Source organism: Dermacentor silvarum, chromosome 4 (assembly GCF_013339745.2).
Source record: "Dermacentor silvarum isolate Dsil-2018 chromosome 4, BIME_Dsil_1.4, whole genome shotgun sequence".
NCBI lineage: Eukaryota > Metazoa > Arthropoda > Arachnida > Ixodida > Ixodidae > Dermacentor > Dermacentor silvarum.
The window spans coordinates 178,343,109-178,596,391 of NC_051157.2; the positions used below are offsets into that span (position 1 = coordinate 178,343,109).

At 47.4% G+C, this 253,283-nt stretch overlaps 6 protein-coding genes across 7 annotated transcripts; 3 read left to right on the top strand and 3 right to left on the bottom strand.

Moving 5' to 3' along the window:
• The first annotated feature begins 487 nt into the window (after nt 1-487).
• LOC119449067 (sodium-dependent phosphate transport protein 2C-like) lies at nt 488-32,990 on the top strand. Its single transcript, XM_037712258.1, has 9 exons — nt 488-826; nt 6,503-6,920; nt 11,230-11,490; nt 14,944-15,135; nt 18,880-18,995; nt 19,602-19,709; nt 29,089-29,349; nt 30,176-30,596; nt 32,734-32,990. The coding sequence occupies exons 1-9, from the start codon at nt 488-490 to the stop codon at nt 32,988-32,990; spliced, it is 2,373 nt and encodes a 790-aa protein (XP_037568186.1).
• A 22,352-nt stretch (nt 32,991-55,342) lies between these two features.
• LOC119449068 (tigger transposable element-derived protein 4-like) lies at nt 55,343-56,692 on the bottom strand. Its single transcript, XM_037712259.1, has one exon. It carries the CDS (start codon nt 56,690-56,692, stop codon nt 55,343-55,345), a length of 1,350 nt encoding a protein of 449 aa, XP_037568187.1.
• A 5,447-nt stretch (nt 56,693-62,139) lies between these two features.
• On the bottom strand, nt 62,140-226,489 carry LOC119450786 (mediator of RNA polymerase II transcription subunit 30). 2 transcript variants are annotated; one of them, XM_049666236.1, is made up of 6 exons: nt 226,210-226,489; nt 108,387-108,815; nt 98,320-98,487; nt 93,799-93,915; nt 78,318-78,412; nt 62,140-63,336 (listed from the first exon to the last, which is right to left on the bottom strand). In XM_049666236.1, exons 1-6 carry the CDS (start codon nt 226,225-226,227, stop codon nt 63,294-63,296), a joined length of 870 nt encoding a protein of 289 aa, XP_049522193.1. In that variant the 5' UTR covers nt 226,228-226,489; the 3' UTR covers nt 62,140-63,293. The 2 variants fall into 2 exon arrangements, with proteins under 2 accessions (XP_049522193.1, XP_037570215.1); XM_037714287.2 differs by lacking the exon at nt 226,210-226,489 and adding an exon at nt 115,515-115,746.
• LOC125944852 (tigger transposable element-derived protein 6-like) lies at nt 86,786-88,023 on the bottom strand. Its single transcript, XM_049666237.1, has one exon. The coding sequence runs from the start codon at nt 87,953-87,955 to the stop codon at nt 87,224-87,226; it is 732 nt and encodes a 243-aa protein (XP_049522194.1). The 5' UTR covers nt 87,956-88,023; the 3' UTR covers nt 86,786-87,223.
• On the top strand, nt 118,236-122,573 carry LOC125944851 (uncharacterized). Its single transcript, XM_049666235.1, has 2 exons — nt 118,236-119,927; nt 122,118-122,573. The coding sequence occupies exon 1, from the start codon at nt 118,307-118,309 to the stop codon at nt 119,582-119,584; it is 1,278 nt and encodes a 425-aa protein (XP_049522192.1). The 5' UTR covers nt 118,236-118,306; the 3' UTR covers nt 119,585-119,927; nt 122,118-122,573.
• LOC125944853 (uncharacterized) lies at nt 175,405-179,272 on the top strand. Its single transcript, XM_049666238.1, has 3 exons — nt 175,405-175,710; nt 176,455-176,637; nt 178,863-179,272. Exons 1-3 carry the CDS (start codon nt 175,677-175,679, stop codon nt 179,081-179,083), a joined length of 438 nt encoding a protein of 145 aa, XP_049522195.1. The 5' UTR covers nt 175,405-175,676; the 3' UTR covers nt 179,084-179,272.
• Nucleotides 226,490-253,283: the final 26,794 nt, after the last annotated feature.

Genomic DNA, 253,283 nt, shown 5'->3' on the forward strand with positions numbered 1-253,283 from the left:
TGTCTTAATTAACTTCGCCTTTATTAACACCAAAAGTGGTGGCTCTGACTCCCACCAATGGTCGTGGGTTCGAGTGCCGTCATGAACTCTATCTTAATCAACCTACAATAATTAACTTCGCCTTAGTTCACTCGGCTTTAATTTAATTTACCTTAATTGGCAGAATCAACTGCCTCGATTGGCCCACCTGGGCTCCCTTGACGTTTTGGACCATCGTGTGGTCACGCCAACGCCGACAACGCCAGACCTACCGCCCCATGAGCCATGTAATGTTTTCGCATTTATCTCCATACCCCCACCCTCTTTCTTTCTTTCCCTTCTTTCTCTTCCCCTAGCGTAGGGTAGCCAACCAGACGCTTCACTAGTTAACATCCCTGCCTTCCTTATATATATATATATATATATATATATATATATATATATATATCGCATTGATAAGAACCGACTTGGAAGAGATAATGTCCATGACCTGTGTTCGGTTCTCACGATGACATTGTCCAATACGCTGTCGGTCGCAGATGAGACATGCTCCGAGAGCTCGAGCAGCTCCCGGGCGAGGTCCGGATGCCCGGCCTCGCTTAGCAGGCCGTCGTCTTCGAGCACGCAGTCGCGCACAGGGACCGAGCCGCGGAGCCGCCGCCGAAGCAAGGAGCGCCCGACGCCGCTTGCAGGTGGCGCTGCTGCGCTCCCGGACGTGAGCCGAACACTTCGGCTCGCGCCCTCAACGAGCCGGGGCCGGAACGTTCACCCTATCTACGAGGAAAAGATCACCGCAACAGACCCACGTCCCGCCCAGAGAACTGCCGATGACTTAGCTGACGAGCCGGTATACAGGGTTTCAACCTTTCTTTGTAGACAGAAAATCGTAAACATCGTTGAGTAGGGTGGCTTTCTGGGCTAGTTGGTGCACGATGATAGTGCAATGGCTCCTGCAGGTATAGACGCTAGCACAAGAAAAAATGTCGCAGTTTAGCACCAAAGGCGAAGCATCGATTGCGATGGCAAATTAGTAGACAACTATACGAACTAAAGATAGTAGTTTTATCCGCCGCATAAACTTGTAAGCATTCGCTTACTAACCAAATTTACAAGCACGATGTCAGGCGTGCACAGGTAAACATGAAAACACCTCCCTCGATGACCGCAGAAACTCGCTCTGAAAACATTGGAGTGAGGAGGCGTGCCAGCAACAGCGATCGAATTGACCTTCGTGTCGTCTCTCGCTTCAACGCGAACTAAACATTAAAAGCACGGCGCATACGAAGCTACCGGCACTAGTTGCACTTTGTACACTTCGCAGATCGCTTTGAAGATGAGGCCTCCACGGGCGGTGACATTACAATTGCTAGGCAGCACAGCGGGGCGTGGCATTTCAGGAGTCGCACGAGTCTTGTCCGCAGGCGCTAGTGAGAGCGGGTGCGTGAGGGAAAATCTGGTGGCTTTTGCTCCTTGAATATCTGACTTTGCCTAGGTACTACGGAGGAGAAGTGTGTCTGCTCGTTTTGTAACCGTTTGTCCCTAGGCCTGCCGGCATCGAGCTTGTTTACACTCCGACGCTGGCTGCGGGCGCGGTGAACCATGTGAAGTAGTGGGCACTGACGCCCCGTTTGGTGATCGCTGCGTCTAAAGGTACGTCGGAAGCACCCTTAGACGGATTCCAGAAGCTAATGGTACGTCGGACCGACTTTATCGCGCCTGCGGCGCTGCTGCTTAGTCAGTCATGCCAGATTATACCTTTCTCGCGCCTTACGACGCTCTATACCTGTAAAATAACATTACTGATTTTACGGATTTGTTTCTTGGAAAAGAAGATCCGCCAACCTGCGATAAATGTCATGAACCTTTCACATTCTTATGACATGTCCTACATATAGAAACACACAGACGGAAACTTTTGCAGAATCTGTGTAACTTACACATACCTTTACACCCCGCCTCATTATTGGGAGATGATCCGCTAGTGCCATTCACTGACTTGTTCAAGTTTTTAGATGAAACCGGATTTTTACATAGAATATAAGGTAACGCAATTTTCGCTACATTAACATTTCATTTCTTAATACCTTGTGGCTGGCGCAGCATGGCCTTTGTCGTATTTGCGCCATTAAACCTGAATTAACTAACTTTACGGGGGAGCAGTAGGGGTCGTAGTAGAGACCGGGCCTGCTCTCCTGAATCAGTATCTTCACTTACCTGATTTGTTTCCGTTTCGCTAGCTACGCGGCTCTCACGTACTAATTACTGCGCATGTTTTTGCAGAAGGACGTTTATATACCTCAAAGGCGACCATTAAAAAATGCTACTGAAAAGTGACGAATAGCCTGGCACGAGCAATAATACTACTCCAGAAGAGAATACGAAAACCTGGCACGAGCGAAGATACTGCTCCAGGTGAGCAAGCCCGGCCTCTACTACGTCCCATATGCTCCCCCGGCAACATCAGTGATGTTATTTTCAAGGTAGAACACCTTAAGGTATAACCCGGCATGACTGTCTCAGCACGAGCGCCGCAGGCACGAGAAACTCTCCGCCGTACCTTTCCCTTCAGATTCGCGTGCGTGCGCCGGCAGCCAGCGTCGGAGCGTAAACGAACTCGATGCCGGCACGCCTAGGAACAAACGCATACAAAACGAGCAAAGACACTTCTCCGTAGTACCTAGACAAAGTCAGACAATCAAGGGGTGAAAGCTCCTACATTTTCTCTCTCGCACCCGCTCTTACTCGGGCGTGCGTGACTCCTGAAATGCCACGCCCCGCTGTGGTCATCATCATTATCAGCCTATATTTATGTCCACAGCAGGACGAAGGCCTCTCCTTGCGATCTCCAATTACCCCTGTCTTGCGCCTGCAAATTACCTAACTTTGTCCCACCACCTAGTTTTCTGCCGTCTTCGACTGCGCTTCCCTTCTCTTGGTATCCATTCTGTAACTCTAAAAGTCCACCGGTTATCCATCCTACGCATTACATGGCCTGCCCAAATCAATTTTCCCCTTTTAATGTGAACTAGAATATCGGCTGTCCCCGTTTGCACTCTGATGCACACCGCATTCTTCCTGCCTCATAAAGTTAGGTCTAACATTTTCCGTTCCATCGCTCATGTTAGCACCGGTAGAATGCAATGATTGTGCACTTTTATTTTCAACAACAGCAGTAAGCTCCTAGTCACGATTTTGCAATGCCTGCCCTATGCACTCCAACCCACTTTTATTCTTTGTAAATTTCCTTCTCGTGATCAGGGTCCCCTGTGAGTAATTGACCTAGATAAACGTACTCCTTTACAGACTCGCCTGAATTCTTGTTCCCTTGCCAGGCTATTGAACATTATCTTTGTCTTCTGCATATTCATCTTCAACCCAATTCTTACACTTTCTCGATTAAGGTTCTCAATCATTTGCTGTAATTCTTCCTCATTCTTGCTGAATAGGAAAACGTTGTCTGCAAAGCGAAGGTTGCTGAGATATTCGCCGTTTATCCTCACTCCTAAGCCTTCCCAGTCTGAGAGCTTTAATACTTCTAAGCATGCAGTGAATAGCATTGGAGAGATTGTGTCTCCTTGCCTGACCCCTTTCTTGATAGGTATCTTTCTACTTTTCTTGTGGAGAACCATTGTTGCTGTCCAATCTTTGTAGATATATGCAAAGATATTCACATATGCCTCCTGTATACTCCTTGATTACGCAATGCCTCTATGACTGCTGCTATATCTACTGAATCGAATGCCTTTTTATAATCTATGAATGCCATATAGATAGGTTGATTGTACTCTTAAGATTTCTCGATTACCTGATTGATGACATGGAGATGATCTATAGTAGAATATCCCTTCCTCTTCGTTGACTGAAGTCAAGTGTTGCCCTGATTCTATTGTGAATTCTCTTGGTGAATATTTTGTACAATACTTAAAGCAAGCTAATTGGTCTATAATTCTTCAATTCCTTAACGCATTAGTATAATGTTGGCGTTCTTCCAGCTCTCTGGTACAGTTGAAGTCGTGAGGCATTGCGTATAAAGGGCCGTAAGCTTTTCAAGCATGATATCTCCTCCTTCTTTGATTAAATCGGCTGTTATTTCATCTTCTCCGGCAGCTTTTCCCCTGGTCGTGTTTTTCAAGGCCCTTCTAACTTCATCGCTAGTTATAGAAGGAGCCTCTGTATCCTGTTCGTCACTACTTCGAATGAAAGTAGCTTGGCTGTTTTTGGGGGCACTGTACAGGTAAGTATAGAATTCTTCCGCTACTTTTACTATGTCATCCAAATTGCTGATGATATTATCCTGCTTATCTTTCAGTGCATACATCTTGTCTTGTCCTACGCAAAGTTTTCTTCTCACTGATTTCATGCTGCGTCCATATTTTACTGCTTCCTCAATCCCTTCCGCATTATAATTTCGAATATCCTTTACTTTCTTCTTGTTGATCAGCTCCGCTGTGCTGCCTAGCAATTGCAAAATCGCGCACGGGAGCGCACTTTTTTCACGTCCCAGATCGCTTTCAAGATACGGCGGCCACAGGGCCGCGCCGCGTAAGCAGCCGCCGCCGCCGGAGTAGAAGGCAGCCCCCCTCCCTCGCCTCTCCCCCGTGCCTCGCGCGCGACAGCAGCTGCGCGCTTCCGCCCCGCCTTTCTCCCTCAGGCGCGCGAGATTTAGCCGCGATCGTCGGCGGACCCTAGCCGGCTTTGACTCGCACATAACAGCGTACTGCGCGCGGCGACGATCTTACCTCGTTTGGACTTTATACGGAACGTCACGGCAACGTCTACGACCATGGTGACGGCACAAATTCGCTTGGAGTGTCCATATAATTGCTATCGCAATAAAAATGAGAAGGGGAAATGTGCTGTGCGATTCTTTAGGGTGAAACTGCGACTTTTTTGATGGCGACCATTTTTCATCGGATTATCACTTCTCGATTTCTCACTCGGCGCAAGAAACATCTACTAGGGTGTCACGTTTCTTGTTTGCTCAAATTATCGATGTGCTATTCCCAAAGACAGCGGCAACGATGACGGCAATGCAAAGAATCTATTTACATTATTTATATTGTGCAAGACCGTGTGCTCATTGGCCTACGCTAGGGCACACCCACCACTCATAAGAGCGATCGGTGTTATGAGACGATTGCCGCGGCGAGGGCCAGTCACGGATGGCACTTGCAGAATAGAATTGTTGTAAAGATGAGCCGTGTTTTGTGATTATGCAGACTACAATCATCGCCATTGGTCTCCAGACGGGTTCCTCAGGTGGTCATGGCCCAGCAAGGAATCGGTCCTTGCCCCGGTGGCCGTCGCATTGTGACGGGGTGGAAAGCAATAACGCTCGTTGGCCGTCGTTTAATTCAATTGGGTTCACGTTAAGTAATCCAAGGTGGTCAAAATTTATCCGACTGTGGCGTCCCCCATATTTATATTTTTAAAGAATCAGCTTCAGCGGCCAGCAAAGCTAATACCCCCTGCCGCCCATATCCGAAAGTCGCCTGTGTGGCTTCACTGAAACTGAAAGTGGAACAAGCTTCCTTTATTACGGGGTTGTGAAAAAACATTTAATTGTAAGAAGAACTGCACGTTGTAAGAAGGTTCTTTCTGTGACCTGGTGTTAGATACGTTCACACGCGACAAAATCAACGAGAAAATCAGGCCCGGCAGAATGTAGCGATGTCGCCTTTCGCTTAATTCTATGTCTTTCTTATTATACACCGACACCATTGGCCCATCCTGGTCATAACGTACAGGCGGAGCGCCGCTCGGACCACTGACAAAGAACGTAATGGAAATGAATGCGATATATAATAGTTACTTTATCCCGCCCCTGTAGATCCTGATTGTTTCATCTCGGACATAAAACAGCGCACATCTAGAACCACAGCAGGCAGATCTGACACATCAGTGGTTTGTTTCTCCAAGCATTACCAACTTGCTCAATTGTTCCAACTTTTTAACAGCGAAGCTCTTTAAACCAACCCAAATTTGTGGTTCGTATCTAGAAACCGCCGCCCAATAGCCATGGCAACCAGAAGGAGGAGGAAGAGACCGCGTGCATGCGCACGTGGTCTCCTCGCCAGCTCCCTCCCTTCCCGACCACCGCATCTCTTCTCTCAGCGGCGCGCTGAGCCAGGAAAAAAAAGCTGGCCAATATCGAGCGGCTAGCCTCCAATGCATTCGGCGTCAGCAAGCAACAGCGTTCTTGGCACTGTGCCAACCTTGGTAAGCCCGCCTGCGTTTGTGGCATAGGCGCTGTCACTCATAGGCGCCGACGCGTCCAGCGCTAGTCACGCGAAATGTCGTGAAAGGGAAGGTACCTCCGAAAATGATTGCTCGAGAATACGGTCCCTATATGCTTAGTTAAGTTAAACCAAGTTAAGACCTAGCAGTAGCAGCCAGTAAGACTTGAGGATCGACAGTTTCGCTGTGCCTAAGCTTTGCACGACCGAGTGCAAACTTGCCCGTGTTCTTTTTTTTTTTTTTGTAGTTTATTCCTTCAGCTTACCCTCTTCCATGTCCGACGCAGGGACAAACTCGGTCCGACCGAGGCATTCCCTCTACCCTCGAGGACGCCAAGAAAACGACGATCAGAAGATCCCGTGGCCGCGCCATAGTTCAATGTGCGGCGCCTCGAGCCGGCCTCGTCGCAGCCAGAACGTTGGTGGTTGACCCCATACAGCCTGGTGATGGCCCTCTCACCGCGGTGCCGTCGCCGCGCTTGACCATACCCAGCTTTTTCGAGCAGCCACCGACGCCCGACGTTCTGGAAGCGCGCCGGCCGTCCGACACTGCGCCTACCGAGGCTACCGCCACACGTTCCACGGTAGCCAAGGCAGAGGGAGGCCAATGCTGCGAAGCGGCATTCTCGAGTGTTCTGTCGGTACGCTCCCTGCTCCAGGTGGAGGACCCCGACGTCAGCAACAGGCAGCCGGACGACACGGAAGGTGAGGCAGAACAATGCTAAAGACCAAGATAATTAATGTTCCATGACCGAGCACTTTTTAGAGCACAGAAACCTCTTATCTGCCAAGATGAACACTTGGAGAACAAGGAATGTCGCTGGGGCCGACGTTTCGATAAAAGAACTTGTCTGCCTCTGGGCAGCGACTTACCCGCCAATTAAGGCCCGGACGAGAGCAATTGTTGCCTTAACGCCGTTTACCGACATTTCTTGTTCAAGTGTTTCTCATTTCAAGCCTCGATCTTACAGTGAACTTCTGTTGTTGCTTAACACATTGCCAATTTTTACCCATCGCTACGTATGCTTCAGTTGTCATCTTCTGTTTTGTTTTGACCTCTGTGCGTTCGCGCTATCGAATCTACGTATGGCTTCATTGTGTATATCTAAGAAAAGGTTCATTTGGAAGTCAGCCCGTGGTTCATACGAGCTAAAAACGTTTGGAAAGTCAGAAAGCTCAAAACATGTGGTCTTGATAGTCATGCCACCGCAACGTTACTAGACTAGCTTCATCTGTAAAACTCTCCGTCCGTGCGCTTAGCGCCGCTGTCGCCACTCCTTGGGCAGCCGCCAGATGGCGGCGCCGTTCCATCGCGCTCCACTGAAGACGCCTCGCCACAGCCTTGAGCTCGTGCGGACGGGCAGCTTGCGCGCGTTTCACGCTCGCTGGCGTTCTCCCTATAGTCCGAATTAGTGATACCAGGCGAAAGCGGTATCCACCTACAACGATACGATATATCGGGCTTGTTGGTTCATACTGAAAGAAGGGTAAAGTGCACAATAGGAAGAAACGTATACGACGAAGCGCAGAAGCTGCGTTTTTAAGTGTTGTCTCTTTATTCCTGCCGCCTAAACCTTTCACGCAGTTTACTTTTCTCATACAGCAGCTTGGCACGTTTTCTAGCTGTTTTTACTTGCTTAACACTTTGGTCTGGGGCAGTTATACGCCAGGTAGCGAGACCAAATTTGTTATCCACAAAAATAGCAGCACAACTTCCTTGTAAAGCAATGAATGTTTTATTAAAGAAAACGAAGTAAAAAACAACTGTACGCCGCTATATATAGCTAAGACAAACTGTCAGAAGGGACATAATCTAGGCAAATTATTCGGGCCTACGTGGAAACCAACTCCACCTACAGCAGCTTGGCACGTTTCCTCGCTCCCTTTACTTTAAGACTTGATCCCCGCCGCTGCTCCAGGAACTTTGCCTTAAAATGCATTTTTATGCAAGGTTCCTGCAAGGTATGCGTGCATGCATGCGCGTGACTAAATAAAAAATAGCGTAGCTTGCACAAGTGCCGCAAGGCTAAAGAAACAGCGGAGCTGATCGGCACCTAGCTGGTCCTGGCCTTACGGGTTATTCTTTTCCGGAATTTATTGATTATTGATCGATTATCGATTACCTATTGATTGGTTATCGCAAGGTATTGGCCACGTATTGGGGCTTGGCTAATCACTATCAAGTTATCGCCATTATTTCCCGGAATTTTTTATTATTGATCAATTATCGATTAGCTATTGATAGGCTATCGCAAGGTATTGGCCACGTATTTAGGCTAGGCTAAGCACTACCAAGTCATCCCCAGCATTTTCCGGAATTAATTGTTTATTGATCGATTATCGATTAGCTATTGATTGCCTATCGCAAGGTGATGCGAGGTGCAGCTGTGCGCAGTGACATCATCGCTAGGCGAGTTTTTGCGAACACTACGCGGGGAAGCAAAAAGCTTAAACAGCTCCGCTGTTAAAATTTTAATGACGCTTGCAATCAGTTCCTAAAGCGCAAAGGGCACCTAACACGACTCAGCGTATTATCTGACAGCTCTTCTAAGATGGCCCAGAACCGGTCACCAAACATCTCTCTTCGTTTTCGTTTTTTTTTTTTCGGCTGGTTTGACAGACACGAAGGAAGGTTCGGGAACACTTTCGGCACCACACCCTCGGCAAGAGTCCACCTGTCTCGTGGCACCTCAACCGTCTGTCCATTGATAATATGCACAAACACTTCAAGATATCCTGTTCATGGTAGTGTAAATCACACACCATGAATTTCGCAGAGAGTTCCCGGTCGGCACGAGGAATCGCTCTGTTTAACGCCGAGCGAAGTGTCGCATTGCTGGGAACACGCAAGAAGTGGCGCGCCTCACTGTCGACATCGTTCGATAGCCGCTTGTTGCAGTCAGGAACGCAGCACGTCGGCATCGTCTGCTAATATCCTTAACAAACGCGGCGAAGGCTACAGTTTCGCGGATGACATGCTTCCTGCAATCCGCCGTCAACAACCAACCGCAGAATACACCAACGCTGCACCGCGTGTTTCGTTCGGCCAGTTCGCGTAGCCGGCAAGTGGGGAAGTGAAGCAGGGTGCGACGACAGCGCCATGAAGGCGCGGGCAGGTAGCGGTTCCACGCAACCCCGCCGAGTTTTACAACTGAAGCTAGTCTGGTAACTTTGATGCCGCCCATTGTACGACATGTGCCAACAACCACGTCCCCACGGCGGCCGCATTTCGATGGGGGCGAAATGCGAAAACACCCGTGTACTTAGATTTAGGTGCACGTTAAAGAACCCCAGGTGGTCCAAATTTTCGGAGTCCCCCACTACGGCGTGCCTCATAATCAAATCGTGGTTTTGGCACCTAAAACCCCATAATTTAATAATTTTAACAACCACGTCCCGTATGTTCTAGCTATTGCAACAAGTGAAAGATATATACCGTCAGTTTAAAATATCCGAACCGCCGACCTATCCGACGTGTTGTTTGACGTATTGTATTGTATTGTAAAACTGTATTGTATCGTATTGCATTGTAAGGGGCGGTTTCGATGTATTTGCTATAGAAACCACGTGGCATTATTCTGCGGCAGATCGAATCCTACTGATTTACGCGTACACACCACCGCAACCAATAAGTTTTCGTAAGGTTTCACTAGAATCAAACTGCGAATCTTAAACTTTCTTCGAACCTGCTGGAACGTCTTGGAAACTTAATAGTTGCGGTGGTGCGTACATCAGCTGGTAGATTTCAGGGCAGCCATCTTTACAGGCGTGCCGAGTCGGACGCCTCATCGTACCATTTTGTAGCACGCTGTATCGGCGTCAAACCACCCGATCCTTCAGACGACACGTCGGAAAGATGGCTGCTCCTACTAGGGGTACCTATTGGACGCCTGTTGGTAAATTGTAAACTTGTTGAGTGCAGTTGTTGGTACGACTAAACAGTGCGACTGTTCTTGCGCTCGCATGCCCTCCGTTTGACGTGTACTCATCCTCGCATCAGGATACTGACTCAGCCGCTGTGGCGCTATGTCGCTCAGCCAGAGATCCCTGATTATATTCTCGACGTGGCTACAATGCCGAGGGAGCGAAAAGGCGCATGCGCATCAGAGGACACCTTATGAGCGTTCAAAGGCTGCGTTACCTTTCGCGTCACGACTCTTGAGGACATGCCGCTGGAAGAGGCAACCGCGTGATACACAGTACAGCACCACAAGTAGCGGTGCTCGCGATGGCCTCTAAACGAAGGCGACCGAATGAGGACAACGTTCCAGCTACCGGGCGCCAGAGGACGGCATGCGGCTCCGCTGACCAGCCACCACCGTTAATCGGCACCGAGAATAAAGGTGTACGCATGTACCGGCCGCCAGCCATACTACCCGACTCCGCTGAGCGACTATACTCGCGCGGTCTGAGGAAGTGTGGCGGGAAGTTGCACTGATGCGTCACCAAAATTAGAAACGGAACAACGCATAAGGACAATGACGGGACAAAGCAACAGCAGAATTTATAGTGCCTTCACGTATTTTTTGCACTGCTCTCACCTCACACAAGCAATAGTTCACGGAATTTTATTTAAAATATTGTTAAACGTGTAGAAGCCCAAACAAAAGTGACTGTATAGAGTGTATTCGCTAGAATAGGCTAGCCAGAGAGCAAGATGGAAAACCAGCCAGGGCCAAAACTTTGTCTTCCTTCCAGTGACCATTCTCTTACGCACATGTTGTATCGAAACACTATATGAACAAGAGACACGTGTTACGAGCAGCATCCCATGTGACGTGCGACGAGTTGTTTGAAAGATGGGGCTGATGGGGAGCTGCTGAACGGATGACGCCGTTAATGGGACATCCTGGCGTATTGACGCCATCCAAGGAACCTTCAAATTATACACATAAGCCGACAGGTCATATCGCAATCTTAACCAAAAAATGCCCACAGCACTTAAACGCCGCGATGACGCCAGGCCGTGCACTGTTAGGAGTCTGGAGTGTGCCGTCTCCTACGGTGCGCGCAGAAGGTTCGGCGCAATTCGTGGTGTCTATGGTGGGCAAGATGGCCGTGCTTCTGGCGTGCTGGTACCTGTTCCTGGTTTCGCTGGACCTGTTGAGCTCGGCCTTTAAGCTCTTCGCCGGACACCAGTCGTCGACCCGGGCACCCAAAAGCCACATGATCCGCAACCCCGTCGTGGGCATCATGACGGGCTTGCTCGTCACCGTCCTCGTGCAGAGTTCGTCATCGTCCACCTCTATCACCATCACCTTGGTCGGATCCCAACGTGCGTATATCATTGTATAGTGCACGCATGCTACGCGCTTCTGCAATTTTTAAGGAGCTAAGGACTCAACCTAGGCATAACGCGACTATGGCACACTCAATCTTGCGTACCATGCAGAATGAAACGCATCATCTTAAAAATAAGTGTGCATTATTTCGCTTCCATAGCTTCCAGTGCGTGTGACGTTGGCGTAATTTGTGCTCGTATAATTAGGTCAGAATACGCATCACCTTTAGTAATCCTATTCGTAACGACATGACATGGCAGTATGAAGTATTGGCACATGAAATTAAAGTATTAGGCACACACTTCTCCTGTTAGCTACAGTGAGATCAACATGTTGACTCTGCAGTATTAAAACCTTAGACCTATCACAGGAATGCGAAACAGGAACAGATATCGTCTACCAACATCCGTAAAAATAATAATTTACCACTCATCATTTACATCACACATAAATTATACACACCTTGTGTGGGGCACAACAACTGAATCTAACCTCAAGAAGAAAATACAGCTACTACGGAAAAAGATAATACGTGTGATAGCAAACGTACCATATCACAATAACAGTGATCACCTCTTTAAACACTACAATATACCCACAATTTGCTCCCTATACAACCACTCTCTCCTTCGTATATGGCACTCATACCTAAACTTTCAAGACAGCGTGTTTAAAAAAAATACAGCTACCTATATAACCCTTCGTGGAAAAGTTTGGTCTGTATGCCCCCTTCAAGAACCAACTATGGCTTGCAAATCACCAAAAATAAGTTGCCCAGGCTGCTTGATTCATTTTATGACGCCGGCACTGATATCAACACAACACGGTGGGAACTGTTTTCACTCATCCAAACCTTCTCCTAATTAAAGAGTCAAGCATAATTTATTTTTCGCCTGTATTCACATATACGTATTGTTTAGTGTTTGTAATCAAATAATTTTCGCTCATCTTATTCTTTCTCCTAATCATTCCAATATTATTCTAGCACTATTTCCTTTCACCTTTAATTACCATTGTCAAATGTACGTAATTTTCACTTTTATTTACGTATTGCCAAGTGTATGTAATGTGATGGTGTACATTGTTTTTACTTGCAATCATTACATTTGTGATGAAGAAGACGTACACCGTGCACTGAAGATGATGCGCACCTCCAACGGCAGCAGCATCGTGATCACTTCGCGAAAAACACGCCGAAGTTACGGTTCAGAGCGCTGCCCGATGTAACTGTTTTAGCCACCCGTTCCGTGCCTGTTTATCCCAAGGATCTACATATACGCCCGTTCTGGTCAATAAACCTCATTTCATATGTCGTTGTTGCGCTATTGAAAACTCTCTTGCATTTAGTAATTATTGTACCGTAACATTTATATGTAATCATCTTTCTGTATAATTTTGATTGCACGACTCACTGCCACCATTTAACACATGGGCTAACGGCACCTGAAACTGCCTTATTGCAGCATTTATCTTAGCCCCCGCCAGTGTTTGACTTTCGCAATGGAAAGAAAGAAAGTAATTGGACATACGCAGTGTTGTAAATTAATGTTTCCCTGTCGTGCTTAATTCCGTCAGTACAGTATAAATTTCGCGAGCAAACTACGCCGCCAGATTTGTCCCGCGTCGACAAACCCCGCGGCACTAACAACAACCTAGTGAGTACGAGGGCAAAAAACCGCCAAGAAATGCAAGAATGTTTATAAATCAGTGACCTCATACTATCGCATCCGCATAGCTGTATACACACAAAACTGAGAAAGGCGAAGGTCGTCCTTCATTTTCTTCGCTGATAACCAACCGTTTCTTCCACAAAAACAGACGCCATTCGAGCCGAGTCTTTAAAAAAATGATTCATTGAAAATTCCTACTTAATCTTACTTTAAGTGCACGCATTTAGCCGGGTCCCTTCGGGATTGAACGTGTAAATGCATTCTACTGCATATTACATTAGGGTCATGAGAACATACAAAGTGCGGTCAACTCCTGCTGTGGGAGTTATTTTAAATCAGATTTCTCTACTACCCCCGATTAAGCAAGTTTACTCCGCTTGAACACAGACAGCGAACGCGCTTAGTTGGAGTACGAGAAGTATCAAAACTAAAATTACATACTAGACGAGCGATCACTACCCACTAAAAAAGGACCTTCAATACCCCTCATCGAGTGTAGCTACGCCCGCGTTTACTTAACGCGATATTACGCCGTCTTTTTGTTCAAAACGGAATGTGAGAAGACCTATTTCGTACTGACATTTGTGGCGACGGTAATTCGTAAAATATTTCGGAAGCAGGTAAAGTACAGGATTCCAAACTCACGGAAAAGATTCTTACAAGAAACAAACCTCTGCACATCGTAGCGAATATCCCTAAGTGTGGACACGGCCGTAAGTTGGAGTCGTGTCCTGTATCAATCATCGCATTCGGGGGCACGTCCAGCGAACGATGATTGGCTAAGGCCAGCGCGCAGAAGGCCTGTCGTTCCAGTGATGTCGGCGTGGTGCAGGATGCTGTACATACAAATATGCATCACGAAAAAGTGAAAGCACCCCAAACGTCATCAGTCACGAATACTGTCCGTGCTCGCAGCTATGCGTATTTGTCATTCATTGTTCTTCAGTCTCTGTGGCAACTGCGCGCAACCAGAGCGCCCCCTCGGAGCAACGAATTCCATTGTCTTGCCCCCCGCCGCCTTTTTTAGATGCAAGAGCATCTTATGCTCGGGGCAGTGTCTGTTCTGCGGCGTCCACACCCATACTGCGCATGCGCGACTCTCCCTCATTCTCCTCTCCTACGCAGGTGTGCGCTCTCCTCCTCCCCTCTCCCCCTCTCCGCCACAGGTGCGGCGCAGCAAATCATCGCATATAACTCTCTCTCACTCTCTCCCTCTCTCTCTAAGGGTACGCCGGTAGGCACCGCAAGTGTCGCGGCGCAGTATAAAGCGCGCGTTCGCTGTGCTTCCGTCATTCTCTCTGTGCAACGATGTGCGAAACGCCATGAACAACGTTGGCGCTTGTTTCAGCGACAGCGCCACCGCCGCTGAGCAGAGGAAGGCTCGGGAAGCTGGGGTTGTTGTGTTCGGAACTTCGGGCACAGCTGCAACGTGTGCGACCGGCTTTGGTTCGACAACAACCTGAGCAAGGTCGGGAGCGTCCAGAACGAACGTCAGCGTCGGGGCAAGTCGTGAACGTTGCGATCGAAGCGCAGGAACTCGTGCAATGCCTACCCAGGAACGTTCCCGGCGACGCGTCGATCGACGTACACATCAAACGAAAACAACCCCGTACAAACGTCTCCTCTCTTCTCAATACATTCTCTCACTCTAACATTCATTGGGTTATGTTGCCAAGTGAAACGAAGCGGAAACTCGATGCGCACCCCCAGCGATGCTTTCGCATCCCACCATGGTTGCCCGTAGGGTGAGATGTGATTTTTTTTTGCCGGGCGCAGTGTTGAGCGTGCAGCAGGCCATACCGATCGTGATGGGCGCCAACCTGGGCAGCTCTGTGACAAGCAGCGTGGCCGCGCTCTCTCAGGTGACGCGACGCGACGAGCTGCGCAGGGCGTTCGCCGTGGCCACCACGCACGGCCTTTTCAACTGGCTCACGCTCGTCGTGCTGCTCCCCTTTGAGGTCACCTTCGGTGAGCAACCGTCTGTTCTAGAACAGCGCCGGTGTACATCGCCGCCTCAGATATTGGTCTTCGTAGGCATTTAGTTTCAAAAAGTGTGATAACTGCGTTCGCGCCACGTTTAAAGCGATAGCTTGAGGGCCCCGTTGTACGCAGAAAATCCAGTGTTGACCGGGCGCTGACCGTGACCGAAAATTTTCTCCAATCAAAGCGCGACGCTCGGTTCCTTGCAGTACCACCAGACGGCGCTCGCGTCCGCGCATCCGCGGCAGCGGCGGCCATGGGGAAAGAAAGAAAAAAAACAGAAAGCTCGCCATCGTGCATAGCGTTCGCCGCAAGCGTTTCCCGGTAAAGATTACGGTTGCATAAGCTGCAGTTGCCGTGAAGCGTGAGAAGCAGTCAGGGACCCTTCAATTCTATCGCGTTCTACTCGTAAAGGCGAAGCTTAAGCGTTTCCCAAGTTTTAACAGCGGAGCTGTTTAAGCCGACCGTAAAGTGTGCCGCCTGCCACTGCGTTGCCTGGCAACCACTGCGCGGAGCGTCGCGCGCTATGCTCGGGAGAGAGAAAGAGTAAATGAGAGCGAGAGAGAAAGAGCAACAAATTGTAGCAGCACTAAAGAGGCAACGTGCATAGGTGATGCCGACGCCATCCGCGCATCTCCGTTTCCCCGCATTAGCGCTGAACGCTCGCGGTGTCCGCGACAGCAGCAGGCGCCTCCGGCGGCGGCTTCGCCGAGCTCCCACGCGCTGCACGCTACTGCGCGTGCGCTGTGACGTCATCCCGTTGTGTCGTCTGCTGCGCGCCGCCCGTACGCTGTGCATAGCTTTCGCCCAACTTCCCCTACGTGTGCTCGAACTGCAAGTACTTCGCGAGGCGTTCCCCGATGCCACGGACCACGAGGAAATGCTTATACACTTCCTACAACTTAGCATCACTTGACATTATTACTTCGTATAACTTGTCATCACTTCGTATAGCCAGGACCAGCTAGGAACTGATCAGCTCCACTGTGTCTTTAGCCTTGCGCCACTAGTGCAATATACCACAATTTTTTATTGGCATCACAATGAAGTGTATCCTTGTCAGAGGGTGAGTCGAACTTGTATGTGAAGTATTAATGCTGGGTTTTTATTATGGTTGTTGCCAGTAAATTTCACTTGTCGCTACATCGTTTTGTGGTGCCTGCGTTCCCTGTTTTTTGTCGCGTCCCATTTTGCGCACTTAGCACGAATCAAGAATCCAGCAAGCGACTAGCTCATGAAAGAGCGATACTTAGACCAGCATGCCTCATCTGTATCAGTTGGCTTTCTCTATGCCCGTTGCATCGGCCGTGACGTTGAAGACGTTCGTACGAACGACGGCACAACATGGACGCATGGCGTTTTAAAAGAAGTGCAATAATAATCTCGCTTCGCCACCACAATTTTCTTCACGCCGTCCTCATTCACACTTCCCACCTTCCACCAACTATAAGCACGAACGCAGGGCCTTTTCTCCTGCGATACGATTCTGATCTAACAGCTTTTAAAAAATGTAAATAAATAAAACAAGGCATTCGCGCTTGCCACTTCGTTTTCTTTTGATAATTTCTATTTGACAACTTTCTTCTGACCTGCATCGTTCAGTAAAACACGTAACACCGTTGTTTGCGTGGTTTCTTAGCAGACAAAAAAAAGTGCGATGCATCAGCTGGCCTGTCCAAGTTGAGTTTGGCGCCGTGCTTTATATTATAGGCGCCCGTTCCTGGTTTGAGCGTCGGCGTCCCTCGACATCACCGCACTCGCGCCTTCGACGTCGTCTTCTACCACAGCTGGCTCCGATGCCGCTCATCATGCCTGCGTTCCTCCCTCTGCGAAGGCACTGACGGCACTCGCCCACTGCCAGTGCCATCTCAATATATCATGAAACGAAAACACGTATACAACTGCGCTCACATTTCGCATTAGGGAATATCGTAATCGCAGGGCATTCTTTTTTTGTTTTTTCTGAACTAACCAGGCAAGCAAACATTTCACGTATTTCGCCATGTGACGTGTGGTAAAGGCCAGAAATATTTTAAAGCGACGCTTTCTTCATCATCATCATCAGCTAATATATTTATGTCCACTGCAGGACGAAGGCCTCTCCCTGCGATCTCCAATTACCCCTGTCTTGCGCTAGCGTATTCCAACTTGCGCCTGCGAATTTCCTAATTTCATCATCCCACCTGGTTTTCTGCCGTCCTCGACTGCGCTTCCCTTCTCTTGCTTTCCATTCTGTAACCCTAATGGTCCACCGGTTATCCATCCTACGCATTACATGGCCGGCCCAGCTCAGCGTTTTAGGTGCGAAGCATCCTACGCGCTCGGGCTGTCGGCGTCTCCTGTCGTCATCACGGCAAGCAAGCGGCACGCGCTCGTGCCGACCGTCCCGCGTGCTGAGTGCTCCCGCGTTGTTCGTCGTCGTCGTCTTCCACAGCTGTCTGCGTCGCCGCTCAACATTCCAGCGTAGAATTTTACTTCTCTTCATCACTGCATGCTTCGCACCTCCTCAGCTTTCACGTTAGTGGAGGTGCACTTCGCTCAATGGGTCATTTGACACTTACGCATAAAATTTAATTCACCGCTCAAACCGAGCCTCCAACTTAACTCGTGCAAACTGTAATAACTAATAAAAACTAAAACACTAAGAAAGGCGTCCATAATGGCCAGATTTTTTAGTGTTCCTTTCATTCGTTCATTTCCTTTTCCGAATAATGCTTTTGTTACGTTCATGCTGTCCTTATGCCTCGTATAATAACGCTTGCTTTTTACATTCATGTAACCGTAGTACCCCCCTTACCCAATGTATTCCTTAAAACCTTCTAAGGAATATTGATCAAAAGTATATTCAGAAAGTACTAACATAAACACGCCCGAGCAGACACGCGGAAAAGGGATGGTAGTGTTGTGTTTATTGTAATTAACATTTCAGCGCGCCAGTTCCTGCGTAACCGAGCCAACGAGCACAGCGATTGATTAACGACGTCGATAGCGAAGAGAGAGGAAAACCGAGAAGGAGGGTGCAACGGAAGCGTGAGGCGGAAAGTGGAGGAGGAAGAGGGTGTATGGCGAACGCGGGAGCAGAAAAGCGTAGTGCCGCGCAAGACAGGCTTTCCGGCAACGATGGCTTTGATATGGAGCTAGGGTAGCGCACGTTTTCCGTATGGAAACAAAGCGCTGCATAAGAGGAGGTCTGTCTGCGGCGGCGGCTGCTGTGAATCGCACCCACGCGTCACCCAGGCGCTTCCTCTCGCGATCTCCCGGTTAGCCAGGCAGTCGCGCCACACTTCGCTCCATTTACAACGTGCCGCACGAGACAGATTGTCCGCGCCAGCCAATATACCGCGAAATGAAACAACCTAAATAGCTGCGCTCAACTTTCGCGTTAGGGAATCGTAATCGTCAGTGAATTTTCCTCTAAATGTCAACTAGACTGCTTATGCAACCATAATATTTACCCGGAAACGCATGCGGTGACAGCTATGGCCTTCGTATTGTTCGAACGCGCCTGATCATCTAGAATATGATTTTGGCACTTGTTTTAGGTGCTTTTCTTCATTGAACCGAATACTAGTGTCTTGCATCCGTAGTTCAAATGGAGATAGGCTCTTTTCGCTTTAATTCGTGGAATGGTTGTATGTCGACTGTTCTGTCGACGGAGACTAAGAAATCCCGGGATCCGGGTCGTATACAGCCTTCGCTGTAATAACCATAAACTTCAACTTCGCTCTGCAGCGTTCTTAGAATCGTCATCCCGAATGGCAGTGGAGGCCCTGGACCGCAAGCACCGTCTGCTCCGGTACAACCACCTGCGCGCGCTCACTCGGCCGCTGACCAGCTTCATCGTTCAGGTGCGTGTGCGCGCTGAGTGTCACCTGTGAACAAAACGACGGCGTGGAACCCTCTGTATACAAGTGTCGCTTATGAGTTTTATGCAATACCGCACGTGAACATTAATCTTGGCAAAGTTGCGGGCCTCGAAATTGTCAAATTTATTTTATTGGCAGCCTTTAAATGGCACCTAAGGAGATGACGCGGGCAGCTGGTCGTAAGCAGATCTAAGGCGGATAAGTCCCAACAGGTCGCCTCTGGCATTTTTCAGCGCGCCGCGGATGGCGCGTAAATATTCTCGAAGGTCATGCCGATGAACCGTGTGGTGCTAGTCATGCGTCACTTCCAATGAGCGGTAATGACAACGTTACTTTTTTTTTGCCGCCATAAATGTTTGGTTCTACGAGCATTTGTGACGCGCCCGCTTGTAATTGGCACGAAAGTCTTGCACGGAGGCTGCTCTATATCTGAAACTTGCTTTCTTACGCGGCCAAAATTTCGCTGCAGTTGGCGCCTTTAAGGTGTCGCCGGAAGCGATCGCCTGCTGATACCCGCACCCCTAGACATTATTACTTTTTTTTTCACACAGCCACGACGTAACACAAACATCGGTACCTTGCATGCAGCTGGAAGAAGCGAAGCCTCCACAAAAGATGACCGCTGAGCACAGCGATGGCAGCGGCATCGTGATAAACACCGTCCGCACCTGCTGCGCCTACAACGGGAGCCGCTGCGTGAGACCCTGTATGTATACGAGAACCACGATACGGTATTCGGGTAAACGCAAGCGGACTGGATGTTTTACCGGATGAGCAAGCGTGAACGGCCTGCACGGTGGTGCCACCGCAGAGCTCAGCCGGACAAACACAGAAATAATATTACTAACCAGGTGTAGACTACTTTGATGCCAATGTAAATTTTTGGCTGCGGCGTAATCGTGTTACTCCGACGGCGGCTGCATACGTATGGCGCGGCTGAGCACGGCCGCTCGCGCTTCATCTTGAAAGCGATCCACGATGTGTAGAAAGCCTATGCCCGCCGAGGGCTGTTGTCTTCGTGTGCGTGTGTTCTCACCGCTTAGTTCGCGTTGAAGCGAGAAGCAGCACAAGGGCAATTCCTGCCGCCCTTCCTCACGCCAGCGTTTTTACAGAAAGTGTCCACGGTCAAAGAGTGAGATGTATTTATGTTTGCCCCTGCGCGCCTGACTCCATGCTTGTGAAATTAGTAAGCGAATGTTTGCAACTTCATAAGGCCGATTAAACTAGTATCCTTACTTCGTATATATATATATATATATATATATATATATATATATATATATATATATATATATTGTAATGAACGGAGACACAGAGACAGCACCCGTTCACTGGGCCGGCTGTTCTATTCTCTCCTCGTCGTCTTCCTTCCTTTGTGCGCGCCCGCAGTCCGAGCTCTCGAGCCTAGGTGCGTCTTTTTCTTCATTACACTCGGCCACGCTGCTGAAGACATCTCTGGCGGTTGTGAGGGCGCGCTGATGCTGGAAAATCGCTGCATAGTCATCGTCGGAAGTAGTCGTCGTTGAGACCGTCCAGCGCGCAACCAGCTCCTCGGGGGGTCGGCACTGACTGTTGCGCTCTGGTCGCACGTCTCGTCGACGACCATCCTGTCGCAGTTGGACACGTAGGGCTGGAGATCCTGCACGATGAGCAGCCGCTCTGCTCCGCCGTGGCGTGCCCCCTCGCAACGCTGCCGCAAACTGATCGACGTCCGCCGTTGCGATCGAATCAGCCGCGACCGAAGAAAAACCGCGACCAATGCGCGACTGGTCTTTCGTGCGTCTCGTCCGCGGTCCCGCGGGTCTTGTGCGTCTATCGCGTGCGGGCAGGTCTTTGATGATAATGCCCCCCAACTCGGCCAACGGCTGCGTAGACATGGAGAGTTGTGGCTCCGACGAGTCAGGAAGCATCTCCCTGCCATGATCCGTGGACTGGTCGGGCTCTCGGAGTGGTAGCGTCGGCGTCTCCATGCGCCCCTGCGTTGAAGTGGTCGAGAGCCGTTGCACTGAATGCCTTGGACCGAAAGTGGTCTTGGTCTCTGAAAGCGATGGTACGGTGTCGGAAGCCGCCGCAGAGTCGAGGAGCCGTGGTGGTACAAATGGCTTTCGTTCTGGGTCTACAGCGCGGCAGGTGGCGGAGCAATCTGCCAAAACCTTCCCGGGTGCAGCTACAGCGGCAAGATGCTGCGGATTCCGAGCTATGCACGGTTTTCGTCGCAGCACCTCAGCCGGCGTACACTGCCGCGTGGAAGTAGCAGCTGTGACTTGCTGCGTGTTCAGAGGTTGTGGTGGAGCCAATGATGCTGGTTTGGGATCTGCCGCTCGGTGGTGACTCAAAGCGGGAGCGGTAGTCGCCGTGCGCTTCCCACCGTCTGCGATGGGGCCCGCGACGACACTCGGGGAGCCGGCTTCTGCGGCGGGACAGCTTGCGGGCCTCCCTGGCGAGGCGTTACTGGGCACGACTGGTGCGTCAAAGTGGTGCTCCTGAGGAGATCCGGTCGTAGAGCACTGCTGGCTGGGCTCGATGCAGGCATACGTGAGCGGGCCGAAAGCAGCCATCAGAGCTGCACTCCATTCAGGCCACGACCCAAGTTTAATACCTGCGTAGTTGTCCCATGCCTTGGCGGCACCGCAGAGTCGTTTCGCGGCAACCAGCCATCTTGTGTGGTCTGGCCAGGCATGACGATCACCCAGGGCATTGATGTTTCGAACCCAAAGGATGACGTCGTCTTGAAAGCCGCGAAACGTCGGTATGTCCACGAACGCCGGCTGCAGGGAAGCGTGGACGGCGTTCCCAGGCAGGACGCAACCGCTGACGGATGCGAAGGCGGTCGTCATACTCTGAAGCTGTTGTGTCAGCTCGGCGATGGCGTAGACAAGGGAATCGGTATATCCCTGTCCGAGAGCCGCCGAGGAGGCTTCGACGCCATCCCCGGACGGTGCAGTGGGTACTTGCGACGGTGGTAGGGTGGCGGGCTCCATACCGAAGGAAGCGTGGACGGCGTTCCTGGGAAGGAGGGACCCGGCACGCCGAGGAACCGTGCGAGGAACACTTAAGGTGGAAACACCTTAAGACAGGTTCATTGTAGACTGCGCCATTGTAATGAACGGAGACACAGAGACAGCACCCGTTCACTGGGCCGGCTGTTCTATTCTCTCCTCGTCGTCTTCCTTCCTTTGTGCGCGCCCGCAGTCCGAGCTCTCGAGCCTAGGTGCGTCTTTTTCTTCATTACAATATATATATATATATATATATATATATATATATATATCAAATTATTTGCTGTCGCAATCGATGGTTCGCCTTTCTGGCGAAACTGCGACTATTTTTTTCAGTAATGGGTTACATGTATTACATTTTTGACGAAACAAGTTGTAACAGGTGACGCAGGAGCACTTAAATTTCGCGGGAACTACAGTGTATAATGGATGCAAACGTATACATGGTTTAGGGTATACCTCCATCCCACTGTGAGCATCCTGTAGCTCCGCCTTCATCACTTGAACATGGCAGGCTTCCAGATTTTCACACCACTTTTGGAAGTTTGAACTCTGAGCTTTCCTTTTAACAGCATTCCGGCAGAACTAATCTCACGACTAATATCAAAATAATGCGATTAGTGTAGAATAAATGTGTAAACACAACGTATTGTCGCTGCAAGTAACCGTTACATATGAGGCATATATGCAGCTATATGCGCTTCGATGATGATGATGATGACCTATTGGCAACCCCTTTGAGACGTGGCGGTGACAAAATAGTCACCTAGCCTGCTTTATTTATTCAGGCACACTATATACATACATCGGTTATAATGATGATTTAATGGTATCTCCATTGAAACGGGGCGGTGACAGTCACCTAGCCTGCTTGATTTAATCAGGTATGCCGTACACGTACATCGATGATGATGATGATCAATTGGCATCACCTTTCAAACGAGGCGGTGACAAATGGTCACCTAGCCTGCTTGATTTAATCAGGTATGCTATACACGTACATCGATGATGATGATGATTTAATGGCGTCCTCTTTGAAACGCATTGGTGACAAATAGTCGCCTAGCCTGCTTGATTTAATCAGGTATGCTATCCAACGCTACATTGATGATGATGATGATTTATTGGCATCCCCTTTGAAACGGGGCGGCGACAAATAGTCACCTAGCCTGCTTGATTTAATCAGGTATACTATACATGTTCTTTATCTTGCATTTTGTATACCTATCATTATTTTTCTTTTCAAAAATTTACCTTGTACCGCTGCCTATGATTTTAAGAGATCAGGTCGCATCCATCTTTTCCCTACTTTTTTTCCACCAGTACTCTAATCGTCTCTTGCTGATCTCTACGGCTGATCTGTTTATGTTCCCTTCCACTTTAAACCCAAGCGCTTCTGGGAGTTGCACGTTACCTACGGTTCTCGCTGGGTGGATCCCGTCACATTCCATTAGGATGTGCTGAGTGGTCTCTGGATCTTTACTGCAGCATACACATGTCTCATCTAATTCCGAATATTTGTTCCGATATGTTTTCGTCCTTAGGCAACCGGCTCGAGCCTCAAATAGCAAGGCACTGCCCTTTGTGTTATCGTACAGATTTTCCCTTCTAATTTCTTTCTTCTCATTCTTGTAAATCTCCATTGTCCTTTTCGTTTCCATTCTTTGCATCCAATTCACGGTCTCTATTTCTCTCACTTTCTTTCTGATGACCCCTGGTTGTCTATTTACAGTTTCGATTATCCTGTACTTGGTTGCCAACTTCCTTGACCTCTTCCTCCATTCTGTGTCCACGCTTTTCATGTAGAGATACTTGTGCACTTTAGCTGCCCATTTATTTTCATCCATGTTCCTGAGCCTTTCTTCAAAACTAATTTTGCTTTGTGCTTCTCTGACTTCAAAAGAGGCCCAACCCATGTCTCCATGCACTGCCTCATTTGTCGTATTACCGTGTGCTCCCAAAGCCAACCGGCCTACTGATCTTTGGTTAACTTCCAAACCCGCCAATATATCCGATTTTAAGCATATAATGGCATTTGCGAATGTTAGCGCTGGCACCATTACTCCTTTCCAGATTCCACGCACCACCTCATACTTATTGTGGCCCCACAGTGCTCTGTGTTTCATTAATGCTGCATTCCGCTTCCCCTTTATTTTCAGATTATCTTGGTGGTTGATTGAGTAATTCTTTCCTTCGTTTATGTGTACGCCGAGGTACTTATATTGCTTCACTATGGGTATTACTTGCTGTTGAATTGACACCACGAAGTTACTCGTGTGCTCATTAAAGATCATAATCCCTGATTTCTCTGTGCTAAACTTAAGGCCTAGATTTGTCGCTGCGTTCCCACAGATATTCGCAAGTATCTGTAAATCTTTTTTATTGTCCGCTAGTAGCACAATGTCGTCTGCGTACATCAGTCCAGGGATCTTCTGTTGCACCATTTGTCCATTACGCATGTAGGATAAATCAAAACCTAATTCGCTGTTTTCCAGTCGTCTTTCTATGCCCTTGACGTAAAGCGTGAACAACAATGGTGACAGAGGGCATCCTTGCTTCAATCCTTGGTGAATTCCCACCATTTCATTTCCTTTTCGGCCTTCCCATGCCACTTGTACTTGGTTGTCTCGATATATCTCCCTCAGCAGCTCCACGAAATCGTCATCTATGCCTTCGTATTGAAGAATATCCCACAACAATTCCCTGTCTACGTTGTCATAAGCTCCTTTAATATCTAGAAATGCTATCCATAAAGGTCTTTTCTGAGCTACTGAAATCTCTATGCACTGAGTTAGTACAAACATATTGTCTTCTAAGCGTCTGCCTGGCCTGAACCCATTCTGTAGTTCCCCCAATACACCGTTTTCCTCCACCCACTTCGACAGTTCTAATTTTATGGCTTGCATTGCCATTCTATATATCACCGACGTTACTGTAACTGGCCTGTACGAGCTCGTCTTATCTTTATCTCCTTTGCCTTTGTAGATAAGATTCATCTTGCTTTCACGCCATCCAACGGGAATATTCTTTGTTCTAATCACTTGCTCTATGGCATTAGTCAGCAGTGCCTTGCTTTTTGGACCGAGGTTTTTGATTAGCTGTATTGGGATTTCATCGGGTCCTGCTGCCGTGTTGTTAGGGACATTTTCTGCTGCCTTTTTCCAATAAAAGCTTTCTATGCTGAATTTTGATCTCTCAGGCCTCTCTGTTGTTGCTGGATCTGTTGTCTGAACTAGGCTTTTTCTCGTACCGAAGTTATGCCTGATAACGTCTGTGATGTACCGCAGCGCATCATCGCCTTCATAGATGTTACCGTCTTCATCCCTTATAGCCGTTTGCGAGTTTCTAGTTGGAGCTCCGAGTGCTTTTATATGGTTCCAGAATCTTTTTGGGGCGCCTTTGTCTCTTTTGTGAATGTTATGCACCCAACGTTCACTTGCGCATTTAATTTTCTCTTGCACGAGCTCACTCGCAACCCTTTTCTTTTCTCGGTACGTATTCCATCTAAGGAGCACCTCTTCTTCTTGTAATCCCAACTTTTTGGCTTCTCGATGAACCCTAGATGCCTCTTTACGCTCTTCTATAGCTTGTTTAATTTCCTTGTTCCACCACTTACGTGGTTTCCTCTTTCCAATCCAACAATTGTATTGCCGTGTCCGCCTTATTTCATGCTGCATAACCTCCACCAGTTCCTTATATTCCCAGACTGCTGTAGGAAAAGCCTCAATTTTCTTCTCTATGTTGTTTGCGATCTCGGTTATTTGCTCGTCATTCATTTTTAAAAACTCTGAGGCTATTGGTTCATGTTCTGCGCTGGTATCTCTCCCAAACTTTAATGCTAAACGTCTATGATCGCTTCCCAGGCTATTTTTTCCATTTTCGTCTATTATCATTTGGTCCAGTTGTTCGTAGACCATTTCTGAGACTAAGGCGTAGTCGATACATGACTGCCTGTTTCCGCATTGCCACGTTACCTGTCCATGACACTTATTCTCCCTGTTAACTACTATAAGGTTCTGTTCATCACACAAATCCAGCACTAGAGAGCCGTTGTAATCAGTATATCCGTCTAAATCGTCCATGTGCGCGTTCATATCTCCCACTAATATCACCTGGCCCGAGTTACTGAACTCATTAATATCGCTTCTAATGCAATCGACCAATTCCTTATTTTTTTCCCTGCTATCACTACCTGTCCACAGGTAAGCTACTCCCAGCCACGTCTTTTTACCTTGCCATGTACCACTAATCCATAAATGCTCTTTACATGTCTCGTTTACCCTTCGCCACTTCAGACCTCGCCTAATTAGTACGCCTACGCCTCCGCCTTTCCTTGACCCGGTCATTCTGTTGCACCCTTCCCATACAAAGTTGTCAATAACAGGCGGTTGCTCCAAATCTCGTAGATGCGTTTCGGTCAAGGCGTACACACTAATCGCTTCATCATTCAGTTGCGTTTGAATTTCCAGCCATTTTTCCTGCTTACGACCACCCTGCATGTTAATTCAACTGACATTCAACTGACATTCAACTGAACATGCAGCGCCCCCTAGCGGTGGCGCCGCGCAGTCCGTGCGTGGCGCGTGTGTGAATGTATATTCAGACATGATTTTGAGTATATATGACGAGTGTTCGATTTCGCCCAGCATCGTAGAAATTTATTATTGTTTTCCCATTGCAGAGCGGCATAAACCCAGTAAAACAAACCAAGTGACCCAAGTTGGCGTCAAAGGAATAATACATGGAAGAGCGGTGGATACGCAGTGGCACATGCCAAATGAGCAAACTTAGCATGACAGAGGGTCACTGTAGAGCGACACATGGCAGTTAACCACTATCCCAATTAAGTTAGCGTGAAATATGTTCATTGAAGAGCGGGCTACGGAATGATCCAAGTTGCCGGAAAAACCGTTAGATAGAAAGCTGGTCACCTGAGGCACGTGAATATTTCAAATAATGCTAATCGCATTATAATTTATCTTTATTTCTCTCAAGGAACACATTCAAGGGGCCTTCATGGGCAGTAAGACTTTCTGTTCAATTCTACCATTAGTGCAGTCTACGACTTATCTGATAGAGACCGAAGTTTGGCCATTAAGCGTACATGTTTCTGTTTAAGGTGATTACCTTATGTCTCATCGTTCAGTCGACCTTCAAAGCCCTTGAGCGAAAACGCGTGGACTACACGAAAGATACAAAAAAAGTCATGTGGTCACAGAGACGCGTTCGTGCCCTTGCTCGCGCGTTCGTCGTCTTCGTCGTCCACAGCTGGCTCCGATGCCGATCACCATACAAAAGAAGGCGTAGTAAATAAAGATAGGGTTAAATCAGGCACTCGAACCCACGACCTTCGGTGGGAATCGAACCCTCGACCGTTGGTGTTAAGGTGATGTTACGGCACAATTAATTAATATAGTCAATTAAGGCACTCGAATCCACGACCTTTGATGAGAGAAAACAAGTAAGAAGTAACCACGTATTCGAATGAATCTGTCTAGTAATTTAACGAATGAGCACGCAGGCAAATTTCGCCTTCATCCTTTTTGGCGTATGCGAAAGTGACTGTCAATTTTATATAGGCGCGACTCGTATACACGATTTTTTTTTCTGTAGTTGTAACACAGGAACAAAGTTTTTATGGCTGAATAATATGCAGCTTTATATTACATTACATTACAGATTTGGCCACCTTTTCAAAGAATCTGAACGCTAGCTGGCGTCCCTCACAGCTAGTCGGTTAAGCCTAAATGGCTAACCAGTGAACAGCACCGGGTGTAGGTGCTCCAGATATCGACCGACAAATTGAAACAGCGCTTCCATGGCTCGATAGCGGTGACTCAATGGCGATGGCCACTTGCGACGTTGATTCCAATCGCCTATGGGCGATTTCTCAGTCTCTAAAGAAATTCATTCTGGGGTCTTACGGACCGTAACCCGATCTGATTATGAGGCACGCTGTAGTGGGGAAATCCGGAATAAGTTTTACTACCTGGGTTTCTTAAACGCGGACCCGTACACGGGCGTATTTCACCTCAATCGAAATGCGGCCGCCGCGGCCGGGATTTGATTTCGCGACCTCGTGCTATAGCAGTGCCACGCCAAAGCCACGAAGCAAACGACGGCGGGTTATCAGTTTTTTTTTTTTTTTTCACTGACCCGATCCGGTGCCTTCGCTTAGTTTCAGTAACGGTGAGATTCTACGTTTCATAGACCCGAGCGTAGCGGCATTGTGTAAAGAAAATGTTGTCGGCAAGGACTTCACACGTTACAACACAACCTTTCCCTTCAGCGCGCACATCAACTGAGTTTTCAGTGTCGCTCTGATGTCTTCACAAGAAAATAAGTGAAGATTCCGAAGAACATTTTGAAAAGCCATTCTTGGTGAATATAACCAACATGTGAAGGGCTGCAGAGGACGCATTGAAAGAGCCAGACCAGCTCGTTCTATTTAGTTTATTTGTGCCACGAAAATAAAAGTGAGGAGGAAAGTAACGTTAAAGTAATCGATTACTTTTTAGTAATTGCTCAGTTGCTTCCGTAGAGCAGGAGTTGGTAGTTGTAATCAATTACGTTTTTAAAGAAGTAATAGTAATTGTTACGGTGACATAATTTTGTAACGTGTACAAGTCTGCCAAATACACAGACAGACAGACAAAGAACGTTTATTTTGGTCCCGAGAAGACGATGAGTGTCCTCCTTAGGGGGCATCGTCTGCGGGCCGCACCCGCGATGGAGCCGGGAGGTTGAGTCTCTCAGTGATCTCGCCGAGAGACAACACACACATCACATGCTAGATTACTAATTGCATTAACGACGCCACTTCATCTGCAAAGCATGGACGCGCTGCCATTCTTTTCTACAGCAATCTTTCGATTAACTTCGGCATTGAAACTTGGACGCTATAAAACAAAAAACAAAAAAGAAGTTACGTGTCAGATCATTCCCAGTCAGGCCAGGAGCATGGACATATGTTCCTCAAGATGCGCTGTGAACTTGCTGGCACGAAATCGCATCATATGCTGCTGAAACCTTTCCTCCTGTTGCTATCGTTTTACGGCACTGCTGCTGACATGCAGTTTCAGCACTGGCTGCCCATGATGCCATCACTTACCATCAATCCTGCACAAAACACAGATCTCGAAGGCCAGCAATCTAACCGATCTCGATCGTCCGCTGCAGGCCAGAACGCACTGGCGCGACTGCAGCTGAGCGACCAGACTGCCGGCCTGGTGCTGCTCTTCGTTTCGTTGCTGCTTCTGCTCGGCTGCATGAGCCTGGTGGCACGCACGCTCAGTCCCGCCCTGCGGCTACAGATGGCGCTGTCGCGGGTGCCGCAGGTAAACACGAGGACCCATACATTACAGTAACGCATTGCTGCAATCTTGGTGAGACGAAAGGCAGGGAACACAATGAAAAGGCATAACCTTATTACAGTTTCCACAGGTTCGATTATTTGCTAGCACGAACAATGCGCTTTAAGGCCAGAGAATAAGCGAAGAAAAAATAAAGACCTTGGTGGCAGCAGCCAGTAACGATGTTTCAAAATGAATGCTTGTAACATACATGCATACATACATACATACATACATACATACATACATACATACATACATACATACATACATACATACGTACGTACGTACATACATACATACATACATACATACATACATACATACATACATACATACATACATACATACATACACGTACATACGTACGTACATACATACATACATACATACATACATACATACATACATACATACATACATACATACATACATACATACATACATACATACATACATACATACATACATACATACACATACATAGATACATACACATACATAGATACATACATACATACATACATACATACACATACATAGATACATACACATACATAGATACATACATACATGCATGCATACATACACACATACATACACACATACATACATACATACATACATACATACTACATACATACATACATACATACATACATACATACATACATACATACATACATACATACATACATACATACATACACACATACATACATACATACATACATACATACATACATACATACATACATACATACATACATACATCAATGACTCAATCCATCCCAACCGTTCATCCAACCAGGGCCTGCTCGAGGGCTACGCCTGCCTCTGCCTGGGTCTGCTGGCCACGCTGGTGATGCAAAGCAGCACGGCGCTCAGCTCGGCCCTGGCGCTGCTCGCCGCGTCGGCGGGCGACCACGTGGCGGGGCTGCAGCGCGCCTACCCGGTGCTGGTGGGCGCCAACATCGGCACCACCAGCACGGGCCTGCTGGCCGCACTCGCGGGCGACCCGACTCCCGACACCCTACAGCTGGCTCTGTGCCACAGCTTTTTCAACTTGTACGGCGCCCTGCTGTTCTACCCGGTGCCGTTCATGCGGTTCCCGCTGCCGCTGGCACAGCTGCTGGCTGCCACGGCCGCCCAGTACCGCTGGTTCGCCGTCACCTACCTGTTACTCGTGTTCCTGACGCTACCGCTGCTCGCACTCGTCCTCTCCTTTGCCGGTGAGCTGCCGCAGCAGAGCGCGCGAACGTAGCCCCGCGCGCAACAACTTTGGCAACTTGGAAGATTTGCACATATCATCAAGATGGTTCTAGGAGCTTTATGGTATGGGTGTGCCGGGGTGTTTCGAACAACAAATCAGATATTGCCCATGTATTTGCTGTTTTCGATTCAAATACTCTCTATTCGTAAATACGAACGCAGCTTTTTTTAATAGTTTTCCAATATTTTCATTAGTTAACTTTGCGCGATGAAACGTAAAGCTGGACAAAGATGCGAAACTTTATTCTTGTTGTCACCGCAAACATAAATCAGCTGTTACGTAGTGGAGCACGCAGTACGTCTCTAGGGAAGCCGGACATGTATGGATAAACCGATATCATTCGCATTCACCGTAGAATTCCGATAACGTGAATAAGCTGAACAAATGAAGCGCTTCATTTGTGCTTCTAATAACGCTGCCATAATGTGCAATGTAATGACTGAAGCTTCCTAACGTTGCCAATCTACTCGGATGTGAACACTGTTTTCATAAGAAGGGTGAAAACAACTATTCATTATTACAAAGCTGTTCAAAAAGTATTTCATAGTGAATTCGATCTGCTTCTGGCACTAATTCGTTTCGGTCTTGACAATACTATTCTCACAACCTATAGACGACAGAGAAGCATACACAGACAGCGCTGACTTGCAACTCAATCTTTATTGGAGAAAGCGCGAACAACCAACGACACCAAGGGAGTTTTGTGACGCTGCATATGTTGGCGACATGTTTGGTGTTTTTTTTTTTAGCTGCGTCACTCTCCTGATTCTTGGCAGGAAAAAGAAACAACTAACCTCAGGAGAAGCTTCTAGCGTTGCCGCATTCTAGGTGCACATAAGCCCCCCCCCCCCCCCCCCCCCGTCACAGCTCGTATAAAACTACCGAACACATCCGCTGAACAGTCTCACTAGACTTTGACATCAACATTCCTGTACCGGTCTACTTCTTGATATACGTGTATACACGTACTGGCAGTACGTAACGGTAGCATATAAGTACACCTGCTGCTGAATTTCTCTATTATATTTCACATGAGCAGCACGTTTCAGAATTTCCATATGGCAGAATTGTACGCCATAGCAATACTGTGGTATTACGGTCGCATAAAGATATAGGAGGGATCGAAAATGAAAAAAAAAAAACTACGACAATGGTGCAAGACGAAAATGGTGACTTAAAATCGCTATAGCGCATTTCGCATTCGACAGTAACTGCCAGCCATTATATATCACTGGCACCTTCTAATAATCTGTCATTCCTTTCACATTCGAATTTATTCCAAACAATGCAAATACAATGTACAAATTTCTGCAAAAAATAAACTCTTCACCGTTTTCCTTTTTTCGTGCTTACCGACATCCGCATCAGCAACGATGGCCGGCTAAATCTGCACATACATCCTTCCACCCGTGCACGGGCGCTTTAGGATGACAAATTGGACTTGTTTGTATCGATCCATTGCGAATATGATGGCGGAAGAACCACCGGACATGTTCTGCTGTGGTACTCAGCGCATCTCCAGTGGCTTTCCTCTTTTTAGCCTTGTCTTCAGTGGTGCTGCTCGCAATACTTTCGGGTGACCTCCAGGACGCATTTCACGTATAGTTTTCCCGTCCACCGGACCAAAACATTCCACTATCGCACCTAATAGCGACTGTATTTTATTAGTTGGCTTGTTCAAGCCGTTCGTTTGAAATCTTCGGTTAGGCAGCGCACCGTGCCATCAGCGTCTTCTCAACGAAGGCCGCATTTGTCAGCGTACGAGTATGTACCCGTTTTCTACCTTCGTGAAATGGAACCACAGTCACCAATTCTACCAATCGACCAATCATCACTAACTCGACCGGCGTTCTGCGGTCGTTCGCAAACATCCGCTACACGCATTCTGACATCCAAATGTAAATAGTCTATGAAAGTACATATACCTTTTCAACGAGAGATGCGAGGGTGTCGCCATACAATGGGCTGTTGAGCCCAGGTGAGCACCTTCTCAAAAGAATTAAGGACAGCGGGCCCACATACTCACTCGCAGCAGTCCAGAAAGGAGCAGATTGTCTCGTAGTGGTATACGGAAACGTCTATCATGCATACCGCAGGCACCACGCTCTTCAGCACCGTGGGCGTGCCGCTACTGCTGGCCGCGCTGTTCCTAGTGGCGCTGAACACGGCCCAGCGACACCGGCCGCGATGGCTGCCGTCATTCCTGCGTTCCTGGGACTGGCTACCCCTGTGGATGCACTCGCTGGCGCCGCTCGACGCGCTGCTCGAGCAATACGTGCTCAGACGCTGGCGGCTACTCGACGCCTTCCTCGGACCACCGCCACTGCCTGCTGCGGCCACCGCCTCCTCGTAGCGGGACTGACCCTGCGCAACCACTGCAGCGAGACAGCCGAACGTCCCACCGGGAACACCTCCTGCGCTGGTTAACAGCTCGGAGAGGATGCGTGGCCCGCAGCTATTTTGTATACGCAACTTTAACGTGTGATCGGTGCGCGATTTAGACTGACCTGTTTCGCATAGGTGTGGTAACGTTTACGCCCCTATTTACTATTATGTAAGAAGAAAAGTAATTTCGCTGCTATTAGTCTAGTCTATTGCCGTACGGCTCGTCAGAGGTGCTCGATAATTTTTTTAGAGTGCCGCCACCCGCTGTCGAGGTGTGTGGGTCGCAAAACAATCCCGTTATATTTGGCGATTCATCGTCATGCCATTGTGCAGTCAATTACTCCCCTTCCTGTCTGTAGACATGCACGGTAAGGAAGAACCTTTTATCGGCAACTAAAATTTTGATTCCTCAACACCGTGGCAAGCACACATGTAATCTGCTTGACGGAGGGCCTGTCACTCGTGCATTGCTCAATATTGAATAGCATACATTAGCAGCATGCATGCAATAATACGTACTCATTATAATTATTCTGAACGTGAACAACACTCAAGCAATAAGTTCAAGTATTCAAGCTATAAATTAATCTGATTTAGCAATAAATAATTATAGTAAGGCATGCAAAAATATATAGATGTGAAACATCAGAACTTCTCGGCATAATAATCTGTCAGAAAAGGGAAGCAAACACGTTTTCATACCACTTTTAAAGCAATTCAATAATCTGCAGTTTTGCGCAATGGTAATCATGTTTGGATGTACATTTATGAAGGTTGGAATAAAGTATGGTAGTTGTTTTGTGCCGTAGCTCGCCCTCCAAAAGTGAACGACGTGGCCTCAGTTGAGTGCACTAGCAAAGGTATTCGATATCGGCAACTGTCGCCAGCAGCAGACGACACTGGCATGTTTTTGTCGACGTGTGTTCCAGCTTTCCGCGTCATGTCAAAAACGCGACTCTTCCACTGTGACATTCTGTTCTGCGGCCACATGTGTTGTATTGGCGCGGTCACCAACGTTCGAAACACTGGGCAGTCCATCCGGCCTGTGCCACTTCTTAAAGCCGGCCGTATTGCTATCGCATCGTGGGCGCTATATAACATGAAGCTATTCTAAACTGTTTCTATTTTATTTCTGCAATAAGCCCTACACGAATGGTCAATAATTTTTTTCGGGCCGCCTCCCTTCACCTGTCGGTCACGTGACGTCACGAAAACCGCGAAAATTTGATATCACGTGTATATACATATATGCAGGATTTGACCTAATCAATGAAACATTATTTCTGATTCTACGCCTTTTTCGTCATTAGCCCTCCGCTATTGGGCAAATTTTTCGGGCGGCGCCCACTTCGCCTGCATGTCACGTTGCGTCACAAAACCGTGAGAAACACACCACGACAAAGTCACGTGTACGCAATGAAAATGCATAATTATGCTGAACAAAACTGAATATGTTGTGAAACAGTGGGATACTGCTCCAATCCGAAAGGAACAGAAGATTGCTACCAGCCGATTGCTCTGGATCTGGCTACTCGAAGCTGAAATTGAAAAATGGACTTATTTATGCGCAATAAAAAATTCGGCATCTAAGTATAACGTTGTCGAGTCCTTTCGGCACGCATATAACATCGCTCTGCAAACTCTTCTTCTCTAAGGATCCGTTTTAGCGGCATTTTAGAGCGCTGCGCGGCCGTTCCCATTGCAAGCGTCGGCGTGGTACCTCGTAACCGAGCGAACGAGCACAACGAAAGATGGGAGCGCAGCGGGCGGTGAAAGACTGCCAGAGCGAAGAGAGCGCAGGAGGAGGGCGCCGCGGAACCATGAGGACGAAAGCGGAGATGGGTACGGCGAAAGCGTGACAAGAAAAGCTTAGTGCCGCGCAAGACAGACTATATATGGCGACGATGGCTACGTGATGGCGCCAGAGTAGCGCGCGTCGTTAGAGCGCCTCGATGCGCTCGCTCGCCCCCGCTTCGGGGAGCGCGCGCATCGAGGCGCCCTACGCGTCGTCTGTTCACCAAAGCACTGCATGAGCGGACGTGTCTGCGGCAGCTGCTATGAATCGCGCCCACGCATCAGCCACGCGCTGCCCCTCGCGATATGCGATTTGCGAGGCAGTCACGCCACACTTCGCTCCGTTTGGAACGTGCCGCACGAGACATTGTCCGCGCCAGCCAATATACCTCGAAGTGAAAACACCTATAGAGCTGCGCTCAAATTTCGCATTAGGGAGTATCGTAATCGTAGGTGTATTTTTAAGCATGAAATGCTTTTAGCTCCCGTTGGCGACTTTCAAGTAACTTTGAGCCGAAAGCCAGAGCCGTTATCTGAGCACTCAAACGAGAACATACGGGCATCGTTGCGAGAAGAAAACGAGATCATCCAAGCAACCAGCCAAAAATTAAGAAAATGGGGTCTCTGGCCCCCAATGCTTGCTTCTTCGGTACAAGTCCGCATTACATACGCTAGTTACTGCCCAAACAAGTTACAAAATATATTGCTTCCGATTTCTTCCTAATGTTTGTTCACAATACCACTCAAGCTGTAAATTCTAGCACGCTGAAGTTTTATTTGTCATTTCCAATAGCGACGTTCAAAAGACAGATACAAGGCACCATACACTTGATTGTCATCTTTTGGCGCTCAGGCAGGGTTGTATGTGCTCTTTTCAAGGCCAGCGGTCCGTGAGTTGGCCGCACATTTGCAGCCGACCACTTCGATGCAACAAGAAGAAAAAGTAGCGACAGACGCTGAGCGCGCTGCACTGTTGGAAGACGAAAAGCGGTTGAAGGCGGCAGCACCACAGGCACCAAAAGACGCCATATGGCAGCCATTTCAAGCTTACATCTACTCTGGCTTACAGGAGAGCCAGCAATTTTAACCTTCCGTTGCACGCCGGCGCGATTTTTTACCAGCCACCATGTCCGCAAGCTAAGCAAGGAGAAGCGTGCCAATTGCACAAGCCGGCACCGCCTTCCTGATTCGGTTATCTACTTTCACTGAGCTAGATTGGCCCACCGACGCCTTCTCCACTTCTGCGTGCTCTTCGCCTCTTGTCAGCCAATTAGATAAGAAAAATCTGTCAAATTAGGCAATGCTATTTGCTTTCACGGCGATCGAACAACGGTGTGGATCGCCGCCCGCTGCTTACGTCGGCGGTTCAGCAAATTTGACGACAGCACGTTGGAATAAAAACATAGTGGAATAGTATTGCGTTATAGGGACCAACATATACCGCTATACATACCCGGGAGTGTACGGCGCGATGGCGCAATGCTAGCGGCCGCTTGCAAGAACACGCCACGAGAACAAATATCAGTTTTCAGTCCAATGAACGAGGACGCCTGACGGGGCAACAGCGTTGCACGCTGTAGCACCTTGGCGTTATGCATGAACAGTCTTCCATAGAAATGACTTTATTCTCGCGCAATAGGCCTATGTAAATCGACAAGTCACCCCTATTTATCACTGAGCGCGCGTTTGAAGATTCGACTACGGTTTGGTGATTACTTGCACTTCGCTGTTTGTGTCTTCTGCCCTGCCATGTCTGAAAGTGAGCTTAAAAAACTTTGATACAACGGGTGCTTTTAACAACGGAGCTGTTTAAGCTTTTTGTTTCCCCGCGTAGCGTTCGCAAGAAATAGCCTATAGCGAAGACGTCACTGCGCGTAGCCTAGCGACCACTTGCCACAGCTGTGCCTTGCTTGTCCAAGCTCCGGCAACGCTCCTCCGCCGCCGCGCCAGCGATGACGTCACTGCGCGTTGCATAGCGCAGCTTGAAACACCGACACCGCGTTGCAATGCCGACACCGCGTTCCAGCAGACCCGCTCCGTCAATGCGGTCGCCTAGCAATCACTTACGCAGCTTCGCCCAGTCATGTCATTGCTTGGCGCCGCAATTCTTGCTTTGCTTAGTCATGACAACACTTTGTGAAGCTTGGTCATGACGTCACACTGATTACATCATGTCGCCGCGACGGCGACACACCCAACTCTCCCAGACTTCGCACTGATCGAGTAAATGTAACGCACATGGAACGGCCGAATAAGTACAAGACTCCCGAAGAAGAAGCCGCTCAGCTGGAAGCTCGTCAGGCCGCCAGCCGAGCACGAATGCGGCGATTTCGTGCTAATACGGAATAACGCGCCGTATCCGCTGCTGCTAAACAGCGACCAAGGGCCGAGCACGGGAAAGCGAGCGTAGTCGATTCAACGACCAGCGACGTTAGGTATCCAGGCTAGCGAGTCATGGAGAATTTCCCGCGTCGAGTCCGCCAAGCAACGAGTGGGGCCCATGGCCGAACCTAGCAGAACTTTGCCGAGCCTAGCGAAACTGGGAGAAGCTAGGTGATCACCAGCTCCGCTGTTTCTCCAGCCTTGCACAATATAGTGCAAACTGCGCCGCGGGTTTTTTTTTTTTTTTTTTTTTTTTTTTTTTTTTTTTTTTTTTTACAGCGAAGCTGTATTGGGGGCGAGGAGTTACGGAGTCTTCATCTGTCGGAAGTGAGTGAGTGCAAACTTTATTATTCCACCGAGCTGGGGTGCCCGCCTCTTAACCTACACGTAGGTAGGGGGGGAGGACGAAGCAGTCCCCGCGCGTTGAGGACGGTGCGTCTTCACGGCCTCAACGGCCAGGCGGATTGCTCGACTCTGGTCGTCTTCAGCCTCGCTCTGGAGCAAGGCCTCCCAGGCTTCTCTACTGTCAATGTTTTCTTTGGCCCCTGGGGAACCAGCACACTCCCATATTACATGATCTAACGTACCTTTCTCCTTACAAATTTTGCAGAGGGCGTCGTTATAGTCCCTCGTCTGAGTTAAGTAGATCCAATATGGTGATGTATAATTGTTTCCCTGGAGGCGCCGCCAAATGCGAGCGTCCTCCAGAGAGAGAGACCGATGCGGAGGCGGAAAGATTTTTCTTTCGGCTTTGTAATGATCGACAATTTCCCTGTACGTGATGATGCTATCTTTGATCCCTGGAACTGGCTGCTCTAGAGTTGCCCGGTGGTAGAGTGCTCGGGCGAGCTCGTGAGCGGCTTCGTTACCTGCGACTTCTTCATGGGCCGGAACCCAAACAAAAGTTATGTCCCTACTAGGAGGGTTTTTGAGTAGAATTTTGAGGGCCTCTTCCGAGATTCGCCCTTTGCTAAAATTTCGGATAGCTAATTTGCTATCGCATAATATGACTCCCGCTTTTGTACCCGCACAAGCGAGCGCTACTGCAACCTCCTCGGCTGTACAGGCGTCCCTCGTACACGTGGAGCACGCTATCTTAACGCACCCGTCGCCATCTACCACCGTCGATACCGCAGCCCCGTCTCTGCCGCAAGCGGCGTCCACGTACGCTACTTTATGCGCCGGCGTGTTTTTAAGTTTATTTACTAGAGCTTTAGCCCTGTGAGCTCTCCTCTCTTTGTTGTAGATAGGGTGCATATTTTTAGGTAGGGGGGCAATTCGGAAGCGTTTACGCACGTCCAACGGTATGTCGGAAGCGCCTCGCTTACGTAGGCAATCGCTGAGAGCTATGCGAAATTTGTTCTTATAGTGTGCTGTCCGTGTAACCAAATGGAGCATAACAGAATGAAGCCTCAATGCAGCGATCGCACGGGTTCGCAGCGGCCTGCTGCGCGTATGCATGCATGTCCGCGCACAAAGCATGTCCGCGCACACTGTTTCGCTTTCGCTGCGAGCACGTTTTCGCACCATGCCGTGAGGTTTAGGCCGCAGCATATGGACATTTGACAGTACACAAGCAACCATTGTTGTGTGAACGCTATCAGAGCTGTTCAAAAATATTTTCGTTATAACTAGGGACTTCGACGATATACGGCGACTCGTGATGTGCCATCACGGCGATTCAATGCATTTTTTTTCTTCTAAATTCTTGGACATTTCAATATCGTTATTTTTCAAGTTGCGTCGCACTGTATGTTTATCGGTCTTCCCGCTGCTTCTTTTTGTTAATTCAGTTCATTGTTTGGTGCTAACACAAACATGACCATAGACCATGCCTTTTTTTTAATGTGCTTCTTACCGTACCTTTTCCATTCTGGTGAACATGCCAGTATCTAGCATAAACAAGTTCACAGACCAAATCTTAATGACATTAACCGGGCAAGCTTCTTATTGCGCCCTTCCTGCTGCTCACCGAACATCGCAGCCCCAAAGCCGTAGCAGAAATCTGCTACGCACCCGATTTGTAGCGGATGGCTGCTTGCCGGTTCTAAGTTTCGCAATCCAAGCTACACGCAGCTTCTTGGCCTGCGGGTACGTGTGAAGGCTGACACCGGGCTCCGTTGCGTACGCGGCCGGCACTGCGGTGCCGAGCAATAAATAGCCTAGCTACCATGTCGGACGCCTTCCAAAGGCAGCCACAGCCTATTATAGTGCTTTGAAGTGCTGTCAAGCAGGCAGCCGAAGGGGGAATACATCCCCACTAATTCAAAACCGTAGCGCAGGTGGGTCTAAACTTTAGTTTTCAGCTCGCTTCGGCGCTTCCGAAGCAGACGACACGGCCACTGTGCCCACGTGATCTCTCATACAACGTCACGCCGACGGTGCCGCCAGCTTTTCTGGTGGTGGAGCTCGCCCCCAATACCTCTCGTAGGTCGGAAAATTTCGTGGCGTAAACACAAAACTCCAGGTTAATAAGGAGCAGCGCTACTGCACCAAATTTTGCCAGAAACTGGGCGACAGCGAAGTGGAAACCATTCGGAAGTTTCAGACGGCTTTCGGTGAGGATGCTATGAGCAGGACACAAATTAAGGAGTGGTACAGCCGGTTTAAAGACGGCCGCACATCGGTGGAGAGCGAGCCACGCTCCGGTCGGTCATCAACATGCCGAAATGACCAGGTAATTGCCGAAGTGAACGCTGTGGTGATGCGGGACCGTCGTGTGACTATCCGAGAAATTGCGGAAGAGGTGGGCATGAGCACTTTTTCTGCACATTCCATTGTAACCGAAGATTTGTCCATGAAGAGGGTTGCGGCGAAATTCGTGCCGAAGCTGCTCACGGTGGAGCAAAAGGAACTTCGTGTTGAAGTCTCACAGTACATGCTGGATTCCACAATCAGTGACCCCTACTTAATTGTGTGTGGAGAAGTGTGTGGAGTCCCAAGGAGACTACTCTGAGGGTGATTAGGTTTCCAACGCTCCAGTTATGCCAGTTTTTTTTTTTTTTTTTTTCTTCAGGGGGGGTTCATCGGCCCGACCGGGGGGGGGGGGGGGGGGAGGCAAGCGTCTGCTTTCCACTACGTGACGTGATCGATAATAAGTATCGGTAGTTTAAGCACACTCTATGCATGTATATCAAAGACATGGGACCCCCCCCCCCCCTCGCGTGTGTGTGTAGCACTGTGTGCTTGTGAAGAAATTAAGTAAAAAGTAATGTAAGCTCACTAAAATACAGTAAGTACGACAGGTACAGTGGGCGTTTGGAGCAACCGTCTCTCATCGCGCCACTGGATGGACCAGTCTTCGAAAACGCATCATTGAGACGACCCGCCCGATCGGAGAAGACATCATTAATTGTTAATCTCCGTTAAGCGTAGATGGTGTCGTCCTCGTCGGGGCGAAGTGCGTTTCACAGGTCAAGGACGGCTATACATGTGAAAATGCACGTGTTACCAGGCTATACCTACTCCCATAGCAATAGCTTGTTCGCTGCGTCTTTGCGCTAGAAAACTTAAATACGCGCAAAAACGAGTAATGCTTTTTTTTTTTTTTTTTACGAAGCTTTCGTCGCCTTGCATTTCCTGCGGCAAGTGCATGGGCCGCTGTGTCTTCCGCTGTGTGCGAGCGTGCAGCCGTCATTTGCCTTTACGTCAACAGATTCAGAGTTGTACAGAATATTTCACCGCACTGCATAGTTATGGCATGTGTACGCATCTTAAGTAGTGCGTGCGAGTCATTTCTGCTTCACTTAGGCCGGTGCAAACAGGAAGTGGCCTTGTACCTCACAGAATCTCGATTGATTGGTCTACTACTGATGCAGGAATGAACTCCGGTCTCGTTCAGTGCATAGTGCACATAATCAATTTCTCAGGACGCGTGAACTCCGACGAGAACTGTCAGCGCCTGCAACAACAGTTTACTTACGCTGTACTGCGCACAGCAGTAATCCATGCTTGTCGGCTGTCTGTTTCGTGCATTCTGTTGCGAGTCAGTGGAATTTCACTGCTGGCATCAACCCTTTCGTGTGTACATTGCTGGTTTGGGATTCCACAACACAACAGCAACTACCAGCCTTTCGTAATTGCTGGTTTGGGATTCAGCAACACAACAGTAACTACCAGCCTTCCGTAGGGGCGCAATCGCAAACGTGAGACGTCTTGCGCTGCAGACTATGGCTACGTTCACATTTGGGAAGCGGCAATTAAGCGGGTGGAGAGGCCAAAGCGGCCGGAAAATCTTTTCCGCGCATGTCCAAGTTCACATTTGTTTTGCTACCACCGCGGCCGCGCTGCCGCTTTCGTCCACATCCATCTAGTCTGCGTACGTTTGTCGGCGTGGTGGCGCTCATTATCGCATTATTTCGAGCGGTATGTTCATTCACTGACCCATCCGTCATCAAAAGTGATCATCTTGCGCAATTTCGCGTGTCATCTGCGACCTTCGGTAAGTTCCTCGTTTGCGTTCTGTAATTCTCCTCACACGGGCGCGGTAGCGCTGTATCACAGGTTGCTGCCTATAGGCGTGATTATATTTCTTTAATAGCTTTTATTTACAAGTTGTAATAACATTTCATCATTTCGTATTATTTTCGGCGCCTCCAGGACACGAAAGCGGCAACGGGAACACCAAAACTTAAACCCGGGCTGGCCCTTGTGTTGAGGCTCGCCGAAGCCTGCGCGTCCTACGTGAGACCTACGCTCCCAATCTATCGTCGCGACGAGAAAAGCACCCTGCGACTTCTGCAACATACCGTGCACGTGCGAGGAGAATTATGGAGCGCCAACGAGGAATCTGCCTAACTATTGTCTTCCATGGAAGTGGAAGACAATAGCTTTTATACTTCTACTTACTTGTTTTCTTGAAATCGACAATGAATAAACGGAAGACAAGAAAACCTCGGAAACGGCAGTGGTGGGTTCGCCTGGCTTTGCAAAAGTGTAAGTTGGGTCACGCCGAGGCTTCGTTGCCGTACCTCCTGTCGCGCGACGTTTTGAGTGCCACTGTTGTCGTAGAGGAAGGGGTGGTTCTTGATCGCATCGATTAGCATTACAGCCTACACTTTTGGTGCCATGTTCAATGTTACGGCAGGAAGTTTACATGCTAGTGTAGCTTCCGGCCGAGCAGAACGACTTTCCGCCGCGTTTCCGCTTCGCCATGGCGAAAAAATCGGCCCGAGACCAATTTGGCTCGCCGCCTGTTTTTCTGCCTGCTTTGCCGCCTAGGCGGGCGGATTTTTGCAAGATTTTGCCGCTTCCGACAGCTTCGAGACCAAGTTCCTACGCGAACGCGGCCTAACCGGCACCTGAAGGGAAGCGGCGGAAATGTATACCGGAAATTTCGACCACCTGGGGACTTTAACGTGCACCTAAATGTAAGTAAACGGGCCTCGAGCATTTTCGCCTTCATCTAAAATGCGGCTGCCACATTTGTTGCTTAATTTGTTGCGCATTTGTTGCGCATTTGTTGTTTCAGAATGCGGACGCCACATTCGCGCCCAAAACCTCACAGAGTGTCAAGGCCTTGACAAACACCGTGACAGTTTTTTTCCATATGCAGACATGATTCGCTGTAAATTACCAACCCAAACGGAAGCGCCCAGGAATCAAAGTGTGAAAGTAGCACCGGTTTCTTGAAATATGTCAGCGCGAAGCGACGAGAAAAAAGGGTGGGTTAGTGGGGGGGGGGGGGGGGGGGGTTGCAAAAAATTTCGGGGGGGGTTTGAACCCCCCCCCCCCTTGGCTACGCCACTGGGCCGAAGGTCAAATACTTTTCTAACAGACCTCGTATTCCACTAGTGTAGCAGTGGGATGGGGGAACCAGGCCCCGGAAACTCTCGAGTTCACCAAATGGCCACAGAGGGCGAAAAATCAACCGCGGCGCGTTCCAGCATAAGCGCGCAAGTGGAGCTACTGTAATTTTGTCGAATACTTTAGTTTGTATTTTTTCTGCTAGGGGCGCTCAACACGACTCAATATTTGAGCTATTAAAGTACATATAATAACCGACAGACACAGTTACAGTGTCATTTTTTTACAAAATAAGCAGTCTATTGTTTTTATTGTGCTTCTGTTATTAAAGTCCATGCTTTGTTACTTGAATAAAGGTTTTGAGGCCTCACTGACATGTGATCAGCGGCAGCCCACTGGTATCGATTGCAGTCTGTGCTGTTTATCGATTCAAATTGTACGGCGGTTATATTTGCGAACGGGGTGGTCGTTTCCTTTGAGCAGCATCACGCAGGTTCATTTTAATTAGATATCAATAATACCTCAGCCAGTTTATGCGTCCAACATTCGATAGCTGCCACCAAGCGAACGTGTTTAAAGACGGTGAATTTTATCTGCTGCGGCGTTTCACTGGCGGCTGCATGCACGGCTTCCGCCGTTTGTGATCTGCCGCGTCTGGCCGCGTTGCGTCTGGTTGCTCGAAAAAACGTCCTGGACAGCACGAAAATTCATCGCTGGAACCGAGCACAGTCTGCTTGAAGACTACCCACGAAAGCGGATTAACCTTGAAGCCCCTGGGCTTGTGCGCCGGTGAGTAAAAAAGCAGTGTTTCGCATTTTCAACTTTGAATTTCTTTGCGTGCGAGGCGGATAAAGCAGATTCCTGTCGTCATTTCTTAAAAGTAGAAAATAGTAATAATTATAAAGTTATTGCCCTTCCAAAGCAATTCAAACGAGGCTCTTGCTACTTTGCCAAGTTTCTAAAATTGCTAACATGAGTACAGCATAAATAATAAAGTTTTGGCTGTTTCTGCATAAACGATACACCGCGATAAATTCACTGCACATTAGTGACAAGTGTACTTCCGGTGATACAATTAGATTAACTGCATTTGAGACATAATAAGATGACTGTGTTTATTACTAGTATCTGGCAGAAACAATTGTAATCTAATCGAGACTTGACTAAGCACATCCCACACAAGGACACCACTGAAAGAAATGCACACTCAAAACAGTGTTGTGTGTGTGTGTTTGTGCGTTTTTCTGTCATGGAGCGTTTCGTGCACTGTTCTCTGTCATACATGAATCACAAACTCACGCACACTTCCACCATAGTAATTTAGGCTCTTTTTTCTTTCGACTCCAGCCTCCAAGACGCTGCTCATATTTGGACTCATCCCTTTGGACTCTATTGTCTCTGGACATAGAAGTCAACCGTGAACGTGTCTCCACTGGAAGTAACATCAAGGGCCAGAATCCTCACAGGGTATGTTTCTGAACACTTCAACTAGAACCGTGATTTTTCTTCATTTATGGGACTGACTTTTGTTTCACCATTTTTTGCTTGCATGTGTGTCATGGCTTTGTCATTTCTCTTTTCAGGAAGACGGAAAAAAGAGAGATTATTGGTCTGCAAGCTGCCCACGCTAAGCCACAAGATGCTCAACTGTCACCACAATGACAACAGGTCCTCTTGAACTACGTGCCTCACTATGAAATGTTTGGAAGTTTACCAGATAGAGAGGTGTGAGCCCTATTAGGAAAACAGCAGTCTACAGTTCTGTATCATACTGAGCGGGAATGAGAAATTTGACATACAAGCTTAGTTGCTTTTAAGGGTGCTTTATGACAATCGGAGAAGTAACATGTTGAGTCCCAACTTGTTTCTTTTGCAGTCATTATAGCCATGGCGACCAGAACAGAAACAATGTAGCAAGCTCCTACTTGCTAATGCACAAACTCTGTCATCTGCTATTTGCAAATCAATTTGACGGGCATTAGTACCACGAAGTATCACATGCTCCCTCACAACGATAATTTGTTACATGACAATGCAAAGAATTTTAAAATGATCAAAAGCGCTTAATGCAATTTTAAGGAAATGACACTTCATGTTGACTGAAACTCATTTTATTTTTTGCTTAAAGTACCCTCAGGGCCACAGGCATTAAAGAGGGGAGTGGTTACAAAGTAGTAGAGTAAAACAAACAAGTGCAGTGAGTTCTCGTAACATAATGATTCTCCTGATTATACAATGTTAGCTAATGTTTTGCAAAAAAGTTTGTTATCTGTGATGGCTACAATACTTGTTGGTTCCATTTCTGAGATGTACGGGGCATGAAAGAAAGACTTCGTGTTACATGAATCAATTCCTACCTTACTGCGATGATCGACGCAGTTTGAAATGCACTGAGGCCGCAGTATGAAGTCGTCATGAAGTGTGGTGTGATAGAAAATTTTATGAAATAGCAAACAATGGCCGACTTTACGGTGATTAGCTAGTGGAATGAGTGCTAGGCCAGTTTACATTGAAGTTATGCTTGCGGTACGGTTATAATTAGAAATAATGAAACGAGTATAGTTATCTTGTACTAGTTCAAGTGAAGTAATAAGATTAACGCGACTGGGATCCGGTATTGCAGATGCATATTCAAGTTTCCAGCGAATTAGTCTTGTAAAGCTGTAGTTCTAAAGTAGATGGTGCTTTGGAAAAGTTATGCCATAAGTACCCGAGCATGTGATTAGCAGTGCTAATGATGTACTTTATATTATTGGTCCAATTTAAGTTATTTATATGACATGACAAAATCTAAGGGAACGTTAGCATGGCAAGTGCTAGGATTAGAATTAGATCTGGAAATGCGCATGATTTTACATTTGCTTACTACAAGAGGCTCATATACAGTTTGCATGAAATCAATAACTAGGCTAGTACTGCACCATAAGAGATAGCTAGAAAAGGCAAGCTCACACAACCGGTCAGCCTATTTCACACTTCACAAACTTGAGAAATCACTAAAAGCAAATTTTCTTTCTCTTCAAACAGCAGATGACAAAACCTGCGCACGGTGTGCTCCCAAAAATATTTTGAAATGTACTCACAGAATAAGTTCAGCTTAACATTCAGCTAATCAACAGTGAACGAGCAAGGGAAACCTCAGCGTGGGAACTGGTCTTCGTCTCGGCCCTCACAAATATGTTTGCTTGGTGAAACGCTGGCTCCAAGCTGAGGCTTCCCTTGGTCATCTGTTACTCAACTGAAGTGTTCATCTCCTTGCAACCTCTTTGCTGTGTTTGAATACATATACCGAGATTATTTTTCACCATGAAACCACAAATTCCATTTCCCAAGGATCTGTGAGCATTAATTGGGCTTGCTTATATGTTGATTTAGTGCCCTTGTTTATTCACACAATATTTCCAGAAGTCCTTGTAAGCACTGCTGTCTCCATAACGTTCCTTGGTTTCCTTACAAGTACTCAACTTGTGTCAAAGCCTTTGCTGCCGCACCTGAGCACTAAATGTGCAGCAGAAAAATATTAAGAGCAGGAAATGTGATGTAAAATTTAGCATAACGCCCCCCTCCCACACTTCGTGCCTCTCGCCAATGGGTTATGAGAGCAATGAGACATTGCAGCTCGAGCTTATCTTGCTGACAGTACATTTTTGCCGAGCAATTTTTTGTGTTCCTTTCTTTAATCTAGCTGAAATCGTCGAACGCAAAGAATGTAAAAGGTCAAGCAGCACTGTACGCAATCCAAGTACGAGGACAGCTCAGCATAAATATCACTGTCTGAACCTTCGTTCTCCCTGCTTTACGGCACGCCGAACACGATGAGAAAACTTCGCTCGATTTCAGCTTTGGGTCCCAATAAATAGATGGTTATCTGTGTTTCTGTGTTGTAAACTCAGTGACGGACAACATTAAGTCCACCTGAGCTGTACGAAAATTGTGATCATGTACTGCCTCATTCACCATTGACAATAAACAATGTGAGCTTACTTGTTTGAAGTGTTTTATTGCCAGTTGAGGCCTGTCGGTCACCTGGCGACATAATGAAGATATCTGTAGTCATGTTAGAGTACAGTACACACGAATACCTCCCCGAAAGCGGTAACCAAACGCCTCAAAGCAGCGAGCGAGCAGCGCGACCAGCCCTACGAACCGCTACCGTAGCGGCCATATTGCTCACTACATAATGATGATGATATTAGCACAGAACACCCATATTAGTTTCGATTCTGCCAGCGCCATCTCTCGGTCGCATACTTTAGTTAACAACGCCACCGCTACGCTTATTTTCGTTGCACTGTGGAAGGTACAGTTTCCCTTCTCTAAGTTTGTATGGGTGTTCTGTGGGGGAACCGCCAAGAGGAGAAAGAAGGAGGGGGGGGGGGGGGCTACATGAGGCCCAGGGCCCCCATTTGTCAATCCGGCCCTGCCACTGGTCCATGTTGTCTAATAACTGGGCCACTAGGTATGTGCTCAGGGTCGTAATGCCGTCGGGGTCGTTGCATCGTCGTCATTCCATTAGACTCTCGTCATACGGTGGTGATCACGCTGTCGCTTTATTATTGTCGTCACTTCAGGTACGTCACCCCATCGTCGTAATACCGCCTTCGCCGTTTCATCAACGCCAATCTTTCTTCGTCATTATATTGCTATCATGCTGTCGTCACGAAATCGTGATTATGTCGTCCTTGTCATGCCGTCATCGTCAGACAGACGCAATCAGGCCTCCATTGTCGTCGTCCTAATGCCGTCGTAGTCGTGCCATCATCTTCACTCGAGCTTCTTCATCTGACTCACATCATGCCGCCGTCGTCATACACGTTTCGTGATACAACCATCGATCGTCACGCCAATGTCATCATACACTCGTCATCACTCGATAGTCCTCACGCCATTGTCATGCCATCGTTGTCGCCACGGCATTGTCGCCATACAGTCGTGAAAGGGAAAAGTGTCATCCACCCGAATGTAGCACGAAGCTTTTCTTTAACGCTTCGCAGTTGAGTAAAAAATTCGTCCTGGTCCGGGATTCTAACCCGGGTTCAACGCCTTTCCGGGGCGGTCGCTCTGCCATCTGAGCTAATCTAGCATGCAGATCGCAGCGCGAGGGCGAATTAATCGACAACCCGAAGCACAAGGACACCGAATATGGCGAATCATTTCTGCAGAATCCCGCAAGGTGGAGAAAGTATCATTAAAGGGAAAAATTGTCATCCACCCGAATGTAGCACAAAATCTACAAAGGAAACCGATACGGGTTTCTCATAAAGGCCATTTCGCGCTTGAGGCATTCGTTGTGGTGCGGGATTCGCTTTCTACCTTCGTGCTACATTCGGGTGGATGACAATTTTAAGTGCGAAGCACTTTAGGGGCCAGGGCTGTCGTCGGCGTCTGTCGCGTGTGATCTGTCGTGATCACGCTCAAAACAAGCGCAGAATTGATCAAAACCGGTTCAAAATAAACTAAGATGATTCAGAATAGCTTAAAGGACTGAAATAATCAAGCATTAACTGCATTAATTAACCGAAATTCGTTAAGCTCTTCTAACTATCATCAGCAAAGCCATTGGCTACATGTACGGGGTTGTTTGGCTCCATGTGCCGTCGGGGTCGTTGCATCGTCTTCATTCCATTAGACTCTCGTCATGCGGTGGTGATCACGCCGTCATCGTCCCGCTGTCGCTTTATTATTGTCGTCACTTCAGGTACGTCATCCCAACTGGCGGTTTCCCACCAGTTGTGCCTTAGCAAAGGTGTCAAAACGGATGATGGATTGCCAAACACAAGATAAACAAAGATAAAACAAGATAAACATAAGGAAAACACAAGGGTAACACCGGCGCATCACTGCTTCGCACTTCCCCAAGTTTCACGTTAGTGGAGCTGCATTAGCGCTGGATTTGAACTGCACACGCTCAGGATGCACAATTTTTCTCTTTCATGATGCTTCCTCCACCTTGCGGCATTCCACAGAACTGATTTGTCATCGTCGTCATTCATTCGTTGTTATACCGTCGTCACGATGCCGCCGCAGTCCTTCCATATCGTCATCATTGTAATTTCGACATCCGACATCATGCTGTCGTCTTCACACCGTTGTCGTCAAGTGATCGATCGTCGCCACACTGACGTTTCGCCACCGTCATCACTTCAGTATGCGCATTCCGTCGTCTTATCACATCTTCATCGATCCATCGACGTCGTTTCTTGATCGTCATTCTATCGTAATCATGTTGTAGTCATTCAACCGTGATTATGCCGCTGTTGTCATGTCATCGCCGTCATGCTGGTGCCATCGTAGTCGATCCCACTTCTTCATTCGGTTGTCGTCATACCGACGTCGCCACACCATCGTTGTCATCTCCTCGTCCTCATGTCATCGCCTCGCTGTCGTTTTACCATTGTCATAGTTTAAGAATGGACATCTCATTGCCGTCATATGCCGTCGTCGTTATACGCGCTTTGTCGTACGATCGATATCATTCCTTCTTCGTCATTACATCGTCACTGCATCGGCGTCATACAGCTATCGTCAGGCCTCCACGCTCGATCATGGGCGAGCTTGGCAAGCGAGTGGTGGTGGTAGTAGAAACGAGTGCCACAGCCAAGTGGGATAATATCGGAGTAAGGACATGTGTAGCTGAAGCAACGAGTCTCAGAATTACCACTATACGTCTTAAATAAACGTGACTTAAGGAATATGGTCTGTCGCTACATTGCTCGATTCCAATTCGCAATACCATCGATCGACAGCCATCGTGAGGTGAGATGAGTTCTGCCGTAATTTTTTTTCTACAATTTCGTTGTCCTGGGTCCTTATTTAATGCAAAAAAATGAAGATTCGAAAATATCATTCAGTACCCCTTTGTTGCCCCGGAAAGGCGGTGGTCCCGGGTTCGTGTCCCGGACCAGGACGAATTTTTCTTCAAGTGCGAGGCTTTTCTTTCGAGGACCCCGTATGGGTTTCCTTTGTGGCAATTGCAACGATTGGGGTGGATGTCTCCATGTCCCCTTTAATTACTTCTCTCCACCTAGCAGGTTTCTGCTGAACTATTACGTCAAGCACTTGCTTCGTCGAATTTATCAGCTTCGAGTTGCTGATAAATTCGACTTCGCTCTGCCATCTGCTGGCCACCTGGTTAGCTCAGATGGTAGAGCGGCTGCCCCGGAAAGGCTGTGGGTGGATGTCTCATTTTCCCGTTAAGTACCCCTTTAACGCTCCTTACTTTACAGTTTCTATACTTCCTGCTCAGTTTTGTTTGTTTTCTCGACATTTTCCTATGCAGGTACGTAATAACCTATCTGGCCATTCTTTTTTTTGTTCAATGGTGTACTTACGTGAGCACTTGATTCCTCATTTAACCGTGCGCCAATGGCACTTGCAACCTGGGATGTCGAATATAACTGTCGAGAGGATTCGTAAGGTTAACGAAGATCAAAAATGCTATAGTTTCCTGTCGAACGCTTTTTAGATTTCTTCGCTTTCGAAGGCTAAACCAATGCCCATAAACATTGACTCAATTATTTTACCGCCTAAATTATATTTGTTAGAATCATTGGACAAATTTGCATAGGCTTAGAAAAATGCTGCACAACTCAGTTACAATTGAACTTTGCTAGGCTAGCATTCGGGGATAATTTTTTAATGTAACAATTGCAGAGCTTGCGCACGTTGTGCGACTGCTACCTGCCTCAGCTGCAGATGGTATCACAACGGGCATGTTAAAAAAAGTTAGTTTCGCCTGACAGCTGTCGGGTGAAGCGCCGATGGCAATAGCAAATTATTGGATAGCTATGCGAAGTAACGTTGGTCGTTTTATCAGCTGCGAAAACTGCTGGAAAATTCACTTACTAACAAATTAACAAGCACCTTGTAACGCGCGCACAGGCAAACACGAAAACATATCTCGATGAACGCGGACACATGCTGCCAAAACACTTGCACGATGAAGAGCGGCAGCAGCTGCGTGCGAATTACCCTTGGTGCCGCCTCTCGCTTTAACGCGAACGAGGCGCGAGAGAACACCGCGCACACGAATCTATCTCAGGCCAGCTTGCCTTCGAACCCCGCACAGATTGCTTCAAAGATAGGACGCATGCGGCCGCGCTCAGGCGCACCGCAGGTGGAGTAGATGCGCACTAACCTGCCCCCTTCCTCCTCCTCTTACTGCGCGCACGTCTCTCTGCTCCCCATTACGCGCGTGTGAACGGGGCGCACACTCTCTCTGCTTGCCACCCTTGCGAGCGAGCGGACACCGCCTCATCACGCCACCATCCTTCTCAAATCCCCTTCGCATGTTTTCGCTCGCACCTACAGCATACGGCGCCAGGTCGCGAGGTCACCACATTTGGACTTTACACAGAACATCACGGCCACGACAACGGAAATTCGCATGGAGTGTCCATGTAATTGCTATCGCAATAAAATATTATTTGACTGCTCAGAGCTTACCAGGCATTCTTCTTAAGTCATGTTACCTACATCGCGCCGTACCTTAATTGGGGTAAGGCGGAAAAGGCCAAACTCGACTCTCTAATCAGAACCGGTATCAAGCGCGTGCTCGGCCTTCCGCAGTCCACGAGCACCGAGAAGCTGCTGGAGCTGGGACTCCACAACACTATCGATGAGCTAATAGAAGCTCACACAGTGGCTCAAATAATGAGATTGTCATCCTCTAAGCCAGGGATCAAAATTTTAGAAGAAGCGGGTATCCAACCCAGACATGAACCGGGGACCAAAATTAGCCTGACCCAGCAAGCCAGAACTCGCATCATGGTTGACCCCGTACCGCGAAACATCCACCCAGTGCATAACGAGGGTAGAAGATTCGCGAGAGCCAAGTCGATCCTTAAAAAGATCAATCAGCACAAACTAGGGGCCCTCTTTGTCGATGCTGCCAGATATGACAGTGGGGATAAGTTCGCTGTCTCGGTTGTAGACGCGGAGGGCAACCTGCTTAATGCAGCTTCTGTCTATACTAAGTTTGCACATGTGGCGGAGGAAGCGGCGATCGCTCTGGCTTTTCACAGCGCAAAAGTTCCCCTTATCATCTTCTCGGACTCACGCACAGCAGTTAGATCCTTCTCGGCCGCACTAGTGTCTGAACAGGCGAACCATATTGTGAACAAAGCACTTCAAAGAACTCGGGAGAGCAGCGAAGGAGGATACCACATCTCGTGGTTCCCAGCCCATATAGATGCCTCAGTTAACCCGCTCGGATGTAATCCTAACGAGCAGGCCCACCGGATAGCGCGCAATTTCACGTACCGCGCTGTCAGGGGTAGCCAGGCTCGGAACGAGGTCAACATCCACAAAGATCCATTATGTACCTTCCACGAAATTGTTTCCCATTATCGTCTCGGCAGGAGGAAATTTCCACCCCCCCACCCCAAATTGAACAAACCTCAGGCTAGCACAGTCAGACTTCTGCAAACCCGTTCGTATCCCACTCCCCGGTCCCTTAACAGGATAGACCCTGACCATTCACAGTCGTGCTCCAAATGTGGTCATGACTCATGCTCTTTTGATCACATGCTCTGGTTGTGCCCAGCCCTTAACGCCTCTCCACCCATCACGAAAGAGCAATGGGAGGAATCCCTCAAGAGCAGCAATCTTCAAATCCAACACCAGGCTGTCCAGCGGGCCCACGACATCGCGACGGGACTTGGTCTCCCGGTCCCATCGTGGGCGGAGCCACCGACTTAATCTGGGGGAGCCTTCGGCTCGCCTAGATCTTAGTTCCTCAGGACTCAAATAAAGTTCTTGTCATGTCATGTCGTGTCTTCACAGGCACCTCCTTAATATCGTCAACAGCTGGGTTTTTTTTTTTCAGATAGGAGACTTGCTAAAATTCTTCCCCTGCTTAAGGAACATGGACCTGGATGAACGTAGGCCCATTGCATAACCACATAATATTGTTACAAGCAGGAAAAATTTTGTATTATTGGGATAAGTGCCACCAGCTGTATTGGGACACGGGGTAAGGAGAAAGACGTTCGCCTAGCGATCATGGAACCTGTTTATTTATTTTTCAATTTTCATTTACTTCTTTATCCTATTAAAATCATGTTTTATAATCTACCTATTAATTCTCATATACGTACGTATTCCCAAATGTATGTTTGCAGTATTTTATAATTCTCCTTTCTTATTATGTCGAACTACCCGGTTCTTGGCCAATCTCCCAGAGTGGGTATGCGCCACTACCATCTAGGCTGGCGCTCATCTACCTAGGCTGGCGCTCACCATCGGTTACGTCGTGTCCTAATAAACCCTCTCTTCACAGAGTAACCCGTAAGAGAGTCTACCAGGAGGAGTACTTGTGGGACGCTTGCGACGTTGACATTCGTTGCAGCTAGACACGTACTGCCACGCCATCTGACACTGATTAGGCCAGTAAAATCTTTCTTGAAGACGGCAAAGCGTTCTAGCTGCTCCCAAATGACGGGAGGTTGGTTCGTCATGCATAGCCTGCAAGATGGAAGTGTGCAGACTTTTCGGGACCACCAAGAAATATCATGAGCCCGAGGTACAGAGTTCGTGTATACAAGCCCATCACGTGTGCAAAAACAATTGGCTGTCGACTTCTTTTTGGCAGCCAGCAGTTGCTTTAAAGTGTCGTCGTTTTGCTGCTCAGTCTTAAAGGTATTTAGATTAGGGAATGCTGGCTCCAAGAATACGATGTAGTGGTAGAAGTCCGCGTCACAGTCCGTCGTGGGAAGCGGTAGCTGCGAAAGGCAGTCTGCGTCGGCGTGCCGTCGACCGCTTTTATAGGAAACGGTGAAGTCATACTCCTGTAGACGGAGGGTCCAACGTGCAAGCCTACCAGAGGGATCACGCAGATTGACAAGCCAGCACAAAAAGTGATGGTCTGTGATGATGGTGGAAGGGCGTCCGTACAGGTATGACCGAAAGTATTGCGAAAATCACTCCGAGAGATTCCTGTTCCGTGACGGTGTAATTGCGCTCAGGCTTGCTTAGAGAGCAACTCGCGTACGCTACGACATGTTCTTTGGTGTCGAAGCGTTGAATAAGAACAGCGCCGACACCAATACCACTAGCATCCATGTGTAGTTCTGTTGGAGCCGCAGGGTCGAAGTGTTTGAGAACGGGATGGGACGTCAAACGGAACTTCAGTTCATGAAAAGCAGACGCACATTCTGGGGTCCAGTTAAATTGAACGCCTTTCTGAAGCAGACACTTCAGCGGATGCGCGATGTGAGCAAATCCAGGAATAAACCGACAGAAGTATGAGTAAAGGCCCAAGAAGCTTCGTAGACTGAGCGAAGTTACTCAAAGGCTGCGACCGCAGCCGTTTTTACTGGATCAGGTCTTGTGCCCTCTTTGTCCACTAGGTGGCCTAGAACAAGTGTTTGGCATTCTCCAAAGCGACATTTCTTGAAGTTTAGTACCAAGCGAGCTTTGCCTAGGCACTCTAGCACAAGATTGAGGCGTGCGTTGTGTTCAAAAAACGTGCGTCGGAAAATCATGACATCCTCCAAATAACACATGTAGACTTCCGACTTGAACCCATGCAGAATGTTGTCCATGAAGCGCTAAAAAGTTGCAGGCGCGTTACACAGCCCGAGCGGCATCGCATTAAGTTCGAAAAGTCCATCTGGTGTAACGAATGCCGTTTTTTTTTCCTTGCCTGCCTTGTGCATTGGAATCTACCAGCATCCGGACCGCAAGTCTACACTCGAAAAGTATGAGGCCGCAGAAAGGCAATCTATAGCATCATCAATCCGTGCCAAAGGGTATACGTCTGTCTTGGTAACAGTGTTGAGGCGGTGGTAATCAACGCAAAATCGCCATGTGCCATCGTTCTTTTTTACTAGAATTACTGGGGCTGCCCACGGACTACTTGAGTTCCCGTTACAAGTTCCTTCAATGCAAAAGGAACGTACGCGTTCCAGTTACTCTTCGAACATTGCAACGTGTAGTTACATTAACGTAACCTTTGATCTTTTTTTTATTAAAATATAATGTCGGGTAACCCTGAGGCGAAATAAAGTGAGCAATTTAAAACTCACATTGACTTACTACATATATTATATGAACTAGAACATCGGTGGCAGCAGATTATCTCGATATAAAAGAAATCCGAAGAAACGCTCCGAGACGAATTTTTTCATGGAGCACCGAACATAACTCCAGACATGTCAAACTGCAATTTTGATGCTCGTCTATTACAAGTGGAACACAAGTGCAACACTTTCCATTTCGGTCTTCAAATGCGCAGTCAGGATACTGTGCTTCAGATGTGCAAATAGAATGTTACTCCCATACACCAATATAATACAGTCGCCGACCGATTTTTCGGACCTGGCGGGGTCCGAAAAAAAGTCCGAAAAATCTAACAGTCCGAAAAATTAGTTTTTGCCAAAAATGTTAACTTTATTTCATTCAGGCAGGCTTAAAAAAGTCCTTGATGCTGCCTTGCCTCATAGTACGCTTGGAGGCGATTAGGTTTGTCTGTATTTGCGCCAAGGTGACATCGTCACCGTAAACGCTCGACAATAGCGTCACCGCGTTGGCGATCTCCGCCGCCGACGGCTGCGGGCGGTCATCGTCGTCATCATCCGAGCCGCTCTCCGGCTGCTGGACAACCTGGCGAAGAATTTCGTCGTCTGTGGGCTCCGCGCACGAAACAACGTTGTCGTCCGTACGAGCGAAATCTTTAAATGTCATCGTGGCAGGAACGTCCACTCCACCACTGCGCAGGTCGTTCATTAAGTCATCCCCGCCATCGGTGCCATCCGGGTCGCCTACGTCCAGGTCATCCGCCTCGGGCTCTTCGGCAGCAGCGAACCCTGCATGCCTAAAGCAATGCGCGATGGTTTCTGGCTTCACCGCTTTCCATGCATCGGCTAACATGTGGATGGCGGCCAGAAGGTCGACCTTGTACACCTTCCCGCTGTCGAGGCACAAGACGGTGCGGCTGAGCATGCGGGCACGGTAGTGTGCCTTGATGTTTCTGATCACGCCTTGATCCATTGGCTGGAGCACGCTTGTGGTGTTAGGCGTTAAAAATTCCAGCCGAATGGCCTCAAGGTTCGGCACGCTACCGTGCGCGCCACAGTTGTCCACAAAAAAGATGACCTTTCTGTTCTGCCGTGCAAACTTGCGGTCAAGTTTGCGTATGTATCTTTCAAACAATGATTGCGTGATCCACGCCTTGGAGTTGCTGTCGTATTCCACAGGGAGGGTTCTCACAGCCTTAAAACACCTCGGATTTCTGGCCTTCCCAATAACGAGAAGAGGCAGTTTTTCCGTTCCGGTGGCGTTGGCACCAACCATCACTGTTATACGCTCCTTGCTGAGCTTCCCACTGGCGCACGATTCCCCCGAAAATGCTAGCGTACGATCCGGCAGCATCTTAAAGAAAAGTCCTGTCTCGTCACAGTTGAATATGTCCGAAGGAGCATATTCTTTAAGCAATGCTTGCAACTTCGTGACACGGTAATCAGACACAATAGTCTGATCCACCGCTCCGCTTTCACCACTCACTTTTTTGAATGAAATTCCGTGCCTCTTCTTGAAGCCGCGAAGCCATCCGTCAGTAAATTTGAACTCTTCAATGCCCATTTTGAGAGCGAACGACTCCGCCTTTTCTTTTAACAAGTCTCCCGACACGGGCAGGTTCTTGGCCAAAACTCCTTTGAGAACTGGCCAAAACTCCAACGTCAGGGTCGTGTACTTCCTACGCTTCTTCGCACCGCCTGGCTCTCGCGATGGCACAGATGGCGGAGCCATGGCGTCAAGCACGCAAAATACGATGTTGTAGTAGCCACAAGGAACCACACAACGTCTCGATGCAGCGCGACACAACACGTGCGGAATGGCGACTGAAACAAGCTGAAGAAGCTACAACAATAAAAAGAATCCTTCCTTCGCCTCCTCCTTTCCCGTCCCCAACGGTGTGATGACGATAGTAGTGCTGACCGAAGACGAAAAAGTAACGTCCCGTGCTGCGTTTTCCAAGTGCGCTTTCTAATCTCGGAGGCAGCAAAGCCATTCGAAGACCAAATTTAGCCAAGCTGGCGGAAAATCCAATATGGCGGCTTCCACAATGGTTGGGAGCGTAGCTTTAAACGAGCGATTTAGTCCGAAAAATCCAACTTTCAGGGGCAAATTCGTCCAAAAAATCGGTCAAAAAATGCATTATCTCTATGGGATCCTTGACGGTGCATTTATGGAGTCCGGAATATCCAACAAGTCCGAATTTTCGGAGTCCGAAAAATCGGTCGGCGACTTAACATTTTTTTGCACAAGAAACCGCATGGAAAGGAACAATAGATAGGCATTTAAGGAATGCTGATTCAATATTGTAATATGCGGGTCACGTGAGGACTAGAATTATTTCATCCGCTGCAAAGTCCCTCGAGTGGCACTGCGATCCTGACGTCATCGTTCCTCTGCGGCAGGCCGGCATGGAGGAAAGAAACTACAGGAGGGAGCCTCGCGTGACAATCTCGAAGCAAAAAATAAAAAATGACGTCACAACCGGAAATGGCAGTGATGTCAAGATCTTATGCTGCTTGGCGCGAATCTTTGAACTTCTTCAGCGTCCAGCATTTCTACCGCTACGCCAGCAGCTGTATTTTTTTACATTTTTTTTTATGCTGAGGCGAGCTTGCGGTGAAGCGCAAGCACGTCATTAAACTATAGGAGTGGCGTATGTCTTAATGTGTTCATAATTAGGCTGTTATTGACGGCAATTGTTCCAGTAGATTCCTTAGGAAGGCGAGTGAATAGGATGGAAATCAATGACAGTGCCACAGAAGTTTCAAAAGCAACTTCACATTTATTCATCTATAATAATGCAACCAATATAACTGACCAAACAAAACTTGTTTCAATGGATGAAAAATGCTATGGCCAGCACAGAGTCATAATGTATAGCAACATATGCAAAACCTTTTCACAGTCATTCGCAATTCCAGGTGACACCATGTATTCATATCCAACAGTAATCAGACAAGACAACATTGGTCAACATTATCATTTAGAAAACATTATACTTACTAATTTAGCTTCCCGACAGACACTCAGAGCCTGTGTTACGGAGAGTGAACGAACACAGCGCGACGTTTCTTCGCGGAGCGTTCCGCATTTATCGCCATGACGAGATACAGCGCATCTGATGCCGTAGCGGGAACTTGCACGATAACAAAAAACCTGCACTCTTGAACCTTTCGCCAATGAATGCCGTGTGCTAGGCCACGCAAAATTTGAAGTGAAGCGCATGCCACACTTTGAACAAACACGCAAGGAAAAAAAAAAACTCGGATGAAACCGCTGCGTTCAAGTGAGCAACGCCATTCCGCACGATATAATAGCTGGTTTGCACGCCAAGTTTTGCACCAGAATCCCTGGTTGGTAGGGGTCACCAAGAACGAACTAATAAATTGTGGAATAGAAACAAATGAACATTTGTTGTTTTAGAAGAAAAATATTTGAAATGAAATATTTACTCGTATGACAGTATTTGGATTTAAAATTTTCTAACATTTTTTTCACATAGGTTTCCTCATTTCAGTGTTTGTCCCCCCCTCACCTAGCCGCGCTTTAGTCGTGCACCACTAACTGATATCTTTGGCTATAGGTTTTGGCACGCTTTTCATTCCAAGCTTTACGACCTATATTTAGATGGACCTTGGCTGCGACGCCTCTTCGCAGCGGATCACGTGGCGCGACGTCAGACCTGCCAGGCTTGCGCTACGGCGGCTCAAGGTCATTGCGACGCGATGAATGACCTTGCGAGACATGGCGTAGTAGAGCTCTAGCTCTAAAAAAGTACACCATAGTCACTTGACAGGCAAGCGGTAATTCTTTGCGCATCACGTAGTCGCCCATCCGCCCTGCATGAGGTGCTACGTACGTGTGTGTTTGTCCAATGTCGTCGAATGTTTAAAGAAGGAACACCGTTCCCTTTGCCATTCCTTCGTAAACCTAACGAGTTACCGTTACAGTTCCACCGACCCTTAGCGGAACGGTGGCGTTCCTCCCAAAAGGAACTCGTTCCAGGAATGCCGTCCCGTACAACACTGATCCTTATCTTCGCTTCACATCATGCTTGCCGGACGGCAGCATAAAAAGCGTTTTTCAATCACTGCAGAAATTACAGCGACCGTAGACACAGCAACTCATGACGAAGAGTAGAAACAGCGCCAAGGAAGCGCGCTGCTCTTAATGACGCGCCCACGACGGAAGCTCCCGTCAACATATAATCTACACACTACGTACACTGCGGCCCCTATTCATTCAGTTGTCACGAAAATGGTGCCGGAGAAACTTATGAAAGCGCGCGCTTTTTTTCTCGGATGAAAAAACTAAACGAAAAAGCGCGTGCTGTCACGTGACGACGGCAGTCCAAACAGAAAGGGCAGCCAGGCGGCGGAGGGCGTGGGTAAAGGGAGACAGGCAGAGAGCCCGCACGGTAGCGGAAAAATTGAAAGGATGGCGCTACTTTTAAACATTGAAGGGCTTTCGGTGCAGCCACGCCGAACATGTTACGTCTAAGGCAGCTCGCTGTTGGCATGATTCCCAATCTCCGTCACTGCTGCTCTGGGCTACGGTGGCTAGACGGGGAAGGTAAGAGAAACGGCGGCGGCGGAGTGTTGCAAGCAATCATGACAGCAGCGGCGGCACTGCAGTCGCCAGCAACATCGCTCCCCGGGTGGGGAGACACGGCGGTTGGGGCCCCGGGTTTCGAAGCGGGCGTTTTCGTTCGCAATTAGCGGTCGCGTATTTGATATAACTAGCGTCAGTAGCGTACCCAGGATCTCTGACAGGGGGGGAGCAAGCACTTTGCATAATATGCAGTTTCCTGGCTTTGGCCAGAGGAATCCAATGCCTAATAATTAAATAACAATGACACCAAGGATGACGATGTTTATTTCTTCAGCGTTTTACTCAGGCTTGAAAGAGCTTGATAGGGCCAAGAAGCCATCTGCAGAGCAGTGCATGTGGTCATCCATTTAAGCTCTTACCTATACGGTCTTGGCAGCAGTGAGTGGTGGCAGTGTCTGAGGAGGTCACTTATGACTGATGGAGTAGAACTCAGGAATGTCAGTTATAGCCTGGTTAACTCGGCCTCAGGGGGAGGGGGTGGGGTTAGAACCCCCAAAACTGCCCCCCGCTGATGTGCCACTGACTAGCGTTAAGCTAATGCATATCGTACCTTGTTAGCAGAGGAGGCAATAAATGACTAGAAGCTATCCTCTGATGAGTGGTTAAGTGTTAAAGATGCATTTGCTTTGGGCACGTGACAGCCGGCACAAAGATTTTTCGCTAGTCTCAGTAGTGGTGTGGGTAAAGAAGCTTTACCAATTTCTAGGCTCGCAGTGAAGAGCTCGTTAGGTCGTATTACTGCGACGCACTGCAACCTGCTCGTCAAATTGGTTCATACCAATATATGATGCTTTAGAAATCATTCCACCTAGGAATTAAGTACACAAACTTATTTTAGTTGCCATTGTGAACTAGAATGGTTGTGACCATGTAGAATACTCAAAAGGATGACAGACAGCACTTCATTATATGATTCAATATACAGGGTGTCCCAACTATCATGCACCAAGATTTAAAAATATGCAAATGCCACGTAGCTGGACAGAACCAAGATAATATTGCTTGCCGTCGCTTGGAGATGGTGCGATTACTTTTGCATTCTGCCTAATTACATAATTAGTCTTCATTAATTATTCAACTTCTCAAATATTATTAGATGAAAAGTGTGAATGAGAAAATTGTAGAGCAACATGAAAAATTCCCGATAGAGCTTTCTGGCACTCAACACGTGCTACATAAAAGTGTTTTTCCGAGCATGAAAGCCCGCGAATACACGTAAAATTGCCATGCGACCTGCCGCTCGAGGCACCTTGCATGTATTCGCGGGCAAATAATCACTAATTTTCTTCATTTTGCATTAGTGCAAGCAAGGTTTCATACCATGATAACAGCATCAATGCTGCTTGTAACAGAAAAAAATATTGACAGTTCCGTCGTAGGGATGAGTTATTGAAAGCAATAGCAAGGATTAATGTTGTGTCTGAGCCCCTGGGACAGTGTTCGAATACGTGGTTGTTACATGTTGGTGCGAGGCAACTGCTGCTGTGTTGCAGAAACAGCACCCTGTCAACTACCAGGTTTTGCCAAGAGTGGTGTGGCAGACATTGCGCGTCTGAATGATTGAAACCATCGGTATTTGTAGCTCTGCCTGTCCTGCTCCGACCATTGCATGCACGATGTGGTATGCACACAGCTGCATAGCAGGAACACTACTGTTTGTGCTCAAGGCCGCAGCGAAAGGCTGCACTGCCTCCACTGCAATGCAGAATAAGTGGATAACAGTGCATCCACTTGGCTTCGTAGTTTTTATTGCGATAGCAATTATATGGACACTTCAACCGGATTTCTGCCGTCGGCATCGCCGTCGTCGCCGTGAGGTTCCCTAGATAAAATCTTCGCCGCGCGCCGTATGCCCGAGCGGAAGCGTGCGGGGACGCGCGCTATCACGGAGAGCGAACGCACTCAATCTCCCACGTGCAAGTAAGGAAGCCGGAAGCCAGCGCCGGAGGGAGAGGGGGGGGCGCACTTCTCCTCTGCCAACAACCACGCTCGTCTCGCCCGCACGGTCTCTTATCTCCCCACGGCTCTGACCTTTATGCGCCGTGCATTCGCCGCTCAGTTTCCGTTGAAGCGATAGACCGCACGTACCTTCGCTGCTGCGGCGTATATATGCGCTTGCTGCCAGCGTTTTGACAGTCGTTGTCTGCAGTCATTCAGTGTGATCTATTCACGTTTGTTTGTGCGCGCTCACACCACGCTTGTTCATTCAGTTAGTAATAGTCGGGCCACATTTTCCAACGCACGCTACACATGCAATGCTGCCCGGATCGGCAGTGCAGCGCTACAGGTGTGTCCCTTCGCACGCGCTGCCTACGGGCAGCGCTTCTCATCAACACCACCGTTTCACACGCGCCTTCTCGTGGTCATCGAGTCTCTCTTCATGTCGGTCTACTTACGCTGCAGCACACCTGCTTACTTAATCAGCTCATGTTTACTACAATTCATATTGCTACCAAAGCCGCTCACCTTACTTCGTATGACATTGCTGTGTTGCTACCGCATTCATTGCTTCGCCCTTAGGGCAAAACTGTGACATTTTTCTGCAGTAAAATGCACTGTGCGCGTCATCTCTCGAGACCTACCGAGCCACCACGAGTTGGCTACACAAGCCCAGCCGGTACCGTGACGGCTCGACAGTGGCAGCGCGAATGTGTCTAGAGTGTCCATTTAATTGGTATTGCACTGAAAGAAAAACGGGACTCTGAAATTTCGTGTTGGTACTTCTTTATTAGTCATGCTGCCAAGTCGGGTCACTTGATCACCAATCTAATATGTTCTGGCACAACTTGCATTTCTGTGTCATGGACCACTGAACCAATGACTGTTCTTGCAGCCTTTCAAGCACCCAAATATCTCAGAATTGATGATGGCATTTTCACGCACACTCTTGTTTCTCGGGCTTTTTTAACAGCTTCGTAATTTATATAAAATTGAACAATGAAAACTCTACATGAAATTCATTTCTTAGAAGCACTGATTTAGAGCAAGAAATCACAGGCGAGTTCTTTCATTCAATAGGCAGAAGGTGATCTTGCTCTCTGCTCACACACTGAAAATGCGTAAGTGCAGCCGCTGACTGCAGAAACCAGAATAGATTTGAAAAAAGAAGGAAGAGAAACTTGCAGACCTGTAGTGTAAGGGAATCCACAGGTCACAAGTCGCAACAGCAGTATATGCGTAGTGGAGTGCTCGAGCGCTCCAGGAAAACTCGGCCCCTCTTAACTCTATGTCTGATGCATTGGGTGCTGCCTCTACATGAAGCGTGCTTCTGTCACCTTGCTTCCGAATATTTGCCATTCTGCATGTCATTCTTTTGGCATCTCTGGCCATTCCTAGCCCTGCTAAACATGGTTGGCCTTCGGATCTCCTTTGCAGCTATTGAGCCCATCTTGATGTGCGTTCTGGACCTGCTCTTGCCCCTTGCAGCCTTCTTGGATGCAGTCATGTGCAGAAAGGAACCAAGCACTTCCCCAGTGGGCCTCTACGCCTCATGCACCATAACATGGTACCACGTCACATGCTCTGTAGTGAGCTTCTCATTTTCTAATACCGCCCGCCACCGTTTGTGCCTGCACATGGACTTGGGCTGCCTCGAAACAGCTTTGGGGTGCGACACCAACGCTCATTGTTGCTGGCTGACTCCATATCTACTTGGCTCCGCATATACTACTGCTGCAGCAAAAAAAAAAAATGCTAACACTTCAATAATTTACATTTCCTGTCACTTGGCTTGTGATGAGATCCTATGGGTAAACTGTAGATGTCTGTGGAGAAAAAAAGAACAAAAGAATTGAATTAGTTGCAGGCATATGACAACAGTCGAACCCACTTATAACGACACCAGTTTTAATAATTTATCGGTTATAACAATGAGAAGCTGTTGCACCATCAACCTTTGTATGTTTTCTATTTATTTATTTATTTATTTATTTATACTATACTGCAGGCCTTGGTGTGGCCCAAGCAGGAGCGGCATACAAATGATAATAAGAGATAATAACATCAGCAGACGTAAATTTACAGCGCGCAGAATATCAACCCAGTCCTACAGCTGCGAGCACAGAGCACGGAAAAGAACACTTGCTCATGTAATGAAGGAATTCCCAAAACAAATAAAGTGAAGAACATATGTAGAAATGAATCAATACAGTTTAAGCGAAGTAAAAAAACAATAGTGCAACAATTGACTTGGATAATGCCCACATCTCATGCGACATCGGTGAAATAACCCGCTTACTACAATGCCCCCATGCCGCATAACAATGAAGTCTGGCTACTGGGTATCCGTGCCGAAAGCTAGTGGAATGTGAAATCCTTGAAAAGAAAGAGAAATTCGAGCCGCTGCATGCCGCAGTACGCCGTTTTCCAGCCTCCTCTGCATTGCCAGCCTCGTGCGCCTCTTCCCCGTCGCCCTTCCACCCCTCCGAACCCGAATGGGCTGCTTGCACCCAAAGCCCTACGCCACACGTCACCTTCCGAAACACGAATAGACCGACCAACTGTGCACTGACAGCGCTGGGCACTGCTACCAGATTGCTCGCTGGCCCCTCATTTTGCGCAGTTCTGCAAAAGGCATAATTTGCTCGTGCTTGTCTTTGTTGGTTGCGTTGAAGTCGTTCCTGACCACGTGGTTTCTCAGCCTAGTTTGACTTGCTGCCGAAACGGAACATGGCCGATCTGCCCGCTGATTACCGGCAATGCACGATGTTGCCAGTGAAAAGAAAGCGCACTGCTATAGATTTGGAAACGAAGTGCTTCTAACTGATGAGGCGATATCACGAACGTGCTTGCATCGGATAGCGACGGCAATAGTGCTATCGACAGTGCTATTGTCCAAATTCTTGCAAACACTCCACTTCCGGAAGGAAGACATGTTACCCACTTGCGCCGATGCACAGTTATGGTACTGCTTACAGCAGTACAGTAGCCGACCGATTTTCCGGACTTCGCGGGGACTGAAAAATAGTCCGAAAAAAATGTGGTTGATCCCTCTTATATAGGAATCGGTATAGAACACGAAAGTGAAACGTGTCTTTACAGAAGTAGTGTAATGTTTATTGCACATTGATATATAATGTCTATTGGTGTTTTGTGGCTAAAGCGCCCTTAGGCGTTGATGCACCCACGCTGACGCCTGGTGGCACGTCTCCTCCATCACGACTACCAACGTCGATGACCATGAGCAACCGTCGTGCATATGGAAGCTGCACTACGCTGCACACGCTAGCACAACGCGAAAGACGAAGCACGTAACTGACACACTAATACAACGCGCAAGACAAAGCACGTAACTGAATCGTCACCGAGTCAAATCAGCGCGTACAGCGCGTCGTAATTGCAGCCTCCGCGATCAACTTCAGAAACATTTTCAGAGCTAATTGCGGAGGCCACGCTCCGCTGTGCTGAGTACGGTGAACGCCACCTGGCGTTGGTAGTGCTTCTTGATGCCAGCGTCCCTTCGAATGCTGGCATCGAGGCGTCGTACTGCTGAGACCACTGAAGCGTTCACTGTCGGTGCGCGTTAGTGTCATAATGCACTACTTCTCTTTTCTGCTCGTAGGCGGCGGCACCGCCCCGAGCAAGAGCGCGGGTACACGGAGGAGTGTTAGATATATAAGGCGCGTCTGTGTAGCTCTCTGCAAATGCGTTTGTGGCGCAATGGGTTAAACGCTCGGCGATCTATCGTCGCGGACCGAGAGGTCGTGGGTTCGATTTCCAGATTTTGCATGTTTGTGGAACTTTTTCTTCTGGTTTCTTTCTTTGTATTATGTTCGTGTACATTGTAAGCTGACGTATTTCCGTGACGGAAATACGTCAGTGAAGTCTTGGTGGACCCCGGCATAAAACACTTTCGTGTTAAAATCGAGCAGTCCGAAAAACCGAACAGCCCGAAAAACTCGCCCCCCCCCCCCTCCCAAAGAAAAAAATTGAGGCAAGATGTCGCAGTTTCGCCCAAAAGGCGGAGCATCGATTGCGATAGCAAATTAATAGACAGCGATACGAAGTAAGGATGTTAGTTTTATCGGCCGTATAAAGTTGTAAATATGCGCTTACCAACTAAAAAAGCACGGTGTCACGCGCGCACAGGTTACATGAACACATCTCGCTCGATGACCGCGGGTAAATTGACCTTCGCGCTGTCTATTCTCTCGCTTCAACGCGAACGACGAAAAAAGAAAAAAAAAACACACACACAGCGCATACCAAGCTACTGGCACTCGGCGCACACCCTTTGTACCCATCGCAGACCACTTTCGAGATACGGTGCCTGCGGGGCAGCTCCGTCGGCAGCAGCCGCAAGAGCTGAACGCAACTCCTCACCGTCTCCGTCGCCTTCGCCCCGCGACCCGCGAGCGAACTAAGTCCGCGTGCCTGCGCCTCCGGGCGCCTTCATCTCCCGCGTGCGCGAGATTAAATTGCGGTTGCCGGCTGACCCTTGCAAGCTTTCACCCGCACGTACGGCGCAACCTAACTTAAAAAAAAAAACCCGGATTCTGCTTAAGTGATTATGATGATGGTGCTGAGCTGACCGAAAAAAAAAAACCCAAAGAAAGTGCCGCTTTTTGGAATGTTTTGTCGGCCAAGGAAGAGCTGGCATGGCCTCAGAGACAGGAGGATAGCATGCGTGTACTAATCTTGAAGGCTATACAGAGGGGCACTGGAAGCCAAGCCCGGCCAAGCCAGCGGAAAATCCAACATGGCGGCCCCCAAGATCGGGTAGCGTGGCTCGGAGCGAACGATTTAGTCCGGAAAATCGAACATTGGCACCTAGATTCGTCCGAAAAATCGGTCGCGAAAATGCATTAGCTCTATGGGAATCCTGATGGTGCATCTATGAAGTCCGGAATATCCAACAAGTCCGAATTTTTGGAGTCCGAAAAATCTGTCGGCTACTGTATTGAATGTATAACATAAAACATGAGCCAAATCCATGCAGGTACACCGAGCAAGAAGCTGAGAGCATAGCTTGCTACACCTGCCTTATTTTACGGCCTGATGCGAATCTGCGGGCTCGCGTTAAGGTGCATTTTGCTGCCAGCTCGGCACTTGTTCAGTACCGCGCAACGCGCGTCAGTCGAGTTTCAACACACACATAGAAGGAACAGCTAGCGCAGTGGTCATGTCGATGGATTGGCAGGCACCAGCAAGGGATGTGGTATACAAGATGATGTCACATGAGATGTGGGCATGCCGCTCAGTAAGGTGCGAGATGAGCAGCAAATGTCATGAGTAGCATGCCCACAGCACATAGGGCATAGTCTGCTATATGACATTGCTCGCCAGTGCTGACCTGATACAATCAACATGCCCCCTGTATTATAGTACAAAAAATTGTAAGGAACAGTTATCAGAGCCACCTGCCAGTACCTGTGCCCCACATCCACTGTTCCTACGATGACGATGGCGAAAACAAATTATTACACTCGAACCTTGATATATCAAACAGCAAGAGAATCACGAAATAGTTTGATATAGCCAGAATTCCAGTTATAAAATGACGTAAAAAATGCGTCAATATCCTGTACAAGTAAATGAACAAATCACTCGCGGTGCAAGTGGTGAAGCGTCAAGCAAGAAATTTATTGCTTTGGGTTAAACAACTGCAACAGCGTAGCTTGCTTCTTATTGGCGACCGTCTGCCTAACCACGGCCTCCTCTACATAATCAAAACAGTCCACGAGGCCAGACCAGTGCCTTCTATAGCACCGTAGTAGCAGCATACAACGGCCAAGGCAGCCACAGCCTCTCTCGAAATCGGGAGTAGGGTTACATCAGTGGTTGCAGGATCATGTTCGGCAGCCACTTCATTACGCCGCTCGCCAATAACCTCTGCAATGATCTCCATGTCCGTCAACTCGGCCACGGTTCCAGTAACGTCATCACCACTGACGAAGTTGTCAATACACATGCCGTCTGTAGTATGCCAAAAATGTCGGCAACCATCGGCTTCTCCCCATTCTTGATGCGCCGGATAACCTCCAGTTTTGCAGCAAATGTCAGTGTTCGCTTCAGGTTTGTAGCCATCGCAACACAGCCCGCAGCACAAATCACACCGACCACACCACGATAACCACAACTGGCCTACCTAGCAGCAGTGCCCCGGAGGAGTCAGTGCATCAAATTCGCCGCACTGTCAAATAAGCCAAGCTGCGCTTTTGAGTGCAGCTACGTTCAAATGCCGTTTACAGCACGATCAATGTGAGCGTGTAGCCTAGTGTAGCAGTCGGAAATGCTCAGTACGCCACTGCTATCATTGAAGTGTGCTGCAGGCAAGCCTGCTGCCTGTCACCAAAGCAAATGCGGTCAAATGGCACTTCCGGCGCAATCGATATGTGTGTATAGCCTAGTGTGTAGCAGTCGGAACCACCTACTGCGCCATCACTATCTTCAAGTGTATTGTGGAAAAGCCTACCGCATCTCACGAGAGAGCACGCAGTCTGGAGTGGCGAAGTTCAATACATCCATTTTACATCTGACCCCGTTAGATATGAAAAGTTGAAATGCATGTTATTTTCGAAGTGATATGGGAAGAGTTCGAAATAAGCAATAATTCGATATATCCGTGTTCGATATCTCCAGGTTTGACTGTAAATACATTTTCATTCTCTGTTGCCGTGTGCTTTATTATTGCACAGCTGGCAGCAGGCATGTTGATGTGTCATTGATTGGACCGGGCCGGGATTTCGGTCTGACACACAGGCGAGCCAGGCCACACTGGCTCGCCTTTTCCTTGCTTCGGGCCCTGGCCAACACCTCCTAGAAAGCTTTTCAAACCTGCACCCTGCAATCTGACGTCAGTTCCGGCCGGCCAACACTTGCTGAAGCCACATCAGCAGTGACATGAATCTGCCACCGTCTTTCACATTTTCCGCGCAGCGCGGGCCGGTTTGCTGGCACGGCGCTGTCACATTTGTCGTTTCCCGTTGTTGTTTTGCGGCAATTTTGTTTCCGTGTGTGATGTTCAAGTGATACCACAATGCCGAATAATTGTTGTGTACCGGGGTGCACCGGCAACTACAAGACGAGAAAGAAGATACAAGTGTTTTCTTTCCCTAAAGACTGCGACACTCTCAAGAAGTGGTTACGCACCATTTCTAGGAAGGATTTCGTTCCCACTTCGTGCACTAAGGTAAGCATTTGTGATTTGCCTGTTGTCAGCTCCTTGTTGCTTGTACAGGTAGAAGCTATATGAAAAAAAAAACCAAAAACACAGGAGTGTGTGGCCGCCGCGCCTCGCGAAGCGCTGCCGCCAAGAGCCGATGAGAATCAGCGACAAAAGCACGTTCGCAGCAAGCAATCGCGACCGGCTGCTTTTCCCGCACACCCGCCTGGTGCCGTGCATTCTTGCCAGTTGTCGGTGGCAGCGCTTCGTGAAGCGCAGTAGACATACGCTCTCGTGTTTCCTTTCATATTGCTTCTACATGTACTTGCGCTACATCTACAAGTTATTTTAACAAGTGGCTTCCCAGACGTTCACGAAATGTTCGTTCATTTTGACGCTTCATGCATAGAGAGGACGACATTGTACACGGATCCAAGGACAGGAAAAGTGATTGAAGTCGGATTGCCAGTACCGCGGTTGTGTCCTGGATCTGTGCCAACAGTATTTCCAGGCTGTCCGTCCTACCTTTCAGTACCACACAACAGCACGAGAAAAACACCCGATGCCAAGAGGAGCCGACAAGAAGCTTCCCAACTCGCTAGTGCTGTTGAAGAATCACTGGCGTCATATGAAGCGGAGAAGGAGAGAGACGGTTTTTCCTCCCTCGAAGAACTAAAGGCTCGCCTGCAAGTGGTATCAGTGTCGGCGAAGTGAACTGTGATTCATAAAGAGTGCTCTACGTTTTTGAACATTACCGACTATTGTGAACCTTGGTTGAACACGGCATTGACCATGTTTGAAAACCTTAAAGTCTTTGCCTGCTATCAAGGATCTCCAATTAAGAACCTTGGTAGCACTGTTGTACTGGACTCAGTTCAAAAAGTAAGCTCCCTGTTGGAAATGTCAAACAACCTGTGCATGCTGGCTGAGGAGCGCTGCAGTTCTCGCCACCTGTCGCTTGCAATACATTCCCTTCTAGACAAATTGGAAGGTAGCATTAATAAAGACAAGAAAGGGGCGGTAAACTTTATGCAGGAACAGCTACTATTGCTTTCTGCAGGACATATTCTGTACAGCACACAGATAATGGTGTTTGCATGCATCTTGCACACAATATCACCACATGCCTACAAGTTTCTGAGAAGAACAAGTACACTAACCGTGCCCCATCCAAGTACTATTAGAAATGTATGCACGTCTGTTCAAGTGCGCCCATAAATTGATTCTTGTGATGCCACCTTCCTTCAGTACGTTTCCGAGAGATTCAAACCTCTGCAGCGACATGAATACACGGCTTGACGAAATTCATATCAAGCCTTGTTTTGATTACAAGCGTGGGAACACATGTGGTGCAGCAGTCAATTCCAACGAAGCGGCCACATCAGTGCCCATATATATGATACAAAGTCTGCTGAGCACATTCAAGGAAATGGCATACATTCTTCCAGTAAAAACCTTACAGGGTGATAACCTTCATGCCATGCTGAAGAAGGTGATCTTGAGATTAGAAGAGATGGAATACAGGGTCATAGCCATTGTCTGTGACAATAACTCACTAAACAGGAAGGCAATGAAGATGTTTCTGCCAAAGCCAAAGCTTAGCCCTGTTTACCCACATCTGGCAAACCCAGCTCGACCATTATTTTACGTGGTAGATGCTGTGCATCTCTTTAAATGTGTAAGGAATAACTGGCTCAACCAGAAAAATGCTGGGACTTGCTTTTTCTATCCACACTTTGACCTTTCGATCAATGATGTTCGTCCTGAATGCAAAATGACTGCCTCGTTTAAGCATTTGAGAGATTTACATAAAGAGGAGTCATCGCTGCTGCTAAAGTCTGGGTATGGCTTGACATCAAAAGCTCTTAATCCGAGCAACTTGGGACGACAAAACGTTAGTACTGCAGGTTTTTAATCCGCATGTAGCCGAAGCCCTGGAAGCTCGCAATGGTAAAGCTGAATTTCAACACGCGGCAGCAACAGCTGATTTCATGAAAGTAATTATTCGCTGGTGGAGTATTGTCAATGTAAAGGCATCAAGTAAAGGCTTCCATCACCGTAATGTTTACGAAGAGCCCATGTCACACCATACAGGTGACCCAAAAGTAGCTTTTCTCAGTGCTTTTATTACATGGCTCGACGCGTGGGAATTTTATATGCACGATACCGGGGTACTTATCCAGGAGAGACTGAGTGCCCTGAGGCTCTCTGCTTAATCATTTTTGGAATTGGCAAAGTACTGCATGAATGAGCTTCACTTCAAGTACATCGTACTAGGGAAAGTCCAGACGGATTCCTTTGAGACTCGTTTTGGACAGTACAGGCAGATGGCAGGTGGGCAGTACCACATATCTGTTTGGAAGCTTTGTGAAACAGAGGGCAGGATTCGCCTTCAAAATGCCCTTCCAAACATGAGCAGCGATGACCTCAGAGGCATAGAAGAGATAAACAGTGTCAGAGATGCGGCAACATCTTTTAGTGTTCATGTTAGCGAGGCTGACCTTGATGAGCTCAGAGCACAAATGCCAGTTATTGGTTATGTTGGTGGGTATTGTGCACATGCTGCAATGAAAGTTCTCAAGTGCAAAAGCTGCCAAGGGCACTTGGTCGTTACTGGAAATGAGACCGAAACGGAAGAGGACAGCCATTCCTTAATTACACAACTGGACCGGGATGGCCTCAAATTTCCCTCTGCCTTTGTGATTACAAAAGTCATGCACACGGAGGTTGTAGTTACAAAGCTTATGGCACAAAGTACCTCCACACAGTTTCTCCATGGGCCGAAGCAACGGAATGTCGTTCGGCAACTGACACTGGACTCTCTGCCGAAGCTTGAGGACATAGATGCATGTGAAAATGGGCACACCTATGAGCTCCTTGTCACACATTGGTTGCAAACTGTGCAGCAAACATAATGCTTAACAACTTGAGCAAGCAAAGGAACGATCTTCTACGCATTGATAAAGGACAGAATGCAAAAAACAGAAAAGCCCAAATCTTTCAAGCAAAGTAATTTGCCACACGTCGTGCTCTGCACATTTATTCGTGTCAAATTGCACTGGGTGTATTTTATTTCGCAGTCCTGACGTGATTTGTTTGGCATACTTCTACCTGTTGTAGTGCCATGAGCCTTGTTTTCTGTTTGATGCATATTTTCTAGCCCTCAGTTTAAATGGCAGTACATAGCTTTTAAATCTCTTTTTACGTGTTCTTGGCATTTCAATGTGCTGTGCTCTTTTTCTTATTGAACTGCCAGAGTGCCTGTTGTGGTAGTTGAATGACCCATTTTTGGTACCTTGCAGCTGTGTATGCTTTTCTTCTGCACTTTGTATACAGATACAGTATTGTGGAATGTGATTTGTGTGTTGGGATTCCTTGAACATGCTTCTACATGTAGCAGTACAATAAGTAGTTTTGTTTGTGTCACTTATTCATCCTACTGTAGTCCACAATTTAGTCACCAGTGTGTTTTATGTATTTTGATTTTCTGGCATGTCTTTGAATCTACAATGCAATGTGCTGTGTGTTATGCCATTGAAGTGAAGCCTCCTACTGTGATAAGTGAATGGTATATTTTCCTTGAACCTACAATTTAGATGGGAGTATGCTTTTGATGTTCCATCTTCTGAGCATTTTTTTTGGCGCTACAATGTGCTATGTTTTTTCTCTCATTAAACTGAGACCTAGGGATGGGCGAATATTCGGTATTGTCAAATATTCAATCTAGTTATTCTATATTCGTTATTTGCTTCGTTTCGAATTCAGGTATTCGATATTTTCGAATTATTCGGCGCTCCCGAATAGGCAGCCAGAAGCCACAGACAGCCGGTACACATCTCGGAGGCTATGCTTCACATCATGGCTGCCAAACATCATCCGTAAATATCGAAGGCTATGTGTTCTTGCATTAAAGAGCCAGAAATGTGCGATGCAATAAAGCAGAAACGGCGCTAGCGTACAACCAAAACGAAGTGGCGTAGTCCGCATCGCCATAGTCATCAGCTGAAATCGTACATGAATGAGAGCAACGATGGAATGCTTCGTGCCTATTTGTGCCTTTATTGCGTTTACCGCCACGCATAACAACGCGTTGGCCGCGGGATTTCACAGTCGCTATCCATGATCGTGTTTATAGCTGCCGCGGTTTCTTCCGCAGCGGTTGCGGCAAAAAGTTTCGTTTTGACTCAATACGCACGTCGGCCGCGTGCTTAAAAAGCACGTAGTGGCCATCCACGATCGCATAGATAGCGACCGCGATTTCGTCTGCAGTTGTTGCAGCGAACGGTACTTTAGTTCTGACTCGGTGTGTGCATCGGCTGCGTGCCTTAAGCACCGCAAAGTCGCCGTTCATAATCGTGTCTATAGCAGCCGCGGTTGCGACAAACAGTTGTTTTGGTTCGACTCGGTGCAAAGCTGTTGAGGATGAAGAGCACCGGCTACATCGGGATGGAAGTGTGACCTATTGGCGGTCAGCTTACTGGCGAAAAAATAATCAGGATGTGCGCGCGGTAGTGCAAAGCATGTCGCAAATGAGGGCGCGGCGCGGTCGTGCTGCGAAGTAAGTCGCGAGGCCTTGATCGCCGCTGCGAGAGCCAATCAGTCACGAGATGACGAGAAAAATAGCAAAAGAATTTGCTCATCCATTCCACTAATAAAATTGTGCTGACGTAGTAAGCATTTGCTTATTGTTTTCTGGATACCCTGATAATTCGGCATTCGGCTAATTCGGACATTTTTTTCCAGTCCCGTGAAATTCGAATTAACTAGGTTTTACGTGACATATACATTTGAACTATTCGATTCGAAATTATTCGACCAAATCACTATTCGCTTTAAACCTCAAATTCACTATTCGCCCATCCCTACTACAGCGCCTACTTGGACAAGAGAATAGAAAGAAATTATTCTGTGATTTGATGTACTGTGTGTGCATCTTATTGGTGCAATAACTTGTTTTCTCCGGCAGTCATTAATGCTTTTGAGCTGCGCAGTTTATATGGCAACATGCTGTGTCTGCTGTACTTTTGGCATATCTTCAGCATTACAATGCAATATCTTTTGCTGTCTGTCATCTATTTGAGCAATGAACAGCGTGCACGTGGATAAATATGTGAGCAGTTTCTTTTTTTCCAAATGAGCCAAATCCCGAAACCGAAACTAGGCTACATTTGGCTGCAACGAAAACTACTTGCAAGTGGCTTCCATTTATAGCACTGTTCAAAACGAAATGGGCCAAATGCACATAGAAACACATACTCAATGGAGCTATTCCGAATCAAAAATGAGCCAAATGCACTCAACCAATGAGGGAGCTCCCTGCGCACCCCGTGATCAAACAGCCAAAATGGCCACCACTACTCTGCTTCCCGCCTGAACGTGTGGCTTTGTTTTGGTGTTTCTTATCCAAGTTTGCTCGTTTGAAATGGAAGAAGATGGTAACGAAGAGATTGGTGACCGGTCCATTCCCAGAAGAAGAATTAGTGGTCCTAGACTACGTAACGTGCGCGGAGCGCGAAACGTACACCTGCCCAAGTGCGAGCACACGAAGAAAACATTGAAGTGCACTTTTGTTTCGACAACTTCCGCAAGAAGTTTCAAGGACAAATACCTGGGACTTCTGAAACAACAGTGTGGTGCTTTTATTTTAATGTTTTGCTCTTCAGAAGTCCAGGCGGCAACCACAAAGTAAGAAAGTATGGTCACAAGCATGCAGCCGTAGTTTCATTTACAGTCGAACCTCGATATATCGAACAGCGCGGTGATCGCGAAATAGTTCGATATATCCAGAATTCGATATAAAAAAATCAAGTAAAAAATGCGTCAGAAACTTGTGGAAAACAACCAATGAACCAATCATGGTGCAGTAAGTACTCACTTGAGGATTCAAACAAAGCATTTATTGCGTCGGCTTAAAATACAGTCGACGTCCGATTTCCCGGACGCCCGAAATTCCGGACATGCCTGATTTCCCGGACTCATCTGTGGCACCGTCAAGTTCCCCATAGAGTCAATGTATTAAAAAGTCCGAAATTCCGGACGCTTATAGCCTTCGCCATCCGATTTCCCGGACTTTTTACTGTTAACCGCCGACCGAAAGTCACCACCGACAGCCGCCATTTTGGCTGTTTTCATATCCTCGAACCCACCATACTCGCATCGCAGGTGTGGCCAGCAGCACCGCCGCACCGCGCCGCGGCTGCCGTAACCTCGAAACCGCACGTGTCAATCCGTTGCCAGCCGTAGCTTAGCCAAGCCAAACCTCACTGTGTTCGTTCGCGTGTTGTTTTGTCAGCTCTGCCAGCTCTGCGGTCGTGTCTGCGGTTGATCGTTTGCTGCTGCGCGCTATCTTCAGTGATCACGTTTCCCGACCTTCAGCATCCACCGAGTTCCTAGCTGTTTCGTGCTGCGCTTTTCGTCGAGCGGATTCGCCGTTTACAGCGATGGCACCGACTGCTCCTTCGTCTTCGTCCGCGCCTTCGAACGAACTGCCAACCGCGAACTGCCCTCCGTGGACGAACTGCCATCCGCGGACGTTGCCTTCGACGATCTGCGCGCTGCCGGCGTGTCGATTCCAGCCGGGATAACCTTTGAGGGCTTCGCCGACGCTGACAAAGACCTCGAGCTATGTGCGGAGTTGACCGATGACGAAATCATTCGTCAAGTTACGGAGGATTCCGACGACTCCGACACCGAGAACGAAGAGCCAGCTCCTACACAGCCAACGAGCTCGGAGTTGACGCGAGCACTGATGACACTGTCATCGATGTACAGCGGCAACATGACGTTGACTGAAATTGAGGCAGACATGATCGCGGGCAAGCGGACCGTGCAAAATAAAATAAGCGACTTCTTTGCGCCCAAGTGCTGACCTATGAGGTAGCGCCGGCCACGTCGTATTTTTTTTTTTTTTAGACGGCTCTTTTCAGAGCCACCAAAACGATGCATTGGCTGAATAGCAATGAGAATCTTGTACTCCGGCCGTGACCCTCTCCGTCAGCGAAAAATACCTACCAAAAAGGTGCGTTTTCACGTGCATTCGTTTTTCCGGACTGCCCGATTTCCCGGACGTTTTCGCGGTCCCTTGAGGGTCCGGGAAATCGGACGTCGACTGTACTGAAAAAGGGTAGCCTGCTTTTTGTTGGCAATGGCGTGTTTGACGACTGCGTCCTCAATGTAATCCAGGCGATCCACAAGTGATAGGCCTTCATATCCACTGATAGGACGGGCCTTGCCCCCCGTGGCACTTGTCCCCGCGAGTGTCCAGCGTTTGTCGCGGAAGCATTTGCCAGAATAGGCCCGTCTCGTCAGCATTGAAGATTTGGTTAGGCTCATACTTTGCGAGAACTTTGGGCCACTCGTGATCAAGCCACTTCTGAATTTCTTCATAATTGGCGTCCTCACTCTCTCCCGACACCGTCTTCCCAACAATGTCGAAGCGAGTCTTGAATCGTTGCAGCCAACCGCTGCTCGCACTGAAATTCTCGGCGCCGAGAATGAATGCAAAGTTCTGTGCCTTCTGTTGCAAGATCGGTCACGATATAGGAATATTTCGGGCCCTTGCATCTATGAACCACTCGTGAAGCGCCTTCTCAACATCTTCGAAGGCAGCTTTGCGTACACGCCGCGCGCCGGAATGCTGACTCGTCTCGGCCTCGGCCTTTATGTTGCCTTTGTTTTTGAGCAGAGTACTCAATGTGCTCCTTGGTATGCCAAACGTTTCTGCGACGCTCGACTTCTTCTCGCCATTCTCGATGCGCTGGATTGCTTCTAGTTTAGCAGCAAAAGTCAGAGTCGTCCGTTTCTTAGCGTTTGCAGCCATCGTTACACACACCACGACGTGCGACAGGCCTAACTCCACACACACGAACACAACGAGGCTACGAGCGCAAAGATCGATGCGACCAGGGATGCGACGACGGGGAGGAGCTAGTCCAACAAGTGCAGTGCGTCGACCCGCCGACGCTGCAAGGATGCGGCGTGCGCACGCCGCTACGTTCAAGTGGCGCTCTTGGCGCCATCGATGTATGATCTCTTAAAATCATAGGCAGCGGTACAAGCTAAATTTTTGAAAAAGAAAGATAATGAGAGGTATACAAAAATGCTAGATAAAGAACATGTGTAGTATACCTGATTAAATCAAGCAGGCTAGGTGACTATTTGTCGCCACCCCGTTTCAAAGGGAATGCCAATAAATCATCATCATCATCATCATCATGTGTGCAGTGGTCGTAAATGCCCACCGCGCTGCCGCTAGTTTCGAGAGTGTTGCGGGAAAGCTCGCCGCCTGTCAACGGAGCGCGGGCGGTCTAGGGTGGCCGAGTTCGATATATCCATTATGCGTCAAACATCGTTCAAAATAAAAAATAAAAATGCATGCGATTTCCCGCGTGATATAGGAACCGTTCGATATATCCGTGTTTGATATATAGAGGTTCGACTGTATAAAGCGCCTTCGTGCTAGAGAGTCGCATTACTGCCGACAGAAGACGAAGAAGCTTTACCTTACCTTAAGCCTTACTTTAAGCAGCATGAAGAGCTGAAGTATTTTTCCGAGGTTTTCAACAGATTCCAAGATCAAGAAAGGGGAGCCGACAAACAGGAAGAGTGCGCGTGTTGCCAAGACACTCCCCTTCTGTCCATTTATTTAGGCCTGGTCTCGGCGCTCAGTGGCCTCTCTTCTAGTGCAACAAAGGATTGCAGCTAGAAAATCCCAGTCGATAATACTTTCATGCAGAATATTTCTAAAAAATTAATCAAACAATAATTTTTTGTCTTTTCTGTGTTGCAAAGACCTGTATCAATAAGAGATATTTTTTTTTCAAAATGGGCCAACTCCTGTGTAACGAATCTATGTGTGTGAGATCCAAGCTTTAAAGGTTCATATCTCGTAAAGTAATGATGTCACATTTTTATTTCAGTGCTCCCATGAGGTCCTTTGCTCGTATGTGTACCATGACAAATAATTCAGCAGGCGCCACCATTCTATCAGTAGGAAAAAACGATGTTTTTCTCAATTCCACTTAAAGTGGACCTGGCTGTATTAGAAAAAAAGCTCCTCATGTATACCTGTATACAGAAGGCGTCTGGCTGTGATAAATAAATAAATTATTCGATTTGTGATAGTTATTTGTCGTTACCCTGGTCAATCGTGAGGACCTGGTGGTCGAGGAACCTCGTCTGAGGCAGAAGTTGCCGTGAAATGCACGCACGGCAAGCGCTCGCGGCTGGCGCAGCCGTCCAGCCACGCTCGGCCGGTGCGATGTGATGTCGTCAATGTCACATCACGTGACGCGCAGGCCTGAAAAGCTGTCTAGGAGGTGCTGCCCTGGCTGGGCCGAGGTGCAAGACTGCGGCCTGTGCCCATCTCTACTCTGCATTGACCACGAAATGCAGCAATGTCTCTGCAAATTTATTGTCAATTCCCCAACAGCTGTAGGGGTGCTCCTAGCTTAGGTCCCGCCTTTCTTAACATCCGGGTTTCAGAGCACAGCCAAAGCAGGTGTTGAAACTTGTAGCATCTTACTGCACTGCCTCATATTACTGCAATTACGCCCTCATATTACGCCCCACCAAGGTCTCTTAGATTTTCTAGTTGGAATGGATAAATAATTTGTATCGCTTTCACGAGGTACAAGAGCTCACCTTTTACGCATGGCCAGCATGGTGTTGATCTCCCAGATGATGTTACGAAGAGCGTCGATGACCTCTTTCAGCTGACGGTTCTTGAGCACCACTTGCTGCAAAATGTGAAGATTTCAAGAGACGCACAATCAGAGGGCTGTGCTGTGCAAGTCAGCATTTTACTGCAACAATGAACAAGCCAAAGTACTATATTTCCTTATCAGCTTACTTTATGTGACTTGAAGGATAAGCATGTGTCCCTAAAGTTTCAGATTATCCCTGTCCTGCATCAAGCAAATTCACTATGGGTGTGCGATTAGTGATTTCTGAGACCGAATCAAATAGGAATTTAATAGTGCCAGAAGTGAACCGAATCTAATATTGAATTGTTTTCAAATAATGAACCACCCTTATCACAATTATATAAAACGATGCATCATAGCATCTTAATGTTGACTAGTTCGTGTCGTTACATAGTATGTACGAAGCTTTGTTTATTAAAAGCACAAATAGAGCATCAGGAGCAAACAAGTTGCTTCTTTACATGCACAGGGCTCTTGAGAGAGTGCAAATGATCACTTTATAGCCTGTAAAATATGGCTACCTAATCAACTTAGCCTGTTCCACTATGCAAGTTCTCAGGTTTTATGTTACACTATGCCCACGGGGGTGAAAATTGACTGTACTTTTGCTCTAATATAATGCTTAATTGGGTGCAGTTGGCATTTTGAAATATTCAAAAGGTATACGAAAAATATTTGCATTTACGAATAGTGACTTTGATTCGAAAACCAAATCGAACAGGACGCCCTAAACAGTATTGAACAGCACGCCCCTAAAATCCACACTATGCCTGCAAATTTTGCAATTTCACCATTCCACTTAATGTGCTGCTACTCATCACTGCATGTCTGTTCCATTGGCATATTTTCCGTTACTCTAATATACCGCCGGTTATCTCCTCGTTCTAACAAAGAAGTGAGTGGCAAATAGTCTCGCTGTTCCGCAAACTGTTGGCACTCCCACTACGCTTGTGTTTCTAGAAAACGGCCACTGATGACAGCAAGGCAGTTATGTATCGCACTGACTAGCAATCTGCTGTAGTTCTGCCAAAAATACACCAAGCCATTATCTGTCCCTTAGTTATCTGTCACAGAAACGGTGTGTTGCACAAGAGGAGTGCTACACGACGGCCTAGGCCCACCAGTAAGAATTAATGGTATTTACCAGTGCTGCCAATTTCTTATTGATAGAGCATGATTTCATTACGTATGCATTAGACGGACTGAATGGGTACTAACGTACCGTATTTACTCGAATCTAGGCCGACTCCGATTCTAAGCCGACTCCCCAAAAGTTCGAAGTCCGAAAAAAAAACTTACCTCGAACGTAGGCCGAACGAAAAAGCGAGGACAGCATTCGCAAAATGAAACAGCATTTATTAAATTTGAACATGCCGAGCTCATTCTGTCACCATCGCTGCTAGCCTCGGCGCTATCTTCCTTAGTGCTGACATCTTCAAACAGTGCGCTATATTCAGTACCACCCAGCGCATTAGAGATGCTGCATTTTTGGAAGGAGCGCACGTTGCGGCGCACGCAAAAACCATCTCCCGTGGACCACTCCAACGACAGACCGATGCCGAAGTTCCGCCCGGCTTGAACGTTTGACGATGCCTCTACGGCTAGCTCAACTACCGTATTTACTCGATTCTCACGCTTCCTCGATTGTAACACGCACCCGTTTTCCGTGAGGAAAAAATTGGAAAAATAGATTTCCTCCCCATGCACTGATGTTGCGATGAATAAAAAAAGTCGCAGTTTCGCCCGAAAGGCGATGCATCGAATGCGGTAGCAAATTAGTAGACCGCTATTAACAAGCACGGTGTCACGCGCGCTCAAGCAAACATGAACACACCTCGCTCGTTGACCGCGGAACTGTCAAAACGCTGGAGACGAAGCGCGCCTTCGTGCTAGCATGCCTCTGGCTTCAACGCGGCGAAAACACGGCGCGCGGCGGACTTTACCAGTCGCAGATTGCTTTTAAGATAGGGCCAAGCCTGATCGTATCGCCGGAGTGGATCGTCGCAGATTACGTCCTGCTTCGGTCCACTGAAATCGTTCCGCATTGCTTTGCTGGCGAAAATCCTCTCCTTCTGTTTGCGCCAGTCCCGCTCGCAAGTTTTGGATTCTCCGAACGCCCGTGATGCGGCCCGATTTCCGTCCGTCTCCGCACAGATGATCACTTTCCTTTTAAATGCGGCATCATGATGAACTCGGTACTTCATGCTGATAGATAGAGCAGACGCTGAGAACGTGAAGACAGACGGTAGACTATTGCCTAAGCACGTGTACTGCAGCACACGGAGGAAGCTTCCGCATGCTACGGTAGCTAGGCACGACACGCGTGCGAGGCGGCCATTTTGAAATGCCGACGCAGAATTAGGGTCGTGTTGAAAGTGCGCGTTAGATTCGAGTAAATACAGTATTCGTTTAGAAAGCGGCACTATAGTGGCATCGCCCATTTGGTGCCATTACGATAACGCCACACCGCGCGCCGATGCTGCACAATACCGATACTACCGATACGACGCAGATCAAAATGGCGACGTCGCTCGTGTACTTCAGCTGGCTACTGGCGCGGCTAGCAGCGGCTGCGATACTGACTTTTCTAGATGGCGCTAACTATGCACCATATTTATCAGTTTCAGTTAAAAACTGGCGAATTTTTTGAAATCCTCGAATCTAAGCCGACCCTAGAGTTTCGTATGTGATTATTTGAAAAAAACTATCGGCCTAGATTCGAATTAATACGGTATTTACTTGCATAATGAACGCACCCCCCACTTTTCCAATCAAGAAGTGCGTTTTTTTTTCTTTTCCTCGCATAATGAAGGCACCCTGAACTTGCTGCTGTGAAGTAGGAGAGACACAGTACAATTCAGCGTCAGATATGGCGTCCAGTGGGACGTCATATTGGACGCCGAACTGTACCGCGCGTGTCCAACTTTTATTTCCATAGCAATCATATGGACACTCCAGGTGCATTTCTGCCATCAGCGCCGACGATTGCAGCTCAACCTCCCGTGTTCGAGAGAGGAAAGCGGGGAGGAAACGCACCTTAGTCTGTCGCGCGCATGGCGGAAGGGGGAGGGGAGGGAGGGGGCGCGGCGCAGCAAGTGCACATTGCACGACCCTATTTAGAAAGCGATCTGTGTCGGGTGCCGAGTCTAGGTGCAGCAGCGGCTTATACCTTTGTGCGTGCTCCATTCTTGCCGCTCACTTTGCGCTGAAGCGACACACGGCACAAAAGTCACTTCGTTCGTGGTTGCTACCACACTTGTAGACGCCAGCGTTTTGACAGAGAGTGCCTACGGTCATCGAGTGTGATGTGTTCATGTTTGCCTGTGCGCGCTGAACCATTCTCGTTAATCTACATAGTTGGCGAATGTTTGCAAGTTTATATGGCCCAAAAAACTACTATACTCACTCCGTATAGATGTCTACGTGTTTGCTATCGCAATCGATGATTCACCTTTTGGGCGAAACTGCGATTTTTTTAGAGGTGGCTGTGAAAAAACATCGCTCAAAATATTACCCTGCATCATGAACCCCCAACCTTGCGTACATTTTTCGGGAAAAAAAGTACGTTCATTATGCGAGTAAACATGGTATTTTGTCAAACAAGACTTGCTTGCTATCCGCGCAATGAAAGATGCCTTTTGAATGCGCAAGGGGTAATGCGACTTGAATGGTATGCAAACGATGCTGACACGAGCATTATAGAACATATTTAGGGCCGTATAAAGGTCAACCATTCGAACCAATCAGTTTGGCATCATCTGAACAACTGTAGCAAGCAATACAAGAAGAGTGGAAGTGCCTTTACGGTGGCACTGCCCTCACGGAGGCTTCCTACAGGTCCCTGCCTCAAAGAACGGAGACCACCACTGCGATGGCATGATGCGTTATTAGGCCACCTGATACACAAAACTGAAAGGACGAGCAAGCACTAGTGTGATGTTACAGTAAAACCACGTTCATTTCAACTTCTGATGACCGAAAAAAAAAACATCTCAAATTAACCAAATATTGGATCATCCAGATTATGAAGAGACAATAAAGAAATGCTTACTCATTGACACACTTTTATTTGCTGAATGTATAGGCAAATTCTGTCTGTGTACGGGTGCGCAGCGATGCCCCTTACGCATAGTTAAAGGGCATAGGCGTTCAGTCGGAGCATTGGGCGGTTAACCGGAACGGTGGGCGGCATTTACACTGCCCCCCACCGTGAGGAGAACCCTGCCCTGGTCATAACACATACGGTAAAAATGTAAAAAATTTGCAGCGGTAATCGTTTACATGTTCAAAGGAGTAAAATCACAGCCCATCCGGCACAAACAAACAGGCACGTATAGCAGCAGCTGTTTAATAGCTCACAGATTTGAAAGCAGAAAGTGCTGAAAAAAGGACAAAGAATGCAACAACGCAGGCACTGCTGAACACTAGTGTCCTGCAAGTTATGAACCAAGAAATTATCCAGAACATGGCGGTGAACCGCCTTTATGACTAAACACTTCTCTGCTTCAACAATGGGCAGACATAAAGTGGCTCTCTTTTTGCCAGTCAGTATGCTAGCAGATGCTTGTAACGCTATTCAGGTAGCAACATTTGCTGCTTCTTTCACACACACTAGGTTTTACCCCAGAGAAAGCCCTGCAACTTAGGAACACCCCTGATTAAGGGGGGAGGAGGGGATGAGAAATAACTTTTTTGTTTCTTGGCCAAAAGGGATGAAATTTGGCACACACACTGCACATTGCAATAAAGAGACAATCTAAAATTTCATTAAGATATCTTCATTAGTTTTTGTTTTATAAGAATTTATAAGTTCCTTGCTTGTGGAAAGCCTGGCACAGTAACGAAACATGGTAGGGAACTGGGAATACAGTCATACCTCGTGAATACGTAGTCAGGCGGGAACGACATTTAGATATGCACCAAATGATGTACAAATTAACCGCCAATGCCAGTTTAGAGGCTACTTACCGGCTGGAAAAAAACTACGTCACTATGCTCTCAAACACATGCACTCAGACAGGCTTCATTTGCCGGTAGGCAGCAAAAAACTGGTGATCTTCACTTGCCGCCGTGGTGGCCTTGCCACAACAATTGCATCTTCGAACTTGATAACGCCGCAAGCCAGTTTGTTCCTGAGGCCCTACTTACTAAATTAACAAGCACGGTGTAACGCGTGCACAGGTAAACATAAACACATCTTGCTTGATGACCGCAGAAACTCGCTGTCAGAACGCTGAGTAAGGAGGCGCGACAGCAACAGCGAGCGTGCCGTCTCTCTCCAATGTGAACTAGACGTCGAAAGCACAGTGCATATGAAGCTACCGGCACTAGTCGCACTTTGTCTGCAGATCCCTTTGAAGATGACGCCCGCGCGGGCACCCACTTGTTCCACGTCGCAGATCGCTTTCAAGATACGGCCATGATACGGTGCTTGCACGTCCGCCGCCGAAGTAAACCTCTCCCTTTCTCGCCTCCACCGCCGTGCCTAGCACACGACAGAAGCAGCGCGTCTCTGCCCCACCTCTTCCTCGCGGGCGCGAGATTGAGTCGGCTGACCCTCGCAAGCTTTCGCTCGCACATAAAGTGTACGGCCCGTGGCGACGATGTTGCCATGTATGGACTTTATATGGAACCTCAAATCGACGTCCACAGTGACAGCAGAAATGCGCGTCGCAATAACATGTGCTTCTGCGCGGTTACTACTTGAATTGGATTCGACGGCGACAACGAATTCACACCCCCTACCGGCGGCTTCTTCGCATTACCGGGAGCTAATCTCGAAGGCCATGCTTTCGTGTGCAGCAATCGGCAACAGCTGTATGAGCAGGGAATACGCCACGGTGGCCATGTTTTAAGTTCACTATCGCTGGCGAACGTCTGCGCACATGAGATTTTACCGATTTTGTGCCTGTGCGTGTAGAACAAGAAAGGAAAATAGTATGCACTAACCATTTCGTGGGCAATAAGCGACTACGGCTTAAGCGGTCAGCCAATACATGAGGTTCAATGGGGGCTGGGTGGGGGAATCCTTGCGAATACGCTTAAACCGCAATTACACATTAAGTGAGTACGTATTAACGAGATTTGACTGTACTTTGTATGTTTGCCGAAATGTCTTTTCTACATCAAGACAGTGTTCGATTTTTTTATTAGTGCCCTCATAATCTTTTGCTCAACATGACATGCATGTGATTGTTTCACTGCCTAAATCCATGTAGTTATTGTGAAATAATAAAATAATGAAAAGATAAAGGAACATTTTAAGACTATCTTGATGTGCAGCACAGTTTATGGATCACAGCAAAACAAACTGGATCAAAATCGGTCCAGCCATTGTTGTGCTATGCTTTCCACGAGTGAGGTGACCGACAAAAAAAATACAGTCGAACCCGGGTATCTCGAACTCGCCAAAAAACGTTTATTAGTTCGATATAGGGCATAATTCGATATAGGCCCGCTATAGGATTTGATGATGCAAAGGCACATACCAATAAGAAAAGTACTTTATTAATATGGTGGCTTACTTACGTGCCCTACTTTGGAACAAAATACAGTAAAACCCCGGTGATACGAACCCGGCTGGTACGAATTCCGGTGTGATACGAATTCGTAACATTCCCCGGCCGAAATACATTGCTCACAATACGAAAAAAATCAGCTGTTCCGAACGTGTTGCCGCGCCGCTACGGATCATACGAACGCGTGAGCAACAGCGGCGGCGGACGAGCCAGCGGGGCCACCGACACAGCGGGATCTGGGCGGGATCCATAGTCGCCAAGCAACCGACTACGTCACGCGGCTGCGCAATCTCTCATTGGTCCCCACGTCGAGCGGACCGGACCACATCACAGCCTAGCCGATGCTTAGCGAGAAAGTAGACGAGGATCGCTGCTGCAACGACGACCGAGGCGCAGCAACCCCGACGGTCAAAACGCTCCCTGCACTCAACGTGCTCAGGCATTCAGTGGCGTGCGAAAACATTCCCAAGATCACGTGCGCGCACTTATAAGCCTTTCAGAAGGCGATCGTTGACGATTTGGACAAGAAAACGTCCCGTTGATACGTTTTTCAAAGGACTGCGAAAAAAAAGAGAGAAAAAAAAAGCCGCAGTTTCGCCCGAAAGGTGAAGCAACGGAAACGCAGCAGCAGCAGTGAGCGAATTGACCTTTGCGCTGTCTCTCGCTTCAACGCGAAAAAAAAAAAAAAAACGCGAACTAAATGTCGAAGGCATAGCGTATACGAAGCAACTGGCACTAGGCTCACTTTGTCAACATCGCAGATCATTTTGACGATAAGGTCCGCGCGGGCGTGCACTACGCGCACGTCGCAGATCGCTTTCAGGATACGGCAGTAACGGCACCCGCGCGGGTGCGTCGTATCTGCAACGTGCCGGTCGCTTGTTGCAACTTACACCGCGCACCGACAATGCTTTCAGCAGCGCGCCAAATCACGTGGCGGCGCCTCCGACCGGCATTGCTCCGACACCGCCAGAGAGCAAAAGCTTAGGCGAGACCCTCAACGCCGTGCGGAGTAAAAAAACAACCGCGGCGTCACGCCAAGGTCGCCGTTTCTGCGTGGCGCTGGAACACGCGTGTACGTGCCGACGTCTCAGCCAACGCTGCGGCTGCAGCGCAGAGGGAAGCAACGGCGGAGGCCCAGTTCGGCCAACGCTCGCTTCAACGGCAGAAACCAAAACTTCAGGGAGCGGGCTAAGCGGTGCCGGGCCGGCTGGAGCGGTGGACGCGCACGGAGACAGTGGAAGGTGAGGGGGCTACGAGGGTGTTGAGAGGAAGGGCGAGGGGAGGTCAAACCGCTTCCCTGCCGCCCTCCTCCCTCACCTGCGACGGTCCCCGCACGCGCGCGCGCCCGTCGCCTCTTCACAACCACAATCTCGCTCTTTCGCCGTGCGTGCGCCGCCAGCTCCCTGAAGTTTCGTTTTCAGCCGTTATTGTGAAGCCAGCGCGGGCAGTTTCGTGGCCCTCGCTCAATATATGCTTGCGCGCCGCAATATTTCACTAATCGCACCGTTCGTACATCGTGCTATGGTGCACGAATATTTCAAAAATAAGTCCTTTTAATTCGAACAAATTTTTGGGCCCCTGCGAGTTCGAATTACCGAAATTCGACTATACATGGAAGTCAATGGGATTTAGGTCGGGACCGCGAAAACGCGACGTAGCAGCCGGGAAAACGCAGCAGCGAGGAAGGTATCAATGGGATTCCACTATTAGAATTTTTTTCTGGTAAAAATAAATTCATTTTTCTTGATATTGTGTATGTTTTGATGATACGAATTTCGGGTGATACGAATATTTCACGCAACCCCGCGAGATTCGTATCACCGAGGTTTTACTGTAGTCCTGGATTTTTTTCTGTTTCAGCGACTTGCTGCCTGCGACAGCACGCACGCCTCCACGTTGTCCAACGAGTCGGAGCAGCTGAGGCCGCAACCTTCTACATTCACGCAATAGCGCCGGACCAACGCAAGTGCACTAATCACTTCGGAGGATGTAGGCAACGGGCCATCATCAATTTCCTTATTGCTGGCTCATGGTCGGCACGTCTGCAACGTAGTCTTCATCTTGTAGCTGGCCCATGATGGCGACATCATCGTCCGCACTGACGAACTCGTCGAATGTCGATCCGTCGATAGCACCCGGGAACTCTGCTAGCTCGCTCCAAACTACGGCGGAAACACCTGCGGTGTCTTCAGTGCTGTCATCGGAATTTGGGGTGTCATCACCAGGCATGCGGAAGCGGGCATGCCTAAAGCAGTTCTGGATTGTCTCCTTCGTGACATCTGCCCACGATCTACTCAGCATAGAAAGAGCTCCTCCACGCTTTTCAGTTTGCTCGGTAGGTAACTGGAAGCGACAGCGCATTTCGAAAACACCGCGGTGCCGTGCTTTTCCCGATAACTAGAGGTCGAAGCTTTTTCAATCCGTCTAAATTAGCTGCCAACAGCACAGACACACGTGCTTTGTTTGCCTTGCCGCCGCAAGCCTTGTCGCCCCGACATGCAAGTGTCTTGTTTGGCAACATTTGCCAAAATAGAGCGGTTTCATCCACATAGAAGATATCTTGGGCTTGATATCTTGCTGTGATATCTCGCCAATTTTCCTCGAGCCATTTGTCTACGCTGTCCAGGTCCACCGCTCTGCTTTCACCCGTAACAGCTTTGCCAACGATGTCGTGCCGTTCTTTGAACCATTGGAGCCAGCCGGAACCGCCTTGGAAATCATTCCTGCCAAGCAAGAAGGCAAGGTCCTTGGCTTTCTGCTCGATCATTGGGTCGGACACCGGGATGTTTCGCGACCGAACGTCCACAAACCATTTAAAAATGGCCACTTCGACATCCTCGTACACAGCAGTGCACACACGTTGGGCGCCACGGGCACCTGGCCTTTTGTCCGACTTGGCCCTGATGTCTGCCTTGTTCTTCAGGATAGTACTCAAGGTGCTCCTTGGAATCTTGTACGCGGCGGCGACGTCGGACTTCTTCTCACCGCGCTTGACTCGATTTATGATTTCGAGTTTCGCAGCGAACGGCAAATTCTGCTTCTTCGCACAAGCCATGACGACAGAGCGCCAAGAAAGTTCACAGAGCGCCAACAGGCAACACCCCCAGCACGGACCATGCTGAATGAGGACTCGAGGAAAAGAGGCAGCAGCAGGCACACAAGCATAAAGAAAAAATGGCGCTCACTTGTACCGCCTCTGCGCCTCGGAGAAAGCACGACGGCCTCTGATTGGCTGTAAGCGGTGCGAGCAGGCCAGGATCATATTTTGCAGGGGGGTGTTCGCCCGTGCACAGCCGGGTCTAAACCACTTTTTCTAGGGTGGCGCCGGCAGTTTTCCCCGCCACCGCGAGGGAAAGCCAACTTGCTGGGGCACTTTTGAGGCACATGGAGTTTGATATATCGGTTGTCGTTGCTATTTTCGTTCGATGTAACAATAACTTTTGCTATAAATTCTCAATGTAAATTTACCGTGTTTAGAAAATGTTCGATATACGGGATAATTCGATATAAACGGGTTCGATATAGTCGGGCTCGACTGTATTAACTTGGTTGCTGCTAGGCCTTAACTTGGTTTAACTTAACTATGCATGTAGGGAAGGTATTCTTGAACGATCATTTTGGAGGTACCTTCCCTTTCACCACATTTCACGTGACTAGCACTGGACATGTCAGCGCCTACGTGCAACAGCGTTCCTGGTATGTCACAAACGCAGGCCGGCTAACTAAGGTTTGCACAGTGCCAAAAACGCTGTTGCTTGCTGACGCCGAACACTGGAGACTAGTCGCTCGATATCTAGCGAAAGTTGACACGACTAGGCGCAGCCCCTTTTATGGCAACACGGGCGGCGTTGGCAGCAGCTCTGTGCGCTGCATCGTTGGTACTACTACAATTTCTTTCTCTCTCTATCTCGCTCTCCTTTTCTCTTTCCCTCTCCCGAGTATTGCGCACGCCGCGCGCATGCTCTCCTTCCTTCTCTTTAATGTCCCATGTCAAGGCAACATGTGCACGGCACGGCACACGCCGCTCGGCGAGGTGGTTGCTAGGCAACTCAGTGACGTCATAGCTCGGCGAGGTTATGCGACAGCAGGCGCTACATTTTACGGTTAGCTAGAACAGCTTCACTGGTAAAAGTGGCCATTTTTAAAAACTGTAACAAAGCAAAAGGAATAAGAAAAAGCATCTCTGATTACTAGCATGAGACGCTGGAAATGAGAAGGCAGCTTTGGCATTCTGCACAGTTCGATAAGAATGCGCATCATTAAGTGCAGATATTGCGTGTGCGACACTGTCAGTTTAAGCAGTGTTCCGCAAATTTAGTTTGGAGTTATTAGGCTGTATGTGCACTTGCGACCTTCCACCGTTCGTACCAGTGTCTGCACATACGAACTTCATAGGCATTTGCAGTAGTTGCCGCGGCTGATCGCCCGAGAAACTGAACTCCGCTTCGTACGTGTTGCTTTTAGTTTAGCCCCTGAGCGTGATCGCATGCATAATCTCTATGTAATAATCTACGGTAACAAACATATCAAGGGCGAGCTTCCCATGACGGCATGCCACCCAACCCCCCACTGGCTAGGCCTAACCAGCGTGCCTCATCGGCGAACAAAGTTGTGGCTTGGTGCCGCGTGAACGAAATGTGTTGCCATGGCTGTATGGCACATGGAAAGTGGAAAAACCACCTTGATAACGAAAGTGAGGGCCCGGGCAACACTCGAATGATGGCAATTTGGTCCGCGGTAGCCATGTTTTCGACCCCATGCACACGTCAATCAGTCCGAGAAATTGGATGACACACCACTGCGCCTGAAATTTCGGTCGCCATCATATTGAAAAAAAAAATTACTACTACTTTGTCTGCTTCATGCGAAGACCGCAGGGATTTGGACATTAACCTTTCAACGTTAGTAAATTTAAATGGATCCAAACGAATGCACGCTTCGATTCTCAGATATGCGCGGCTGCTTGGTCTACATGTTTTGCATATGTGCAAGGCTTAAAAATAATTGTTTTGGTTATACAGTCAAGTCCCGCTACAACGAAATTCACAGGACACGCGAAAAATTTCGTTGTGGAGGAACTTCGTTGACGCGAAATTAGTATGTATGTACGTACGCCAAACGGCAAAGCCACGGACGAAACCGAAACCATCGTTTGGGAAATCTTCGCGATGACGTGGGGGCAAAGGTTGAGACGTACTGAAGGCCATCAATAAAGTGTCAACTTCACGAGAGAATGCATTTTGCGCCACTGTTACAGCATTTTTCGTACATTGCGGCTGATGCCTAACTCAACGCGTGTGCTTGGCCGATCGCGAAACACTCATTTTGCGGCACATGCACCGTCGCAATGAAGCGGTTTGAATTATCACAATTTCATTGCATATTTATGACAAAGTCGGCAAACTTGGCAAGCTTGCGCTTACCGGAAGTTTTATTTCCAGAAGTCGGTCAGCCTGGATTTCTTACGCTTCACGGCAAGCAAAGCCGTTACGCGAGTCTTACAGTTCGTTGAAAGAGCCATCACAATGTCATTTTCGTGGGCTCTGATAACGTCTAAGATGAGATAAAAAGGATCCATTATTTTCAAAGCAGTCGCCAGAGTCAGTGTGTCTAGCGGGCTGTCATTTTCCCCAGACGTTGACAATGTTGACAACAGCGGCTGCAGCGTGGCCGCTTTATCTTGAAAGCAATCTGCGCTGTGCACAAAGTGCACGCCCGGGTGGCCCTCACCTTCAAAGTGATCTGCTATGCAGACAAAGTGCAACTAGTTCCGGTCAGCTTTCGACGTTTAGTTCGTGTCGAAGTGAGAGACGGCACGGAGGTTCGCTCGCTGCTATTGCCGCGCCTTCTCACTTTAGCGTGTTGACACCGAGCTTCCGCGGTCATCGAGCGAGATGTTTTCATGTTTACCTGTGCGCATGTGACACCGGGCTTGGTAATTTAGTTCGTAAGCAACTGTTTGAAAGTTTATACGGCCGATAAAACTATGATCCTTAGTTCGTAACTAATCTGCTATCACAATGAATGCTTCGCCTTACGGGCGAAACTCCCATGCAGTCTCGCGCAGGTGCGTAATGACCACACGTGGCTATGAATTGTAGTGGCATAAATCGGTACTTTGAACTTCATTTCGTTTGCGAAACCCTCGTTCAAGTGGACACTCGATCATCGCAGCTTCGGAAGGGCCTTCTAATTTGACTACTCGGCAGTTCCAACTTCAATTCAGTCCCAGCTCATTCTCTAAAAGTTCGTTGAAGCGGAAATACCGAATAAAACGCCTTTGTTATGGAGAGACTTCTTTTGTAATACTTTCTATGGGCAGGTGACAGGGAATCGTAAAATCTTCGCTGTGGTGGAAATTTCGTTGTAGTGGCATTCATTGTAGGGGGATTCGACTGTAGTGCAGTACCACTTATCGTGCGGATAGTCACGACTTATGTTATAAGCAGTCTACACAGTAGAATATTTTACTCCAGAACAGGCTCATTTGATCTTGATGACCGTCAGCATGGAGGAAGGAAATCCGCCGTGCCCATAAGGCCGTTGGTCAGGCCTGTCGCTACGTGTCAGCACTGCCCACACGGGGGGCAGCACATATGGTAAGAACAGGCGGAGCATTGCGTTATCGCGGTTGCTCGGGACCTGATTGAAAGAGCAACCGCGATAACACTCAGCCTATTCATACTGCATGCTTGTCCCCCCCCCCCCAGTGTTCCTACGTCACGGTTTTGCCGTCAGCTACTCCATCATCAATCAAAACCATAGCCTCTACTTTAGCTGCACTGCCACCGCGATGGGCATCAAGATTAAGGGGGGACGCGGGGATCAGATCGCGAAAATCACGAGAAAAATCGGTTTTTGGAAACCCCGCATTTCGGTATCTGCAACGCCTAATCTACGCTGTATCAAAATGATTTGGCTGGAAACGCACTAAAAGTGCCCGAAAAAAATTAATTTGTCAGTGCGCAGGGCGAAAAAACAGCTTTAAATCGCGCAAAATCACCGCAGTTCACGGAGCCATATCTCGTATTTCCCGCCACCGAGCGCCGCCATCTTGGTATCGTTCGAAAGCTCAAAGTTTCACCGTTCCGCTTCTCAATTCGTCAGTCTTCGCCATCTTGTAACAAACGCACAAACACAAAAGAATCGCGGGTCTGCTAGAGGTAGTCACACGGGCCCTCCGATGAAAGCGGGCCTGCGATTGGCTGCCGTGCTGAATGGCGTCTTCCCATTGGTTACTGCTGTGGCAGCGGGCAAGATGGCTACCGCAGTTCGCTTCGCAAACCATGCCAGCGTCTTCACTTGACACGCAGAATTCGGATTTCTGAGAGCGCCCAGTTTAGTTAAGGATCGTCGCTTGTTGGAGAAGAAAGTTTGGACGAAGCACGTCTTCGGAATACGGAAGCGCAAGCCTCCTACGGCGAGAAAAGTACGGCGATTAGCGGAGGAGCACCCGACTGAACGTGCCGCGCTACCTTGCACCGTGGATTACGTGCCGCGCTATCTTGCACCGTGTGACTCAAGCAGCGAAACCGACAATCGCCCTGTGCCATCGGTACCGATAACGCAGTCGACGGAAGACGCGCCAACGGAAGCTCCCGCGCCTCGGTGTACGGCCACACGAATCAGCCGAGATCGTATCGACGCGGGTCGAAGGTCACCATCGCCGGCGAAGACGGTGTACTTAGTTTGATGCATCGTGCGACATGAAGACGCCGCCTCTGAGCGAGCCCCAACCGTCGACGAGCTACAGTGTAATAACCGAAAATTCACCGGACAAATAGTCGCCCGAACGGCGCACCATTCAGACGCGCCTCGAGCCGCGTTTCGCGTCAGCGGTGACGGCAGAATCGCGAGCATGCAGCGTGCGCGACTCCCTTCGCGCGATGTCCGCAACTGAACGGAAGTTCAATTTGATGTACTAGCCAGGCTATTAAATTTTCAAAGCCCACCAAATGAAGAGGCAAAGGTGCAAGAAGATGCTTGACAGCACTGATGCCAAAAATTACCGCCCTGATGCGTTCTAATAAACCTGCACTGCTTGCAAAACTTTGCAGCTCGTTTTCTCAATAGTGTTTTTTTGGTCGGTCACCTCGCTCGTGGAAAGCATAGCACAACAATGGCTGGACCGATTTTGATCCAGTTTGTTTTGCTGTGATCCATGAACTGTGCTGCACATCAAGACAGTCTTGAAATGTTCATTTATTTTTCCATTATTTAATTACTTCACAATTACTGCATGGCTCTATGCAGTCAAACACAAGTTACATGCATGTCATGTTGAGTAAAAAATTATAAGGGCACTAAAAAAAAAATCTAACACTGTCTTGATATAGATTAGGCATCTGGGCAAACATACAAAGTATTCCCAGTTCCGTACCATGTTTCGTTACTGTGCCACGCTTTCCACGAGCAAGGAACTTGTAAACTTTTGTAAATTCTTATAAAACAAAAACTAATGAAGATATCTTAATGAAATTTTGGATTTGTCCCTCTATTGCAATGTACAGCGTGTGTGCCAAATTTCAGCCCTTTCTGCCAAGAAACAAAAAAGTTATTTTTCATCCCCTCCTCCCCCCTTAAGTGCGCATGCTCTAAACACGTGTGCAAGAGCAAAATGTTCTAGCCTGCCCGAAAAACCGGAAATACGGCCGTTCATCACAGAACTGCATGGGACCAAAGTTGCGGGTGCGATTATTATGAGGGGGAAAACAAAAATCCTAATTTTCGAGAGCAATGTTTGGGGTGCACTTATTATGCGAGTGTGTTCATCACGTGAGTACATATGGTATTTTAGTTGCTTTAAATATAGCTCTGGTGCTTGTGACTGAAGCCTCAATTGTGACTGCGCAGCAGTTCACTGTGCAGTGAAAACTGTAGGCAAGGTGTACAACCCACCTCAGTGAGACGTGCCCTCTCCTCGAGGAGTGCACGCGTTGCCTCCGAAGGCTTTTTCTCCTCGCTGGGCTTGGGGTCGTCCACCATGGGCACCAGGCTCTGAAGTGTCACGTCGGGCTATGGGTTGTGAAGAAAAAAAAAAGAGAATGCTGATGCTGGTATGCTTTTTGGAACTCTATGAATGCCGCTTAAGTTGCCTCTTTAAAAAGGATGCAACAACATGCAATGATGGCAACAATGCATTGGGAAATTGAGCAGCAACACACATGCAATGAGTGACTATGTTGAACATCCTAAGCAGGTTCTTAATTTTTTAATTGTAATGTTCTGAAAACAGTATGCTAATAGAAATTAGAGGACACATAAGCCTAATCACTAGCATACAATAAATTGATGACTGACTAGGTTCATCAAGAAACCAATAACCTGTCTTGAAACAAAAGGGAAAGTTTAGATAATATAAGAACTAGGGGTGTGCAGACATCAAAATTTTCTAATACGAATCAAATACTTAGCTTTGAATATCAAATCATAGAATATTGAATAATGATATCCACATGCATTTATTAGCAAGTTCGGTTAATTTGTTATATCGGAACATTGCCACTGCATTGCCAATGTTAAAAAAGTAGACTAGCAAGCCGTTACACTAAAACATTGTGTATTTGGTTCATGTTAACTTGGAAAATTTAGTAATTCCCCCTAGTAGCTGTCCTCGCCAGCCTGTGCCTTGTTTGTTCAAATGGCTGTAATTTCAGAGGCATTTGACCCTGTGCCAGTCATTACTTGTCGCATTTCATGTCAAGCAATGAGCTGAGAATTGGGGGTGGAGCTGAGAAGGAAAAAAAAAAGTGCACCCTTGCTGTCTGCAAATCCCTGCCCCTTGCTCCTGAGAGGCTCGCTTTCTGCATAATTTATATGTTTAGTGGCTAAGTGTGCTTTACAGGTGAAATTTCGCTAACCAGCACGAAATCATCACAAAATTCCGCACAAAATTGCCCCAATATTTTTAGATTAGATAGAAAGAAATGCTAAAAACGATGTTTCTTCCCACTCTGCCAGCAATATATTCGATTTGATACGAATATTCGTATGCAACCGAATATTCAAACATTTTCAAATATATTTTTCGAATCGAATAGAAGTAATAAAATATAATATTCGATAATATTTGAATTTTCAAATATTCGCATGCCCAGACTAAGAACGTATACTAATACGAGGTCTGCCTCAAAAGTGATTGCAGTGAGTCAGGAAAGAAATTGGGAAAGGGTGCAGGAGCGCCACTTTCTTGTTCTCTCCACTCGCAAGGATGCAGCTGACCTCTTAGAAGCGGGACTACTGTTTGACAAAATAGAATTTTAAGCGTGCACTATTTGAGCAACCCATTTTTAGTCTTTGTATAAATGGGTATCAACACACAGATGGAACAAAGGATAAATATCAAATTTCTTGTGAAACTGGGCAAGAATGGCGCAGAAGTTCATCAAACGTTGCAATAGGCCCATGGGAAGGATGCCAAAAGAACTCTGTTCAAGTGGGCCAACGGTTTTTCGGAAAGCTGTGAAGACCACAAGGACGATGCAAGATCAAGACACCCCTTCATCTTGAGCGAAGATGCAACATTGATCATGTGCATTCTCTCCTGCTCAGTGACCGCCGAATGAGTGATGACGGAGGCACCTGCTTTGAGAAACTTGTCCACTCACTAGTCTTTGACTGAAAATTTGGAAATGAAGCAAAACTTGCAGTCATGTGATCGCCTTTTTTAACTGCCATGGAATTGTTCATAACGAGTTTGTACCTGAACATCAAGCCGTCAATCCAACTTTCTACATAGAGGTCCTGAAGTGTCAGAAAGATGACGTGCACCGTGTGCAACCAAATTTGTCGAAAGGTGGATGCCGGATTGTGGTCTACAATATTACCCCTGTGCACTCTGCAATGATAGTACACGAGTTTATGGCATGTTGTTCTATCACTGTGCTCAAACACCCTTCCCACTCACTCGATTTATATACTTGAAGAAAAAACAGCGCAAAAGAGACAAGGACAAAAAGAAGACAGGTACAACGGATGGGCGCTTACACCAACTCGCCCACATCGAGCTCCTGCTGCTTATATTTATATATAAATTATGGGGTTTTACGTGCCAAAACCACAATCTGATTATGAGGCACGGTCTCTCAAATGGCAAGGTCATTGTTTCCGCGTCGCGCCGGAACAGACGCGTACGTGCCTATGTCTCAGCCACGCAGACAACATGGCAGTGAGCCCTTCTCCTTTCTGCTTCCTCTATTATCTGGTTATGTGTTGACCTTGAACGCTGCGGCGCAGAGGGAAGCAGCGGCGGAGGCCCAGTCCAGCAAACTAAACTGCCCCCGCCGGCCAACGTTCGCTTCCCGATAACGACAGAAAACGGAACTTCAGGGAGCGGGCTAAGCTGGCGCTGGCATGTCGGTGGGCGCGCACGGATACAGTCGAAGGTAAGGGAGCTACGAGAGAGTTGAGAGAGAGGGCGAGGGGAGCCACCAAAGCGGAGGAGTTGCCGAGGGCAAAACCCCTTCCATCCCGCAATCCTCCCTCACCTTTGATGGTCTCCACGTGCGTGCTCCATCGCCAGTTTAGCCCACTCCCTGAAGTTTCGTTTTTTGCCATTATCGGGCAGCCAGCGTTGGCCGGCGGGGCAGTTTCGTGGTCCTCACTCTGCTGTGTGCTTGCACGCCACGATATTTCATGACTCGCATCGTGCTATGGTGCATGAATACTTCAAGAATAAGTCCTCTTTTTAATTCAAACTTCTGTTAATTCGAACAAATTTTCCAGCCCCTTTCAGGTCGAATTATCAGGATTCGACTATTTTTTTTTTCAAGTATTCTGTAACAAAGAATGCCACTTGCCTCTTTACCTTTGTTGCCCAATGTAATTAAAAAGAAACCTCGCTAAGTAAATGAAAGACATTATTTTAACTCTCCCTGTCCCAGTGCCACACAGCAGTCGAAATGCGCTGCATCTCACTGCATACTACAAGAAGAGTAACAAAGGCGGGATAAACTAGATACCTGTAAACAAAACGAACACTTAAAGCATTCGTGCGCTGCTTGAAGAAAAAAGGACAGCAATGGTCACCCAACAGAAGAGCAACTAAAGAGGACTTGCAAGCTCAAGCATAGAACTACACAGCCACTCCATTACAGGCATGCATTACAAGTGCCATCTGCTTCACATGTGAAGGAATCGCTGTACCCTGGTACTATGGTGCTCAGTCATTGACATACGTACGATTCCGTTTCTGAACCGTGATCTTTTTCTCCGACTTCACATGAAAGTTTGCCTGTATTCTTGTGTGATTTTGTAGTCATATTATTCACGGTCAGCTTTGTCATTGCATTTTGGCTTATCCTCTGTACTACTACTTGCTTGACAAATGCATTTCTTTTCTGCATTCCGTTGTGCGAAAGATGTCATGTATATGACATAGTGAGCTGTAGGCAAGGCCGCTCATCAAATTAAATTTCTACATAACTGTGATCAATGTTCTGACACCTAGCCCAGCAAACTTATAACAGTAGGCAGCTGGCACAAAGCCCTTCTGATCATATACTTTCCTACAATAATTATTAGCAAGAATTCTTGTGCTATTTTTTGAGAACCGCAACTATGGCAGTTCAGTCAGTAAGGGAATGGTGGGTAGTGCATTGATTTGCACAATGGCACATATTGCAATTAAGAATTGTAGCTGGTGAGCTTACAAGGCACTTGAAATTAATTCCGAGAATGACACCTGTTCTGAAATTTTAAGGTATACGCGCGTTTCCAAATTGCATAAAAAAATGCACTGTTGCAGTTTTTACACTTCAATGCATAAAATGCATTTTTGTTAAAAAATAAGTGGAAGGACAGTTCACTCTTACCAAAAGATTGGCTGCGCTTATTTTAAAACTGGTGCTAACTTCACCCTCACGGCTTCAAATGGGTGACTTTGTAGATTAACCTTTTTCAGCAAAATATTACATTATAAATGCAACAATTCACAATTATTATGGACATGCACAGAAACTCAATGCTTCCACAGGTTAAGAAAAAAAAACAATGAACGATTGCTTGGAAACTTGCAAAGCTAAAGCGTAATAAGTTACACCCCAGGAATATTTGAAGCCACAAGTACCAATCGATGTACATTCTTCGCCGAAAATATACAGGCCACGTTACCTGCAGCTGCCAGGCTGACTACATGCTGCCTATGGGAGTTCCTATGGTATGCGAACAGTTCCAACGCCTTGGAAAATGAAAAGGGCTCTCGTACTCGCAATCCAGCGGTCTGAAGTGTCAGGAGCGCCACAGATACTGCACCACACAGCCGAACGACAAACACGATGAATACGCAGAATAGCCCATATACTTTTGACAAAGGCTGCACTACCCATCATTCCCACAGTAACTGACCATCGCAGCACTAGAGCTCTCTCTAGCGATTCTTGTAGGAAATGCTGTGCTTCTCATGAAAACAGTGGCACCGACCTCGATGGGTGTGTACTGGCTGCTGGCCACAGCTGCACTCAGGTCGCTGCAGATGCCGTGCACTCGGTGAAGCTTTCTGAAGAGTAGCCCGACATTGCGCAGCGTCTCCTGCAGCTTGATGCGACGCTCCTCCTGGCCCTGCATGCTGGAGGCTACCCCAGTTGGCGGCTGCACCAAGGTAGCCGAGCAGGATGGGAACGGTAAGGACAGGAATGGTTAGACCAGGGGCAAACCCCCTAGACAAGTGCATCAACGCAGCTAGTTTGTCCAGCATAATAAACTTAATCATCATCATCGTCAGCCTATTTTCGTCTACTGCAGGACGAAGGAAGGCCTCTCCCAGCGATCTCTAATTACCGTGGGCTCACACCAGCTGGTTCTATCTTATGCTTATGAACTTCCCAATTTCATCACATCATCTAATTCTCTACCATTCTCGGCTACGCTTCCCTTCCCTTGGTACCCATTATGTAACTATTTGACCGCAGATTATGTGCCCTACGTGGCCTGTCCAGTGCCATTTTTTTTTCTCTTAATGTCAACCAGAGTATTGGCTGCACCAGTTTGCTACCTAATTCACACCGTCTTCCTGTCTCTTAATGCTACACCTACCAAGTTTCGTTCCACAGTCTTTACCTTCTTAAGCTTCTTTGAACATATAGGGAACATATGATGTGTTTAAAGGCCAACTGCAACTAAATTTTGGACCACATAGAAAGCCTAGCTTAAGATTGTGTACATATAATGCAACCTCCATTAAACATTACCGTACATACTCATGTAAGGGCCTCACCCCCCCCTTTGGAGCGCGAAATTTTGAATAAAAGTTCAAAATGTCTTGCTGGAAAACGAAATTAGTACCGTTGCCACCAGATGACACTAGCTGCTTTTCCATCGACGTCGCTTAGGCCGGTGCGACCGCACCATTTATTTGTGTGGTGCATTGTCTTGGCTGTGTTCTGAAGTCGTTTACTGCAGAGGGCGTCACTGCAACAAGCGTGTGCGTGGATTTTGAGTGTGTGTGGCATGTAGTGTCAATTGACACCATTGTGAAAAGCTTAAGGTGACGGGAATTTCTAACTGCATGGAAGCAACCGAGGATGATTGTCTCTCAGAGGACGCCGGCGAGGTGAGTTCTTCCGAGAGCGACGAAAGTGAAATTTAGTGATAATAAAAAGGTTTATAACATGTCATTTGTGCCTCTCTTACCCTCTGCTACAGTTACGGAAATGGTACGAGCCTTTTGTGGGCCGGCCTGAGTCGTGTAAGGGCTGCACCGAGCCGAGATTCTAGAAAGAATGTGTGGCCCTTACACAAGTGCACACGGTATGCATTTAAAATATCAACGGGTGCATTTCAAGAAGCTCAGAAAAATAATTTCTGACACCAAAACAACCAAAAAGTAATGCTGCCATTATCGCTTTACAGAAATGACAAGAAATTCGAGACGCTGAGAACCATTGTAGTTACCTGGCTTGACCTTCAAAACTGGGCAGCACCCACGGCACACTGAAAATCTCAGAGTAGGTGTACCGGGACGTGCACCACATCTACCAACCACTGCATGCATACATCGTCTGCTTAGGGTGCAAGTCGAAATGTTGTCAACCAGAAAAATCAAACAATTAATTGCCCCGCAGTTTTGCCAAGATGCTTGAATAGCACATGCTACTACTCATTTACAACCAATGTAGGTGACGTTTCGTTGTAGTTAGCCTATAACAAACACTGACAAAGAACAGAAGGACGAGACACACACAGCAGACGTTCAACTGATGTATATTTGTAAACCCCCCCGTCATCAAATATAGTACATGCACAGAAATGGGACAACTGAACATGCACATTATGCTAATCTGGCATCTAAAAAGCAAACTTCTTTTTCGCCACAGTGACACATCTATTTATACTATGCCTCACTTGCCTTGATAATAAGCCTTACCCATCAATTGCGATTCCAGGAAGGAACAGCCCATTTATAAAATTTCAGCGTGCAGGCCGACTTTTTTGCAGTGATAAGCCTGTTCGTTCCGTTCTTTACATCATTGCAGTGTTCCCTAAGCAGTCGTTCATGCAATGACAAGTGCGTCTGATATGCCAAGACAAGTTTGTTTTCTCAACCTGTTGCACAATGCACAGTCGAAAGTAAAGTTTTTTTAAAGCACGAGATCCACGAAAAAAAAAAATTTAAAAAAATGTGCGCGTTGTGTGTTTTTTTTTGTCACCAAAATTGTGCCAAAATCTGCTTTTGTGGCGTTTGTATGCTTTACCGCATAAAACGGATAAGTCGCAAAGCTGACTTTAGGAAACCGGCTGCCATGATAGAACTCGTATTAGAACCTTGCTTATCTTGCTAAAAAATAGGGTGCACATTAGATTTCAACTTTTTTTAGGAGCTTTAACATAACTTCTATGTTAGTTTTCTACTTTAGACACATAAAAAGTGGGAACTCGTTTGATTCGAGGCTGTGTTAGAAGAAGGAAAATATAGTTGATCTCGGGTATATCGAACTTGAAGGGGTTTGAAAATAGTTCAATACATTGACAACTCTAAACGCAAAATATGCCTATCTGAAGCTCTACCGAGACCTCCGCATGTCTTGGACAGTTTCCAGAGATCGTGAAAAGCGGGAACTTACTGAATTGCTTCTGTAATGCCGCATCGAATGCACAAAAGCTTACTTATCATTTTCCCATGATAGCTCGAAGTCGCTCGTGCTGCGGAATTGTTTTTGATATACCGATTGCGATGTTAACCCTAAAAGCCAACATCACCCAGAGGTAAGACCGCGGCGTGCTTCGCATGACACAGTGCTTGTTGCGCGTTTTCATGAGATAACGTAAAAATGGAAGCACCGTAGAAGTGAACTAGCCTGTACAGGTACGAGCTACGCTGCCATCGGCGCACTGGTACTGCGCATTGTGCGCAAACATGCCCAGCTGCGTGTCCATTACAATACCAATAATATGCCAATTAAACGGCCAATTATCATACGTGGGCAACAAGCGAGATGGACTTTTGTCGGATTCCTAAACCAGTCGTCTTCACTTTTTGACTACCCTAAAATGTCCGCGTGTCTCTTCTTGCATGCTGCTCAGCGCTCCAACACGTCACCGCCGGTATACATCCCTTCGTTCTCCATCCTTCCCCTTCGGGTTTGGTGACTGCTGGCACTACAGACACGCTGTTCAGAAAGTGGCTTACAGCTTCCTGAATATCTGAGTCCAATCTCACTTGTGTGTAACCGCGCAAGCACGAATGAAATGCCTTGAGCGTGGGCCCACAAATAGCACATTTTTTGTGGAATGTGCATTCGATCGGGACACCTTTTGCGTTCTTGAAGCAGAGTCATGATGTCCTGTTGCCAATAATGCATGGTCGCAGTTTGCAGGAGCTATCCATGAGCGCAGCGAGCAAAACTGAGAGCACCCTGCTTCCTCAAACAGCATACACTGCCTTTTCAAATTCGTCGGCATTAAATATGTTGAACCACACGAGAAGTGATCGCGTCTCTGTTAGGAGAAGCACACTTTCTGGGGAGCGGCACTGCGCAGCGTTCAGTATGTTGAATGCGGCAGTGAACGGGAGTTCTAAGTATGCATTGTACATCGCTATACTTTTGCATGGGATATTCAAGGGGATTTTATAACATTTGATACAGACAATAATGCAATATATCCGAGCTTGATATATCTGGCACTGACTGTATTGCTGAATAAATCAGTGGTGTGTTTTGCATTTTTCAGCATCTCGTTTAATTCAACCTGCCGGATAATTCGATCAACTTCGTTGGTCCTGCCAGGTTCGAATGAACGAAAGTTGACTGTACTGGCATGACGTTAGTGGCTTGGTCACTTGGTGTGGAATTTGGCTTGCCATCCGTGCATTCTGGCAATGCTCAGTGTCTCTTGAAGTTAACCGCCAGCGTCTTATGTCTCTTTCTTTCGCATTTGTACTGCAATGAAACTTGTAAGCTTATCCAGACACCTCAATGCACTCCGATCATATGCCGATCCAGTGGCGTAGCCAGAAATTTTGTTCGGGGGGGGGGGGGGGGGGCTCAGGTTGCAGCGCGGCCTCCTCCTTATAGAATTTGTCGAGAGATCAAATGCATGAATAGTAACTGCATTGCCAATTTCATTGTATATTAGATGCTGCAAACGAATTATTGAACGCTATGCACTGTCCATTAAAATATGTATGCTTTCATAACAGAATACATTCGTACGCCCCAAAAATTGTGGCAGAAATAACTGATATCAATGCTTCCGTGTTTTGTTTTTGTCTAATTAATAAGTAAAGAAAACATCACATGAACTTTAGAACTATTGACCCTTTTCGCGGAGCAGTTTGTTTTAGAGAAACGAGATGGCGCTCACGGCGGCGCGCCATACCTTTTCTCAGCGACCGCGCACGAATACGAAACCATTACCGATTCTACCTTGCTTCTGTGCGATCAGCTGTCGGAAATGTAACTGAGTTTTCGCTAACACACTGTGCTCCAATCATGCTCGATTGAATAATGTGGATTGAAGACGTGTGCAGTAGTTGGCTGCAAAAATAGTGACTGGCATGTTAAGGAATAGAATGAATCTGTGTGGCGAAGTTCACGGACCGCTGCTGCAACTGTCCGAACGTGTTACCGGCACTTCGTGATGTACGGCTTTCCTAGAGGATACAGAAATTTGCTCATCCGCCAGCCTTGTATCGCTAATCTTCAAAGAAAGGGCTTCATCCCCAGAACGTCGGCAACAGTGAGTACCACTCGTTAAACAATGACAAAAGGAGTAGCGCCGCTTCCTGTCATAGTAAGTTTCGCGCACGTTATCTATACACGTCTGTCCAAATGTCAGGAAAACTTACGACCACTCTATCGCCGACGTATCAAGAATAAGTGAATGGACGCACACTTGAATATATGCGCACTGTATACACACAATAAATGACGGACTACACCTATGGCGTACCAATGGTCGAAGCTGAATGTTTCGTGACAGTCCACAAGAGTAAGCAAGTTACTCGCTGTAATATATATTTGCTACAAGGTATTACAATGTACAAAACAGCTACGTTTCAAGCCTTGTGCGCAGCAAGAACAAATCTATCGGATTCGGAACTGAGCACACCCGCGAGCGATTAGGCAGAAAATAATCAGATAGTGGCCGCACCGAGGAACTTCACTGAGTCATAAACAGACATGCCACTGCTTCAAAATATTTGCCGAATAAAGAACAAAGAGCAAAACACACTAATCCTGACTGAATTCATAATCGCAAAGCTTGGAATGCATATTTAGCCCCGCTTTTAGAAGAAGCACCATATAAACTGCCTGCGCCATTTGGACATAGCTCAATCAGCTCCGAAAGCGCTTTTGCATGTTCTCTGAAGCTGTGATCAAAGCTTCGTGTCATCCACCTAGTCACCGTCTACGATATCTCAAAAAACAGAGGTTTTCTAAGCCGCGCCGGCGTCATACACTTCCATTGTAAACAAGGAGGCAACGGAGGCAGTTGAGGCAAGCAATGGACGCGTCACCACGTGATCAAATATGGCAGCGCCCACGGGATCGCCGCAAAAAGGGTCAATATCAGTTCGAAACCAGCAAAGCAATGCATGCAGCTTATATGAAAAACGTAAAGGCCATGAAATGAATAAGTTGAGGACAAATATTTTGATGAATCTTTGTCATTCAAGAACCTTGTTTACATATTTCTACATATGCAACGGCCAGGAAGAAACCTCAATGACGCTATCCCTCGTTGCAATCGATTGCGCAGGAGCAGGTGTAATTCGTCGTGTATTGTAATTTCACCGAGATAATACTCGCAGCAGTGAGTACAAATAAAAAGTGGGAGTTCTGCAAAGTATATATTAGAAATGCGAAGATAGAATGGAATATACAAATGCGAAGATACAACTCGCTAAAGGGCAAAAAAAGAGTCGCTGGAAACAAAGTTCACTGCTTGTATACACAAAACCTCGCAGTAAGATATTTAAAAATACGTATGAGTCTCCAATAAATCTACGTATTTAAGCAAACGTCAGTGTATATAATGCGTCAAATACGACAAATAAACATGTTGCTCAGTCACAAATAGTAAACTTTGAGCACAGAAAGACAGATGATCCTTGCAAGAACATAACTATGATTGCAGAAATCGTGATATGTACGTGGGCCATGCAGCGGTCGCGACAGCACCATACAGGTAGAATAATAGAGGAATAATGCATAAATCAGTACGAAAATGTGTAATTTAACTGCCTGCACAACGCCAACAATTATTCTGCACCCAAAATTAAAGGAGGGTATTCCTTCGTTTCAAAAAAGAAATAAAAGCAGGTAGCTGAAAAGGAAAGAAAAGACAAACGAAGGCCACAGATGATGCGGTAAGTTGAACTACCCAATATCCGAGTGTGTTTTTGGCGAACGCCGCGTGGGCCGGGCTTTCAATGAGCAAGGTCGGTCAAAATTGGTTATTGGTATCCTCGTAATTTTTGTATTCGCGTGATAATTGTGATCATGATGCTAACTGCTAGAATAAACGGCGAAAATTTCTGCAGTTTTAAAAGCTAATGAGCGGTCATACGTTTTCATAATTAAGAACTTATGGACCGAAAGAAACAGTGCTTTTTACTTGCATTGATTTTTGCTGCTTCGCTATCTAAAGGACAAACTTCTCTTGGCGGGAAAGTTGAGCGAAGCGGTCACGTTGATGCCGACGTCTCTGTGGGTGTATAGAAGCTCCAGCCTAACCATGCGTTCCACAGACATTGTAGAGCGCAAGTAGTTTTTTAATAAACTCTTGTTAAAAAATATTCTCTCTGCGCTGGCAGTGGTCACTGGAAGGGTGACTAGAAGCTGCAGCAGTATTTACACATTTACATAGAACCTGCTGTCGCAGTGAGAGATGGGCATCTATTCTGGTGCTAAAACCTAAAACACTCCCTTGATGTCGTTGGCATACTTGTTTAGGTACCTTGCAGAAACAGTAGGCTGTTCGATTCCAGCGATGTCCGTCGTTTCGTCAGGAAGTATGGAGAAGCAACCTGCTTTTGAATCTAAGCTTTCATTGATAATGTCACCACAAATTTCTATTATTTGGTTTTGTGCGTCTGGGCTTAAATACGAGGCAATACTGGGGCAACTTTCCAAATGGTTCTTCAGATATGTATCTTCACAATCAGCTCGCATGCGAAGAAGCACTCTGAAAATTCCTGCATTTTCAGCAGGGCATTGCTTAAATCCATAGGGCCCCTGTTTCTGTGGCCACGGAGAGCCAGACCTTGTCGCCCGCAAAAAAAAAAAAATCCTCAATAATAGGCCATTCACTTTCTTCTGTTTTCTCATATTTTACTTTGCCTGCCCTGGTCCAGCTGATCAATCACATTGGGCACGCTTCCTGAAAATGTTTGGAGAAAATTATCAACTGCTAGCTGACATTCACGGTGATATTTAGTATTTTCTTGTGTGTGGGAGATTGCGAGCGCGCGCTTCCATTTATGGAACGGCTTGGACACGAGCGTTCCAGTGCACGCATGTTGGCCCAAGTTTATAACAGCATTAACCCCATAAAGTTCCAGAATTGAAAATCTTTTAAAGCATGCCTTTGGAAATTTCAGCGCACCTTTCGCGTCAAAAGTTTATGAGAACTTTATACCCATAAAGTTTCGTAATTGAAATCCATGCGCTCCGTATATTCCCCGGCCGCTGCGAGATGCCGCAAAGCGCACGCTCGCTATCGAAAAGCCGTTGAAAGATTGTGCTCGGATGGGGCTCCTTGCGTTACGTGACTCCAGGTGCAAGGGCGTTGTCACGAAATCCAGCCCGAGTTCGCAATGTTCGCGCCGCAATGTCTTTTCGAGCGTGAAAAGGACATTGTCGACAAAATCCAGAATGATTGCCGGCGTCGGTGGTAGTTTTGGTCGGCGGTGCATGCCAGCACGAAAAAATTTCGGGGGGGGGGGGGGGGGCTGAAGCCCCATCAGCCCCCCCCCCCCCCCTGGCTACGCGCCTGTGCCGATTATAGCTTCTCAAATATGGCATCGTGTCAGCACCGTGGACATGCCTGGCCAGGCCTAGCAAACTTTACAAGACAGCTTGACCAATCGGAAGGTGCTGCAAAGTCACATGCACATAGCAGCCAATACACTCGCACATTTCTTTTCTATACAGCCAATAGGCGAACAGAGATGGTGATGGCGAGCATCTGAAAACGTAGGTTTGCTGTTTCAACTTGTCTGCTCACTTCGAAAACACCTTGACATCAGTCATGAACGAAGCTAACACCACCGAAAATTTCTGGAATCTCCCTAGATACAATAGCCGATCGGCTTGCACATCATGAATTAGAGCTCTTAATTTTCTGATCGCCCTGTTCATGCCCACTAGTCGGTGTGTTCCCTGCATGGAAGGCAAAATGTTTGAGTAGATTTCACTAATACTCACTATTGTAACTAATGTAATTATTGTAAATACGCCCTCAGATTGTTTTTTTTTTTGCTACCAACTCTGTGCTTTCAATAATTCTGTTCCCCCTCTTCATTGCACCATACCCCTTTCTGGCCAATGTTCAGTTGGCAGCCATCACCAGTACGGCCAGCAACATTCTCTTTGTGAATTTTTCTAACAAATGTAGTCGCTGTTTTCACAATCAGACAAAAGCGGATGTGGACGCGTAGTAAGCCACACATTTTGCCCATGTATTTGTTCTTGGCCCGACGGCGAAGACGGTTTGTGCGTGTGCAAGGGTCAGGGGAAAACCCCTACGAGAACCCTCGCTTCACCCTTCGGACTGCCACTAGTCCTCGACTTCCATGTCGCTCTTTCAGAGCTCGCCTCCTGAAACTTTCTGTTCTGTGGGAAAGGGGGGAAGCTTCGACACCCCCCCCCCAGCCTGGCTACGCCAATGAGTGCGGATGCTAGTCAATATGCAATGATACTAAATCGGTGCCACACACAGGGATCAATTGACAAGAGAAAAGGCCAAACCCCATATGCGCGAAAATGCACGCGACAGCGACGAGCGACGGTATGAGCGACGAAACGGGCTGTTCGCGCGACGTGTCGCGTGGTCGAAATCGCTCGATCGCTCGGTTTTTCACATTTGAAATCTGTCGCCCGTCGCCCGGAAGTGCTGTGCTCAAGCAGCCAATAGTAAAACACCGGAACGGGATGTACATCAGTGACGTACTGCCGGTTGTCTCCACGTGCTTTTCGACTCGCAGCAACGTGCACACAGCGAGCAAATACAGTAATGTTTATGCACGTGCAGATAAAAAAAATACTGCAGGACAACTATCAAAAATTTTATGTGTTATTGTGCGACAAAACATCTTATTTTGCACTGCATACCGCTGACAACGCGCCACATTCGGTACGAGTAGACGCCCTCATGCTAGCAACAATGGAGATCGCTCGCTGAAGCAGTCGCGTGAATGGGGTTTGCCCGTGCAAGCGATAGCTTGCGCGAAGGCGATCTACGTCGCGTCGCTCGTCGCTGTCGCGTGCATTTTCGCGCATATGGGGTTTGGCCTAAATAGTTGTGGCATATCACATAAAACACTCAAGCAGGTGCGTACGCCAGCCAACAATTGGGTTGAGTGATGCTGAACTTTCCTTTCTTGACTGCTCAAATGGATAGATCATGCAATTTCACAAGTAGTCGATATTATACTTAAAGGAAGGTTGTAAACCTTTGGAGATGTTAGTGGCCTGTCCCAGCACTGTTATGCAAGTATTTAGTTAGGTTAAACGTTTATTACAGTTCAAGATAACTTGTTTTTCAGGCAAATGGTTGATACTTTGTGATGCAAGCACTAATAAAACAGACACTAAGACCAGTGTCTGGTCTGGATGTTTCTGTATCTGTTTTATTTGTGCTACAATGACAAAGTTTGATTTGGTATGATGTTACTGTCATGTGATGAAGGTGGGTTTTTATACATGAATCTGTTTCTTCAAGAAACGTTTCAGTTGTGAGTACCGTGTCTGTGCTCTGCCTTCCATTCTCGTGGCACCAACTGTTTGCGCTGTTTTTTTTTTTCCTTTCAAGGGCATATAATTTACCTGCAGTGCCTTCAGGGTCTGGAATAGCTCAATTGCTTTGGCCACAATCTCCTGCACGATCTCCTGGCCCATGCGACACATAATGGCCGTGTTGAAATCTTTGGGCTGCAGAGGGACCCCTGGGTCGCCACTGCCGTCCCCCGGGCCGGGTGGGCCCGTGGGCAGGAATCCCGACGGACCGCCCATGGGCTGGACCGGCGACATGAGAGGTGGGCCGAGGCCCCCCGGCCCCGCCCCCAGTCCAGGACCCCCTAGCACAGGCCCGACGCCCAGGCCCATGTGCTGCTGGGGCTGAAGCGGAGGCTGGGGTGGGGCCTGCTGCTGGTGGTGGAGGTGGTACGGAGAGGCCATCGCACCGAGGCCACGCCCCCTGGAGAGGCCACGCCCTCGGCCCCCTCTCCCTCTCCTGGGCCTCGTCAGTCCACTGCCCTGCAGAGAAGGGGCCCACCAATGCGATCACACACACACACAGTGTGGAGACTCATCATCCTGCACTAGTGCTTCACTCGGAAGTGTTATCAGTGATTGCCTAAGGCACTTAGCGTAATAGGTGATATGCACACCTGCCAACCAGTGAGCTTTAAGATCCGCAAACACACTGACACATGTGACAGAGGGAGGGGATCAGGGCAGAATGAAAGGGAGGAGCATGCGTTGTTGCTTATGTTTGCCTTGGGTGCACACCGTTTGTGGGACATAAGCGCCATTCATTTATGATTATGTTTAAATGAAGCAAGCTAGGAATAGCAGACACTTAGAAGCAATACAGTGTTTTTAGATCACAATGACTTTTCCGCATCTTCACTTTTGCCAATTTAGCCTGCTTTGGAAAGTTGTCTGAACAAACTTGCATGAAGCAAGTAGGCCTCTGCTTAGTGCCTTGCATTGCCCCAATAGGGCAGTGGAGGTACCATCGCAGTGTCCTTTTTGTATTACGCATTTTAAAGTGAAGCTTGCTTAGCGAAATCTCCTGCGCTTTTCTGACCGTGGCTGCTGCATACTGCTGCTGTTTTGCCAGATAGCTCCCCACATTAAAAAATAAAAAAATTTAAAATAATTACGTGCCCGATGGCGGCATCCAACCTCTGTGGCCCAGCACATTACTATGTTCTAACCATTAGGCCACAACTGCACATATACGTCTATCATGCTAATACCAACTAGCTCCTTGAGATCATTGCTGCACACGAGCGCACGTGCCAATGTTCTAAACGCCAAACATGCAGGAATGAAGCAGGCCTTTGAGTAACACACTTCACATAGGTTCCAATATTTGCATTGAATCTGCATAATTTTCTTTTTTTTTCAATCTTTGTCGCTTCATCTTTGAAAACCATTGGAACATTTTTGCAAACAAAATCTATTTTTTCATAAAACTTGATGCAATATTCATAAAATCATAGAGCTAGCCCAAATACTTGAATTTATGAGACGTTTGGAAGTTGGCAGGTATGGATATGTGAAATTCTGAAGGCGCACGTCGTCGTACATCGCATTTGAGTAAATAGGACAAATTCAAGTTCTATATCAAAGGCAATGGTTGTCACATGGTACAAGTGAGATAGCTGGTTACAGGCGCACTTTCACTAGCAAATAATTCGCAGCTGCTCATATTTCACTGAGCAAAGTGAACTAAGTTTAGCTGGAAATCGGTTCCCAACTTTGGATTCAGTTTAAAGTGAGAAAGAAGTTTTATGAAAGAACACCTAATTAACAGTCGTGAAACCTATCCAACAGAAGGTCCCACTAATGACTTGCACCAAGTATGCTTGGGAAACATTTTTATTGTAAGCTTTGAGTTTGTAGTCGCACATGAGTTGAACAAAAATATGCATCTTAAGCAAATGAGAATGTTAGATCCGACAGTAGCCAAATTAGCTTTTTTTAGGACCATAATTTGTTAACAGGGTTGTTTACAGGGGAATTTCTAGAGGGGTGCAAATAACATGCACCATAAAAGCATGCCCTTTATGAAATGTCATTTGATACCTTCCTCATTTCATGAAACTGCATAGGCACTGGATAAACTAGGAAGCATAATATAGCACAAATTGCCTTGGTATGACTTCTTCTAAACCATCTTTTAGTCAATTTAATAGAACAAGGAAAAAAAATATCTGTCATGTTTATAAAAATGCCCCCCCCCCCCCCCCAATCAAGATCACTATAACTCACAAGCAACAATATTCTGTATTCCTCAGCGATTCCTCACAAGTAACAATAATCCTCACTGATTGCGGCTGCACCTTCTTGTCCCGAGTTGTTGAAGACCTTCTTATCTCCTGTTCTGCCGAGCACAAGCTTTCCGCCACCTACCACCCGCAGACAAAAGGACTCAAGGAGCGGCTCAATTGCACGTTGACAGAAATGTAGTCTGTCCGTTTCTGGCGACCACGGTGACTGGGACAGCACGTTACCCTTCGTGACGTTCGCCTATAGTTCCCTTCTGTTCAGCCGCCACTCTACCTTGCCCTTTGACACACTGCTTCCTTCCTCGATGAATGCTCCCACTGAATATGCCCAAGACGTCTTCACCCGGGCTCACACAGCACGCCAGATTGCCAGCTCCTGGCTCACTGAGTCTCAGGCCGCACAGAAGATCCGGTTTGACAGCTGACATCGGGACGTTCGATTTCCTCCCAGCTCCGTTGTACTTCTATGGACGCCTTGTCACCGCGTCAACTTGTTGGAAAAGCTCCTGCTGCGCTACACAGGGCCCTACACGGTATTCCGTCAGCTTGGCGATGTGAACTACGTAATCGCTCAACTGAACTCGTGTGTCCTTACTGATGTGCATGTGTCCCGGCTGAAACCTTACTTTGCAGTGAGTTCACCTTCTTTATGGTTAGCGCCCAAATGGCTCCTTTGTACGCGGGGGATATGTTACGTGCAACCAGGAGTGGCACCAAAGTCAGAAGACGACGATTTGACGTATCGAGGTGGACTCGGTCTCGACAGCCATCTTGTTTATGTATCATCTTTCTTGTAAATAGTGCAAATACATCTTTATATGTGACTTTCGCATCGTAACAATACATCCACAAATTAAGCCCAGCTCAACATGTCAAACTAAACTCCTTTTAGTGAAATGTGCGTCAAGAGAAAAAGTTTTTCTACACCTCAAGATTGGACGCACAAGCCTCATCCATAGGTTCCTACTACTAAATTAAATACAGTCCATATGCGCACACTGTTAAAACCATTAACACCACCGCACATTCTAATTTCTTGCCTTTACTATGAAAATGAATGGAGAAAATTCTAATGTATTTTACAGGTGCAACACACCCCTCTTGCAAGCACTTTCCTTAGAGAAATGAGCCTGTAGTTCAATTAAAAACACATTCATACACCTACATGCAGTAGACATTTCGCACAAGCTTTAGTGAAGCATATAATGGAAGTAAGCCTCTAGGTTTACATTTTCTGTCAGTGACTACCAGTGCTAGTACATCAATAAACATGCTGTTGGTGTATTCGAGCTGTATCAGGCCACTGTGGCATAAGAACAAAAATCAACTTACTCATAATGCTTATAATAAAGCTGAAAAAATTAAATTCTAGGATCTTGCATGCCAATACCATGATATGATTATGTCGCACGCCATAGTTGGGGACACTAGATTAATTCTGACCACTTTAATGTGCACCCAATTGACAGTACACGGAAGTTTTTGCATTTCGCCCCCATCCAAATGCAGCCGCCATGGCCAGGATTCGATCCTGCACCCCCAGCCTTGGCACCACAATGCCAAAACCACTACGGCGGGTACAATAAAGCTTGAAGCATACACATACTGCATCTAAGCATTGTGACATTAAGTACAAGCCTCTTATGTGCAAGCACTTGAGACAAATAATAGTTATAAATACCTCCTGCAGGATAAAACCAGCAGTACTGTGTGCTATAAAGGATACTGTAAAGGCGGACTCAGCATTGGTATTTGACCCCACGAGGTTCTTTATGTGCAGTTAAATCTAAGTGCATGAATGGTTTTGCAAGCATAAGTGCAACTATGGTCTGTATAAGTGCCACAGCGTTCGTGCCTTGTGTGTTGTCATACTAAATATGCCAGTCAAAGCTGTAATAAACTTAACATTCAGGGGTAGGACTGTCCAAAGTCATTTTGGCACAATTTCTGGAGCAGGTCAAAATGAGTTTTGGAGCAGTTTGGTGCAGACAAAATAGCATTTTGGAGCAGCTTGGAGCAGACTAAATTTCATACTGGAGCAATTTGGAGCCGATAAAATTTCAATTTGAAGCAGTTTGGAGCGGGTTCAATCTGAATTTTGGTGGAATAATGGAATACACCAGCGCACTTCGAAACCACTACGAAACACAGAATAAACCAACAGGAAGCTCATAGTGGAAGCGCACTCCGTAGCTATAGCGTAGTAGAATATGGAAGAGCGGGTCGAGCGGCGACTTGGCACATGCTTTCCTGTAAAGCCGGAAACATCGGTTGCACCCCAACGAAAAACTATATATTTCCGCGCCTACGCTCATGACGATAGCGGAAAATGTTTTCAAATTATGCGGTCCAATCGACCCTGTAACATAATTTCTGTGTCACCATATGACACCACAAACCAAGAGAGCCGCAATCAACCCTGGGCTGGTATAATGTAAAACTATTCCAATCTGTTTTGTTGCGATAGCAATTATATGGACACTCCAGGCACATTTCTGGCGTCGCTGTGATGTTTCATACAAAGTCCAGGGGCAATAACTCTCATCGCCGCACGCCGTATACTCTGTGTGCGAGTGAAAGCGTGAGGATGAGCCGACGATGGCGGCTCAATCTCACGGGCGTGAGGGAGGAAAGTGGGGATGAAGTGCGCCGTCTTCCATCGTGCACAAGGACTTAGGGAATGGGTCGTTCTACTCCGGCGGCTGCTGTGTATGACGCGGCCGCGTGAGCCCTAGCTTGAAAGCGATCTGCGATAGGGACATAGTGCGAGTGCTGATAGCTTCGTGTGCGCTGTTTTTCGTCGCTTAGTTCGCGCTGAAGCGAGGCAGCACAAAGGTGAATTCGCTCGCTGCTGCCGAGCTTGCTCACTCCAGCGTTTTCACAGCGAGCTTCTGCGGTAAGCGAGTGAGATGTGTTCATGTTTGCTTGTGCGCGTGTGACACCATGCTTGTTAATTTAGTGAGTGAACACATGTTTACAAGTTTATACGGCCGATAAAACTACAATTCTTGCTTCTTATAGCTGTCTACTAATTTGCTATCGCAATCGGTGCTTCACCTTTCTGGCGATACCTGCGACGTTTTATTCCAAATCCGCCATCAGCCCTTCTTGATAGGTCAAAATGGCTCACGCCTCGTACATATGGGCATAAAAACAGATTAGAATAGTTTCAATGTTATACCGGCCTTGGGGACACAGACGCCCGCCTGCTTCACCCGCTGCAGCACGTGCCTCCGAAATATCTAGTTCACTCGCAGCGCTCTCAGCCTACTTTTTGTTGTTTTGCACCTCAGCTAAGGAGCGCTGCGCAGCTCGGCCCCCTAAACCGTATTCTAGTACACTCTAAACACAGCTGCCCTAGCTGTTCCGACAGGAGCGACAGCAGCCGGCAGTGGCCGGCAGTGGCCGCGCGCGCGCCTGCCACTTTCCGGAAGCGATGAAAAGTCTAGTGTTATAAGCGCGAAAATTACGAGAAACTCTGTGGGAGGTGCCGTCACGCGGTGTGTGTAATGTGAATAGCTGCACTCTTTTTCGGAGAACGAATCCGCCCGCTGTTCTCGGCCCCTGCCAAAGCCGTTCTGGCGCAGCGTGGCGCAATTTCGGTCAATTTTATGTGTTTGGCAAAGTTTGGCGCAGGAATTTGCATGTGTATCAAAATTGCGCAATTAACGCAGGAGTCTCACCCCTGAACATTGCTGAAGTTTGCACATCTTCTGGTCACCCACAAGGTTACACCACCAAAAGCGCTAAATCTATAGAGCAACAACAGTGCCAATAGCGAAAGATGATTTGCAAGTTCATTCTTCCAATTAATGCACTGTCTTGCCAAACTTCTCGACGGTGCTTACATGCATATCGAAATTATAGCACCATGTCTATTTTTTTTCAGCTCTTTCCGGTGCAATATGTTCAGAAAAAAAAAAAGAATTGTTGACACACTTGCTGAATCGCGTTGATTGTTGCAGCACCTTCCACATAAAAGCGCAAATAAGTAAACGAAAGTTCTACACAGCGCTACAACCGACATAAAAGAACACGTGGAACTTGTGTCACTGAACTTATGAACATGAATGGACAGCAACTTTGTAAGAAGAAAAAAAAAAGAAACAACGGGTATAAAATGAGCGCACAAAAGTATTCAGTCAAGGAACTACCAGTCGCGTATTGAACAGGTGGGTGTCTATATTTTAGCAAGGTTACTTCGAATGCGATCACGGCACGGTGAGAATAACCATGGCACGTATTCTGAAACGTTCCACTTCGGCGATATCGCCTAGGCGACAATTTCACCCCCACGCGAGCGCTGATTGGCTGGTTCAGCAAAACTGGATGAGCAGATTGGCTGGTTGAGCCCGATTCATTAAATTTTGCTCAACCAGCCGATCAGCGCGCGCCTGAAGGCGAACTATCGCCGAAGTGAAACGTTTCAGAATACGTCCCCATTTCTTTATTACAACTACGGATCCAACGCACGTTCTGAAATGACGGTGCGGTGTTTCACGGCGATTACTAGGCGTAAACGTAACTCGCAAGCAAGCAGCTCGCTACCAACACGATAAGTTGGCAAGGGATGCCGGTGTCAGAGCAGCAATCGGCTCGAGCGAGAACATCTTAAATCAAGGCAGTGGCTATTCTCCCGGCAGCCGGGAGAACTTCTGCAACGAATTTCTGCCGGCACTCACCTCCTGTTGGCTCTTGGAAGGTTAGGGTATGTTATGTTAGGTTAGGGCGCACCTGCAGGCCGTTTTCTTAAATCAATTGCTCTTCCAGTCGAACGTGGCAGGTTCGGAAGTTATTAGACTAGTACACTAGTATAATCTAGCACCGAAATCATTAAAAAATGAAACACTGTATTTAGGATTGCGCTAATGAACTGTTCGCACCATCAAAGAAAGATAAACGCCTCGCGCGCACGGAAACAACGCACTTTACATACCTGCTTTGCAGAGTGTCAAAATTGCCGGTCGCTTTCGGCCGGCGGCGGTGAAGCTGCAGGGGCTGCACAAATCACGTGTTCGTACTCCTGGGGTGCCACAAACGCTTTCCAAAGCGAACTTTGGTGCAAGAATAAATATATTTGCTGCGGAGACCAAATTATCTAAAAGTTCAACTGCAGCGGCAACAAGCAAACGCACTACGACAACGCACACACGGAGTTTTGGCTTGGATTGCAACTCGGATTGGCTTACAAAATCGCAGCTGTGGGCCTTTTTTTTTCTCTCTCCCTTTCCAACAGTTTCGAAATAAGCTAAGTTACGGGTTGAATGTTGACAGTTTTTGTGAAGTTAACTTTTAACATACCATGTGTTTTACGCTTTAACTTGAATAAAAAAAAACAATATAGCTTTTGCGTACAAATCGGATTGCTCAGATTATTCAGTGCGCAACACATAAATGTCCTTTGAGATTGCCGCACAACGCAATTTCGAAACAAAATATAGTATAATTAAAATCGCGAGCATGCCTCAGTGGTCTAAGCGGGACAAATGTTGTGTGGTGAGTAATAAAAATAAACATATTTACAGCCTGTCCAAAACCAAACCTGTATGATGTGTTTCGTGATGTCGCAATCGCTTCCACCCAGGGGTTTATCCTGAATTTGGACTTTGGGGGGGGGGGGGGGGGGGGGGGTGTTACCAGAACGGGGGGGGAAGGGGGGATAAGAAGTACTGCTTATTTTTCTTTGAGCAAAAGGCGGGGGGTGTAAGAGGTTCAAGAGGCTAGCGCTCTTTTTACCACGTTGTTTTATTTAATCAATGCTTAACACTTTTCTTCAACAAATGGTGGCGCGGAAAAGCTGCTAATTAGCAGAAGTGCACTAATTAACCTTTTAAGCACGCATATTAAACCAAATCTTACAAGGGAGTTCGTCCTTGTTATTGTATGTAGAGCGGATGTTGTTGCAACATACGAAGGTAGAGACAGGCAGGCACGAACGAGCGCTGTATTGACTCTTTTCGCGAAGCAGTTTGTTTTAGAGAAACGAGATGGCGCTCACTAGCCTAGAGCACACATCTACACAATCTTCATGTGATTGCATGCGCAGTGTATTTGGGTGTGTCCTCGGACCAGCGGGACGAAAACTCCAAGGTGATGCAGTGTATTAAAGACGATATAGAGCGGTGGGGTCACGGAAAGCAAGTGATGTTGCTCGGCGACTTTAACGCTCATATGCAAGAGCTAGATGGGTACACTGACCACAACGGAACATTAGTGCAGTCCCTCTCGGATGAATTGTGCCTGTGCATAGTGAACTTGCGAGGAGATTGCGTCGGCGCCGTTACGTGGTGTGCTCGGGGCAGCCGAACATGCATAGACTATGCTCTAGTGTCCCAGGGTCTTAACTCTTCATTGCGGAGCGTCCACATTGATGAAGATGGACGATATAGCATCGGCAGTGATCACAATCGTATAAAACTAGTTTTCACCGCCTCTACGTGGCGCAAGACGAAGAGAGAAACACGAGACCCAGCAGGAAGATTCCTTCCTGCTGTGGCATATGAAGCAGTGACTGACGAGTTCGAGAACAGCTCCCACCGCGACGAGACCATAACTTACGGTCAGTACGTGGCAGAACTCGGACTCATCATCCGCAAGCATGAGAGACGCGTGAACTCGCGTGGCGGACGGCCCAGAAGAAGCTGGTGGGACGGAGAAGTGCAAGCTGCCCTGGAGGCCAGACGGATCGCCAACCGTCAGCATCGCCGCACTGCGAAACTGTCTGACGACGCAGCGTGCCAGGCAGCGTGGGAAAACTACCTCGAAGCAAAGCACAAAATGCAGACCGTGACACAGCGCAAGATCGCAGAGGCCGAGCGCAGGACACTGCTGGCCCTTCGGAAGGAGGGTAAAAGTACAGGGGCTAAGTTTTGGGCATACGTGTCTTCCCTCGATGGCAGACCAACGGAGCCCACGCTACGAGACCCAGTAACCGACAGGAAGGCTGACGACCTGCACAGGTTGCTATCTGGCCATCTGGAGCAGCTCTACGGAACGCCACTCATACTACAGGCAGCCAGTTGCACCCCTATACCCTCGAGTGGCGCGAAAACTGCACCAGACCACGTGGATTGGAAGGTGTCACGGCTGGCTGTGGATAAGGCGATAGGTCGCATGAGCGCGCGCACCGCCCGCGGCCTTGATAACATTCCTGCAGGCATTCTGAAAACCCTAGGCGCACGTTCAGGAGAGCAGCTAGCGGAGATTTTCACTGGCATCCTCAAGGGTGACCCAGTCCCAGAAGATTGGCTGCGTGGCAGGGTGACACTGATCCCGAAGAGAGGGGGTGACGCGGGCCTGCTCCGCGACTACCGACCTGTCACGGTCACGTCTGTGGTATACAGAGTCTTCGCCCAGGTTTTGAAAACGTGGATGAGTGTTTGGGCTGAAGCCAATAACCATCTCACAGAGCTTCAGAACGGATTCCGCAAGGACCGACGGCTTGAAGATAATGTGTTTGCTCTGACCCAGTGTGTGGAAATTGCCCGCAAGGAAGCTCGTACTCTTGTCTGTTGCTTTTTGGACGTTTCTAAAGCATACGACAGTGTTCCACATGCGGAGCTGCTCCAGTGCCTGAGCGATATGGAGATGCCGCTAGCGTGGACCAGTGTTCTCCAGCGCCTGTACAACAACAACAGGGTAGTCACGACCATGTGCGGCGTGCGGTCAAGCGAGGTCGCCGTGACCAGAGGGCTAAAACAGGGATGTCCTTTGTCTCCTCTCCTCTACATGCTATACGTGTCCCGGGTGGAACGTCAACTTCTGAAGTTGGGTCTTGGGTTCACCCTTGGGTACGTTGACGGGGGGATGAAGGGCTGCTGGGTATTACCTGGCCTTGTTTTCGCGGACGACATCGTGCTCATGGCAGGAAGTGCTACAGATCTTCAGGCACAGATGAACAGCTGCGCAGACAAAATGGCGGCATTAGGCCTTTCATTTAATGCCAAGAAGTCTGCGGTGTTGCACTTTTCCGGCCCTGCCGAAGTTGATCGATCCTTCACGCTTCCTGGAGGCGAGGCTGTCGAACAGGCGACTGAATATAGGTACCTGGGCGTCAACCTGTGCACGCAGCCTGACTACACTGCTACCCACGAAGATCACCTACGTACGGCGTCAAGGCGGGCTGGCAGTGTCCTACGCCGGCGAGGCTTATGGGGCTTCAACCGCTACGTCATGGTTCGCGAGCTCTGGAAGGCGGTACACGTCCCTACTCTCACCTTTGCCAACGCCATCATTTGCATGTCTTTGCCGACTCGAGAGTGGCTGGAGCGAGGCCAGCGGGTCGTCGGACGCCTCGGAACGGGATGCCATGGGAACGTCGCCAACGAGGCCATCCAGGGAGACCTTGGCTGGTCAAGCTTTGAGGCACGCGAGGCCAAGAGCAAGATTTCGTATGATGGGCGGCTGCGGGCGATGGGGAAGCACCGGTGGGCACGCAGGGTGTTTGACTACGTCACTGTCAACGGCGTGCGAACAAGGTGGATGAAGCGTCTGCAACAACTGCGCAAGAAGTTTGGGTTTTTTTGTTGCCCTACGCAAGCGGAAAACGCCCAGGTATCGGCCAAGGCGGTAAGCAATCAGGTGCGCCAACGCGAAACAGAAATGTGGCGAATGGCCATGGACACCAAGTCGACACTGCAGCTGTACAGGACGTGCAAGACAGACATCCACCGGGAGGACTTCTACGACAACAGCATTGGGAGCAGTCTGTTGTTTGAGGCGCGGGCCGGCGCACTCAGAACGCTGGAATATCGCCACCACTTCGACCCCACCATAGCCAGCACCATCTGTAGGGCATGCGGTGAGGAGGACGAGAGCATCGAACACATAGTGCTCCGATGCAAGAGGCTTCCGACTTTACCGCCAGAAGACGCCACCTTCTCACGCACCCTGGGATTTCGCTCAGCCGACGACGCCACATCAGGCAACGGGGACGAGGTGCTGCTGGCTGCGGTGATGGTGACGAAAAGACGGCTCTCCGAGTGGTGGACCCTAGTGCGCCGCTAGTGAACCTCTTCCTTTACAACGTTGCCCCATTTTTTTCTTTTTTTTTTCTTTTTTTTTTCTTTTCTCTTTTTTCTTTTTTTTCCTTTTCTTCTTTTTTCTTTTTTTGCCCTTATTTTTTTGGCCCGAGTATGAATACTGCTCACCCGTTACAAAGGGTACGGCCACAAGTTCACTTCACTTCACTTCACACAGCTGATTATCCTTTTTAATGATAATCAGGGCAGCGAGCATAGGATACAGGAGGTTACGCTGGAGGTGGTGGATAAGTACAAATATCTTGGAGTGTGGATAAACAATGGGGCTGAGTACCTAACGGAACATGAAAAATATGTAACGGCTAAAGGTAGCAGAAATGCAGCTGTGATGAAAAGTAGGGCACTGTGGAATTACAATAGGTACGAAGTGGTGAGAGGGATTTGGAAAGGGGTGATGGTCCCTAGTTTGACTTTCAGCAATGCGGTCCTGTGCATGAGATCAGAGGTTCGAGCAAGGTTGGAAGTTAAGCAGCGAGGGGTAGGTAGACTGGCTCTGGGAGCACACGGAAATACACCAATTCAGGAGGTACAGGGTGACATGGGATGGACGTCATTCGAGGGCAGGGGAAGCCAGCAGCAAAATAGAATTTGAGGAGCGATTGAGAGAAATGGCAGAAAAGCGGTGGGCAAGGAGAGTTTTCAGTTATTTGTACATGAGGAATGTTGATACAAAATGGAAGAAGCTGACCAGAAAACTGTCAATCAAATATTTGGACTGCAGGAGGGGTGCAAACCAGGAAACAGCGGTTGAGAAAAAGGTTAAGGAAACAGAGAGGGGTCTGTGGAAAACAGGGATGCAGACGAAATCAGCTCTGGGAACATACAGAACTTTCAAGCAAGAAATTGCCAAAGAAAATATCTACGATAATTCTAGGGGAAGCTCTTTGTTGTTTGAAGCCAGGACGGGAGTATTGCGGACTAAGATGTACCGAGTCAAGTACCAAGGTATAGACACGTTGGGCTGTGCGTGTGGAGAAGAGGAAACGGCTGAACACCTCATACTTTGCTGTAAAGGACTTAACCCTACACTGCAAAGCAACGGGGCTGATTTTTTCAAAGCATTGGGGTTTTGGGACAGTGAAGGCAAAATAGACTTTAAGCGGGTAGAAATGACCAAAAAGAGGTTATCTGATTGGTGGATAAAAGGCAGGGGTGAAATTTCACCCACCACAAAGTACAAAATATGTTAATAGTCATGGCTAGGTGGCTTATACCACCGCCCGATTTAAAGGGTTCAGCCTCATCCATCCGTCCGTCCGTCCGTCCGTCCGTCCGTCCATCCATCCATCCATCCATCCATCCATCCGTCCGTCCGTCCGTCCGTCCATCCATCCATCCATCCATCCATCCAGATGTTTATAGTTACAGCTCAAGGTGTTCGGCTAGAGGGAGATGAGGCAATGGAACATATAAGAACAATGATGACAGAAAAATTTGAGCACGTGAGGATAGACTAGTTAGTGCAGTGGCTCCACTGGCACAAAGCGAGTGAGAAAGGGCAGAGAAGAGGGTTCCTAGTAGCACGTCGACAGGTCCTGATGGCATCCCAATTATGTTGATAAAGACATTGGGCCCAACATCTAAGAAAGCATTAAGAGAGGCAGTGAGCAAAATGATAATGGACGGTAAAGCCCCCGACGGGTGGAGACTGAGCAGGATGAGCATGATATATAAGGGAAAGGGGGACAAAGCCGACATAAACTACCGTCCCATAACAGTGACGTCAGTGGTTTACAGGGTGGTGATGCAGATTATAAAGGACAGACTGCAGGCATGGGTGGAGAGCGAGGAGGTGCTGGGGGAACTACAAAATGGGTTCCGCAAACAAAGAAGGTTAGAAGATAATCTGTTCTCATTGACGCAGTGTATTGAAATAGCCGAAAAGGAACACAGGCCCCTATGGCTCGCATTTCTGGATATCAAGGGAGCCTATGACAGTGTAATCCAAAATTATTTGTGGGACATACTGGGCACTCTAGATGTGGAAGATGGAGTAAGTAATCTTTTAAAAGATATCTTCAAAAGTAACAAGGTGCTTATAAAATGGGAAAACAAGGTATCTGGGCCTATAGAGATACAGCAGGGGCTTAGGCAGGGGTGCCCTCTGTCACCTCTGTTGTTCATGCTGTATTTACAAGGATTAGAGAAAAAATGAGAGAGGAGCGGACTTGGCTTCAACCTTTCCTTTTTCAAGCAAGGAGAATGGATTAAACAGTAATTACCAGGACTGATGTACGCGGATGACAATGTACTTATGGCTGACAGCAAGGAAGACTTGCAGAGATTAATGGACATCTGTGGTAAAGAGAGAGATAGCTTAGGTTTGAAGTTTAGTAAAGAAAAATCGGCAGTCATGATTTTCAGTGATAATCAGGGCAGCGAGCATAGGATACAGGAGGTTACGCTGGAGGTGGTGGATAAGTACAAATATCTTGGAGTGTGTTTAAACAATGGGGCTGAGTACCTAACGGAACATGAAAAATATGTAACAGCTAAAGGTAGCAGAAATGCAGCTGTGATGAAAAATAGGGCACTGTGGAATTACAATAGGTACGAAGTGGTGAGAGGGATTTGGAAAGGGGTGATGGTCCCTAGTTTGACTTTCGGCAATGCGGTCCTGTGCATGAGATCAGAGGTTCGAGCAAGGTTGGAAGTTAACCAGTGAGGGGTATAGGTAGACTTGCTCTGGGAGCACACGGAAATACACCAAATCAGGGGGTACAGGGTGACATGGGATGGACGTCATTTGAGGGCAGGGAAGCCAGCAGCAAGATAGAACTTGAGGAGCCATTGAGAGAAATAGCAGAAAAGCGGTGGGCAAGGAGAGTTTTCAGTTATTTGTACATGAGGAATGTTGACACAGAATGGAGGAAGCTGACCAGAAAATTGTCAATCAAATATTTGGACTGCAGGAGGGGTGCAAACCAGGAAACAGCGGTTAAGAAAAAGGTTAAAGAAACAGAGAGGGGTCTGTGGAAACAGGGATGCAGACGAAATCAGCACTGAGAACATAGAGAACGTTCAAGCGAGAAATTGCCAAAGAAAATATCTATGATAATTCTAGGGGAAGCTCTTTGTTGTTTGAAGCCAGGACGGGAGTATTGCGGACTAAAATGTACCGAGTCAAGTACCAAGGTATTGACACGTTGTGCGGTGCGTGTGGAGAAGAAGAAGAAACAGCGGAACACCTCATACTTTTCTGTAAAGGGCTTAACCCTACAGTGCAAAGCAACGGGGCTGATTTTTTCAAAGCATGGGGGTTTAGGGACAGTGAAGGCAAAATAGACTTTAAGCTGGTAGAAATAACCAAATGGAGGTTATCTGATTGGTGGTTAAAATCAAGTGAGGGTTGAAATTTCACCCACCACAAAGCACAAATTATGTTAATAGTCATGGCTAGGTGGCGTATGCCACCGCCCGATTTAAAGGGTTCAGCCTCATCCATCCATCCATCCTGTCTGCGCACGCCATGGGTGAGACGTATTTACCGCATCGAAAGGAAATACGGGTTCTTTAACTGTTCACTCAGTGCAGACACATCGGCGGCGTGGGCGCACCGGGCACGGCAGCGAGTGAAGTGTGAAGAGGCAGCGCAGTGGCAGCGGGCGATGGCGGCGAAGTCGACGTTGGCCGTCTACCGCCGACACAAGCAGGAGATCTCAACTGTGGACTTCTACGACAACGCCTTAGGGAGCAAGCTGCTCTTTGAGGCACGAGCCGGCGCCCTCCGCACACTAGCTCGCCAAAGAAGAATTAGTGACGAGGTCCCCAGTGTGGTGCGTCGTGCGTGTGGCAAAGCGGAGGAGACGATAGACCACGTAGTCCTTCTGTGTGACGCGATCGGGGCGCCAGCCGCTGAAGATATCACCATCGGCGCAGCCCTGGGCTTTGAAATTCCCGGACTTATGGGCGATGCCGATTGTGCTGTCGACAAAACTCTGGTAACATGGACGAAGGGGCGCCTCGAGCACTGGAGAGCAGAAACTCTCAAGTGTTAACGGCCCACGTTGGGCAACAGTGCAAGCGTGATTGGGTTCAGTAGTGTTCATAGACTTGTTTCTTTCGTTTTCATTTTCTTTTTTTTTCTTTTTAAGCAGAAGTTTTTGGCTAGTGCGTGGTGTTCACCATTGAGGTAGCCATGCCCGCCCGCTACAAAGGGTAGGCATCATATGATGATGATCATCATCATCAAGGGGCTTTACGCGCCATACCTCTCCTCAGCGACCGCGCACGAATACGAAACCATTACCGCTTCTACCTTGCTTCTGTGCGATCAACTGTCGGAAATGCAACTGAGTTTTCGCTAACACACTGTGCTCCAGTCATGCTAGATTGAATAATGTGATTTGAAGACGTGTGCAGTAGTTGGATGCAAAAATAGTGACTGGCATGTTAAGGAATAGAATGAATCTGTGCGACCAAGTTCGCGGACCGTTGCTGCAACTGTCCGAACGTGTTACCGGCACTTAGGCTTTCCTCGAGGATACAGAAATTTGCTCATCCGCCAGCCTTGTATCGCTAACCTTCAAAGAAAGGGCTTCATCCCCAGAACGTCGGCAAGAGTGAGTACCACTCGTTAAACAATGACAAAGAGGTTAGCGCCGCTTCCTGTCATAGTAAGTTTCGCGCACGTTATCTATACACATCTTTCCCAAATGGCAGGAAAACTTACGCCCACTCTATCGCCAACGTATCAAGAATAAGTGAATGGGCCCGCGCAGACTTGAATATATGCGCACTGTATACGCACAATTAATGACGGACTACACCGATAGCGCACGTATGGTCGAAGCTGAATGTTTCGTGACGGTCCACAAGAGTAAGCGAGTTACTAGCTGTAATATATATTTGCTACAAGATATTACAATGTACAGAACAGCTACGTTTCAAGCCCTGTGCGCAGCAATAACAAATCTATCGGAACTGAGCACACCCGCGAGCGATTAGGCAGAAAAATAATCAGATAGTGGCCGCACCGAGGAACTTCACTGAGTCAGAAACTGACAAGCCACTGCTTCAAAATACTTGCCGAATAAAGAACAAAGAGCAAAATTAACACACTAATCCTGACTGAATTCATGAACGGAATGTTTGGATAGCTTCCTTGGAATACATATTTAGCACCGCTTTTAGAACACGCACTATATACGCTGCTTGCGCCGTTTGGACATAGCTTAATCAGCTCCGAAAGCGCGTTTGCATGCTCTCTGAAGCTGTGATCAAAGCTTCGTGTCGTCCACCTAGTCACCGTCTACGATATCTCCGAAAACAGAGGTTTTCTAAGCCGCGCCGGTGTCATACACTTCCATTGTAAGCAAGGAGGCAACGGAGGCAGTTGAGGCAAGCAATGGACGCGTCACCACGTGATCAAACATGGCAGCGCCCACGGGATCACCACGAAAAGGGTCAATAGATACCTTGCACTGACGTCAGTGAAAGGAATTCTGCGATATGCATCCGCCATGCATATATGAACCGCTCACTCTCCCACAGTCGATCGTTGCAAGCCCCGCAAGACATGTTGTCAGCATAGTCATGTGTATGGTATTTGGTTGTTCCAACCGCAGTGATACCCGCGGGAGAAAAAAACCGACCAACATCTGCAGCGACTTCTTTTCTTTACCGAAGATCGTGCAGAACCAGTGCGAGCGCACGAAAGCGTTGAGCACGAAGCGGCGCAGCCTATGGCTCGAGCGCATTAAACGTGCCAACTAGACACCGATCGAGAACCGCAACCTGCGAGTCTGCGGCGCACACTTCATTGCAGGTAAATAATTCCTTTCGACTTTGACAGCGTGATACAGCCCAAACCGCATGAAAGCGATTTTGTGCGCGACGGCGACGAGCGACGCGTCTTCGAGCGACGTCGCGCGAACAGATCGCTCGTTCATGTCGCTCGATCGCTCGGTTCTGGAAATCTAGAATTCGTCGCCCGGAAGTGGTATGAGCGCAAACCCGGAACAGGATGTACTACTTCAGTCAAGTACTACCGGTTGTCGTCGCTCGCATGTGGATACGATTTGTAGGCGACGAGCGAACGCGACAGCCATCTCCATCGCGTCGCTTGTCGCTGTCGCGTGCAAGATCGCGTGCATGCGGTTTATATTTAACGACGATATATAACGAAAGGTTAGTTTTGTAACTTTATTCATTGTGCGTTCTTAGGGAAGCCAGCTAAGCTGTTTGACGAGACGGACCCTGACTGGGCTCCGTCGCTTCTCCTCGACTACAGCGCCATGAGCACGGATCCCTCACGGCACCAACGCCTCGAAAAGCGCCAAGCGGACGCCGAAAAGCGGGAAGCCGAACTGCAGGAACGGCGTGCCGACGCGGAAGCGACAGGGCCGTGTGCCGATTTCTCGCCGCACCCGACTGGAGAAACCGACGCTGACGAAAGTGATACAGGTAAGTGAACACGTTTGCTTCGGCAAGTGAAGTTCGAGGCCGTTCCCGGCGTCTAGACGAATGCTTTGCAAGCGCGTTGTGAGGCGTTTCTGTGGATAGCCAAAATGATCGTGTCACTTTTAGATATGCGACACTTTTTCATTACAGGTGTTGCAGTGCAGACAGTGATGTCCATGGAGGACATTCAGCTGCTTGAGCAACAGTGCATCTCACTGAATGAGCGCCTCTATGCTGCCCGTATCGAGAAAGAGGAGCTTGAGATCTCAGAAAATTCACTAAGGAGTTGTGAAAGGAAAATCATGTTCTACATGGGGATGGCCAACTTCACTGTTCTCTTAGCCGTCTTTAAACTTCTGGAGAGTGCTGTATCCCACAGCATCAACAACAGTCTTTCAAAATTTCAGGAATTCATCCTCTTTATGATGAAAATCAAGGTGAACCTTTACAACACTGACCTTGACTTTCGGAATGTGTGCCTAGTTTTTCGCGATTATAAATTCAGTACTATATTTAAACACCCATGGAATCTGTCACCCCGTTTGAAAATTGCAAGAACATAAGGGACATCATTTAGAGTTTTCATTTGATTGCGCGAAGTTTATTCTTTTTATTGCGATAGCAATTATATGGACACTTCAACCGGATTTCTGCAGTCGGCGTCGCCGTCGCCGTGAGGTTCCGTATAGATTCCAAGGGCGATAAAATCGTCGCCGCGCGCCGTATGCGCGAGCGAAAGCGCGCGGAGGACGCACGCTATCACGGAGGGCGAACTCCCCCGCGCGCTATCACGGAGAGCGAACGCACGGTGGAAAGCAAACGCGATCGTCGCGTGAAAAGCCGAGGGGGTATGGCAGGGAGGGAGGCGGGTCGGTGCTGTGCTCCGGCACCAAAGGCGTATCTTGCCACTCAATCTCCCACGCGTTAAAGCAAGAAACGAAAAGAGGGGGGGAGGGGGGGGGGCGCAGCTTCTCCTCTGCCAACAACTTCTTCTCTGCCGTTTGCCTGGCGGTGCCGGTCTCCCGCACCGTCTCTTATCTCCACACGGCTCTGACCTTTCTATGCGGTGTGCATTCGCCGCTCAGTTTCCGTTGAAGCGATAGACCGCGCGATTCTTCGCCCGCTGCAGCGGCTGGCTGCGCTTGCTGCCAGCGTTTTGACAGTCGTTGTCTGCGGTCATTCAGTGTGATCTATTCATGTTTGCTTGTGCGCGCTGACACCACGATTGTTATTTCAGTTAGTAAGCCATGCAATGTGTCCACGTTTATGCACACCATAAAACTACTATCCCTACTCCGAATAGCTCTCTACTAATTTGCTATCGCAATCGATGCTTTGCCTTTCGGGCGAAACTGCGACATTTTTTTTCTATGCAGAGCAAAGTGACGCAAGTTCTTAATATACAAGTCTTATTGAACGAACAAAGTGCCGACGTTTTCAAAACTAAGTACAATATCACTTCGCATGAGAAAAAAAAAAAAACCAAGCACAATAGGCACGGAAAAGACATGTACCTTAAACAACACACTTCAAATATAACAACTAATAACAAAAAAGAAAAGCCGGAAAATGCCACGCCCTGTGGGAATCGATGTTATGCGAAGCAGTGTGCGGATAGCCTACCAAGTTAACGAAATGACCATGATAGCACCAAAATAAAGGCGGCTGTTTCATGATCTACATGACACGTATGTCACATGCCCTATCATTTATGTTCGTCATACACTCTAGTCATACTATGCCAATTTTGGTACTGCAAAACGACCATGAGAGCACCAAGACATAGGCGGATAGATAGATAGATACTCTTTACGTGGTATATGATCGCCAAGAAATGATTCGCATTTAAAAAGTATACGAGTATATGCGCATCATGTCCGCTACAATCCGGTACATACAATATCCAAAGAAACTACTAGGCTAACCGTGGCTGCCACATTCACGAAATAATAATAATAAAAACAAAAGCTGGGAATACAAAAACTACACAATTGCACCGTGACACCCAGCACAATACCCAACGTGGTTTCTTTGTTCACATCATATAGGTTTGGTTTGCTTTGACGCATATATGTATAGCCAAAGCCTCCTAGGAGGCATGTTGGTATAACACAACCCACTACGGGGGACTGGCCATGAATCGGGCGACAGTGGGTAGAAAAGGGAAGAATACTTAAATAGGATTGTCTTATTTAAGAATGAGATATGAAATGAATTCTAATCGTTAATATCAATTTTCATGGCATAGTATCTGAAAATTTGAAGTTAATATTTCTGGTTTCATGTAGGCTTAGTCCACAACTGCAAAAATTCATCCTTTTCTTCGTTTGTCGCGTTCCTAATATTGGGGTTACTTGGAGCTTCAATACAAATTTTCATCAGTGCGCCGACATGGGCCGGCGACATGTGACATCTATCGGATGTTAAGAGCCTGTGCAAGGTGGAAAAAGCTTCTTTCAACGGCAGCGATTCCTACGGGAATAAGCAGTATCCTTATTGAAGCTGATGACGAAGAAGGGAACATTCTTTTTCTGTTGACCTCGCACGCAAGCATTAGCAGTGCTTGCTGTGAAGCCAACTCTCCTGGGCACCGTGTGTAAATTCTACTCATTCTCCAGTCTAGTCGTTCGGAGCTAAACGATAACGAGAGCAATGTGCCGCATTGTAAATTTTACGACTAATCACAGGGGTAGTGCTCGTACTGTACGTATTGTTCATACGAGTACGTTGACTTAAAATGAAAAAAAAAAAAAAACAGAAAACCAAACATGAATCGCATCTCATTCACGCGCAGCGTTTACCGCGACCTCAAGGATTCTCCGCTCCTTGCAGGTCGCAGTGTAGCACTGTCGCCTGCGCGCTGAACATCAAAATTGGGCCTCAAAATTAAGGCCACGTAGCATCCACCTCCGCAAAGAGTAAATATTTCTTAAAGTGATCACCACAGTGCATGGGTTTAGCGCAATTTTATTGCGATAGCAATTATATGGACACTCCAAGCGGATTTCTGCCGTCGGTGTCGTGGTCGCCGTCGCCGTGAGGTTCCGTATGACGTCCAACGGCGATGAAATCGCGAGTTAAGCGCGCGCCAGGGACGCGCGCTTTCACGGGGAGCGAGTGCATGGCGAAGAGCAAACGCGCGTTCTGCGCCGTGCTCCCTGAAGGGCTGCAGAATTAAGCAGGTCTTTCCTTCTTTACAATCAATATATATATATATATATATATATATATATATATATATAGCAAACGCGACCTCTTCCGTCGCGCGAAAGGCCGTGGAGGACGGGAGGGAGGGAGGTGAGGCGACGTTTAGCAGCCAAGTCCAGCAATCTGGGACATCGACTACTGCGGCGAAGCCGACCCTGGGGCGATGCGGTTGCCGTAACTCTATGGGAAGCATTTTTTAAAAATCGATTACTGAGCAATGGCTCGTTTTTCGCGATTTGCACTTTAGGCACTAAATTCCGACAACGTTCTCACGGTATATGTCGAGTGTAGTCTAATTCCACTGGCTGGATTTTTTTCCTGGGGCACTTTAGTAGACCCATTGAAAATGCATGGGGTGATTTTTAAAATGTAGTTTGCAGCACAGTAAAAACTCGTCCGCTAATTGCACTCTAGTGGCACATACTTTAGGTCTTTCTATATATGTAGGTCCAGTTTGGTTTTAATCCGCTGGCTGAATTTTTTTCCTGAGGCGCTTTTGTTTGGCTACTATGCGGCAAAGCATCTCTACAGGGGCAAAAGATTTGTCCGCCGTGGAATTGATGGGAACGAGCTTGCGGACCATGTCAAAAATGGACACGAATGTGCAGCTGTGATGCATATTTGCTCCATGACGTATAAGGAAACATGATGGTATTAGATTCTGGAAGAAGGAGCGGGCCAAATGGCTTTATGCAGTGCCATCCAAGCGCGAAGCCTGGTTGCGCGCCCCCCTTTTTCTCAAGTTTCGGTGCATGGTAAAGTCTTTCATTTGGTATTTAGAAAGATAAGGTGCTTAGACAGATTTAGTATTACGCAAATTTTTGACACAAAAGGACATCGCCAAATAGAGCACTTGTTACGTGTTTTTACGTGTTACTTGTCAGGTGTTTACTTAATTGTGCAATTAGTGCAATGGACCGACAATGCGAAGGTTTGAATATTATCAGTGTAAAAACAAATTGAAAGGAAAAACTCATGATCTATAGTGCACGTGACGGAACGAAATAAAGAGGAAAAGATAGTGTTACAGCGAAAATCAGCAGCTTCGTCTCGTTTAATAAACCATCCCGTTTTAGTTTTAAATGCATAAGCACTTCTGTGCCTACCAAATGAGAAATTTGTCCGTCCGTCACGTAAGACGAATGCAATGGCTCATAACCACGTAAGGCAGAGGCTACAAGCGCTCAGCGAAGTGAAGCGAACAGCGCATACATTCATTCAGATCACCCATACAATACACAGAACAGCACATGTTTCAATAAAGAACAAGTGCAAAACAAGCGTCCGAACCATGAATAAACATTGCATGCTCCCTCAGCAATTGTTGTGGTGGTTTTGTAACAGCTTAGCTGGACATCCAGGTTGATAAGGACCGATAATAGTTCGTATGGGTCGGATCGTGTTCGATAAGGTTGATAACGACCGATGAGGGTTTATAAGGGTTTATGCTGGTCGAATCAAGTTTCATAACATTGATGATGACACCGGGCAGCGTGGGGAGTAGCAAGCGGCACAATGCTTGTGCATACTTAGGCAACTCCCAGAGGAGTTTCTACGTTATTTCTTTTATCAGTTCGGAAGTATAGCTAAAATCATGCGTGCCTGTTCAGTGTACACAAATCTCGCACGTTATACGCGAAGGTAAGGTTGTGAAGGTTTGAGAAAGTGGAGCCGCAACCGCTGGACTACACCGGGTCAATTGTTGTAGGGCCTGCTGTGAGCCACACGATTGCTTAGCTGAGCAAATTGGTAATCTCTTGAGAATACTTCTCGGAGCCCCGATTGGTCGGGAATATTTCCTCTCGTAAGGTGACTCTTACAATGTCGTCGTAGCGCAACAAAACACTGGTCTGACGATCGTTCGGACATGACTAACCTGAATCCGGGCTTTTAAATGCAGTCGCACCAAATCGCTTGGAAATACGAAGAAAGCATACAATGCGTTTGTTTCTCCATGAACTCAGTCGTACTGTGGGGAAACAAGCTTCTAGTTTATGGCAGCGGTATTTCCCGTACACAACTTTTTTTATTATTGCGATAGCAATTATATGGACACTTCTACCGGATTTCTGCCGTCGCCGTCGCCGTAGTCGTCGCCGTCGCCGTGAGGTTCCCTATAGATAAAATCTTCGCCGCGCGCCGTATGCCCGAGCGGAAGCGTGCGGGGACGCGCGCTATCACGGAGAGCGAACGCACTCAATCACATACGCGCAAGCAAGGAAGCGGGAAGCCAGCGCCGGAGGGAGCGCGAGGGAGCGCGGGGGGGGGGGGGGGGGGCGCACTTCTACGCTGCCAACAACCGCGCTCGTCGCTCGTCCGCACCGTCTCTTATCTCCACACGGATCTGACCTTTATGCGTCGTGCATTCGCCGCTCAGTTTCTGTTGAAGCAATAGACCGCACGTACCTTCGCCTGCTGCTGCGGCGTATATATGCGCTTGCTGCCAGTGTTTTCACAGTCGTTGTCTGCAGTCATTCAGTGTGATCTATTTATGTTTGTTTGTGCTCGCTCACATCACGCTTGTCCAATCAGTTAGTAATAGTCGGGCCACATTTTCCAACGCACGCTACACATGCAATGCTGTCCGGGTCGGCAGTGCAGCGCTACAGGTGTGTCCCTTCGCACGTGCTGCCCACGGGAAGCGCTTCTCATCAACACCACCGTTTCACACGCGCCTCCTCGTGGTCATCGAGTCTCTCTTCATGTCGGTCTACTTACGCCGCAGCACACCTGCTTACTTAATCAGCTCATGTTTACTACAATTCATATTGCTACCAAAGCCGCTCACCTTACTTCGTATGACATTGCTGTGTTGCTATCGCATTCATTGCTTCGCCCTTAGGGCGAAACTGTGACATTTTTATTGTGAAAGCAAGAAGAAGTAGTTTATTGATGTGAAAAAGTAGAGAGGTCGGCCGGAATATGGAGCATCTGGCCTGCTACTCTACGTAAGGGAAGGGGAGGAGGCGAAGAAAGAGGGTCACAATGGGGGATGATTATGGGAGGAACTAGGTGAAAGGACACATTGCACAGATGATTATCACAAGCGTGAGTCCAGGCCCGTGTCGCCTAAGAAGCGTGAAAAAGCACGCATTGCCTCTGTTGTCTGACAACTCTGTGGCCCTGCGCCTAGCAAGAGGTCCTCCGACAGTGGTCTATTATATAAATGCCTCAAGGTGGCTGCCAGTGTGAGTCTTTCGCGTGCATACTCAGGGCACACCACGAGCACATGGTCTATAGTCTCTATAACACCACACACTGAACATTCCGGGGAGTCTGTCCGTCCAATGATGTGCAAATATTTGCGCGTGAAAGCGACGCCTAGTCGCAGTCTGTGTATCAAGCATGTATGAGGGCGTGGAATTCCACGCATAACAGGAAATTGCATATCGGGATCCAGCCTTTTAAGGCGAACGTGACGAGCGTCAGGCTGGGCCCAGTATGTTTTCGTCGCACTCCTCATTAATTTCGACAGGAGGCATGTGATGTCTGGTCTAGAGAACGGCACTACAGTTCGCAGGCCATTGCTGAGGGCGCGCTTTGCTTCAGCATCGGCCATCTCATTACCATTGAGCCCACAGTGTCCTGGGATCCATTGGAACACTATGCGGTGGTGTTTTTCTTGAGCGCATGAAAGTAGCTCGGCTATCTGCAGTGCCAGAACCTGATATGCGGTGTGGCGCAGGAAGCATCTCAAAATTTGCAGCGCGGGTTTTGAGTCCGTGAAAATGCACCACTCTTGAGGTCTTTCCCCGCAGATGTGGCGAATCGCTTCCCGTATAGCCACAAGCTCTGCAGCGGTTGAAGTTGAATTATGATCTAGAATGAAACCTCGAGTCATCTGCTGGGCTGGTATCACCACAGCTGCTGTCGATGCGGTTGATGACGCGGACCCATCTGTGTAAACATGAACATAGGTCTGGTATTCTCACCAGATGTATGCCAAAGTAAGTTGTTGTAGTCCGCTAACGGGAACCATTGATTTCTTTAGTATGCCGGGGACGTTCACGCATACCGAAGGTTGAGTCATCACCCACGGTGGTTTGACGGGGTCATATGGAAGGGCATAGCCTGATGTTATGTGGGGTAGATGGCTGCGGAGTGCACTTGTGAAACTGCTGTCCGACCGCTCATGTAGAACCGACGTCAATGGATGGCAATGGTGTCGTGTAAGTAAGCGTAGATATACTCGAAGTGGTTCGTGGGACAGGTATACCGATAATGGGCATACACGGGCTTCCTCAATTGTGCCTTTGTTGGAGGCACGCCGTGGCAAGCCGAGGCATATTTTGAGTGCCTGCGCTTGAACGCTCTCTAATGTCCGCAAGCAGGAAATACTCAAATTTGAGAGTATCGGGAGGCTGTATCGAATGTATCCTATAAATAGAGACTGATAAAGTCGTAGTAGGGAGCCTTCCGTGGGGCCCCATTTCATGCCTGCTACGAAGCGAAGAACATGGCAAAACAGATTAAGTTTTTGCTTCAACATATTCACATGCCTCGACCACGACAAATCACGGTCAATGATAATGCCCAAGAATCTGTGGTGGGAGACATAAGGTATTATAACACCGTTAATGGAGATCGGATAGCGGCAGACGGATTTTCGCGTGAATGCAACCACAGCACATTTCTCAGCAGCTAAGAGCAAACCCTGACGCCGTATGTATCGCGAAGTAGATGACACAGCACGTTGTAATCTCGCACGTAGTTGTGGGCGTGTTGTACCAGAAGCCCAGATGCAGATGTCATCAGCATATGCACTGATGTGGATGTGAGCTGGAAGTTCGCTCACCAGGCCAATCAGGGCCACATTAAATAATGTTGGGCTGAGGACTCCTCCCTGAGGAACTCCACGGCATACCTGATGACGATTAGTCTCTCCGTCAGGCGTGGACATGTAAACGAAACGGCCGCTGAGATAGCTCACAATCCACAGATAGAGCCGGCCGCCAATTCCCAAGTCATCTAGGGCATCGAGAATGGCTTCATGAAGGATGTTGTCGTAGGCCCCTTTGATGTCTAAGAAAACAGCGGCGACAAGTCGGCGTCGATGTTTGTCATGTTCCACTGTCGTAGCGAGGTCAATGACGCTGTCAATCGAAGAACGACCTCGCCGAAAGCCAGTCATCATGTTCGGATAAAGATCATTTCTCTCCAGAAACCATTCGAGTCTCGCCAGGACCATTCGTTCCATAACTTTTCCAACACAGCTGGCTAATGCAACTGGCCGGTATGAGGTAAGCTCATAAGGAGTCTTTCCTGGCTTCAAGAGAGCAACCAGGCGGCTGATCTTCCACTGCTCCGGAACAATACCGGTGACCCATGTGTCATTGTAATAATTGAGCAGGGCAGTGCGACCAGCCCTGCCAAGGTGAGAGAGAGACGAATATGAAATCCCGTCAGGACCAGGGGCAGATGAATGGCGACAGGACGCAAGAGCAGCCTCTAATTCAGGCATCGTAAAGAGCAAGTCGTAGTGGTCACTGGGGGAAGGTGGCGCAAAAACCTCGAATTGAATTGAGGCTGGCCGAGTTGTGCCCACAATCATCTTGCAGAAATCGTCCGCTACCTCTAAATCAGTGCGACGCTGGTGAAGGGCCAGAGCACTGAAAGGGTACCTTTCTTGTGGGGGAGAACGCAGGCTCCTGGCTACATGCCAAATACGTGACAGCGGCTTGCGAGGATCCAGTGATGAACAGAACTTCCTCCAGCGCTTCCTTCCTAATTTCTCGAGATGGCGCTTTATTTGTCGTTGAGCTCGGCGACAAAGGGCGAGATCGTACGTAGATTTCGTCCTTCTGTATTTCCTTTCAGCGCGCCGTCGGACTGCGCGTAACCTCTCGAATTCCACGTCGATAGGAGACCCCGGCGTCGGTGCACATAAGTTCCGCGTGGCCTCACCGAGGGCGGACGTGATCAAGCCTTCTATTTGGGTTGGTGACTCGAGATCCGCACAGGAATTCTCCACAAATGTCTTAAAGGTGGGCCAGTCTGTGCACCGCACATGAGACGAAGTAGGTGCGAACCACTTCACGCAGATATACGTTGGTATGTGATCACTGCCATGTGTTTCCACATCACTGAACCAGCTAATAGAGGACTGTAGTCGTGAGGAAGCAAACGTCAGGTCCAAGCAGCTACTGTAGGATGTGCCACGCAGAAACGTAGGAGAGCCATCGTTGATATTGACGAAATCCTGGGAGTGCATAAAGTCGGACAGGGCTTTGCCTCGGTTATTCATTACTGCACTTCCCCATTGGGGGTGATGAGCATTGAAGTCGCCCACAATAATATGAGGAGCTGTACAACTCTGGATTGCTGAAGACAGGTACGAGAAATCAATGTGATCTCTGGGTGGAATGTAGCCGCCGAGTATAGAGAAGACCCGTCCTTTAAGCGTTAACGTCAAGCAAATGTAGTGGTTCGTGTTATGGGGCTGTAGGACATGGCGGTAGTGTGAGATATCTCGGCGTATGCACACTAACACCTTGCTGGTTTCATCAGCTTCTCGAGACCACAGCAATACATATCCAGAAAGGCGGAAAGCAGAAGGCATGTTGGGCTCACATATCACAATCACAGGGAAGCGGTATTTCTGGACGCGCTGTCGGAAGTCACTCAGGCGACCACGCAGACCTCGGGCATTCCACTGCATAACTACACTGCGACGTATGCGTATCGACACAGAGGAGGGGCTGTGTGGTAGCGCCATAACGAATTAGTGCAGTGCCGCCAAGAGCGGCTCAATTGCCTCCAAAAACTGAACAACAACCCTTGCTGTTGGCGTATTGAGGCCTGAAAGCAGCGTGCGCATGGAGTGTACAAGTTGTTTCAGAAGAACGTTCACCTGCTGGCCTTCCGGCTTGTCCACATTGTCCGCTGGAACGGCATGGAATCTTGGACGCGTTGGTTCGACGACCTTGGATGACAGAGCAGGCCATTCAACATCAGAGGAGGTGGATAATATACCTGCATCTTTCTGACCACCGTGGTAGCATGGGGCGCTGCAGCAGGCGGTGTCTTATTCTGTAGCTCAAGACGTTGAGGCACCTGAGCTGAGAGTTTCTGTGACGGTGGCGCAGCCAAACTAGTGGCGTGTGACTTTGAGCGTCGGCTTCGGGAACGACGTTTGCGGCGACGAATCGACGCAGCCGCTTCTTGGTGACTTGAGTTGTCTTTTACCATCTTCTTCAGGATGAGCCTCTCGTTCTTCATCATAGGACAGTCTTTAGCCGTCGCCTCATGAGCACCGAAGCAGTTGGTACACTTAACAGTCTCTGTCGTGCAAGTATCATGCTGGTGTGAGCCGCCGCATCGACGGCAGGATATTTCGTTTCTGCAAACAGCACTCACGTGGCCATCTTGTTGCATTTGTGGCATTGAACAGGCCTGGGAACATACAGACGGACAGGATGCCGCACATAGCCCGCCTTGACGTGGGACGGGATAGAGTCGGTTTCAAAAACTACTTTAACACACCGTGATCGGCCAAAACGATGGATGTCGACAATCCTGGCCGTAGAATTGATGAGTGTCCGCAGGTCACTGTCAGTTATTTCAGGATGTACATCTGTAATAACTCCAGTGGAAGTTCGTTTTCCATGAGAGAGATAGGGGCGGACCGGCATACCGCCTAACACTCCAATTTCTTTCAGCTTGTCCACCGACGCCTGAGATTTCACATCTACGGTAAGGACATTCTTCCATGCGTTGATTCTGACCTCTTGGACTTGTCCCGGAATCACCTGGTCGAAAAATTGGGTCAACCGCTGTCTGTTAATGGTATTTAAATTAGCCGTCTCCGTTGTGGCTACGAAAGCCACAGAAAACCCGTCAGGTGCGTCAACATTCTCTGTAGGCAACTCCTTCGCTGCTGATGTCCGGCGCAACACGCCAGGTTTGGCAACAGTCTTTGTAGTCGACTCACCAGCTGTTGATGTTCGGCGCAACTTCCTTTTCAGGCGGCGCGATTCAACAGGCGTGAAGCTGCTACTGTCGGAATCCATCTCAGTCACCGTGGAGTCATCCGCCGAATCTGGAAGCTCCACGTCGGTGACGGCCGTAGCAAAGAAGGCACCAGCTGGCCGAGCAGCAGTTTGGTCGACTGCGTCGACGGGAGGCTGCACGGGACGTGTGCCCGCCATCCCGAAGGATGACGCGATCACTGTGTACACACAATATTAAAAAACTACAGAAAAGTGGAACAGCCGAAAACACAGACGTTCTCTATCGCCACTTCTTCTTCTTCTTTCCTATTGTGAAAGCAGTTATATGTACACTCCAGGCGCATTTACGCCGACGTCATCCGCGTCGCCTTCGCTGTCGCCGCGATGTTCCGTGTGAAGTCCGACTGTGATAACATCGCGGCCGGATGCCGTATGTTGCCGGTGCGAGTGGAAGCGTGCCAGATTCATCTTAGAAGCCTGGTGGCTCAATCTCGAAGGTTATGAAAAACGGCGCACAACAATGCCTCAAGCAAGCACGTCTCGCTGTGTATTGTGTGTATTACACGGACGAACAGGTGCACGCAGAACATCAACTCACCCCTCTCGCGTTGCACTAAATGCTGAAGAAATTAAATATGCACTGTTAAGATCACCGCGTACTATCGTCAGTCAAAGCAAACAGCAGAGAAAGCTTCGTTTACTCTGCTTACCACACTGAGTCGGATCCACATAATTTTATTGCGATTGCAAATATATGGACACTCCAGGCACATTTCCGCCGTCGTCGTCGACGTGATGTTTCGTATAATGTCCAAGTGCGATAACATCGTGGCTGCGCGCCGTATGGTATGGGTAAAGTGAAAGCGTGAGAGGGTGAGCAAAGAATGGTTGCTCAGTCTCGCGTGCGCAAGGGAGGAAGGCGGGGAAAAAGCGCTCAGTCTTCCATCGCGCACAAGGCCGCAGGGAAAGTGGGGGATGTTTTACTCCCGTGGCGCCTACGTATGGCGCGGCTGAGCGCGGCCGCGCGGCCCCGATCTAGAAAGCGATCTGCGCTGGGTACAAAGTCTAGGCGGGCCGATGGCTGGGACCCTATATTCCAATCTGTTTTCCTTCTAATCACCTGATGTCCAATTTACGTAACCGCCACCGCAAGCATCGGGCGGTGACTCGCAGCGTTGTTTGAGAAGGCTATTGAAACGCTCTCCTATTTTATAGGAGGTCACTGCATGTTGTTTGCTTTCAAAAGGAATTGCATTGCCTAACTTAACATATATTTCTTACCTGATTCGCTGACCAAGGGCGATGAGCACGCAGAAGTGGAGGGGGTAACGTGGGACCGGGCTAGCGCAGTGAAAGTAGATAACCTGATGAGCAGTATGTTGCCGGCGTCTGCGTTTGCCCTGCTTCTTCGTACTTAGCTTTCGGTGTCTGCTATAGAATCACGTCGGCGTGCAACGGAAACGTAACAATGCAGCTAAAACGAATCTTCAGTGAAGAAAATTTGACATAGAGATGTCTTTTTCGTGCTGAAAGGACTCGACAACCATATAATGTCACGCAAAATTTTTAATATAGGCAAATAAATCCATTCTCCACGGCAGGAGCTCCGACTAGCCAGTGCCAGAGCGATCGGCGGGTACCCACCTTCTATTGATGTCGGAACGGGGCAGTTTCCGGCTATTAAAAAGAAAATTAAGTTTTGATCGGCGTAATAATGCATCTTTAATGCGTACAAGCCACCTTGACGCGGTGATTTTTCACGGTTTTTGGACGTCAGGTGACAGACAGACGAAGTGGACGCAGTCCGAAAACTTTTTACTAATTGCGGATGGCTGATGGTAAAAACAGGCCCCGGAAACTCTCGAGTTCACCAAATGGCCACAGAGGGCGAAAAATCAACCGCGGCGCGTTCCAGCATAAGCGCGCAAGTGGAGCTACTGTAATTTGGTCGAATACTTTAGTTTGTATTTTTTCTGCTAGGGGCGCTCAACACGACTCAATATTTGAGCTTTTAATGTACATATAATAACCGACAAACACAATTACAGTGTCATTTTTTTACAAAATAAGGAGTCTATTGTTTTTATTGGACTTATGTTATTCAAGTCCGTGCTTTGTTACTTGAATAAAGGTTTTGAGGCCTCACTGACATGTGATTAGCGGCAGCCCACTGGTATCGATTGCAGTCCGTGGCGTTTATCGATTCAAATTGTACGGCGGCGAACGGGGTGGTCGTTTCCTTTGAGCAGCATCACGCAGGTTCATTTTAATTAGATATCAATAACACCTCAGCCAGTTTATGCGTCCAACATTCGATAGCTGCCACCAAGCGAACGTGTTTAAAGACGGTGAACTTTCTCAGCTGCGGCGTTTCACTGGCGGCTGCATGCACGGCTTCCGCCGTTTGTGATCTGCCGCGTTTGGCCGCGTTGCGTCTGGTTGCTCGAAAAAAAAAGTGCTGGCCAGCACGAAAATTCATCGCTGGAACCGAGCACAGTCTGCTTGAAGACTACCCACGAAAGCAGATCAACCTTGCAGCCCCTGGGCTTGTGCGCCGGTGAGTAAAAAAGCAGTGCTGCGCATTTTCAACTTTGAATTTCTTTGCATGCGAGGCGGATAAAGCAGATTCCTGTCGTCATTTCTTGAAAGTAGAAAATAGTAATAATTCTAAAGTTATTGCCCTTCCAAAGCAATTCAATAGAGGCTCTTGCTACTTTGCCAAGTTGCTAAAATTGCTAACATGAGTACAGCATAAATAATAAAGTTTTGGCTGTTTCTGCATAAATGATACAGCGCGATAAATTCACTGCACATTAGTGACAAGTGTACTTCCGGTGATACAGTTCGATTAACTGCATTTGAGACATAATAAAATGACTGTGTTTATTACTAGTATCTGGCAGAAACAATTGTCATCTAATCGAGACTTGACTAAGCACAGCCCACACAAGGACACCACTGAAAGAAATGCACACTCAAAACAGTGTTGTGTGTGTGTGTTTGTGCGTTTTTCTGTCATGCAGCGTTTCGTGCACTGTTCTCTGTCATACATGAATCACAAACTCACGCACACTTCCAGCATAGTAATTGAGGCTCTTTTTTCTTTCGACTCCAGCCTCCAAGACGCTGCTCATATTTGGACTCATCCCTTTGGACTCTATTGGCTCTGGACATAGAAGTCAACCGTGAACGTGTCTCCACTGGAAGTAACATCAAGGACCAGAATCCTCACAGGGTATGTTTCTGAACACTTCAACTAGAACCGTGATTTTTCTTCATTTATGGGACTAACTTTTGTTTCACCATTTTTTTGCTTACATGTGTGTCATGGCTTTGTCATTTCTCTTTTCAGGAAGACGGACAAAAGAGAGATTATTGGTCTGCAAGCTCCCCACGCTAAGCCACAAGATGGTCAACTGTCACCACAATCACAACAGGTCCTCTTGAACTACGTGCCTCACTATTAAATGTTTGGAAGTTTACCAGATAGAGAGGTGCGAGCCCTATTAGGAAAACAGCAGTCTACAGTTCTGTATCATACTGAGCGGGAATGAGAAATTTGACATAGAAGCTTAGTTGCTTTTAAGGGCGCTTTATGACAATCGGAGAAGTAACATGTTGAGTCCCAACTTGTTTCTTTTGCAGTCATTATAGCCATGATGACCAGAACAGAAACAATGTAGCAAGCTCCTACTTGCTAATGCACAAACTCTGTCATCTGTTCTTTGCAAATAAATTTGACGGGCATTAGTACCACGAAGTATCACATGCTCCCTCACAACAATAATTTGTTACATGAAAATGCAAGGAATTTTAAAATGATCAAAAGCGCTTAATGCAATTTTAAGGAAATGACACTTCATGATGAGTGAAACTCATTTTATTTTTTGCTTAAAGTACCTTCAGGGCCACAGGTATTAAAGAGGGGAGTGGTTACAAAGTAGTAGAGTAAAACAAACAAGTGCAGTGAGTCCTTGTAACATAATGATTCTCCTGATTATACAATGTTAGCTAATGTTTTGCAAAAAAGTTTGTTATCTGTGATGGCTACGATACTTGGTGGTTCCATTTCTGAGATGTACGGGGCATGAAAGAAAGACTTCATGTTCCATAAATCAATTCCTACCTTACTGCGATGATCGACGCAGTTTGAAATGCACTGAGGCCGCAGTATGAAGTCGTCATGAAGTGTGGTGTGATAGAAAATTTTATGAAATAGCAAAAGATGGCCGACTTTGCGGCGATTAGCTAATGGAATGAGTGTTAGGCCAGTTTACATTGAAGTTATACTCGCGGTACGGTTATAATTAGAAATAAAAGTATAGTTATTTTGTACTAGTTCAAGTGAAGTAATAAGATTAACACGATTGGCATCCCATATTGCAGATGCATATTCAAGTTTCCAGTGAATTATTCTTGTAAAGCTGTAGTTCTAAAGTAGACGGTGCTTTGGAAAGGTTGCGCCATAAGTACCCGAGCATGTGATTAGCACTGCTAATGACGTACTCTATATTATTGGTCCAATTTAAGTTATTTATATGACATGACAAAATCTAAGGGAACGTTGGCATGGCAAGTGCTAGGATTAGAATTAGATCTGGAAATGCGCATGATCTTACATTTGTTTACTACAAGAGGCTCATATACAGTTTGCATGAAATCAATAACTAGGCTAGTACTGCACCATAAGAGATAGCTAGAAAAGGCAAGCTCACACAACCGGCCAGCCTATTTCACACTTCACAAACTTGAGAAATCACTAAAAGCAAATTTTCTGTCTCTTCAAACTGCAGATGACAAAACCTGCGCACAGTGTGCTCCCAAAAATATTTTGAAATGTACTCGCAGAATAAGTTCAGCTTAACATTCAGCTAATCAACAGTGAACGAGCAAGGGAAACCTCAGCGTGGGAACTTGTCTTCGTCTCGGCCCTCACAAATATGTTTGCTTGGTGAAACGTTGGCTTCGAGCTGAGGCTTCCCTTGGTCACCTCTGTTACTCAACTGAAGTGTTCATCTCCTTGCAACCTCTTTGCTGTGTTTGAATACCTATACTGAGATTCTTTTTCAACATGAAACCACAAATTCCATTTTCCAAGGAACTGTGAGCATTAATTGGGCTTGCTTATATGTTGATTTAGTGTCCTTGTTTATTCACACAATATTTACAGAAGTCCTTGTAAGCACTGCTGTCTTCATAACGTTCCTTGGTTTCCCTACGAGTACTCCACTTGTGTCAAAGCCTTTGCTGCCGCACCTGAACACTAAATGTGCAGCAGAAAAATATCAAGAGCAGAAAATGTGATGTAAAATTTAGCATAACGCCCCCCTCCTACACTTCGTGCCTCTCGCCAATGTGTTATGAGAGCAATGAGACATTGCAGCTCGAGCTTATCTTGCTGACAGTACATTTTTGCCGAGTAATTTTTTGTGTTCCATTCTTTAATCTATCGGAAATCGTCGAACGCAGAGAATATAAAACGTCAAGCAGCACTGTACGCAATACAAGTACGAGGGCAGCTCGGCATAAATATCACTGTCTGAACCTTCGTTCTCTCTGCTTTACGGCACGCCGAACACGATGAGAAAACTTCGCTCGATTTCAGCTTTGGGTCCCTAAAAATAGATGGTTATCTGTGTTTCTGTATGTTGTAAACTCAGTGACGGACAGCATTAAGTCCACCTGAGCTGTACGAAAATTGTGATCATGTACTGCCTCATTCACCATTGACAATAAACAATGTGAGCTTACTTGTTTGAAGTGTTTTATTGCCAGTTGAGGCCTCTCGGTCACCTGGCGACATAATGAAGATATCTGTAGTCATGTTAGAGTACCGTACACATGAATACCTCCCCGAAAGCGGTAACAAAACGCCCCAAACCAGCGAGCGAGCAGCGCGACCAGCCGTACGGACCGCTACCGTAGCGGCCATATTGCTCACTACCTAATGATGATGATATTAGTTTCGATTCTGCCAGCGCCATCTCTCGGTCGCATACTTTAGTTCACAACGCCACCGCTACGCTTATTTTTTTTGCACTGTGGAAGGTACAGTTTCCCTTCTCTAAGTTTGTATGGGTGTTCTGTGGTAAAAAGGCATAGAATCGAAAAATAATATTTTTCTGTTGTTCGGTCACACATACATAATTAGTGTGCACACGTCATATAAGAGTGAGTAGCTCTCGTGGTTTTTTAACAGCGGAGCTGTTTAAGCGGAGCGGTAGTCCGTAACCTACGGACAGAAATTGTGGGCCGATCCTGGCGGTAGTGCAGAAAGGGTCCAAGCGCAATGACACATACCTCTGTGAACTGGCGAAGCTGAGCCAGGTTAAGTCTAGCTAAGCATGGTTGGGACTACTTAAGCTTAGTCTCTCATCGATAGACAATCGATAGTCAACCAGCAGCTAATCGATAATCAATAAATGATCAATAAATTCCGGCAAATGCTGGGAATGACTTGGTAGTGCTTAGCCTAGTCCAAAAGCCATGCCAAGCTAGGTGCCCATCAGCTACGCTTTCTCTGTAGCATTGAGCCTCCCGTGCAAGGTACGCTAATATTTTTCCTTTACGTTGCGTGAAAGACAAGTGAAGTTGGGCAATCATGGAGGCCTGATTGCAAAAATAGAATAGAAGCAGTTTGGAATAGCTCTTCGTTAAAGTGCCCCTGATGCCTTCGTGTGCGGTGTATTCTCGGCGCAATTAGTTAGCGTTGAAGCTAGAAGTAGGACGATGGAGAATTCGCGCGCTGTTGCTGCCACTCTCCCCCACGCCAGCGTTTTGACAGCGAGTGTCCGCGCTTATCGAGAGAGATGTGCTCGTTTGTGATTGTGCACGCGTGACAACGTGCAGGTTAATTTAGTTAGTAAGCGAATGTTTACAGCCGTTTATGCAGCTGATAAAACGACTAACTTTAGTTTGCACAGCTGTCTAATAAATTTCTCTCGCAATCAGTGATTCGCCTGTCGGGCGAAATTGACCTTATTGTTAATATTATTGTAGTTAATATTAATATTACTTATTACGCTCAAGCCAGGCGCAATACACATACAAATTTCGAATACAGGCGCAGTTCTGTCTTCTTGCGATTGAGTGCCGATAATTTTTTTTCGAGCAAATGGGGCACAGCGTGTCGTTTACAAAAAGAAGCTTGGTGTCTGCCACTGCGGATACAGTGGCATAGACATGTTGTAAATCCGGTTTTCTATTGGATGGGGCATATCAGCACGCAGAAAGAGAATTTGGGGTGGTGGGTCGATTCCTTGTTGGAAAAATGGATATATTCTCTCGCGCAAGCCGTTGCTTTAAAAGTGAATCAAAATTACAAGTGCCCAAAAATGGTGGTATTAGGTAGTGTGCGCTCTTTCCCGTCTCTTGTTGTTTTCTTCCTGTTTGTTTTGGGCAGCGTTTCAATACATTAACACAAGGTCACTGTCTCGTTCGACGGAAACACCTAAACATTTTTGCAGTAGGTAGAGTTGGCGTTCGGCGTTCTTGGAAGTAGTCCCCTTCCGAGGTGATCAAAAAGCACAGTGCTACTTCATCTTTCTTTTCCTTTTATTAAACGTGCGACATTTAACGGTAGTGCGCGAAGGCGAGTATTACAAGCTTTTGCGCTGTAGTCGTTTTTTATTGAAAGTTTCACACGTGGCTCCACTCTCGTGCGGCCGAGACGTGGACTGTCAGAGTATGGTCATTTATCGGAGAATACCAGGGCTACTACTTTTGTTTTCTCGCCAAAAAACCGTCCCACCCCCCTAGTCGGTCAAATAACAGTCATAACCTTACCACAAACAAGACAAATTGGCTTTGTGCTTTTGAAAGCGGATAGTGACCGTCTATCAACTCTTTGTCTTTGGATCTTGGCACTTGCTTTCTTTCAAGCCCATGCTGCCCTAGAAAAAAGTCGGCAGAATTTTTTTTTCTGGTTACGATAAGCATTCCCAATAGGAAGTTAACATTTTCGACAGTATTCGTCTTCTCCCGCAGTGCGACGTGTGTGGCGGCGTTGTGTACAGATTCGGGGAAAAAGAAACGGTCAAATACGATATTGAGCAGCTGATTGCTGCACTCTCGTTAAATGCTAAACGCTTTTTGGGTTGCATGACACCATTTACACACCCTTACGTTGTCATTTTCTTGGCACATGAAAAATTTGTGCTCTACAAATGAATGTTCTATGGTGTAAGTGCTGCACTGTTTTGCTTATTTTATTTAATGTACTAAGCTTGAAAATGCCGCTAGTCAGACATAATAGAGCACAGAGAAAAGCACCAACTGCACGCGGCATGGTCTTATCCTTACAATAAATTCGCTAACGAGACAGATCATGAATCCAACTACAAAATGATATCTCGCACCAAAGGAATGTGGGAAAAACCACTAGGACACACTAAGTTCCACAATCTTATTGTTAACAGATGATTCAAGGGTGACGCAAGGCGACAACTGTTGCATATGACAGCGTGCATACGACTAGACCATCAATAGAATAACATGACTTTAGTGAACCAAGAACCAATATGCAGGCCATGCGGTAAAACTTTATTATAGCAACACATTTTCAGCATTGTTCATACAACTGAACGCTTGAAGCCTGGGTATATTTGCGGCGGTACGTATATGTTTTATTGCTGCATGGCCCACTTTGGTTATTAGCCTGCGTAACACCGTGACAAAATTTCGCCTCATCGCACGCACATTTAAGCCTTCTTGAAAACAGAACCAGGACGATTCAGTCACTCGAACAGCCGTTCATTTATTTATCGCACAGTCCCATATTCGCTCGAGGAGGATTATAGCGGGGAGCATGTATACACGCATTAAAACTTTTTTCAAGGTAAGATTATAAGAAGTGATACCCAAACCAAACAAGATCTAAAACAAAGTAACAAAGCACCAGGGGCCCAATTCACAAAGTTTTTCGATCGTAAGTGCTGCACCACGATTGGCTGACACCTGCTTCTGCGAACAGTTTTAGCGTGAGAACGTTTTTTGTGAATCCGGCCCCAGTATGTAGCATACAGTAGTTACAATGAGCCTAAAAGAAACAGACATTCAAATTAAAGGCATGTTATATTGTTATACATTACCAGGAATTTGGGACATCGCCGAACAGCGCCTCTAGCGGCCGCCTCAGAAAACATACGCGTTTTCTACGGGAGAGCGTCTTTTTTTTTGCAAATAGCTAAACATAAAGCCATGTTTTAAAATATTCCCATGGAAATAGGCTCTTGGCGCTTAGCCCGAAATAACATGCAAGTGGTACCATTACATACGGCAGAAAACTCGTTCCAAATTGCGGGCGAAGTTTCAATTATGGGAGTCTATTGAAAAGCCAAAATTTTGGAGGCTTTTTTGGCCAGTAAAAAGCAATTTGCGATGAACCTATTGCATTGACTGACGTATTCCTGGGGATTTATCAACTTCAATGATTTATCAACTTCAATGAATCAGTTTTCAGCTAGTTGCAGCAGCAGCTCTTGAAATGGCAATGAAGTCGTTCCAAATCGCAGTTTTCATAACAAGGTCGCGGAATTTATTGTGGTACATATATAAACCTAGTTTTCGCCAACAGCAGCGCTTCGCAGCGGTACCCGAGCGTGTTGAGCGACCACAGATCAAGATCACTGATAAGCACGATCGTGAGTTCGCAGGTTCGAAGCCAGCCGTGCGGCGCTTCTTCTTATCACTTTGTTGCTGCTTAGTTTGGCAGTTTTCCACCCGATGGCATATTCCGAAATGCAGGACATAAGCCTTGGGCGCGATCATGTACGCGTTCCAAAATAGAACGGAGGCGTCCGTTCCATCGAGCCGAACACGATTGATCAATTTCAACCGCGACGTTCAAATTGAACAATCGTGTGCGGCTCGATGGAACAGAACTCCTCCGTTCCATTTTGGAACGCGTACAAGATCGCGCCCTTGGTTACGGTTCTTGTTTAGTTTCTTTCTACTGTACCAAAGTCTTCCTAAAAAATAGCTGGCTGGTTTCGAGAACATGCGAACGTGTTTCCAAACATCTTTTGCACTTTAGGTATATTGTACTTTGGAAAATAAACGCAGGTAACGTGTTTTGAAAGTACATTTCTTTCCTAAGGTGAATATTTATGAAGACATTACTAAGAAATATTTTGCCTTTTCAGCTACGTCTTGGGAAAGGCGTGTTTTGTGCAACTCTTGTGCGGCTTGGAACGTGTCACAAAAATAAATAGCGCCCAGTGTGGGCAATTAAAAGACATAGAAGTAGAAAAGCTGGCTGCAGCCCCAGACGTAGTATTTTTGCAAAGAAATACAGTTGAGGCTATTTGACTGAGTGTATTTGCATTATATCAAAGCAGAATTTTTGCGTATACCTGACCTTCAGTGCAAATGAAGGATATCCGAATTATTGCACAAGCGCGTTTGCTTAGTACAAACCAGTACCTCGAAACAAACATTCTACCCTCAATATGCAGCGCACGTGTCCTATCATTTGAACCATTCCCATATACCTTCACAAAATTCCAGAAATGCTAAAAGTCTTCATATCCTTTTACCCTTTTACCACAACTTACGCAGAGGAGTATTGGAAATTATGCGAAAAGACTCTGGGACGTGTTAATGTAGCCTGTCGTGTAAAAATAGAGAACGACTCCAATCACAGACCACACCCTTTTTGAATTATGCCCACAAAGTTGTGCAAGAAGACACTGTTTTCGGCTACAATTACCGAAGTTGCCATATAGCATTCTGCTGTTCTGTTCTTGACTAACTCTATTGCTGAATCAGGTCGCAGCACCATGATATGATTACTGGTGCAATTCTTTAGTAATTATGTGCGAATATTCTCCTACCCTAAATTTAACATGTTTGAATAATAGAAGAAACATGAGAAATGACGGTTTGCAGAAATGTTCCTTTATTATAATCGTATATGACTCATATCGGTGCGGTCGTTTTGTCATGATCACGCCAGCGTGCACGGAGCATCATTTATCATTTTGTCTACTGCCTATAAATAAAATACAAAAGTGTCGTTCCTCGTGTGTGAGTAGCACAATGGCAGCTGAACCTTTCACATGGTCCCACTAAGACAAACCTTCTCTTTTCTGCCATGGTGCCACAGGACATGTCAATTTCACACTTGATTTTCGCCCTTTCAGTTTCCTAGAAAGCATAGGGAGGTACACAAGACGAACACGCGAAATTTTGAAGTAGTCCTGAGATTTGAGTAAAATTTCATAGGCAATGTTATTATCCTTTATTTGTTCACAAATTTATTACACCTCATTGGTGATAATAATGACGTACTACATAGTAGTTCAGTTCTTATATTTAATACAACATGTCTGAGATGGCTGTCCTGAAAATTAACCAGGTGTAAGCATTGCATGACGTTGGCTGGAAGGTCATTCATTAAAAAATGTGTGCAGAATAAAGAAAATACAGGTGTTCAATGGCACAGTCACCGTCAAAAGTTTACGCGGCCGAGATTCTGCGAATAAGTTCATTTTCAACGCAGCTACGCCCACAGCCAGTAAAAGTATGCAAAACTTTTGTTTACTCTAGACAAGGATACGCTGTAAATCCGAATGCCACGATGCGTGCCTCAGGCGTAGAAATATAATATTTTTTCAGCTTCAGGCGTGCGAAAGCTTTGGACGCTGACTATACGTTCTGAAGGCCAGGCTGCTCTTTAGCTTATACGCGATGACAAGCGCCGAGCTCTTGATGATGGAATATTAGAGCGTAGAATTGTAGAACTTGTGCAAGGTCAGGTGACTTCAAGACGCAAACCTAGCGATAGGAGCTCAGCATGCCTTTTGTTTATTAACACTGATGATAAATGAATAATCAGAGTAAATTAATGTTACTGCCCGTTTCTGGACAGACTCGAGTGTGACGCATACGTTCTATATCACTGAAGGTTCCATGCTAATTCCATACAGGGCATTCATATTCGAATTTTGGCCTGTTTTACGCCTACCGAATCTTCAGCAATGAGAAGAGGTAGGCAATTGCTTCTTGGGATGTAGAACGGCGGCCATGGTAGATGTGCTTAGTAATGCGGTATATGTGAGTAGGCTGACTGGAATTATTACATGAAGTACGCCAACGTACCTAGGTTAAGTCACGGTGGAAATTACAGAGCCCTTTATTGTATATATGTTGAAGTCATGTGAGAGTGTCTCTGCTAAAAAATGTCACAGTTTCGCCCTAAGGGCGAAGCAATGAATGCGATAGCAACACAGCAATGTCATACGAAGTAAGGTGAGCGGCTTTGGTAGCAATATGAATTGTAGTAAACATGAGCTGATTAAGTAAGCAGGTGTGCTGCGGCGTAAGTAGACCGACATGAAGAGAGACTTGATGACCACGAGGAGGCGCGTGTGAAACGGTGGTGTTGATGAGAAGCGCTTCCCGTGGGCAGCGCGTGCGAAGGGACACACCTGTAGCGCTGCACTGCCGACCCGGGCAGCATTGCATGTGTAGCGTGCGTTGGAAAATGTGGCCCGACTATTACTAACTGATTGAACAAGCGTGATGTGAGCGCGCACAAACAAACATGAATAGATCACACTGAATGACTGCAGACAACGACTGTCAAAACACTGGCAGCAAGCGCATATATACGCCGCAGCAGCGGGCGAAGGTACGTGCGGTCTATCGCTTCAACGGAAGCTGAGCGGCGAATGCACGACGCATAAAGGTCAGAGCCGTGTGGAGATAAGAGACGGTGTGGACGAGCGACGAGCGCGGTTGTTGGCAGCGTAGAAGTGCGCCTCCCCCCCCCCCCCCGCGCTCCCTCGCGCTCCCTCCGGCGCTGGCTTCCCTCTTCCTTGCTTGCGCGTGGGTGATTGAGTGCGTTCGCTCTCCGTGATAGCGCGCGTCCCCGCACGCTTCCGCTCGGGCATACGGCGCGCGGTGAAGATTTTATCTATAGGGAACCTCACGGCGACGGCGACGGCAGAAATCCGGTAGAAGTGTCCTTATAATTGCTATCGCAATAAAAGTTATAACGTTAATAATATCACGACTGAGTAGCCTTCTGTTAAACTGTTGGTAATACCCGTGCCACACGGGCAAAGTAAAGTGCACTTCGAGCGAGTGCACTTCCGCGCGCTGAGTGTCACTTTGGCGGTGCGCTGCTACACGAGAAAGAAAAGTGTTCTTTCAAATTGATGGCCATGGCAACCGGGAGTCAGACGGGAAAGCATATATTTACTAATATAAAAATGTGTGCCCAAAAACAGATTATTATTGTCAGAAACAACATTTACAATCCACCTTTATAAGCGCCGGCAAGGACGGCAACTTGACTAGCAGCAGTCAAAACTACTCGATCCGCCAAACAACTGCGCAATCATTATCCGGCGTGTTCGTGAACAGCCCGAGAGCGAGAGTTTTTTTGCTGTTCTTGTCGTTTTTTTTTGCGGTGTGGCACATTTTATTATCTTGTAACGTTAGCAATTTAAACAATGTTATTAAAATTACTCCTGACCCTTCTTTCAATATCACTTTATGTATCTTCTAAGCATTGCTAACGACGCTACACACTTCGCTGCCGCGAAGTGAGTTCGCTGAACACACTCGCCGACGAGTGCACTCTGCAGTGAGTGTCACTAAACGTTCCCGTGTGGCAGCCTGCGAATGACACTAGCCGCGAAGTGCACTCGCTCAAAGTGCACTCTACTTTGCCCGTGTGGCACGGGTATAAAAATACTGTGTACGAAGTTCTATTGTGGTTTAAACTGCAACGTTATCAGCGCTTCCAAAAGAAAGCCACTACAAGTCCATCTTTCTCGGGCGTTAATTTCACCTAGGTACCACTGCCTGACTCATGACCTTTATATTTTTAAATCTGCCCCGATGACGTAAGTTACGTTGCGGAAAAAAATAAATACCCTTTCTAAAGAATGAACTATCACAGCTTCCCGACAAAGCGCGGTACGTTGGCGCAAGTCGTCATGTGTGATCACGATAAGAACGACCACCCGTCGTTAAAAATGACTTGTCACTCCCCGGTTTTTCTTTTAGGGGCGAAGCTCCTTAAAGCGGCACCCGTTCGTCCCTCGTCGTAGTAGTAGTGTGTAACCAGTCTGAGAAAAATGAGAAAAAAATTCCGAAGTTGTGTCCGTAGCGCGGAATTGAACCAGGGACCCCTCGCTTCCGAGCGCGCGGCGTTAGCCCACTACGCCACGAATCACACATAGATACAACCACCACGATGGCAATAAATACCCAACATTAACGAGAGGCCGCGTTTCTAGCGCGTTTCTAACGCGTTTGTGCTAGCGCGTTACGACCCGTGTAAGAAGCTGGTGTAAGACGCTGTGGCCTCTCCGCCTTACCTTCAACGCGTTTCGAACGCGCTGCCCAAGGCGGTGGCAAGTCAAGTTCAAGTCGAGGAGCGTTTATGAATACGGGGGGTATACTCTCTCAGCAGTCATGTGATGGCGTCGGCAAACGCGGTGCACGTTCCGGCATGTGTAAATGGCTGCGTAAGACGCTGTGGCCGCTCCCCCTTACTAGAGAGTACTGCACGTCTCTAACGCGTTTGTGCTAGCGTCCCCTTAAGCGGGAGATCCGATGATTCCCTCCGGAGCTTCGCCCACTCATCATCATTCACCCCGTGGATATGCTGTGATTTTTTTTTGTCAAGGACGCCACTAACCCGTAGAAGGGTAATCCCGACCTTGGCATAATGCTTGCGACTTTTCTGGTCCTGGACGAGCGCGTTCTTTGTGTATAATTCAGGCGCCTGGCATCGAAAGGCTTATACACCTTTCAACAGCGCAAGGCTTTCACAGTCACTTCTGTAGCTCCACGGAAAGCGCGGACAATCAGTCCACTTTCAGCATAAGCGCTCTGACCCAGGACACATATTTGCGAGAAAGGAGCTCCTATATTACCCATAGCGAGAAATGTATGCACAAATTACACCTCATTATACCGATGTGTTTATGAGCCGCACTCTGGTGCCTGTATTCCGTATTATGACAAAAAATATAGTTTGTGCGGTGTCAGTAGCCTAAACGTAAAACATGAAATTGAAGTCATCACAAAGACTGTCATATATCATAAATTGCAAGAAAAAAACCTAAACTGTACTTGATAATACTCGCAATGCAAACTTTGATGCATGTGATTCATTTCAATTTCCTATCTGTTCCGACCCGCCGTGGTTTCTGAGTGGCTATGGTGTTGGGTTGCTGAGCACGCGGTCGCGGGATCGAATCCCGGCCAAGGCGGCCTCATTTCGATGGGGGCGAAATGTGAAAACACCCGTTTACTTAGATTTAGGTGCACGGTAAAGAACCCCAGGTGGTCCAAAATATTCCGGAATCCCTAACTACGGCGTGCCTCATAATCAGATCGTGGTTTTGACACGTAAAAGCCTATAGCTTAATTAAATTTTTTAAACCTAGATGTTGCTAATCGTAGTGTTTAAGGGGAAATAAACATGCACTCCTAGCGCGTGCAGAAACTACGCCGGTTTCTAGCGAGGGGAGCTTCGCGCCGTGACGCAGCAAACCCCTTCAAGCATTGACAGTGCAGCATGCTGCCGGCCGAAATATACGGGCGGTGGGGTGCAACTCGGAATCAGCGGAGGTTGCCGTTGCAACGCGAGGATAATTGGATGTGACGGACGTACGCGCCGAAGATTAAAAAGATTGTTGATATTAAAGCTATAGCTGTGCACTATGACGTAGCCAAACATGGCGGGTTTTAACGTTGTATCATGAACGCTATCACAGAGAAGGTTTACTGCAAAGAGTTATATGGCGGGTAGAGGCGCGGTGGGGTTTAAAGCGATACCCTGTGGCGGCCCATGCGCAAAAAAAATATCGTACCTTAAGTATCCTTACGTAATTTGAATGCGAAAGCATTATGACTTCTCTTAGTCATTACCAATAAATACTTTTTAAGTATCACAACCTGTTTGCGATCCTTCCTTCACTTTCTTTTCTCTGCGTTCATTAACCACCAGACCACAACCATTCAGAACTCATCGCCAAGTAGCTACGAGTTAATATGGTGATCCACCTTAATCCACCTCAACCAAATTTAATTCATTGTAATTTAATTTACTTCACCTTAATTCACTTGACTCCACCTTAAGTCACCCTACTCTAACTTGTTGTAACTTTAATTCACTTCACTGTAATTCACCTTAATTCACAATAACTACCCATAATTGCTACTAATTGACGTTGTAATACCATTTACTATCTTCTATATTACTACTGATTTCACTCAAGACGCTGATGATGTCACATTGACTTTTGATACCACTCGTTGTGAACGACGCCGGCTTCTCTGCCTCATGGCTCATGTAATGCTTTCGCATTAATGACTACTGTAAACGACAACGGTCCGTCTGTACGGCGCAGAGTAAACAGCTTTCCCACTTTCATTGCGATTTGCGCAGCCCCGGTGCGCAGCGTCCCGTCATGCTCAGAGTTGCTGCAGATAGTTGTTGCGCGGCGACGAGGGCAAGCGTGTATACTGCTCGAGTGCACGGGATAGGAGTGAGACCGCTGCTCCGGCCTAAGCGGCCAGATGTGCTTCCTGGCGCCGTGGTGGGAACGCGCCTTTGCCGATACGGATGGCACAAGAGCTGAAGCAAGTGGTATACCGGCGTTGTTTCCGCCATGTTCTCTGCTCTGTGCCGAGTAGAACGACTTATATCACTTGTCACGGCGTGACGACGCTCGGCCAACGGCGGTGCCGGTGGCGCGAGGAAAAGAGAGGCCCTGCGTGCACTATCCCTCACCAGTACACGGGAGCCCAAGCCCAGAGTCCACTAAAGTTTGCATAAGAGATTTAATAGTGGAGATGTGGTTTATGGTAAATGAAAAAAAAATAATCACGATAAGTAAGCCAGAGAATGTTGATTCCACTGTAAATCTGCATAAAATCGGCAAATTGAACACATGAAAACTTTTCTATAATCGCAATGGAACATTCGCATCACTTATGCTAATACACTGCGTTGGATCTCATGTGAAGCTTTCATTATTGTTGTACTTCCTCTATAATAATCATTGAGTAATAATGCAATACTTGTAGCAGTAGGGGTAGTAATAGCAGTAGTAGCACTGATGGGACTTCAGACCCCCCCGAAATTATTTCGTGCTGGCATGCACCGCCGACCAAAACAACCACCGGCACCGGGAATCTTTCTGGATTTTGTCTACAGTGTCTTTTTCACGCTCGAAAATACATTTCGGCACGCACATTGCGAACTCGGGCTGGATTTCGTCGCAGCGCCCTTGGCACCTGGACTCACATAACGCAAGGAGCCCCATCCGAGCACAAACTTTCAAGGGTTTTTCGATAGCGAGCGGGAGCACTGCGGCATCTCGCAGTGGCCGGGGAATCTACGGAGCGCATGGAATTCAATTCCTAAACTTTATGGGTATAAAGTTCCCGTAAACTTATGACGCGAAAGGTGCACTGACATTTCCAAAGGCGTGCTTTAGATTTTCAACTCTGGAAATTTATGGGTTTAATGTTCTTATAAACTTGAGCTAACATGCGCGCACTGGAACCCTCGTGTCCAAGCCGCTTCACAAATGGAAGCCCGCGCTCGCAATCTTCCACACACACGAAAATACTAAATATGACCGTGACTGCCAGCTGGCAGCTGATAATTTTCTCCAAACATTTTCAGGAAGGGCGCCCGATGTGATCAATCAGCTGGACCAGGGCAGGCAAAGGAAAATAAGAGAAAACAGAAGAAAGTTAACGGCCTATTTTTGAGGCGGTTCTTTTTTGCGGACGACAAGGTCTGGCTCTCCGTGGCCATAGGGACAGTGGTCCTATGGATTTAAGCAAATCCCCTCTGAAAATATTGGTATTTTCTAAGCGGTTCTTCATTTGCGAGATGATTGTGGAGATACATATCTGAAGAACCATTTGGATGTTGCCCCAGTAATACCTCGCATTTGAGTCCAGATGTACAAAACCAAATTATAGAAATTTGTGGTGAAATTATCAAAGAAAGCCTAGGTGCAAAAGTAAATGGTGCAGGCCGCTTCTCCATATTTGCTGATGAAACGACGGATATTGCCGGTATCCAACAGTTTACTGTTTGTGCAAGGTACCTAAACAAGGATGCCAACGACATCGAAGGAGTACTTTTAGGTTTTAGCGCCGGAATAGATGTCCTCTCTCATTGCGACTGCAGGTTCTATGTGAATGTGTAGAAACGGCTTCAGATTCTAGCCACCCTTCCAGTGGCCAATTCAAGCGCAGATAGTATATTTTTAACATAAGATTAGAAAAACTACTTGCGCTCTACAATGTCTGAAGAACACGTGGTTACGCAGGCAAAGTAAAATAAGAGAAAACAGAAGAAAGTTAACAGCCTATTTTCGAGGCGGTTCTCTTTTGCGGACGACAAGGCCTGGCTCGACAACGATACCGACGTCCACAGAGACGTCGGCATCAACGTGTCCGAAGTCATTGGCCGCTTCACTAAACTTCCCCGCCGAGTGAAGTTTGTCCTTTAGATAGCGAAGCGGCAAAAATCAATGCAAGTAAAAGTTCTGTTCCTTCAGGTCCATAAACGCGTAATTATGAAAACGTATGACTGTTCATTAGTTTCTAAAACCGCAGAAATAATCGCTGTTTATTCAAACAGGTAGCATCATAATCAAAGTTATCGTGCGAAAACGAAAATTACGAGGACATCATTAACAAATTTTTACCGACCTTGTTTATTGAAAGCCCGGCCCTCGCGGCGTTTCCCAACAAACACACTCGGATATTGGGTAGTTTAACTTGCCGCATCATCTGTGGCTTTCGTTTGGTCTTTTCTTTCCTTTTTAGCTACCCGCTTTTACTTCTTTTTGGAGCCGAAGCAATACCCTTCCTTAATTTTGGGTGCAGAAAATTTGTCGCCGCTCTGCAGGCAGTTAAATTACACATTTTCGTACTGATTTTTGCATTATTCCTCTATTATCTACCCATATGGTGCTGTCGCGACTGCCGCATGGCCCAAGTACATATCACGAGTTACTTTCAGACATAGCGCAAAAAAGTACGCACAACACACACGAAGACACGACAGATGCGGACGAGCGCTACTACCAACCGTTTATTTCAGTCAACAAACCCTCCGATTTCTAAGGTGAACCACGTACACCAGTGTCACGCCCCTTTCCCATGCGAGGTGATAAAAAGAAATCTTAAAAAGTTAGCAGTACTATGTCCCTCAGGTAACAGAGTTCAAATAGTTCAGTTCGGCACTGTGCAAAAGAATTGACGCTTCGCTTATACAAATATCTGAGTTCTTGTGGATGTAGAATGCTTCTAGAGCCACTCGAGCCTTGTAGCTTGCAGATTTGCCTAAGATAGTGGTCTCATAAAATCTTGCCTCGCAACCACACGTAATGATGTGGGCAACTAAATTTGCATACGTGTCCTCTTTTTTCTTAACTTTTAGCGCATGCTCCCTGAGCCGGTAGTTTATGCACCGTTCGGTTTGGCCGATGTACACCTTCCCGCACAACAAGGGGACGGAGTATGTCACTCCTGTCGCACACCCCACGAAGCGGCTATCGTGGCTGGTTTGGCAACCTGCTTTCCTGTCCCCGCAAATTCAAGGGCAGAGCCTGGATAGCTTAATAGGAGCCGTGAAGACCACAGGAATACGATGCCTGTTCGCAACCTTCTTCAGGTTGTGCGAGACCTGATGCATATAAGGCATGGCTACGGGTGTCGCCATCCATCGCTGGGTCTCAGCTCTTTCCGCTCCAGCTCTGTTCTTTACCCTCTGCAGGATCTAGACTCGGCCACCGCAACAACAAGCAACTCAGGGAATCCCGCTGCTAATCTGATTGTCAAAGCTATGCTGCATTGAATGCGGGCATGACTTACGGAGCGCAGCTGCCAGACATTGTAATGCGATGCCCCTTTTTACTATTTTAGAGTGGGCAGATTCAAAAGGCAGGGGACACTTCTTAATCCGTGGGAGGTACTCTCAGCAAACATTGCCTACACTAAATTTTAGCCTGAGATCCAGGAATTGTAACCCCTCAGTTCCAAGCAATTCATGAGTGAAACTCAAACCCTGCCCAGCTTGAATAAAAACATCAAAAATACTCCCAGGGGCAGTGAAACCGTCCTCTTTCTTTAAAAGAATTAAAAAGTCATCAACGTACCAAAACACTTTGAATACCTTCCCCCCATTAAAAGCCAAATCAAGCGCACTGTCAATATCAGCTCAAAATATGTCGCATAGAATCGGAGCCACGCAAGACCTAATACACACTCCTCTACGTTGCAGAAAAGGCTGCTCGTTAAAAACAATCTATGTACTGAAGAAGGTACTGAATAAAACAAGTCCTCAACGTCGACAGACAAGCCATAATCTATACTCTCGTTGTGTTTCACATATTCAGTGACTTCTTCAGATTTCCTCACGCGGAAAGGATCAACAACCGTGAGTCACTTAAGGCTCTTCAGTAAAAACTGACTAACATTCTTTTGCCAAGCCCCCCCTTCGCTCACAATGGTTCTGAAAGGGACGTCTGCCTTATGTGTTTTTGCAGAAAAGAAAACCTTCAGACTGTTCCCCTTACTATATCTAATAGCACTAGCAATATCATTCAATTCCAAGTCCTTACAAAATTTGATGAACTTAGTCTTAACCCTCACTGCACTTTTTTAAACAGCCACAAAGTTCTTGTCCACTGCCGCTTGGGCTTTTTCATTGAACATGCCTTTCGGCATCACAACAAATCCACCTTCCTTGTCAGCTTCTAGAAGAACCAAACTGTTCTGCCAAACTGAAAGAAACTAGGTTAGACCAACTAGCCCAACAGGTGGTCCTTCTGGGACATATCACGATTTCTGCGATCATAGGTTTGTACTTGCCTGGATCGTCTGTCTTTCTATGCGTAAAGCTACTACTATGTGTGACTGCGCAACATGTCTATTTGTCTTGTTTGACGCATTACATACAGTGACGTTTGCTTAAATACTTGACATATATTTAAACATCTTGTTGCGAGGCTTTGTGTATACAAACAGTGCATTTTGTTACCAGTGACACTTTGTGTCCTTTATCAACTTGTATTTTCGCACTTTTATATTCCATTCTATTTTCGCATTTCTAATGTACATCTTGCAGAACTCCTGCTTCTTATATGTACTCACTGTTGCGACTATATTATCGGTGTAATTACAATACACGACCGGTAACAACTGCTCATTCGCAATCTATTGCAACGAAGGAGAGCGCCATTGAGGTTTTTCCCTGGCCGTTGCATATGTATAGTCACGAGCCAAAGTTTGTGGACCAAAGGTATGGTATGATGGTATGATAAAGCTTTATTACGGTCCCTCGGAACGCGCGTCAGCACGTAGCGGGCTGCTCCCACGTCGGTACAGAAAGGCCGAGCCTCTCTGCTGCTACGATTTTATTTTTTTTCCTTCGCAGCCTGGCCATTCCGGCTGAAATCAAGAGCGCAAGCCTACGTGCGCCTGATGGACCAATACAACGAATAAAGCTAATTCGGGGCCGTGCAGCTGCGCTTGAATATATTTAAACTTTTTGCTGATGCCATGGTCACCAAACTTCTGCTCGCGACTGTACAAAAAAGTAAACAAGGTTCTTTAATGACAAAAATTTATCAAAATATTTGTGCTCAACTTGTTCTTTTCATAGCTTTTACGTTTTTCGCACCAGCTGTATGCACTGATTTGCTGGTTTGGAACTGATATTCTATGATGTTCTGATGTTCTAAAGTTCGTGTGATATTTTTTTACTAATTAAATAGACAAAAAAACGCGGAAGCATTGATAACAGTTATTTATGCCACAATTTTTGGGACGTACGAATATATTCTTTTATGAAAAAATACATATTTTACTTGACAGTGGGTAGCACTCAGTAGTTTGTTTGCAGCCTCTAATATACGACATTGGCAATGGCAATGCAGTTACTATTGATGTATTTGATCTCTCGACCAATTCTATAAGGAGGAGGCCGCGCTGCAACGTGAGCCCCCCCCCCCCCCCCCCCCCTCTCCGAACAAAATTTCTGGCTATGCCACTGTGCAGTGAAGCAGGTCTTCGAACACTGACCAGTTACAGATGATTTTCTGCATTTACACCCGTCGCTTACCAAGAGCTTAGAAAAGGTGTTCGGCTGAAATGTAGCAAATTTTCTTTACAAAGCCACTAATTTACTCTGTTCACAGGAACCTCCCTGAGAAAACTGATGTCAATCCGAGCATTTGTTGAAGTGATTTTACTCTTTGCGGTGTCGGCCATTTTCGTTATGGCGCGGTTTCGCTAAAGTCACTGCCAATGGCACCGAAAATATAGCCATGCACCTAAGGCTTTCGCCTTCGAAAAAGAGAAATTCCGTGGCAGTGAACATAACTCTATCAGGCACCTGCACGCAAATGCGCAAATGGACTCGTAAACTGAGGCCAACCGAGATTGAGGGTGTCAATCATGCGACTGCATATCCTGAAACATGCGCCCATCGCGACCATTTAGCAATCTTACATTATTATTTTAGAATCAGCTTTCGAGAAATGAAGCGATAAAACGGCATTTTTGCTTTTCTGATTCGATCGGACAAAAAGTTGGACGAGGAAAAGATGGACGGAAGGGGGGGGGGGGGGCGGGGCTGAGCTTCTAAACGACTATCAATAGCAGCTAAACTGCTGATTCACAGTAGACCAGCTGACCGCTCGTCCTTTACGCTCGGCGTTTATCAGATCAGTCATTCCTGATTCGCGCTCGTCCATGCTGGACGGTGAAAGCTGTTGGCGTGGTCCCTTTTTTTTCTTTTATTGTTAAAACGTGTATTCTGTTATCCTCCAGTACACTTCGTGCGTCATCGCGCGAATTTCGAATCTTAAAGGTCCGTACGCCACGTGGTGTAAAAGCTGTGAACTAAAGGCGATGTCCGGAATTTCTGGGGTTGAGCGGCATCAAACGAGTATTTATATAAAATCGTTGCGAGGCGAGAACGTGGTATAAGACTTCCTACGCTGCTCGACGAGTGTACCGTTCTGATTTCGTCGAAATCCTCCGAGCCGCCTCCAGCGGCACCGGCAACAGTCACCAACGCCGCGTGCGTTCGGTGCGAACGCGGGCAAAACGCCGACGGCGTCGGCAACAGTTGCGCGTGTTGCTGGTGCTACTGCATGTCGAAGTTTGTACAGCTGATAAAACTACTATCCTTACTCTGTATAGCTCTCTACTAATTTGCTATCACAATTGATGCTTCGCCTTCGGGTGAAACGGCGACATTTCTTTTTTGCAGGATGAATCCCTGTCTGAAAAATGGTAGGGGGGGGGGGTCGGGTTGGTCCGTAATAATTTTCGGGGGAGGGGGGGGGTGTTCAGATCCTCCTGGGGGGTGTTGGGGGTGTTAGGGGGGGGGGTGTATAAATCCCTGCTTCCACCGCATGCAACTAGCAAAATCATAGCCTTCAAGACCCTCTAGTGTTCAAATCTATGGCGTCTTCTGGATTTAAAATGCATATCTTAAAGGCTATGTTTTTGCTGGTTGAACGCGCCGGATGTGATTAAAGGATTGGGAGTTGGACACACGTCATAGACGTTCTCGAGAAAAACCAGAAGGAGTGCTGCGAGCACCGCTCGCATGACGTCACGGCAAGGATTCGCGCATGTCGTCTGCTACAGTTCGGGCTGCGTCTGGACGCCTTCTGCTGTGTTTCTGCTTGTTCGTTCTCGTTCCCTATGCTGGTACACTTGACAGTCCTCTCAAATATATCTTTAAGATGTCTTCGTTCATCCAAATTTAGTATACGAGCGCAAGGATTCGCGCCTGTCGTCTGCTACAGTTCGGGCTGCGTCTGGACGCCTTCTTCTGTGTATATGCTTGTTCGTTCTCGTTCCTTATGCTGGTACACTTGACAGTCCCCTCAAATATATCTTTACGATGTCTTCGTTCATCTAAATTTATTATACGAGCTTATTTCCTAGACAACAATATATTTATCAAAGGCAACGGTACAGTGCAGGCCAACGGAGGTCAGTCCAGAGTGGTGTGGGTTAGGGAACCTACATGCATGTAGGCTCCCTAGTGTGTATTTTATGGGTCCCCATAGGTAGTGTTAGAGTGTACTAGAACACTCTAGTAGTGTGCAAATCCACGCTTTATTGACCCTTTTCGGGGCGATCCCATGGGCGCTGCCATGTTTGGTCACGTGGTGACGCGTCCATTGCTTGCCTCCACTGCCTCCGTTGCATCCGTGTTTACAACGGATGTGTATGACGCAGGTTCGGCTTAGCAAACCTCTGTTTCGGGAGATATTGTAGACGGTGACTGGGTGGACGACACGAAGCTTTGACCACAGCTTAAGAGACAGAAAGACAGAAAAATAACTTTTATTCAGGTCCTGAGGAACTGCGTTTGGACGCCCCCTTTCAGGGGGAGTCGGTAGCAGTCGCGGGCCGCACCCACGCAGGGACCGGAAGACCGTGGCCCTCCGCCCTCTCGCAGGCCCTCTGGACAGCCCGAAGTTGAACCGAGAGGTCGCCGCTTTTAAGGGCTTCCTCCCAGACCTCTTCGTTGTTGAACTCTGTGTCGCGTAACGCAGGACATTGCCAGAGCATGTGAGCTAATGAGCAGTACGCCTCTCCGCAGTCCGGACATTGCGGTTCGATGTTGGGCGAGAAGTGACTAAATCTGCCCCTCGAAGGGAAAGACCCCGTTTGGAGCATCCTAAAGGCCGTCGATTGCGATCGAGTGAGTCTAGGGTGAGGAAGTGGAAAAGCCCTCCGCGAAAGATGATAATGAGTCAAGATCTCGTGGAAAGTGAGGAGCGAGTCCCTGTACCTCCCGGCGTCCTCGCCTTCGAATCCGCCGGCACCGCCGCGGTGAGCGAAACCTCGCGCACGGTCATGGGCAAATTCATTGGCGTTGGGAACATCGGGATGTACGTTGGCCCCCATGTGGGCCGGGAACCATTTTATAGTGTGAAACCCGGCAGCCCCCTCGCTGCCGAGGATGGCCGCTGCTTCCCGCGAGATCGAGCCCGAAGCGAAAGCCCTAGCTGCGGACCGCGAGTCCGTGAATATATTTGGACGCGACGGGTCCTTCATTGCTATAGCGATGGCCATTTGCTCAGCCACCGTTGCCGAAACATTTCGAACCGAGGCAGAACATAGGAGTTTGCCAGTATGGTCGACAGAAACCACTGCGAAGCAATCGGAACGCTCGTACTGGGCTGCATCGACAAAGGCTGCGAGATCCCCACTATCTGCAACCGATTTTAATAAAGAACGGGCCCGAGCTATGCGGCGCCCTACATTGTATTGCGGGTGGACATTTCTTGGAAGTGCAGCTACCGTAAACGTACCTCTGATTGAGGACGGTAGAGTCACTTTACGCTGGTTAGTCTCCGTAAGACCGCAGCCTATGGATTCCAGGATGCGCCTACCAGCCCGCGAGGACGATAGACGCACGACCTGAGCCATCTGCTGGGCCTCGATCACCTCCGCGAGTGAGTTATGCATGCCTAATTGTATGAGCTTCTCGGTGCTGGTGGTGATAGGCAAGCCTAGAACTCGCTTTATACTTTTGCGCATTAGTGCATCGATTTTTGCCTCTTCCCTTTTGGACCAGTGCAGCGCCGAAGCGACGTAATTAATGTGGCTCATGAGAAACGCATGGTAGAGCCGTAGGAGATTGCTCTCGCTCAGCCCTCCCCTGCGGTTCGAGACCCTGAGTATGAGGCTAAGCATGTTCTCTGTCTTGGAGGTGATGCGGGCTATTGTCTGTGAGTTGCCCCCTTTGGACTCCAATAGGAGTCCGAGGATCCTGATGGAGTCTACCCTGGGGATCATCAGCCCATCCCTTGTGTATAGAGATATGGGAATCTGCTCTAAAGGAGTGAAGTTTCTCACCTCTTGTCGTGTGGGTCTGTACAGTAATAACTCGGACTTAGCCGGTGACAGGCTCAGGCCCGAACCGACTAGAAAGTTCTCCGTGATGTCTAGTGCCTGTTGAAGCGCCTGCTCTACCCCGGCGTCGGACCCTCCCATGCACCACACGGTGATATCGTCCGCGTAGAGAGCATGGTTAGTCCCGCGCACCATGGCGAGTCGCTCCGAGAGGCCCTTCATGGCAATATTGAAGAGTAGAGGAGATATGACTGCCCCCTGAGGGGTGCCTCTCGCTCCCAAGGTAAATTCCTCGGATTTGACTTGACCGATCTTGATGGTAGCCCTGCGATCCCTCAGAAAGGAGCTAACGTACGCGTGGAAACGTTGTCCCAGCCCCATATCCGAGACCGCCTCCAGCACAAACTTGTGCGAGATATTGTCAAAAGCTTTGGCCAGGTCTAGAGCTAGTATGCCTCTAGTATCCCTGGTGTAGTTGTCAATAATCTGTCTCTTGATAAGGAGCATGACATCCTGTGTGGATAGTGCAGGTCTAAATCCCACCACATTGTGTGGAAATAGCTCTTTGCACTCTATGTACCGGGATACCCGATTGTGAATCGCATGTTCAGCCACCTTGCCCACGCAGGACGTAAGCGAGATGGGCCGCATGTTCTCCGGCGCTAGAGGTTTACCTGGCTTTGGGATGAGCACAACCGAGGCCGTCTTCCAGGATTCGGGGACCAGCCCCATCTCCCAGATTTTATTGACTTCCTCAGTGAGCTTTTCGATGGATTTACCGTCCAAGTTGCGTAAGAGCTTATTTGCGATTCCATCCGGGCCCGGCGCAGAGCGCCCGTTGAGCCCATGGAGGACCTCCAGAATTTCGGGCTCCGTAAAAGGTGCGTCCAGCTCCTCAACCAGTCCCCCCCGGTAACGAGGATAGTCCGCATCCCCGGAAGGGCCCAGCGGAAGATATCTGTCCGCTAACCCCTGCAGGAGGGCCTTTTCGGACACCCCCTTCGCCTTTTGGCTATGAACGATTCTGTCAATAGCCAATCTCTGATTTCCCTTGGACTGCGACTCATCAAGTAATTGTTTGAGGAGGTTCCACTTCCCTCCCACTCTCATCTGTCCGTCAACCGAAGAACATACTTCGTTCCACTGCTGTTTCGACAGTTCAATAGAGTATGCTTCAATCTCACGATTCAGCTGCGCAATTTTCTTTCGAAGCCTGCAATTTAATCTTTGCGTCCTCCATCAGGCTAGGATAGAATTCTTGGCCTCTAAGAGGTGCGCGAGGCGCGCATCCATCCGATCAACCCTCAGGTCTGTTTTGACAACCTTGGTCGCAGCATTAGCATCCTCCTTGAGCCTTGCAAAGAGGCTGTCTAAGCTGTCATATTCATCCTGGTCCTCCTTTCGCAATTTCCGAAAGGCATCCCAGTCCGTCACTTTAAATTCTTTGGGGGGAGCTGCATTGACTGCTAGGGTAATAACCAATATGAAGTGGTCGCTACCTAGGTTCTCTTGTAAATTTTGCCACCCTGCCCCTGGGACGTTCTTGACGAACGCCAAGTCCGGAGTTGTGTCTCGGGCCACCGATGTGCCAGTTCTCGTCAGGTATTGCGGATCCGTAATAAGTTCCAGCGAACAGTCCGATACCGCCTTTAGGAGATTGTTACCCTTGGGGGATTGCCTATGGTTGCCCCAAGCGTCGTGCGGAGCATTAAAGTCTCCCGCTACCACGATGGGGGCTCCCTTGGCTAGAGCCACCGCTTTTGCCATGATAGAAGCGAACGCCTGCCGGTTGTCCGACGACGAGCTGTAGACATTCAGGATGAAAACGCTGTTTTTGAGCCAGCTGTTGGGGATGATTTCGACCATAATCACCTCCGCCCTGGTTTTGCCCAGTTGTAATATGTGTTCCTGAAAGGAGCATTTTCTTGCGACCAAGGTTGCCAAACCACGCTTCCCCTCCTCGCGCACCGAGACTACTCGATAGCCCGGGAAGGTTAGCGCATCACCTAGAGTTTCCTGTAATATAATTACGTGCGGTTTGACCGCCTGAGAAGCAACAAACTGCTGCAGCGGAGCCCTGCGCCTTTTGAAACTAGCGCAGTTCCACTGCCACATGACCAGCTGATTAGTGTTGCCCGCCATGATTACTGTTCTCAATTAGCCACTCCCTTATGGGGTTCACTGCTACAGCGCCTGAAGGTGACTGTGCAATGCTCGGGCCTTTCGGAGGCGAGCGTGCCGTAGCTAGCGCTGCCTGCGTACTTTCAAGAGACGACACTCTTTTAAGTAGGGTAGTCATGCTATCAGCAAGTTGTTTAATCGATTGCTGCATGCTTTTCAGTGCCTTGGTGTTGGACTCGGTCTCCATAGAGTCCCACTCCCCTTGCGAGGGCGAGGCCCTACGTTTACCCGAGCGCGCCTGTGCCTCCCCTGGCGGGGGCATCTGCTGTCTCTCGCCCTGCGAGGAGTAAGATTTGCGGAACGACTCAAAGTCAGCCCTCATCTGTTGAAGCTCGGCCTTAAGGCGAGCATTCTCTTGGATCAACGTAGCTACCCTGGGGTCTTCCCTATGCTCAGGCAATGCTACCTGCGTTACCTTTCGTGGCGGCGCCGCTGGCTTCGGCTTGGCACGATCCGCCCAGGTAGGCTCTTTCTGGATCCGCACCCGGGAGTGAGAGCGCCCTCTGGAGCGAGAGCGATAGCTGCGCCGGCGGCCAGCGGGCGTGACGGAGCGCCCCCGCCTGGGAGCACTTGCCACGCTGGAATCACGTGGCCGGCCCTCCTGGGCCAGCTGTTGCTGAGTCTTTTTGGCGCGCTTTCGGCGCCGTCTTCTCCGTCGCACGACGTAAGGGACTTGAAAGCGTTCTTTACACGTTCTGTCCGCCATGGGATGTGGCCCTCCGCAAAGGGCACATTTCGGTGAGCACTGGTGATCTTCGGGTGGGGAGGCGAGTCCACAGCCTCTGCACACCCTCTTGTTTGGGTTGGGGCAAACATCGGCCCTGTGGCCTAGGCCTGCACACGCGTAACACACGTCGGTTTGGCGCTTGTAGAGTGTGCAGCGTAGCAAGCTGACGCCGCACATGACGTAGTTTGGCACCTGCATGCCGTCGAAAAGCACTACCACCGTCGTGGTGTTCTTGATCCTCTTGGCTTCTAGGGCCTTTGGATTTCGGTGGTTGACAATCATCGTTTGGAGCTGGGCCTAGCTGATGTCGGTGTCCACGCCTCGTATGACTCCTTTACAGGTGTTATCGGGGGCCGCCATATATGCCGCCACCTTGTATGATCCTTCGCTTAGTCGAATCTGTTGGATCCCTGCGTAGGCGTTTGCATTCTTCTTCGCCGGAGTGGAAACGACGAGAATGTTCTGGGCAACGTTAGGGCAAACGATTTCACCCTCGGTCTCTGCCGGGGCTAGAGCAGCCGCCATTGCAAGAGCTTGTGCGAGCCTAATTTGGCTTGTTTTTCTGATGTCAAGTCCGTCCCTCGGCCTGACGATAATTCGTATGTGGTCCCTCGGTAGCCGGGGGAGCCTCGATGCGGCTGCGAGGCGCTTCATCGCGCCTTGCGGGGCTGCCGTGCGGCGGCCTCCCTTCGAGCCCACGTGCGATGCGTTGCCCGCCGAAACTGGCGTTTCTACACGAGCTTTCTTGTTCCGGCCCAGCGCTGTCGTCCAACCAGGGCTATTCGCTTCTTCGCGAGAGATATCCTCTCCCTCCACCATTTCTACTTCGGGCATGTTGCCCCTCTTCGTCGAGGTAGGCCTAAGCCTACCCGCGCCTCGCCGGCGTGGTCCACACGAAAAGTTCCAATAATTTGGCAAAACGATCACTCACCGAAAAAGGTCCGGTATCGACGTGATCCCCTGAAGTTACTGCGTCGAATGATGCACAGCTTGGCCACGGGAACCACAAAAATCCGACCGAAAACATTTAAATGAGCCGGAGCCGATCTGTCCACATCCGCACTGGTCGGTGCCTTCTTCTTCCTCCCAGCTTAAGAGAACGTGTAAAATCGATTTCGGAGCTGATTAAGCTACGTCCAAACGGCGCGAGCAGTGTATACGGTGCTTGCTCTAGAAGCGGCGCTAAATATGAATTCCAAACTTTCCGCTCATGAAATGAATTAGCATTAGTGTGTTTTGCTCTTCGTTCTTTATTTGGCAAATATTTTGAAGCAGCGGCTTGTCATATTTCTGACTCAGTAAAGTTTCTCATGCGGTCACTATCTGATTATCTTCTGCCTAATCACTCGCGGTTGTGCTCAGTTTCGTTAGGTTTGTTCTTGCTGCGCACAAGGCTTGAAACGTAGCTGTTCTGTACACTGTAATACGTACCTTGTAGCAAAGATGCATCATCGCTAGTAACTCGCTTACTCTCGTGGACCGTCATGAAACATTCAGCTTCGACCATTCGTACGCTATCGGTGTAGTCCGTCATTTATTGTGTGTATAAAGTGCACATATATTCAAGTGTGCGCCCATTCACTTATTCTTAACACATTGGCGAAAGAGTGGGCGTTAGTTTCCGTGCTGGTTGTGGTAGATGGGTGTAGATACTGTGCGCGAAACCTACTATGACAGGAAGTGGCGCTACTCCCTTTATCATTGTTTAACGAGCGGTACTCACTCTTGCCGACGTACCGGGGCTGAAGCCCTTTCTTTAAACCCTTATAAAAATGACTATTGAAATGTTGTTGGCATATTGTTGAGGAATTGTTGACACAATATCCTTTCAATAATGTCTCAATAGTTATTGAACGTACACAACAATAACTCAATAATAAAGTTGTTGAGCGCTTCACAGCCGTAAAGTCATTGACTAATTGTTGTTGACATATTGTTTATTTATTTATTTTACAGAATACCTGCGTCGCCTCGAAGGCATTATCGCAGGGGGGGGGGCAGGTAGATAAATATATGTTAAATCATTCACAGAAATAAAGAATAAATGCACAATGCACTTGTGCAATGCACATGTGTGTTGAATAATGTTGAGTACTATTGAGAATTGTTGAGCAATATTGACATTAAATATATATCTGAAACACACACATGTAGACGTGTATGTGTTTTACACATATATATTGCTTTATTGTTCACTTAATCACCACTAAATATATAGAGTGTCACATAACTTGAACCAAATGTCTATCTCTCGAGTCGTAACTGGGGGAGCTTGTGGCAAGACGACGCTGCCGCAGGCGTTCCACTTCGTTTGCCCTAAATTCAGGGTCGGCGGCTCTTCGCTGACGTTTCGCCTGGGCTTCGGAAGCCGTCACGCTAGAATCAGCATGCTAGAATCGGACGACAAGCTTCGCTTACTAGAATTGGACGACAAGCTTTGCTTACGTAAGATATGCCTTTGCTTACGGAAGATGCTTACGGCGACAAGCTTTGCTTTCAGATATATATTCAATGTCAATATTGCTCAACACTTCTCAATAATACTCAACATTATTCTACAATATGTCAACAACAATTAGTCAATGACTTTACTGTTGTGAAGTGCTCAACAACATTATTGTTGAGGTATTGTTGTGTACGTTCAATAACTATTGAGGCATTATTGAAAGGATATTGTGTCAACAATTCCTCAACAATATGCCAACAACATATAAATAGTCAGTACTCCATTTTCTCGACAGAGGAAGGGCTGTTGATTTTGTCTCTTTGGGTCCCACGTATGACAAGGGCAGTTCAAGGAAGCGTTACAGGTCCCCGTGCCCACAGGGGATATGTGCCATTGAGCTTGGACCCTTTCTGCACAGCCTCCAGGATCGGCCCACATAAAAGGGGTGCCATTGATCTTGGACCCTTTCTGCACTGCCTCCAGGATCGGCCCACTTTATCTGCCCCTGTATCTATCTGCCTTTTGAACGTCGCCACTGGAAATGACAAATAAAACTTCAGCGTAATAGAAGTTACAGCTTGAGTGATATTGTCAAGAAACATTGGGAAGAACTCGCAAGCAATTTTTTTTGTAATTTGTTTGGAGAGTAACTAGCATGTGTAGTAAAGGGTTGGTGCCAGAGACCGCCTTTTTTCAAGTTTTACTGGTTGCTCGGATGATCTCGTTTTGTTCTCGCAACTTGTCATAGTGGTTTTTGATGTGCGGCAATTAAAGCCAGTGTCAAGCAGACACCATTTACTATTTTGTTTGCCCATATGTTTTGTTTATATCAAGTACAATGCATTGCATGTACTGTACGCTATATTGCACTCTACGTCCATGCCACAGTTGTACTCGTGCCTACGGGTGACTAAATTTCATTTTCAACTTGCCGGCATGTTCTCGTTTTGAATGCCCGGATAACAGCTTTGGCTTTTGGCTCAAGGTCACTTGAAGATCGCCGACAACGGGAGCTAAAAGCATTTCATGCTTAAAAGAGTAGGCAACCTTAAACTTTGACTTAGGTGTTTCTTTTTGGCACTCGCATCCCGGCGTTGGTGTTCTGTGCTTTGGTAAGCAGTAATAAGTGATTTCTGTTCAATTATAATTATTCCAGACACTTCAGTAACTCAACTTGAACTAAGCTTATGCTTTGATATCATGTCTATAAAGAAACCGATGGATTTTGCACTGTACTACTTTTTTTCTTTTTTTCCTGATTTATTTTTAATCTGGTCTCAGCTAATTAGTTATAATTATCCCAGACACTTCAGCAAGTCAGCTTGCAACAAAACGTATGCTTTGATATCATATCTATAATGAAAGTCATGAATTCTGAAATGAACCATTTTTTTTTCTATTTTTCAGATTTACTTGGATTGCGTCCCTGGTCGTCTCAGCTAATTAATTCTAATTATTTCAGACACTTCAGTAACTCAACTTATAGCTCAACTTATGCTCTGATATCATATCTATAATGAAATTCGTGAATTTTGTACTGTACTATTTTTTTCGATTTATTTTCACCTCTTGATCATCTCAGGAGGTGAACCGGAAGTACTGTCCAAAGAACAAATGGCACTCGACGCTCCTGCCACTAAACACTCCCGATACAGCTTTCTATTGCTGAATACGTGCAACATAAAAGTGATTTTTTTCCTTTTCTTTTTTTTTCGAGCGTGAAAGAAGCCCGCGAATACACGCAAAATTGCCGCACAACTAGCCGCTCGAGGCACTATGCGTGTATCCGCGGACTTCTTTCACGCTCGGAAAAACACTTTTATGTACCACGTATTGGGCAACAGAAAGCTGTATCGGGAGTTTTTCCTGTTGCTCTATAATTTTCTGATTGACACTTTTCATCTAAATATAATATCTGAGAAGCTAATTATTTATTATTAATTGATTAATAGTTATTAATTATAATGATTATCTAATTATTTATCTAATGCAAAAAATTGAGTATCTGTAAGCGACGGCAAACAACATTACCTTGGTTCTGTCCAGCTACGTGGCATTTGCATATATTTAAGTGTCGGTGCAAGAAAGTTGGGACACCCTGTATATACTGGGTGTTCAAAATTATAGGCTTTACGAAAATTTTTAAAAATCGCTTGTAGCAGGTAGCATAATTCTTATCGCTTAGCTTGGTTATTCGAAGAAACGGACATTAGTAACACAAGAAATTAAAACTAATATTCTAATAATTAACAAAAATTGACAAATGAACTTCTTAGTTAATTATTTTACGACACATATTGCAATATATGAATTGTAGCCGGTGAGTTTGCAAGACGCATCCACCTAAAATGAATTTCCAGGATAACACCAGTTTCGAGATATTATTGCCCAAACGCCCAAAATACCTGGGCGTTTTAGTTACTTTTGTGCTTCAATGCATAAAACAGCATTTTGGTAACAAAGTAAGTGTAAAAACAGTGCATTTTTACGGCGAGTTTCCAAACTGGTGTCATTCTGGAAATTCATTCCAAGTGGATACGCCTGACAAGCTCACCGGCTCAAATTCGTAAATCGCAATATGTGTCGTAAATTAATAAAATAAGAAGGTAATTAGTGATTTCTTGTTAATTAGTTGAACCTATGTGTCGATTGCTCGTGTTACAAATGTCCGCCTCATCGATCAGCCCAGCTAAATGATAACAATAATGCTACCTGTCACAGGCGATTTCTAAAAATTCCGTAAGACTTAAAAATGACAACCCTGTATATATATATATATATATATATATATATATATATATATATATATATATATATATATATATCATCAGCCTATATTTTATGTCCACTGCAGGACGAAGGCCTCTCCCTGCGATCTCCAATTACCCCTGTCTTGTGCTAGCGTATTCCAGCTGGCGCCTGCAAATTTCCTAACTTCATCATCCCATCTGGTTTTCTGCCGACCTCGACTGCGCTTCCCCTCTCTTGGTATCCATTCTGTAACCTTAATGTATATATATATATATATATATACATTAAGGTTACAGAATGGATATATATATATATATATATATATATATATACAAAATTGGAGCACAAGACAAACGTCCCAACCAGCAGTGACCAATGACCGATGATTGGGCACCTCCTGGATTCCCATCGGCTTCTATTGTAAGTGGCCAGTGCCCTGTCTGTGTCAGATAACGGCATTGCCTCCATGGTAAATATGGGCAAGATGGTGGGAAAAGTAGTATGTAAGCATAATAAATTATTATGTTTTGTAAAGAGTGCGTTTCGTTTAGTTGTTAGCCCTTAGGTAACAATTGAATGAAACAAGTTTGGGTGATCTCTGCGACGTGGTGTCAATATTTTACATGAAAGCCTAGGTCTATTCTGTAACACGTAGAGACGGGGTGCTGGCCAGTGTGCTGGGAAACTGCTTGGCCACCACGCACAATCTACGCTGTTATACTTTGCCGGTGACAAATCGTAGCGCAGAAGCACAGGTACAAATGTTTAATCAATGGGACGGCATGCTGTCTACCGTTTGGCATGATGTCAAACTAACAAGCACGAACAGCGACAATTGTGTACGTTACTGGTCCGTAGTTCATTTGGCGCCGGTTGCTTCACGTATTAAAATAAATATTTCTTTTTAATACAAACGATTAAAGCTGTGCGCGCACACAGGGCGCGACATTTGCGACGTTTGAATTTTGCACTATTTCCCGCGCGCTCCGTACGTGACCGGCCGGCGCACTGCGTTACCGCGATAAAGAAAATAGTTCCTCAAGGAAGCTAAGCAGAAAACTTTCACACTCTTGCAAACCACAGAAATTGTTAAGAAATACCATTATATTACAAGATTTGTTAATAAATATGGCAATTTATATCTATGAAAGCGTGGATTTGTATGCGCGTTTTTGTGTGAATGCGCGCTTGCGCTGTTGACTCTTTGGCGCTAGGGTTGCCAGATTGGGCTATTAATAGCCAAATTGGGATACTTTTTACCCGCCGCGGTGGCTTAGTCAGCTAAGGCGTTGCGCTGCTGAGCACGAGATCGCGGGATCGAATCCCGGCCGCGGCGGCCGGATTTCGATGGAGGCGAAATGCAAAAACGCCCGTGTGCTTGCGTTGTAGTGCACGTTAAAGAACCCCTGGTGGTCAAAATTAATCCGGAGCCCTCCACTACGGCGTGCCTCATAATCAGAACTGGTTTTGGCACGTAAAACCCCAGAGAGAAGGAAGGGATACTTTTTACGCGGCTTGGCGTCGATAATTCCGAGTTGGCTACGTGGCTATATTTGGGCTATTTTTGTATGAAGTACTTCCGGGTCCCAGGCACCACGTCAGGACTGACAAAATTTGGGAACGCCGGTTTATGAAAACCCAAAGCTCATTGCTGCTAAAAAGTTATGTAGGCAATCTCGAAGGCTGTGTTTTAGGCAATGTCGGCGCTGAGTGGATGGCGTTAAGTCATCGCTGCCGTGTTTACACGTCTTTCCAGGCTAAGCTCTCTTTTTGTTTTGGTTTCGGCGCCATCTCCTGCCCCTTCACGCGTGGTTTAGCAAGAAAACCGTTCCCAAAACTAAGCATGGGCAAGTGGGCGAAATACAGCCGTGCATATAAGAAGGAATGGGAGAAGGACCCCTCTTTCAAAGGTAAATTTTACTTTATGCGCATATTTGGTTTTAAAAGCGTCTGGTGGTGCGTTGTTTCGGAATGGAGTAAGATATTCGGCAAATTTCTTACTCTATCACAAAATTTCCGAGATTCATTCCGCATTCGAAGGCAACTATTGCATCTGCAAAGCATATAAAGCTATTCAACATTTAAAATATTGCTGTTGAGAATGAGGAAGCTTTAAGGTAGGGTCAAGGTCTTGCGTGAGGCTCCCACGTGATCACGAACTTCGGCACAGGCACCAGCGCACTGTCGCACTTCGTACTTGCTGTGGACGCACTTTGTATTCGCTCGTCGTCTGCCGTTATCTCAAGATCGGTAGCCACGGCAAGGTGCGCGTTGAGGACCGCTGCCGTTCCGACCCCTCTTGTCCTTGTAGTCTTTGGAAAGACAGGTATTGCCGGCCCATCGGCTTTATTAAAGAAAGGATAATCGAATGCGCTATAGGATATTTATTGCGTTTCCTTTTTGCAGAAGCAACAACGCACGTGCGCCATTTTCAGTTAGTGTGACGTAGTGACGGTAACGGAGGGTGCGCCAGCCTGGTCGAGCCGAGCATCATCAAACTTTTGGCTATGTTTTTGGCTACTTTTGGGTCACAAAAATTTGGGTCTGGCTATATTTGGGCTACATTTTGAGATAATTCGGCTATTTTTTGTTGGGTCCATCTGGCAACCCTATTTGGCGCATTCCGGAACTTTGTGCGTGCGGCGTATGTGTCCGGGTTGCGGGATGAGTTTGCTGCGTTTTCTGTGCCCTTTGCCTCGCTGTGACATCTTTGGTATATTCCAACTTGTTGCTCGCTCGTTATGGGCTACACGTTGCCTCGAAGATCACCATGATCGCCTCCGACTCAGCCACATCAAAGGTGAGTGAGTGTTTCGAATTCCACTTGCTCGTTCTTTGCGACGCTATCAGCAAAAGTGCGTACAGAGCCCGTGCGTGTCTTCCACGCGCCTCTGTGCTCGTTTTCATTACTAGTACTATCCTTCCGTTGCGAGAATTGGTTGTGCAGCACTAGATTTGTGATATTGAGCATGAAGTTTTGTCCTGATTTAACTTCACAGCGCGTTTGCGGCGACGTAAAGCAGCTATGTGGAGCCAGCTAAAACGGTGCATGTTGTGCGCGCCACGATTTTTGGTACGGTGTTCCAGCACCGATTGAAATTAGCCTAATTAATGAGCGCTCGTGCTCTGCCGTTTTAGTGGGCAGCTATGTGGAGCCAGCTAAAACAGGGCATGTTGTGCGCGCCACGATGTTTGGTACGGTGTTCCAGCACCGATTGAAATTAGCCTTATTAATGAGCGCTCGGTGCTTTGCCCTTTTCGTGGAAACAATGCGACGTGAAATAATCCGAACTGTACTGTAATCAAATATATTTCGTTCGCGCAACGCCGTCCATTGACGTGCATCTACTACATGGCGTGTCGGGATCGGCGAAAATATGCGCAGGGCGTTTTGCCGTTCTAATGTATTCTGCTACGCTGTTCGCTTCAGGATCGAGTGCCCAGAGTCCGCTGACACGCCGTGCGGTAGACACGCGCTGTGGCGCGATAATAATAAAGAATTGCAAGGGCGTATATGTGATTCTATGTGATAGGTGAGATAAAAAGGGCTGATGCCAGTGAATGCTGTGAAATCATCAGGTTATGTGTGGTTTGTTTTCCGCCGGTACGCGCGCGGTGAACTTTTTTGTTAACCATTATCTCCCTTCGACGCCATCGAGTACTTCGCGCTAACGCCTTCGCGTAGGCGCTCTATATTCACGGAAAAGGCAGATTCTGTGGCATTCTATGTTCTGCTTTAGTGGGATGAAACATTCAAAATAATGTCATCGTGTGAAGTTTCAGCCTTTGGCCCTTCAGTAACTGATTGATTTAACTGAGTTCGAAAATCAGTAAAGGAACGAGATGCTTGGGCATATTTGCCGTGTCGTCCCACTGTGCTCCCAGTGGCATGTAAGCGTTATCGACAAATGTCAAAAATTAGCAAGGCTTTTTATGAGATAGAAGCAGACAGCTATGTCAACAAGTTATTTTTGCTTTGAATTCACACACTAAAGAGGAGAGAGAGAGTTAAAGGGGAGCGTATCCTTGTGATCTAAATGACGCTTTGCCGTAAGCTTGGAACAATGGTTTGTTGGTGGAGCAGTTCTGTGGAATACTTAGAGAGTAAGCAAACTGCAGTAGCAGCAGTTAGATGGGGAGTAAAAAAAAATGCAACACAGGTTTTATATGAACCAGCTACCTTTAAGATGTGGCCGCAACAGTTCATGCAGTAGATGAGCAAAGATAATTTTAAATTTAGGAGAGAAATTAAAAATAAATTATTTGCCCACCTCACACTGCCAGTGGCAAGAGCAGCCATGCTTTAATGTTTTCAATCAGTCATTTATATCCATCCATTTATGTCGGCCTAATCGTCCATGTAGATGTTTTGATTGTTGCTTTTGAGTTATCGTGGCGTCACATTTTAATACTGACATCTGTTTTCAGAATCAAAATGAGCCTGGAGACGCCACAGCCGGAATGCGAAAGGTGAATTCTTTGGCCATTCATCGTCTAGCGTCACCATGATCAAATGCACTGTTGCCAGGAGAATGTATTGCCGGGAGGTATTCTCCTTAAGATTTAGTAAAAATGGTAGCATTAAGTGCCTCCTTTGCGATTTTGCATAGCCTTTGATTTGCGAGTTGATTCATTTATTTGATGAGGTGGGCAGTTGGCACACCCTGTCTTTGTGTCTTATGTACACATTCAGCTGAGTAGGTCTGGGACACAGCAAGCGAATCTGATGTGTAGTGGTAATCGCATTAACGTCGACAGTTATCTTCCTGTTTGAGCATCTACTGCTGCTTGCCAACACAAGCAGCAGTTGCCCACGATGGCGTGAAAGAGGTTCATTGAAGAGTGGCACATACTCTGAGTCACATACCCAGAGATCCAAGCAGGTCCATCAGATGGTTATTAACCCACTTCCCGTCTACATAGCAGCCCTACCCATTAGGCCATTGACCACCAAGTGACACAAATTGGCTGGAAAATAGTTAAAGACCGACACCCGAAAGAATGTGAAGTATCCTAAAAATGCTACTTGCATTAAAGTTTTCAATGCTTTGGTTTACTTACTATTTTATTTTGTACTGGGTGAATCCTTGTTTTTCTGAAGCACATGGCATCCTAACAGCATAAGCTATGACATTCATTTTAGTTGTTTTTATTAGTGACATTAGTTGACATTTTAGGTCTGGAGCAGGCAGTATTTCTGTGATTTATGCGGAGTGTGGCTGTTGTGTAAATGTGCTTAACATGCTTAAACTACCTCACTAATATTTACCTAAACGTGCCGTTTCACATAGGTTGGAGAAGTGCTCATTCAGATGATCCTGGCACAGCTTGCCATGGTGGACCAGGCAAGTTTGCAAGGGCCTTGATTCACCATGTGTTCACAGAGAACCTCATGGGCCACTCACTTCTCGGAAACAACACCACCAATAGGCAAAAAGAGGCTCTTGGCCTTATCAGGGTCAACGCTGTTATAGGCAAGTACCGTACATCCTTTTTCCCATTGCATTTTTGCATTCACATTTTGTACTTGGAATTACCAGCTTGCTATTAGCACAACAAATGACTTTCAAGTAGCCTGTGTCTGCAACTACGTGCTACAATAGCCTACTATTTGGAATGAATGTTCATTTGATCTCAAGTCTCTAACGCCTCCATACTAAAGTGCTAAATTTTAAAAGCAGCCTTAACCGCCAGAAGTAATTGGTGGCTCCAACTGACAAAGTTAGGTGTATTTGCGCATTAGTTGGACTACTTGACTGTCATTGCAATGAACAGTTGCAATGAAGCAACTACCAATCTGTAGTACCAATCTGTGAAGCTTGCTACCAATCTGGTGCTGTAGCGGGTGTGCTTAAATAGCCTGAAAGTGTTGTTATAATATAGGAATTGTGGAGAAGCTATGCTCAAGTGCAGTTACTGCTCAACTCGAGGGACAGCACTTCCACCAAATTTCAGCAATCAAAATGGCCCTCCAGATTCTGTAACGCAAAACATAGTGGTTTCACCTATTTCAACAAGCCACGTTGAATTAAAGTTGCTCCTATCTTGAAGGAGGTCCATGTGGTGGCAGACAGTAGCCTTTAAGCAGAGGGAGCTTAAGTTACGGGGCATAATTGTTTGGTTGTTTCGATCAAAGCAGCAATAGGAACAGTTGCGAACTTCGTTGTCAACATTGCTATGTTTAGCAATGTTCATTCATTCTAGGCACTCAACCAATTAAGATCCAATTTATCACATTGTATTCTAGGATGTGGAAAAAACAAAGGTATTTATTTGACTTTTCCTCACGTTCCCATAAAATGATCAGTACTCAATAGGCCCTTGGCAGCTACTATATAAAGCTTCTTACAGAACATGAGGCATGTCCACAGCTCCCACTCTGAAATTGTTGGAAATGTCTCCTGCTTTCTTACTTCAAGGACGCCCTTGCCTGTTTTCAGCGTTATTATAAACCAGTGCTCAAGTACTATGGGTTTAGATTTATCAAAGATTGGATGAGCTTTGTAGGTGTTCATGTTTAACCCTTTGAGGATCGCATATTTTCTGGCAAACGTCCCCCATTTACGCGTTATATTTTTATTCTGGATTGTTCCTCAGAGTGACCTTTCGAGAAAAAAAATGGGTAAATAATTTTTTAGGTCACAAAGTGACAAAGGTTTCTTAGTGTCCGCTGTTTTACACCATGTTTATTGTAGCATGCAGGGAAAACTAGCATAATCACATTTTTTAAATGTAATGACACTCACAAAACATTAAACTAGGTGAATACTCCCAAACTACTGCAGTGATGGGCACCATAGAATAAAGAGAAAGATCAGTCTTGGAAGAAGCCAAGGGGCAACAGCACAATCAGGATTTTTGTAGAAGTCGCAGAAGGTTACAGAATCTGTAATGTGATGCTTGGGAACACTTCATTCTTAAAGGGTATGCTTATTTATATGTTCTTTCGCCGCCTCATATTTATGGTCGTGACCACACGATTTGTTTCCACCACTCTACATGCATGGCAGTGACTCTCAAAGGATTAGCAGAGCCAGTCCACTTGCATATTTCTCTTGTAAGACTGAGCATTTGTTCGTATTTCTTCTTCGCATTTATTTGTGTTAGTGTAACCAGGTCGGCGTGCAACTGCAGTAAATCCTCGTTATAAGCAGTATTTTGTTTTCAGTAGAGAGGCATAATAATGTTCATCACGATGCGAGAAGTGCACTCCAGTAGCATATGAGCTCGTAAAACAAATTCAGATACACCATACTCAATTCTGGCCGCATAACCGTATTTGGAGCAACTCCTGCAAGGAAAAGTGCAATAAAGTGCTGCACATTTTGATTATGATTGTTGAGAGAACTAATTTTAGTTGCCAGTAGTCTTTCTTTAAGTTTTTTCACCAACAGTATGAAGTCTTTTTTCCGCCATTTTGTTCCTAACAAGCAACGTTCATATTTTCACACCAAGGATATTTATGAAGTTATTCTGCCACAGTGGGCTTTTCCTGTTTGCCTTCTGCATATTGTACTAAGTGGAGTCCTCCGGTGCCACTCCACTTTGAAAGCTGGTCATTCTCTAGAATAAACTCGTGAAAACTTGGAATAAACAAAACAAATGAAGCAGTTTCATTATAACAGGGCGTACTGTATGTCGCACTTTTGCATGTGGAACATTGATCTTTAACGTCATGCAGTTTTTCCTTTTTTTACAGGCTTTACCTGTCACAAGTTTCCTGGGACAAACATGGCCTACATTAAGAACACTCTGGCCTCACTTCTCGCAAGGGACCTGAAGTGTCCAGAAGAGCTCAAGTCTGTGGACAGTTCAAGTGTTGTGCACTTGCAGCCCTCAACATTTTTTTACTATGATGTTTCTAGTCACCTGAAAAGCCCAGGTTGGATGGTTCAGACACAAGTACTGTGTTGTGATTAATAATTAATTGCACAAGGGTTGCGCTTTGTATTTTAGTACATTTTTACGTAAATCTTTAATATATTTCTACAAAAGATAGTGTTTCTTGACTATTTTATTTCATAGGTATCTCGGGTCATTTCATGCCAAGACAGTTCCATGACGGCACACCATTTCAAGTTTGATAAAGTAAAAGTAGGCCCAGTGAGAAATTTTACAGAAAATTAGGTTTCATACGTACACCGTGCTATTGTCAGAGTGGTTCTGTTTAAGAAAAACTACATATTAACATTTGTTTGCAGTAATGGTTTGTTTTGCTATTTCAAAATAGTAAGAAGTAAGTGGTAAAAGTTTGCTTAAATTCAGAGTGCAACAACAGTTCTCGGGCAAGGCAGCGATGTGCTTTCTTGTACGCATGAACCTGATTTCTTGCAAATTCTTTCACTCTAACTTGTTTTGCGGCACTCAAAAATTTAAAAAAAATTCCTCATGCCAGTTCCATTTAAGTCTTCCAGCAGGTAACTAATGGCCACTGTGTATCAGATAAAAATCTTAAGTAGTCAAAGTGAATAAATCGCTTGGTATGTAATGACCTGCCCAGGAACCTAGTAATCATGGCAGAAAACGCAACTGCATCGTGCAACAAGCAATGCAGCACAATAAACTGCTCCCATGGCACAAGTTATTGTAATTACCATGTCGTTTCAGAGGTAGATAACGTTTAGTAAAATGGGCACACCATTTAACCAATAAATAAGAGTCTCAGTGGGCTCATGCAAATTGTGCCATGATTAAGTTACTGGCTACCAAATAGAGAAATCAAGTACATTTTAAATGGTATTAGCTGTAATGCTTGTACAATATTTATTTTATATTTATTTCAATTTTGAGAAATGTTTTACTTTAGGGCCACGCAAACTTTACATCTCTCAGTATTCAATTTCGTTATTGTATCAAGCTGCTGGCAGTTTGTAGATTGTGTTAGGAATTTTTTGATCTCAAGGCACACATGGCTGTACAGTTAACAAATGTTTGGCTTCAATAAACAATTCATCTAGAAAAAAATGCTTTTTGTCCACATCAATTTTGAGCTGTTGATTTCGTGAAGGAGTATTGATTTTGTGTGTTAAGCCAACTCAAAAACTGGCCTAATGGTTCTGCTAGCAGCTCTATAATATGTTTTATTACAGGCTATATTTAAAAGTGGTTTTGATCCCTGGGTGACCCAGGTCTGCAATACAGAAGTGCCTGCATTTAAGTTTGCCCCTGTCCTCTAGTATGCAAGGACCACATCAATATGGATGGCATCACTGGTAATGCTATGAGACTCAACGTAGCTCAGCGGTATTTAAAGAAAAGTCTAGTGCAGTTTTCAACACTATTCACCAAACAGCATATTTCAGTGGGCTCTCAAGTGATTTCAATAGTGACGTTCAACACTGCTCCAATAATATTTAAATGGTGTTGCACTATTGACTAACATTGCACGTTGGGCTTGTTGGTATAATGGAGGCAAAAGGCATAGTGCATCAGAAACAGGACACAAGAGGAAGAACTCAGACAACACACACGTTTGGTGCTTAACGTGTGTGTTGTCTGTGTTCTTCCTCTTGTGTCCTGTTTCTGATATGTAGCACCTTTTGCCTCCATCAAGCAATATTGACGTTTAACGCTCATCCAATAATACTTCAATGGGGTTTCAATATTGATGTTCAACAATGCTTCAATAATATCTCAATGGGGTTTCAATATTGATATTCAATACTGCTCCAATAATATTTCAATGGGGTTTCAATATTGACATTCAACACAGTTCCAGCATTATGTCAATGGGGTTTCAATATTGGCATTCAACATATTTAAACAATGTCTCAACAGGTTTTCAATATTGACATTCAACACACCTTCAACAGTTCTTCAATGGGCTTTCAATATTGGAATTCAACATGGTTTCAACAATCCATCAATGACTTCTCAAATTGAAACGACCCAATGATGTTTCAAGAAAATGTCGCGGGCCAATTTTCAACACCAGTCAACAATTTCCTCAATAATGTTTCAACAAAGCCTCAATGTGCTTTCAATGCTATTTGTTGACATTGACCAATGACTTTTCAACTTTTCAACAATTTTTTTGTAAGGGAAGGTTAGCGATACAACACTGGAGGATGAGCAAATTTCTGTATCCTCGAGGAAAGCCGTACATATCGAAGTGCCGGAAACACGCACGGACAGTTGCAGCAGCGGTCCGCGAACTTGGCCCCACATATTCATTACATTCCTTAATATGCCAGTCACTATTTTTGCAACCAACTACTGCACGCGTCTTCAATCCACATGATTCAAACCAGCATGAATGGAGCACAGTGTGTTAGCGAAAGCTCAGCTGCAATCATGCGAACGACAATTAAAATTTGGAGTTGGATATCTCGGAGCACAGACATGCTAGAAGAATTCTTCCAAGTGAAACTTTGTAGAAACACGACTGCTCCTAACTTTTGAATACAAACATATATACACTTACTGCAGTCAATTAAAAGTTGATTAGTCAATTTTAGTTAATTGGGCTGCTGACAGCGATAATTATCATCTCACTTTGTGCCCCCTGGCCACATAACTTATTTGTGCAGGTGGTCTTCACGTACCTCCCAGCGCCTAATTTTAAGAAAACCATAAAGCTTAATTTTGAACACCCGATATATCTAGCCTGTATTGTTTCTTATATTAAAATAATATTTTTTTTTGTGACCGGGCCATCACCCTGTCAGCGAAGGGCGATGCAGAAATCTGAGGGGGGGGGGGTCAGGACATTCGGACATCCCCTCTGAATCCGCCGCTGAAGTTATAGCTTGGAACTTAGGTGAGCTAATCGTCCCAGAATGATCTTACTCACGGATGGTGCAGGCTGTTTCAGACTCCACGCTGTATTATATCAATAGAGAAGTTGTCTTCGTGGACTACACATTCGCGGTGCAGTTTGTCTAGGCTTAACGATGAAAGGAAAGTCCTACATTGGCGTTTAGTTTCAGGCAAGGGAATATTCGCAGCCAGGAAGTACGAAGTCAGGCGACATTCCGTGTCTGGCGCTTGTCGTCTGCTGATTGAGAAGACGACGGGCAGTCAGCTCTAATTGGCTATTATGGGCGAGCTCGACCACTGGAAAATCTGGCGCCGCCGTCGGCGTCACGTATGAGGAATCACGTGGACACAGCGGCCGCGTCGGCTGCTTCGGAAGCGCCATTGCGAGCTGAAAACGAAAGTTCGAGGTCTCACTTGCACTGCGGTTCTGATTAAGTGCGGAGGTTTTCCCGCTTCGGGTGTCTGTTGGACAACACTTGAATGCACTATAAATATAGTGGCTACCTTTTAAGGCGTCAAACATGGTAGGCTACTGCTCGGAGCCGCAGTGCCGGACGTACGCAACGGAGCACGGTGCCTGCCTTCACACGGACCCACAGGACAAGAAGCTGCGTGAAGCTCGGATCGCGAAACTTACAACCGGCAAGCAGCCATCGACTACGTCTCGGATGTGCATCAAACACTTCCGCGAATAAGGTTTCTGCTACGGCGTCGGGGCTGCGATGTTCGCGGTGATTAGAAGAAAGCGCGCACTGAGGCTGTCGCCCGCGCGCGCTGCCCGGTTAATGTCACGAAGGTTTGGCCTGTGAACTTGTTGATGCTAGATACTGGCAACTTCACTGGAATGGAAAGGGAACGGTAAGAAGCCCATTAAAAAAGGCATGACATGTACGCTCATGTTTGTGGTAGCACTAAGCAATCAATGTACTGCATTAAGAAAAAAATCACAGCATATCCACGAAGTGAATGATGATGAGTGGGCGAAGCACCGGGGGATCATTCGGGTAAACCACATCTACGGACGAGAGATAAAGAGAGCGCGCGTCGGGAACGAGAGAGAAAATTACACCATCTTCCCGTAGGGGAACCCTGAGTAGTATGCGAAGCAGCCATGGGGTCGACTCAAGGTAGTTTTATCAGCTGTATAAACTTGGACATGCAGCAGCACCAGCAACGCGCAGAACTGTTGTCGACGCCGTCGGCGTTTTGCCCACGTTCGCACCGAACGCGCGAAAAGTGGAACCGGAACCGGAAGTGGAACCGGAACGCCATCTAGTGAACACTTCATAAAACTACAGGTGGCTACATACTACTACTGCTACTACTACTACTACAGAGGAGGGAACGACCCATACCCTAAGGAGCTTCGCCCCTAAAAGAAGCAGCAGGAAATTGCGCGCTGAGATGACCGATAAACATGTAGTATGACGCTACTTGAGAAATAACGGTAGTGAAACGTCGAATAATTTAGAAAAAAAAACGATTTAATCATCGCGACGGCATATCACAAGTCGCCGGAGGCGTCGAATTCCTTAGTTATAACGAAATTATCATTGAACAGTTCTGATAGTCCACGCAACAATGGTTGCTTGTTTACTGTCAAATGCTCATATGCTGCTGCCTAAAGGTCACGGCACGGAGCGAAACATTGTGCGCGGACATGCATGCAAACGCGTAGTCAGTCGCTGCGAACCCGTGCGATCACTGCATTGAGGCTTCATTCTGTTATGATCCATTTGGTTATACAGACAGCCTTAATTTCAGTTTCTTAAGCGAAACGCCAAGTTTGCGTCACGCTACGAAAGCAAAACGGGGTGATCAGTGCCATTTTGTACGCGTCGCGCCTACGTCACGCGCACCTCCAAGATAATGGCGGAATGTCCAAAATATAGCCCACGGAGAGCGTACTCTCAGTGGTGGTACAGTGGTTATAGCCACTGTAGTGGTGGCCATGGCCGGCTCTTTCTCCGCACTTCGGCGCTCGCACCGTTTCAAAGGGGACGCTCATATCCATCCATCCATTTTCACTCGTCGAGGAGGCTTTTGCGCGCTACGTTACTGTTTCTGCGGCTTGGATGAGAAGAGAAAAAAATCACTCAGAAATTCCTCTGGGAGTTGCCTAATTATGCGTAACGATATTTTGTCACTTGCTCATCTCCACGTAGCCCGGTGTCATTGTCAATGTTATCAAACTTGATCCCGCCAGTACTAACGACAGCGCTGCGGCGACACAAACTGGTGCGGACGGCGGCGCAAGGTGCATTGAAGACTCAGGCAAAGTACTGAAGGTGGTGGTGCCAGGTGCGCTGATGACATTCTGATCAATAAAAGCCCTTATCGCTCTTTAGCACCTTATCCAGCCGCGCCGAACCATTATGAACCGTGATCAAACGCACTCCGGCGGCGGCTGCGCATGGCATGGCCGCGCGGACAGTATGTTGAAAGCGATCTGCGATGTGGACAGAGTGCCGATTGCTGATCGTTTCGCGCGCTGTGTTATCGTCGCTTACTTCGCGTTGAAGAGAGACGCTGCCGGCCCTATCTTGAAGCTATCTGCGAAAGGGGCAGAGCGCGGCGTGTGCTGAGGGCTCCCTGAGCGCTGTGTTCTCGCCGCTTCTTTCGCGTTGAAGTGAGAGACAGCACGAAGATGAATTCGCTCGCTGCTGTGGGCTCTATCTTGAAAGCGATCGTCTTACTGGATGGACGAACGGTTTTCCTCATTGGGTAAGCATAAAACACGATGTTGCGTTGCTGTATGATGCCTTACTGATTAGGAAATCAAGGCTGAAGGTGAAGGTGAAGGCAAAGCGCGTGCTGGCGGCTATTTACTCTCACTTGCGTTAATTTGTTGTGCACAGATATACTCCCATTGCATTCACGTGGGTATGTAGAATTGGTATATATCTGTGCAAGTGTTCGTCTTGAGACGGGTGGAAAGCATGAAGAGCCACCAACTAGCCGCTTTCTTGGACCTTTTGAACTATACGTATGTAGTCACGGCTTCGTTAGTGAACGAACGAACCTAATTCGCAGGAGGAAGTGTACCAGTTAAAGGGCAAATAAATATTCGTGGTGAAGTGTTACTTCCCCGCTGCTGCGTGCGTTCTGCTGCATGCGTTTGCGTGTGATTTTGCCTGGCTGCACGCCGTAGTTTCAAGGCTGGATGGGGCGACAAATTGTGCGTGAGGCGTGAAATGATAAATTATGAACTTACTCGTTTATTAGTATGTTATAGTTTCCGCCCAAGCAGTCAGTATCATAATTATGAAAAGGATGATTGAAATGTTAGTTACATCAAACACAAAAATCTGCATGTCGGCTTAGCATCTGCGTATCCCTTATTTTATTTATTTTAAGGGGCCCCTCACCCGGCTACATAGCAAGTTTTGTTTATACGGTGGAAGTTGTCACGTGCCCTCTTGGGAGCGTTCTATCGCAATATTTTTTTTTCAAATTGGTTCATTAATAGCCAAGATAAAAATATTGCAGTGCCGCGAACCCATGATTTCAGGAGGCGAGCGCCACTGCCAAGAGAGACATTCTCTTCCCTTGCCCCGTCGAGCATCCGCAAGGGAAAATCCTTGCCTGCGTTCTCCAATGCCGGAGCCGAAGAACCGCGTGACGCATACGTCACAGGCCCCACCTCCCTGGTTTTTTTTCCCCCAGTGTTCGTATCGTCTACTTCCTTTGTCCTATCGTCCGGGTAGCGCTGCCCATCCCTAAGAACATGCTCAGTTACCAACTCGCCCAGCTTGCTGTGGTAATTGTCTTTCTTTTTTCTCGCTTTCTTGCTGCGCGGCGCACTTCCGGTGATGGCCTCGAGCACGAGCTGTTGCGTTTGTCTTGTTTCGCGCAGCGCACGATCTTGCACGCTGTGCCCGAGGACACCCGCCTAGCGGTATAAGTCAGTGCTACACGAACACTGAAGCAGACGTAAGCGGATCAATGAGCATGATCGCGCTCTGGAATACGGTAGAAAATGACATAGTTCCGTCGCCAGCGCGCGCGACCGCACGACGTGGGAACAAGCAAATGAAACGGAAGTACATCTGTCTTGCTCCGGTGAGAAGTAAAACAAAAACACGCAGACATTCGGTTTGCATGCTTTATTATTTCTCTAATCTTTAATTCGTCTATTGAAGCAACATATTACACAAATAACATATGTTGCCTTGAATAATTATCCAAGTGCCACGTGTCATTATGAGCGACGTCACACCACAGACACATGTACGTAGGCGCACTGGCACATATACGTCAACCCTCCGGCTTGGAGCGCGGCGCCCACGGGAAGTGCAAACGGCGTTCGGTTTGAAATTTCAGTTCTTTTCGCGGCGCATAGCGATGTAATACTTAGCAGACACGATCGTTAGCGCGCATTTTATGCACTGCGCTTGTCAGCTCAATATGGACAGACCTGGTGAAGGGCTCTTTAAGAAAAAAATTGTCACGATGGATCGCGTCTATTTACAAGATGAGGAATGCAAATGTATCGCTCAGCGAAAACAGTCCACGGCGCCGCACGCGAGCCAGCCCAGCTTCGTTCTTCTCTTCATCCAAACTCCGCTCGCACGTTTCACTTCTCCGTTTGCACACGATGCCTGCTGGGCGAGTCATTCAGAAGATTGACTGTAGAATGGCTTAAGGCGCGCGACATGTGTCAGCTGTGCCTTGCTAGAGCGGCGAACATTGATGGTGACGCTGGAAATTACATACGTAACGCCACTGAGGCGGTCGACAATGACGAATGGACCGGAGTAGCGGGCCAAGGACTTCCGACACCGACCACGCCTGCGGACCGGGGTCCACAACCACACAAGGTAACCTTTAGTATATATGACGCGGACTGATGGTGGGCGTCGTAAAGGATCTTTGAACGCTGTTGATATGCCAGAGTTCGGAGGCAGGCTATGGGACGGGATTCTTCTGCTCGGCACAACGTCTCGGCAACCGAAATTTCCACGTCCAGCGTAAAAGGAAGGATAGTGTCGAGACAGCTGCGAGGAGAGCGAGCGTAGAGCAGATAAAATGGAGGGTACCCTGTGGTCTCATGCTTTTCGGTGTTGTAAGCGTACGTCCTGTAAGGTAGCACTCGTCCCAGTTTTACCAGCAGAGCGGTTTAAGCCGGCCATTATTCCGTTAGCCGTCCACAAAAAAATGTGGGCCGATCCTGGCGGTAGTACCGAAAGGGTCCAAGCGCAATGGCGCATACCCCTGTGAACTAGCGAAGTTGAGCCTGGCGAAGTTTATAGCTATATATAAGCATGGTTGGGACTACTAAAGCTTAGTCAGTCATCGATAGCCACTCAATAGCTAATCGATCAATAATCAATAAATTCCGCAAAATGCTGGGGATGACTTGGTAGCGCTTATAGCCTAGCCCTAATACGCAGCCAATACCTTGTGATAGCCAATAGATAGCCAATCAGTAGCTAATCAATAATCAATAAATTCCGGAAAATGCTGGGGATAACTTGATAGTGCTTAGCCTAGCCTAAAAGCCTGGATTAGCTAGGTGCCCATCAGCTCAGCTGTCCTTTTAGCGTTGCAGTGCAAGCTACGCTAGTTTTTTTGTGCTTGGAATCGACCTAAATGGATAGCATGTTCGCAAGAGTCTTGTTCATGTGCTCTACGAGCCTATTGGTCTGCGGGTGATATGGAGTGGCATGGCGGAACTGGCAGGCAGACAGACGCAGGATCTCCTCAACGACGTCGGCCCCGGTCGCAGATGATGATTCGTGGAGGACCGTGGCGTAGAATTATAAAGCGAAACATACATTGTGATACGTGGAAGGCCGTTGCTGCAGGTATTGCCGCAGTTTCTGCGTAGCGCGTCAGATGGTCAACACAGACGACTACCCACCGATTGGCATTGTTTGATCGCGGAAATGGGCCTAGCAGATCGATAGCAACAATCTCGAAGGGAGAGTTAGGAGGCGGTACAGGATGAAGAAGCCCGGGTGGCGTAGTCGAGGGACGCTTGTGACGTTGGCATTGTTCGCAACCCGCGGCATATTTTTACGTGTCGTGTAGCATCTAGGGCCAGTAGAACCTTTACTAGATGCGGTGAAACGTTCTGGCAAAGCCCATGTGTCCGCAGGTTGCGTCGTCATGCGTGAAGCGAAGAACGTGGAAGCGTAGAGTGCGTGGGACGACAAGAAGCAGGCGGGCTCCTTGGCCTGAATAATTATTCTTGTAGATGATGTCGTCGCGGACCACAAAACAGCTTGGGTTGGCGTGCGCGTTCGCAGAGGCGAACAGAGGATCTAAGCCACGGTCTCCATGTTGTGTTTTCCGGAATGTCGCGAGATCAGGAGGCGTCGATAGCGTCGATATACTGATCGAAGTTGCCAGCGTCGCACTCAGTCGTAGGTAGAGGTAGGCGCGATAGGCAGGCAGCGTCTCCGTGGTGGTTACCGCTTTTGTAGCGTACTACGAAGTCAAACTCTTGTAAGCGCAGGGCCCATCGCGCAAGTCGGCCAGATGGGTCTGTCATGAGCCAATAAAGCATGGAGAAGTAGAAAAAGAAAACTTGAAGAGGACAATATAGCTCGAGGAGGCTGCTGAAGAGATGAAGAAAAAAGAAGTTAGAAAATACGAAAGTGTCTGATCAAAAAAAAAAAAAAAGAACGGAGGGTATGAAAGAAGAAGTGCAACAAACAATGTACAGCAAGAGCTAATTCTACACATTTCCCAATGTCCTCAGACACCATGCATTGATAAGTTCTAAGGTGGCAAGAAAAATGTTATTTTCAAAGCTTGACTTAGCCAAGGGGTACTCATGGAGAAGAAATCCAAAGAAAGAACGACACTTTGAAGTACAAAGGGCTATTCCAATTCAAGTACATGCCATTTGGACTAAAGACAGCCGCTGCAGTATTCACAAAACTTATGAGAAGAGTTCTTCATAATTATATTGACAATATTTTGGTGGCGACAGACACTTGGGAAGAGCACGTGGAAGCATTACAAGAATTATTTTATAGATTACAGGAAGTCAAGCTGACCATCAAGCCAACGAAGTGTGAATTTTGTGTTTTCACGCGGTGTCATTTTGGGGACACGAGTTAGGCATGGGACCCATATCGACGAAAGAGGAAATACTAGAGAAGATTCAAGAAGCAAACCCACCGAAGAACAAGAAAGAAGTACAGTCTTTTCTGGGATTGACGGGGTTCCACAGGGACTTTATTGCACATTATGCGGAGATAGCTGATCCTTTGGTGGAATCAACAAAGAAAGGTGCAAGCAATACAGTGAAATGGACAAAAGTGCAAGAGGGCGTATTTGAAACACTGAAGCCGCACATGGCTGATTCTCCCATTCTGTTGGCGCCCATGCAACCTAGAAAGCGAGCTTGTTTTGCGCACAGATGCATCAGAGAAAGCGCTTGGGGCGGTGTTGCTACAGGAAAAAGACAATATGTTATATCCAGCATTCTATGCAAGCAAACGATTGCTTGAAAAGGAAAGACACTACTCGACTGTGGAAAAAGAATGTTTAGTTCTTGTATGAGCAGTCAAACGGTTTCACATATACCTGTATGGAAAACATTTTAGGGTGCAGACAGATCCCCAACCCCTTGAGTTCTTAAATAAAGCCAAGTTGAGTAATTCCAGAGTGATGAGATGGAGCCTTGCGCTTCAAGAATATAGCTTCCATGTAGTATACATCAAAGGAAGAGAAAATGTTGGAGCAGATTTTATGATTAGAACTTCATAGAACATGGCGTGACAAGTGTTATCCCAGTTTACTCTAGCAGTGTTGGGGTATGGACAATGACTTTTTTGTGCGCAATAGTGAACTCGATGATGTGTACAGTGCAGTGAATAAGTGACGTGAAGTGATGTGTGGGGAAGGTACCCAGTGGTGCAAATGACAAAAACGGTGGAAGACATCAAGTGTTAATGTTGGACCGACATATGAAGACGGTGGAAACATCCAATACAGGGAAATAGAAGCAGTTTTTCACATGGAAAAACTCTTGAAGGTGGGCAAATATCATGAGCCAATAAAGCATGGAGAAGCAGAAAAAGAAAATTTGAAGAGCACAATAAAGCACGAGGCGGCTGTGGAAGAGATGAAGAAAAAAGAAGTTAGAAAATGTGGAAGTGTCTGATCAAAAAATAAAAAAGAGCGGGAGTTATGAAAGAAGAAGTGGAAATATGCACGTGGAGCTACGTGCCCAAGGCGGAGAAGGGACACGTAGCATGAAAAGAGCAGCCCAGCTACGCTCTGGGACGACGACGGGCAGAAGGAGCTGGAGGCCGGACAGGACGGGTGGATCGCGGAGAAAGCGGCAACCCAGTGGAAGCTGTTCTTCAGCTGCCGCGGCCACGACCCGCGAGCTGAGTGGACGTCCCACCAGAAGCCGCAGCTACAGCATAGCAGTACCGTTTCCCGGATTCCCTGTGGCTACGATCCACAGGCTAGCCGAGTTGACCGGGCGATCAAGGCGCCTCGGTCACCCCACTGCCCTGACCCTCTGACCAGGTCAACCGTGGACCGAACGTCGGACACAGCGACGTCGAGTCTACGACGCATCGGCGGTCCCAACGACGTGTCGTCGGAAGCCGCGAAGACGAGATGACGTGGCCACGTCGGCGGACTCAATGTAAATATTTAGAACTTATCAATGCATGGTATCTGAGGACTTTGGGGAATGTGTAGAATTAGCTCGTGCTCTACATTGTTTGTTTCGTGCTGTTTTCTTTGCCGTTTGTTTTTTCAATTATAAATGTTTTTCTTAAACGTGCGACTTTTCCCTGTCTGTCTTTAGTCTACCGAAATTCGTGACAGGGTCACGTAGGCCTACCAACCAACAAAGAGAATGATGGTCGGTGATGGCTCAGAAACGACGGCCGTAGACGTATGGGCGAAACTTGTGAACGGCGAAAACGACTGCCAGGCACTCCTGTTCTGTCACTGTGTATAGCTGCACTCTGCCTTGCTCAATGAACGGCTTGCGTAGGCAACCACATGTTTAGCATTGTCATGACGTTGGACGAGCACTGCGCCGATGGCGATTCTACTGGCATCGTTATGAATTTCTGTCGGATCAGAAGAAGCAAAGTGGCACAGCACCGACCTTAATGTGAGCATAAACTTTAGCTGCGTAAATGCAGTCACAATCCGGTGTCCAGTGGAAAGGCACATCTTTTTGCAGTAAGTCAGACAGTGGTTACGCCCCATCAGCAAAATTTGGAATAAAGTGGCGGAAGTATGAGCGTAGGCCCAGAAAACTTCGTAGGTCCTGGAGAGATTGAGGCTTCTTGAAGTTGCTGATAGCGAAGACTTTCTGCGGATCCGGCCTAACGCCATTTTTGTCTACAAGGTGTCCCAGAACCAGTGTTTCGCGTTCTACAAAACAACATTTCTTTGAGTTCAGTGCAGCTTCCTCCAGACAGGTTAGAACAAGGTCAAGGCGATGGTTATGTTCCTCAAGTGTTAGGCCAAAGATTACCACATCGTCCAGGTAACATAAACAGATTTCCCATTTGAGGCCCCGCAAAACTGTGTTCATAGTGCCACGCAGATCGCTTTGAACGCCAACAGCGTCCATCACGACACGCGGAGTGCGCCTGTCTACCGGCCTGCGTGCGCACGAGCTCCAACCTAGAAGCTGCCCCACCAATGAAAAAGGACAGCGTGTGGTTTTCATCGAGGGAGGCCGCGAGCGGCGTTCGAGGACAGTGGCACGCGACAGAGGACGTGTTTGGACGACTTTCGCTGCGCAGGCACCAGAGTAATCCCCTTTAGATTTGGGCACAAGTTCGCCTTTTAATAAATAGTTTATTTCTTGTAAACCTGTGTATCTGAAGTCGCTACAATATATCTCTCAAACGTTGCGGCGGCATTAGACAAACCAAACGGCACAACATTAATTTCAAAGAAACCGCATGGCGTTCCAAAGCTGTCTTCTTTTGTGAGTTGGATCCATAGGAATTTGCCAATACCCGGATCGCAAGTCTACCGAGAAAAAATAAGACGCCGAATGTAGGCAATCGATAACGTCATCGATGCGAGTAAGTGGGTAGACCTCCTTCGTGGTTATGGAGTTGAGACGTCGATAGTCCTACCAAAACCTCCGCGACCCATCCTTTTTCTTAACCAAGATAACAGGCGCAGCCCAAAGACTCGACGATTCTTGAATAACGCCGGTGGTCAGCATCTCGCTGACTTGCTCTGAAATGACTTTGCGCTCCGACGCGGAAACTCGGTAAGACTTCTGTCGGAGAGTATGCGCAGTTCCGGTGTCAATCTTGTGACGAGTGCGTGAGCTCGGTACGTGAGTTCCGTGCACCTTCTGTGCAAAATCAAATACATTAGCGTGTCTGGCCAGCAATGTAACTAATGCGCTGCGCTTCTGCGAGGGAAGAGACTGGCTAATCATTTTTTAGTACTCCGATTCTGTAACAGAGACATCAGCAGGGTAAGAATTAGCGCAGTCGCTTAGGGCTCCAATGCAGATGCCACACTCCGTTTCAAGCAGGGCAAGGCGCATACCCTCCGGGAATATAACTGACTCGGAGGTACATTTCACCACTCATAACTGTGTTGTTCCGGCAGTAAGCGATACAAGGCAGCGTGGCACCAAACATGTTTTTCTTCCCACAAGGCAAGGGCAACGGCTCAATCACAATGTCAACGGAACCTGCACTAGGGTCGGTTGTCGAAGCGCTAACTAGCACGCTGGACGTGGGCCAAGCCGGGAGAACGGGGATCTTTTACTGCAGCGAGGTGGTCGCTTCGACAGGGAGGTTGCTGGGCGAGCGCGGACAACAGAACCTCGCCTGCTCCACAGTCCACAGTTGCGCGACACTCTAGCAAAAAGTCGATGTCAAGGATAACATCATGCGTGGAATGAGCAAGTGCTGCGAATTCTGCATTGAAGGCCTTATCAGCTACCCTAACAGACACGGTGCATACACCGACTGGACACAAAGACGCGCCGCTCACTGCTCGAAAGGTAGTAGGTTCGTCTCAATAAAACATTACTTTACGGCCAAGTCGTTCCTTGAAAACTAAATTAATTACAGAAACAGTTGCTCCGGTGTCTATTAAAGCCATTGTGAGAATATCATCAACAAGCACGTGAACCTTGTTTTGAAGCATCGAAACTGGTGGAGGCATACTTGTGTACAATGCGGTCCGTCCAGCGACCTCATCTCCATCGGCCGCGCAGGCTAGTTTCCCAGTGCACGGAGACGAGAGCCGCGGCCGAGGCCGTGGAGACGGTGACCGTCGCTGGCGCGTAGTAGGCGGCGTCAGGCTTCGCACACAGGCAGGAGAGTCACTACGGACGTTGTGCCGGTATGTGGACTGTTGAGAAATTGGATCCGAAGGTCAGTAGGTGTGATCAGACCATTGGCTTCGCCGTGCGAATGCCGCAGATCGGTCGGAAAATGTCGTACGTCGCGTAGGGAAGAACCGGGATATGTGTCCACGAACACCGCACTGGTAGCACACGGCGAGTTCGCGCGGCATACCAAAAGTCGCGGTATTGTGAGTGTACTCGGCACACTGTTCCCACTCTGGAACGAAAGAAGACGGTCGGCTGTTGTAGCTGTAACTGTCACGGGGCGCATAAGGCGGCTCGACGTTAGAAGCCATTTGTAGTCGAGCCCTCAGCCGAGGCTCACGGTTGGAGTAGCTGCGCTCGTCGAAACTTGCAACATTGATAGTTGTGGATGGTATACTACACTGCCTGTCTCTAGCTTGCACATGAACAGAAGCATGCCGATGTAGTTCCTCGCGGAGAATGAGACGAATGGTGGAGGAAAGGTCGGCAGGAACTAAATCACGGCATACATCGATGGTGGCGACCGTCGTGATGTTGGCCAGACGTCCAAACTTCAAAGTGATGCGACGTGTTTTAAGGGCCTCGAAGGTTCGACAGTGATCAATCACGTCAGCCACTGATTCCAGACTCTCCTTGCCGATGAGGAAGTGGTAAACATCCTCGGCAATACCTTTGACAATATGGCCCATCTTGTCTTCTTTCGTCATGTGGACATCCACCGACTTGCAGAACTTCAGTATGTCTTCAATGTACGTTATGCAAGTCTCCCCGGTGACTTGAGCCCTCTGCGACATCTGCTTCGCGCGTTTATTCGTCTTCGTCATTGCTAGGTCTCCAAATCACTTTTTAATTTCCTCCACAAATAGTTCCCAGGTTGTCAAAGTGTCCCCCCCCCCCCTTCATGGTTCTCAAACCATACCAACGCAGTGAAATCAAGGAACAACCCGATTGGCTCGCGGCATTCCAACCATTGGATCGGCTCACCCGCTGAGAGTGGCTGAGCCACTCATCCACGTCGTCGCCGGGTTTTCCTGTGAAGGTCCGCGGCTCCCTGTAGTGGTAAGGAGATGCCCTCGCGGACGGTTGCTGGGTGTCTCCGTTCGAGCTCATTTCTGGAGGTAGTGGTGCCAAGCCCGTAAGTCGACGGCTGCGGCGAAACTCGTACTGTTGTGCTGCCGTCGTTAGGAGACGGTGTCCCTCAGGTAGCACTTGGGAGGAGCTGGCTTACCAGGCGCCTCCACCACAAATTTGACAACGGATCGCGTTTATTTACAAGATGAATGCAATGGTATCGCTCAGTGAAAACAGTCCACGGCGCCGCACGCGAGCCAGCCCAGCTACGGCCTTCTCCTCATCGAAACCCCGCTCGCAGGTTTCAATATATTTCTTTATGAATACCTTACAGGCTTTCAGCAAGGATTTGGGTAAGTGAAAACTACGGTAACAGCAAAGTAAAACAAACGTTATGAAACAAGGCAGAAAACAAGGCATAAACGTCACAGAAACTTTATTCGCATAATGTAATAACGCCAAGTTCAATACAAGTCAATACAAAAATTAAAATTGAAATGAAAACTAAAAACGACAAAAAGTACCCGCGGTAAGATACCAGTAAATGTGTTACACGAAGATCATCGCACAACAGAGTAGTCGGCAATCGCGATATCAGTTGCTGAATCACCGCAATGCGAAGTGCAAAAACAAAAGAAAGAACGAAGGTAACACAAGGCAACAACAATTAAACTCTCCCACCTACGATAAGCTACAAGTTCAGAGGCAATGAATAGTGTGTTAGCCCACGCTTGATTTGTTTAGAAAAGTAAGTTACTAAATGTAAGCACTACCAAATTAATGGTTAAAAACATAGAAATTTACTGGAACACATAAAAGGGGTGCTATATGACTAGATGGTTGAGACGTCCAAATATTCGAGGCACTGGTGAAGAATTGCCTGCGATATATCCTGGGAAAATCTTCAGCAACACGTGAAAAGAGACACAATGCACACGTTGAGATCTCGCGCGGTCTTCCTTCTACGGCCGCCTCCGAGTGCGCCGGTGCCCTGAGAGTTACTTTATATGGCTCCCTATATACAGTAACTTTAGTGCCCTTAGAGATAATATATATGGCTCCCTACGGGAGCTATATACAATAAGTCTAGTGCCCTCAACTAACAGCGCCATCCAGGGGCGGCCGGGCGCGCGCGCCGTATACATTTCTAAATGCGAAGCATTTCTTGGCGAACATTTGCCATTTTGACAGTATCTCTCTATTTATCTATCTAGCAGCCTACGTATTGGTGCTCTCATGGTCGTTTGGTTAACTTGGTAGGTACCAAAAGTGGCATAGCATGACAAGATTGTGTGACGAACATAAATGATAGGTCATGACGTGTGTCATGTAGGTCATGAAACAGCCGTCTACGTCTCGGAGCTCTCAGGGTAGTTTAACTTTATATGTAACTAGAATGAGTTCGGACATCGGTACTAAGTGAAGGAAACACTAAAGGATGATGGTAGAAGTCATAGTCATGAGCATGACTCCGTAAAATGACAATGACTCAGCGGTAAACTATTAACAGTAAACAACCACTGGAATGGGTTCGGACGATGGCCCTAAGTGAATGAAACTCTAAAAGATGATGGTAGAAGCCATAGTCATGAGCATGACTCAGCGAAAATGACCACGACTAAATGAAAAAAAGATTAACAATCAAAAAGCACTGAAATGGGTCCGGATATAAATGATAGGTCACGACACGCGTGTCATTTAGGTCATGAAACAGCCGCCTACGCCTCGGTACTCCCATGGTCGTTTCGTTAACTTGGTAGGCTCCCCGCACACTGCTTCGCATAACATCGATTCCCACAGGGCGCGGAATCTGCCGGCTTTTTTTATGGGGAGCACGCCGAATGGTACGGCAGGAGTAGGGTGGCTAGAAAGAAGCAGCTAGGAGCAAAACCTGTGAGCACGAGCAATCTTGGAGGCCATCGCTGAGCGAGTGTAGTTCACCACTTCGCATCATGACGCAAAAATGGCGCTCCAGTCTGTAGAACGGTGCTCTTGCGCGCGTCGTCGTCCGTATGCGCAGGGAAAAGTTTGGATGTCGACAAAAGGCAAGTTTGAGGATATAACTGCCGCTGATTTCAGCTATGATGTCTGCTTCAAATACCACTGTGAGAATTGCAAGCAAAGCTGTATGGGTAATCCTGCTATTGTCAGAAAACATGAAGTGCTCGAAGTATTTTTCTAGCTTCTATGCAAGAACCTCACGCTAGTTTTAGCGGTTTTGAACAAGTGCAGAATTATTTTGGAGTTTTAGGGTGTAAACTATTACTAGTAGATTTTTCATAGGTTTGGTGCAGCGAAGTATCGCTTGAATGAAATAAATAATAAGGTTCAACGCCCAGAATCAATTAACACAGGGGTTGTGGGAGATGCTGCCGTGGGACATTCCGGAATAATTTTTACAAAACCTCAGAGTCTCTGGAGGGGCCATGACACGGTCCTCCAACAGTTCTCAGTTTATATTTGTAACTGAGAGCAGAGGGCCCCATATGGTTATACACAAAAAACAGCAAAAAAAAAAACAACCTAGGCTGTAAGCGAATATTTTAACCCAAAATTTCAATTTGCAATCACTGCCTCTCAACTCCCACCGACATCAACCACCATTTTGGAAAGGCTGTGTGACGTCAGGAACTGAGGGGCCACCTCTGTGTCGTCTGCTTTGAAACAGTTCGAGACCATACCGGACGTCTTTCTCCGCCCGCTCTAGCACCCAACGGCGCAGCAGCGCCGTCACCGCTGAATCTTGCCCATAGTTACTTCCCTTGCGCGTTAAAAATCAGTAGCAAACCAAAGAGATGCGCCGAGACGCACATGCAAAAACGAAACGACGCCTGGCTGCCGTGACGTGTTTAAAGCTCTTGCAATCACGTCCGGTGTTCGCAGTAAACACAAGCATGGCCTTCGAGGCCGGCTTCTGTTACCCGAGGGAGCAGTTTCCGGGTGTGCTCATTTCATCACCACTCAGTGTGGCCACACAGCTTTACGGTTGAAATGCGACAATAAAAAAAAATTAACGAGAAGAAAGGGAACCGAGGGGCCCGATTTTTATTATCATATCATAAGAAGCCAACCAACAATGACACCAAGGACAACATAGTGGAATTACTTGTACTTACTAATTGAATTAAAATAATGACAAATTAATGGAAATGAAAACGAATGAAAAAACAACTGTCCGCTGGTGGGGAACGAACCCACGGCTTCGCATTACGCGTGCGATGCTCTCACCATTGAGCTACCGCAGAGCCGTTTTCCCATCCACTTCATGGGGTATTTATGTTTTTTACAACTAGAAGTAACCCTGGGAGTGTTAGTCAGCGCCACCACTCACAAATACCACTGTATACCACTGTTAAAAAAATGAAATACAAATTTTCTACTGCACCAAATACACCGAAATTTTACCACCTTGCTTTGGGACGCGTATGGTTTAAGATGCAATGCATAATTTCAGCTCAAAAATTTGGTGTCATGGTCCCTTTCTCGTGGGCCTAAACCAAAGTAAACTTATTATTACACTCTATAGGCGTAGTACGCAGCCTATGGAGACGCCACTGATGGTCACCTAGCGGGAGCTTTCGAAAGTACGCTCGGGGAGCAGTCGCACACAACCATTTGCAGCAAGGGTGGCTCAAGTTCGCGGCTGAGATGTCTCCTTTTTTCGGACTGCTTCTCCTCTGGTGACAGCTGCAGGAAGGCGCGGGCATAGGCGTATCTACCGGGGGGGCACTTGCCCCCCCCCCCCCCCTGTCAAAAGTGTGGGGGAGGGGGGGTGAGGGGTGAAGTATGCAATTTGCCCCACCTCCCCACTTTTGAAAGCGGGCCCTTTCGGCCGCATGCTGGATAGTCCAACGACACTACAGCTGAAGCTACATTTTCTTTCATAATAGAGTGGCCATGTAAGTAATGCTTTTCTTTACTATGTATATTCTGCTTGGGCAGCGAGGATTGTTCTTTGTGCCTCTTCGTGACGCGCTGTAGCGGGCGACGCGCGGGATTCGCCATACACTCTCGCATTGCGGAGAAGGCCTCGTGCTGGGCCGTTCCCGCCCTAAAAAAATCTCACCCTGCTCTGCTTGCATCATGCCTTGTTTTTGGGACCGCCTAGCCGCAGTTGATAACACAATCAGCTTGGTATATTTAACCTACGGGCGAGAGGAGACGTCCGGTTCAAGTATTATAATAACGCTGCTCAACGATTGGTGTGCCTCTTACGCCAGGAAATCGTTGGTTTATCAAATGCTGGAGCTATTGAATTTCCGACCAGAGATAGTCCAGAGATAGTCTAGAGATAGTCAGTATATTATCACCATCAAAAATCTAATCAAACCACTTACAGGTCTGCCTAATTTCATTGTGTAATCACGACTTACCGTACATATTTTCGTGAAAATTACCTTGGTTGAATATGCAGAGTCATTTCAATACCAATAGAACACTGAAGTGAAACTTTTCTAAAGGCCTGTGTCACTTCTGATTTTATCAATTTAATTTTCAGGCCGTTTTTAAATAAGAGCTACAGTGTTACTCGTTTCCTGGCAGGAGCAAGAACAGCAGATATTTCATATTTTGAAGAAATTGAAGACCACTTTTTCCTTACGTGTACCGAAAACTTCAACTGTGTAGGTTGCTTATGTGCTCGAAAAGCATTTACTGAACACTCGCTTTCTCCCATTTCTTCTGCGCTATACACGGCATTTAGCATTTACTTTCTCATGCGTGATATATTGGGTTCGCCTGGTGACATCACTAAACTAAAGGAGGCAAGTTCTTTATGGCTTGTGACTCTGAGGACCAGGTAATGTTATATCTGCAGGTAAAGTTCAAAATAGATGGGTAATTGGAACTTTCGCAATAAATTACGTATGCAAGCATTCTGTCTAACGAGCAGGGCAGAAACGCCAAGACAAAATTAGCGAAAATTGGTGGCACGCTTTGAAAGTTCTCTGTGTGGTTGAATCAAACACAGTATTTGTAAAAAAATCTTATTCAAGTGCTAGAGCGTGTGATATGGTCCCTTTCAACTATGCTTCCTAGTGTCCCAACATAGCTGTTGGTTACAAGAGACTTATATTTCGTGGAAAACGGAGGGGGGTCATGGCAAGTGCAATGTGCGACAAAAGTTTTACATTCCTGGTCTAGTTATAAGCGTTAGAAACAATTACTGAGCGGTCGTTTTCTCCCCGTATTTTTCATGCGTCAAAAGGCGTTTCAAGTTGGTTTCAGCGATGTCTTCCGTGAACTAAACAAGAGACATTGTTTACATTTGGGGAAAATAAAGGCCGCAATATGGGCACTATTTAAGTAAACTTTAAAGACAAGGGACTAATTATGATATTCGCAGTAAGTTCAGCAAGCAAGCGATCCGGGGCTTTATGAATGTGTTTTACGAACAAATCACAATTTATACCACTGTCCTGGGAGAACTGTGTCTCAACCGATATCAAATCTAGCGAAACTTGGGTGGGTGGGGGGGGGGGGGCAGCAGAGTAGGGAGGAAGACACCATGGCAAATGTTATGGCGAAGTTGCATGTGTGTTGTGAATTGCTGCCTTTTTAAAAATTTCCAACAAGAAGTGCTCCAAAGCATTGCATGAAGGCAAGGTTTCAAACGGAAAAGTCACATACGGGCAACTTTTTAAATATGCGATATAATTACAGGAAACTGAAACTTTCATTGAAACTGTTCGAAAGGAACAAGTTGGCTAGAAATTTAGTTGTAATTCTTCTAGGTCGCACACATCTGCTGTCTTTCTTTCTTGTGAATATTGCAAGTCATTTATGCTGATTGTACTTCGTTGTGTATAGCCTCGACAATGCTATTACCTTAACTAGCGATCCATTTATAATGTACATAGGCTTAAACACCAGGTACAATTGTTCCTTTAATTAGCAAAATTGTGCGTAACAAATGTGCATTTTCTTTTGTGCGATGCACAGCAGCATCAGGGACTTCTGGGCACTCACTGCCTTGTGTCCCTGCATCATAGATATATTTTATAGTGTTAAGAAATAAATGCTAATTCAAATAACTTTTCGGGCCTCTATGGCTCACCGTGTGCGATTGATAAATAGGTTTATATCTGTTAAATACAAAAATACCTGACATTTGCAGGCTTTTTCACTTATTGTACTACTAATTCGATATATATATATATATATATATATATATATATATATATATATATATCAAGCCAGATCGTTTGCTGCTTGCCCCCTCCCCCCTCCACTCGAGAAATAGTTGGTACACCACTGGGCGCGGGCCACTGTGAGAGCGGATGTGTACACAGTGTTACCTGAGTTTGGGCAACCCAGTAAGCATAATTAGGAGGTGCGAACCGCAGGCAAGCGTAACGATGCTCAGTTACGAAGTGGAATGATGTTAAGTAGGCGTTACGTTTTGTTGATTAATGCGATGCCTCCATCGCTGTTTTTTAAAACCGTACCCTTATCACATTACTGTATCTTTATCTCAATAGTAAGCACACGTCGGCGGTGCAGACACATAGTTCAAAGGACTCTGCACGGCGCGATGCCTGCACACATTGTAGTCATCTTGCTACCACTGAATGCACGGGACATCGTTGAATAACCACTGTCAAAATAGCCTACTGAAGAGCAATTGTGAAATTGTTAAAGGGAATGCGTACCATCGACAACGAAGTCGCCAACGGAAACGATAAATACAAGCGCGAGTTAGCGCTGGACCGTCGATGCGATTCCGCTGCGTACGTCGAAGAACTGCCCTTCTCGCTAAAGTGTTTTCTCAATATGAAGTTCTCTTAGTGACCTGCTTGAAAACGCAAAGAAAAACGTTTTCTCAGCTTTTGAGTTTCTTATTTTTTAACAAAGTTAATATTAAAAAGACCGAAATAACAATAGGAGGCTGGAGTGTGGACGGCAAAGGGTGACTGAACAGATCCGGGAGGACATTTATGGAAACAAGACAGCGCAGATTTCTTTCTTGCGCTTTCCGTCAGATTCTTCGTGTGATAAGTAACAAAGCTGTAAACATCTGTAAGAATGTCAATGAGTATCCCCTCCTAGTAGCGAAATGGTGTAAACAGAATGTAGACTTAGCATAAATGTCATGTGAAGTGTTTGTGCAAACACGTTCGTGTTTGTGCAAACACGTTTCCCTCGGCTATCGCCATTACATTTCGTTCGCTGCCGAAAGCAAGGTGTCACGTGTTCCTTTTTGTTTCATTTAGCAAACAGGTGCGCTTCACAGACGAAACCCTACAAAGAGGTGTTGAAACGCCATTTCTTGTCCTCAATTTATTCCATCCAAGCAAAAAAAGGAAAATAGTACACTCGAGACAGTGCATTTGACACGCCCAGCAGCAGATCACGCACGCATGCTTTGGCACATTTTACTGCGAACACACAGTTATGAGCTAAGAAATGGGCTGTACCTGACCGTCCGTCCCCCCGGCTTACCACCCGAAAGAATATAGATGATTATAACACATAATTGATTTATTATCATTGCCAATAGACATTGGCAATGATAATATCACGGCCGATGATATCATGGCCAATGGACATTACAGATGGGGTGGGTACATAGTTTAGAAACAATGAAAAACATTCAAGCCTAAAAGGACAAGAATAAGATAAACAGACAGTAACAACAGGAAATAACAAGAAAAGAACAAAAGAAAGAAAGAAAAGACAGCGAAATTCGAGTCATTTCAACAGATGATCTGTTACAGCTCCTTGAACGATGATGCATTGGCTAAGGTGGCGATAGTCGAGGGAAGGTGGTCCCGCTCTGAACAGGTTCTTGGCATAAAAGAATGCAGGAACATGTCAGTATGACAACGAGGAACAGCTGCCTTATCGGTGTGATCGATACGGGATGATACCTACACTGGCTGCGAAATGAATTGCTGATTTAATGAACGGTGATGGAACACTTTGTGGAGTAAACAAAGGCGCGAGAAGTTGCGCCGAGTTTGAAGGTTAGGAAGGCTAAGTGACAATTTCATGTGCGAGACACTAGCGGTACGTGAATAGTTGGACACAATAAAACGGGCTGATCGATTCTGAAGGGATACTATGGTTTGAATGAGGGTGCGGTGAGCCGGATCCCAAACTGCACACGAGCATTAGAGTTTCGGACGAACGAAAGTTTGGTAGAGCATTAATCTTAGGCGCTGTGGAGCTTGGAAAAAATTTCGTCGGAAATAACCGAGAGTGCGATTTGCATTACCTATGATGTACTCAATGTGAGTATGCCATGACAAGTCATCAGATATGTAAACGCCGAGATATATGTATGCAGACAAGCGCTCCAGTCAGATGCCAATAATTCTGTATTCTGAAGACATTGAGGCATTAGTGCTTCGCGAAAATGTCATGTACTTGCATTTACTAATGTTAAGGGTAATTAACCATTTACTGCACCCTTCACAAATATTGTATAGGTCATATTGAAGCACAAGTGTATAATTACTGTTATTTATTTCGCGATAGGTAACGCAGTTGTCTGCAAATGGCTTTATAGCGTTAATGTTATTTGGAAGATCATTTATATAGATCAGGAATAGTAGTGGACCTAAAACGGAACCTCGAAGGACGCCAGTTTAACAGAACAAGGAGAGGAAGCGTGCTTATGAGCGATAACATATTGGGTTTGGTCAGATAAAAAGCTTTCGGTCTATTTAGGGATGTTCGGGTCAATTTTCAAGTGCTGATCTTTAGAGTTGATGAGGTACTTTTTCGAAAGCCTTAGAGAAGTCAATAAAAATACCACGAAGAAGGGAGCTTCGGTCTAGAGCTGCTGCGATGTGATGAGTAAATAACGGACGATGTGTTTTGCAGGAATAGGGGTTTTTGTGGAATCCATGTTGGCAGGAGGTAAACAAGTCATTTGATTCAAGATATGAGTCTAGATTAGAGTAAATTACATGTTCTAAAAGATTGCACAAGATACTAGTTAAAGAAATTGATCGATAATTGAGAGGAGAATGCGTGTTCCCGGATTTTAAAGAGTGACACTACTTTCCCGACCTTCGAATCTAATGGGAGCGTGCTACATTCATTGGATAATAAGCGCGACGGTGTGGCAGATTGAACATACGCTTCTGCGTCTTGAAGCCGAGAGCTGCTAGCACTACTCTATGTCCGCCTGCTACTGCAGTCACTCGTTATAATATAGCAAGTGAGCTGAGCGTGTAAGTCTACGTGGGGCTGAGTAGATTCCCTATACATGCGCAGAGCGATGCGCAGTGGAATGGAAAAGTCTTCTGTACGGTGTGTGTGAGGCAAGAGAGAAGTTGGAAAAAATAAACATTCAGTGGGAATTTTGCGGTAAGTGCGAGAGAAGTTCATTACTATGACGTCACACCTGCTTGAGGTCCCGGATCCTTGGTTTAAATCACGTTCACCACGTTACAAAGCATTGTTCCGGAGCTCACTCTGCACGCGCCCTGCCTCTTCGGGGAGCTAAGTGCCACTGGCGGTGGCGCAGACCAACGTCAGTAGCAGAACGACGTCGATGGTGGAAACATTGTTTTAGGTCAACAAGCTGAACGCGTCGTCCGCGATCCCTTTGAGGACGTAGCCGACTCTGTGAACCTCGGCCATTTTCTCGTTGACTTTCCGACAAAGAGCGAGCACGTCTTGTATGTTCGGCACATACCATTCAGTGGAAGTCTGCGTTCTGATAGCAAGCTCTTTTCTTGCCGCCAGTTGGCGACCGGTGGGGCTTCCAAATAGGTCGCGGAGCTTGTCCTTGAAGGCATCACAGCTAGACAGCACGTCCGCGTGATTGCGGAACCAGACAGGTGGTGTTCCACCCAAGTAGACTATTACATTTGCGAGCGTTATGGCAGGGTCCCAGCGGTTGTTATGGCTAACACGCTCATACATGCTGAGGCAGTACTCAACGTCAACATTATCTTGGCCGGAGAAAATGCCAGGATCGCGTGGATTGCTAACCATGACGTGCGTTGTTGTTGTAGTCGTAGGTGTAGACGCAGACGATGTGTCGTCACCGAGAGCCACGGTGGAAAACTGGACGGTGCGGCCGCTGCGGAGCTCCGTGGCGAGGACGGGGAACGCCAACCTCCACCAAAATGTTACGTGAATGAGGAATTAAACCCTGAAGGCTGTTTAGAATGTATATTTGCAAAAACAACGGCAGCGCTGCCCAATTCAGCCGACAGCTCGAGACCCAGGAGCGGATCGTCTTCTTCGTCTGGGCGCCCGCGCGCATCGTCCAAAAGAAGCACGCAATATACAGGTAGCAATGTATATATATATGTATAGTACCGAAGGCGTACGGGGCGTCGACCTCTTGTCTGCTTCTCTCCTTTACAATATATCTGCTTAATCAACATAGCTTTCAACGCCTCTTTGGCAAAACTAACGCGTTTAATTCATCCGCCCTGCCACAGGCTATTAAATATTGGAATGACCTTCCTGACAAAATAGCTAATATTATCAATCCCGTGATTTTTAGACAAGAGTTGAGTGCGCATTTTAAATGTTGATTTCGAATGAATTTTGCGAATATGTCATGTGAACGTGTTTTAAATTGAATTACCTGTATATATATACAAGTTTTCTTACTCCAGCCTGAAATGTATAAATTGGAAATGATCTTTATCGCTAACTATTGTATGCCTTCGAGGCGACGCAGGTATTCTGTAAATAAATAAATAAATAAGTTCTATTTTGGTGAATTCATGTATAAAAAGATTTTTGCTCCTTTTCATTGTTTAACCTCGTGTAACCCCCCTCACGCAATACTCCACTTCGGAGCCTGTGAGGACCTTGAATAAATAAATATTGAATGTATATATATATATATATATATATATATATATATTTCAAAGATGAAGAGATGCACTTGGGCTCGGGCGCTCGGACAGCGAGCGCTTGGGCCACTACACAGGCAGCCTGGCGAAGTTGAGCCGCTGCGACTTCCAGCAGCCGGCTTACGTAAAAATACCGCCTATTCGCGGCTTTCAAGATGACGCCATCCTTTGGGTTCACACTAATAATTCCTTGGGTGATCGTCATTCTTGGCCACACAAGATGGATGGTTGCAGCAAAACGACTTTGTGGTGCCGCAAAGGCTTGGGACAACTACGCAGGCATCAAGCAGCAGTCCTAGCCTGAATGCGCCGTGGTTGCTCAGTGGCTATGGTGTTGGGCTGCTGAGCGCGAGGTCGCGGGATCGAATCCCGGCCACTGGCGGCCGCATTTCGATGGGGGCGAAATGCGAAAACACCCGTGTACTTAGATTTAGGTGCACGTTAAAGAACCCCAGGTGGTCCAAATTTCCGGAGTCCCCCACTACGGCGTGCCTCATAATCAGATCGTGGTTTTGGCACGTAAAACCCCATAATTTAATTTTTTTAGCCTGAATGTAGTGCAGCTCTGATAGCGGCTTTCGGCCCGCTTCTGTATGCCTACGTGGCCCCTACATCCCCGAGCATAAGCTGCGGCTCGTCGTCGTCGAAGATCGTAGCTGAGAACCAACGGTTCAGCAGCAGAGGCAGCGAGTTGAGCCCTCAGCCGCCACCACATCACTCACAGGCCTCCTGTTCGAGCTCCATGTCGGCGTCCTCCACCATCCATAGCGAACCCGGCAGCAAGGCCTCCAAGACAGTGGATGAAGCTGCATCAGCAGCTGTGTCGGCAAGAGAGGCATGCGGCGACGACGCGACCCTTCGGAAACCGGCCCAGCCGCCGTGGCTCTGCGGCTGCTGAGGGCCGAAGAGCAGCGCAACAAAAGCACCACTCCAGCACACGCCACCCCTGATGCAGGGAAGGCGTCATCCGCCGACGAGATGGCCCACCAGCGGCTCATCTACGAGACGGCGTTCGAATTGCGTGTCAAGAAGTGAGTTCCGGACCAGGGCTTGGACCAAATGGCCCAAAGCCCTATGCTACCCCTCCCTGGGCTGCAGCAGCAGCCACGTGCAGGCCCCCTCCACCTGGTGCCTGTCGTCGTCCTCGTCTTCGGAAGTGTCAGTTACACCAGGTCGCAAGGGAGGCATCAGAAGACAGCCTTCACTGCAGGATTCCTGTTGCCCGAAGCCACCCCTGCACCAGAGGAGCAGTTGCAGCACTTCGGCATCTTCTAGTGTTCAGCAGCAACCAGCACCAACACCTCGTGGTTTCAGCAGCAGTGTTGCGGTGGCAAGTTCTGATTCCTGCTACACTGCAGAGTGCAGGGTTTGGCGTTCATGCAAGCGTCAGCGGCCGACAAGGCCAATTTACCAGAACCACCCATTACCACGGTGCCTTACTTCCGAGAACCCCCCTGTTGCCCCTATCAGTGCTGTCGCCGTTAAGCGCAGCATTCACGCAGGTGTGAAGGTGCGCCCTTCAGAGTCAGTGCGGCGCCCAAGGCATGGTGACCTCCGCAACAAAGGGGAGCCGATGGCCCTTGGCACCCGTTCTGCTCAATAGGTTGCGGTCTAATTCTTGGACAGTTTGTGGTTATCCTATTTTTCGCAAGACAGTCGGCAAGGCCTGCGACCAGCGTGCAACAGCCAGTGCCGTCCGCCAGAGAAGCTGGTTGCCCGCTGGATCGCTCACCAGCGACTACTTCACACGCTGAACAAGTTGCCTCCATGTTAAGTGGCATGTTTGTAAGACATGCCGGAAACTTGCAGCGTGGCCGAGTGTAAATATGAAGACATGCACTTTGGCTCGGGCGCTCGGACAGCGAGCGCTTGGGCGAGAAGACGGGGTGGAAGAGGATAGAACAGCCAGTCCAGTGAACGGGTGCTGTGTCTGTCTCCTTGATTCCTTTACAATATATATATATATATATATATATATTGTAAAGGAGAGAAGCAGACAAGAACTTGACGCTCCGAACGCCTTCGTTACTTCCCCCCTTCTTTCCACGTGTCTGCAGCCCAAGCGCCTGAACCCAAGTGGGTCTGTTTGTCTTCGTGAGATACATTACACTGAGCCACGCTGCGGCTTGCTACGATGTGACTTCACACGAAGCCGAAGGTGGTTCTGGCGGTTGTGAGGGTGCGCGGGGGGTGAGAACCATGGTAGACAAGACTGGAAAATCGTGGTCGTTCAGCCATCCAGTGCATGCGCTACCAGCTTCTCTGGCGGGTGGCACAGAGTGCTGCGCTCTGGTCACTGGTCTCGTGGACGATTTGCCCGTCGCTGTTGAAAAAATGCAGCAGGAAATCCTTGATGCTGAACCGCTGTTTGTAGCACTGAACGCGGTTGGTCGTATTGATCAGGTTCGGTTGCAATGAATTCGGGTGGTCTAGGACGTGGTTTCTTCAACGAGGAGGTGAACATCGTGCTTTTATGGGACTTAACTTGCGCTGTTGCAGAGTTGCAGCTGAGAGAAAAAGGCTCCTCAAGGTGCTCGAATCAGGAGATCTTGTTAAAATGCCGCGTGGAAACCCACCGTCCTGGTCAATGTTCATGCCATCTGCAGGAGATGCCTGGCCCTCGTTCTACATGGCGGAATTCGTACTATAGGAAAATCTGGTACTCATGGCAGGTCTTCAATGATGATGACCTCGGACCCGCTCAGGTCTTCAGTAACCTTTATCAAAGACGTGTTGGACTCCCTGGCTCCATTAAGCGAGAAGTCTCTAGGCGAGGCATGAGCGTCCCCACATTCAGCTAATGACTGCGTGAAGTTCGGAGGTGTGGTTACGACTGGTCTTGACGTATGTCGTTCTTAGGATCCATGGACATATCGGTGTGGTCCTGAAGCGTTAACGATCCATCATCGGTGCTGGACGACCCATTGCGTGCAGTTGAGCTGTCCACGTCTGAGGCCGAGATACTAGGTGGTCCTAGCGGAAGTGGGATACTAGCCGAAGCGGTGGTTCGCCGCGAGAGAGAGTCTTTATAAGACAGAGATTTTAGCCGGTGGGTATACAGCCGCTGGCATGCTACTTTGTATAGGGATGGGAAACCCAGTTTCCCACAAACTCGGTTGGAGGCGACGGCGTCACCCGGTGAGACGGCGCTTACATGTGCCCATCCGATGGCGAGCTTGGAGGCCGCGTCACCGATTGCTGTGGATGGCAAGTAGTCTTGGCCTCTGGTAACGAATGCGTGATGTCAGTTACCGACTCAGAGTTAGAGACCAGCAGCGGCAAGAGCAGGCTTCGCAGGGTATCTGTGGCGGACCTCTCTGTCGGAGGGCTGCAGGGCACACTTGCCGCAGTACGGAAGAGGTAGCTCCCCTGAGCGCCGAGCGCAGAATCGCGCTGGTCGAACTTAAGGTCCCTAGATTTTCTGCTCTTTTTAAAGAAAGCAAAAAAATATCTAAGGACTTTAGCCGGACTCACTGCAGGCGTAAGGAAGCCGGCCGAAAGCAGCTATCCGAGCTGCACTCCATTCAGGCCAGGACCGCTGCTTGATGCCTTCGTAGTTGTGCCATGGCTTGGCGGCACCGTAAAGTCCTTTTGCTGCAACCAGCCATTTTTTGTAGTCTGGCCAAGCATGACGATCACCGAAGGCATTGATATTGCAAACCCAAAGGATGGTGTCGTCTTGAAAGCCGCGAAACGCCGGTATATCCACGAAAGCCGGCTGCTGGAAGTCGCAGCGCCTCATCTCCGCCTGGCTGCCTGTCCACCTGCACGAGCAACCTGGGCCGGTGTCCACGGACAGTGCAGTCTAGGTGGTAGTCACGGCAGCCCGTTCTACCCCCAAGCAAGCATCGACGTCATACCTTGGTGGCTTGGAGGTCGAAGTAATGCCTGGGAGGAGAGAGATCCTCGCCAAGGGAAGCGTGGACGGCGTTCCCAGGGAGGACGGGTCAAAGACGGAGGGGCGAAACGCTGTCACAGTGTGAGGCAGGCCCGTAGCCAGGAATTTCTTTCGGGGGGTGGGGGCACTTGCTGAAGGCCTTGACTATTTCAGGAAAGCAACTATTTTTCAATAATAATATTGCATAAAAATCGCAATATGTAAATATGTGACTTTTTAGTTACCATGTTAATAATAGTCTTATACTTTTAGTTTTCAGATGAATCTTCCTTATAGTCTAATATTCTTATACGGACGATTCGTCTCAATCGATTTCATTAATAAAAATAAAACAGCGTTACTCAGACCCAAAAATAAAAAGACGAAGAGTGGAAATATTCATTTTCACCCAGCGTCTGGCGTGGAACAGTCGCCTGGTGCTACAAGGCTGTCTACCGCGGTACAAGGATGGTACCGCGGCTAACACGCGGTGACGGTGGGTGAAGAAAGGGGAGGGGGGGGGGCGGGAAGGGTCGCAGTGGTGGCAAAATCGGGATCACAGCCGCCCCTCTCTGTTTAACGGGTGTCGACTGTCGGGTGCTGCGTCCTCTGCTTTTTTGTGATGCTCCGAGTAGCTTACGCGGCGGCCTGTTCGGCCGATGTACTCAGCACAGTTGGTCATGGCCACGGAAAGATCTGCTTAGTCTTGCACATGGTGAGCCGCTGTTGACAAGTTTCTTGGTGCAGCGGGGTAGCAGGAGCCCTACTGGAGACTCCCCCCTCCTCCCCCCCCCCCGCCATCGGAATTTCGGGGGGGGGGGGGGTACTGGCCTGGTGTGAGGTCTAAATACGGCGCAACCTCTTGCGAATGCGAAGGCGCTCGTCATAACCTGGAGCTGTTTTGTCATTTTGGCGATGGTTCGCGCTGAGCCGTGCTCCCTCAAGGGCTGCAGAAGATAGCGCCAACCTTTCCCTTTCCCTCAAGAACCACTTATCATCATCATGGTTGGGAAGAGGTCACCGGTAGCGTCCTGCCCGAAAGCCGCCGAGGGGGTTTGGACGCCGTCTCCGGACAGTGCGGAGGGTACTTGCGAAGTGTTAGGATGGCGGGCTCCATAACCGAGGAAGCGTGAACGGCGTTCCAGGGCTGGAGGGACCCGGTACGCCGAAAAAGCGCGAGGACACACTTAGGACTGTAACACCTTCAGACAGGTTCCTTGTAAACTGTGTCATTGTAGATGAGAGAAGCAGAAAAGAGGCCGACGATGAAGGTGATGCCTCAGTCAATGGCACAAGCCACTGTGGGGGATGGGCCAAGAACCGGGTGGTATTATGATCGAAAATTAAAACGAATTAGTTTAGAAGTAAATAAGTAATAAAAGAACAGAAAATAAATGAGTAACTGAAGATGAGAAATGAACCGGTAATAAAAATATTTGTCGCAGTTTCACCCGAAAGGCGAAGCACCAATTGCGATAGCAAATTAGTAGAGAGCTATACGTAGTAAGGATAGTAGTTTTATCAGCTGTATAAACTTGGACGTGCAGCAGCACCAGCAACGCGCAGAACTGTTGTCGATGCCGTCGGCGTTTTGCCCGCGTTCGCACCGAACGCGCGCGTCGTTTTTATTTAAATACGTATTTGGTGCCGCAGATAAACGTCACCTTCCCTCCCTCCCTCCCGTCCCCCCACAACCTTTCGCGCGACGGAAAAAGTTGCGTTTGCTCTCTATGAAAGCGCGCGTCCCTCGCGCCCTTTCACTCGCACATACAGCGTCCGGAGCGCGGCGACAATTTCATCGGCGTTGACGTCATACGGAACGTCACGGCGATGGCGATGGCGACGACGACGGCGACGCCGACGGCAGAAATCTGCTTTGGAGTGTCCATATAATTGCTATCGCAATAAAAATTAGGTAGTCTGTACTAAGTTAGTCCGCCTTGCCTAGATAGGAATGATAATATGAACTTAATAATAAATTAAACACAGTAAAGCATAGACGTACATTTTGAATAACGATATTAATAATAATATAATTGTTATATTGTGATATACATTTGTGCATTTTCTAAATTTATAATTTATTGAAGGATAAATACATGAATGGTAAAAAATCGGGCAAGTTTGCACTCGGTCGTGCGAAGCTTAGGCACAGCGAAGCTTACTGGCTGCTACTGCTAGGTATTAACTTGGTTGCTGCTAGGCCTTAACTTGGTTTAACTTAAATACGCATGCAGGAAGGTATTCTTGAGCGATCATTTTCGGAGGAACCTTTCCTTTCGCGACATTTCGCGTGACCCAGCGCTGGACTCGTCGGCGCCTACGGGCGACAGCACTCCTGGCATGGCACAAACGCAGGCAGGCTAACCAAGTTTGGTACAGTGCCAAGAACGCTGTCGATTGCCGACGCCGAACGCGTTGGTGACATTTCGCGTGACTAGCGCTGGACGCGTCGGCGCCTACGAGCGACAGCGTTCCTGGCATGTCACAAACGCAGGCAGGCTAACGAAAGTTGGCACCGTGCCAAGAACGCTTCTGCTTGCTGCTCGATATCAATCGGCCAGCTTCGCTGTGTCTTGAGCTTTGCGCTGCCTAGTGCAAGCTTTCGCCTTCTAGATGCGAAGCAGCTTATGGTCGGGGCTATGTCCCTCCCTCCCTCCGCCGTGCTGCGTCCACACCCCTACTGCGCATGTACGCCAAGCTCCCGGCTTCCGATCCCGGTTCCGCTTCCACTTCCGGCTCATCTTCGGGTTCCGGAAGCCAGCTTCCGGCTTCTGGAGAACGCTTCCGGCGTTTTGCCCGAATGATCCCCCGGTGCTTTGCCCACTCATCATCTTTCACTTCGTGGATATGCGGTGTTGAGAAGAGGGCTCGAGCCGCTGCCACGAAACGGCAGCGGCGACAGGCCGATCCCGAACTTCGGGCTCGCGAAGCCGAAAGGAAACGTCAACGCCGCTGAGAAGCTGCTACTGATGCAACGAGGGCTCGCGTAATGGGAACTTGAGTCGACCCCATGGCTGCTTCGCATACTACTCAGGGTTCCCCTACGGGAAGATGGTGTAATTTTTTTAGATGCGAAGCAGCTTATGGCGGGGCTTTGTCCATCCCTCCCGCGGCGTCCCACACCCCCCACAGCGCATGCGCGTCCCCTCCCCCTCTCCTCTCCAACGCTCCCCCTTTCTCTCCTCTAGGAATCCTCTTCTGTACGGAGCGGCGCCCGCGTGCCACACCCCCACAGCGCATGCGCGTTCCTCTCCCTCTCTCTCCTATCCTAAGCTCCCCCTTTCTCTCCTCTAGGAATCCGTAGTGGCGCACACGACAGGTGGTGCGACAGCTGCATACTCCGCTGGGGGCGCCACGGAAGCTACGCGGTATGAAAATGACGGAGCGCGCGCGCCTCATTCTCTCTCCTGTGCAGCGCCGCGATGAGCGCTCGGGCTACTGCCGCGAAACCATCTCCTGCTCAAGCTAACCATATCCCTGCTGTTTCGCATCCACACATGGTTCCTTTTAGCAGGAGATGGAGTAATTTTTTTCTCCTGGCTGAGCGCGCCGCAGAGAGAAGGCAGGGAGCTGGCGAGGAGGAGACCTCCTTCGGGTTGCCATGGCTACGGCGCGGAAGTGTCTTGGCACGCACCACAAATTCCGGCTGGCTTAAACAGCTTCACTGTTAAAAAGGGGAAAATATTATTAAGGCAATCTTTTTGTGTCACAGAAAAAATTATAAATGGCTCGGCAAACGTTCCTGTGGCTATATCCTAATACCGTGGCTCTAAGCGAGAGTAGAACTTAATTGCATACCGACAGTCCTAGATTGCGAAGTGGAATTTCCAAACATCGTTTTCGATGATTATAAAACCACCGACAAGATAATAAAAAGTGATCGATGGATTCTGGTTCATTGCAGAGGTATCATTGTGCCCCTTGCTCATCTACAGGCAGCCCGGTGTCATTATCAATGTTATGAAACTTAATCTGGACTGAGGGGCGCCGACCACCGCTCCTTCAAATATTTTTCAGTCAAATCAAGTTTATATATATCGTCATCGTCATCAGCCTATATTTTATATCCACTGCAGGACGAAGGCCTCTCCCTGCGATCTCCAATTACCTCTGTCTTGCGCTAGCGTATTCCAACTTGCGCCTGCAAATTGTCAGAGTCATGAGGGAGGTAGTGGCCGAATACTGCACCAGGGAGGCCAATTCCTGTTCTGGTGAGGGAGTGACTTTGATGAAGCTTAGTGGGCCTTCCTAGTTTGGTTGCACCTGAACTAGTATAGCCCCACTAGCTCTCGGCAATATATTTTTCTTGCCGGTGTCAGGCACCACTCCATGCCTGAAAATGTGGTGGACTGGAGTAGGATTCGAACTTACGACCTTCAGATTTGAAGCCGTGTATTCTACCTCTGCTCCACGCCTCCACGTATATATATATATATATATATATATATATATATATATATACAGGGTGTTTCACCGAACACTTTCAAAAATTCTTAAACGTTGCCTGTGGCAGATAGCACAATTCGAGTTTATGAGCTGGTCTACTCGAAGAGGCGGACATTACTTGCACAAGAAATTGAAATGCATAATCAAATAATTAACAGAAATTCACTAATTAAGTTTTTAACTAATTGCTTGATGGCCCACATTGCAATTTACAAATTGTAGCCGTGGAGTTCGCAAGGCGGATCCACTTGGAACGAATTCTCGGGATGACACCAGTTTCGAGATATTAATTCCCGAACTTTGCGGAGAAATGCATTGGCGTTCCAGTTAGGTTCTAAAGAAAACGTCGCTTTATGCATTGAAGCACAAAATTAACTGCAACGCCAATGCATTTCTCCGCAAAGTTCGGGAATTAATATCTCGAAACTGGTGTCATCCTGAGAATTCGTTCCAAGTGGATCCGCCTTGCGAACTCCACGGCTACAATATGTAAATTGCAATATGGGCCACCAGGCAATTAGTTAAAAACTTAATTAGTGAATTTTTGTTAATTATTCGATTATGCATTTCAATTTCTTGTGCAAGTAATGTCCGCCTCTTCGAGTAGACCAGCTCATTAACTAGAATTTGGCTATCTCCCACAGACAACCTTAAATAAATTTTGAAAGTGTTCGCTGAAACACCCTGTATATATTATATATATATATATATATATATATATATATATATATATATATATACAGGGTGTTTCAGCGAACACTTTCAAAATTTATTTAAGGTTGCCTGTGGCTGATAGCCCAATTCTACTTAATGAGCTGGTCTACTCGAAGCGGCGGACATTACTTGCGCAGAAAATTTAAATGCATAATCTACTAATTAATAAAAATTAACTAATTAAGTTTTTAACTAATTACCTGATGGCCCATATCGCAATCTACAAATTGTAGCCATGGAGTTCGCAAGGCGGATCCACTTGGAACGAATTCTCGGGATGACACCGCGTTCGAGATAATAATTCCCGAACTTTGCGGAGAAATGCATTGGCGTTCCAGTTAATTTTGTGCTTAAATGCATAAAGCGACGTTTTTTTAAGAAACTAACTGGAACGGCAATGCATTTCTTCGCAAAGTTCGGGAATTAATATCTCGAACGCGGTGTCATCCCGGGGATTCGTTCCAAGTGGATCCGCCTTGCGAACTCCATGGCTACAATTTGTAGATTGCGATATGGGCCATCAGGTAATTAGTTAAAACTTAATTAGTTAATTTTTATTAATTAGTAGATTATGCATTTAAATTTTCTGCGCAAGTAATGTCCGCCGCTTCGAGTAGACCAGCTCATTAAGTAGAATTGGGCTATCTGCCACAGGCAACCTTAAATAAATTTTGAAAGTGTTAGCTGAAACACCCTGTATATATAAATAAATAAAATCCGACCAGCATCAACCCTTATCAACTCCCATTGGTCGTTATCAACCTTATAGAACATGATGCGACCCTTATCAACTCTTATCGGTCCTTATCAATCTTATCAGACTTGATCCGACCCTTATTAACCGTTATCGCTGCGTATTAAACTTACCAGAATTGCTCCAACGATTCTCAACCTTTATCGCTATTATGCACCTTATCCATCCCCGTCGAACCATTGTCAATCGTGATGAGACCCATATAACCCCTCATCACTCCTTATAATTCTTGTCAAGTGATTGACTCCTTATGTCTCAGTGTTGCGCGACGCGAAGCGCATAAACCCTTAGAGATCGGCGGCATTTCGGCCGCTGAAAGAACGCCTCAACGGAAGGCGTATCCCGCGACCACTGAAACACGTCGGGGATGTGGCGTGTTTGGCATTAAAGCTTCGCAAGGTCTGAATTTTTCTGATGTCTCATGATCATCATCATCAGCCTATAATTATGTCCACTGCAGGACGAAGGCATCTCCCTGCGATCTCCAATTACCCTGGTCTTGCGCTAGCTGATTCCAACTTGCTGCTGCAAATTTTCTGACTTCATCACCCAACCTAGTTTTCTGTCGACCTCGACTGCGCTTCCCTTCTCTTTGTATCCATTCTGTAACTCTAATGATCCACCAGTTATCCATGGATTCTACGTATCACATGGCCTGCCTAGCTCCATTTATTCTCTCTTAATGTCAATTAAAATATCGGCTATCCCCGTTTTCTCCGATGCACAGCGCTCTCTTCTTGTCTCTTAACGTTAGGCCTAACATTTTTCGTTCAATCGCTCTTTGTGCGGTCCTTAAGTTTTTCTCGAGGGGCAGTAACTTGGAGGTTAACAAAGAAGCTCCTGATGTCTACAATGCTCCAAGTCGGCTCTACATGTGGTCAGGTGGCATCTATTCCAACACAAAATCTTTTATCAAAGCCTTCATAGAAACTGTTATGACATTTGTTTTGTACCACCGGTATAACGCATTCATATGGTTTAAATTTATTAACCTTCGGTGATCGTAGAGAGCAGCTTCAGTTTCGAGCTCTTTGTGTTTTGTATTCTACCTTCGGTGATTTCTGCAATCAGTGGCAAGAACACTGGAGGACGTGGTCCTCTGCAATGGGGGACCCGAGCCCCGCCCAGCAATTGGGTCCTGAACGACCACTTCGTTATGCATCCGACGTGAGTGACCGCTTCGACCCCAGCATGGTCCCGCTTGAGTCATCTGATGGCTCCTCAGGTGAAGATATGGGCTGGGACAGTGATTTTACCTTGGTGTCAAGCAGACGTCTGAAGAGGAAGATAAGGAGGGCATCACCGACCAGTCGTCAGGCGACGAAAAAGGCAAGTGGCCAGCGGTCATATACTATGGCGTACGTACCAACCACGACAGCGTACAACTTCAACTCGCTGAATAGGCAGAGCCTGTCGGAATATTTTGATCGAACTGCCCCTGGTCAAGTGGAAGAAATACGTATAAACGATCGAAAGAACATACTTACGGTGGAAGTCAATACGCAGACCATTCTGGAAACACTGAAAGAAATCACTCAGTTGGGAAGCATCCCCGTTCGCGCATTCCTCACATACGGCAAGGAAGCGACAACAGGCGTCATCTACGACGTGGACATTGAGATTACAGACGCTGACCTCACGAAGCTGCTGTCATCGTCGGCTCCTGTGCTCAGCTTTCACCGTTTTGGGCGGTCTCGATGTGTGAAACTAATATTTCAATCGGAAACTTTGCCAACACATGTCAAGGTTGGCTATGTGAGGCATTCGGTACGCCCTTACGTGCCGAGGGTGTTACAGTGTCATAAGTGTATGAAAATTGGACATGTCAGTGCAGTCCATGTCAATGCCCAAAGATCAGGAATGAAATCGGTATTCTGAAGAAGATGGTCAATGCCCAAGACATGTCCATGCCCAAATATCAGGAATGAAATCGGTATTCTGAAGAAGATGGTTCGAGACCATTCCACGCACAGGGAAGCGGCAAAGGCTATCCACCGCCGCAGACGCCGTTCACGGCACCGACGTCAACGGGACCACAGCGTTCCTCGCGTAGAAGGATCGACGGTTCAAGTGCAGCCTCCACCACTTCCTCGTGTGAGGAATGAAGACACACGTGCCCCAAAGCCTTTATATTCTGCGAAAGTGCAAGGCGACTCGTCATCGACCCCAAACACATCGGAGGCTCAGTGGCCCTCGTTACCTTCAAGGCCTGCGGGAACCCCCTTATATACCGCTCCTACACGTAATGAAGAGATTGAAAAGACGGACGATATTGACGTCCAGAGTATGCTGAAAAATTTGATGGGCTCAATGCGCAGGATTCTTTCCAGCCTAAATACCCCGGCTGCTAAGGCTGCCGTGCAGCTACTTGAAGTATTGGAACCACTTCTAGTGGTTCTTCACTAAACAAGTACGGCGATGATTTTTGAAGAACGGATGCGACAATCACTTGTTATGCAATGGAATGCTCGAGGTTTACGTGGTCGTTTGTCGGATTTCCGACAGCGGGTATTTAAGTACCAATTTCCAGTTATTGTTATCTGTGAACCTAATATGGATTCTTCTTTCCGTATTTCTGGATATGTCCAGATATGGTCTCGTAACGACCAAACCTCAAGCAAAGTATTAGTTTGTGTACGTCATGATCTGGTATACTTCAGACATGACGTCCCATCACATACTACTAACGATTACGTGTGCCTTACCATAAAGCACAGATGGCGCACGTTCTCAGTGATTGGAGGATACATCCACCCAAGAGCGAGGATTGATTCTTCGCACCTGATGTCTGTGCTGCAAGCATCGCAAGGTCCGCATATTGTGATTGGTGATTTCAACGCACACCATCCCCTGTGGGGTAGCACTATGACGAATACTCGTGGCAAAACTTTGGCCGACTTTATGTGCAGTCAAGGATTATATGTGCTCAATGACGGATCTCCTACATTTATTCGTGGGACAACCTACAGCAGTTGTCTCGACCTAACGTTTGTGTCAAGGAGCCTTCTGTCCTCAGCAAGCTGGTCGACGGATGTAGAGACTCACGGTAGTGACCACCTCCCAACTTATGTTCAATTTAGCTGGTTTCGCCACTCAGCCTCACGTTGCATCCGTCAAACAGACTGGACTTTATTTAAGACGTGTGTCGATGCCGGCTGTCAGAGTCTGACATCTCCATCCGCAATAGAGGGCATCACTACGTCTACCCTGCGGGACAAAACCAGAGAGGTTAGCGTACCGAGACACAGATCATCGGTCGACACACAATATGAGGCCCTTCGTGCAATCCGTCGCCGCGCTGAACGGCGATACAGAAGAACAAAATCACCGTTAGATCTTTCGAACTGTCGCCGAACTCAACGACATGTTCTTCGTCATCTCGACAAGCTTGACAGACAGCGTTGGAGGGCATTCTGTGGATCCCTAGACCCGAGACAACCTCTATCCAAGATCTGGCGGGTCATACGAAGTCTTCAGACATCTCCCCAATAAAAACACCCATTCCGTGCCGTGGCTCTACATCAACGCCGGACCGAATTGGAGGTAGCAGAGGACTACTGTAAACTTATTGTGGACACGTCAAATGCAGTGAGCTCATCGCTTGTCACCATCGCGCCCCCATCACCTGATGAGCGACTCGAAGTACCTTTTACGATGCAAGAGCTTGACGCTGCAATTTCTGCTTCCCGACGCTCATCGGCACCAGGACCTGACGGAATCACATACGCTGCACTCCACCATCTTGGCACAGAAGCACGACGTATCCTTCTATCTTTTTATAATGCCACATGGGAGTCTGGAAATGTTCCAGATAGTTGGAAGTGCAGTCGCATTGTAGCATTACTTAAACCGGGGAAATGCCCTAACGAGCTTTCCTCCTATAGACCGATCGCCTTAGCCAGTTGCGTCGGCAAAGTAATGGAAAGAATGGTTTTGTCAAGGATGGAGTGGTTCCTAGAGAGCAATAATTGCTTTCCTGATTTTATGAATGGATTCAGAAGAGGCCGTTCTTCGATCGACGGTGTTATCGACTTGGTCTCCACTGTTGAACAGGAAAGAAGTCGCCGCCGGTTAGTTGGAGCTGTTTTCCTGGATATTAAGGGTGCATACGACAATGTTCTCCATTATGCAATCCTTGATGCACTGGAAGATTTAGCCGTCGGTGGCCGGCTATATGCATGGATAGTTAGCTATCTTAGTGGCCGCACCGTGTACATGTCGACAAGTGATGGCGACACTGGCCAGCACGATATCCACCGAGGTGTTCCACAAGGGGGAGTTCTCAGTCCAACTCTCTTCAATATTACACTGATTGGCCTTGCATCTGAACTTCCTAACACGGTAAAGATTAGCGCATATGCGGACGACATATGCATATGGGCATCTGGAGCTACCCGTCCCCAAATGCGTGCTAGACTCCAACGTGCAGTGACAATCACAGCTAAATATTTGCGGCGTCAAGGCCTTCAGCTCTCAACAGCAAAATGTTCCGTGATTGCATTCACGCGAAAACGAATGACCAGGTATCCCATAATTGTTAATGGAACAGCGATACCTGCAGTAACACACCACAAATTCCTTGGCGTAGTCATAGACCGGGGATTATCTTGGTCAAGACACGTCGCTGCAATGAAGACAAAGCTGAAGAGTTTCGTTCACGTCCTTCGCGTCGTTGCAGGAACAAGATGGGGCCCTTCGGAGTCATCGCTACTTCAACTGTACCAAGCGCTATTCATAGGATATATACGGTACAGCATGCCAGCGCTCTCCAGCATGGGACTTAGTTGTGTGCGCACACTGGAGAGCATTCAAGCTCTAGCATTGCGCACATGTTTGGGCCTCCCACGATGCACGTCAACCAATGGAACTATAGCGGAAGCTCGTGCTTGCCCGATTGCTGTATACTTGATCTGCGAGCCTCTTCGACTGCACCTCCGCGTGTTGACACGACACAAACACCATCCTTTGTCATCGCTCCCTGCCATACAGCCAGGTTGCAGCTTTTCAAGGATTCTATTGCGTCATCAGAATATTGTACCGTCAAGATTTTCTCCCGACTGTATTCCGATAACACCCCCATGGGTTCTGCCTAAACCGTTTGTTGCTCTGCAGATTCCCGGCATTACAAAAAAGACGTCCATTGCATCCATTGGCCTTAAGCAGCTTACTCTGTGTCACCTTTATGCAAAGTACGGTAATACCATACACGTGTTTACGGATGCCTATGTCACACCATATGCCTCCACTGCAGCCTTCGTCATTCCTCATATGATCGTCGCACGGCAGTTTAAACTAGACCATAGGACAACATCAACTGCCGCAGAACTTGCTGCTATCCGGGAGGCACTTCGCTTTCTCTCCAAGGAGCCTCCTCGCGCATGGACGATATTCTGTGATTCCAAACCAGCTCTTCAAACCATTGACTTTGTTCTCAGGCGGGGCCCGTATTATTCAATTGCTATAGAAATCGCAGAGCTTCTCGACCTTGCAAATAGAAATCGCCATATTATCACCTTTCAATGGATACCTTCGCACTGTGGTGTGATAGAGAACGAGCAGGCAGACGCTGAAGCGAAAGCTGCTTCAAATAATGCGACTGAAGTACGCATTCCATTCTCACGGACAGACACAAATGCCCTACTTCGTTGCGTAATACGCAATTGTACGTTGCAGCACTGGACCCAACCAGATCATCAACACAACCGAGTGCATAAATGGGGCCCAGAAATGACATACCGCATTCCTCACAAGCTCAAAAGAAGCCAATCAAGCATCGTGCACCGGATACGCCTTGGTGTCGCATTCACGAATCGTTACAGACATATGATTGGTTGCAGTGGCATTAGCCCCAATTGTGAATACTGCCAGGTACCAGAAACACTTGACCATATATTTTGCGTTTGTCCCGCGTACGCGCAAGAACGACAGAAACTGCTCTCTTCAATTGCAGAAGTCCATAAGAGGCCCCTATCAGACGAGTTTCTTTTAGGTCCTTGGCCCAATGAAAACAGCGCAGCCATGATAACCAGTGCCGCTTTAGTCTTTCTACAAGCCACTGGGCTAGACGCACGGCTTTAGAGATGCCACAACGTTGTAAAATTGTACATACACACCTCCTCCTCTTATCATTATCATCCATCAGCCCTTTTCCTCCCCGTCCCTTCTCCCCAGTGTAGAGTAGCAGGCCAGAGCAAGTTACAGCTCAGGCCGACCTCTCTGCCTTTCTGTAAATAAATTTCTCTCTCTCTCTCTCTATTAACCTTCGGCAAGCATTCACCTTCGGAAGAAGAGGAAGAAGCCGTGTGGAACGGCTGTGCTCGAAAATGCTGTTTGCTGGAAACAGCGTATCGGTCCCAGGCCGATGATCATCCAGCCCGTTTCTGAATGAAGATGCAAGTTACGAAGTTGTCCTCCAACTTCAACCAGCCGCTAACGATGTTTTGAATTCCATTTTCTTTCGTGCGGACTTGAGCGGCAGACCATACCGTCCTCCTGACTTCCAAGATGCTCTGCTTGAAATAGTGAATACTGCAGATATTATAGGTGTCGGACAGTATCAGATGAGACTTGTATAAATGGTTACCTGCGCTACTAGTGCGGTGAAACAGAAACTCGTCGCCTGTGGTGAGCTCCGTGTCAAAGGACTGACGTGCATGGTAATAGATCCGCAGATAGAAATATCAAGCTTAAGTTAATATGGCTTCCACCTCATCTTGAATCATCGACGCGCTGAGGTGTCCAGGCGTATGGTCAGGGGAAGACTGTAGAGAGGTGTGGAGGTGCACTAGTGCACGTCACAGTGTGTGACGACAAACCGGGAGGTTTTCTTGGTGCTCAAGTATACTGTCACCGTAAGCTCCGTAATGTGTCACCTCACATTATGTTAATTTATGTACACCAGTGCCTGGTGTCCATAAAATGTCCACATCCCCGGTAGGCCTCAGCTGTGCCTTCGTTGCAAGCGCGTGGGACACGTCCGTCGACAATGGAGAACGCCGAGATGCCTGCAGTCACTCGGCGGACACCTGCGTATCGACCTATGCCAGTAAGCTTTGTTGTGGGCAATATAGCGCCGAAAAGCCACAACTGGGCCAATGCAGGGATGCTACAGAGGTAGTCGATGCCACCCCAGAAGCTACAGGCGGCATCAGGGTCGACGAACAGGAGTCTCCAGAGCCAATGCCGACCAATCACAGCAGCCCAAGAATACTATCGAAGCTACAGGGCAGGATAACTAGGTTTGCACACTTGCCCTAGGAAACCTTAAAGAAAAGGCCCCTGATTACGACAAGGAATAATAAGAGACGATGGACAGCAGTCAGGCAAGGAAGCGTCCCGCACCATGCAACGATGAAGTAACAGGGAGTGCAGTACAGATACCCTAGAAAGTGCCTTGATGTGCTGAACGAGTTCCCTCCCTTGGTGATATTTTGCCGCGCCGGTTTTGTCATCGTCGTCAGGAGAGTGCCACAAAGAAGTGCAAAGTAAGCAAGACCACATACTCACCTGAGGCCAAGGGCGATGAAGAACAAAAGCTTTAGGGGAGAAAAATGGCTACCGCCTTCACCGTCCCCTTATGTGTAGCGACACTCAATGTGCGTGGGCTGCGGAGTATAAGGCGTCAGCAGCAGTTACTCCACGGGCTTAGGCAGCATGAAATTGACGTTGGTGCAGTGCAAGAGACCAAGGCTTCTTCTATAGCGATGCCAACCTTGCGCTGCAAACTTTTCAACCAGATTACGAGGTGTGCGTTAGCCATGCATATGGTGCTTCTGCTGGATGATTTTGGTTAGTTAGGAAGCAGTTGAATTATGCTTCATTGTCGCTACGTGTTGATGGAGAAGGCAGCTTTCTTTGTTGTGACCTCTCTTTTCGTTCCCGTAATTGGCGGTTTATTTGTGTTTATGCTCCCCTAAGAGTGAGTGACTGGAAGGCTTTGTCCCTGTCTTTTGCTCCGCTCCCTGACACTGACAGACATTTGGTAGTTTTGGGAGACTTCAACTGTGTTTGATATCCTGGAGATCATTCATACTCAACGAAGTGTTATGATGCAAGTACTACTTTGCTTCAGCAATTAACAGAAGACCACAATCTAATAGGCGTGGGAGCCTACACGCCTGCTTGCGCGCGGTTTACGTTTTTTCAAGCGTCTCTCATGCTCGACTTGATAGTGTGTATGTTTCGAGGAATCTCTGGTTACGCATTCGCAACTACGCCGTGAAGCCTATATTTTTCACAGACCACTGTTTAGTAGCTGTTTGATATGGGCGCGAAATGCGAAAACACCCTTGTACTTAGATTTAGGTACACGTTAGAGAACCCCAGGTGGTCCAAGTTTCCGGAGTCCCCCACTTCGGCGTGCCTCATAATCAGATCGTGGTTTTGGCACGTAAAACCCCATATTTTTTTAGTAGCTGTTTGATGGGGTCCCAGAAAGTTTCGCAAGTTTACTCCAAACCTGGAATTGTCGAAACTTAACACACAACTTTTTCGATAGGAAAAAATTGTAAACAAAGTGAAAGAATTGTTACTAGAGATAACACAATGTCGACAGCTCCCACTGTTTGCTGAATGGGAGATATTCAAACAAAGAGTAAAAAAATGAGGTGATTGCTATTTCATGTGAGCTGTTTCAAAGAAAAAATGCAGAAAACATAATCTTTATGATCTACTTCATAAGCTGCACGCTTTCGAAAGCCTGGAGACAGTGTTGTACAGCGATGAGATAAATAAAGTTCGAGCAGAAATAAAGAAATATGAGACGGAAGATGTACAGAGGAGCAATGGTGCGTTTACGCACAACTAACTCATTTCACAGATGAGGAGCCCACAAAAAGGGCTCTCGGTGATGAAAAGCGATACGCGCTTTCCAAGAAATTATTGCAAATTGAATCAGCTGGCTCCATATGCACAGAAATGTCGCAAATAATAACCGTATTTGAAGATCATTATAAAAATATTTTCACTGCAGTTAGGCTTCAGAGTGGTTACAAAGGAAAAGTTGATCAATTTATGTCCCTTATGCCCCACTTACGAGAAGATAATAGGGCGAGCATTGACGGGGCAATATTAATGAACAAGCCCAGTATTACTCAGGCAATGAACACTACCTTGCGTTTCTGTGAAACTGCAGGAGCTAGTAAAAAAACACAGGCTCTAACTCCCTCTGTATTCTCGAATATTCATTGGAATCAGTCTTCGCTGCGATATCTTGGTGTGCCTCTCGATAATTTCCGTAATAGTGGACCTGATTGGACCACCTCGATAATGACTATCCGTCGAAAGGTGGCAACCTGGTAGGGACGTGACCTCTTCATTTTCGCGAACGCTAATGCATGCAATATATTTATTGCTTCTCAGCTTCTTTGTGTTCTGCAGGTCTTGCACTGGTCTCGCATCCATATTCAGGCATTTCATAGAATATTCGCATGTTTTATTTGGCGTTCATCATGGGAAGCCATGGGAAGGGACAATCTTTTTTTTTCCACTTTAGAAGGGAGGCCTTAGTTTTGTACATTTGTTTGTGCGACAATTGGTGATGCGATTATTTTACCTGAAACACGTTCGTCATCAATTCCTTCTTGCGGTTAATCGAACACGTCGTGCTTCACACCTCCCTCTTCCTTTTGTAACAACAAACTTTGCTCAAGCACTGCTGTTATGGGGCTTCCTAAAAGAACTTGTCAACACTTTTTCATTTTTGAAAGCCAGGTTCACTCTAGAATACTTTTTTAGCTTTGATCGAACGTCGTTAAATATAGCACTGGTAAATACTCTGTGCCGTGCACTGATGTATCGAAAGCCGTATATTTCGTGAAGATGTTCTTTGCCGTGTGCGCAGAATGTGTATAACGCAAGCAGGAAAAACATTTTTCTTTATGCTGCACACTTCCACGCTGCCAGTTAAAACATCACTTCATGAAAAAGGATTATATTTACCTCGGAATACAAATTGCAGACTTTGCAATCAACCCGAGACAAAAAAAAAAACTGCTTTATTCTTTGCCGTGACGCATTTTATTTTTGGGACATATCACAACGAACTATCGAAAAAGAATTTCATCTCACATTTTATGGTATCCAGTTCTCTCCCTTCAAGAAGACAATCAGTAATACAACATATGATTTGCTTGTGGTATTGGGACTCTATTCATTATGGAGAAGCCGAATGATCGACAGGCATGCCGAGTCACCTCGCTCGACAAGTTCTGTCTTTCGAGAAGAGGCTGCTCAAGTAGGTAGCGTGGTTGGAAACGGTGATCCCGTTCCTGAGTGGATTGTGTTTGGTTGCCCGTTCTTGAACGTTCCCTGGACTGCCTAGCTTGTGTGCATTTGCTTTTCATGTATGTATAAATATAATGTAAGTAATTTTCACATGAAACTACTCATAGTTCTATGCAATAAAAAATGGGTATTTAGCCATGTAAGACACTCGGCTTGGACGTTCGAAACTCGCCACCCCCAATGCTTTGTTCTTTCCAGTTTATTTTGTTTTATACAATAATTTCTTCATAGCGGTTCGTCTTACGTGACCCATTGATGGATGGGTTTCCTCGTTGGGTAGGCATAGAAATGCTTACGCATTTAAAAAGTACGAAATGCTATTAGTATAGCTATTGTCTAAACCTTTGCGCAATTTTTTGCCATAATATAGTCTGAAATGGCTCCTAATTGTGAAAGAACTCAAAAGACTCGACGTTTCACAATGACATGGGCTGACGCAATCGATAGAACAGTATTTAATTTCGTTTATTTTCCATGCCGTCTCAATGCAGTAGCTAGCGTGCACAATAATGATGTAGGGTCACGCAAACTACTTCTGCCAATCTCTCCCAGTCACTTTTTTTTATCATTGGAAGTTTTGTTTAATTTTTTACTTGCGTCCCCAGCCACACCAGCATCACTCTGCGTGGCGTTCTGGGCCTTTTTATTTGTGCCTTTCGTCGGCTGATAGCGGGACGAGTGTGTTTGATCAGCCGGTCTCCTGTGGGCCGCCCGCTCACGGCACCTGCGCATGCGCAATACGCCCCGAAAGTGCATTTTTTATGGAACGTCTCCGGTCCAGGCAGTTTCCGCCTAATCGCTACTTAAACGGCAACAAAGACCTTGTATCTATGTGACTATTTCTACGCAAAATAGCCGCTTCTTCGGACGCACACTTTGCGGGGAAATATGCGGGTGACGTTTGGCCGTTTTTCCCACTGGAACGAGCAGACGACCACCGTGCGCTGTGCCGTGCGGCGTGCGGACGCGGCGCGTAGCTGTTGAGCGTACAAAGTAACAAGCGCCGCTTACATGCATTCGTCGACGCATCAAAATGCCGGTACCGAAGAACAAGACGCCGACTCCTGCCGCACTCCTGGCTGTTGTCTGCGTGGCGTGCTGTCTGCTCGCCGTTCAGCAGGCCAGTTGCAGAAGGGTCCACAGGTGCTTTCTGGCTCGAAAGCTTCGCGAGGCCGGATTTGACCGCTACCGCATTCTACACTGTGAGTAATCGACACCTTAGGCACATCTCCGTTCGTCTGCACGACTGTGCTTGCGGCGAAGAGATCGTAAAAAAAGCAAGTAGACAGTTAGCCAGGCGCGACAACGGCAAAAAAAAAAAAAAAAAAAAAAACGCGCTGTCTGCGCGTGGTCTGTAAGCATATGTGTTGGGGCTGCGGCAACCGCCTTCTGTTTTTTTTTTCCTATTGAGCATAAGACTTCGGCTTGTGCTCGCATGTGCGTTATTACAACACGCAATCTCTTTCTGCGAGCGCGTTAAATAAATCTCTACCATCCAGCTCCTGTCGGCTCGCCGGTTTTAAACTATGACATTTCGATGTGACAGGGGGGTGAGAGCGCAGCGACGACGCTGTGAAACAGGTGGCGTATTGGACACAACGTCACCGCACAGACTGTTCTGCCGGCGAGAAGACGGTAAGCGCTCCGCGGGAGTTCTGAGCGACTCGTGACGCTTCATTCGAAAGTGTACGAGACCTTTTTGTGTGGAGTTTTTATGAGCTTTGGCACGTCTTCAGAGGCGGCGAAGGAACTGCTGCAATGCCTCTTGTCCAAAATACAGCGAACGTATTCGTTATTTGGCGTACGCTCGCTACTAGTGGCTGTTTGTTCGCGAAACGTGTATTCGGTGTATATAACGCTGCTTTGTACACGTTATAAGCGTGCGTTTCACACCCGACGGGACACTCCAGCAATACTTGGGGTCATCGTGCTATGCAATTAAGCCAACTCAATGGTTATGCAAAGGCTGACGCACTCTTACCAATCTGCAATTTTATCAATTGGCAAATAGCTATTCAACTTCTCAAGTGTCAACGAAGTAATCAGTGCTAAACGCAGACTAATAAAAATATCTGTACCTGTGAAATGGGACCGCCTTTGTTTAATACATGCAGTCCAGAAGATGTTTTGGGACATTGCACGTTCACGGTAATGTATTTAGGGGTGGTGCGGCAACACTTCCACGGTTCAACTTGTTCCGCTGTTCGGGCTCACTTATAATCTCTTTCATACGTAGCAAGCAATGCGTGAAAATTATAGTGACATATACCACTGAGTGCGAGCAAAAAGCAGTATTTCCGTGGTAGTACGAAATGCACACTGAGAACGGAAGGCACTGGCGGAGAAAAAGCAAAAAACAAAAACAAAAAAATAAGAGTGTTTCGCCAAAAACGCGAGGCATCGATAGCGATAGCGAACTATTAAACAGGGCATTTTAATGGTCGTAAAACTGTGGTAAACATTTGCTTACAAATACATTGACCAGCGTATACTGTCAAGAGCGCACGCAAACATGAATGTATATCACTCGATGATCACAAATACTCGCTGTCACAACGCGGGCGTGATTACGGGTACCGGCAACGCAAGCAAATACTTCGCGCTCCCTCTCACTTTAGCGCATCTCCAGAACCTGATATGTAATCTCGAGCACTAGGCGCGCGGGAAGACAGCGCGCATCAAGCCAGCATCAATCACAGCCCGCGCTGTACCTTGGCATCCGCCACCAATTACCTTCTAGATATGGCGTGTGGGCCGTGCGTGCATTCAGCCGCGCTGACAGCCATCTGCCGCCACGGTCTGGCTACAGCAGAGACGCACGCTCTCCTTGTCTAGCGCGTGCTTCATCACTTGATCTCAAACCTTGGGTGATCGCTAAGACGGCGCGCATCAAGCCACCATCATTGTCGGCTCACCCTCGCACAGTTTCCTTCGCACTCACATCATACGGTGCTCCTTGCTCGCCGTATACGCTGTAGTCACGCCCGACAAGGCTTCGGAAGACGGGCTTGCAGAGTGTCCCGCTGTAAATTCCGAATGCGAGCGATATTTTCCGCCGCAGGTCTCAGACTCTGCCTTGGCAGGCGAAATGCAGAAAACACCCGTGTACTCAGATTCAGGTGCACGTTAAAGAACCCCAGGTGGTCCAAATTGATCCGGAGTCCCCCACTATGGCGTGCCTCATAATCAGATGGTGGCTTTGGCACGTAAAAACACGTAATTTTTTTTAGCACCACACCACCACTGTCAGAGTCCCAAACCACTTCCCGTGCTCAGCAGTCGGCGAAGTGGCTCCCACACTCATCTATGCCTGGGACACGGAGGTGCCACCTACTCTGTAGTTGACACTCTAGGAATCTGGCCTGTCCACGGATTCCAACAGGGAGGAGCTTCTTCGCCCGTCGGAGCCACATCCTGGGATTTCAGTGCAGTCATTGGACGATTGCACAGAAGTTCACCGCCCGCTGAGCAGCGTATCGGTGAAATATGTCAAGTAGGCCAATACGGCTGAGATCGTCATTATAGAAAAAAAAGTCACCGCATATCCACGAAGTGAATGATGATGAGTGGGCGAAGCACTGGGGGATCATTCGGGCAACCGTGCATCCCCCGTATATATATATATATATATATATATATATATACATACATACATACCCATATGTACATAACGTATACACAGATATATACAGGGAGTCCGAGCTATCACGCCGCACGACTTAAAAGAACCACGGCGTTAAGCGAAGCAAACCTAGTGCGTACTGTTTCGAGTTCAGTAGAGTAGCCGCCAGTAATTTTTTTGTTGCTGAGATTTAATTAGCTAATTGTAATTAATTATCTAACTCGAGAAGTAGTGCCCTAATTATCAAAGTGTCAATGAGAAAATTGTAGAGCTAGCATGAAAAACTCCCGCTGCAGCTTTCTGTTGCTCAATACGTGCCACATGAATGTGTTTTTCCGAGCGTGGAAGAAGCCCGCGAATACACGCAAAGTGCCTCGAGCGACCAGTCGCGTGGCAATTCTGCGTGTATTCACAGGCTCCTTTCACGCTCGGAAAAACACATTTATGTGGCACGTATTGAGCAACAGAAAGCTGCATCGGGAGTTTTTCATGTTGCTCTACAATTTTCTCATTGACACTTTGATAATTAGGGCACTACTTCTCGAGTTAGATAATTAATTACAATTAGCTAATTAAATGTCAGTAACGAAAAAATCACCTGGCGGCTACTCCACTGCACTGGAAACAGTACGCACTAGGTTTACTTCGAGTAACGCCGTTCCTCTTTTTTTAAATCGTGCTGCGTGATAGCTGGGACATCCTCTATATATATGCATGTATATACAGGGTGCTTCAGCGAACACTTTCGAAAACTCTTAAAGGTTGCCTGTGGCAGATAGCACAATTTTAGTTCATGAGCTGGTCTACTCGAAGAGGCGGACATTACTTGCACAAGAAATTGAAATCCATAATTGAATAATCACCAATAATTCACTAATTAAGATTTTAACTAATTACCTGATGGCCCCTATGGCAATTTATAAATTGTAGCCATGGAGTTCGCAAGGCGGATCCACTTGGAAAGAATTCTCGGGATAACACCAGTTTCGAGATATTAATTATCTAACTTTGCGGAGAAATGCATTGAGGTTCCAGTTAGTATCTTAAGAAAACGTCGCTTTATGCATTCAAGCACAAATTTAACTAGAAAAGCAGGGAAAAGTTCACAGCTCCGCCTTACCCGCAGGACATAGTGGGCACGTCGTCTCTGACTGACGTCCCGGATTCTGACCAGGGAACGCCCCTTGCTCCAATTCAGTCATGAATGGCTCGGCAGCAGGCTACACTTAATCGAGCTCAGGTATATAGCTAGAGCACATCGGCATTGTAGCTCGAGTTGTCCGTCAGTGGCAACGCTGCGAAGATGCAGGCGACGGCTGGGCAGGTGGTTTCGCCGTTCGCAGAGAGCGTCAGTTCGGCCAGCCGGTGTTCACTTCCCCACGATCTTCGGTCGTGCTTTGCCAAATGCGACAGGATAATTGACTTTGAGACCTCACAGTCAGTGAAGTCAGCTGGAGAAGGGTGCGACTATTTTCCCAACAAATCCGTGCAGGGGTGGGGCCTCGCCTTGATGACGTATCACCATTTTCTTTTTTTTTCCTCTCTCTTTGGCGGTGCGGTCGGTGTGCGGCGCCTCACTTCGGATCAGCACATTCCACGTGAGCGAGAAGTTGGCGCGCGTATCATATTCGCGGCGTGCGTTGTTTTGTTTCGCTTGTGTAAGCGCGGAATGCAACGATGAGCTGAGCCTCCTGACCGATCGGTGATCGAAAAGTACATCTCATTCCACGTGAGCGAGAACTTGGCGCGCGTATCATATTCGCGGCGTGCGTTGTTTTGTTTGCGCGGAATGCAACGATGAGCGAGGCTGCTGACCTACAGAAGGTGATCGAAAAGTACCTCCAAAGGGTACATCATCATGAAGACGGCTACTCCCATAGCTATGCCTGAAGTTAGACGATGAGCTTAAGCTTTTTGAGAGGTCCTTGGCTGATCTCAACGAGAGGTATGCTGTGCGGGAATCAAGAGACCTGAACAAGCCGTCTAAAGGTAAGGATGTATCGACTGCTTCTTAATGTTTCGCTCTGCGCGTACATTTATCATTGTAAAACGCAGTAGTAACTTTAACCAAGGACTCAACCCGGCAGAACGACTTGTTTTCAGTTGCGGTTAGTGCGCAACACTAGACAATTGATTTATCTTGATTCGCCTTTTGAAGATAGGGTTATCATTGTTCTGGTTACCGGTTCAGAGTTCCCCTGGCACCGATTTATTTCGATTTGAGTGGAGTATTATTCTAGTCACCGCGACATGACCCAATCCTCAGAAATTCTGATAAACGCAGTGGTGCAACAGCCAAAATAGGATGTGGAGCAATTTCTGGAGCAGGAAAATCTTGCTTTTGGAGCAGGAAAATCCAAATTTGGAGCAGGTTACCGGGGAAAAAAACTCTGTTTTGGAGCACTAAATCCCAAATTTGGAGCAGTTTCACAAAGTACCCTTACTCATAAAACGCCATAAAATTTACCCCGCATAATAAACGCACCCCCCAAATTTGCGTTGGATTTCTGGGGGAAAAAGGTGCGTTCATTACGCAAGTATATACGGTAATTCATATTAGCAGCGTAGGTGAGGTTGTTCGCAACGCGCGTTCAGTTTCGCCGTGCACGGTTGACCTAGGCCAACCCTGGGGTTCCGCAGGCCCCTGCTAGGGGTTTCGCGAGCCACCAACAAATTTTCCGTGGTCCCGCGCTCGCCAATTAAGTGGCTAAAATGGCGAACAAGAGGTGTGCTCGATCCACAGAACTTCCATTACCCATGCCCGAGTGTGAAAAAGCACATCACAGCGCGTAACGGCAGTGCGTGAACTGCGCAATAAATCCGCAAGCAGCTTGTAGCCACCCAACCTTCGAAAACTGGCAGCGCACCTGAGCTTTCGCACTTGAATCTCGGAGATCGTAACTTACCAACATGCGCATTTCTCTCGTTTGTAGATAGGGTAGGTGCCGATAGCTTGCGCACTGACGTATACATCGGGGGAATAAAAAAATAAATGCGCGGAGCATCACAAATGCGCGCCGCGAAAGAGCAATAACGGCGCTAGCGTCCAAAAACGAAGCGGCGCAGTCCGCATGGCTAGGGTCCTCAGCGGCAATCGTACGCGATACGTGACTGCCAGTAACGCCGGAATGCTTTGTGCTTATTTGTGCCCTCAAAGCCCTTATTGTTGCGTTAATCACCGTGCGTAAAACCGCCTTGGCGGCTAGCCGCGTGCTTCCACAAGTGCGTAGTCGCCATCTGTGATCGCGTCGATAGCCACCACAGTTTCGTCCTCAGCGATTGCGGCAAACAGTCGTTTCGTTTTGACTGGGTGCGCGCGTTGGCTGTCGCCATCCATGATCGCATCGATAGTGACTGCGGATTCGTCCATACTTGCTGCAGCAAATGGTAGTTTCGTTTTGACTTGGTAAGTGCGTTGGCCGCCTACCTTCTGAACCGCAAGGCCGCCGTCCATGATCGCGTAGATAACGGCCGCGGTTTCGTCAGCAGCGGTTGCGGCAAGCAGTAGTTGCGCTTTGACTCAGTGCAAAATTGTCAAAGATCACCGGCTACATCGCCATGGATGGACGATTTGTTGGTGACCAGCTCCCTAGCGAAAAAATAACCGGATGTGCGTGCGGTAGTGAAAAGCGTGTCTGCAAATAGGACGCGCGCTGCAGCCGTGCTGCGAAGGATGTTGCGAGGCCTTCGTCGCTGCTAGCCCTTAATCAGTCATGAGATGACAAGAATTTCAGCTTCCTCACTGCTTTTATGCAAAATAGAAACAATATTTACTGATGCATTCAGTAAATAAAGGCGTGAAGAAGTAGTCAGCATTCATTTATTGTTTTCTTGATACTCTGGATAATTCGACATTAGTTTAATTAGGGCGACATTTTAAGTCGGATAATTAGAGGGGGGGGGGGCGTTCCTTGGCGCTTCATGGAGCTTAGCAGGGTTCCCCGGAACGAACATGCTTGAGAACCCCTGCCGTGGAGTATTCGTACGCGCTCCGCTCATGACCGCATGCACAGATACGGCGAGGATCTTGTTGAGTCAAGTGACAATGGCGAACTGCTTTGTTACTGCAAGCAACGCGCACTCCGTGTCTCCGCGAGATTTTACTGCATATACAACAAGCCGCACTGCAACCAGCAGCGAAAATTTTCTTCGGCACCAACCACCAAACATGCCAACGTCTCGTCTGGGCACTCCAGTTTGGATCTCGTCTGCGCTACTGGTACTGCATGTAATGGCGTGTCAAGCTGTAAGTTGCCAACGCGGCCTTTATTTCCCGCTAAAACTAGCGTAAGCGAGAAATTTCGCAGCCAGTCGGGCGTTTTGGCGCAGCGTGGCGCAATTACAACGTATATCACGGTTCTTGCGCAGCCCGGCGCAAAAATACGAAATTGTATCAAAATGGCGCAATTGGCGTAGCTGTTGCACCACTGTAAACGTGAAAATAACTGAACTGTTATTTTTCGGTTTCAGTCATGATTAGAGCCGCGCATGCAAGCTAATTGGGACTTTAAAAAATGAGAAAGTCTGCCCCTGTGCTCTTTACATGCGTAAATGCTTTAGAGCTGCGCTTGGGCGTTTGTTTTGTAAGCATCTGCGCATGTTTTTTTAACGTTGAATTCAATACATTCATTGAACATTGAATTCTATTCAATGCATTAAAAATTGATTTTTTTAACATCGAATAGTTCAATATCAGGCCCATGCCTTGTAGCAGGGACCACGGATGGCACACACGGCCGTGTCACGACATGGAGTACAGCTATGGTGGCCCCTCTAGCCACCATAGTACATCATCATCATCATCATCATCATCATCATCATCATCATCATCATCATCATCATCATCATCATCAGCCTGTATTTTATGTCCACTGCAGGACGAAGGCCTCTCCCTGCGATCTCCAATTACCTCTGTCTTGCGCTAGCGTATTCCAACTTGCGCCTGCAAATTTCCTAACTTCATCATCCCATCTGGTTTTCTGCCGACCTCGACTGCGCTTCCCTTCTCTTGGTATCCATTTTGTAACCCTAATGGTCCACCGGTTATCCATCCTACGCATTACTTGGCCTGCCCAGCTCCACTTCTTCCGCTTAATGTCAACTAGAATATCGGCTATCCCCGTTTGTTCTCTGATCCACACCGCTCTCTTCGTGTCTCTTAACGTTAGTCCTAAGATTTTTCGTTCCATCGCTCTTTGTGCGGTCCTTAACTTGTTCTCGAGCTTCTTTGTTAACCTCCAAGTTTCTGCCCCATATGTTAACACCGACAGGATGCAATGGTTGTACACTTTTTTTTCAACGTAGTACAGCGCCCACCGCAATTCGTGTCTCGTGTTGCGCGTGTTGCGCACGATTGCTTTTTCAATGTAAAAAAAAAAAAAGAACAAAAAAAAAAAAAAACATGCGCAGATGCTTACAAAACAAACGCCCAAGCGCAGCTCTGAAGCATGTATGTAAAGAGCACAGGGGCAGATCTTCTAATTTTTTAAAGTCACAATAGCTTGCATGCGTGGTTCTAATCATCACTGAAATCGAAAAATAACAGTTCAGTTATTTTTACGTTTATCAAAATTTCTGGGTCATGTCGCGGTAACCAGAACAATATTTCCACTCAAACCGAAATAAATCGGTGCCAGGGGAACTCTGAAGCGGTAACCAGAACAATGATAACCCGATCTTCAAAAAGGCAAATCACGATAAATCAATTGTACTAGTGTTGCGCACTAACCGCAACAGAAAACAAGTTGTTCTGCCGGGTTGAGTCCTTGATTAAAATTACTACTGCGTTTTGCAATGATAAATCTACGCGCAGAGCGACACATTAAGAAGCAGTCGACACATCCTTACGCGCAGAGCGAAACTTTAAGAAGCAGTCGATACATCCTTACAATTAGACGGCTTGTTCAGGTCTTCATTTTTTTTTGCGCTAAGTACAGTAGGACGCCACAGGGATGGAACAGACACTGGAATGAAGCGGACACGAAGTTGAAGGTGAAGCGGACACGAAGCGGACACGAAGATTGCGCTCCCGTGTGTAACTTCGTGTCCGCTTCATTCCAGTGTCTGTTCCATCCCTGTGGCGTCCTACTGTACTTAGCGCAAGAAAAAATGAATGCACACCAACTAGTCCAATTCATAGCTCTTCTAATTGTTCAGGTCTCTTGATGTCCGCACAGCATACCTCTCGTTGACGGCAGCCAAGGACCTTTCAAAAAGCTTAAGCTCATTGGGTGACTTCAGGTAGCCATGGGAGTAGCCGTCTTCATGATAATGTAACCTTTGGAGGAACTTTTAGATCACCTTCTGTCGGTCAGGCGGCTCGCTCATCGTTGCATTCCGCGCTTTCACAAGCGAAACAAACAACACACGCCGCGAATATAATACGCGCTCCAACTTCCGCCTCGATGCGCTCCTCGCCTCTGCGCGCGCATCGAGGCACTCAAGCTGATCTATGGGGCTCTTGCATTGCCCAGGGGGCGCTGCAAAAATGGTGCTAAAAAGCGCCCTCAATCCGAAACTGGGTAGTACCAAGCTCGGTCGTCTGCTTCGGGAAGCACGTTTACAATATGGACCCGCCACTTTCGGTTGTGTTGTACCACGGCTTGCAGCGAATATCGGGCGCCGAATATTTTTCCATGGGTGGCATGCTGCGTAAAGGGAAGAAATTATGCAACGCCGAATACGTGTACGCCGTTCAAGAAATAAGCGGCGAAGTTTTAGCGCGGTGTCAATCGAAGTGAAGCGAGTCACGCACGTGCGAAGTTGAACTTCAGGTAAGGTTTGCACGCTGCTAGATTCAGGCGCACAAACGCGAGGAAATGCTTTCTATAAATGAATTCACAGCAGCGATAAGCAGACATGTGTACGGAACTGCCCGAGCGCACGATCGTACGCGCCGCGACGGCAGCGGTCTTTCGACATGCCGCGAAACGGCGGGTCTCCTGCAATCTTTGTTGACTGCACGCCACTAGACAAGTAATTATGCCTGCGCTGCAGTAGCGGCCATCTGTCCCTTTAGGAATTGATAAATAACTGATGCAATGCATATAAGCTCGCAGTGACACGTACGTGCGAATCGCGCTGCAGCGCGAGCTCGTGCGCTGCTCGCTTGATGTAGCTTTTATTGACAGTGCTCGAACATCGATGTGCTGTAATCAATACTACCTTGCTGTGCTGCCTCAACGTGCTGGCTTTAGGTCAAGGATGAGCACATTCAACTCTCTAACCTGTGCTGCTCCTAGTGGGGCAGTAAATTGCCACCGAATCAGCCCGACCATTTGTGGTCATTTGCGCACACCTGGTCACTTCACCACTTCGCACCGGTCGAATTGTTAATTGTCGCTGTGGCCGGGTCTCGAATCGTGAATCACCAGCCATGCCTGCTGCTATGTCGGTCTTCCATTTCGCTTACCCAGCGCGACGAACTGCAGTTATCCAGCGCGCCCGACGCTCCACTTCGTGAGGCCTTGAAGGAAAACGGTATACAATCTGATGTTGGGATTCAGGCCTTCTTCTTCATGGCAGCCCACGACGCAGCAGTAACGACGATGACGCTTTTTCGAGGCTGAGCTAGGTCTCTCCAGATCGGCGTCGCCGATGTCTTCTGCTTCCAGCATTACGTCCCACGGCACACGGAGAGTCCGTTTTGCGGCCAGCTCGCAGCCTGGTCGCCATGGTCTGTGAGAAGTGACGAGCCTATTCGCACTCGAAACAGGGCCGAAAAAAGTGCGAACCGACGCAAAACGCGGGCTAGAAACGTGCTTCGCCACAGCCAGGGCTCAATACTATCCAAGCTGGTACTACGCAGATGACGTTTTTCGCCGCCACCAGGCGCCGCTACTATACCTCAAACTCCAGCGCAAGACGCCCACAAGCTGATCCGAACTGAGGCGCCGCACACCGACCGCCCCGCCAAACAGAGAGAGAGAGAGAGAGAGAAAAAAAGAAAATGGTGATACGTAATCGAGGCGAGGCCACGTCATCGATGCGAGGCCCCGCCCCTGCACGGATTTGTTGTGAAAACAGTCGCACCCGCTGGAGAAGGTGGTTGCGCGCTGGATGGCTCGCCGATGAAGACCTCCCTTCCGTGGACAGCTCTACTGTGTTGCACTGAAGCACAGCATGCGCTGATCATAGTTGTATATACGCCGTTTTCTCGCACTTGCGTTACTGTATACAGCTGTCTTGTCGAAAATTTTTAACAGCGGAGCTGTTGAAGCTCTTGGTTAGGCCGTGCAGAGCGAACAAAAAACTGCGCCTGGCGATGACGTCACCGCGTGTTGATTAGCAACGCCTCGCACATGCTGGTACGCGGCGTTGCTAAGCGACGCACGTGACATCATCGCTCGGCGAGCTGACCACCCTCTCCCTGGTTACCCTCGCCACAGCGCGAGGCGCGGCCGACGTATCCGGTGTTCGACGGCATGCCCAGGCTGCAGCCGGCATCAAGATGCGACATGCTGCATTTCGCGCCGGCCTCGTCACCCAGAATGGAGCGCATCAGGTAGACCGCTCCCTCCCTGATAGTGAGAATATTTGGATCATCGAAACAGTGATGCGTTTATTGAGGAATACCATCGTTTCCCTCTCGCACCCGCTTTTCCTTGCGCCTGCGAGAGAGAAGCGATGGTATTCCTAAATAAACGCGTCACTGTTTTGATGATCCAAATATAATCAATGAGGGAGGGAGCAGTCTATCTGACTGGAACAGCATTTTTTTAATTTGGAGTGCGTAGCAACACGCAACGACCACCGCTTCGCGTATCCGCGCTTCCGCCGCGGCACCGGGGCAGAAACGCGAGCAGTATCCGCTTGTTTACACCACCACAGTTCACCGAGATCAAAAGCAGTCATGGCACACCACCACTACTGCAAGGATTTGCGCCACTAGAACAAACGCTACAATAATAAAGCGCGGCCGGCGTAGACCAGACACCGCCAGACATTCAACGCGCCCTAAACGATTCACTCCCTACGCACGTAGGAGCTGCGCTCGGCAAGGTCGCTGTGCCCGGTCCCGGAGATAAGAGAGCCACGATCAGTAACTAGCAGCCGACGCGGGGCCGCGCAGACCAGTGCCGCAAAAGTCCCTAAGCGATTATGTCCCTAGGCACCTAGGAGCTCCACGATCGCCACGACAACACGTGTTAAGCGGACGTTACGGGACCCACAGTGCCACGCCCCCGCTGTACCTACTAGTTAAGTCGCGTCCGGGAGCAGACGCATGCAGACATGGAGGAAGGAAACCCCAGGAGAGGCCCTGGCCAGCACGAACGTATTGGAGAAGGTGTGGCGGAAGTCACGTGCTGTTTTTCGCAAAGGAGCACTGGGACGGGTACCCCAAATGTCAACGTTGCCATGGAAACCGCGCTCCTTAAGCTTTCGCTGCTGTTCTCGGTCTCTGAAAAGTGAGATTTTTCCGCCGGTGTCTTTCCCGCAGCACCTTCTGTTCGCGAGAAAAGCTGACTTTGGGGTTTGGTTTGTAAGCTTTAAAGTTGTGTTTTGGGTCTGTGAGTGTGAGTGTCGGCCAGCAACAGATACACTCAAGCAATCACGACGCGGGTCTTCGTTGTCTTCTTCAACGTGCCACGGAAAAACATAGGAGTGCGTCTGCTTCACTAAAACTGCTACAGAAGTTTTGTAGGCGTTGTTTTGACGCGCGTCAGGAGCACACACTTCCGGCGGCTCGTAACAATGCAAGTTCAAAGACCGCGCCCATCTGCTCCGGCGAGCTGCAGAACCCCTGATTGGAGGCGCAAATAGAGGTGGCACACCAACATGGCTGCACTTCCGGCTTCAAAAAAGTGACGTCAGGGCCTCTCCTGTTTTGTTTCTTTCCTCCATGCATGCAGACGACAGTGCGAAACGAGTTTCCGGCTGACACCGGACGCGAGTACGAAACGAGCGGTCGGGCGGGTCCGCATGAAACCATTTTCCCGCGCGCACGTCACAGAAGCGGTCGCTCTCATTGGTCTTCTTCATCCGCGGCACGTGGAAAACCACAAAAAATTGGTCCAGGGGTGCTATGCAGGATGCGCCGAGTTTGGCGAAAGTTTGGCGAAACGAGCTCTGGCGACGCCCCAAGATGAAAAGCTAATGGCAACAAGAGAAAGTTGGTCCGTCGGCACGCCTCCAGTTTCATTGGTTTATCTAGATTCACTCTGGGTGGCTATTCTTCCTTGGGGGTTTCCATATGGGCGGTCGACAAACTAGGGCTCACATGATCATACGGTCGGTGCATGGTCGTGCCTTCTTTCACTTGTTTGTTGTTTCACCGAGTGCATTACAGGCACAAGCAAGTTATAAAATAAATGCATTTATTACAATATTATTAGTCACTTTAACGTGGTTTATAAGCATTTTAATGCTCACGAGATGTACACTGAATGTGTATTAGACTAATCTGTAGTTTAATACGTTTCGCGTTATACCACGAGGGGCCTGTCGCCCTCCTCTTCTTTCCTTTGGATTGGATTTGCGCGGCTCGCTACTTGTTTGCGCTAGCATTTCCGAGCACAGATTGGTGTGCGCTTGGTTTTCGCACTGTGCTTTCAAGAGATCGCTCGTTGCTCGCGCTAAAGTAAGGCTGCGAGACGAAGTGAGCGTCGGCAAGAAGAAGAACGTAAACTTTATTATCAAATCGATAAGATTTGAGTCCGGCGTATTTTTAGTGGGTCTGGGCACCCGCCGCGGACGCGGTTCCGAGACCTTGTCTCGAAGCGGCTTCCTCGGCTCGCTGGACGGCCAGAGCTGTACTGTCAGGCTCGAGCTGAGCAGTGCGGTCTTCCAACGCGAGCGGAGGCTGGCGGTGGAAGAGACGGAGGTGTCAGCACTGCCCGAATTGTTTGTTATGTCCTGACATTCCCATAACATGTGATTAAGTGTGGGAACCTCGCCACAGGATGTGCATCTGTTTGTAGTGTACATGTCTGGATACATGGCGTGCATGAGTCTTTGCAAGCGCTGAAGTGGTTTGCCGCGCGCTTACCGCGTAAGCGCTCATGTATGCCGGAAAGCACTCATGCAAGGGTCAGAAAACTACGGTTTATTTTCTTTCAATTTGTGATGCACCTTCATACTGGCTAGCGCCGAGCGATGGCTTCTAACAACCGCAGGAAAGAGTCTTTATACTGGATAGCCCGAGCGATCCGTGGCTTCTAACAAACGCAAGAAAGGGTATTTTCAGCGCACGTGGCCATTGACTGCCCCCCCCCCCCCCCCCCCATCCATCCCAGGTGGGACTGCAGCATCAGTGCAGTTACCCTGTACCCACCACTGATGAGGTGGCGCTTCACTTTTAAGGCGAAAGCCTTTAATGGTTAATGCTCGCGGTCGCGTCCGTCCGTGCGCTGAAAGCGTTCCAACCACGGTGGAAGAATATTTAGGTGTTGACACTGCGCGCGAGCAAGCGTCCAGATTATGTTCGGCCACGCGCGGACGCACCGAGTAGTTCTGCTGCGAGCAGATAGATAGCGCCGCGGCCAGCGGTCCCAGCTTAGCGGCGCCGGCGGCTTGGCATTCCTCTGCCTCCGCTAAATTTTCGTTCATAGTGGCGCCAGTAAAACTCAAAGCGCGAAGGAAATTCGTTATTTCAGATTAAGGTGATAAGTGTACCAGGGTGAATGCTTTGCTAACATGAACGTATATTGTGCAGGGCGTGAATGACGTGAACACGGATCGATACGGCAGCACTCAAAGCCCACTCACATTCCGTTCGCGCGCACATTTTGCTGCGGCCTATCTAGTCACGCATACAAGCATAAAAAATGAAAGCGTAAGCCCGCGTGCTACCCCTCGATCAGAAGAAAATAGTGACTGCATCGGAAAATTCAAACTCAAAAAACCGTTCAAGCATCGTCACGCGAGTTCAGAGTGGGCGCGATATAATTTAAGAAATGAAACGGCGCAAGCTTGCGATATTCAACGCACTAGAGCAAAGTGGGTGTTCATGGCTAGAACCTATGATAAAAAAGCACATAGCTATGTAAAGAAATCTTTCAAAAGATAATTTATCAGGCGGGACGAAGGCAGGCGTTTTATCTTGGATTACAATATCACTAATAAAGTTTACTTGTGAAAATCTTTTTTATTTCAATTCCACTTAACATAGACTGTGTATATTATTCATTTGGCTTTCGTCGTTTGTGGAGCGAGTACTCTTGCAGGATCTAAGAGGTGACTTTCTTTTCTCTTAAATTGCATATGAGAATGTGCCAATGTAAGCGTATTTGACAATGCATGCTACAGCCTGTCCACAAATACACTTATACCCAGCACACAATAATCTCATAGACTTTTTATTTTTTATTTTGCAAATACAGAATAATTTAAAAATTGTGCATGAAGCAGCTCGATAATTTTAATAGAGGATAGCCTTCCCAGAAGCTTACGCTCTCATACACTCCCACAATGCAAAAATGTTGAATAAAAACATGCAAGCGTGTAATATACACCGCACGCGCATTGTAAAAAACATTCAGTATCCTGGATGGCACAAATTTGAAAATCAGGCACTCATCTGCACAGCAAACAGCAGTATTATACAGGGTGCACAAAGATTAAAAAACGTGTAAATGTCACGTAGCTGAACAGAACCAAGGTAATGTTGCTTTCCGTCCCTTGGAGATACTGAGATTTTTTATTACATTTGGCCTAATTACATGATTAGTCTTAATTAATAATAAACTTCTCAAATATTATAATTATATTAAAAGTTTCAATAAAAAAATTGGAGAGCAACATTAAAGACTCCCGATACAGCTTTCTATTACTCAATACACGCTACGTAGAAGTATTTTTCCGAGCGTGAAAAAAGCCCACGAATACATGCAAAGTGCCTCGAGGCAATTTTGAGTCTATTCGGGGGTTTCTTTCACGCTCGGAAAACACTTTTATGTATCACGTATTGAGCAACAAAAAGCAGTATCGGGAATCTTTCATGTTGCTGTGCAATTCTCTCGTTCACACTTTTTTTATCTAATTATAGCATTAGAAAAGTTGATTAATCAGTTATGAAAATAATTATGTAATAAGGCGGAATGCAAAAACTAATCTGAGTATCTCCAAGAGACGACAGACAACATTGCCTTGGTTCTGTCCAGCTATGTGACATTTTTATATTTTTAGATCTTGCTGCATGATAGTTAAGAGACCCAGTATATATCTTATACATGCAGCAAAATTTGCACAGACTGCTGTGGCACACAGCAGTTTTTGTGGCACAGAGGAGGTTCTCTCTTCCGCAGCGGCTTTCGAGGTTTATTTGACCATGTGAGGTTCTTTGGACAGTTCGGAAATAAGGTGGGAACTGCATTTGCAGACAGAACCGGGCTCTTTGGCGCGTCAAGTGGCACCATTTTATCGAGCTCCGCGTAATATGCCGTCGATATCATATCCTCTGAAAAATGCTTGGCGCAAACATGGTCGGTAGGCATTAGAGTTCGGTCTGCCCTCAGATTTACACGGCGCCACTGCTCTAGACGACCGCTGTCGGACGGCACTTTGAATAGAGTGACACGCTCCGCACAAGTTCGGTATCCAGAATTGCAGTTCGTGACGAAGCACTTTCTTCCCATTTCAAACTCTCAGAAGGCCGCTTCCACCTTGGTCGAGGGCCCGTGGCGACAATACACAAGCACAAGATGATGAAAGGCGCGTGAACAAAAAGTGTGCCTTCAAAACAGCACGGCCGCACATGCAAGCACAAAGCGCACACAGACAGCGAAGCACGCACCTTCCCGCCGAGGCTGGGACCGCATACCGCAGTGCCCTCTACGACGGCACCGAACCAGCTGCAACCAAGCCGAACATAATCTGGACCACGGTGGAAGAATATTTAGGTGTTGACACTGCGCGCGAGCGAGCGTCCAGATTATGTTCGGCCGTGCGCGGGTGCACCGAGTAGCTCTGCTGCGAGCAGATAGATGGAGCCGCGGCCAGCGGTCCCAGCTTAGCGGCGCCGGCGGCTTGGCATTCCTCTGCCTCCGCTAAATTTTCTTTCATAGTGGCGCCAGTAAAACTCAAAGCGCGAAGGAAATTCGTTATTTCGGATTAAGGTGATGAGTGTACCAGGCTGAATGCTTTGCTAAAATGAACGTATAATGTGTAGGGCGTGAATGACGTGAACACGGATCAATCGGGCAGCACTCAACGCCCACTCACATTCCGCTCGCGCGCACAATTTGTTGCGGCCGATCTATTCATGCATACAAGCATAAAAAAATGAAAGCGTAAGCCCGCGTGCTACCCCTCTATTAGAAGAAAATAGTGACTGCACCGGAAAATTCACTCATAAAACCGTTCAAGCATCGTCACGCGAATTCAGAGTGGGCGCGATATAATTTAAGAAATGAAACGGCGCAAGCTTGCGATATTCAACGCACTAGAGCAAAGTGGGTGTTCATGGCTAGAACCTATGATGAGTAAGCACATAGCTATGTAAAGAAATCTTTCAAAAGATAACTTATCAGGCGGGACGAAGGCAGGCGTTTTATCTTGGGTTACAATATCACTAATACAGTTTACTTGTGAAAATATTTTTTATTTCAGTTCCACTTAACATAGACTGTGTATATTATTCTTTTGGCTTTCGTTGTTTGGGGAGCGAGTGACTCTTGCAGGATCTAAGACGTGACTTTATTTTTTTTAAGTATATATGAGCATGTGAGAATGTAAGATTATTTGGCCCAGTGCATGTCCACAAATACACTTACACCCACCACACAATAATGTCACACTTTTTTTTTTTATTTTGCAAGGACACCAGAATAAAAAAAATGCGCATGAAGCAGCTCCATAATTTTAACAGCAGATAACCATTCCAGAAGCTTACGCTTTCATGCACTCCCACAATGCAAAAATGTGGAATAAGAACATCTAAGCGTTAATTACACAACATAGGCGCATTGTAAAAAATAATTAGCTAAGATGGAACAAATCTAAAAATCAGGTACAGATCTGCACAGACAACAGCAGCATTATATATATATATATATATATATATATATATATGCAGCAAAATTTGCACAGGTTGCGTCGCATCGATGTTGTCGAGTTTCGGCCGACGTCGCTTAGGTGCTTGCGCAGGAGGTTCTCTCTTCCTCGGCGGCTTTCGCAGTTTACTTGACCGTGTGAGGTACTTTGGGCAGTTCGGAAATACGGTGGGAACCGCATTTGCAGACAGAACAGGCCTCTTTGGCGCGTCAAGTAGCACCCTTCCATCGAGCTCCGCGTAATATGTCGTCGATATCATATCGCCTGAAAATGCTTGGCGCGGACGTGGTCGGTAGGCATTAGAGTTCTGTCTGCCCTCGGAATTGCACGGCGCCACTGCTCTAAACGACCGCTGTCAGATGGCGCTTTGAATAGAGGCACACGCTCCGCACAAGTTCGGTATCCAGAATTGCAGTTCGTGACGAAGCACTTTCTTCCCATTTCAAACTCTCAGAAGGCCGCTTCCACCTTGGTCGAGGGCCCGTGGCGACAATACACAAGCACAAGATGATGAAAGGCGCGTGAACAAAAAGTGTGCCTTCAAAACAGCACGGCCGCACATGCAAGCACAAAGCGCACAGACAGCGAAGCACGCGCCTTCCCGCCGAGGCTGGGACCGCATACCGCTGCGCCCTCTACGACGCCGCTGAACCAGCTGACACCAAGTCGAACATAATCTGGACGCGAGCGAGCGGCGCTTTCGCGCGCGTTGGGAGGAGAGTGTGAGCACCTCTCCTTATTCTTACACCGTGGTGCCAACTGTGGCCTCTCCTCCGCGGAGCGGCCAACCTCCTCCCCTCCTTAGCAACCGGCGCGCCGGTGAGGGGCGTAGCTGTGCATAGCAACCGTGACGTCATGCAGTAGCGGTAGAACGAGCGCGCGCGCGTCGGCGGTGGCAGCTGCACCGCCGCTCCTTCGCCAGACGTCTCGTTGCAGTCGAGTGAGTGAGACGCATGGCTCCGAAGCGGCCCAATGATTCCGCGCCAAGCGGTTCGGGGAAGTGGCAGTGGACGCCGGATTCCCCCAACACCAAACGCCAGAAGAACAAGGAGCGCATGCGCATGCGACTACTGAACATGTCACCAGATGCGAAAGCAAGGAAAGCAGAACGGAAACGCCAACAGCGACTGATTAGATCACTGGGTACCAAAGGAAGGGAAGCAGAACGAAAGCGGCAGCAGCAACAGTGCAATGAATCTATGAACATGACCGTGAATAAAGACACATACAATGTATAGAGGGTCCCTCGTTTACTACAAGCACCTTTGGGTAATTCCAAGGGATATCGGTGAACACTCTGGTCATTCCACTGGGCCGCCATGTACAACATAGTACATGCAGTATGTTGACCACAAGGCTTTCGCCAAGCACACTTTAGAATTTCCAAAGTGTCTTCGGAATTTTTTGACAATAACTTTCCATTTTTTTGCGTCTGAACGCCCGTGATGGGGTCCACAAAGTTGACGCTGGGGTTGACTCTCCCAATGCAGATTGAGGTATAGCCCCGTGATCATCTACTAAATTTTGGATACAGCTGTATGCGGCCCATTCGTCACTATGAATAATGGTCCCCGGTTTAACATTGCCTGCAATAATGGCGCCTAGCTTCGCCGCCTTTCGTCGGTCGGCATTGAAATCTCGCAGCATCCTTCTGGTCGCGCAGACCATGCCGAAGACCCATGGGCCACCATCTTTAACACCGCCGTAATTTTGTGGCTCGGCGGAACGTTGCCGCCCGTCATTAGGCGGCCTCGATTGTATTTTTGCTCGTCGCGAAGAAGCCACTCGTCAATTGGCGCTATCTTCGCGGGGCCACCAAGTGGAGGTTGCGCCAGCAGCTCGACCCTCGCGACCTCACAGGGGTAGTTCCTCCAGTCGGCGATGGCGTGCTCCGATAGAGGAAACAAGTGGCCGGTCATCTCCTTCAACAGCCATATGTCTAAGCTTTTGCTCACGCAGTACGTGAGCCAAATCATTTGCCGCCTGAAGAGGCGGTCGTTCGGACGGCCGAGACGATCCGTGTTGGCAAAGTAACTTTCTTCGCCTCTCTGACCCTGCAGCGCAGCGGTACCATGTAACTGCGAAAACTGCTTTCGGAACTTGTTGCGCCGGAAGGCAGCCCGTCGTCCATTCTGAATCTTCCTGTATAAAGTGACCACTTCGGCTTCGCAGGTTGGTTGGTCCGGGTTGAACCCCAGGTGCTCGCAAGTGCCCAGTACTCCAATGATGCCGCCGCACCTGGCCTGGGGCTGGGGCGCGGTGGACGAACAGCGCTTGAAGCCGGAGAGAGCCGAAGCGATCGCACAAACTTTTCCTCCTCAGCCTGTCACACCAGTCTCTGCTCGGAAAGCATAATTTGCCCGCCACGCTGTCTCCGCAGACGAGGGACTTCGCCTAACTCGTCACATAGTCAGCCGCACTGACGTTTTGGAAAGGCAAAAATGACCCTGAAACTCTACGTCGGTCATGTAGGTGAATGGGTCCAGACGGTCGTATTGACACTTGCTGCCGTTGGATGCGATGACACAGGCTGCTGCTGCCGCCGCCACGTTCCTGAGTTCAACTTGATGGGGTTTACGCGATGTACGAGTTTGGCACGAGTTCGCCTGTCAATCAAAAGCATAGGTGACGCCCCGCACGAGGCATGTAGCTCCTGCGCGCGCGCCCACCACGGTTGGGCCACGCCCAACTTATTTTTCGGGAAAACGACGTGATGCGGAAGTGAGAGGCATCAACTATCTTGACTACCGAAATAAACCACGCACAATGCACTGTCATCGGTGATGTACTGAGCACCACTATCAAAAACAAAGCGTCGACTTTCGCTAGCTTATGCATATATCTTAGGCTATGATGGCTCCACTACACGGTTCATTGTCTGCATTATGGCGACGTAGCGCACAGCAAATAATTATCGGCACGTCACTGCTAGCTGCTTGCAAGGCGTCGATGCGCCGTGGTGGACGACGATGCTGAGCAGTGCGTAGTGTTTTACAACGACAACGTATCGCAGCTGTCGTTTGAGATGGCTGCTCTGTCATCGGTGATGTTTCTGTGCCGCAGTGTCGCAAACACGGTCAGCGTCGAGAAACGCTAGCTTTTCTAGACCCAGTGTGATGGCAATTATCCATCACAAGCATGGCACACTAAACAGTTGCAACACATTCCTCCGTGCGAAGCCGAATTTCCTAACTGCACACAAGAGCCCTCACCCGCCAAAATGCGATTGCTGCGCTGCCGTTAAGATATCCATCTGCGATCGCTGTTAGCTCAGCAGCAGAGGCAATCAGCAAGCACATTGGAGTGAACAACACACTCAAATTCTGCGTACATGTGCACGGAGGCTCTCTTCACGGTGCAAGCGATGACAAGCGATGAATTGTGTCGCTGGGCAGCACGCTGTTCATCGCAATGCATCGCGGAGGCTTCGCGCACGCAGAAAAACTGGTGCATTTTCGCTGTGCTACGTCACTACGGACCATAGAATTCCGCACAGCCATTTTTCAGCGATAGCCGTTGCTCCCATTTCTATGGCTAGAGTGTCGTTTTTAGTTGGTAAAGCGGCGGCCTTAATAGCCAGCTCAGTGAAGCACCTGCGGTGAACAGTCATGCCGTGACACTGCGTTGCCATTCCCCTAACAGGCAGGGAATGGACAGATCAATGTCACGACTGACTTTATAGATGATTATGATGATGATGATGATGATGATGGTTTATTGGCATCCCCTTTGAAACGGGGCAGCGACAAATAGTCACCTAGCCTGCTTGATTTAATCAGGTATACTATACATGTTCTTTATCTAGCATTTTTGTATACCTCTCATTATTCTTTTTTTTTCTTTTTCAAAAATTTACCTTGTACCGCTACCTATGACTTTAAGAGATCACGTCGTATCCATCTTTTCCCTGCTTTTTTTCCACCAGTACTCTAATCGTCTCTTGCTTATCTCTACGGCTGATCTGTTGATGTTTCCTTCCACTTGAAACCCAAGCGCTTCTGGGAGTTGCACGTTACCTACGGTTCTCGCTGGGTGGATCCCGTCGCATTCCATTAGGATGTGCTGAGTGGTCTCTCGATCTTTACTGCAGCATACACATGCCTTATCTAGTTCCGAATATTAGCTCCGGTATGTTTTGGTCCTTAGGCAACCGGCTCGAGCCTCAAATAGCAAGGCACTGCCCTTTGTGTTATCGTACAGATTTTCCCTTCTAATTTCTTTCTTCTCATTCTTGTAAATCTCCATTGTCCTTTTTGTTTCCATTCTTTACATCCAATTCATGGTCTCTATTTCTCTCACTTTCTTTCTGATGACTCCTGGTTTTCTGTTTACAGTTTCGATTATCCTGTACTTGGTTTCCAACTTCCTTGACCTATTCCTCCATTATGTGTCCACGCTTTTCATGTAGAGATACTTGTGCACTTTAGCAGCCCATTTATTTTAATTCATGATCCTGACCCTTTCTTCAAAACTCATTTTGCTCTGTGGTTCTCTGACTTCAAAAGAGGCCCAACCCATGTCACCCTGCACTGCCTCATTTGTGGTATTACCGTGGGCTCCCAAAGCCAACCGGCCTACTGATCTTTGGTTAACTTCCAAACCCGACAAGATATCCGGTTTTAAGCATAGAATGGCATTTGCGAATGTTAGCGCTGGCACCATTACTCCTTTCCAGATTCCACGCACCACCTCATACTTATTGTGGCCCCACAGTGCTCTGTGTTTCATTAATGCTGCATTCCGCTTCCCCTTTATTTTCAGATTATCTTGGTGGTTGCTTGAGTAATTCTTTCCTTCGTTTATGTGTACGCCGAGGTACTTATATTGCTTCACTATGGGTATTACTTGTTGTTGAATTGACACCACGAAGTTACTCGTCTGTTCATTAAAGATCATAATTCCAGATTTCTCTGTGCTAAACTTAAGACCTAGATTGGTCGCTCCATTCCCACAGATATTCGCAAGTATCTGTAAATCTTTTTTCTTGTCCGCTAGTAGCACAATGTCGTCCGCGTACATCAGTCCACGGACGTTCTGTTTCACCATTTGTCCATTACGCATGCAGGATAAATAAAAACCTAATTCGCTGTTTTCCTGTCGTCTTTCTATACCTTTAACGTAAAGCGTGAACAACAATGGTGACAGAGGGCATCCTTGCTTCAATCCTTGGTGAATTCCCCCCATTTCATTACCTTTTCGACCTTCCCATGCCACTTGTACTTGGTTGTCTCTATATATCTCCCTCAACAGCTCCACGAAATCGTCATCTATGCATGCCTTCGTGCTGAAGAATGTCCCATAACAATTCCCTGTCTACGTTGTCATAAGCTCCTTTAATATCTAGAAAAGCTACCGATAACGGTCTTTTCTGAGCTACTGAAATGTATATGCACTGAGTTAGTACAAACATATTGCTACGGAACAGTATTTGCCTTGACGAAGAGGCAAGCAGTGTGAAGACGACGACGAAGATTAGAGGCTACTGTGGGCTTTGGTATCTCGCCCAAACTTTAATCGAACATAGCACTGCAGCGCCCCTGGCGACTGCTCACCGTATGAATTCCCTCGTGCGTGCGACCCTCTAGAATGTATCCGCTTGTAAGCTTTCGCCTCACTGTCGCCATTCGCGGCAAAAAAGTGCAAAATTTAATAATTCGCTAGATCTCCGTTTGTCATCTCAAATTTACAGCATTCGAAACGAAAAACCGATACTTTAATAAAATGTTCGTTATTTTACTTGTTGTATTTTAAAGTATTCGATTGATGGAAAGTGTAGGTGCAAGAGTGGACCGCACGTGCCCTGTTCGCATTCGGCGGAGGATAAAAAGATAATGCCCGAAAGAGGAGGCACGCCCTTGACGCGCCCTTGACGCGCCCGAGAAAGGCGTGGCAAGGGGCTCACGGCAAGTGTGCAGATACACAGCGGGACAGTGACGGTATTGATAAATTGCGATAATACGTTGATAACAATACGCGGCGCTGGGGCGTTTTCTTGCGCAGTCTTCTGTGCTGGAAGCGCGGAAGCACAGTGCCGCGCAGGGTGCGTTCATTTCATACGCGGCTTTATCTCGACAATTATTTCTGCCTGCTGTTTTTCCACGTTCCTTGCTATCTCCGTTCACTAAATGCCATCGAGCAAACTCAGGTAAAACTCGTGCGAACGAGAAACTCGGCCCATCCTGCATAGCACCCCCGGAGAGATCCCTCCAGCGGCAAGAAAAACCTGCCTCGCGGCTGTTTGCGCTGCGCGCGTATTGCCACCTGCGGCGCGCGCGTTTCGCCTAAATTTAGTTTGCCCTAAAGTCTTTAGTTTAGCCGCTAGTGTGTAAGCGCCTTTAAACCTGTTTCACACGATGCGATTTTCGTCGCACCGGAAGGGCGATTTTGGTCGCATGCGACCGAAATCGTAGTCGCAGGTGTTGACCTCCGCCCACCCATGTGTGACTGCGACCAACCGGCTGGTCGCACGTCGCACCGATCGCAGCGTTCGGAGCGAGTTTTTGTCGAAATTGCGCCGAGAGCAGCGATAAATATTTCGCGGTTTGATTTGGGCAAGCACAGCTCGAGCAAGCCCTGAACAGTGCAACTAATTGAGTGGCGCCATGGGGCCCTATAACGTAAAACTATTACAATCTGTTTTTATTCCAATATCCTGACGTCAAATTTACGTAAGGGCCGACGCAAGCATCGGGTGGTGACCCGCAGCGTTGTCGGAACAGTCCAATCAAATGCTCTCCACATTTATAGGCGGTCACCTTTTCTCGCTTTTAAAACGAATATGATTGCCTACACTGAGCGGTTTTTCTTCTCTAATTGGCTGACAAGCAGCGGGGAGCATGCTCAAGTAGAGATGGTTTCGATGGGGCCGAGCCAGCGCAGTGAAAGCATAATGTAACATGGTGAAAGTAGATAACCGGATTAAGAGGGTGGTGCCGGCGTCTCCGATTGATCCGCTTCCCCTTACTTAGCTTGCGGTGGCTGGTCGAAAATCTCGGCGGCGTGCAACGGAAGGTTAAGAATGGCGTTAAAAAGGATCCACAAGGATGAGTTGGCAAAGCGATGTCGTATACGCGCCGAAAGTGCTCGATAACGTTTTACTGTAACGCATGCAATAACGTTCATTATATGCAAATAAATCCATGCTCACCGGCAGGTGTGAGTAGCGAGTGCCTGAGCGATCGGTGGGCAGCCATCTTCTATTCCTTTCGGAACGGGGCCGTCTTTGGCTATTCAGAAAAAGATTCAGTTTTGTTCGGCATATTTACTCATCATAACGCGTACACGTCACTTTGACGCGGTGAGTTTTCGCGGTTTTGTGACGTCGCGTGACAGACAGGCAAAGTGGGCGCAGCCCGAAAACGCGCGACCAATAGCAGAGGGCTAATAGCGAAAAGGCGTCGAATCAAGAATAATTATTTTTCTTTTGTTCCGTTTAATCATGCATTATCAGTGTGTACACGTTATACCAGATGGGAAGCTATCGCGCTTTTCGTGACGTCGCGTGATAGGAAGGCGAAGTTGGGAGTGGCCCGAAAATGTTTTGACCAATCCTGGAGGGCTGATTGCAGAATTGGAATTGAAAAGTTTGGAATAGCTTTACGTTATACCGCCCGTAGATTGCGCAAGCGGTACGTGCCATCAGTCCCGACTCCCCACACGCGAACAAGGCAGATAAATACTCAGGTCCGATTCCGTTCTGTGATTTCTATATATTTGTTGACACACTACGTTGCTAATAAAGCGACGTTTTTTTCACGTTGGCTTCGCATGGTGATAACACGTACGTTTGACTGCCTTTCAGTTATTTACACGCACTACTAGTTGTAAATACTAGGAGGTGTCCTTCAGGATTAGACATGACCTACGGATGTCGTCCCAATTTTCTGGTTTTTTGGGTACAAGCTACTGGCGATATACGAAAACGTCACAATTGCAGCGCGGTACGCTTTTACGGACGGAGAAATTTAAAGCATATGCCACTAGGTCAAATACTGTGTGGAGGGGATATGACATGACACCGTAACATCCGATGTTTCAACGTCGTGCTATACACGCCACCATTTAGTTGCAGTTTGATGGTGTCGGCTTTCACGCGTATTTTTCCGGGTGACTTATCTCATTTTAAAGTTCCATTGCACTGCCAGACGCGATTGCTTATGTATCTCGTACAGTGAACGTGCCAATTATATGTCGTAATCAATTGCAGCATCGCGATTGTAACTTTGTAACTCGAAACTCTCGTCATGCCGTCGTCGTCTCGCTATCGTTGTCATACAGTCTCCGTGATACCGGAGTTGTGACGCAATCGTCGTCATACACCCGTCGTAATCCCAGTGTTCTCGAGCTCTCGTCGTCACGCGGTCATCATTATACCATCGTCATCATTTGAGAACCGTCATCTCATTGTTGGCATGCCGTCGCCGTCATGCCGAACTCGTCCCATCGACGGCATTCATTCTTCGTCATTTGACTGTCCTGACGGCGTCGTCGTTTCCATCCTTTGCATCAAATTTATTGTCTGTTTCTTTTTGATGACCCCCTGGTTGTCTATTTGCACTTTCAGTTAACTTGTACCTAGTTGCCAACTTTCTTCACCTCTTCGTCAATTCTGTGTGTACGCTTTTGAGGTACACATTTTGGTGCTCTTTAGACGCAATTTTTTTATTGATTTTATATCAACTTTCTTGACCCATGTTTCAAAATTAATTTGCTCAGCCCTTCTATGACTTAAAAAGAAACCGAATCCATGTATCCCTGCACTGTTGCATTTGTGCCTTTACCGTGGGCCCAATAGTCCAACCGACCGATCTACCTCACGATAATCTCGAAACCCGACACGACGTCTGATTTTAAGCAGAGAATGACATTTGCGAACCGTAGCGCTAGCACCAGTACTCATTTGCAGGTTGCTCGCACCAACTCAGGTTTATTGCAGCCACACGAGCGATAGCGCGAGGAAAAGGACAGGGAGGTTAACCAGGACTGAGACCGGTTGACAGGCCTGCACTGGAGGTAGGGAAATGGTAAAATTGCTCTAGGAAAATCACAGTCAAGGTTGCATTCTTGGAAGCGATGATCTATCCTATCTTCGCCTGTCAGCAGGCTAAGAGAGGCTCGCACTGGTTCACAGAACCTGTATAAAACTTTTAAAAACGTATTGATTTGGCGCAATCTTCTGATGCTCTGAGAAAGCACGTCCAGTGTAAGTCTGGTCCCTTCCGCGTCACTCTAGACACTCTGTAGCTATTTGCTACGTAATGGATGCAGTCCTGTAATATTGGACGCTTGCTCCTACAGCAGCAATCCCCCACTGCTTCCTGTGAACTGTTCTGCAGTGCCAAGCAAAACACTGCGCCCCCAAAAATTGTAGCCCCGTAATCTTGGACTATCCCTCCAACACCAAGTCAGTGCTTCTGGCTGTGCCATAAGATACGTAGCCTTTGACTTTCGCTCTTCTGGTAGGCAGCCCTCA

Coding starts and splice junctions, on each gene's coding strand:
- LOC119449067 (XM_037712258.1), top strand. CDS start 488: ATGACATTGTCCAATACGCTGTCGGTCGCAGATGAGACATGCTCCGAG. Junction 11,491..14,943: donor CACCTTGGTCGGATCCCAAC/GTGCGTATATCA, acceptor TGCCGGGCGCAG/TGTTGAGCGTGCAGCAGGCC. Junction 18,996..19,601: donor TGACCAGCTTCATCGTTCAG/GTGCGTGTGCGC, acceptor CCTTGCATGCAG/CTGGAAGAAGCGAAGCCTCC.
- LOC119449068 (XM_037712259.1), bottom strand. CDS start 56,692: ATGGCTCCGCCATCTGTGCCATCGCGAGAGCCAGGCGGTGCGAAGAAG.
- LOC125944852 (XM_049666237.1), bottom strand. CDS start 87,955: ATGGCTTGTGCGAAGAAGCAGAATTTGCCGTTCGCTGCGAAACTCGAA.
- LOC125944851 (XM_049666235.1), top strand. CDS start 118,307: ATGCTATACGTGTCCCGGGTGGAACGTCAACTTCTGAAGTTGGGTCTT.
- LOC125944853 (XM_049666238.1), top strand. CDS start 175,677: ATGCACTGTTGCCAGGAGAATGTATTGCCGGGAG. Junction 175,711..176,454: donor GGAGAATGTATTGCCGGGAG/GTATTCTCCTTA, acceptor CGTTTCACATAG/GTTGGAGAAGTGCTCATTCA. Junction 176,638..178,862: donor CAGGGTCAACGCTGTTATAG/GCAAGTACCGTA, acceptor CTTTTTTTACAG/GCTTTACCTGTCACAAGTTT.
- LOC119450786 (XM_049666236.1), bottom strand. Junction 93,916..98,319: donor GCCAGTACACACCCATCGAG/GTCGGTGCCACT, acceptor CACAACCCATAG/CCCGACGTGACACTTCAGAG. Junction 63,337..78,317: donor ATGCTGGCCATGCGTAAAAG/GTGAGCTCTTGT, acceptor TTTTCTCCACAG/ACATCTACAGTTTACCCATA.